The sequence below is a fragment of the Chiloscyllium plagiosum genome, unplaced genomic scaffold (genome assembly GCF_037043375.1).
Source record: "Chiloscyllium plagiosum isolate Xiang-an unplaced genomic scaffold, Cpla_swu_hap1 HiC_scaffold_32, whole genome shotgun sequence".
Lineage (NCBI taxonomy): Eukaryota > Metazoa > Chordata > Chondrichthyes > Orectolobiformes > Hemiscylliidae > Chiloscyllium > Chiloscyllium plagiosum.
The window spans coordinates 27,119,357-27,407,714 of NW_028270170.1; the positions used below are offsets into that span (position 1 = coordinate 27,119,357).

The window sequence follows — 288,358 nt, forward strand, 5'->3', positions numbered from 1 at the left end:
CCTATCATTACACTTGAGACATGATGTTTTCATCTTCAGAGGGGTGCTAGGTGAGACCTTCCCCCACCCCAATCCAGAGTTTTGTCGATGGTGTCGATGGTGTCGTGGTCCATCTTAGACCACCAGATGAAGTGGGAGATGGCTTGTGTGACTGTAATGGGAATGGGCCAGACCTGCGCTGCGTACAACAACTGAGAGAATGTCTCACACCTGATGACCAGACTTTAACCCACACTGGAGAAGGAGCAGTGCTCCCAAGAGCACAAAGTCTGCATCACCTTAAGGAGTGATACGCTCCTTCCAAGTTTTTGTACATGCACCAGCCCCTCCGAAGTCCCCACCTGCTTCAGGAAGTCCCCCATCATCTCAGTCCCAAAGAAAGCACATGCAACATGCCTTAATGACTACCTCCCAGTGGCTCTGACCTCTATAATTATGAAGTGCTTCCAGAGGCTAGTCATGGCCCATATCAACTTTAGCCTCCTAGCATGCTTCAATCCCCTGCAATTTACCTACCAGCACAAACAGGTCCACAGCAAATGCCATTTCCTAGCCCTGCACGTATCCCTAGAATATCTGGATAACAAAGACACCTACATCAGGCTCCAACTCATCGACTACAGCTCTGCCTTCAACACCATAAGCCCCTCCAGTCTAATCTCAAAACTCCAAGACCTAGGTCTTGGCTCTGCCCTCTGCAACTGGATCCTCAGATTCTTAACCCACAGATCGCAAACAGTGAAGATAGACAACAGCACCTCCTCCATGATAGCCCTCAACACAGACGCCTTGGTAGGATGCATTCTCAGCCCCCTACTGTACTCTCCAGACACCTACGACTGTGTGACTAAATTCCATACAGATCACCTCTACAAGTTTGCTGATGACCCCACTGTGGTAGGTCAGTTATCAAACAATGATGAGTTAGAATAGAGGAAGGAGATATAGTGCTTGATGTCATGGTGTAAAGATAACAACCAATGTCAGCAAAACAACATAACTGATCATTGACTTCAGGAGGGCATGCCCCTATCTACATCAACGGAGCTGAGCTGGAGAGGGTCGAGTGTCAAGTACCTAGGAGTGACGATAACCAACAATCTGTCCTAGATCTCCCATGTAGATGTGACAATCAAGAAGGCCTCTTCTTCCTCAGGCAGCTTAGGAATTGCAGCATGTCCAAAGTACGCTCATCAACTTTTACAGATGCACCATGGAAAGCATATTGTCCAGGTGCATATTGGCCTGGTTCAGCAACTGCTCTGCCCAGGACTGTAAGAAACTACAGAAAGTTGGGTGCACAGCCCAGACTATTACAGAAGCCAATCTCCCCTCCATGGACTCCATTTACATTTCTCGATGTTGCGGAAAGGCTGCCAACATCATCAAAGACTCTCCCACCCCGGTAATGCTCTCCTACAATCTCTTCCATCAGGCAGGAGATACAGAAGGTTGAACACACATACACCAACAAGCTCAAAGAAAAGCTTCTTCTCTGCTGTTATTAGAAAAATGAATGGACCTCTCGAACTTCAACTAATGTTGCTCTTGCTTTGTGCGCCTCCTGTGCAGCTGTAACCTTGTATGTCTCGCTCTGTCTAAACACCCTGTGATCTGTATGTCCTTGTATGCGATAATCTGTCTATACTGCTTGCAAAACAAACTTTTTACTGTGCTTAGGTACATGTGACCACAATAAATCAAATCAAATCAAATCCGAATCATATTCCCAGCACCTTCAGGTAATCTGTCCTGAAAGGGATAAAGGATCAGTTGACCCAGTTCTCAAAGAACATGGCCTTGCTCTTGCCTCAATTTACCTTGGCTCCCAAGGCCAGTTTGAACTGGTCACATGTACCCATGAGTCTGCGCACTGATAGCAGATCCCAACAGAAAATGGCAATGTCATCCATCCTCCAGCCTTCCACTCCCTGGAATAGTTACCCCTGTCAGGTTCACATCCTTCCAGTTGGACTTGGCCAAAGGCTCGATACAAATCTCAAATAAGGCAGGAGGGAGTGGGCAGCCCTGCCTGACTCCAGATCTGATCGGGAAGCTTTCTGATTCTCACCCATTGATTGAGACCGCACTAACGATGTTGGTGTAGAGCAGTCAGTCCCAATTGTTGATTCCTTCTCGAGAACCCATTTTGGAGAGCTCGGCCCACATGTAGGTGTGTGACATCTTGTCTGAGTCCAGTGGTCCTGGTCCTGGCCAATGAGGGAGGCATTGACCCCTACACACACATCCTCCCCATCTCCACCACCTCCCCCACCACCCATTCCCCCATCCTGCATTTAGCCGATCATATCCCTGAGGAGCGTGAGGCTCTCAGAGATCATCCTGCCCAGCACAGCACAGGTTTGGTCAGGGTGAATCACTAATCCCAGAGCAGACCTGACCCGGTTGGCAATGACTTTAGACAGAATTTTTTAGCCTACATTCAGCAGTGAAACTGGTCACCAATTTTTAATTTCTTCCCTCCCTTCCTTCCTTCCACTTGTAGATGAGGGGATGTTACCTTTCGTCATGGATTCGCACATGCTGCCAGCCAGGAGCAGACTGTCAAACAGCTCCAGCAGATCCCGGCCAATCAAGTCCCATAGAGCTGAATACAACTTGGCACTGCTTCTGGGAATTTTATTCTTTTCTAAGGACTCGAGAGCCTCGATCAGTTCATCCAGAGATATCAGCTGGTCCGGTCTCTCCTGCGTACTGTTGTCTAAGATCTCCATGATAAAGGACAGGAACAATGAGGAGACTGTGCTGTCTGGGGCTTCGTGTCATACACAAAAGGATTTGCTGATCCTCAGGATGTCAGACTGAGCTGACATTACCAAACTATCTCCTTCCTTCAGGCTGCTGAGCGCAGAGCTCTGCCAGTGCATCTTCTGGAAGAAGAAACATGAGCACGTCTCGTCCTGCTCCACTGAGTGGACCCTTGACCAGAAGATTATCTTCGAGGCCTCCGAGGCAAAGGGCGAGGCTTCCAGACTCTTCACCGCCTGGAGATCCTCCGTGACAGTGACCTCCATCATCTGCAGCAGGAATAGGTTCTACATGCTTTTCTGGAATTTGGACAATTTTCCTGTCTCTCTCTCTCTCTCTCTCTCTTTCTCTCACCTTCTTTGAGGATAAAGAACCTCTTGATGTTTCCCTTGACTGCTTCTCAACAGTCCGATAGAGACTCAAAGAGGGGCTTCACAGTTCTCCAACCTGTGTTACCCCCTTTTGAGATCCTCAATGTTTTCTGGAGTCAACAGTTTCACATTTAACTTCCACATTCCCTTGCCAGCCCACTGGTCAGCTGTAGGTGACAGTCAGCCAGCAGGAGGCAGTGGTCAGCAAAGCACACTGGCTTGATGCTGGTGGATCTGACCAAGAACGTGCAGGATGCAAACAGGAAATCTATCCTTGAGTGTGATAGACCCATCTGGCCGTGACCAGATGTATCTGCGCTACAGTACAGTTGACATCTCCAGCCAGAATGACCAGCCTTGATATTACCAACAGCAGTGCGAGCTGCTGCAGGCCAGCCAGCCACTCATTCTTTACCATTGGTGCATCCACGTTCATTAGTCTCAGAGGAGCATTTCTGTATGTAAGGTCTGCTACGAGGAGCCACCTGCCCACCACCTCCTTAACTTTGGAGATGGTGAATTTGCCTCCTCGCAGCAAACTGCCAAGGCTGGAGGATCGGAAACTGTTTCCCACCCCACCCCCGATCAAATCGAAGGCCAGTGGGTCCATAAGCTCAACCGTTTCCTGTAGCTGCTGAGGTGCAGTATCCTGCACTCCTGGAGAAACAGGAGGTCCGTTTTGGAAACACATTGTGTCAGAGATTTAACACTACGCATGTTAATATTGGAAAATTTCAAACCCATTTTGAGTGTTTATAGAATTACCTATAGAGCCACTGTCCATTCACACTGTCTTGTCACTGGGGGACTCCGTTCTTTCCCGGGACACACACTGAGATAAACATTGACTGCGCCTGGAGGACCATCAACTCAGTGAAAGATGTTCCTTGGTCCGCCCAAAACTTGTTGGTCTTCCAGAACAAGGAGTTGACCCTGACAGAGGGTTGCAGACTGGCACATTCCAAGATCCTGGACTATGTACTGAGAGACACACTAAAGCTTGGGGCAGTTGCCGCCAAGAGGAAAGACCACCGTCTAAGGTCTTTCAGCTGAAGTTAAACGGAGGTCCATTCAGTTATCTTACCTTCCCAGTGCCTCAGATGTATGTAAATATAGTCTTGTACAAGTAAGAAATGTCTTGGGTTTTTTTTGCTGGATAGAGTCAAACTCCAATGTTTGTTTGTTTCCTCATATGCTACTGTACAGAACCAAATTGCTTTAGTGACTATGTATGTATATAAAGATGTTTTTATGAATAAAGTATATTTTGAAGTAAATGAAGTCTTCAGAGTGATGTATGCAAATGAATGCAAAACACAAAACCGTCATGTTCCTAGCATTATTGCTATTTTAAAAGGCAAATTTCCACCAAAACAGTTGTACTTTCAAAGAAGTCATCATATTTGGGTCTTAGACATCGATATTCCTTAGGTTCCATATTGCACTTCTTGGGTCTAGCCCATAAAACTGCAACGTAATTATCTTCTTTAGCTGGTAGTTTGGAGATATGTTCCCCTCAACATGTCAGAGTTTGCTGTTAGTTTTATTTTGTCAAGTTAAGCCCTGTAAGATTTTTTTCCATGATAAGTATTAGCTTCACTGGTTTCCAGAACTATCTAACTCGCTGTGGTAAAATGAGATTCAAGTAAGTCATGATGATATAATTGATCCCCTGTATCAGAGAACAGGTGGACACCTGAAGAGGAAGGTGGTAGAAATGACATGAGAGCAGCATTGGTAACCTACTGCTTACAGATGTAAATAAAGGACTGTTACAGTACATAAGGAGCTGAAAGCCCTCACTTAGCGATAAGGAGCACCCTCAGCGATAGTGTATGTTCAGACACTCACATCCTGAAATACTCCAGACCAGTATTTCAATGTGCAGTTCACAGTTTAGGCTTAAGAATAAGGTCTAGCTGTGTTTTGTGGTTCCGATCTAGTTTGTAAACATAATTATATAATTTAGATCACGTATCATAGAATCCCGACAGCGTGGAAACGGACCATTTAGTCCAACAAGTCCACGCCGACCCTCCAAAGAGTATTCCACCCAGACCCATTACCCCACCCTATTACTCTACATTTACCCCTGACTAATGCACCTAACCTACACATCCCTGAATACGATGGGCGATTTAGCATGGCCAATTCACCTAACCTGCACATCTTTGGATTGTGGGAGAAAACTGGAGCACTCGGAGGAAACCCACGCAGACACGGGGAGAATGTGCAAACTCCACACAGGCGAGTTACCTGAGGCTGGAATCGAACATGTCCTACTAACCAGGACATTTTGGTTTTGAAGGTCGAGGTGCAGCATTCCAATCTTTTGCTTGAATTTCAGTCAGTTATTAATTTGTCCATTTGGGCTATTCCTCTATTATTCCCTTCAAAAACAGATAATGAGGCCGATTACCAGCTGATCATAATTTAACTCCCATTTACACTGCTGCAGGTCATCTCTTCTTGAACCTGTAGCACACAAAGAAGGTTAAGTGACAGAATCTGGATCCCTGACCAATTTTATTTGCATCTATCCATGTAACTGCCACTTACACAGAGAATTCTGAAAGATAACAATAGGCTCAATGATGTTATATCTGATGGTTATTGCTATGAGAATTTCAAATGGAGGGGGAAATATTTGTTAGTGCTCTCATCTCCATGTTCTAGTCCACATGATCCTGTCTACGTAAATTTTCATCTTTGTTTTACTCTGATCTTCTGGATTCTTAAATCCTTTTAAATGCTTCTTCCAGTGCAAGAGTGGTGATCCCATTACAGAAAAAGTGAAATGTTTCAATGGGCACCATAAGGATCCCATTACACAGCAGGAATTCGGCAAAGAAGGAGTCTGGCAGGTATGGCTGAGATCCCCAACCCAGTTAGGATTGTTATTTAAATGAAGAGAGACTGCAGGAAGCTGCAGCACAAAAACATTTGTGGTCCTTATGCATGAATCACAAAAGCTTGCATCAAATTTCAGCAGGTAACAGGGAAAGCAAATGGACTGTTGGTCATTCATTCAAAGAAATGGAATACAAAAATAGGCAAGTCTTGCTAAAACTATACAAGATGCTGTAGTCAGACCACACCTAGAATACTGTGAGCAGTTCTGGTCCCCTTTTCTAAGGAAATATATACTTGATTTGGAAGAAATCAAGAAAATGTTTGCAAGGTTAATTCCTGGTATTAGTAGATTGGGTGTGTAAACATTGGAGTTTACAAGGATTAGAGGCAATCTTATTGAAATGCGTAAGATTCTTTGGACACTTGACAGTTTAGATGGAGAGGTTATTTCCTTTTGTGGTACAGTCTAAGGCATAAACTACAATCAAATCATTTCACAATCACATTGTTTGAGTAAACAGGTCAAGAAGCAAGAAAGTATAATATGTTCAACATTTTATTTCCAATAACATTCAGTTTAATTACATCATTCCTGGTCAGACCTGTGGCACAAAATACCCCAAGAGATCTTGGCACATTACCAGTTGCTATGATACCTAACAGACACAAAAAAAAGTGCCCATTCAAATGAAAATACAAAAAGACTGTCAGGTCTAATAACTGCAGTGTCATAAAATTCAATGACTCTTGGTCATTAACACTCAACCTATCATTACACAATTCAATTTGTCAAACTAATATCATATTAACACCTGGCAACAACAAAAAAGGGACCAAAATTGTTACAGATTTTTGGAAAAATGCTAGAAAATTCTTCCCTGGATCTAAGGGGCTCATGATTCTCTATGATGCGGCTGGGTTTGAACTTAGCTGACCTCTAGATTCCTGAAATGTTCCAACGTTCTATTCAATCAGAAACCTAAGTCTCTTCTTAAGGAACTTGCCACACACTTACCACATCTCACAAGATCTGCTTATGTATTGTATAAAGAATAACACAGAGCTTCTATAGGCACAATGCAGCTCTAGATTGAAATGCTGTGCATAAACCACAATAGCTATTGCTTTTGCAACCTCTCAGTGTGTTACCTTTTTGCAGCACACCTCACTCTATGTGTTATCTTACATATAACTAACTGTCTCACTAGGATTTCAACATATTTCTTTAACCTGTACTTTTTAAATGTCAGAACCATACTGTTAAAACATTGTAAAGATGAGCCATTTATGAATCAGCAAAAAAATCTTGGCTACGTTTTCACACTTTGACTTTAAACCCCAAAAAAACCAAAAGATTTGAGCGTGTGACAAGTTAAAACATACAAATGTTTAAAACTTCATTTCAACTCAAATCCATATTGAATTCACTCACTTCAAGTTTAACAGAAGAATGCGTTCGTTATTGAAATTGTTTTAAGGAGACTCCAATTAACATGGGACCAAATCATCTGGTGGCTGGGTGGTTGGGGTACAGATGTAAGACCAAAATGTGTGTTGGGCACAACAGAAGTCCTGACCTAGGGACTCACTTTGGAATTGCCTGAGGAATTTGAACTTCTGATGGTTCCCAGAATTCTCAGCAAATGTCTCTAACTCTGCAATTCACCTCTCATGATCTGGCCCAATAACCCTCCAACATACCTAGCTGCTTCCCCAAAATACCATCTTACCCAGCTTCTATCCCTGACCTACCCAACTGACATGCTTCAAGCACCAATCCATCTCATCTGCTTACACACCCCACATCCCTATCCACTAAGCCTCCATATTTCTGAGCTTCACAATGATAACTTATCCCTCCAGTTCTGAAAACATGTTCCAATAGGCAACATGGCTTTTGTTTCTCGATATTCCTATGTCATAACAATTAAAGTTTGGAAACTTATTTTGGATGATAGCACCAAAGCATGTTATAGAACCACCTGTCTGTTACACACTTGCAGTTCGAACAAAGACAACAAAACTGCACAATAGGTATAATGGATGGCCCATTCTGTGCTGCTGTCCATCCAACCTAGAACCCCATAGTTTCCCAACCCATCAGTAGTTACTGTAATTTTCACGACGCAGTCCATTCTGGAAATAGTAACAATGCATTCTGTGTTTCGTCCAAGAATTAATTGTAACTTGGTGCAGAAATTTTGGGACATTTTATGGACCATCGATCCTCAAACATTTAGCACAGCTGCAAACCTGAAACTACTTTTTATCACAAATTGTAGAGAAGAATAATGAATGAGGTAGAAGAAATTCAACATCAAAGATTTTGAGCAGCTGGGTGTAAAGCACCATTTCATGCCATTATTGCCATTTTTGTGGTGAGCTGGCTGAATATCCTTTTACAGGCAATGCATCTACAATTCTTGCTGCCTCGGAAAGGCAGCCAACATAATCAAAAACTCCTCCCAACTTCGTTATAATCTCTTCCAACCTTCTCCATCAGGCAGAAGATACAAAAATTTAAATACGTCTATCAACAGATTCAAGAACAGCTTTTTCCTGCTGTTGGACTTCTGAAAGGAACTCTCAAATGTCAAATTTAACCTTGACCTTGCTCTTTCTGCATCTTCTCTGCAGTTGTAACATTGTGTTCCTCACTCTGTTCTGTTACCCTCATGCACTTTGTATGGTATGATCTGCCTGTACTGCACGCAAAACAAAACTTTTCATTGTACCTAGGTACTATTGACAATAATAAATCAAATCAAATCATGTCCAGTTGCCAGAAGCTCTATTATAGTCACATGTTTCGACTCAAAATGCTGAAGTTTCATCAAGTTGATTCCTTACAGTTCTTCATATGGCAGGTGGATGGATATATTGTTGCTCAACGTCAGACTGTGGTGCAACAATAAATGTGGTACTCCAGAATTACAGTTATTCAACAATAAGGTCCAAACACTTTACAAGTAAAATAACAATATAATAGTGACCATCAGATGAGACCTGGGAGATAGGTTGTTCCAAGCCAATGAAGAATCCTAAATGAGACAAGCTCATTGCCTATGCTAATTGATGTGGACTCACTTCTCAAAGGAGGGCTATAAGAGTCATTACAAGACACAAATTTGGCAATGGGATGAACACTTGAGCAAATTCACTGCGGCACACCTACCCCACCCTCTCAGCGATTATTTGATAAGGTTTCATCTGTTCATGACCCAAACTAACTCTGCATATCAATCTCCACCCTTAAATGCCCACTGGTGAAAAATTGCAGTCCCATATCTTATTCAGCTAACAGAAAATTATGTATATTTCACAATTAAAAATTAAGCCATTGATCCAATCCTCATAGCTCAACATGGAAAATAAACATGAAACTGCAATGACTAGCTGTATTCTGAACAAGGGTCATATTGCACTCAAACTATTAACCCTGTTTCATTCTCCACACATGCTGCCTGATCTGCTGGGTTTCTCCAGCACCTTCTGCTTTTATTTCAGATTTCACTTTTATTTGCTGCTCTTTGTATATCTGAAAATTACACAACATAAAATGCTCAGGGCAGTTGATACAGCCCAGTTTTATAATCATCAAAATGTAGTCCCATCAGAGGGACGGAAAATGATGAATTAAAGCTTTATTGAGGAACAGATCTCTATCTACATAACAGCAATACTCTGACAACTGAGCTGATATGGTAAATGGAAGGTCAGAGAAGTCAGAAGTAATAATAGATTGCTATAGCTGTTGAATACAAATCCATTGTGGCTCCTGGTAGATTTATTATGTGTGGTGGTTAAATATATGACATCCGAGTATTTGATGGTCTCTCCTTATACTAACACTGTCAATGCTGACAGCTTCAAATTTACTTTACAAATGAACCATTGTGGCTGCGAAATTACATTTGTGAGCTTTTGTGCTTTGAAGAACGATATTTAAGAGGACTATGACATGGTAGCGAACTAATTTCCTCTGAAAACAATTCTGTCTATTTTCCTTGTGTGTTGACTGTAAAATGAATGAACTTAATTGAAATTTCTGAATAGCAAATGGTAACCAAAAGTATTTTTTTTGCTGAAAATGCTTGGTCTGTTGTAAATAATGTTATTGCAAGCAAGTACTGGCACCTGCAAGATTAATGCTGAGGCAATTTTGCACTTTAGGTCAGAGATATGACAGAGACCTCCTGCAGCTGCTTGAAAGAAAACTGAGAGACAAAGGTTCACCAGAACAGTTACCTTCACAGTCTATGACATTATATCCCTGTCCTGGAAGTGGTTCTTGTATGTTCTGATCTACTACAGACTCTACCTGAAGGCTTGGGGGTCAAAATTCTGACTGAGCTCATTGGCAGAGAAAGGGCAGCTTTTCAGATGGGGATTGGAATTCAGGCCACAGTCCATTTCTTCTGGGATTTCCCCTCATTTCTGGGAAGGGGGTGTCATAGCGATAATGTGACTGGACGAGTAATACAGAGGCACAGACTAATGTCTTGGGGGACACAAAACTATAGCAGCTAGTGGAATTTAAGTTCAGTTCATAAATCTGGAATATAAAACTAGTCCCACTAATGATCACCATAACAAAGATATGGTTTTCTCACATCCTTTAAGATAGTGAACATATGATTATACCAACTTACAAACATCTGAAGTAGGAGCAAGGTACACCATTCAGACCCTCATGCCTGCCATGCGATTCAATGAGATGGGGGCTGGTCTGTTAATTTTTTTGAATTTCACATTCTCAACTACACATAATGATCTTTGATACCCCTGCCTATCAAGAATCTTTCTACATCCGCTTTGAAAATATTCAGTGACCTCGCCTCCATTGCCTTGTGAGGCAGAGTTCCAAAGTTGCAAACATTTTCAGAGAGATACATTCTCCTCCTCTCTGTCCTAAAAGGCCATTATTTGAAACGCAACGTCCCAGTTCTGAACTGAGCCACCAGATGAAACATACTTTACACATCCATCTTGTCAAGACCATTCAAGAGCATCTTATTCACATTTTTCTTCCTACTTATTTTCGTTGTCATGTGCAAAATCAGCTCCCCTTTCGCTGTCCTCATATATGCCATTGATGTAAATTGTAAAAGGTTGAGGCCCAAGCTCAGAATCCTGCAGGATTCCACTCGTCAATTCCTGCCAATGATACAAAGACCTATCTACGTTTACTCTCTGTTTTCTGCCAGCCAGCCAATCTTCCATCCATGCTAGTACATTAACCCCTACACCAGTGCTTTTCCTTTCTGCAGTCATCTGGAAATCTGGAATTAAAAAGGAAATTTGCTGTCCTTGCCTTGTCTGACTGACATAGAATTGCAGATCTACAGAAATTTGATACTCATAACTGCCCTCTGAAATGGCCCAGCAAGTCATTCAGTTCAAGGACAATTAGGTATGGACAACAAATGTAATGGAGACTATAGAAAAGATTCAAGACCTCGCATTGTAAGGGCAATTTATCCTGGCTTTAATGAGCATTGCATATAACATGTGCACAGGCTTCAAATGGTGAAACATTGTTTTGTTATCAAAATTGATGGTTTGTGTATTTCAAACTGTGGTCTGAATACTAATGGGTGTTGGACTAACACTAATAGCACAGATGATAAGCTATCAGACCCAATTGATTACAGTTTCATCAATACCTAAGTATGTAAGTGTATGCGCCCTGCCATTTCAAAACATTCCACATTCTATCTTTGATCTGTGTTGAATTAACTGATCACATTCAGGGACCCAATAGCTATACTCTAGGCTCCAAAGCCCTTTGTCTAAGGAGGAGCAAAATTAGTCAGGTGTCAGTCATGTCTGTGGACATTAAGATAGATGAAGTTGGACTTGGATGTGGTGCCCTGCATTTGATTCCCTGCATGATATCACTTGGATCTGCAATGGAAGAGTGAGCAGGAATGCCAGGGAGTTCTTGATCCCACAGAACTGTACCACATCACTTTCAGGAGAACAGACACAAAAAGTGAAGAGAAAGAGAAATCAGTGCATGATATTTTTAAAAATAAACATTTTGTAATGACAAGGAAATACAATGTAAAAGGGTTGTAGTGTGATGCCTGTATCGTAATATATACAATTGCATTGAAGATACATACCAAACCGCAGCAGCAGATAGTGAACAACGAATAACTGGATTACAACCCAGTCCTCTGATTGAGTTGCTCAAACAATGTGATAAACCTCGAGAGAAAAGTGTGATCAGTTTTTTGAATGCCAGTGTCAGAATAAGTCTTAAAACACATAAATCTAAATTTAATTTCTCGTGAAATAGTTCATTAACTCCATAGGGTGGTTTTGCATTGACTGGAACCTGTTTTGTTTCATGTGTCAATACAACAGTTTTCTGTTTAATTAATAAGAGGAAATAAACTTTATCGAAACTGATAATCGAAGACATTTGTCCCAAAGTAGTAAAACAAAGCTTCAATATATTCCATGTTTATCAAAAAACTAATTAACAGTTGAATACCAGTCGATAGTATTTGCACAGCAGTTCTGTTTTAATTGAATCCTTAATCACGAATGGATAAAGTTAAACCTGCCAATGCCAATACTTGCAGGTGACTGTTTACTATTTTGATTTAGGAGGCAGTTCATTTAAAACAAATGGGCAGCACGGTGGCACAGTGGTTAGCACTGCTGCCTCACAGCGCCAGAGACCCGGGTTCAATTCCCGCCTCAGGCGACTGACTGTGTGGAGTTTGCACTTTCTCCCCGTGTCTGCGTGGGTTTCCTCCGGGTGCTCCGGTTTCCTCCCACAGTCCAAAGATGTGCAGGTCAGGTGAATTGGCCATGCTAAATTGCCCGTAGTGTTAGGTAAGGGATACATGTAGGGGTATAGGTGGGTTGTGCTTCGGTGGGGCGGTGTGGGCTTGTTGGGCCGAAGGGCCTGTTTCCACACTGTGAGTAATCTAATCTAATCTAATCTAAAATAGATCATGCATTAACATAATGGAAATGCAAAAAGTTTCCATTCAAAAAAGGTGCAAGTAATATTTAGCTTGTATTGTACCATCAACATTTTCTTAAATTTTCTATGCAGACTGATCATCAAAGTAAAGCTGACTTTCCCTTTCCTTTAAAAATGTGCCCTGCCTGACTTTCATTGGGCAGTTTTAATAGTTCAATTTTATCCTAATTCCTTGACTAATCCCTCCCATCAAATATTAGATTTAACATGAGATTTGAACACATGGACAGTCCAAAGTTAATAAAGCAGGGATTATTTAGTCTGTTGAAGAACTATTTATAGTATTTGTATGGAATGAGCTTATGGGTTATATTGGACTGAGGTACTCTTTGGCTTTCAGTTCCCACTTTGGTCAGCCCTTCATCTGCCAAAGACACCCTTTTATGTAGCGAGAGTCCATTCAACTGCCCTAGTTGTCCACCTTCACCATCGCCACCTGCTGATAGAGGTCCTGGTGAACTGCCCTGTGACCTCCATTACTGTCAAAACCTGCTCCACGAGGTCCTGCACACAGAGCATTCAGCTAATACAAAAAACTCAGGACTGAGCTTGTACTTCTAGAGGTTCAGAAGATGGGTACATTGGTTAGCTCTTCCAAACAATCGATCACGTTTATTAGACACAATATATTGATAACTAATTGGTCACCTTAATTACGCCCTAGAAAGCTGGGTAGCAAACCATGTACGTTTATCTTTCCTTTGACATACATTAGCCCCATTGTGCCTGTGACAGAATATAGCTGCATGTACTCCTGCAGCACTTTGTAGATCACATCTCTGGGATCCAGAAGTGCTGCTCCTAATTATCGATGAGAGAAGCCGTTGAGTACAAATAAAAGCATTGTTCTGAGTCAGACCAGCTAGTTGTCCTGTTCCCACTATAATGTATCATTTCTCTGTCATCCAGGAAAGGTTTCCTGTTCCTCTAGAGATTTTTGTTCCATCAATGACGCAACGTAAAAAAGGGATTCCTACTGAAATCTCTGCAGGTTGGTGAGCAATAAGAAATTCTCACTGCTTCATTTATGTTTTTGTCTACAGTACCCTCCTTGCAACAACTAGTTTAGCAAATGCGCACAAGTAACAGCAAATGTTCTTCAAACCTTTTTCAACCTGTAGTTTAATGCAAGATAGTAGCTGAAATGCAGTGCAAGATTGAGGAATGTTTAGTTTTCAAGAGGAACAGTATGCCTCTCGTCTGCAACCAGCAGAAAGAGAAGAATGATGGTTGTTGGGGTCATTATTATCATTTGATAGACATTAAAATAAGAGTGTTCATGCTGCTGCTCTTTCCAGCGCTTTGAAGCACACTATATTTAATCCAAAAAAAAATGGTGCATTGTGATCAGTGCATAGGGAAATGGCTGACCGCCAGGTTTCACTCTCTTTTACACCCTAAAACCATCTGCTTTTGGCTATACAGCAGAGGAGTAATCATTAAAATAAAATGAAGAACTGTGGACGCTGGAGGTCTGAAACAAAAACTGAAAATGCTGAAGCATTAAATTCTGCTCTTCTCCTCCCACTTGCTGCCAGGCCTGCTGAGGGATAACTAGCTCTATTCAATGACTGAGATGATAAGTCTGTTCGACTTGGCTCTGTGCTTCAGCATAAAGGATCTGGGCTCAATTCACTTTACAGTATTTGTGCGTAAAAAAACACATGCTGGCGCATCAGTACAGTACTGAGGAAGTGCAGCTTTGTTGGAGATGTCACATTTCAGATGAAGACCCCGTTTGCTATCTCAGGAGAATAAAAAAATCCAATTACATGAGTTTGAAGAAAAGCTGTAGAAAAACCTGGATATTGCGGCAAATATTTATCCCCAATCAACATATCAAAAACTCGGTTCACCTGGTTATTATAACATTTCTGTTTTATGAGAGCTTGAAGTACACAAAGTGGCTGCTGCACTTCTTACATTCAAGCAGGAGCTGCACTTGTCCTTTATTGTCAAAAGCTTTAGAACATCCAGTGGTTGTGAAGAGCATTTTATAAATACCAGTCTTTATTTGTTGACTCTGAGCTTAACAAATAAGAGCAGCTGAATTTTATTTTTTCAGAGGATGAAAAATAGCATACATAGTTATTTGTGAATCATTTTCGTGTGATGTTCAAAGCCATAAGATATTCACCATTATTTATTTTTTGTTTTAATTCATGGGTGTAGATTGTCATTTCTGAGCAGCATGGTAACTTACTGCAAAAAAAGCAAAAATAAATCAGATCTATGATGCATTCTTATATCTTAGACTGTGTTGTGTGAATTGCATTCAAAAATGCAAACAATTTTGGAGTATGAGCAGCTAGGGCTAAATTAAAAAGCCGAACAAAAAAAAAGTAACAATCTCCAGATTACTACCTGAATCATGAGCTAATTAGCACAGGGTCAACAAGATTAAAGAGGTAAACACATGGCTCAAAGGTTGGTGTTGGAGTAATGGGTTTGAATTCATGGGACATTGGCACCGGGACTGGGTAAGGAGGGAGCTGTTCTGAAGGAACAGGCTCCACCTGAATCATGCTGGGACGAGACTCCTAGTGAGTCACATAATTAGGATAGCAGATAGGGCTTGAACTCAATGAATTAGCTTTAATGTGTGAGGGCTGGGTTCAGTTGCATGGGGAATTATAAAATCAAAGGCAAACGAGAAGATAGAATTGCTGGTTGGTGATTAGATTGTTTGTTACCAGAAAATAACTTGCTTCGGGGTCACATGCTCTTCAAAGGGTCAGTGCAGATTCGAAGGGTCGAATGCCCTCCATCTGCACGTAGGGATTCTATGATTCTTTGAATCTAATTCATGTTTTTGCTCTAACGCAGCACCATTTTCTTATCATGATAGCAGCCTTGCATGAGAGTATTCTTTGAAATATTGTCATGCTTTTTCAATATAACAAAGTCGTTGCATTTTTCATTTCCTTTCGTAACAACATAATTTATTTTGTAGAAGTATGTTGGATCTTTTGATTGGTCCACTGGTTAACATAAAAGAATTTTCAGCAACAGGAAAAGGTTTTTGGGGCTGTACAGAGATAAACCCTACATATTACTATCTCAGCACATCCTACAATCTATTTTTTCTTCAGAAATTAAACCAGCCACCTTTTACACTGGTCGCTTCAATGACTTTTCATGGTAAGTTATTCCATACCTGCCTTAACCTACAAGTAAAAAACATTTCACTGACTTCCCTGATAATGTCGCAAGACCACAAAATCTATTGCTATTCTGTCCATTTTACTTTTTCCATTCAAAATAACCATGCACACCCCACCCTCCCAAAAATACCCACTAGTTGTTCAGGAACTTTGCATTTGTTTGTGAAAAGTCTCCTAACAACAATGCTAAATAAACTATTCGCCCTTGTTCTACATACAGTTGAAATTAAAATAGTAGTTTTGATTCACCACATATATGTCATTTATTATATCATAAGATCACTTCCCTTGCTTTTCCTGGCTTCTAATATTAATTTTTCTCTGTTATTCTTCATAATACAGACCCATTATTTGACACACAAATCAATTTGATAATGTTTCTTGTCACAGTTTCTAACACTTTTATGCCCCTCTTCTTTCTCACTGACCACAACTGGGCACTGTATTCAAGGTGTGGTCTGCTCAGATCATTCTTCAGTTTAACTATGACTTCCTCTGACTATGACAGGTTTTGCTCTGTTACAAAATCTACCCTTATGCTCTATCATATTTCAAACTTTCATTACTTTGAACAACTTAATTTGACTCAATTTTCTCAATTCTCTCCATAATCTTGCAAGGTTCAATTAGATCAGCGAGTAGCTGAATTACATATGCAAACAAGGACCCAGGTTTTGATCTACGATTTCTGTTGCATTAACTGATCTCAAGCCGAGTGGTGACAGATGCTGCAAAATGCAAGGCCACAAGCTTGATTTCCTCACAACATAGCAGCATGCATTTAATTACTCTTGGCAGAAGACTTGTGTTTATGGGTAAACTACTGACATTTCCATTTAGTAAAATGGGACGGTTTCCAAAAAACGTTCAGTATCTTACTGCTAATTTTAAAAAAACGTACATTTAAAAAGATAAAATTTTAAACATTTACTGAAGTTCCATCCACTAACTGCATGTCATTTGAATTGCATCGTACAGTAACACTCCAAAAGTGTCATGTGTGGTCAAGTCGTTCAAGTAAACCTTCAGAAACCCATTGGTGCTGCACAACGTATTTGAACTAATGACACTGAACCTAGCAGACAATGCACACAAAGAGTTTCATAATTGATTGACAAGTTTTGAATGGTCACCCTGCCCCCTTCTCCACTCGTCTCCTTTTTTCTTGAGCAGCTGGAAGACAGTCTGTCTGTCTTCAAGGGTAGCTGCCCCTTGCCTTGCTAAGGCTGTACCCATGACCCTGCTTATGTAAAGTAGTGGCCTGGTAACTGCTATAATACTTTCTCGTATTGGGAAATTTAAAATATCATTTAATGAGATGTAAGTAATTGCACATCAGTAAATATGGGGGAAAGGTGGAAAGACCATTTCTGATTGTTTGCAAACAGAAAATAATTACATGGTGAGGTTATCTTATTCATATGCTGTCAAACAAAATGATAAGCTATAACAACTATTGAGAGAAGTATTAGGCATGGTGCTGGATAGACAGAAAGGAACTTCATACACACAGAACATTCAATTAGTTATTATTATTTTGGTGGGGGGGGGGAGGTGGAAAAGTAATGATTTGGGCATAATTGTATAGTGCACAGACTTGAGATTGTTACATTCTGCCTTGCTGCTATATAGGTCACCCGCATGTTCTGATAATTACCCAAACTGGTTTAAACTTGTTCTGCATCACAGTATCTGGGGTTGTGTGTATTTAGAGTTGTGAAGCTCAGAAATAAAAGAGACACAGAGAAGAGTGTGCTGTGAATAGAAATGTTATTACAGGGAACATGGGAGGGGAGAAAACCTTGTTCAGGCAGAAATTATGGTATCTGCAGATGTTTTGCAGATGGCTTTTTAAAAAAATACTGTTTAATTTACAAAGAATTTGCAACAGACACAATAAAATGAAAATGCACTTCAGTTGGTCAATACCTAAAAGATAAGTTGCAGCCTCTTCTTTCAATGTTATTATGTACAGAGAGAATTCTCCTGAATTTTATTACGGTGTACTATTGTGAGGTTTCTGCCAAACGCTCCCCTTACGTTTCAAAGCAAACAAGCTTCTTTCTGCACTGAACCACAATCTTTGCTTCAGCAGAAGCTGCCTCTTTGAAGTAGCTCAGAATCCCTTCCTATGACTTAGAGAGTAACCTAGCTAGATTTAACCTAATTATTACATTCCAAATTCTTTCCTAAGTTTAATTCTGTGTTTTCAGGACTTTATGTTCAATGGCAAAGGCAGGTCTTTGCATATATATGTAAGGTTACATATATTTACTTGATACTTTTTGAGCGATGTTGCAATACTCAGAAGCCGTAACAACACTTCAATACTTGCCCTTCTACGTCTAATTTTAATTGAATGTATTGGATTAGATTAAATTCCCTACAGTGTTTCACTATTTCAAGGAGTCTTTCTGTCCATCTCCAATATCTTCTAAAAATAATAATCTTGAAGTATTCATTTTCAATTTTCCAAAGGCCCTGTACTTTTTCTCTTGGGTTGCTTGCAGCAATGCCCAGGAGGTTAAACTTTAACTCCTGAAGACACTAGAACAATTCCAGACAAGTTGAGGGAAACCTACTTCCATTTCACGACCTTCAAAAATGTTTGGATATAGTTGATGCAAATCACCTTTGTTCCTATCATGCATGTTCTTCAGGTCATATTAAATCAAGAGATACTAAGGATGCATCCTTCTATCTTAATTATAATCGCAAAATTGCTGGAAAGGTTTAATTATCACATTCTATTGATTGCTGCAAGTAATAACTTTAAACACCTTAATTTAACATAATCCTGTCCTATTCCAACAAATGTTCTCAGACTCTTTTTCATGTAGAATAAAACACTGTACAAACAAAAACACAGTGTAGGTTTGAGATATTATAGCAAAAACACACACACCATTCAAACAACAATTTTCAGCTACATACCACCTTCAATGTAGAAAAGCTTCCAAACTATTTGGCAGTTGAGAAATTATGAAAAATCAGCAGAAATGACGAAAAGCTTAATCAAAAAGATCAGTTGAAAGCAGGCCTTTTATGGAGGAAATGGAAGTTCAACGTTTGAGGGTTTTCAAAGACGAATTCCATTGCATGAGGCCTAGGTGGATAAAAGCATGGCCACAGGCAACAGAGCAAAAGGAAGTAGATGCATTTAGAAATTGTTGGGCTTGGAAGAACCATGGAAATGAGAAGGAAAAGGCCATGAGGGATGAAAACATGTTGAGAATTTTCAGGGTATTAGGGGAGCAAAAGCTAATAAAGGCATGTAGACGTATTGTAAGGAACAGAATATAGTCAAAAAACAGGAAGTATGGAGTGGTAACACCATCACCAACCAACGTTTGTTTTAATTAATGTACACAGGTGAATTTCAGAATTGCTGAAATTTCTGTATAGGATGTCAGGAGCTGCCAACCCAATTGGACAGCCGGACCCAGAGTAGCACCCAGAGAATGAGAGTACACTGATGGCTGGGCACCCTCAGAGTCAGGTTTGGGTTCCTGGAGGTGCCAAGGCCAGTGAGGCTGCACCTGGTGCAGAGTTTTGCCAGAGTTTTGCTGAGGACATTAGCAGCATGGTGGCAGGGCAATCAGAGAACTCCCCTACTCTTCTTAGAAAGGTGCTAGGGAATCTTTTATGCTTTTGCTAGAAAGGCAAGCAAGGCTTTATTTAAATATTTCGCTCACTGCTCCATTGAAATGAAAACCTAGATTCTGTGCACAATTTGCATTGAATCCATAGCCCTGTCACTCAGAGGCAAGACTTCCACTATAAAAACTCTGAGTAAAAGCTTCAAATCTTTAACACGACATGGTAATCAATCTTAGAGGCAATAATTGATAGGAAAACTGGCTTGTTTTGGAGCCAGCAAATGGCAACCACTGCTTTCTATGGCTTTATTGAGCATCAAAGAACCTCAGGGAGGCTTCTGGAGCTAATGATTGCTCAAGCCAGCCCAACCTCCTGAACATTCAGTCACCTTGCATCATTTTATTGTATGGTATTAATTTGGTAATGAATCTTTTCCTGGTATTGTGATAGGATCGACAGCTAACAGCAAGAGAGGGCAGATGTTTCACTTAAGCTCCTTTGTTGCAAACTAAAGGTCAATTCTCATATATCTGGGGCCTTTGCTTCCAAGCGTGATAATTGTAGCCGAATCTTTCATCTCCAATATGTCAAACCTATTAAATAGGTGGAATTTAAAATAGGGATCAAGCAAGTTTATTCATGCCTGACTGGTTTCAATCTCTTTTGCTAGAAGTGTTAATTTCAGTTCAGGTGATTGTTTTTATTTTCCATTAGTTTCCTGGAGCTCAACTCAGCCTGGGGTTAGGTGATCACTGCAGTCATTTTTAAGCCAGTGTCTTGCTTTTTTAAAAAACCATATCAATCCTTGAAAGACTTTGGTATTAAAATCAAATGATAGAAGTTGAAAGTTGATTGTCCATATTTCATCAATATTATGACACAATCCACAACATCAAATGAAAACAATGTTTCAAAAAGAGTCAACTCACCTTCACCTTCAAAGTTAACGGATCTTTCCAAGTATTCCTCGATCCATATCCACATCTTCGCCAAAAGCTAGTTTGAGGCTCTGGTCAAGGAAGAAAAGGATTCATATGACTGGTATCGACAGCTGGGATCGAGTGAATCTCTCAAGGAGTAAACAGGCAGTAGGAGCATACTCAAGAGAGAAATCAGGAGAGCAAAAAGGGGGCATGAGAATCGGATTAAAAAGAATCCAAAGGGATTGCACAAATATATTAAGGGAAAAAGAGTAACTAGGGAGAGAATAGGGCCCCTTAAAAATTAACAAGGCCATCTATGTGCAGAACTGTAGGAGGTAAGTGAGATACCAAATGAGTATTTCCGTCAGTATTTACAGTAGAGAAGGATATGGAAACTAAAGAACTTGGAGAAATAAATACTGATATCTTGAAAATTGTTTATATTAAAGAGGTGGAGGTGCTGGATGTCTTAAAATGGATAAAGATGGATAAATACCCAGGACCTGATCAGGAGAACCCTAGAACTTTGTGGAAAGCTAAGGAAGTGATTACTGGACCCCTTGCTGAGATATTTGTACCATCAATAGCTATGGCTGAGATACTGGAACGTGACTAATGTGCTGTCATTATTTAAGAAAGATGGTAAGGTAAAGCCACTGAACTATAGACCAGTGAGCCTGATGTGTGTGGTGCATAACTTGTTGGAGAGGACCCTGAGGTATAGGATTTACATGTACAGGTATTTGGAAAGGCAAGAACTAATAAAGATAATCAACGTGGCTTCGTGCTGGGAAATTGTGTCTTATGTACTTGATTGAGTTTTGCGAAGAAGTGACAAAGAACTTTGATGAAGGCAGAGGTGAGGACGTTGTCCATATGGCATTCAGTAAGGCGTTCAACAAAGTTCTCATTGTAGACTGATTAGCAAAGTTAGGTCACATGGATTCCAGGGAAAGTTAATCATTTGGATACAAAATTGGCTTGAAGGGTGATGGTGGAGGGTTGTTTTTTAGACTGAAAACCTGTTGGGTGGCACAAGGACCAGTGCTGGGTCCACTGCTTTTTGTCATTTATATAAATGATTCAGGTGTGGATATAGGAGGATTGGTTAGTAAGTTTGCAGATGACATCAAAATTGGTAGTGTAGTGGACAGTGAAGAAGATTATTTCAAAATACAATGGGACCTTGATCTGATGGGCTGAAAAGTGACAAATGAAATGTAATTTAGGTAACTGTGAGGTGTTGCATTTTGGTTAGGTAAATCAGGACAGGTCTGATACACTTAATTGTAGGATTCTGGAAGTGTTGCCGAACAAACATACCTTGGGGTGCAGGTTTATTGTTCCTTGAAGGTGGAGTCATGAGTAGAGAGGGTAGTGAAGAAGGCATTTGGAATGCTTGCCTTTATTGGTCATTGCATTGAGTATAAAAGTTGGGATGTCATGTTGCGGTTGTACAGGACATTGGTTAAGCCACTTTTGGATTATGCCATTCAATTCTCCCTGCTATAGGAAGGATGTTGTTGAAAATGTTCAGAAAAGATTTACAAAGATGTTTCCAGTGTTGGAGAGTTTGAGCTATAGGGAGAGGCTGAATAGGCTGAGGCGGTTTTCCTTGGAATGTTGGAGGCTGAGAAGTGACCCTATAACGGTTTATAAAATCATGAGGGACATGGAGAGGGTGAATACCCAAGGTGTTTTTCACAGGGTGGGGGCATGTTCAGGATGGTGTGTGTATGGAACAAGCTGCCAGAGGAAGTGGTGGGCGTGGGTAGAATTATAACATTTAAAAGGCATCTGGATGGGTATATGAATAGGAAGAGATTAGAGGGATGGCATATGGTACTAGATCATATTGGGATGCCTGGTCGGTGCAGATGGGTTGAACCATACAGTCTGTTTCCGTGCTGTACAACTCTATGACTCTACATCCTCAAATCATAATTAATCTGTATGGTATGTTTTCTTGAAATCCATCCTTTAGGTTTTGTGAGATATTGTTTACAGACAAACTGACTAACAACTGGAGTGAACACATTACCACTGCTCATCTTCAACAGTAGAGTTACCTATGTACATTTTTCAAAAAGATAAAATAATAATAAACAGTGAAATAAAGTTTGATATTATCTTCCAACATAGCTGAAGACGCCTCCAAAGAAGGATTAGAAGAAATTTTATATGAAATCCACCACAGAGCCTTGCAGAAACATATAATTTAATTTGCAAACCCAGCAGGTGAAAGGGAGTAGGAAATAAGCTGGTCATAATGTCAACAGAGAATTAAACTTACAACAACCAAAAATAGAAGAACTTGAAGAGCAGCAACAACAACAAATTAGACTTAAAACACACTGCTATCATACAAAATGAATCACAAGTTTACTGCTGAGAAATATAGAAAATATCAGACATAATTTCATAAGGAAATATTTGCAAACACATTGCGAACAGCAGTTTGATAATCTTCGTCCTACATCCGACTCTGCATAATATTCTGGCAATATGCTTTATTCAAATTTAAATGCAACTGCTTAAAAGAGTGCACAAAATTGAAAGGATGTTCCCTCCAACACTCATAAAAAGAAATAACGATGTCAGTGATAGTGCCCAACATTGGAATTTGGAGAAAAATTGTCTTTACAAATAAAATGAAAAAATTGTTCAAGAACAGTAAAATTACAAAAGGAAAGCCGATCTAGAATGGATAAGCAATACGTGAGAATATGTGAAGCGTAAATAAATTGTAAGGGTAAAATTAGTTCACTATTATGTTTTAATTTGAGGAAATGGGCGTTGGACAAACATGAACTGATGTAACGTGATATTAAGTGCTCACAATGATGGAAATGATGTTCAAGAATATTCAGCAGCAAGACAGACAAGATAAACAGGTTTAATAAAGTGAGAAGCCAGATCTTCTATTACTGTCATGTGTACTCGTCATGAAGGCTGCATTTGGACATTCATAGCTAAAACCTGCATTTTGGCAATGAATCGTGTTTTCCCAAAGTGCATGCAGTCTATGATTGAAAGAAAGTGAACTTTGTTCAGTGTCAGCGAGACTCAAATGTCTGCCTTCTGATGTAAATTAATAGTGAATGGACAAGGGACTGAGTTGATTAGTTGGTTGCCCACCGTTCTTTCACCTCTGATATTTGGGGTTAAATGCAGCTGAGACTAATAGAAAGTCTGTTCTGTCTGCTCTCTTAGGATTCGAAGAGAAATGAGTCTGGAAATACTTGCTAGAGGAAAGTCAACAGTGCAAAACTTCCACAAATTAGTGTTAAACTGGCAATCACACATAGAGATACACTAGGCTCAGTTAAATTGAACATCCAAATCAGAGTTCAATATGAATCCAATGTTGATTATAGCTTAAATAAGCAGCTACACAGGTTTAACAAAGAAGGACCATCCAATCTGGCCAGTTGTTAAAACTTACACACTGATATCCCACCTGGGATCCATTTTCAGTTCCATTTGTTCTGTTCATTGTGAGAGGAAGACAAGCAAGTGAAAACTTTTAGAAGTCAACTTTTCAATTTCATAAGGGGAACCAGAATCCAGCTCTAGTAATATGGTTCTTTAATAATAAATAAGAAATGGCGTTTTACACTGGTCATAGTATCCCAACACCATTGAGTAGGACTATGAATATCTTTGAGTCGGGCATGATCTGCGCACACTGTGCCATCCCCCTATACCCATCCACCACTTAGTATAAGGCAACAAAACCATGTGTTTGTGTAGCATTTTCAACATAATAAAATATCTGAAGGAGCTTCACAAAAGTGTTCTCAAGCAAAATATGACAATTAAGACGATATTAGGACAGACGGCCAAAGATTTTGACAAAGGGATAGGTTGTAAAAAGCCTCTTAAATGAGGAAGGAGGGGAAGTTTGGTGCAAAGGTGTAGAGGAGAAATTCCAGAGACAAGGTTATCAACACATAAAAAATGGCCTCCAATGATGAAACATTTAAAATTGGGGACTCTCAAGTGACCTGAATCAAATGGACACCAATATCCTTGATAGCTGTAGGTTGGAGGAGATTACAGAATTAGGGAGGATTGAGGCCATGAAGTAATTGTGAAGAAAAATAGAGAATGATAAAATTGGGGTTTTTCTTGATTGGGAGCCATTATAGGTTAACGGGCACTAAGTTGAGGGGAGAATAGGTTTCACTGTCATTAAGGACATAGGCAGCAGAGTTTTATATGGTCTGATGATCCGAAATGATGGGATGGAAAAGTATAGCCAAGACAACATCTGCTCTCTACCCCTGTTGTCGAGGCTTGGAAGGGAGTTTAGTGCCCAAAAATGGGTACTATGCAATCAAGTGAATAAGCCTTGTGTTCAACTTGGTAAGACTTTTGAAATTTTTAGGGAGGATAAAGTAATTATGAAACATTATTAAAATGTATATGTTCAATCTATTAAGGATAATACGGGTTATATGTAACCATGGGCTGGCCTAAAAGCATTTCTAGTACTATCCAACTTGATAGGCAGGTCATTGCAATTGCCAAGAACCCCTGCAGATGGAAATGACATGGCAATCATTGTGTTCAAAAATTAACTTAGTACATTACTGTGAGCCATGACTGTAACACTGCGGCCTTTTGTAGGACCTTCATTTCTTTTCTACCTACAATAGATCCTCCTACAATCATTAATGAATTTAAAGGCGAATGACCTAGTTTGGAACCTGAGTTCATAATCAGTAAATAAACCACTGAAAAATAGCATTTAGTGAACCTTTTGGTTTACATGAAATGGAGTCACAGAGTCATTGTTGGAATAATTTGCTTAAAGGCAAATTCAAATCATTTTGGTATGCATTCATTTTCAATTCAGATCAATCTTCCTCAAAGACAATTTGACAGTCTATTCAAATCACTTGTTGTAATTGTCAGCAATAGGGTTCAGTTCCTATGGCGCCAGGCTATTATAAACAATATTCCATTGGATCCATCTGGTCTTCTTGATGGGGGATATTGTGCTTTAGTTCTCCATCTTTTAACAGAAAATGTAGTCACACAATTAGTCACCAATCAGAATGTTGTACACAACTGTCAACAATAGACAAGTCATGGGTGTGAGATTTTCATGTCTGTTTCAAATGCAGTTGAATACCATTCTGGGACAGTAAGAATACTGAACTGACAATTTAAACCAAACATAAAGTTCCAGGAGCTAGCTGTACAAATTATTGTGGGTAAGCTTTCACGATCCCTGCAATAAACCACATTTTTCCAAAGAAGACAGAGCAAAATAAGGCAGAACATTGGTCAAAGTACAAAGTTCTACAACATGGTCTCTCTTATGGTTCAATCAGGACAGAAAACATCTGTATAAAAAAGCATTGATGTTTCTGAAGAACTGGTGAACAGATTACCATATGTTCCTTGGAACAAAACGAACAGACTGATTACCTGTGCTCTATTTACAGCACAGTGAAGTGGGTCTCCAGAGGCCACTCATTTTAAACAGTACTCACCCACACTCACCTGTAGATCCTTCTGGGACAAGGTCATATTGGTCTCTGAGGCTCCAGCTCCAGCTGTACTTTCTCCTTTGAACACCAATCCTGATGGCTCCACCTGGCCTCCATACTCAGTGACTCATCAATCATGTACCCCATCTGCTCTCTGCCTATTCCAGCCTTGAGACACATTACCAAATCAAAAGCCTGCTGAAAAAAACTTGGAATTTTTCTCAGGGTTACAAACATGGAATCTTAAATCTGTCCAATTTCCAGAGATGCTGCCAGATTTGCTGAATGTTTCCAGTACTCTTTGATTTTAATCCTTGAGTCTTAGTCTTGGTTTATTCTAAATATGATTGACAGACCAAATTCTTTACTTCACTTGCAGGTAAGGTCCTCTCCAAAGAAACCACTTAAAAATAGCAGCACCCTTGTTCTCATCTCACAAGCAGAAAAACAACTACGAACAAATACTTTTTGTTCAGTCATCCTACTTCACCAAGAGATTGACGATGCTTTGATGCAAGTTTCCACTGGACACCTTCCTTATTTTTTTCAGATGCTGACTTACTTGTTGAATACTTTCAGCTTTTACTGTTTTCTTGATACATTTGTCACATTCATGGTTTTGCTTTAGAGTTTCCTTTTCATTTTGTTTTGGCCAAGAAAACAATTATGGGTGCATCATATTCAATCACCAGATAATCAGTTAACTTTACAGACAAATACAGAAGGGAAACTATATAAAATACAGAGCACATTTATATCGTCCTTTCGGTATTTTAAAGCTAGCCAAAAGCGCTTTGCAACTAATCAATAATTGTTGAACTGTGAACATTGTTGTATGCATATTGTTAGTACTTTGTTGCATGCCTTATGCCTTGGATGCAACCTTCACAGTAAATTTGATATCGTTCAGTCCTATAAGCACCAAATGAAATAAATGGTGAGTGAATTTGTTTCAGTCCTATTGATTGTGGAAAGGATGTTTTCTTGGGGGATTGATGAGGGCAGAGTGGTAGTTCGTGATCTATATGGACTTCAGTAAGGCATTTGACAAGGTTCCCCATGGGAGACTGGTGAGCAAGATTAGATCTTGTGGAAGACAGGGAGAACTCGCCATTTGGATACAGAACTGGCTCAAAGATAGAAGGCAGAGGGTGGTGGTGGAGGGTTGCTTTTCAGACTGGAGGCCTGTGACCAGTGGAGTGCCGCAAGGATCGGTGCTGGGTCCACTACTTTTCATCATTTATATAAATGATTTGGATGTGAGCATAAGAGGTATAGTTAGTAAGTTTGCTGATGACACCAAACTTGGAGGTGTAGTGGACAGCGAAGAAGGTTATCTCAGATTATAACGGGATCTTGATCAGATGGGCCAGTTGGCAGAGAAGTGGCAGATGGAGTTTAATTTAGATAAATGTGAGGTGCTGCATTTTGGGAAAGCAAATCTTAGCAGGACTTATACACTTAATGGTAAAGTCCTAGGGATTGCTGCTGAACAAAGAGACGTTGGAGTGCAGGTTCATAGCTCCTTGAAAGTGGAGTCGCAGGTAGATAGGATAGTGAAGAAGGCGTTTGATATGCTTTCCCTTATTGGTCAGAGTATTGAGTACAGGAGTTGGGAGGTCATGTTGCGGTCATGTTCATTGGTTAGGCCACTGTTGGAATATTGTGTGCAATTCTGGTCTCCTTCCTATCGGAAAGATGTTGTGAAACTTAAAAGGGTTCAGAAAAGATTTACAAGGATGTTGCCAGGGTTGGAGGATTTGCGCTATAGGGAGAGGTTGAATAGGCTAGGACTGTTTTCCCTGGTGCGTTGGAGGCTGAGGTGTGACCTGCTAGAGGTTTATAAAATCATGAGGGGCATGGATAGGATAAATAGACAAAGTCTTTTGCCTGCGGTTGTGGAGTCCAGATCTAGAAGGCATAGGTTTAGGGTGAGAGGGAAAACATGTAAAAGAGACCTAAGACGTAACTTTTTCACTCAGAGGGTAGTACGTTATTGCAATGAGCTGCCAGAGGAAGTGGTGGAGGCTGGTACAATTGTAACATTTAAAAGGTATCTGGGTGGGTATATGAATAGGAAGGGTTTGGAGGGATATGGGCCAGGTGCTGGCAGGTGGGACTAGATTGGGTTGGGATATCTGGTCGGCATGGACGGGTTGGACTGAAGGGTCTGTTTCCGTGCTGTACATCTCTTTGATTCAATTACTCTATGTTACGCTGTCAGTCATCCAGGCTCAGTCAAGATTATGTACTAAAGTTCGAACTGCAAACACAAGCTTCTGACAGATGCAAGAACTACCCCTAAGGCAAGATATACTTTAAGATATTATAACTTTTTTGTAAATAAAGAAACTTTTCAATTCATTGCAACACTGACATTCTCAATTAGCTTGACTGGGTTCTCAGTTTTTCATTATATATAATATTGTTTTGGATAAAGACATAGTGTACTATATTAGAAGCTTGCAGGTAACGCTAAGTTAGGAATAGGATATGTGGATAGTTGCCACAAGTTACAAAGAAAAGGTCCTAGATTATCAACCACAAGTCAAGTGCATTGATTTGGAGGAAGTGTTGGGTCTGGGAACCCAACTTCTAAAAATGACTGCGTAGATGTTAGATTTCCAGCCTGAGGTGTGAACTAAATTACAACTCAAGCAGGGCAAAACCAAACCGAGAGCAGAGGATCGGGGGAGCTGGGCAGAAGGCCACCTACCCAGCACTGGCAATGTACTGAAAATCTTACAAAAAGAATAAAAGATCAAATAGCTCTCCAATCCTCAGCCTTCTCACACTCCTCTCCTCCCACACTTTTCCCATGGCTTATCTGTGCCACTTCATACCCTGTACCAACATTTCCTCTGTGCAGCCATGTGGCCGTGCACTCCAAGGATCTGCACATGATGATTGTGTGTCGAAGCCATTCCTGACATTATCTTCTGGTTTTGGAAGTCGCTGCTGTATACAGACCTCAAAGGTCTGCGTAGAAGAAAACAAAATTAGAGGGAATGTTACCATATACCCACTCCCTTAACTCCTGACACTCCATGCCAGTCTATGCTCTTGTACAGCCCCCATACGCCTTTTATAGCCGCAGGACAAATCTCTGCCCTTCTACCTTTGTGATCAAAATTTAATGGACTGAGTGGAGGCAACTGATGGGCTAAAATGCCAGCTACCAACCTGCACTACACAGATGAAAGTCTCGATCCACTGCTTTTCCTGGAATAATAACAGAAATTGCCAGAGAAGCTCAGTAGATCTGGCAGCATCTGAGAGAAAGCAGCATTAACTTTTCAAATCCTGTGTGAGCCTTCCGCAGAACTGATAATAGCAAGGAGAAAGTTGTATATTTGCTGAACACCGAGGGTAGGTCAGGAGGAGGACATTGGTGGAAAGGTATGAGCAGATAGGTAGTGATGGAGCTCAGCAAGACAGAACAACAGTTGGATGTGTACATTGGAGGTATAGTTAGTAAGTTTGCAGATGACACCAAAATTGGAGTTATAGTGGACAGCGAAGGTTACCTCAGAGTACATCAGGATCTTGATCAGATGGGCAAATGGGCTGAGGAGTGGCAGATGGAATTTAATTTAGATAAATGCGAGATGCTGCATTTTGGAAAAGCAAATCAGAGCAGGACTCATACACTTAATGGTAAGAACTGTAGGGTATGTATCCTCTGCTTGTCTTCACCTAACCCCACATCACCACCCTACCTGTGCCAACCCCCCCCCCCTTTATCTGTAGCTCTCCATACACCCACACCCAGTCATGTAGAAGGATTTCAATCGAAGCATCGACTTCTCCACCTCCTGATGCTGCCTGGCTTGCTGTGTTCATCAAGCCTCCAGCCTGTCTACATTGGATTCCAGCATCTGCAGTTTCTTTGTCTCGGGGCTGGGCGTGTGGGGGTTGGGTAAAGGATACAGAAGAGGATGTTCAGGTTCTACATTTGTTGAATTCAATATTGAGTCCCAAAAGCTGCAGGATTACCAAGAGGAAAATGAGATGCTGCTGATCCAAATTATGCTGAGTCTTGTTGGCATATTGTAGCAAGCCCTGTTTTTCTAGCCCCTGGAAATTGGGAAGTGCCAGGTTCATGGAAGGGACTTGCAATTTCTGTGGATGCCTGTTGTTTTGCCATGACACAGCCGCTGCCATTTTGATAAAATCCAGGCCATACTCTTCAGCATGACTGTCTGAAATCTTAAATGGCACCGAGAGAAAGATATGGCTTGCAAAAATGCTTGTTGCTCACTCTCAAGGTGTTTGGCAACCACTGGCTTTCAAAAGGGTGAATTGCTGAGATTCAAGAACATCCTAACATCCTTAGTTAAAGAAGTTAGATGAGGGATTGTTAAAATAATTCATACAAATTGCTGGGGCTTTCACTGTCTAGTGATGAAGGAGTAAGTTCACAGAGTTTTTGTAGAATTGCCTTTTTGTTTGTCTTTTGGCTTCTCCTTGGAGATTACATGCCTTGAAGGTTGATGGGAGTGGAGCCAGGGTTTTGTTTATGGTGGAAATATATTACAACATGTCAATATGGGAATGAGCTTGATGTACCAGGTTATCTTTTAATCTGTAACTCAATGGAGATTTACATGTGTTTCATCTTTCTGATCCAGATGTATTATGTGGCAGATTAACTATGAAGTGTGATTCATTTTATTCTTTGAGATGTGTTTAGCTTCATCTTCATGACTAAAGACTCTGTGAATGGGAACTGTGTAAACTGAGAAATGAAAATACAGCCTTGGGAACAGGAAGATGTTTACATCATGGCCTCTGGATGGGATACTGCCTGACAGTCAAATAAAACAATCACGTATGTGCATTTTGTCAGCTATTGGCCTAGCTGCTGGCTAAAACACTTTACTCCAGCAACATCATGAGAGAGGAATAAAAATATCAGGAAAGTATGATGATTGTTTATCCATCATTGTCAATGATTTCAGTTTATAATTTGCCTCTAACTTGGTAAAGGTTGTGGGTTTTCATATGACTGTTATGTTCAATTGTTGTGAGGAATATTTCCCCCCCACACAGAACATCATCTATCAGATTCATCTGTGGACTAATCTGGATTTCCTTTAGGCTCTTCTTTCTTTGACTAGCTGCTTAAAACATGTTTCAAGTTGTACTGTGGCATTGTGAATCATCTTTCACCACAATTTTTCTGTCATTAGCATCCTGTCAGTTGAAATGCCATATTATGTTAGATTGGTCTTCAGGCAATCCTAATATATTTTGAACTGACATGCTTGAGTGCATTTATCAAACTTCAGCTCACTGTGGAATACCTTCTTGGGTAATCCATTATCAGGCATGTTTCAAGGTAACGAGCCAATCTTGGCTATGCCATTAATATTGTTGTTGTCTCTGTCTCTTATAGTTACTTGCTTGAGGATCTCAATGGCTAGGATTTGTGCAACCATTGAATAACCATTTCTGAGGCAGTTTATGTGGAAGTTACTGAGTTGTTTGGACATGGCTAATGCAAATGATTCAGCTATCGCATGATTACAGTAAGGGTGGTACAGATATAACACATTTTCAATTCATCTGAGTTTGAAAAAGAGAGGACTTATCTGAATAATGTTGCCTCCTCTTTCACTTTAGGATGGTTCCTGCAAATTCATTATTGTAACTGCACATCTTAAGTCATAATCTATAACAACATATTAGAGCCAACTGGGCTTTTTTCTTTTCATGTCTAGGGTTTTATGTCAACTGCATTTGTAGATATGAGCTCTGAATCCTGTTTGCTGAAAATGCCAATTGCATGACTACAGAAACTGAAGCCAGTTCTCAAAAGGGAGTTATGTCAGAGCCAGTTATTGGTGACACAACCAACAGTTCAAATCAGGAAAGAAATGTTTTTCTCCCCTCAAAATGTTTTAAAAATCAGACACGCACACAGCCTGCAGTGCATGCAAACATTGTTTTCTTTTTAAAAATCTTTTAAAGCCTGGGTAGATGGGAAGTGGGTAGCACGGTGGCTCAGTGGTTAGCACTGCTGCCTCACAGCACCAGAGACCTGGGTTCGATTCCAGCCTTGGGCGACTGTCTGTGCGGAGTGTCCCTGTGTCTGCATGGGTTTCCTCCGGGTGCTCCGGTTTCCTCCCACAATCCAAAGATGTGCAGGTCAGGTGAACTGGCCATGTTAAATTGCCCATAGTGTTAGGTACATTAGTCAGGGGTAAATGTAGGGGAATGGGTCTGGGTGGGTTACTCTTTGGAGGGTTGGTTAGAACTTGTTGGGCCGAAGGGCTGGTTTCCATACTGTCGGTAATCTAATCCTGAAGAAGGGCTTATGCCCGAAACGTCGATTCTCCTGTTCCCTGGATGCTGCCTGACCTGCTGCGCTTTTCCAGCAACACATTTTCAGCGGTAATCTAATCTAAACTAGTGAGAGGATGGGAGTTATTGGGAAGCACTTGCAAAGTTGCTTCAAATAACAGTACAAGAAGAAAGTGGTTCTTTGTGCTTACTAGATTCAAAGAAACATTGATTTCTTCTTCTTCATTCTATGAAGGAGCCACCGGTCCTGTAAATGTTTAAGTATGTGTAATTGTACATAGTGTTCTGGCTAGCGTTCTGTAGTCAGGTGATATCTACCTCAGAAATTTTGAATTACTGGCTGAGTCAAAATTGTTGTGTATTGTCCATGCCCTGATGAAGCGGAGATGAAAGGTGATATGAGGCAGAATTGGAGTTTTTCCATTCTCAGTGGCAAAACTATGAAATAGCTACAGAATTACTTTTAAGAAGCTGAGCAAATATCTGTAGCAACCAAATTAGAAGTGTGGGGAAAGAGTGCTACAAACCAGAAAAAGCCAGACTGCAGAGATTTTTAACACTTTGACGACACAATTTGAATGTCATTTTAATGTTACTTATTAATAACATTTGTTCAGAATTAGATCTTTGGAAAAGAGAGGCTACCAGTCAATATAACAGTACTGATACATTCAGCTGAATCCTGTGAATTTGGACAACTGAAAAATAATCTAATCAGAGCTAGGTCTTAGACATCAGAGATCCTGCAAGACAGCATGTCTACTGAGAGAAGAGAAACACTAATTTGAAGTATTGTATTCAGTTTTGAGCCCCTTATTTAAGGAAGGATGTTAAAGCCCTGGAGAGAAATCAAAAGAGATTTACTGGAATGACAGCAGGAATGAAGGATTTTAGACACAAGGAAAGATTTGAGAGACCGGGCTTGTTCTCCTTGGAGCATAGAAGATTGAGAGGTGACCTTATTGAGGTGTTCAAAATTATGAACAATTTTGAAAGGTAAAGAAGGGTATTCTATTTCCATTACTTAGCATGTCAATAACTAGGGATCATAACTTCATGATTGTCAGCAGGAGAATGAAGAGAAAGACGAAGAGAAGAGAAGCTTCTTTACTCAGCGTTGTTAGGATTTGGAATGTGCTGACTGGGAGAGCAACAGAGTAGGTTCCACAGGAGGTTTCACTAATGAACTGGATAAAGTTGAAAGGGATAATGTTAGAGGGTGATGGAGACAGGGTCTTGCTTGGTAGCTCTTTCAGAAGGCAGTACAGATATGATGAGTTAAATGGCCTTCTTCTCCACTGTGAAATTCTCTGATTCTATAACACATTCTTAAGCAAACTAATAATCAGCAAAAGCTTCAAGATTGTCAATCACTAGCTAGAATGTCTTAATAGGAAAACAGATGAGGCAATGCATTATGTTGAGAAGCATTCCAGGAAGAATGGGAACAACTTATTGGAAAAAAGGAAGAAATGTTTGCTGAAGAACCAGCAGAAAGATCAAGGTTAGAGTGTAGCATGTAAATAATGTGGAAGGCATCAAAGTGTGTTCAGCATGGAGAAAGCAGTATTCTAACTGAAAGAAGTGAAATCATTTTGTGTACAAGTGCTTTGCTAGAAAGAAGCAAAGCAGGCCTGTATAGATGGCTGCTTGAAGAATATCCGCTGATGATTCTGCCAAATCACTTGACATCATACAACAGGTTGGCACTGGCAGACTTGTGATAAATGGTTTGTGATTTGTTATCAGGCTAACAGCAGGATGAGAACATCAAGTCAATGTGAAGTTTCAAACAGACAAAGGTGCTTTGTACAACATCATGAATTTCGCAGAGGTGTGCAGAAATAACTTCAAATGGTGTCCCAAAAATGAAGGCTTCCCCATGATGTTGAGAATATATGAGACTAATTCTAAAGGGACAATTAAAGCTGAGACCTCAATGAAAAGGGAGGAATGAAGACTTGGAATTCTGGGTAGTACATGCTAAGTAAAATCCACATAACTCCCCTGAAGCAAGTCTAAAGTTTGCACCAGTAATCCTAAATGTGCCAGAAGAAATTTGTTATGTTTTGTAGACCATTAAGCCTTTGACTTCTAAACAGATCCTAAAAGACTACAAAGGTGGCTTTCTAGGTCTTGGGTATCTTCTAAGTGAATATCATCTTGAAGTAGATGCAAGTATAAGACATGTGGAGAGGAAACTTCCATGTGCCCTCAAGTCCAGCCTGAAAGACAAGCTAGGAGTGCTGGAAAGAAGGGAGAATCAAGGAAGTGACAACTCCATCAATCTGGATTTGGAACATAGTAGCAATGAAAAACCCTGGAAAACTGAGAGTATACATAGATCTAAAGAATCTCAGTAAAATTTTGAAGAGATCTTTCAAACCAGTGCCGGCCATTGAAGATATTTTGCCACAACTTGCCTGGGAAGGCAAGTCTTTACCATCCTTGATGTGAAAGATAGTTTCTGGCTTGTGAAGCCGAGTGAAAGCAGAAACCTTTTAATGACAGTCTGGATTACACCTAGTTGGTATAATGACTGGGTATGCCATTTCGTATTTCCACTGTTCCAGAAGAGGACCGACACAGACACTGTGAAATAGTCACTGATTTTCCTGGAGTGGAAGCGATTGTAGATAATCTAGTCTATAGATGTGCAGACACAATTGAAGAAGCCAACACAGACCACAATCAGAATGAGACAGCTCACCTGATGGACCTGAAGGTGAACAATGAAAAGATGCAATTGAAGATACCTAAATTCAGCTATATAGGTTACGTACTGACTGTGAGAGGAATTCACCCAGATCTTGACAAGGTGAAAGCTGCAGCAAAGATGCACAAACTAACAGATGTGAAATCAGTGCAATGCTTTATTGGATTCATGAACTATTTGGCAAAGTTCATGCCTAATTTGTCATCAGAATGTGCACCTCTATGTTATCCTGCAATGCATGTACAATGAATAGTATTTGGGAATAGAACAAGAAGCAGATTTTACTAAATTTAAACAATTAGCTACAATAATGCCAGTGCTGAGGTATTACAATGTCAACTGTGAAGTCACATTGCAGTGCAATGCTATCAAGTCAGTGCTTGGAGCGATCCTTCAGACAGAAAGACAACTATTTGCATTTCATCTGGGATATTAACATAAACTGAACTTTGCTACAGGGAGAAAGTGAGGACTGCAGATGCTGGAGATCAGAGCTGAAAAATGTGTTGCTGGAAAAGCGCAGCAGGTCAGGCATTCTTTGCAGATGCTTTGGAGTGACTTGTGATCAGGTTAGAAGTCAATCATCCCTCCAGAACAAGTATTGATTAAAATGCTCACAAAGACTACAGTCAAACACGATTTTCTCAACGAGAGTGTAGCAAAGTTCAGAGCTAAAAAATGTGTTGCTAGAAAAGCGCAGCAGGTCAGGCAGCATCAAAGGAGCAGGAGAATCGACGTTTCGGGCATAAGCCCTTCTTCAGGGATGAAGGGCTTATGCCTGAAAAGTCGATTCTCCTGCTCCTTTGATGCTGCCTGACCTGCTGCGCTTTTCTAGCAACACATTTTTTAGCTCTGAACTTTGCTACACTCTCATTGAGAAAATGTGTTTGACTGTAGTCTTTGTGAGCATTTTAATCAATACTTGTTCTGGAGGGATGATTGACTTCTAACCTGATCACAAGTCACTCCAAAGCATCTGCAAAGAATGTTACTTAGTTTGCAGAATTATAATTTCAATAAGATATACAAGAAGAAGGAACAGATGTACGTAACCGACATGGGGTCAAAATCAACTATCCCAATTAAGGAAAGTCGAAGCTACTGAGAAAAAGTGTGAAATCTTCAAGACTCAATGAGTACCTTGAAAATCATCAACCAACATTAAATCTGAAAGATGATCGCATTGTTCAAATTAAGCAAACTACACAACAAAATACAACTTTCCATGTGCTCCAGGAATTAATGACGAAAATATGGCCTGAAAGCTTCAAGGGCATATCTGTTGCTATAAGATTTTTGGGCAGACAGAGATGAAATAATAGCCCAAGATGGCATCTTGAACAAAGCAAATAGAATCCTTATCCCTGAGGAGATGGTGGAAGCGATCTGAAGCAAATCCAGGGATAAACTCAAGGATTTTGTAATCTGAGGAAGGCAAGAGAAATATTCAACTGGGCAAACAAGCGAATTAAAATTAACCACCACATCAATCAGTGCACTGTTTGCAACATATACCAGATAAAGATAAGCAAGATAAAGAGCTGCTCTGACGAATGAAACCTCACATTACCCATGCATGAAGCCTAGAGTAGACCTCTGCGCTCTCACAGTAACAGATTATCTTGTCACCTTGAGTACTATTCTGACTACTAGAAACTGGACCACCTGAAGACTACCAGAGTATAGCATGCCTGAAAACATACTCGAGTCATTATAGTATTCCAGACATTGTGATAAGTGACAATAGCACACAATTCATGAGTGGAGATTTCAGACACATCATAAAGGATTAGGAAATTTAACACATACATTATTTCTGCACGATCCCTGTCTGAGGCAGCTATAAAATTGCAATTGGGTGATAAAGAAATTGAGAAATCCAGTACAGACCTTCTCATGGCAACTTTTCGATCATGTAACACGACTTCTGATGACATGGAAAGTAGTCCTGTCCAAAGTATGACACTGCTTTCAAACTATTCTTTGATAGCAAAAAATAACAGCTGAAGCTAGGAGTAGCAACAAATGTGTTTATAAAATCAAAGAGAAAGAACAGAAAGTCAAATTTCACTTTGATAAAACTGCCAAGTAACAGTAAGAGCTGAACACTGGAGAGCCAACCAGAATGCAAAATTTCAGTGCTTTCAACAAGAGTCAGCCCACATGGCAACTTGCGTTAACAGTTGTCACCTCGATTATATGTGATGAATGTGAAAGCGCCCAGATATATCTTTAAAATTACAGATGTCTCTGTAAATAGAGAAGCTATGCCTTCCCTATAGGCAGTTAATCACAAGATGAGGTTGCACCACCTATACAAAGTACAGAATGACCATCTATTCCAGAGTTCTAACTGGTCTTCAGCAATGGAGGTGGATCAACAACAAGTTACCATGGTAACTGCACTCACCATTGAATGATGCTTTTGGGAGAAGGAAGATCACTCTAGGTATAAGCTGGGATGAGACGAACAGCCAACAACAGCCATATACATACCATTAAGAGACCTGCAAAATTGAAAGAGTATGCATGCAATGCATGTGTACAGACTGACAGGAGTGGACTGTTTAGACGTGAGTCACAGAGATTTCACAAAATGGAAAAAGTGATTTGGCCTATTGTGTCTTAAGTAATCAAGCATCTAATCATTGTAGTTTCATTTTGCAGCACTTGGCCCATAGCCTTGTGTGGTGTGGAGTTTCAAGTGCTCTTCTAAATGCTTCTTAAATGTCTTGAGGATTCCTGAACCTGCCACCTTTTTAGGCAGTGAGTTCCAGATATCTACCACCCCCTGGGGAAAGAAAATAATTCTCAAATCCCCTTTAAACCTCCTGCTCCTTATCTTAAAACTATGCCACCTTCCTGATATCTCTACTCAGGGTAAAACATTTTTCCTATCTACACTATCTATGTCTCTCATAACTTTGTACATGATAATCAAGATCCCCCTCAGCTTTCTTTGCTCTAAGGAAAATAACGCCAGGCTACTCAGTTTCTCCTCATAGGTGAATCACTCCAATCCAGGCAACATTGTGGTGAATTTTCTCTGCACCTTCTCCTGCAATCGCATCTTTCTTATAGTGTGGGTACCATAGCTGCACAGTATTCTAGCCATGGCCTAACTAATGTTCTGTACATCTCCATTCCCCCAAGCTCAGGATGTACATGTATTTGGAAAGGCAAGGAGTAATTAGGGATAGTCAATATGGCTTTGTGCATGGGAAATCATGTCTCAATAACTTGATTGAGTTTTTTAAGGAAGTAGCAGAGAGGATTGATGAGACCAGAGTGGTGGATGTGATCTATATGGACTTCAGTAAGGTGTTTGACAAGGTTCTCCATGGGAGACCGGTTAGCAAGGGTGGATCTCATGGAATACAGGGAGAACTAGCCATTTGGATACAGAACTAGCTCAAAGGTAGAAGACAGGGGGTGGTGGTGGAGGTTTGTTTTTCAGACTGGAGGCCTGTGACCAGTGGATCCATAAGGATCGGTGCTGGGTCCACTACTTATCGTCATTTATATAAATGGGTGTGAGCATAAGAGGTATAATCAGTAAGTTTGCAGATGACACCAAAACTGGAGCTGTAGTGGACAGTGAAGAAGGTTACCTCAGATTACAATGGGATTTTGATCAGATGGGCTAATGGGCTGAGAAGTGGCAGATGAAGTTTAATTTAGATAAATGCAAGGTGCTGCATTTTGGGAAATGCAGGATTTATACACTTAATGGTAAGGTCCTAGGGAGCGTTGCTGAACAAAGAGACCTTGGAGTGCAGGTTCATAGCTCCTTGAAAGTCACAGGTGGTGTCACAGTCATAGGATAGTGAAGAAGATGTTTGGTATGCTTTCCTTTGTTGGTCAGACGATTGACTACAGGAGTTAGGAGGTCATGTTGCGGCTGTACAGGACATTGGTTAGGCGACTTTTGGAATATTGCGTGCAATTCTGGTCTCCATCCTATCAGAAGGATGTGAAATTTGAAATGGTTCAGAAAAGCTTTCCACGAATGTTGCCAGGGTTGGAGGATTTGAGCTATGGAGACTGATTGAATAGGCTCGGGCTGTTTTCCCTGGAGCGTTGGAGGCTGGGGGTGACCTTACAGAGGTTTATAAAATCATGAGGGGCATACATAGGATAAATAGACAAAGTCTCTTCCCTGGGATGGGGGAATCCAAAACTAGAGGGCATAGGTTTAGGGTTTGAGGGGAAAGATATAAAAGAGATCTAAGGGGCAACCTTTTCACACAGAGGGTGGTACATGTTTTGAATGAGCTGCCAGAGGATGTGGTGGAGGCTATTACAATTACAATATTTAGAAAGGGTTTGGAGGGGTATGGGCTGGGTGCTGGCAGGTGGGACTAGATTGGGTTGGGATATCTGGTCGGCATGGACAACTTGAACCGAAAGATCTGTTTCAGTGCTGTACATCTCTATGACTCTTATATTCAACATCTTGACTAATAAAGGCAAAAAATCCCTTATGCCTTCTTAACCACTCTATTACCTGTCCTGCTGCCTTCATAGAGATCTATGCACACCACATGAAGGTCCCTCTGACCTCTGTACATCCTCGGTTCATACCATTCATGTTAGTCTTCCCAAAATGCATCACTTCACACTTTTCATTAATAAATGCTGTTTGCTACTGGTTAGCCCATTTGTCCAGCCACACAACAGTTTACACATTGTAAACGAAAACAGCATGATACTGCCAGCGTAGGCAAGAATCCACTGCAGAGCACATCTGATAGCAATACTGAGTGACTCAGAATATTTATCAGGGATAGACTCATATCAAATTTGTCATTTTCAGCTGGAAAGAAACTAAATTTCCAACTAATATTCAGAAATGATTCACTGTGAGCTCAACAAGGGTGTTCAGGTCTCCAAACATATGGATACACCAGCAAGTATGCTTACTCTTTTGATCCAGAAAACACCTAGTGTTAATGCTTTAGAGAGCTGGTTTGGCCAGTGCCTGGACCATAGCCTTTCCAGTTGCAAGATTGCCCAATTCACCTGCTTTCTAACTGCTGCGGCTCAAGATGTACATCGGTGCATTGAATCTGACGATGGTGACCTTATTCCAAACCTTGTCGCACTAACCGGCAGGGGATGAGAGGAAAAGGAGAATATCAATGTTGCTGTAGAAGAGAGAGACAGTTAAAGCAAAAACAAGTGAAGAGAATGCAGTGAGAAACAAAAATCATTCGCACACCAGTTTATTGCATTGCAATGCGCCGGCAGCAGCCTTTTTGATTCGCAACTCATTGAGAAATAGAAGGAGTTTTTCATTATTTTTATTGTTGCTGTGACGTCAAAGGCTGTAGTAAAACCCAGGGAGAGACAGTCACATGACCGCGAGGCCCTGGTTGTGACGTCACTTACTTGGCGTTGCCATGGAGCCCCCCCCACCGAGCCTCATCCTATCGATATCGGTGACAGCTTTGAGTAACGTCGGCGCTCACCAATCAAGAGGGGGATCTCCGGGAATGGCCCCGCCCTCGCACCGCACGGCCAATCCGCGTCTCCTATCCCTGGCAGCCGTCCAGAAATGTGCCATCGGCCCCTTGCGATTGGTCACAGCGGGCGTGAGGGACGGGGAGCCAGGCCAATCGCAGTGTGAGGCGGCGGAGGCACGGCCAGTGAGAGGCGAGAGGAGGCAGTAAAGGGGCGGGGCGTTGGTGCTGGGGCTGAGGGAAAGTTCGAGTGAGTGTTGATGTGCTGTGTGAGAGCAGAGGGGGGTGGGAGTGGATTCGATTCACTCTCTGGGAGCTGTTGGGGTAGGAGGAGGTGGAGGGGGTCGCTGAAGAGCCGCCGCTATTTATTGTTTTCGAGTCCCGTCGATCGGCGATGTCCTCGCAAGTGGCGCCGCGAGTGCGGCCCAACGGCTCCCCGACCTCCAGCCGCCCTCAGCCGCTCCGAGCCACCGTCCCCTTTCAGCTGCGGGCGGCCGGCGGCGGCAGCAGCAGCAATTCCCCTGTCGGCGCCAGGCTGGCCCCCGGCTCCTCCTCGGCACCGTCCCCGGCTCCGTCCGTCTCACCGCCGGGGAGCCGCAGCGCCTTCCACAGCGTCACCACCTCGACCAGCACCGGCCCCGGGCCGGGGGAGCCAGAGGCGGCCTGGAGGTCGGCCCCATCCGGGGAGAGGAAAGGCAGTTACTCGACCTCCTGCTGCACATCTCCCGTCAGCAAAGGTACCTGCACCTGCTGCCCGGCCTCAGCAACATAAACACCTTCAGTAGAGAGCAGCGGCGCATTAATCTCAGCCAAGCATTGCAAACGGGGACGATAAGTTTTATTCGGGGTGTTTAATCTTTAATTTGTTTTGGAGAGGTGCTGTCTTAATGATGCAGCTGAACTGATGGTGTCCCAAATCCCCTTGTCCTTCCCTGCCTGTGTACGTTAGCAGCATCTATTTTAACAATCTCGGCTTGCATGTTGTTTGCTTTCCCACTTGTTTTTTTTCCCGTGTTCACTGCCCCCACATGAGTGCCTCCCCTTAATGAGAGGGCCTGGAATTGCAATGTTAGCTGCAACTTGTGGAGTAAATTGCATGTTTTTCTTTGTTGTTTGTTAATTCTCTCAGGTTTCGAACGCTGTTCAGACCGTAGCAACGAAAAGCCTGATAAGGCTGGCATCAGTTTCTATCAGCAGCGTACACACGTTTGAATTGAACTGTTGTTAACTGCAGAGATTATCTAGAAGCACTGAGTGAGAGAAAATGAAATTTTTTTTTAGGTTAACAATGTAGTTGACTCGTGATGACTTGAGACTTCATAGAATACACAACGTTTCAAAATTGGCACTTAATTGCAACCCTTTTAAAGGGTGTTGCTTATGTACCTATAATTTCTGGGTCCACTGAGTGGTTACTTTGAAGATTTCTGGGGATCCTCCAAATCATTTTGCCAAATATGTGGTTAATGGAATTGTTCAGCTCAGGATAAGTTGCTTCTGCAGTGTTTGATAATGACCTTTACTCAGTACAGCTGAAGAGTGGTTTTCAAGTCCTCTGTCTTATTATTAAATCTGGTTGTGAAATAGTTAGGTGTCTTAATAGCAACTGTGTAGGGGGTTGCAGGTTCCTTTTTTTTTGAAGCAGTGTTATCTATCTTTATTAAATCAGACTAAATCTTTAAGAAACAGGAGCCTAGCACTGAAATTATAAATTGTCTCTACTATTCAGAGTAAAAATAAATGTATTGGTACAGTTTGTTCATTTTGATTGCAAGAGTGAAATAAATGGGTAGGAGTGTTTTGGGAAGAAAGCTTAATTCAGGCAAGTTTAATAGAAATAATCCAACTGTAACCAGATGCCAATATAATAGCTGCCTTTATGGCATATTATGTATGTACAGTAACTGCATTGAATGCGTTTGGAGCTGGTGAAGCTGTCAAAATGAATGTGTAAGTGTCCAAGTAATATGCTTCCAGCTGTGAGAATCTATAGGCTTTTGACATGTGATGTTTCTTTTCCATAAAGAAACCAGTGAGCTAAGTTGAAGACGATCCCTTGAGTAATCATTTCATTTTCTCATCTTTCACATTTTTTGAAATATTTTGTTAATTCAGGTCTCGAACAAGAGATTCGTAAGGCAGCTGAACAAGGTTAATATTGAAATTTAGATGCATGGGAAGTCATTGCAACACACACCTGCAGAATAACTCCTTTAATCAGCCCCATTATTGAGATTTTCTCATTTCAGAGGCTTTTGACCTCTCATTTAGGTGCCAATATTTCTGCAAAGATCACTGTCTTCCTAATATGCTGCACATTTGTTTATTGGTGGTTGAGTGTTGCAGTAGGTTGACAGCTTTTGCTAGCATTGCTGAAAGAGGAAACCGGTTTTTAGTTGCGCATATTGTTTCAAGTTCAAAATGAGATCTTGGACTGAACTGGCAATAGAATGTAATTAATGTGAAAGTATGGCCAAAACAGCTGATTGACCATTCAGTTGCTTATTGGATAGGGTGCAATATGCAAAATATCATGGTAATTGACCCTTTGGTCCAACTAGTCCAACAATGACCATGTTCCCAAACTAAACCAACCCCACTTGCCTGCACTTGACCCATATCCCTCCAAAACTTTCCTATTCACGTACTTATCCATGTGTCTCCTAAACATAACTGTACTTGTATCCACCACTTCCTCTGGCAGTTCATTCCACACACTAACCACTGTGTAAAAATGTTGTCCCTCATGTCCTTTTTAAACCGTATCTTCTCCTCATCTGAAAAGTATGCCCTCCAGTTTTGAACTTTTTTCCCCACTCCCTCTATGCCCCCATGATTTTATAAACCACCATAAGGTCACCCCTCAACCTCCTACAGTCCAGGAAAAATAGCCCCAGCCTGTCCTTACAATTCAAATCCTCCAGACCTGGCAACATCTTGGTAAATCTCTTCCTAATCCCCTCTAGTTTAATAATATCCTTCCTATAACAGGGCAACCAGAACTTGAGACAGTACTTCAGAAGAAGCCTCACCACTGTCTTGTAAATCCTCAACATGACATCCCAACTCTTATACTCAAAGGTATGAGTAACGAATATGCTAACTGCCTTCTTAACCACCCTGTCTACCTCTGATGCAAATTTAAAGAATTATGTACCTGAACCCCTCGGGCTCTACTCTACAACACTATGCAGTGTCCCATCATTAATTGTATAGGCTCTGCCCTTGTTTGTTTTAACAAAACACAATACCTCTCATTTCTCCAAATTAAACTGCATCTGCTCCTGCTCAACCCATTGACCTAGTTGGTCTCTGTCTCTTTGTAACCTTAGATAACCTCCTTCACTGTCCACTATATCACCAATTTTGGTGTTATCCACAAACTTAGTAACCATGTCTCTTATATTCTCATTCATTTATGTTATGGTAGGAGATAATTTTTTGTATCTAATTGTCAAGCTCACCCTGAATCCCATTTGATCTAACTTTCCGAATTAGTCCACCATGCGGAACCTTATCAAAGGCTGTGCTAAAGTCCAAGTAAATAAACGTAAACCAGTTGAACTTTCTTTGGAGTGAAGATAGGCTTATATCAATAAACTGCATGTGGGGTTGTTCCAGTTGTAAATGGCACGCAGACATTTCTATTTATCTGCAGAGTTCCATGTTAACATGGTGCCACCCTTTCTTGAGATCAGTCACCATCTACAGTAGTTTAACCATACTAAATATTTACTGGTTGTAACACTTTGTTCCCACGCATATTTGCTGCAGCTGTTAAAAGCTGAAGTGCTGGATTTTGTTCTTGTGGTAGTGAAATAGTTTGTGTACTGTATTTACTGGAATAAATATGGACTTTATTTAACACAATTCAAGTTGAAATCCAGCTGTATGTTATTGAAGGCTTTTTCAGAGTAATGGGAGACTAATTTGGAACCATTCCTGGACGCTAGACAGTCTTGCAATATTTGCTTTTAGCAGTTTTGTATCTCTTTCCTGCCCAAGGTGGTTCACAGCATGACAAAGTAAAATCTTAAACAAAGCCACAACATGAGGATAATTTGTTTAAGGAACATCATGAAGGAGGAGAAATTTTAGGAGGCAGCTCCAGAATTTATGCAACTGAAGATGAGCCTTCTAGTAGTGGGCTAATGAAATTTGGGAATGTGCAGGAGGCTAGAATTGGAAGAGCAGAGGATGACATTGCTGAAGCATATGAAGAAGTCTTTAATGGGTTTTGGTACTTTAGAAAGTCACAGATGAATGAGTTCTCATTAAAATTTCATGAGAGAAGATATGCAAATTATCAAATTTCTGACATTACTACAGCTATATTTTAAAGCTCCTTTGTCTTTGGTTCATTTCTGTAGCTAGGAAAAACTCTTTAGGAGTGAGCCATTGAATGGATGTAGCAGAGGAGACCATTTAGCATGCTGTCTATACTAGGTCTTTGAGAATAGTTCACTGTATGCCACTGTTCTTCTTTGCTGCCCTGCAATTTTTTCCTTTTGAGATGATCCCATTCTCTTGTGAAAGCAATAACTTAATCTGCCTTCACACTTGGTATGTTTCAGATCCTAGCCAGTCGCTGCATCATTCTGTTTAACTCTAGGGTATTGCTTTTTTGTTTTGCTGTGCATCTTTAATTGGTCACCTCCAGTTCTTTAATCCTGCGTCTGTAGGATTGGTTTCTGTCTGTCCACTCTATCCACAGCCCTTGTGCTTTGAATGCCTCTCTCAAATCTCATCATGATCTTCTACAAGGAGAACAACCTTGCTTTTCTAACCTATGTGGCTTTAGCACCTCACCTTTGCAACAAGTTCCATGAATATTCTCTGGGTCCGCTCTAATGTCATTGCATTCTTCCTAATTTGAGGTGGCCAGAACTAATGCTATACTCTAGATGGGTGAGTGGAGGTCTTCCTATTAATTTGCAAACAGACAGAAGGGGCTGAGTTTGGTTCGGTTGGCTAGTCAGTGGTTTGTGATCGAATGATGCCAGCAGCATGGGTTCAATTCCCACACCAGCTGAGTGGTAAGGTGACTCTTAACTTAAGTGACCATCATCTCTATTGAGAGAGAGCAGCCCTATGGTCTGGTAAGACAATGGTTAATTTTAATTTGGGAGAATGGCTAGTTCTAACTGAAGGGATCATGCAGCTTTTCCAAATTTTGTAGCAACATAATCATAAAATTGAAAGTACTTTATTGGTGGTTTTTATTTTAATATGGGGACTGCTATTGATTTGTGCACTACGGAATCTGATTTAATACCTTCAGCTGTAGCATTGTCTCCTATGACGGAGTGTTTTAGTCATCACTCTCTCACAATACACAACTCTGCTCCACCCTGTGCCAATCTCAAATCTCTTCCTAACCCCCAACCCCCAGATTCAGTGACCAACTGTTGTATTGCAATACAATGTTGCAGAGCCCCAGCTTTGACTGCAACTCTGGTTTAACCACAAAGGGCATTTGGGTAAGGGTTACAAGACCATTTCAGCATATTGACCTTCCAGTATTTGGGTACAGCTTCAACCTTGTGTGAAGCCAGTGTTTTATATTTGAAAGGTCACTATCATCGCTGTTTGTTACTACTAGCACAGTGCAGGGTAGCGATGCAACTGTGGCTTGTCTCCTATATGCCAATGGTGCCTGAAATATTTATCCTTGCCGTTCTTGAGGATTGAGTGAATATTTATTTGTCACTCGCTGTGTTGGTATATGGTTATGATGTGATCAATGTACTGAGCAGTATTGTACTGTACCTCTGTTTCCCAGGACTGCATTGGGAACAATGTCTAATTTAAAAAAACTAGCCATGAGACCATCTGGAGAAGGTCATCTTGTATCATTTCAGTTTCAGGCTAGTTACAGAATAGCCAACTTGTACAGCTGAATCCTGGGGCTTTCCAAGTTCGCTGCAAGGTGGTGTAATTTTCTGTGTTCCAGTTTTTAAGGTGGAGCAAATAACTGGCTTGTCAGCTTGTTCTTCACATTAAACATATTCCAGTTGGAAGCTGAGCAGAGCTTATTTGTTCCATTTAACTAAATTACTGCTTTACGTTTCTGTGCAATTTCCATATAGATTCTTTCTCACTTTCTCAATATTTCTTTTTGAGAAGCAGTGAAGTATAAATTCCAACAATGTGTAAATTTGGTTAAGAACTGTAATGAGGAATAATCAGAATACAAAGCAGATCACCCATTGAAGAATTGAAATGGATATCTGGGCAGTTGTAGTAGCTGAAAACCTTTTGTGTACGCTTCGGAGAGTTTTGAAAACAGGTGTAAACTGGTAATCTCATGAACCTTCAACAAGACCAGACTAAATCCCACTGTGCACAAAGGGCAAAAGGAGAGTAAATTTTAGAAACTGAATGTTGGTGTTGTGAATAAGTAATTTTCTTCAATACAACAGAAGATGCAGACACTTTAATGTTAGTGTATAAACACTGTTCTCCCCATCTCCCAAACCTAGGGTGAAGCTTTTTAGAGAAATTGATGACTTTATCTGACAGTGTATTGGATTTAACTTCAAAATGAGGTATTTGAACTGTAAACTATCACTTCACTTGCAAGTCAATGATTTTACAAAAAAATGACACTATGACAAGGAGATGGAGGTAATGATGCCTTTAAGTTATGACTTGGCTGTTTGATTGCTCTGGTGAAGATGTCTAGAATTCACTTAAGTTGATAGCATTCATACCTGTTGAGGCAGCATGGTGGCTCAGTGGTTAGCACTGCTGCCTCACAGCGCCAGGGACCCGGGTTCAATTCCCGCCTCGGGCAACTGTCTGTGTGGAGTTTGCACATTCTCCCCATGTCTGTGTGGGTTGCCTCCTGCAGTCCAAAGATGTGCAGGTCAGGTGAATTGGCAATGCTAAATAGATTGGGTTGGGATATCTGGACGGGTTGGATCGAAGGGTCTATTTCCATGCTGTACATCTCTATGACTCTAAATTGCCTGTAGTGTTAGGTGCATTAGTCAGGGGTAAATGTAGGGGAATGGGTCTGGATGGGTTGCCCTACGGAGGTTCGGTGTGGACTTGTTGGGCCGAAGAGAATCTAATCTATTTCTGCCAATTTGGAAGTTTAGGAGCATAAGCACAATATCTATGGTATTTGGGCACTTTAAATCTTCCATTTATAGCATTTGGACTGTTTAAATAATCTCCATTCTCTCCATGTTTCTGCAGCACCATATTGCTCTATCCCATTTGTTTCTGCCTCTGGTTAATTTTTTTCTTAAAAATTTGAAGAATTCTTACAGTAGGTTTAGCCTAGAATCCCCCTGCGTGCTGTAAGACGATGGGCTGAATCTAAACAAATTTTTAACCCCACATCAAATGTAATTTCTTGGGCTTGAGCCAAAATCCAGATCTGAATATCTTGAAAGTCTGTGCATTTTACAAGAACTTGAGTGGATGAGTGTTGACAGTTTTGATGGAGTTATCCAGTATTTGCAAGTTTGTGTAAATTTTAATCTGTTATGATTAGTGGGGAAAGATAATCTTATGTAGGGATTGATCTTTTGATATCTGTAGTGAGTCACATTGGAGTAAAGTTGAGCAAATTGGATTTTGAATCAACCTGTTTGATAGCATCCCCAATGCAAACATCTGGAAGTGAAGTGATTTACGACTTTTGTTTGTAGTAGGTTGCCCACCTGAGACCTAGTGATGTGATCCAGGTTTGAAAACCCAAAGCCCAAGCAAGTATCTGACTTAATGACTGGAAGATTCTTATGGAATTGAATAAAAACTCTACATTTAAACCGCCCAGGGAGTACTTCGAGCAACAGATCTAGCAATATATAAAGTAATGAGACTGTTGGTTGACCAACATTTTACACGTGACCCACTGGGTTGCGCAGAATGCCATGAGATGACACCGTCAAGAGGCTTTTGGCGAACAGTTGATGGATACAGGGCAGTGCCTTTTTTTTTTTTTAGATTAGATTAGATTAGATTAGATTACTTACAGTGTGGAAACAGGCCCTTCGGCCCAACAAGTCCACACCGACCCGCCGAAGCGTAACCCACCCATACCCCTACATTTACCCCTTTACATAACACTACGGGCAATTTAGCATGGCCAATTCACCTGACTTGCACATCTTTGGAATGTGGGAGGAAACCGGAGCCCCCGGAGGAAACCCACGCAGACACGGGGAGAACGTGCAAACTCCACACAGTCAGTCGCCTGAGTCGGGAAGTGAACCCGGGTCTCTGGCGCTGCGAGGCAGCAGTGCTAACTACTGTGCCACCGTGCCGCCCACTTTTTTTTGTTATGCTTCATATTTGAAGCTTGGGTTCATTATGCCATCTGTCTTCCTGTGGGACACCTACTGCTGGCGTAAATCCTCATCATTCTAGCATTGATTTATATCTGTGTCATAATAAGCCTTTCATGTAAATGTTAGTTCCTGGATCACCTTTGAAACTGGGTAAAGTTTGAATTAGTACTTATAATTTTTTCTGTAAAGTTCAAGTAATCATACTAAGCACAAGTAACATTCCTTGCTCCCCTAATTACCTAACTGTCGGTTATGGAAACAACAAGCTGCTTGTGCAGAAAGTTTTATGCTTAAAAAAAAATCATATTGCAAAGAAACTCAATGCTTAGTAAACACTTTTAATGCTTAATATTAAACTTCATACATATCATGTGACTTCGGATTTGTGAAATATTTAAGTAATCCTATTAAAATGCGAGAATTTGAGATTGAAGGATAGTTGTAATTGCAATTGCTTGGCAGCTTTCATGGCACATTATATAAAGAAATGTAACAAAAGTGAAGTTGAATCAAGATACAAGCATCAAGACTTGGGACAGTTTTCTTATGGCTGAAACCTAACATTTGTCTTTTTTGAATTTGAAACCAAAAAATGCGTACAAACACTTGTGTAGAAATTTCAAGTGACTTCTGTGCTGCATTTTAAGTTGATGTCTAATTATGGTGGGGTTAGCTGTGTGTCAGCTGAAAGGGAAGAAGAAATAACTTGATTACACATCTAGAGCTGGCCTCATGGTTATAAGATTGGATTAGCAACCCAAAGGTCATCTGTTAATTGCACTGAATAGATTTGGAAATGTCTTCCACAATGGTGACGAAGTGCAGACAGACTGTTTCCTTTCAGGAAGATGTAACTCTTTGATCTGTTGGTATTACCAATGCTTTGTATGTTCCTTAAAGTGACCTATTAATTTAACTGATAAGTGTATGCACAAACATGTATAGTGACATATGTTCCTTCCCAGGAGAACCTCAAACATGTTTGGCTGGCAAGTTAATGAGGATATCTTCTATTTTTCTACAAGAGGAGGTTCTACTAGCTCACCCTGACGTTTTATTAATTTGTGGGACCTGGGCTTCATGACAATGCTTGCAGTATTTCCTTGCATTTGCTAGCCATGTATTTCTAAGCCAGGGCTTCCCCAAGTGAGGTCAAAGGCTTTACCAAGACAACAGCTGCAAGCTCTCCTTAAGAGTCCAAAGTTGGGGGAAAAACATTAGGATGTACTTGTCTAGGTGATGGAGGTCACTCGCCTGGAAAGTGCAGTTGAACACTCACTTAGTTGCTGCAGTTTTGTTCAGTGCTCCATAATTTGTTTTATTCACTTGCAGGATGTGGGTATTGCTGGCCAGCCAGCATTTATTGCCCAATTTCCTTTGCAGGTGGTGGTGAGCTGCCTCCTTGAACTGCAGCGGTTCACATGAAAAAGGTGGACTCTCCATGCCCGTAGGGAGGGAATTCCAGGAATTTGACTCAGTGACACTGAGGGAATGGTGATAGGTTTTGAACTTAGATAGTGAGCGGCTTGGGGGGAGCCTTGCAGGAAATGGTGTTCATGTGTATTTGCTGTCCTTGTCTTCTCGTGGGTTTAAAAGGTGCTGATTAAGTCTCTGGTGAATTTCGACAGTGCATCTTGTACATCGTACACACTGCTACTGAGTGTCGGCGGTGGATGGAGTGATGCTTGTGGATATAGTACCAATCAAGTGGGCTACTGTGTGGATGTTGTCAAGCTTTGAGTTGGAGCTGCACGCATCTAGGCAAAAGGTGGAGTGTTCCGTTACACACCTGATTTGTGCCTTGTAAATGGTAGACAGACTTTGGGGAGTCAGGAACTGAGTTACGTGTCGCAGTATTCCGAGGCTCTGACCAGCTCATGACCTGCCTTTATTTATGTGGTATAAGTTGTAATTAGCTGTAATATGGTTTCATTGGAAGTTGGTTTGCATATCTTGTGTGCTTAGTTTATTTAACATTCTGTCAGACTGGCAGATGGTGCCAGGTAATTGCTGTCACCTCACGCATTTGTGAAAACGTGAAATAGATGGCAAGTTTCACTATGAAGTGGGAAGGGTGGGGTAAAATGTCATGCCAGCTGGAACCTTCTGGAGGAGCATGGCTCATGCTTGAAACTTCAACTCTCCTGCTGCTCAGATGCTGCCTGACCAGCTGCGCTTTTCCCGCACCACACTTTTTAACACTGTCAGCCCTCTAGCATTGATTTGGTGAAATGGAGGATAATGCAATCACATTCACATTGGACTATTTAAATTTAGTTTTTTTTACTTTGTCTTCAGTGAGTCTGAACTGAAAAGTTAAAATTCTCAAAACCTTTGTCATTTGAGAGGAACTTTTACCATTTCACTTTCCTAAAGATTGCTGTGGATGTTATTACTGCTGAGCATCCTTTGACAGTAAAGAGAAGTAGATGTTCTTGTGGTATCAATGAGATTTCATTTCAATGTGGTAATTTTACTTTGTGCAACTAGTTTCAACAATGGGATGTTTGAAACTGTTGTACATAATTGTCTTTACCATATTATTTTATTTCACAATGTTTAGTGCAGTGTGATCATTGATCGTCCCATATAGGTGCAGATGTAAGCCAAACCCAGACTGCTCTTTTTTTGCTTAATGAGGCAAATTTTGTGTAAGGTTAACTGAAAATTATAACTTAACCTTTCCTAGTCCCTCCCTCTATACTTCTCGAAAGTACCCTGGATCCCTAAGTCTTTCCTTTTGACAAATTCTCATGTTTTCTACCTTCCCCCTGCATCCAAAATCCGCCGCCGCCCCACAATCCTCTGGCAAGGTTTCTTCAGGATTTCAAGGAGTTGTGATCACTTTGCACCCAAAAATACTGATTTCCTGTGTCCTCAATTGCTTGGCTTGACTTTTTGCATGTCACCAACCCACATATGGCAATCTTATTACCTACCTTGCATTCTAGTGCTACCTTACATATCATACTTGGAAGACCCTTGAAGAAATGTTCTGTCACAGCTTTTAAACATATCTAAAATTGTGTGAAGTTTGCCTTGGAGGTTTCAACTTTAATTTTTCCTGGTGCTAACCTTGGTTCTTTTTTCAATATTATGTTTTTCCATGAGCAAACACTGGGATACCATAGCTGATTAATTTCCTTTTCTTGGCAAGATGCATTGAACACTTCAGAAGGGCTAGGATTATTAGTTAAAATTGATAGAACAATTGCAATTGTTTTGCAAGCTTGGGCAAGAAGGTATTCCTTTTGTAAGAAGTTCAAATTAAAAACTTGAAATTGTTCCTCCTGTGTGGCAGAACTGCACTCTGTCCCATGCAGACTGTATTCTTGAATGAACTGGAGTGATGTGCTGTTGGTGAGCTCTGCAATGATATTGAGTTGCAAAACAGTAGGACTTAGCAAAATTCCATTTAGAGTTGGAAGGCTTAACAAGACATCTAGGAACAAGTCCCCACTATTGCATCAGGTTGAGACAGTTGAAGAATCTAAATGGTGGTGGGGACATGTTGATCCGATCAAATCTTGTTGGTATGCTGGAGTGTTAATGGAGCTATACTCCTCCACTGAGCTCTTATTTTCAGCAAGTTTTTAACCAGCTCATACAACTAGCCTTTTTTAAAATGTGGAGTATACAAAGCAAAGTTTTTAGCTAAACAGGTGTAGCCTCATATATTCCAGTTTGGAGTTTGCTGTTTTAATAAGTGCTGTTGCTGGAGCGGATGTGTAATCTTAAAAGATAGTCAGTGGGAAGTAGCTATTTTGGTCAATTATAGAAGTGTGACTGTGTAAGTAGATGAGAAAGTAAATTTTGGTTCCTTTGCACAGCAACATGTTGCAGATATGATCTGATAGTATTTAATTGAATGACTTTAATATCCATTTGCAATTCTAGTCATGTTGTCAACTTGGTTAAAGAAACATTTACAATTTGGCCTATTTATCTGATGTAGTTTGTCCTGTTAAACTGAACATCTAAGGTGCATGCATGCAAAATTTAAACACTTTTTCATATGCACCAAAAGCAAAGTAGAGCTGTGGATATGTACTCTAAAGTCTCTCATTATCTTGACTCTTCTCAATTTCGAATGTTTATTATATATTCCACTTTTTTTGTTTGCCTTCCCCGTATGCATAGTCCCTCACTTCCCTGGATTGAATGCCATTTGTTGTTTTACTACTCAAACAACCAAACCGTTGTCATTCTAGAGTCAACAGCTGTCCATTTCATTATTGACCATGTGGCTATTTTGTTATCTGTGAAGTTCTCAATCATCCCTTCCACATTTAAATTTTAAATCCTAAATATGAAGAAGTAACTCAGAAGTTTGAGGGCAGAGCAGTAGATGTGATCTATATTGACTTCAGTAAGGCGTTCGACAAGGTTCCCCATGGGACACTGATTAGCAAGGTTAGATCTCATGGAATAAAGGGAGAACTAGCCATTTGGATACAGAATTGGCTCAAAGGTAGAAGAGGTGGTAGTGGAGGGTTGTTTTCAGACTGGAGGCCTGTGACCAGTGGAGTGCCGCAAGGATCGGTGCAGGTCCACTACTTTTTGTCATTTATATAAATGATTTGGATGCGAGCATAAGAGGTACAGTTAGTAAGTTTGCAGATGACACCAAAATTGGAGGTGTAGTGGACAGTGAAGAGGGTTACCTCAGATTACAACAGGATCTGGACCAGATGGGCCAATGGGCTGAGAAGTGGCAGATGGAGTTTAATTCAGATAAATGCAAGGTGCTGCATTTTGGGAAAGCAAATCTTAGCAGGACTTATACACTTAATGGTAAGATCCAAGGGAGTGTTGCTGAACAGAGACACCTTGGAGTGCAGGTTCATAGCTCCTTGAAAGTGGAGTCGCAGATAGATAGGATAGTGAAAAAGGTGTTTGGTTTGCTTTATTGGTCAAAGTATTGAGTACAGGAGTTGGGCGGTCAAGTTGCGGATATACAGTTCATTGGTTAGGCCACTGTTGGAATATTGCGTGTAATTCTGGTCTCCTTCCTATAGTAACGATGTTGTGAAACTTGAAAGGGTTCAGAAAAGATTTACAAGGATGTTGCCAGGGTTGGAGGATCTGAGCTACAGGGAGCGGCTGAACAGGCTGGGGCTGTTTTCCCTGGAATGTCGGAGGAGGCTGAGGAGTGACCTTAGAGAGGTTTACAAAATTGAGGGGCATGGATAGGATAAATAGAGACAAAGTCTCTTCTCTGGGGTGGGGGAGTCCAGAACTAGAGGGCATAGGTTTAGGGGGAGAGGGGAAAGATATATAAAAGAGACATAAGGGGCAACATTTCATGCAGAGGGTGGTATGTGTATGGAATGAGCTGCCAGTGGAAGTGGTGGAGGTTGGTACAATTGCAACATTTTAAAAGGCATTTGGATGGGTATATGAATAGGAAGGATTTGGAGGGATATGGGCCGGGTGCTGGCAGGTGGGACTAGATTGGGTTGGGATATCTGGTCAGCATGGACAGGTTGGACCGAAGGGTCTGTTTCCATGCTGTACATCTCTATGACTCTACGACTCTCTTTGCCACAAATAGCAAGGGACCAAACTCCAAGCTCTGACTATTTTTGGTTCACAAAAGCATTCATCAGCCATCGCCATTTTGTTTCCTATCACTGAGAATTTTGGATCTCGTGCTCCAGTTTCCTGTATCCCTGGGCTTTAATTCTTTGAGGTGTGCCATTTGGGACCTTGTCAAATGTCTTGAAAATATGCATGGATGGCATCCAGTATACTCTCCTCAAAACTATAAATAGGAACATGAGTAGACTTGTTCATCCCCTTGAGCCTGCTCCCCCAGTCAATAAACCAAGGCTGATCTAACTTTCCACAATCCACTTTGGAGAACCCTTGTGTACCCGACAGCTATTTTTGCCTTAAATATACTCAAGGGCCCATTTGCTCACTCTGCTCTATGGCAAAGTGTGCGAAAGACACACTTCCCTCAGGATAAAATTTATCCTCCCCCTCTGTCTTAAATTGATGCCCTTTAATTCTGAGAATATGCCTTCCATTGTTAGACTGTCCCCTGAGGGGAAACATCCTCTCAGTATTTACACTATCAAGCTGCTTAAGAAACCTTAATGTTTCAACAAGATAACATCTCATTGTTCTAAATTCCAGTGAGTGGTGTCCTTTTGATATGGATATATGATTGATAAACGTACAGACCTGTATATATGAATGATAAATTCTGATCTCTGTATGCAAATGTTTACATATGTATGGCATGACCAACTGTACAGACCATCAAATTATTTTATGAATAAAATATATTTTTGAAATAAAAAGTCCTTTTGCTCATAAGACAATCCCTTCATACAAGGGATTTTTCTCAGTGAACCTTCTCTGAACTGTATCCAATGATCTCTTTCCTTAAATAAGAGGACCTTCTCTGCTCTCCATATTCAACATGTGGTTTTACCAGTACCCTGTACAGTTGTTGTAAATCTTCTCTCTTTCTGATAGTCCAACCTTGTTGAATTGAGGGTCAGCATTGCATTAGCCTCTCTGATTACCATCTGCACCTGTTTGCTAACTTTCTTAATCTTACCTTTTGAGGAAGTAACAAGGAGGTTAGTAAGATGTAACTTAAAGCCATGTTGATTATACTAATTCTGCCTTAGGAAGGCATGAATCAGTTTATCCCATTTCTCAATTTATTGTAATTAGTTTTGCAGCATTGAAGTTAGATTGACTGGCCTGTAATGATTTGGCTCACCTCTTACACTCAATTGCCTTATCTGAAGCTGTCGACAGACTGAACACCTCTAAAGCATTGTCATTGATTTTTGTCTGTTTTTTACCAGAAGCCTTCAACAATAAACTTGCATGCCATATACTAACAAAAGCATTTTCAATTTTTCAGTTTAGTGCAAGTGTATTTTAGAAAAACTTCATTGATCAAATTTGTACAGCTTTGCAAATATATCACTTTTGGTATAATAGTCTAATTTCAAGTTTTGGTTTTGCTTGTTTTTTATTTAAAGGATTTTTTTGTCTCTGTGGATCATACTTAATGGGCACAGAGTTTGGATTGAATTTCAGTTGAGATGTGACCAGAGCCTGGTGTTAAGTCTGCCTCTAATTTGTCCCAGATCTTGCAAAATCATTTCACTGCAAGTGTTACACTTTCATCCTTGCATCAGTACTGTAAGGTCAAAATTTCAGGGTGGTTTTATTGTCAATAACTCTTAAATTGAGTGATTCCATAAATTCATTTGATTTTCTAACTTGCCAGCAGAGATGAGTGTTTTGTCCAGTTTAGCTTCAAATATAAACCTATTAAGATTTCTACATTGGCAATATCACAAAGTGGGCTTCATCCAAAGTTTTTAAGCTGTCTAAATGCAAAGCAGTCATAGCAATAGGGTAATGGAAAAGTTTGGAAGTTTAAGAAAAAGATTACATTAAATTAAATGTGCAGGAATTTGGAGAGTAAGTAATACTAACCTTTTGAAATGAATTATCTATTCCAGCAGTTGAGAAACCTAAGACTCATCAGACAAAATCTTGCATACGACGCACCTCCTCCCTTGACACCATCATTGGACCTTACTTGATAGGACAGTGGCCACGTGATACTGACGTACATGCTACATGGGAGAATGAGAAAGCCACACAGGTATTATCGCTTAAGTTTTATAATGAACAAATGTCTGAAAAGCATCCATTGTTGGCCTTGTATTGATTAGCTGAATCTAAAATGTCTTTGACACTTACTCCATTTTGCTGTTCAATGTGAAATGGTGACTCTAGAGCGATACTCAATGTGCAGAACCACACATTGTGCAACTTCTTGCTGTTTAAAATTCTTTTGTCAAATCAAGTTTATCAATTTAACTCTGTGCTGTAAATAAAGGTCACCTCAGTCTTGAATTAATAGTTAATTAACAGTATTTTTATGTGAATAACATATGAAAATTTGTGACTGAAGAATATATCTTAGCTGTTGCTACTTTAATTGCTCACTGGCTGTCTTTGTACACAATCTCTTCCTGCTTTTTCCTCCTTATTTTGGGTAGCTAATTTGTCATTGGAATTCCAAATCTACCTTGAGAGCCAGTGGTGGTGATTATTTGTCAGATTTTCGAAATTTACAACATTGAAATTAAATTGCAGTACCAGCTGAAGTGAGGAATGAAACACCAGATTTCAAGTGAACTAAATTTAACAATAGATTGGTGAGGCTTTTACTAATTTGTCAGTCAAATACAAATTGAGCAAGGTATAATGTTGAGCTTTTAGTTTAAGTAAGGGAAATTGGTCAGTTGGAACTAAAGAATGTTACCCAAATGGGTATGCAGGCATTTTTAAAATGAGTTTAAAAGGTAAAATAACTCAAATGCTTCAAGATCAAAGGATTTGCTCACCTGAGTACAAACAAAATGCCAGTATGAGGTTTCACTGTCTCAAATGCACAGCTGAGATGAAAATAACAAACTGAAAAAAAAATTGATGCAAGTGGGCTCCAAGCTGAGTATAGGGAAATATCTAAATGATTTGTCCTTTCAAATTCTTTCAAAGCTGTATCCACCAGAATGGATGTCCCAGAAATCTAAAATGGCAGAAAACCAATCCTTGATGGAGGTGGAATTTGCCCAGAAGTATTGAGTTTTCATGGTCAAGGAAGTTACTGCGATGTGAGGAGTTAAGAGATAGACAATGGAGAGATCATTATAGAGACGTACAGCGCGGAAACAGACCCTTCAGTCTAACTCGTCCATGCCGACCAGATATCCCAACCCAATCTAGACCCACCTGCCAGTACCTGGCCCATATCCCTCCAAGTGCTTCCCATTCTCATACCCATCCAGATGCCTTTGAAATTCTCAATTATACTAGCCTCCACCACTTCCTCTGGCAGCTCATTCCATTCATGTGCCACCCTCTGCGTGAAAAAAGTTGCCTCTTAGGTTTCTTTTATATATTTCCCCCCTCCCCCTAAACCTATGCCCTCTAGTTCTGGACTTCCTCACCCCAGGGAATAGACTTTGTATATTTATCCTATCCATGCCCCTCATGATTATATAAACCTCTATAAGGTCACCCCTCAGCCTCCGACACTCCAGGGAAAACAGCCTCTGCCTGTTCAACCTGTCCCTATAACTCAAATCCTCCGACCGTGGCAACACCTTTGGAAATATTTTCTGAACCCTTTCAAGTTTCACAACATCTTTCCCAAATGGGTATGCAGGCATAGGAAGGAGACCAGAATTGCACGCAATATTCCAACAGTGGCCTAACCAATGAACTGTGTATCCACAACATGACCTCCCAACTCCTGTACTCAATACTCTGACCAATAAAGGAAGGCATACCAAACACCGCCTTCACTATCCTATCTACCTGTCACTCCACGTTCAAGGAGCTTGTGAACCTGCACTCCAAGGTCTTGTTCAGCAACTCTCCTAGGACCTTACCGTTAAGTGTATAAGTCCTGCTAAGATTTGCTTTCCCAATCTGCCACTTCTCAACCCATTGGCTCATCTTATCAAGAGCCAATTTTGGTGTCAACTGCAAACTTACTAACTATACCTCTTATGCTCACATCCAAATTATTTCTATAAAGGATAAAAGTGGACCCAGCACCGATCCTTGTGGCACTCCACTGGTCACAGGCCTTCAGTCTGAAAAACAACCCTCCACCACCACCCTCTCTTCTACCTTTGAGCCAGTTCTGTATCCAAATGGCTAGTTCTCCCTGTATTCCATGAGATCCAACCTTGCTAATCAGTTTCCCATGGGGAACCTTGTCGAATGTCATACTGAAATCCATATAGATCACATCTACTGCTCTGCCCTCATCCGTCATCTTTGTTACTACTTCAAAAACTCAATCAAGTTTGTGAGACAGATTTCCCATGTACAGAGCCATGCTGACTATCCCTAATCAGTCCTTGCCTTTCCAAATACATGTACATCCTGTCCCTCCAGATTCCCTCCAACAACTTGCCCACCACTGATGTCAGGCTCACCGGTCTATAGCTCCCTGGCTTGTCCTTTTTGCCTTTCTTAAACAGTGGCACCACGTTAGCCAACCTCCAGTCTTCCGGCACCTCACCTGTGACTATCAGTGATACAAATATCACTGCAAGAGGCCAATCAATCACTTCCGTAGCTTCCCACAGAGTTCAAGGGTACACCTGATCAGGTCCTGGGCATTTGTCCATTTTAATACATTTAAAGACATCCAGCACCACTACCTCTGTAATGGGCATTTTTCAAGATGTCACCATCTATTTGCCTACATTCTATAATCTTCCATGTTCTTTATCACAATAATACTGGTGCAAAATACTCATTTAGTATCCCCCCCTTAACACTCCTTAACTCTATTTGCCAAAGCTATCTCATGTCCCCTTTTTGCCCTTCTGATTTCTCTTAAGTATGCTCCTGCCTTTATACTCTTCTAAGGATTCACTCAAACAATCCTGTCTATACTGGACATATGCTTCCTTTTTCTTAACCAAACCCTCAATTTCTTTAGTCATCCAGCATTCCCTATACCTACTAGCCTCCCCTTTCACCCTACCAGTAATATACTGTCCCTGGACACTCTCTACCTCATTTCTGAAGGCTTCCCATTTTTCAACTGTCCCTTTACCTGCCAACATCTGCCCCCAATCAGCTTTTGAAAGGTCTTGCCTAATACCATCAAAATTAGCCTTTCTCCAATTTAGAACTTGAACTTTTAGATCTGGTGTACCCTTTTCCATCACTATTTTAAAACTAATAGAATTATAGTCACTGGCCCCAAATTGCTCAGTCACTTGTCCTGCCTTATTTCCCAAAAGTGGGTCACTGTTTGCACCCTCTCTAGTAGGTACACCCACATACTGAATCGGAAAATTTTCTTGTACACACTTAACAAGTTCCTCTCCATCTAAACCCTCAACACTATGGCAGTCCCAGTCTGTTTCGAAAGTTAAAATACCCTACCATAACCACCCTATTATTCTAACAGATCTGAGGTCTCCTTACAAACTTGTTGCTCAATTTCCCTCTGACTATTATGGGGTCTATAATACAATCACAAGGTGATCATCCATTTCTTATTTCTCAATTCCACCCTAATAACTTCCCTGGATGTATTTCATGGAATATCCTCCCTCAGTACAACTGTAATGCTATCTCTTATCAAAAACGCCACTGTCCCTCCTCTCTTGCCTCCCTTTCTGTCCTTCCTGTAGCATTGTATCCTGGAACGTTAAGTTTCCAGTCCTGTCCATCCCTGAGCCATGTTTCTGTAATTGCTATGATATCCCAGTCCCATGTTCCTAACATGCCCTGAGTTTATCTGCCTTCCCTGTTAGGCCTCTTGCATTGAAATAAATGCAGTTTAATTTATCAGTCCTACTCTGTTCTCTGCTTTTTTCCTGCCTGCCTTGACTGTTTGACTCTCCTTTGTTCTCAACTGTACCAGTCTCTGATCTTTCCTCACTATCTCCCTGGTTCCCAACCACTCCACCTTACTAGTTTAAATCCTCTCAAGCAAATGTGGAAACAAGAATGGCTGTTTTTCAAATCTGAGCACAAAGTGTGACCAGAAAACTATCCACATAGTTGAGTCTAGAATTAAGGAAGTGATCAGTGTGGGTTTCAATGCCAGGACAGATGAGAAATGCAATGGAAATGGAAGTTATCAATCATCTTGAGGATTTGTTTGGAAGAGTGATGCAGGTGACTACAGATCCATTTGCCCTGCCTTCTGAAGTATGAAATAAGGGAATTTGTGATTGGAATTGAAAGGTCATCTGATTGTAGCTTAGTAAGCAACTGTAACTGGTTTCAAAAAGGTGTGCTGTCTGACAGCTTTTGACTTTGAGAATACCCCATACCAAGTAGACCATAAAGCCCTCTGATTGTGTGCCTTTGTTTTCAAAAGGCCTTTGATCAAGTCTTCTGAAATATTTTTAAACTTGAAATTTTAGGGAATTCAGTAAACTTCAGCATAGATAAGAGAAAGATAGCATACAAGCCCTTGTTAGAAAGGGAATGCCAGGACTTTCAGGGCTGCTATCCTGAATGAAGTGTCTTATAGATCAGTGCAGGGAGCATCATTCACTTTGTAGTATAAATGACTGAACCACAGGAATGCATGGCATGATAGCCCTGTGGTTAGCACTGCTGCCTGACGGCACCAGGGTCCTGGGTTCAATTCCAACATTGGGTGATTGCATACAGTATACGTGTTCTCAGTATCTGTGTGGGCTTCAGTTGGCTTCCTCCCACTGTCAAAAGATGTGCAGGTTAGGTTGACTGGCCATGCTAAGTTTCCTCTTCGTATCCAGTGCTATTCAGACTAGGTGGTTTAGCCATGGTAAATGTGTGGTTACAGCGGTAGGGTGGCTGGCTGGGCCTGGGTGCGGTGCTCGTCGAATGGTGGAAGGGCCTTAACTGCATTTTAGGGATTCTATGATTCTAACTTGGTAAAAATAAGATACACTGATGCATTTCCAAATTTGATGAGCTTGGGGAATCCGAAAAGAAAATCTAGATAAAATAACCAATTTTACCATTGTAAATTGTAACATAGCAAGTTAAAATGTGGTCTGTGTAATTGCATGAATTTCATGCTGCTTTAGTGAAAGACACAGCCATGTTCCAATACTTGACTGTCCATCTGGCTAATGCATAGCAGTTAATGAAACCAATGTAATATATTCCACTTCTGAAATTGACTTTCGGATCATGTTGCAGGTATCATTACGTGACGAACCTTTTAAATACTGGTATAAGAAACGTTCTGGACTGTTTGAATGATGTGCAAACACTAGCATTGAACTTGAATGACCCTGATCTTGTGAAAGTAAGAATTTGACATGACTGAAAGCCTGGGTCATTGCAATCAAGGGGGAATGGTGTAGTGGTCGTGTCAGTTGAAGAACAGTTTTGGATGGTCAATAAATGCTGGTCTTAGAGACCATACTCCTATCCCATGAAATAATAAGGAAAGATGCGCAGTCAATGCACCATCAAGCTGCCATTTCGTTTGTGGCAAGATTAGTATGAACATTTTAGTTCCACCATGGCTTAGTTGAGCCTGAGAATTTGGGTTTGTGCTGTGTAGGAGAACCAAGTGACATGTGTTTTTAGTGGCTGCTGACAATTTTCAACTTTGAGAGCGGAGCTTCTCCATATTGATGACCTGAGAACTAAGACTTGCCAGGCTAACCATTTGAGACTTTTTTTTTCAAATTGCCTTTTAATTATCCAGTGGATTTATGAAATTTTACATTTTGTTCACTCCTGTGTTGGTGTGCTGTGCTGATATGCTTACAGACAAAGGTTGGGATTGTTAAATTTTTTTTTCAATGTGGTGGTGGGTTCCATAGCACAGTGGGTACAGTCCTTCACCACCTCCAGAGGTCTGTTGCACCTTATGCCTTAGAGGCCATCACTTTAGTATTTTATGGTCCCAAGAAGAAATGTCCCTTCCCACCTTAACCTGCAAAAACAGACTGACAACCATGAAGCAGCAGTGCCTACTCTGAATCTAAGGCTGTGACTACCTAACAATGTTTAACTCTGGGAGGCGTGGGCAAAATAGTTGATTTTTTTTTCTATTGGGTGGTTTGGTTGGAGGTTCTGGGGATGGGGTTCAGGGACAAGGGCAGCAACCAACCTCCAATCAGAATTTATAATGCCTACTTTTTAAATACTGTGTGAAACTGCAGCATGTGCTTGTCACGTAGGTCTGCAAGCTGATTAGGCAGCTTTTTGAAACATTCAAGCTTTACATGTTAAGTTTCTCTCCACCCCAAAACTATGGGCGATGAATAATCATCCTAGTTGCTGATTTCTTCTGTTGGTGTGCATCCTCCTTTACTAACAGCATTGGGGTGTCCCTAAGCCTCAAGGACTGCAATGATGCAAGAAGGCAGCTTACCACCACCTTATCCAGGGCAACTAGACATGGGCAATAAATTAACTGATCATCAACATGCACATCCCATGAATGTTTTTTTTCTTTGAAGAAAAAATCCTTCTCCCCATATTGTGGAATCCTGTGCATTATCCTACACATTTGGCCTCCATCTAAATTGCCCCATAATGATTTGCATTTGAGATCCTGAAACATCTCTCAATTTCCAAGTTGCATGCAGAGAGAAACTAAAGGTGAGATTTATGGTTAAATGGGTAGGAAATGGGCAGGAATTGCACTTTACCTACATCATTGAAAATTCTGCATGGTTTTGTTTTAAAGCGGAAAATGAAGTCCTGCTCTACATCTTGCTAGTTGTGTTCCTTTCTGGGGGTTGGGAGCTGTCTCTGAAATTAGATGTTTTTTCATTTGCATCTGTTCTATATAAATTTCATGCCTATTGAGGTGAGTTGAATCCCATGCTGGTGGGCAGACTGCTTTCTTCTCCCATATTTGATGTTGGTTTCAAGGACTGCCAAAATGTGTTCGAACTAAGTTTCAATTTCCCACACCAACTATCTTTGTCCTTGAACTGAAGCTGTCAGCTTAGTACTGAATTATGAGCCCTCTTGCACTGTATGCTTGTGACCTCTAGGAACTCAGTTGAGGCCACTTGCTTAGAAGCTTTGTAAAAGCTGTCATACTTTTTTTAAACTTCAGCTGTCTAGATTCAAACTTGGGTTTCAGAGGTGAAAGCGTAATGTTCTAATTTACTATCCATTCCAAGCTTTGAAAGAGCCCTATATTGTCTTATTTGTGTGTAGGCAAAACTACTTCATTTTCGTATGCAGTAATATTGTTAGCTTGAGACAGATTTCAGTTTTATAATCCGAATTTGTCTCTTGCTTGACATGCTATGTGTGTAGATGTGCACCCACTGAGGTGTAAGGTTTGATGATTACTGCTGTTGACTGCATTTTGTCAAATGCAATTTCATTTTTAAAAAAATAAACAAATGCTGTACCTTTTTGACCAAATGGGCTTTCTACATGAAGGATTCAGACAGACAAATCCTGGTTGCTGATTTAAGAGAATTACTGATGTTGCAACTTAAATTGATGCAATTGTTGCTGTAGAGCGATGCCAATGACAGACTTTCCTGTGTAAGTTTTGGGTATATTATGTTGTGATATTGGTTCCTGTTTATTAAATTCCTGCTATTCCTACGCATCTGGCTGGAATCTATTTTGAGAAGTTGCTGGGATCTGCCCAGTGTCAGCCCCCAGATTCAAATGTTGAAATGTTTCCTTGGTTAGCCTCCCATCTTCCACTTCATGTTGATTCACTTTAAAATGCCCATTTTCTATCCTGAACAGTAACTGGTCACCCACCATTGCTGACTTGCACTCATAAATGTGCCTAATCTTTGTCCTAGTGTTTAATACTTTCTTTACTCATTACTTAGGCTCTCAGCACATGCATAGCATAGGACTGCTCAATATTGCTGAATATAATACCTTGACCAGCTACATTCTGTGGAAGGTATATGCTGTTTGGGAGTAGTTTTCTGGATGTTGATTGAAACAGGAACAGTTCGGTCACTTTGATTTCAAGTCAGGCACGTGGCTGACAGGTGTTTCCATGTGCCTTTTACATCGCTTATCCAGCTGGTTCCTTCACTGTCTTAGCTTCAAAATCTTAAATTTGCCTTGCTAACTGTGTGTGTGTGTCCATGCACCAGTGGTTCAAGAAGACAGTTTTCACCAGCTTCACAATAAAAATTTTAATGGAGCAGTAATATGACTAAAAAAAAACTGTAAAGATGGGTTTTCTTCTCAAAATAGATTTTACTAGGATAGAAAAAATGCATACTTTTTGAATTGTGATTGATCCATTGAATAGAGATTTAGAAGAAAGAAATGTCATCAAAAATGCCTTGATCTCAGTTCATTTCAACTTAAACCAAGAATTAATTAAATAACCTCTTGTCACTTTTCATATGTCCAAATAATACAAATTTGGAAGCTTCAAATTCAGTTTATTATCTACATGCACCAAGAAGTTAACTAATTGAAAATATCTCCCGAGCTTTTGTGGAAGTTTGAAATGGTCAGCTGGTGTTGAGTTGGCAGAAAAAAAACCTTTCTCACTTTTAATGTCTGACTCATTCAATGTCTGGATGAAAATAACTGCAGAAATGTTAAGCCGATTGCCTAACACAAATAGAACGTGCACAGGCTTAAAGTAGGTGCAGAGTGCTTGCCTGCCTGTTTTGTTGTTGGACTTCTGCCTTCTGCACTTCTCCTCTGATTCAGAAGGAATTTGAGACTGTTGCCATAGATAAGGCCCTCGTAAGTATGTAAAGATCAAGGTCTCAGAACACTTGGGTGTCAAGGGGATGTTAATTTGAGCCAGTGCCCGAGATGAGACGTTGTGCAAGCTGCAACCTTGCTTCAGGGTCCAGCTAAGCATTTTAAGGGATTTGTTTGAAGGTCAAAAAAGTCAGGAAATTGTGGACTCTTCTTCATTTGGTGTCCAAAAGCACATTCCTTCATCTTGAAGATGGTTCCTGCAAAGACTCTTGCTGGTCAAGTGATATTCCTGTTGATTATGGGTGGTTGACAAATTCCAATGTTGAAACCAAGCCTGATGTGAATTGAGACTTCAGATATTAGGAATAGCATTGAATTCAGTAGCATGTGCACTATGTATTTTTGGTATGACATGATACTGAATTTGTCCAAATCTAACATTTTAGCAAAATTCAATCACTTGGTGATTTTTACACTGCACAACAGACCAAAAACACTTCTGTGTATCATTTGATAATGGGCACACTCCAATATTGAGAACGTGCATAGAGATTTTCTCATGATAGCTGTTGTTTAGGAGCATTACAGACATTTAAGGTCAACCCTACCAGTTTGAAAGGGATGTGTATGACTTGAAGATTTCCCGACAATAATGGTAGTGGAAGCCAATTTTGCTGCAGCTACAGTGAATGCAAGTTGAATCTTGATGGCCAAGTCTTTTATTGTTGATTAAATGCTAATATAGCTGGAAAGTGAATCTGTAAAGTAGGTATTCCTTTTTTCTTCCTGCACTGCCTGTAGCTTGCTTTAGCTGTTCATGAGCTTCAGTCAGCACCAGTTGAATAACTGCATCTTAAAATAAGTTATATGCATTGCTGTCTTAGGTAATACAATATACTGTATGTACACCCTTATGCAATGCATGTCTGTTTGCTTTATTCCCTATATATTTTAGCCTACGACTATCTAGAAGTGCAGTCAAAATGCAATTTGTTTCAGGCAAAGAAACAACCCTTTTGAGGGAGAGCAATAAGTGTTCTGATTTGTAATATAAAATATAGTGTCAATCTTTGATTTGTAATTAGCTGTATATTGCATCTTGGCTAACTCATTCATGTTGAATTTTTGTATTATGTCATCTGTTAATTTTGATGGTTAATTTTAACTGGAATAACAAGTTGATTTTTTACTAAAGAGCAAACACTTTAATGCAGTAACAGCCTGCACTGTAAATATTCTTTCCCAAATTCCTTCTAAACTAGAAACAGCTGCTTGGGTTTATTTAGCATGTTCAACATGGTCACAACTCCACGTCCTTCATGGTCTTAACAGTTCAATACCAGGCTACAGATGGAGCTGTTGCGACAAATAAAGAAAAGCTTTATCAGAGACACATTGTTATCTTTGATCTGATGAAGTAAATGGGTTTTGCTGCCTTTCAGGATTCACTGAAAGCTTTTAGACTAATTTGGCTCCAAGACTAAAAACAAAAATATCTTTCTGGACTACATTTGTGCAAACAATATGGTGGAGTTTTCTGGAGCTTTTACAAAGGATGGATGATCTTAATTGGGTTGGAAGCAAAAAATTCACAACTGTAGGTTATAGTTTAATATTAGAATTAGCTTTATTGTCATATGTACTCAAGAGTACAGTAAAAAGTTTACAAGTTGCCACTTAGAGTACTTTCTTGGGTCTAAAGATTCTGAAGTACAAATTTTTAGGAGGAAAGATTAGAAAAATCAAGAAAAGTTCAGAGTAACAGCCCTTCTATCCAGCTCCATGCTGGCTCCCAGTCTGTTGTGCGCGCTGGGCCTTGACTCCAGACCACATGGCGTCACCCCTAGGCTTTTGAGGCCGGGAGACTGCTCTGAAATAATTTCAAATCTGAAGGTCCACACCGAGGCCATTCTGGGCTGCTGAGAGACCGGCCATTCAGCTTTCCTGACTTTCGTGTTAGGATCCTCTATCGCATTCATTAATATATCTTGAATGTTCTCAAACACTGCAGCTGTTGGAATTAAGGTCATGACTGCAATCATGGCCAAAAATGAGATGTGGTCACAAACTTGACGATATAGTTTAGTTATGTACCTGACATGATTGATTCCACCAAACTCTGGTGAGTGAAATGTTTTCCTGCTATTTGGCTCATTTGTAAACCTGTCAATATCAGGAAATGCTTAGTGCTGAAGACGTCCCTTAATGTGATGTTTGACTCATGAAATGTCTATCATCGTCAGTGTGGCTTGTTAACTGCTTAAACTGTGGGTAAATGTTGGCCAAGCCAACAAGCTCATCCAAGCAAAGCAGCCACACAGGCTAACATCCAACCTGATTAGAGTGGGCTGGCAAGTGGGATGAAGTGGAGAAAAAAGGAGGTTAAAAACGAGGATTGCAGACGCTGGAAACCAGAGTCGAGATAAAAGTGGTGCTGGAAAAGCACAGCAGGTCAGGCAGCATCCGAGGAGCAGGAAAATCGACGTTTTGGGCAAAAGCCCTTCATCAACTTCCAACACATTCCACCCTGACCTTAAATTCACCTGGACCATCTCTGACACCTCCCTCCCCTTCCCTGACCTCTCTATCTCCCATTAATGACGACTGACTTGCCATTGACATTTTTTTACAAACCCATCGACTCTCTCAGCTACCTGGATTATACCTCTTCCCACCCTACCTCCTGTCAAAATGCCATCCCATATTCCCAATTCCTCCGCCATATCCGCTTCCAGGAGGGCCAGTTACACCACAGAACACTCCAGATGGCCGCCGCCTTTAGCAATCGCAATTTCCCTTCCTGTGTGGTTAAAGATGCCCTCCAACGCATCTCATCCACATCCTGCCCCTCCACCCTCAAACCCCACCCCTCCAACCATAACTAGGACAGAACCTCCCGGTGCTCATCTTCCACCCTACTAACCTGCGCATAAACCACATCATCCGACGACATTTCCATCACCTCCAAACAGGCCCCACCACCAGGGATTTATTTTCCTCCCCACCCATTTCCGCTTTCTGTGAAGACCGTTCCCTCCATGGCTACCTAGTCAGGTCCACGCTCTCCTGCCATTGCAGAAATTGCAAAACCTGTGCCCATACCTCCTGCCTCACCTCCATCAAAGGCTCCAAAGGAGCCTTCCACATCCATCAAAGTTTCACCTGCACATCCACCAATATCATTTATTGTATCCATTGTTCCTGATGCGGTGCCCTCTACATTGGGGAGACAAGACACCTCCGAGCAGAGCGCTTTAGGGAACATCTCCGGGACACACGCACCAATCAATCCCACTGTCCTGTGGCCCAACATTTCGACTCCCCCTCCCACTCTGCCGAGGATATGCAGATCCTGGGCTTCCTCCACCGCTGCTCCCTCACCATCTGACGTCCAGAGGAAGAACGCCTCATCTTCTGCCTCTGAACACTTCAACCCCAGGACATCAATGTGGATTTCACCAGTTTCCTCATTTTCCCCTTCCCCCAGCTCCAGCCTTCCAGCTCAGCACCTCCCTCATGACCTGTGCTACCTGCCTAATTTCCTTTCCATCTATCCACTCCATCCTCCTCTGACCTAATCACCTTCATCCCCAACCCTGTTCACCCATTGTACTCTATGCTACTTTCTCCCCACCCCCACCCCCCTCTCATTTATCTCTCCACTCTGCAGGCACCCTGCCTCTATTCCTGATGAAGGGCTTTTGCCCAAAACATCAATTTTCCTGCTCCTCCGATGCTGCCTGACCTGCTGTGCTTTTTCAGCGCCACTCTAAACTAGACTGAAGAAAAAAGAGGCTCAGTTCAAAGGTTTGTATTTTGTAGTTCTCCTTTCACGTTGCATTGAAATGATAGATATTGATTGCATCATAGTTATCAAATAGAGGTGCTTGACAGCCAACTTATATCAACACGAAGTGCTGGGTAGACACGTGAGTAGGTATAAAGCCTATGCCTCTAAATCACGGCTAATTCTCTTAGACCACCTTTGGGCTTTCACCTCTATAACTGCCTATGTCTAGGCTTCCTTAATTAGTTACGATTGCCTAATGTTGCCAGCCATAGAAGATGTTCTTCCTTGACAGCCTTTAGTAATACTTCTGGGAGCACATTGCTAAAGCAAACTCAATTTTTTTTTTTGCCTTATCCCTGGCATCTCCAGGGATATTGGATGGGCTGGGGGTTGGGGAAGAAGGAGGAGGAGGATGATTATGAGCTCAGTTTAATGATTCTCCTTGATTTTGTTGAGTGCTTTTAAGATATGGATTGTTTCTTGTCTTGACAATTTTAAGAACGTTAAATACATGATATGCTCAATAGGTTTGTAAATGTGGTTGCAATTAAATGTTGCAGTGGCCATGAATAGCCATGACACACAAGGCCCAATTTCATTTGTTGATATGGAAATAATTTATGAATGTTTGGTGTGTGGAGAAATTGCTGGTTTTTTGGACTTTTTAAAAATAAAAATGCACCATTGTGCTTTTAAAGACTGTCTGAACAAATAGAACAACTTGGTTTAACCCTTACTGTTCCTTCATGTAATGGTGTGCACAATGGTTGGCTGCTTAAAAGCCTGAAACAAATCTTGAGCTCATTGCTTTACTTTGATTTTTGGATGAGTGCTTTGATTGGGCACAGCTGACTCTTGATCAAGTCTGATCCTCTATCCCAAGTTAATAAACAGCTACTGGTACTTCAATTTTTTTCAGAAGAAAAATAGTTTTAGCATGATCCAAGCTGAGCATAATCCTCATGCAGTATGCACTAAAGTGCCCTCTATTTGGCTCATGCAAAATGTGTGCACTGGCCTTGTTTATTAACAGCAATATCTAAAATTACCAACTGAGGTGATAGTTGGAATCCTAATCCCTGACTATAGGAGAGATCTGATGCCAAATGTGATATGAACCAAACTATAGATCTTAGTTCAAAACTTCATAATCTTGAACTTCAGAATTTTACTGTAGTTTGCTTTTGCAGTTTATAACCATGCACTGTTGCTGACAAATGATTTTTATAATGTACTGTTGGAGTTTTAGTAAACTGAGAAACTTTCCAGGAAACTGGTGTTTTGAATGTTCTCTGTTCCTTGTTCACGTTGACCTGTTTATTGTACTGGGATTTCTGAATTGGCATTTAATCATGATTGGTTGGTCTTGATATTTAGGGCACCTGTAGAACTGGAGTAACAAAACAGGATGTCCTGCTGTTTCATTTCCTGTACAGATGGTATCACAGTCTCTGGGTTGAACAACGTGAAATGTGGCTTGAAAAAAGATGGTGAACATTCTGTACTTTTAATTCCCAAAGGATGTATCCCTCATTTAGCCAAGTTTTATATCTTGTTGCAGGACACCTGATTTTTGTCAATGGGGGAGTGCTACCATTATGACTATCTATTAATGACCTTTTCATATATTGGCATCCTGTGCTAAAGTTTTTCTTCCTGTTGTTTTCATTGCAAAATGCTTCTCACTTAATTTACAATGTTGAATGATTATAATTTGTATTTGTGTGACAGTATTTAATGCTGCATGGATTATTCTTAGATTGGAGTCAGTGATAATTCTGGAAGCACCAACACTTCATCCTTTGTATAGTGTAGCTCATGATGTCTTGAGATCCAGCAAATTAGAAGAGATGTCGTGTGTTATACTGCTGCTGTGTTTCACAGCTCAAATCGACATAAATTTGTTTGAAATCAGCTTCACTGAACGTGCAGTCTGCCTTCACTTTTTGGCATCAATGTAATGTGGATTTATTTGCATTTGGAAGTTTATGCATTGTGGTGCAAAGGGAACTCCCATCACCACCCAAAGTAAATCTCATAATCTGAATCAGGCAAATCAATTATTAGTGTGTTAAACAGCCAATGCAATCAGTTCTATTCTTGGGCCAAGTCTTATGGGGCCTGCATGGTCATGTGCAGTAGTGAGTCACTTGTATTTTGATAATCTTGACACCTAGAAAACCTGTCAATGCGTGGTTAGTGCAGAATCTTCGTAACACGAAAACAAAAGAGCCTACTGCAGTAATCTTGGTTTTGTGCATATAGATAGTGGTTTGCAGCCAGCAGAACTGTGGTGACTAGTGAATGATCAATATAGAATAATTATTCAGTGGTTATTGAAGGCACACTAGTCTTCTCGTTATGTCATGTGACCTCATTTGTAGTATTAAATACCTGATATACATTTTCAACCAATATGTAACTGAATCAGTTCTCCCATGGTAATCTCTCTCCTTTTGAAATAATCAAGACGAGCAAACCTGATCAACTATTGCCAACTGTAACAGTCGACTTATAATTGAATAGGATTCTTCCAAAATCTCTGTTTAGCTTGTTGGTCAAAGATCTAATGAGCAGCAGAAGTTTTGAGAAAGCAGGTTATTTCCACTTTAACTGATGAAGGAGCGGTGCTCCAAAAGCTAATTCTTCCAAACAAACCTGTTGGACTTTAACCTGGTGTTGTGTGATCTTTAACTTTGTTTTTTTAAATTGAGTAGATTAAGATTTTGATGATTAATCCACTGTCTCAAGTTTTCAGAAGTGGCTTGTTTTGCTTTCCCACCCACACATGCACCAACTTTACTTTTTTTAAAATGATTTGCTTCCTGATTTGGTTGTTTCACTTGGCTGTTTCAGTTTCCAGGGCTGATCAAAGGGAGCCAGATGTATGAGCTGAAAGGGAATATATATTCACCATGCAGCAACAGAGGACTTGAAGATGTGCATTAATTGTATTCTAAAATGGACAGTTTATTTCTGAAATTTGACTGTTTGAACACTAGTAATATGATCAAGAAAATAAAGCAATATAATTGTTTATGCATAATATTGTTTCCCCAGTGCTTCATGCAGCACACTGATACAAAATATTACGTTTACTAAATATGGAAAATGGTGGTGTTTTTGTTTCCCATTTTAGGAACTATAGGACCTATAAATTTAGCTTTGTCTCATTGGATAACCCCTGAGGAACAGAATGAATGGAAATTTGTTTTAATGAGATGAGGTTTACTTCAACCCTTTCCTTGTGCACCCGGTCAAATCCTGATCAAAGTTAATGTTGGTCATTTTGTAGGAAATGGATATTATTGCCTCCAAGGTTAGACTAGGTGAAGAAAGTCAGAACGAATGGAAACTTGTAATGATAAATCACACTGAGAGGCATGATTTTAAACTAGAAATCTATCTTCTGAAAGCATTTCTAATTTGGTAGACTGCTTTGAATATCTCACTTCTCTTGATTACTCATTTTATCAATGGCAATTTAGAAGCAAGTTCTATTTAAGCTGTAAACAAAGTTAAATTTAACTTTTTTTTTCCAAATCTATGGTCCAATATGCCATAATTGTTGGGGAGGATTATTGGAGCAGAGATTCTGAATCAGTTGGTTAATGCTGTAATGCTTATTTTGCTGTATGTTTCTATTAAATGAACTGCTGTCATGTGCTGCATTTAATATCACACCTAAAACACTTTTCATTCAATAAAGGCAAAAAATTCCAAATTTGATGCATAGGCTTTCTTTTCAATAGCAGAATGTTTGGTAGGCCTTCATAGTGCTATTGTTAAAGTGTTGTTTGAGCACATGATTTTGGAATAGTGATCTGTGGCATTTGTGGATTAAATCAAGTTACTTACAGCCTTTGGATTAGAAATTAGGAAAAATGCATGGCTCTGCATGCTATATGCTTCTGGCAAAGAGATTGGGTTTCACACACTACTCATTATTAAGACAGGAAACTTGTGCTGTCTTTTTCTAACCTGTAAACACTGTTCTAACAGAATTGCCATAAAACCCTGTCAAAATTGGGCGGTTTCCCTGAAATACATTCAAGCAACCAGCACCAGCTTCTTTCTGGGTTGATGTGGTTTTGAAGAATTTTTTTTGAGAAAATCTTTTTTTTTTAACTTGAGGAAAATCCTAGAATCTCAGCAATTCTTTAAATTCCATTCTAGAGCAAGTGTCTTCATAATCAGACAAATTTCCATCAGGTTATTCTGTTATCTTTGGTTTATCCTGTGTGTGGAATGTTAAAACTTAGCTTTTGGTTGAGATTTCAAATAAATGCATGAAAAAAATGAGCAAATTCAGTCAAGACCTTGCAAAGAGAATTAGGTTAAAAGTAGTCCCCGAGTTTGTCCTGGAGTCTGTTCACAAGTCAACTTGTATGCCAGTTGGAATAGGGTGTTGCCATTTGTGCATACAGGAAATGTTAATATGTCAAGTCTTTAAAATTACACCTCTGTGGGATCTCGTTTTGTAACTATAAGCAGATGTTTGGAAATCAGTGACACCCTGTATTTTCAACTATTTAGAGAAGCTTTGCACGACTGGGTAAGGGCAGGGAAGTGGAGCCAGATGAGTTGCCCCTTCAGGGAGCCTGTGTCCATGTAATTGGCGAAATGATTTCTTTGTGTAACTACAGTGGTGCTGAGAGTCATTCAGTCTATTATGATTGTATGAGGCTGCACCATTGTTGAATGGTGTTGGTATTGAAGTAAGACAGAATTTTAACTAAGCAAGAATCGAGCAGAACTGCAGGAGTGATGTATGTTACACCTTCAAAGACATTGAGATGTGGTCAGCTATCTGCGCACAGCTGCTGCTGGCTAGGTGGGAGCAGAGATTGAGCAGCTGACGACTTCTAACCAGCACCAAAGGCAAGCTTCAAGAAATAGTTGGACACTTGTTCTTATAACTTTTCCTGATCCCGGATATTCTTCCTGCAATGACTTTCCAGCTTGACCTACTTTAAAATAGAAGAAATCGAGTTTCAGATGAGCTGCACGGTCAATAAATGTATTATGCATTATCAGGGTGTGTTAAGAAGTGGCTGTTAAATGGCCTACTTTATTTAACCAGTGTTGATTTTTATAAATGTAGGTAAGCTCACATGTTGCCCACTTCCTTTAACTTTGGGCCTTTTTTGTGGTTCGTGTACATTGTGCTCTTGCAGGCAATTCTGGAACACAAACAAGAAAAACCTTGTATTGTGGTAACTTTCAAAGCACAAAATGCAAAGGATTTCTGCTGGGTTTATTGGCAAAAATGACTTATTAACTGCATCAGTGCATTTTTGGTTGCATGTTTTGAATGAGAGTAAGATAGCAACATTTTCCAAATTCTTCCAAATGGGGTAATTGAGAGTGATGTAACCAGAGATTTGAGATGTGGAGGTGGTAGGTAAAAAGAAATTTGTTACTTTTTGAAGATATGCTAGGTTTATTTTAGCTCAAAAAATCTGCAGGTGGATCACTAGTTTTCACGTTGCTGAAAGATGCTGTTTCTGAACTATTAAAGACTGCAAGAGACATTGGTAGCCTGAAGGTAGCTTAGCAGCTGACTGTTTTTGCATGTTTTCTTGTTGTGATTTGCTTCAGTAGCTAGAGTACGATGTTTTCAACTTGAAATGGACTTCTACTATGTCCCTGCAGTGCTTCACTCAGTGCAATGTTTGCTTGTTTCTGTTACTCGGCTAAACGTCTCCTCAACTACGAGAAAGTGAGCACTGCAGAAGCTGGAGATCAGAGTCAAAAGGTGTGCTGGAAAAGCACAGCCGGTCAGGCAGCATTCGAAGAGCATGAGAGTTGATGTTTCAAGCATGAGCTCTTCATCAGGAATGTGGAGGAGCCCAAGGGGGCTGAGAGATGAATGGAAGGGAGGTGGCGCTGAGGGAAGGTAGCTGGGAATGCAATAAGTAGATAGAGGTGGGGGTGTGATGGTAATAAGTTGGAGCAGATAGGTGGGAAAGAACCCTGACAGGTAGGACACTTCAAGAGGGCGGTGCCAAGTGGGAGGGGAGGCGAGGAAACTGGTGAAATCGACATTGGTGCTGAGTGGTTGGAGGGTCCCAAGGCAGCAGATGAGGCTTTTTTCCTCCAGGAGTCGGGTGGCTAGAATCTGGCAGTGGAGGTGGCTCAGGACTTGGATGTCCTTGGTGGAGTGGGAGGGGAAGTTGAAGTGTTTGGCCACAGGACGTGATTTAGTGCATGTCCCAGAGATTTGGAACGTTTCAGAACAAGTTGGTGTCCTGTCTACCCAATGCACCTCCACACACATCATTTACTGTGTCTGTTCCCAATGTGGTCTCCTCTACATTGGGGACTCAGGATGCCAACTTGTGGAATGTTTCAGAGAACATTTCCCCCACCACCACCACCATTCCTGATGATGAGTTTGAGCTTGAAACATAGACTCTCCTGCTCTTTGCTGCCTGACAGGTTGTGCTTTTCCAGCACTATACCTTTTGACTGAATGTCTCATCATGCTTCCTCAAAGCAAAATTCAACAGCATTTTAGAAATCATCGGAGCATTGACATGTTCTTCTGATGAGATGTGCCCATCAGGTAAATGTACAGAAGCACAGGTTAGACTTCAGGGTCATTTAAAGGCTTGTACTTTATTAATGGAACGTTGCATTCCATCTCTGAACCACCATAGGGCTCATATCTTCAAGGTAACTGTTGCCAGGTGCAATGTTCTCAAAGTTGTTTCAAATTTGTGCAAACATTTACTATGTTCTCTGCCCTAGAAAAGTTAAATCAATCAGGAAGTAGCTTTCAGCTAGTTTACTTAAGCTGACATTCAAATATCCTATGCACTCCTGACAAATTAGCTTCAGTACCTGTCCAGTGTTTTTTGCAACTGAATATTTTTAATGCAAACGTGAGAATGTAAAATGAATCCTGGAGTGTTTTTTTTTCTCCTTAAGAAGACTGCACATTGGGTATTGATGTTTCCAAATCAGAGAATTGTGACAAAGGCTAATAATTTCACTTCCCTAAAAATATAAGTAATTCCAGCACAATTCTAGAGCAATAGCATTCACCAGTTCAGAAGTGCATAGGCTGTGGCTAGGCAGGAAGAGTTCCATCAATTTTTTTTTTATGTAAAGGAAATCCTCGAACACAACTGTTGGTATACCTACACCAAATGGACTTCAGCTCATGAAGGTAGCTTCACCATTGCCTCACCAAAGGAGTTGGTGGGGTGAGCAACAAATATCAGCTTTTCTGGTGATTTAATGTTCAACAGAAGTCTGCAAAGAAAAATATGAAGTGGTAGAGGTTGGTATAATTAAAACACTTAAGATGTTTTGGACAGGTACATGGATAGGAAAGGTTTAGAGGGATATGGGCCAAATGGGAAACTGGTCGGCAAGGACGATCTGGACCGAAGGGTCTTGTTCTGTGCTGTATGAATCTGACTGAAGATTGTGTACAAGAGAGATTTTCAAATTATACAAGAACTGAAGTGATGATTATTGAGTAGGATTGAACAGGTTAAATTTCCTTCTCCAGAAGGAAGATTGAAAAGTAACCTGATAAAGGTTATGAAAGGATTTGATTAGAGTAAATTTAAATGCATGTGATACCAGGTGAGGGTTATAAATGTCAATAAATCCAGTAAGGAATTTAAGAGAAAATTCCTTTTTTTGCTCAAAATGACCAAAGGATCTGTGTTGTAGAGCTCTATGAATCTATAAGGAATATATGGAGTGAATAACAGCCATTTAAGGTGAAGCTGGGAATAGGATATATTGATGGGTTCAGTGAAGGCTGGGAGGAAGTGTAAGAGTAGACTGATCTGTCTTCACACTGAAAATGTACTATTTTGTCTGAAACTGATTGCAGATGGGAAATAAGTTGGTCTTGATATTCCTTCTCAGGGCATTTAAGGATAGACTCTGGGGTTGCCCATGGATGGGCTATCCGTTTTGTGGGAGGGAATTTTGCTGATGGCAGATTTTTTTTTCCAATTAGGAAACCTGGGAAATCACTTACCTTTGAGTGCTTTCACAAGGCTTTGTACTGCAGCTAACTGGCCGACTGCTAAAAATTATGAAATCTGAAGGACCTGTTACAAACTGGCAACTAGAAGTGGTCTAACCTCACTGCTTTTGTTTCAGTCCAGCTTTTGAAAAGGGGTGTTTATGTTAAGTGATATGCATACTTTTATTATTTTGCTTGGATTGCAACGTTGAATTGACCTTCCAAACATGCAGTCATATTGTCAGTTTCCCACAATAGGCTCTCTTTGGGTCGTATGTTGTCGAGTGTTTTTTTTTTGTGGCTTCAGGTTGAACTACATTTTGCTGTGTGCTACATCTCTGTCCCTTTTGACCTTGATCACTAGATGCTTGTTTTCCCTTTTACTGGATCTGTTTGGATTTTCTGGTGCTATGTTTTAGACCAGAAGTACAAAAAACAAACCTTTTCCATTAGCTGAGTATTCCTCTTCAGAGATTTGTGTCATGCTTCATTCTCCTTATTGAAAACATGATTTCTATGTAAAAATCAATGTGGATAAGTGTGAGATACTGAACATGTGGACACAATATGGTGTACGGGTAGCATTCAAGAGTTTGCAGGAGCAGAGAGTCATGGATATATATTTGCAAGTCATTAATAGTGGCAGGCAACAGCATGTTCCAAACATGGTGTTTCAGGCTTCATAAGTTGGGGTAAGGAGTACAGTACCAGAGCTATCCGGTTATGATTAACTTAATAGATATTGGTTAGAATTCAGCTCGCATACTTTGTACAGTTCTGGACACAGTGTTGGGAATGCATTGTAGAGGTGGGTTTGAGAATTATTCTAGGAACCATGATAGATCAGTAATGAGACATAACTTCAAGTTGGGTCTGTTTTTCCTTGGAGAATATTAAACCGTAGATTTGATGGGCTTCAAAATCCGAGTGGGTGTGGTGGAATTGTGTCTACTCTTAAACTGTGCCTTCTCGTTTGCAATTTATTTGCACAAAATCAGCCCACGCAAGATGAGGAAAAACTTTATCAGTGAGCAATTCGGATATGGGTGAATCTTCCTGCAGTTTTGAGAAGGGCTTTGTTTCTATTTAAATACACATTCAATGTGTAGGGTTATGGGGGGCAGGGCATAATGGGGCATGTCAGCTCTTTCTACTGTGCTGAGATTTTTACCCTGATTGCTGGATTGTTTTAGACAGAAAGCTAAATAGCTTTTGTACTTCTGTTATACTATTAATTTTGATGGTATAAGTCATTTAATGAGTGCTTGACCTTCCTCATGATAAGGGTGAGATTTATTTGTAATTCTGGACCTAGACCAGACAAAATGATAGACGCTGAAGGCACAGTGAGACCGAGACAGATTTGGTAAAGGACAAGAAAAAAAGCAATTAACACGAGGGCCCAATCCCTGCTGCCACTGAAGTTGCCTGAGTCTGGACACTTAGTAAAAGATTTGTGAAAATGTACCTTTTCAATTAACATGATTTTGGCAAGTTTTGCAATCCAATAATGAAAGCAAGGGAATGCAAATGGAAATGCTGGTAGCATTGCTGGTTATCTTTAATTGTATAGATTCTTGCTGATGGGAAAGTAGCAAATGTAATTCCACTATTTGAGAGGGTGAGATGGTACAAAATTATACAACTATTAGTTGATGTTGTACATAACTGTTAATCATTAGAATTTAAATTGGTATGGGTTTATATATTTGACATACCTATTTTGGGAGCTTTGAGGATATTACTTGTAGCAGAGATGAAAGAGAATCGGTGGTGGATCTCAAGGCTTTTAATGTTGTGCACAGGAGGTTAATAATGTTAGATGGTTTGTCCTATGTCCCTCTTAAACACCTATTCATGTACCCATTCAGATCCTTTTTAAATGCTGTAATTGTACCAGCCTCCCACTTCCTCTGGCAGCTCATTCCATACATGCACCACCTTGTGCATGGAAAAAGATGTCCCTTGGATCCCTTTTAAACATTTCCTCTCTCCTTGAACTAGCTGTCTAGTTTTGGACTTCTCCCACCCTAGGGAGAAGATCTTGGCTATTCATCCAATCCATGTCCCATGATTTTATAAACCTCTAAGGTCATCCCTCAGCCTCCAATTCTCCAGAGGAGAAAAAAGCCCCATCTTTGCCTCCCTTTGGAATAGGGGATCTTTTGTGTACTAAACAAATGTGATGACCATTGCACTATGGAAGTGCAGTGCAACACAGCGCACGTTTGTGGGCTGTGTACTATTGTGGATTGATAATTGAGTAACCAGCAGAAAATAGTAGGGATAATGAGAGACTTCTCAGAATGGTGGTTCTTACCAGTAATGTGCTTCAAGGAGAAGTGGGGTCACAGCTGTCTGCAATCTATGTAAATGATTTAATATCAGGGACCATAAAGTCATAGATGTACAGCACGGAAGCAATCTTCGGATCATCTCCTCTGATCCAACTGGATATCCTGTACAAATCTAGTCCCATTTTCCAGCATTTGGACCATATCTCTCTTAAACCTTCCTAGTCATATACCCATATAAAAGTTCCAAACCAATGCAACATCTTATAAAGCAGTAATTACTACTCCTGGAATTCAAGTAAATCAGCTCCAACATTGAAAATATCTCAGAGGTGCAGCTCTTACAGCCCCAATTTTTCCCATCCTCCATTTTGGATTATCCAAAATCCAATTATAATAATTCCAAACTTAATACTTGACTCCACATTTTCACTAGTTTTCTTCAAGCAGCTAAGTGAATGAAAGTAGCAGATAGAAGCTAAGCATTCTCTTGTCAAATAAAACAGACCGCGTTTGTTAAATGGTGATTGTGGAAAATATTTATCTCCTTGAACTAGCTGTCTAGTTTTGGACTTCTCCCATCCTAGGGAGAAGATCTTGGCTATTCATCCAATCCATGTCCCTCATGATTTTATAAACCTGTTTTATTTGACAAGGACAAGGTACCCTTTGAACTTGTTCAATTCACTGGAAGTTAGCATGCAGGTGCAGCAAGCTTTTGGTCTGTTATCTAAATGTATTTTCCATGGCATGCAACAGGTTCACCATAATAATCCCTCATATGGTGGGATTGACTTGACACACTGGGTATGTAGTCTAGCATTTAAATAAAAAGGATGATTGCATTGAAACTTCAAAAATTCTTGCAGGGTGGACAAGTCTAGAAGCACTAGATATAATCTTGGTATAGAGGGGAAAGTCATTTAGGACTGAGATGAGAGAGGACCATAGCTTCTAAGGTCATTGAATGTTTAGAATTCTGTACCTCAGGGCTGTGGAAGCTCCAGGTATGGAGAATGTTCAAGCCAGAAGTAATCAATTTTTTGGATATGAATGACTACCAGGAATATGGGAATAGCATGAGGAAAGTGGCATTTACTTAGATGAACAGCCGTGATCTAATTGAATTGAATGGGTTCAGTTGGCAGAATGGTTACTCTAGCTCCTGTGATCCTGTTGTTTTTTTTTACAGAAGATGATGTGAGTAAACTGCAGGGATGGATAGGCTTACAAAAAACAATTCTGCTCTAAAGTATCATTGATTTACACTTCAACAGAATTAGGTACAGATGTTAGCATGAGTTCACATGTGGGCAAAATGCTGCAGGACTTCTATAATCTACATCCTGGATCAGTGGTGCTGGAAGAGCACAGCAATTCAGGCAGCATCCGAGGACAGGCAAAATCGACGTTTCGGGCAAAAGCCCTTCATCAGGAATCATATAATCTACAGCCTAGCAAAGTTAAAATGTCCATTTAACAAAATGTTAATATTAAGCCTTTTTGGAAAATTTTGGTAAATGTTAATTTAAGCAGCCTTTTGAGAGCCAAATGCTTGCCAAATCTGAAGTGAGTGTTTGTTTGCATTTCATTTGAGACTGGCATGTGGAAATAATGTCTGACAGAATAAACAGTAATTACTCAGCCAGCTATTTCAACCACTGGCCCATCATAACTTAATGCAGATTAGCTGCTTGCTAACTTGTTTTCTAAACTGGATATCAATTCTTGCTTGTCTTTAGTTTCAAAGTACTAATACTTATAATTCTTCATGTTGTTGCTCTTTTGAACCTAGACTAAAAATAGCTCCGTACATTTCCAAAGGTTGAGGAACATGTCAAATCATCTCCATTTTTGGTTAGGTTTAAATTCCTCGAAGACAGGCCAATATTGCAGTTTGTTGAATCTTGAGTATGTGCTGATGAGCACAAAATGCATTTCAGTTAATACAGTTCCAATTTGGCGTTAGTTTTCTAGGTTAATAAGGAAGGTGATCTAATGTACATCTAGCTAGAATGCCATCCTGACCCTGGTTTCAGATAAGAGGAAATGTTTACCAGGTTTCTTTCAGCAGGTGTGTTTTCAAATGTACAACATGAGAGAGGAGACTGCAATGTAAAGTAAATCAAAAGCTGTTGAGCAACTGGACTTCATATTGTAATTCTCTCCCTTTCTAATATTCTCCCCATTGCCCAAACTGTGCAGTGGTTATGATAGAATTAAGGGAACGTTTCTGAAAACTTGAACACATTTGTCTTGCATTTGTTGCATTGCATTAATGTGCACAAATTTATTTATGCAGTATTTACAATCTTGTTTTTCATACTCCTTGCATAGTAGTTTAATGGAATTTAGTGTTACTACATTTCTTGTAAGTATTTGAAGTTTTAGTTTTCCAGCATGGATTAAAATGCATTAATCTTTACATAGATGCAATGGAGCCAAATTGTCCAGCTGGTTCAATGCAGAAAAGCTACATATAATGGCAGAGATTATGGTGGTTGTTACTGGAAATCATTGCAATTTTGAAATTCAAGACATGCCAGTCTCAGAATGAGCTTTGCATGAATAGTACGAGCCAATCCCTAGCAAGTTGTTATCTTCAGGGTTAAAGTTTGCAAAAATGCAATAAAGTTGCACCTCTAACTTTGTTAGCTTAAATTTGGCGAAAGCATATTTTCTATATGCCTGGAAAATTTGTTGCTGTGTTCTTGTCTGCATAGTCAATTTCTCCAGACTGTTCGGTCAAATGCCAAAATCACCTACTGCTGTAGAGTACAAGAAATTGGCAATTCTTGTACTAAATAATTTACCCAATTCATTGGATTTTGATTACACTTTATTAGGGATTTATACTTTAAATCAAGAGGCAAACTATAATTCCTTGGACATTGTATCTAATCCCATGCTTAATGTAGAATTAGAAACTTCTTTATATGCCAGAAGAGCTCCAACCTATTTTTTAAAGGAGATTTTTTTTTCAGTTCCCTGTATATTATTGTAAGTCTGTGTATTTTTAGGGAGCAACTTGTTTAATCGGATGTGGAACATCGGGTTGAGAGGAGTTGAATCCTTTTTTGTATTCCTGTTCTCAAATTGTAAATGGCCAATTTAGTCAAGGAATAGTTGAGTTGGCATCATTTGTTTTCACAACTTGTGTATTGTTGCAGAACATAATGAGAATATTTTCTGTTCAAATAGAAACATTAAGAATTAGAATAGCTTTTGCTCTTTAATATCCAGTGATAAAAATGTGCTGATAATTGAGACCAGACCAAAATTGATTTTGTTCTTTTGTATTTAATAACTAAACGCATGCTATTTAAAACAGAACAAATAACAAGCAGTGTTTTTCAACCAAAGGGTTTCTTTTTGTATTTTCAGACTCCGAGCACCTGGCATGAGATAGGCCTGAAGAGGAAAAACTCTCATAAGCGTTCTGCATCATGGGGCAGTGCAGATCAGCTGAAAGAGGTGAGACTGAAATCCATGTTGCCACAGCTGTGAGGCCTTTTGCACTCTGGTTTAATGCACATGCTGTAGTGTTGGGTTTGGTCAACATACACTCATAATTAGAAATGGCTGACAAGAATAGTCATGGAAAGGTTGTCATTACATTGAGGAACTTGAGAAGCAGGAATTGTTCTGCTTTGAGAAAAGGCTGTTCAACAATAACTTGGATGTTTATTACATTAAAACAATTAGCCCTTCACAGGAGTATGTTAAAGCAATGTACAATTGCTCCATTGTACTCAAAGCAGTTGTTTTGACCAAGAGGTTGATCAGATAACCTAATGTATGTTAATGTAGCTTGGTATCAGTGTTCTGCTTCTATAAAGCATTTGGAAGCATTTCATTGTCAAATATGCTACATAATTAAGTAGGCACCCAGCCACATAAGGTGTGATGACCAAAAGCTTTATCAGAAAGGCATGGTGGCTCAATGGTTAGCACTGCTGCCTCACAGTGCCAGAGACCAGAGTTCGAATCCAGCAGAGCTTTGAATGAGCTTAATTTTATGGAGGGTCGAATGCAAAACTGATCAGCTCGAGGCAGGTGGGCATCAGTTTTGGATATAACATGCTTTGGGAGGAAGAATGGATGTTTTGTAGAATGGTAAGGGAGTCGGGGGAGGTTGTGGGGTGAAAAGGCAGCTGCAAGAGGATTTTGGCGAAGGGATTACCTGAAGGTATGCAAAGTCAGGAGAAGGGTCCTGAACACCAATGCAAAACATGTTTAATTCTCTGGAATGAGCACTTTCAGTTAAGTATAAATCTGAGATTGTGATAAGAGATCCAGTAAATTGGGTTGCAACTGTTTCAATGAAAATGTTCCAGTTTTGTGCATGTGCAGTGGCATTTCATTTGTTGTAATCTCTCAATCTATGGGAGTTGTGCTTCGGGTGATGGCTTTTCCTGTATAGAAATGTCAGTTATTTTCAGAAAATATTTTGAACTCGCTTTTACCAAATTAAGTTTTTAGGTATCAAGGATGTTTGTGTTGTGGCTTCAAGCTTAATGAGAAGTTGACAGTTGTGGGTTTGAATTTGAACTGGCTCCTGCCAATACAAATAAAGATGGATTGTTACTTTGTGCTCCCTAAAATCTCAGAACCCTCAAAAGGCTTTGACTCCTGATTTGGAACATGAATGGTCTTCTGATTTGCCAACAAAAACTGCAAATGGCTGGAGCGGCATAATGTACTTTTTCTTTGCTGTGAATTAGAAATAGCAAGTCGAAGCTTGCTCCCTTCAAAGTTAACTTAACAATGTTGTCTTGATGATCAGTGGGTAAAGTGTTTAAACTGCAGTTAATCTTTGAATGCTCAGATACACAATTGCACTTATTATCTTCAGCTTGCACATGCTGTAGTGTTAGGTTTGGTCAACATACACTCATAATTGGAAATGGCTGACAAAAATAGTCATGAAAGGTTGTCATTACATTGAGGAACTTGAGAAGCAGGAATTGTTCTGCTTTGAGAGGATTGAGGGATTAATCCACTAGAGTGCTTACTGGCCTTTTTTAAAGGCTGCAATGGTTCCACTGCATTGTGATCTATTAATATATCGGCCCCAATACAACTTGATTTTTGTTGAGCTTTTGGAGCACTTGTTTTTCTTGTGACCTTGAGTAACCAAAGGCTTGTTGGTTGACTAGAATTGCCATACTGCTGGGTCTAGTATGACCAATTTTCCTGCCCTCTGCTTTTGCTTTATTCTGCAATTGGTGACTTGACTTTTAGTCCATGGATTTTAAAAAAAGTCCTCTTGTGCTTAGTACAGTGCAGCAATGTATTCATGCACTGCTGCGTGGAGCTGATCATCATCATTTAAATCATCTTAACAAGTCTGTTCACACTACAAATCTCTCAAACATTCAAGTAGTTTAGTTCAGTAGTATAGCATTTGTTTTACAGGTCTAATGTAGACTAATGTTCTTAAAACATGTAACAATGCAGCCAAATTCTTTTATGGGCAACTTTTGGCTTGTTCTAATTGATAATTATTATGTTGTGCTTCGATGACCTCCTGCAATTAGGACTGCGGTTTGCTCTGACTGATTCATATGCTTACATACAGTATAAATGAGGATAAAATGCCCATTGCGCTTGTGTGCCCCTCCGCCCAAAAAAAATAAATCTGGCGCTTCAAATATTTGCCACATTATGTTGTTTTTTGTTTTTAAAGAAATATTCTTCTGAACAGTGTCTGGCAACTCAGGAACGTGAAGCATCCTCACTTGTTCTGAAAGCGAGCTCTACTCAGTGATTGCACTTATTAGCATTTCATTAGTGACTTACATTTTGATATATTTCGGTCATAGTTATGCAGCACAGAATAGGTCCTTTGTTCCAACCAGTCCATGCTGACCATAACCCCAAACTAAACTGGTTCCACCTGCCTGCGCTTGACCCTTATCTCTCCAAAGATATCTTATTCAACTTAACTAAATGTCTTTTAAGTGTTTGTAGCTGGACCTGTGTTCACCAATTCCTCTGGATGTTCATTCCACAGTGCTTAAAAGACAAAGCTCCTTGTTATATTTTTAATTTTTCCCCTCACCTTAAAAATATGCCCCCACCCTAGAGAAAAACCACTTGCCATTTACCTTGTCTATATCCCTCCTGATTTTTATAAACCTCCATACGGTCACCTCTCAACCTCCTATGCTCCAGTGAAAAAAGTCCCAGCCTATCCACCACCACCTTGCAACTCCAACTTTCCATTCCTGGTAATATCCGGGTAAATCTCTTCTGAACCCTCTCCAGTTTACTAATAACCTCCTTGTAAGAGGGGATCAGAACTGGACACATTACTCCAGAAGAGGCCTCACCAATGTCCTGTGCAACGTGAGCATTACGTCCCAACTTCTATATTCAAAGGTCTAAGCAGTGAATGTAAACGTGCTAAATGGTGCTTAACCACCCTATCTATGTGATGCAAACTTCAAAGAATTAGTTACGTGAACCTCTAGATCTCTGTTCTACAACACTCCCCAAGGCCCCACTTTTAATAGTCTGTTTTACCAAAATGCAATACCTCACCTACCAAATTAAACTCCATCTGCCACCCTTCAGCCCAGTGACCCAGTTGATCAAGATCTCTTTGTAATTTTAGATAACCTTCATCACTATGTACTGTACCACCAATCTTGGTGTCATCCACAAACTTATTATCCGTGCTTTCTATATTCTCATCTAATTCATTTATATAAATGACAAACAAGTAGGTCGAGCACAAATCCCTTTGAAACATTACTAGTAACAGATCTCCAGTTCAGTAAGCAACCCTCCACTGCCACCCTCCATCGTCTCCTGTTAAGCCAATTTTGTATCCAATTGGCAAGCTCACCCTGAATCCGATGTAATATAACTTTACTAGTTAGTCCACCATATGGAACCTTGTCAAAGGCTTTACTGAAGTCCCAGTCAGCTGTCTGCTGCTGTGCTCTCATCAGTTTTCTTGGTGACTTCATGTTACTATATGCAAACAAGGTATTACACAAAAGCAAGTTTTTTTTTTTATTTGTGGTTATATAGACTTCTGGCAAGTGAACTCGACACTACTTTGGGGTAAATGAGAGATGTAACCACACATACCTTGTATCCGTGCCTGGATATGGTGGAGGCTTGGGCCGAGATGCATCTGTTGCCAGGTTGTTTTGTGATATAATAGGGTGATAGTACACCTGGTTTTCTGTAAGGAAATATGGTTTTCAGAAAGCATATAGAAAATTAACTCTTGGATGACTACTTACAAATGTGTTTTTTTTGTGAAAATTCAAAAAATTCCTAAAACTGCCCTTTAGCAGTCAGCTGGAGAATGCCAATCCTCTTCACATTGGGGGAGGCGATGGCCCAGTGATATTATTGCTGAACTGTTAATCCAGACAGGCAAAAGTGAGGACTGGAGATGCTGGAGGTAAGAGTAGAGATAAGAGTCCAGATTAGTGGTGCTGGAAAAGCGCAGCAGATCAGGCAGCATCTGAGGAGTAGGAAAATCGGGCAAAGTTCCATCAGGAATGAGGCAGGGAGCCTCCAGGGTGGAGAGATAAATGGGGAGGGGTGGGGCTGGGGCGAAGGTAGCTAAGAGTACAATAGGTGGGGTGAAGGTGATAGGTCGGAGAGGAGGGTGGAGTGGATAGATGGGAAGGAAGATTGGCAGGTAGGACCGGTCATGAGAATGGTGCTGAGCTGGCAGGTTGGAAATGGGGTAAGGTGGGGAGAGGGGAAATGAGGAAACTGGTGAAGTCCACATTGATGCTCTGGGGTTGAAGTGTGCTGAGGTGGAAGATGAGATGTTCTTCCTCCAGGCATCGGGTGGTGAGGGAGTGTGGTGGAGGCAGCCCAGGACCTGCATGTCCACGGCAGAGTGAGAGGGGGAGTTGAAATGTTTGGCCACAGGGCGGTATGGTTGATTGGTGCAGGGATCCTGGAGATGTTCTTTAAAGCGCTCTGCGAGAAAGCGTCCAGTCTCCCCAATGTAAACAGACCACATCGGGAACAACGGATACAATAAATTATATTTGTGGATGTGCAGTGAAACTTTGGATTTAGAAGGCTCCTTTGGGGCCTTTTTCAAACTGTGCTGCTTTGTAGTCTGAGTCCATGTGGGATCAGTTGGTTGCAGAGGCAAGCACTGAGGAAGTCGATGTGGCTGTGGTAGCGAGACTGTTTCAGGACATGTTGAAGAGCTTCAGAGCAGAGAAGATTACCTGGGGGTTGCAGTGAGAGTGAGACAGACTCTGAGATCCTTGTAGAGAGAGGAGGAGGAGAACAACTTCAAGGTATGATTTGGAGTGAGCTAGTGTGCTTCCAATTAAACATGTTGGACTATAACATGGTGTTGTGATTTTTAACTTTCTTCAAGGTAAGGGACTTGGGTTCAAATCCAACCATTGTGGATGGTGGAATTTGAGTTCTGTTTAAAACTGCAATTGCGAGTCTCATATTCATGACTTGATGGAAAAACTCATCTGGTTCATTAATGTCCTTTAGGGAAGGAAACTGTCATCCTTACCTAGTCTGGCCTACATGTGACTGCAGACTCAGCAATGTGGACTAAATGTTCTTATGAAATTCAGAGCTGTGCATCTTTTCAGGCAAGAAATTGCAATCAATCTTGATGCTGCTTGCAAGGAGCACCAGGAAAATATGCAATAATCTTTACAGTTGGACCATGTACTTGGCTGTATAGAAGTTAAGATGTGCCATGTTTGTTGACTTGTAGTATTTTCCTTTTGAGCAAGTCATTTCAATCCCTTCCTTTCTTAAATTTATTTTGGGATGTGAGCTTTGCTGACAATTGTTCATCATCTCTAATTGCTCTTAAGTTCTGGTAAGTCACTTTCAGAGTCTTGAAAATTTTACAGACTGACGTGATGGCCTACCTATGGGAGTGTTTCACTGTTGAGATCTCCCTTCAGCTGAGATGTCAAGTTAGGACTTGATTGACCCTTCAGGTCAATATCAACAACATCTTACTTGAGTAAGAGAATTGAGGGTGTCATGAGCGTCATTTTATTCATGGTCAACATATTGGTATCATCAGGCTGCTTATCTTGTCATTTGTGGGACTATTGCAATGCTTTCCAAAATCTTTTCCACCATGACCCAGTTCTTGAGCTTTGAGGTCATAATTTTCAGTGAGATTTGAGGGACTGGGAGGGTGGAGATGGACAGGTTGGCTGGCTGAGAGTGGATGTTTGTTTGAGTAGGAACATAACTGTTGTAATGTGGTCAGAGGTCCATGATGTCCACTGGTATCTTAGAGCCAGACCCCCTAACTTTTAGCCTGTGACCCACTTAGAGTTTCGATCCCCAATTTAGGAAGCTGTTGGCTGCCTGACTTCCCTCCGATTCACCAATAACTACTCTTTAAAACAATTCATTGTTGACTCTGAATGTTCTCAGATTATGTCAGGTGCTACATAAATGCGATTTGCATGGTTGCTTTTTTTATCTATTGCAACTCTATTTCTAGCTTTAAACAAACAATAAAATGTTGTGATTATTTTATTGATTATTCAGTTTGCAGAGCACACAAAACATTGTTAACCACTAGGTAGGACCCAGTTCAAGCTTAGACCTGCCTGTTGATTATCACTTACTTTTTTTTTGGAAACATGAGAAAATAGTGATTACCTAAACGAGTTAAAAGGCTCATTTTTAAAAAAAATACATTGCAAGCTAAATTACTGCAACTACATGCCAGCACGTATCTTTGCTTTCCACTTTCAAAATTAATTGTTAACTTGGCCAGTATCTCTGCTTGATTCAACTTGGGTACAAAGATTTCAATTAAGTTCTATTTATGGAGTCTTTAATTTGAATTTCATTCACTTTCTTTAAAATGAAATTCCTGTTGGAAGTATTTTGCTATTCGTGGTTTATAACCCAGTTTTCAAAGCTTGAATATAAAGTCTTTATTTGTTATGTAAACTGAATGCAATTGCTTTTCATCTTTAAAATGCCAGGCTCTGTAAATTAAGAGCATTGCCGAAGCATAATTAACTTCAATTAAGACTTGCTAGCTTCAGCTTATCTCTTCTCCCTGTAAATTTGGCTTTTTATTTTAAAATTTATTCCCAGCATATTTCAGAATATAGATGTTGCATAATCTAAGACAATCCTACAGCTCCTTGCTCCTTTATGCTAAATTCCAAGCCTAGGGTGCCTCAACTCTTTCTAGTTTTTCTCCTAAATGCAGGCTTTGAAAGTTGCTCTGATGCTTAACAAAAATATTGAAATACTACTTACACTGGAAGTTAAATTACCTTAAAATATTATTCCTGCAGGAAAGGGAAAAGTAAAAACCTTTGAAGTAATGTAACTTGTTTGCTTTCTGCTATCTCCCCAGATTGCAAAGCTCAGACAGCAACTTCAACGCACTAAACTAAGCAAGAAGCATGGTAAGGATAAAGAGAGGCAGTCACCTCTGCATGGCGATCATGCTGCTTTGGGTGTAGTACAGCAGGTAAGAGGCTGTGATGCAAGTTGTCCTTGTTCAGCCTGTTTCAAACGACGGTTAAGTTTTTAATTAATAATATTACTACTTAATACTCAACTTGTACCCTGTTAGTTATTGCATGAATTTTGAACTTGGCCTCAGTGTTTCCATGTCCTGAATTTGACTCTTCAGTACAGTTCATATTGATCGATAGAAACTTAAAGGGAGTGCTTAAATAATTGAAGCACCTGTATTGTTTGAAAGTGAACTGGTATCAGTCATGTCTTCTGTAAACCTCATACATTTAATACTGAAATGTCATATGAGATTGTAAGTTTGATACTTTAAACTTAAATAAAATTAGCCCATTTAAGGGATATTTAGATCCCAACCACTTGCAATTTTCTGTCCCTGCTTCTGTGATCTGTTCATATAGCCTTTTCTGCTCCTACACAAGTTGTGTTTTACCTTCACACTGTCATTTGGAAATATGAACTTTTCATTCAATTGTGCATACTTTTTTTTTCTCAAATTGATTTATTTGGCTTTGAAAGGGAACTTCCAAGTTTGTACCAATTCTGCCAGCAAATCTTGCCATCACAAAGTTAATTCCACGACTTAGAAACAGTTTGGAGGCAATAAATCAAGAAATTGAAGGAATGTTTATCAAAGAACCCGGGGATAAAGAGTTACTGAAGGTAGGTAGTTTTGTTAGGATGCTGATTTTAATTACTTAGATGTTTTATTTGAGTATTGTTTACAGGCTTGATGAATGCACCTATTCCTAACTGCAGAGCTTTCCTGTTTAAATGTGTGCTTCAAATTCAAATAACTTGCATGAGAATTTTTTTCCCTTTAACTGTCTGTACTGTAGTACACTAATAAGTTATTTGATCCGTGTTCTTGATTTAATTGCAGGTGTTGGCAAGAGTTGCGATGTAGTAGGCCAAGGTATATTGGAATTGGCTTAATGCTCTCAGCTAGGTTTTTTAAAAAAAGTCATTATTGCTCTCATGTAGTAGGTAAGGCAGATGAACTTAGGGCTTGGATTAGTACCTGGGAGTTTGATGTCATTGCTATTACTGAGACTTGGTTGAGGGAAGGGCAACTAAATATCCCAGGATATAGATGCTTCAGGCGGGGTAGAGGGAGGTAAAAGGAGTGGAGGTGTTGCATTACTGGTCAAAGGAGGGCACGATGAAAGACTCTAGCAGTGAGGCAATATGGGCAGAGCTGAGAAATAGGAAGGGTGCAGTAACAATGTTGGGATTGTACCACAGGCCTCCCAACAGCAAACGTGCAAATCGGTGGAGAGATCATAGATGTAGGAGCAACAGAGTGCTGGTGATAGGAGATTTTAATTTTCCAACATTGACTGGGATTCACTTAGTGTTAGAGGTCAGAATGGAGCAGAATTTGTAAAAGGCATCCAGGAGGGTTTTCTAGAACAATATGTAAGCAGTCCAACTCGGGAAGGGGCCACACTGGACATGGTTTTAGGAAGTGAGCCTGGCCAGGTGGTTGAAGTTTCGGTGGGGAATTACTTTGGGAATAGTGATCACAATTTTGAGTTTTAGAATATTCATGGACAAAGACGAGAGTGATGCTAAAGGAAGTGCTAAATTGGCAATTATACTAAAATTTGGTAGGAACTGGGGAATGTAGATTGGGAGCAGCTGTTTGAAGGGCAATCCCACATTTGATATATGGCAGGCTTTTAAAGAGATGTGGATTAGAGTTCAGGAGGGCTGTTCCTGTGAAAATGAGGGAGAGAAATAGCAAGATTAGGGAACTATAGTCATTAGACAGGGAATGTAGGACCAATCTGAAATGATAAATGAAGAGGGTTAAAAGGGATCATGAGATCCTCAACAAGCAGGGTTAAGGAAAACCCCAAAGCCTTTTATTCGTAAGTAATGAGCAAGGGGGGAACGGGGGAGAGGGTTGACCCACTCAAGGACAAAGGAAAGATTTGAGTGGAGTCAGAAAATGGGTGAGATTCCTAATGAGTACTTTGCGTTGGTATTCAGAGGAGAGGATCACGGCAGATGTTGAGGTTACGGGTAGATCTTTAATTACTCGGTCAAGTTAGCAAAAGGAGGGAGGAAGTGTAAAAAGGCATTAAGATGGACAAGTTCCCAGGTTCAGATGGGATCTATTCCAGGTTACTAAGGGAAGCAGGAGAGGAAATAGCTAGGGCTTTAACAGATATCCTTGCAGCATCCTTGAAAACAGGGGAGGTCCCAGAGGACTGGAGAATTGCTGATGTTTTCCCCTTGTTTAAGAAGGGTAGCAGGGATAATCCAGGTAATTACAGACCTGTGAGCCAGTGGTAGGGAAGCTACTGGAGAAGATACTAAGGGATAGGATATATATCCATTTGGAAGAAATTAGGCTTATCAGTGATAGGTTGCATGGTTTTGTGCAGGGAAGGTCATGTCTTACAAACCTAATAGAATTCTTTGAAGAGGTGACAAAGTTGATTGAGGGAAGGGGTGTGATGTCCTATACATGGACTTCAGTAAGGCATTTGATAAGGTTCCCCATGGGTAGGCTGATGGATAATGTGAAATCGCATGGGGTCCACGTGTATGAGTTAGATTGGTAGAGAACTCGTTGGGCAACAGGAGACTGTAGTAGTGGAAGGGAATTTCTCAAAATGGAGACCTGTGACCAGTGGTGTCCCACAGGGGTTTGCTGGGACCGCTGTTTTTTGTGATATACACATGATTTGGAGGAAGGTGTAGGTTGCCTCATTAGCAAGTTTGCAGATGACACTAAGATTGGTGGAGTAGCAGATAGTGAAGGGGACTGTCAGAATACAGCAGACTACACCTGGATTGGAGAATTGGACAGAGAAATGGCAGATAGAGTTCAATCTGGAAAAATGCGATATGATGCAATTTGGAAGATACAATTCAAGAGTAAACTATACAATAAATTGACAAGTCCTGGGGAAAATTTGTGCCGAGTGATCTGGGTGTTCAGGTCCATTGTTCCCTGGTTGAAGGGCAGGTCAGTCGAATGGTCAAGAAGGCATATGGCATGCTTTCCTTCGTCAGACAGGGTATTTAGCACAAGAATTGGCAAGTCATGCTACAGTTGTATTAGACTTTGGTTCGGAATCCTGCGTACAGTTCTGGTCGCCACATTACCAAAATGATGTGGATGGTTTGGAGACGGTGCAAAGGGGGTTTACCAGGATGTTGCCTGGTACGGAGGGTGCTAGCTATGAGGAAAGGTTGAGTAGATTAGGATTATTTTCATTGGAAAGGAGGAGGTTGAGGGGGGGGAGGGACCTGATTTGAGGCGTACAAATCATGAGGTGTAGGCAGGTGGATAGCAAGAAACGTTTTCCAAGAGTGGAGGACTCCATTACTAGGGGTCTTGAGTTCAAAGTGTGGGGAAACATTCGTCAACAGAGGGTGGTGGGTGCCTGGAGTGTGTTGCCAGTAGAGGTGGGAACGATAGCGTCATTTCATATGTATCTAGACAGATACATGAATGGCCAGGGGACATAGGGATACAGATCCTTAGAAAATAGGTGGCAGATTTAGATAGAGGATATTGATCAGCACAGGCTTGGGTGGCCAAAGGGCCTGTTCCTGTGCTAAGATTTTTATTGTTTGGAAATGGCATTTACAAAGAAATATGTGCTGACCTATTTTCTGATCAGCTGCAGTGTTACTGTAGTTGACCAGCCTGGCATTTACATTTACTTAAAGTTGTACAAGAAAGCTTAAGAATAATCTTTTAGGGTTGCAATTACACACGTAAAAGTTGGGTGTGCCTTTTGGGGATGTTTGTTCCTCTAATACTACCACCACCACCAATTTTTTTTGTTAATTTTTTTTTTGTTTCGTATAGTGCCTTGAGCAGGATGTCAGATAAAATCATTTTTTGTTTTGCTGGAAGTGCCCATGTGCAGATGACTATGGATAGAACTTCTTTTCAGCAGAACTGTCCACAGATTGAATCGCCTGCCAGTACCCAGTGTCCAGGTTCCCCTAAATGTTAAGTGTGAAAGAAAATCAATTTTATTTAATTAATCAAGGAGTTCTAAGTTGAGGGTTTCCATTCCACCTCAAACTGGGTGCATATTCTGAAATGAAGCTTGAGTATATTTTGGGAATATTGCGGTGTTGGTGTTGTCATTCCATCAATTTTGTTAAATTTGAGTTCCTGTCAGCTTTTGCAGTTGGATTTTAATATGGCACTGATGAAGTGCCATTCATTCATTTGAGTCACTATGTCCACACCTCTCTGGCTGTCGGCATGTCTTGAGTTAGAACTATTCTCTGAAAGCCTGAGCAGATAATCTCGGCCCGCACTTGATTGTATTGTTTTTTTAGGTGCTGCTTTTGGATGGGAAGTCAACTAAACTGGTACATTCTCACTGTATTCTGATCAGTACTGAGCCTCAACTGTGCCACAAAAACAGGGATTTCTTTCCATTGTGAAATTCAAAATTCCCATAATAAGTGACCCCAATTCAGTTTTTCATTTTATCAGTTTTAAATATTTGCGTAGTTATTCTTTAAACATAATCCATTAGGTTGGAGAATAGCCCATTATAATAGTTTGATCTTATCCAACAAGTGCTTTCCTGCAAAGTAGTATTGCATATAATTAATTTGCATACTGCACTTATTTTTCTCTCCAATCTGAGATGGAAATAAGATAAATGGTTCATTAATTTCTGGTTAAATCCCAGATAATTTCTGGATTAGGGTAAGAATATAGACTACAGCATCTGGCATCCCTAAGCAATGGAGAAAGTGAGGACAACACATGCTGGAGATCAGACTTGAAAGGTGTGGCATTGGAAAAGCACAAGTCAGGCAGTATCTGAGGAGCAGGAGAATTTATGTTTCGGGCATAAACTGTTCACCAGGAATTGGGGCTTATGCCCAAAATGTTGATTTGCCTGCTTCTTGGACGCTGCATGACCTGCTGCGCTCTTCCAGTGCCAGACTTTTCAATCCTTGAGCAACGCTAGATCAGGTATATCGTGTATTAGGTCTCTCTGAAAAAGATAGTATTTCCAAAACTGTAGCATTGTCTCATTAAAGAATTGCAAGTCATGTTGTGGTGAGTACTGAATGTGGGAATAACTGAATTTTCAAATTTGTATGTGTGCTACAACCAAATTGAGCATATGGTTTAAATCTTGATGTAGAGGTGATTCTGCTATAACTTTTGTTAATGTGAATTCACTACAACACAATTGACAAATTAGGGACACGTTTCTAAAGCGTGTGTTTGCTGTAATGTAGTTACATCGCCAACAGTTTAGGCGCTGATTCTAAAGTGTTTTTTTATATAACACTGATTGCACAAGAGCACAACCATGTTAGAACAGAAGCCGTAGCGTCATAGAGATGTACAGCATGGAAACAGACCCTTCAGTCCAACCTGTCCATGCTGACCAGATATCCCAACCCAATCTAGTCCCATCTGCCAGCACCCGGCCCATATCCCTCCAAACCCTTCCTATTCATATATCCATCCACATGCCTCTTAAATGTTGCAATTGTACCAGCCTCCACCACATTCTCTGGCAGTTCATTCCATACACGTACCACCCTCTGTGTGAAAAGGTTGCCCCTTGGGTCTCTTTTATATCTTTCCCCTCTCATCCTAAACCTATGCCCTCCAGTTCTGGACTCTCTGACCCCAGGGAAAAGACTTTGTCTATTTAACCTATCCATGCCCCTCATAATTTTGTAAACCTCTAAGGTAACCCGCCAGCCTCCGATGCTCCAGGGAAAACAGCCCCAGCCTGTTCAGCCTCTCCCTATAGCTCAAATTCTCCAACTCTGGCAATATCCTTGTAAGTCTTTTCTGAACCTATTCAAGTTTCACAACATCTTTCCGATAGGAAGGAGACCACAATTGCACGCAATATTCCAACAGTGGCCTAACCAATGTCCTGTACAGCCGCAACATGACCTCCTAACTCCTATACTCAATACTCTGACCAATAAAGGAAAGCATACCAAACGCTGCCTTCACTATCCTATCTACCTGTCACTCCACTTTCAAGGAGCTATGAACCTGTACTCCAAGGTGTCTCTGTTCAGCCACACTCCCTTGGACCTTACCATTAAGTGTATAAGTCTGCTAAGATTTGCTTTCCCAAAATGCAGCACCTCACATTTATCTGAATTAAACTCCATCTGCCACTTCTCAGCCCATTGGCCCATCTGGTCCAGATCCTGTTGTAATCTGCGGTAACCCTCTTCACTGTCCACTACACCTCCAATTTTGGTGTCATCTGCAAACTTACTAACTCTACCTCTTATGCTCGTATCCAAATCATTTATGTAAATGACAAAAAGTAGAGGGCCCAGCACCGATCCTTGTGGCACTCCACTGGTCACAGCCCTCCAGTCTGAAAAACAACCCTCCACCACCACCTTCTCTTCTACCTTTGAACCAGTTCTGTATCCAAATGGCTAGTTCTCCCTGTATTCCATGAGATCTAATCTTGCTAATCAGTCTCCCATGGGGAACCTTGTCGAACGCCTTACTGAAGTCCATAGATCACATCTACTGCTCTGCCCTCATCAATTTTCTTTGTTACTACTTCAAAAAACTCAATCAAGTTAGTGACACATGATTTCCCATGCACAAAGCCATGTTGACTATCCCTAATCAGTCCTTGCCTTTCCAAATACATGTACATCCTGTCCCTCAGGATTTCCTCCGACAACTTGCCCACCACTGAGGTCAGGCTCACCGGTCTATAGTTCCCTGGCTTGTCTTTACTGCCCTTCTTAAACAGTGGCACCACGTCTGCCAACCTCCAGTCGTGCGGCACTTCACTTGTGACTATTGATGATACAAGTATCTCAGCATGAGGCCCAGCAATCACTTCTCTCGCTTCCCACAGTTCTCTGGTACACCTGATCAGGTCCTGGGGATTTATCCGCCTTTATGCATTTCAAGGCATCCAGCACTTGCTCCTCTGTAATCTGGACATTTCGCAAGATGTCACCATCTATTTCCCTACAGTCTATATCTTCCATATCCTTTTCCACAGTAAATACTGATGCAAAATGTTCATTTAGTATCTTCCCCCATTTTCTGTGGCTTCACACAAAGGCCGCCTTGCTGATCTTTGAAGGGCCCTATTCTCTCCCGAGTTACCCTTTTGTCCTTAATACACTTGTAAAAACCCTTTGGCAAATAGAATTCAGGAGAATCCAATGTCCCCGTTTTGACCTCCTGATTTCCCTCGAGTATAAAGGAAGTAGGAGTATACTTTTCTAAGGATTCACTCAATCTGTCCTGTTCATACCTGACACATTCTTCCTTTTTCTTAACCAAACCCTCAATTTCTTTAGTCATCCAGCATTCCCTATACCTACCAGCCTTCCCTTTCACCCTGACAAGAATATACTTTCTCTGGATTCTTGTTATCTCATTTCTGAAGGCTTCCCATTTTCCAGCCATCCCTGTACCTGCGAACATCTGCCTCCAATCAGCTTTTGAAAGTTCTTGCCTAATACCGTCAAAATTGGCCTTTCTCCAATTTAGAGCTTTCAACTTTTAAAACATCACTATTTTAAATCTAACAGAATTATGGTCACTGGCCCCACAAGTGCACCCCCACTAACACCTCAGTCACCTGCCCTGCCTTATTTCCCAAGAGTAGGTCAAGTTTTGCACCTTCTCTAGTAGGTACATCCATTTCCAGAATCAGAAAATTGTCTTGTACACATTTAAGAAATTCCTCTCCATCTAAACCCTTATCGACTGGGACTGCCATAGTGTTGTTTGGAAAGTTAAAATCCCCTACCATAACTACTCTATTATTCTGACAGCTGAGATCTCTTTACAAGTTTGTTTCTCAATTTCCCTCTGACTATTGGGGGGTCTATAACACAATCCCAATAAGGTGATCATCCCTTTCTTATTTCTCAGTTCCACCCAAATAACTTCCCTGGATGTATTTCTGGGAATATCCTCCCTCAGCACAACTGTAATGCTATCCCTAATCAAAAATGCCACACCCCTTCCTCTCTCGCCTCCCTTTCTATCCTTCCTGTAGCATTTGTATCCTGGAACATTAAGCTGCCAGTCCTGCCCATTCCTGAGCCATGTTTCTGTAATTGCTATGATATCCCAGTCCCATGTTCCTAACCATGCCCTGAGTTCATCTGCCTTCCCTGTTAGGCCCCTTGCATTGAAATAAATGCAGTGTAATTTATTAGTCCTACTTTGTCCCTGCCTGCCCTGATTTGTTTGACTCGCTTCTGTTCTCAACTGTACCCATTTCGGATCGATCTCTTTCCTCACTGTATCTCCCTGGGTTCCCCCCCCCCCACCTTACTAGTTTAAATCCTCCCAAGCAGTTCTAGCCAGTTTCCCTGCCAGTATATTAGTCCCCTTCCAATTTAGGTGCAATCCGTCCTTGTCCAGGTCACTTCGTTGCATTAGATCCAGTCTCAATACCAGAAACTTGGCTGTTTGTGCTACGTTCCCCTGAGAATCCATCACTCCCTACATTTTCCAAAACAGCATACTTGTTTGAAATGGGTATATTTGTAGTTATTGCATGATAAAGTAGTTCATTGTCTTTGACTGCTCATACAAATTTAGGCAGCTTGTAACTAGTATGAATAATTGAAAAGAAATACAAGCAGTTTTATATTTTCTATAGCTTGTTAAAAATGTTGCCATGTAAAATTTTACCTGGTTGCTCTTCACCAAATCCTTGCTATAAGTGAGGGGATAGGTACGTGGACTTCCTGTGGATAATTCGGAAATGCAGTTTGCACTATAATAGTATGGTCCTTCACAGTTTATTGGGAATTTCTATCTGTCAGGGCCTATCAATTAAGGAAGGGATGGGGAAAGATTTGGGTCTGGGGAAAATCTCAAGTATGTGAATCTGCATATATTGAGTGTATTTTTAATTATTGGTCACTGTGTGAATTGTGGTTTGGAGACTTTTATATCTAATCACTGACTTTTTGTCTTTCCTACATCTGCTTTGTAGATAATGGAGGCACCTGATGGGCACAGGGCACCCTTCCCTTCACAACGACACAGCAGCAGTTCTCAAAGTGAACCTTCACCCATCCCTCTTGAGCAGACGAGTGGCTATAGTAGTCCTTCTCCATATCCCTCCCCATCTCCTTCCCCTTCGTATCCAAATGGAAGCCAGGAAGAGGGGCCATGTATTATAGAAGATGTATCGTTTTTTGTTCGAGACAAAGGTGAGGTTGTGGTCTAATTTGAAAGACTTATTTAATCTGAATCACTTGGAATAAAACGCAACTGAATTATTTTATTCCCAGAAATACATCCAGGAAAGTTATTTGGGTGGAACTGAGAAATAAGAAAGGGATGGCTCAGTGGGAAGAGCCAGGAAGGTGTGAGCAGCTTTCTGCTATTGTGGACTTACATCTGTTCTGTGATGTTGTTTCAATCAGTGTCAGTAATTTCTTTGACTTTAATGGACTTTGGAGCTAAGTTTGATCCAATATTTGACGTACCTAAGACACTGATTCATTGTACAGTTTTAACACTTGCTCTGGCTAGAATATGCTTACTTTGCACTTTGCCTGGTCTTAAATAGCAGGATATCCATTAAGAGATTAAGCAATTTATGGATGACAATATTCACAAACTGAATAACCTACGCAATACAAACTGAGCTATTAAAAGTGCAAAAGAATATTGATGTGCCGCCACCCCCCCCCCCCCCCCCACTTGAGTTGTCACTTCCTGTTGCAGTTTTTCTCCAGCAGTAAGCATACTACAAATTACTGTCCTGAGATACCTTTTCTTATGTATGCTTGTGTTTTTGCTGATCGCTTCCCTGTCTTATCATGTTCAATTTAGTCTTGGCTTCTATTAATACTTTGACAATGTTGCTTTTTGTTAACTTGAGCAATCCAGTAGAAAAATGTTAATATTAACCAACAGAAATTCCAAATTATTTTGGACTGAACAGTGTTCATTTGCAGTTTACCTTGCATTGACCCTCAAGTTTTCAGTGGCCTGGCTGTGGGACAGTGCTGGATATTCACTTTCTGGCTATCATCTGAAAAAAGATGTGGCGTCTAGAAATGTGGATGAAGTTGCACCTCAAATGTGCATTGCTGCCATTATTTGAATTGTTTCTTTATATTTCACTGAATCCTTCAACAAAAGCATAGATATTCTCAGTTATAACACTAATTGCAATTCTGGATGAATTGGTTATGAGCCCAATGTTGATGATTCATTTCCTCTTGTGTTTTCATTGATCCAGATAGTGGCACAAGCTCCCCCCTTCTGAAGTATGCTTCTTCTCCCAAACCTAACCACAGCTATATGTTCAAGCGAGAGCCTCCAGAAGGTTGCGAACGGGTGACTGCATTTGAAGAAACACCGTAAGTAGATGATGTACTTAGCACAACATGGATAACTTGGGGGGGGAAAAAGCCAATTAGCCAAGTGAAGTGCAGTTTGTTTCGCTTTCCACAACATCATTAATAGAGCCAGCGGTTTTAAAATGTGTACTCCTTTGCATCAAAACTTCTCATTTCCAAATTAATGAATAGATTGTTTAGTTTTACTTGTTTTCTGTTCCATATTTAAAATTAGGATGGGACTTCAGTGAGCTAGTCAAACATCATTGCTTAAAGAATGACGGTCAGTTGAAGGCTTTTTGTTTGTTGCACTTGGGCCTTATTCTGCTTGCATTGCATTGTCAGGTTCTGCCTCATTCCTCTCCTCTCAAAAGTCTGCTGCATAAAGAAACAATAGAAACAGTATTGAAGATTATCGTCAGCCATTAATATTTCACCAGAATATGAAAAAGTAAATCAATAGAATGGGCAGATCATGGAACAGTAGGCTGGTTTTGAATTCCAAACAAAAATAGCTTAATATAACAAGATGTACTTTTGTAGCAGAACGGTCATTGTGACCAGATCATCATTTAATGGCGCTCGAACTGAGAATTCAAAGGCTCTTAAGATTAGTAAGGTTTTAAATTTGTGCTGTAAAAACCATTCAGTATTGTCTGCTGCCTTTTGAACATGCTGTATGATGTTTGAAATCTGGGAAAATAGTATGTACAGTTGAGTAGTCTGAAATTAACTGCAATCAAAACTATTTTCGAGTTGAAAAGTAACATTTCATCGGGTCAAAACTTTTGAAACAAATTTGAGAAGCAGGACAAGATGAGTTTGATGAAAGCATGTGCTCAGACTAGTTAATTTTTAGAAAAGGGGTCTGATGATGTTTTACTTTGCAATTTTTCCGAGTCATTAACAACTCTGCACCTTGCAATAGAGAGCAACACAAGGTCCTGAAGAGAATCATTACAAGTGTGTGAATAGAATAAAACTGTGGGGCTTCTCAATTTATTGTCTGAGCTGCAAGAATCCAGTTGTAATGCTTTAAAGAAAAAAATGTAACAAATTGCAAAAAAAAACTGTGGGTGCTGAAAATCAGGAGCAAAAGTAATGCTGTTGGTGAAACTTAAGTCTGGCAGCATCTCTGGAGAGAAAGCAGAGTTAACTGAGTTCAGAATTCAGTTCTGAAAAAAGGTGAAGTGTTGACTGTAACGAAATGCCCTTAGCACAATTTAGTTCAGCTTAATTTAATTTGACTTGAATTCAGTTTATCTTGACTTGGACACTCAGATTTTGTCTTAATGTAATTCTATCTGCTTTGACTTGCTTTGAAATCAGTTTGGTTGAATATGGTTGTGAATTAATCGCACCTGTGTTCTTTTTCAGGACAATTTCCTTTGGGCAGGCTTTGCTATACTCGTGTCCAGATAAAAACAAGGTTAATTTCAACCCTACTGGCTCTGCCTTCTGTCCAGTCCATATTCTCAAACCTCTTTTACCAACTGTTGACTTAATATTAAGGCACTTGCCAACATCTGCTTCATCAACCCCTTCAAGCACAGGGGGATCATCAAGCACTTTGACCTCTTGCCAGTCTACAACTCAGGTCTCATTCCAGCAACCATTGGAGGATTCAGGGACCACAGACTTTACTGAGCTTTCTAAGGAACAACCTTTACAGTTTGATCCTTGGAAACTTGCTCAGGCTGAAGAAGGTGCCTTTTTCCAGAGCTCGTTAGTAATTTAGACTGGCAAATTTGCAAAAGTTAAATAGCTGACTGGAACTTTATCCCTAACAAGTTTATGGTGGTAGATGCTAGTGATATTGGTTGTCTTGGCCATAAATGTATTTGTATCTTGACTGCGGGTTTAACTGTTTTGGATGTAAACAGATACTAAACCAACAAATGAAGCATGTGTCTTCAAGGGAGATTTGGCTGAACATTAGTATTTGTCTATAAATATTTGTGCTGAAGGCAATGGTTTATCAACAAACAAGCTTATTTGAATAGAAATTCTAGGTATTCTATGCTACAAAACTGATAAGTTCAAAGATGTCTGCTAGTCTTTCTGTTAACTTTTTAACCATAGCAGTACATTTTCTTTCTTGGCTTGAGCCCAAATGTTGCAACTTCAATAAGCACAAGGAAATAAGGAAAATCGTGAAGATGGACATAGGACTGTATTAAATGGTGGCCACTGGTTAATTTTTGCTGGGTATTTTTCAGTCAGCATCTAACCCCATAGTACCTTGTGTGTAAGACTGCTACAGTATTTAGAGAATAAATTTGTTTATATATTAAATGCACATTGGAAGCTTTTCCTTAACTTCCTTGCTCTTTACTTTATGAAAAGCATTAGGTTTAGCATTTTCAAGCAGCGTCCTACGCAACTGCTGTTGATTTCAAGGTTGTAGAATATGGAGTCTAATATGGAATAATAGAAATCCTGGGTTACTGATTACAATTGGTACAAGTTAGACCATTGGGTGCTGCTGAACAATTGATCCCAGTGAAATGCTGGAATTTAGTAACTATCCTATAAGCAGCAAGTATGTTTCCTGCCAATGTGACACCTGTGTAAGCTCAGTACAGAAACTGAATTGTAAATGGTGTTTGATCTACTTCAAAACCTTAGTACTTGTGTATAATTGACACAACTTAAGCCTATTAATGAAGATGTCACAAGGGAAATTAAATTCCTGTTTATCCAATATTGGGCAAAATTATCCCTACTCATTTCTCACTTTTAATTGAGACTGAATAGAATGAATTGCCCTGGAAACTTTGTGCCAGACAAGGGAGTAGGAGGGTATTTTAAGATCAATATGTAATTTTTAAGATCTAGAAGGCTAACAACTCAAATATTTGGCATTGATTAAATTTAATTTGTTCAGGTTAAATAAAACATTTGTGAAAGGTGACTGGGCTAATCTAAAATCAAGTGAGGCGACAATTTGAATATACCAGAATTGGTGTTGCAGTTATATTGATGTAATCTGTGCAATTAACTGACATATACTTCAGTTCCTTGACACAGCTTGCAAGTGCTGTGCTGTATGTTGCATTTGATTATTGTTTTACTTAACAAAATAAATTTCATGGCCAATTATATTAAGTTCAATTTTTTTTTGTAGTTTGACTGCTGCAACCAGCATCAGTAACATTTTGAACTTTGTGGGGAGATTTTTTTTGGCTGCGTTTAAATTTATTGGCTATTGAGAGAATTTCAGCCTTCCCTGTTAAGTTTTCTGCCCAATTGCTACTATTTAGGAATAAGAATTAAATGTAATATTTTAAACATTGGGCTGCATTTACTAAATGTAATAATTATAAGCTACTATTTAGCACCAAGAGTTTAAAGAGTGGCTTAATTTGATGTATTTGATTTCATTACTCAAACTAGTTTGGCTTTTTTTTGGTAAAGGAGCAAAGAGGGAACAAGTGAAAAGCACAAGGTTAATTTGCACGTATGTCTAACAACCATCTGTTCAGCTTTTCTTTTCTCTTTGTCACTGTTTCAAATGCTTTTTTCTACTGAAATGTATTTTTTAAATTTACTTAATGTAAGTCTCGGCTTACATATACAGAAATGTATTTTTTTTGCTTTGTATTTATTTAAACAATTGATGTACCCATTTGAAGGGCTAGCTTCATTTAAGGTCTGTCTTGGGTATTAAAACAAAGTATCTATCTGAAGCCTCTAGCTTAAAAGCAAAATGTATAGATATATATGTATTAAAAAGAAACTGCTTAGATCGTCTGCATTCCAGTTTAATTTGCAGGTATATTCTGATACAGAGCCTGTCAAAGTAAAAGCACCAGCATTTAAACTCTTAATCATCTTGTCTCGTATTCGAAGATTGGTTAATCAGGTTTCAGAAACAAGTTGAGTGGAGTGCCCAAAAGGATTGTCATGGTGTGCTCCTGGCTTGTGCATTAAGTTTCAACGCAATCTGTAATTGTGCTTATTTTTCCATTGCCTTGATAGTGAAACTGTAGACAGCAAGTGACCTAACATATTGGTCTGTACATCATGATCTTTGAAACTGCTTTGAAAAGAGGCTTGATTCTAAATTGAACAGTGCAGTGCAATGCAATTATCAAATTGTACTTGGGAGGTTCAGTGAAACATCATGCTGTTTGAAGTTGATATTTATCCCTGGCCTACACTTAGCTTTCCACCTGCTCCTTTCCCCAAAAAGCCTTGGTATATGTATTTGGGAAAGAAAATAGCTGTTGGTTCCTGATAGTGGCATATGTTACACTTTAGGTGAAAAAACATTAAATGTAATTGTGGCAATTGTTTTCTTGCAGTCAGCAGTGTCTGGAGTGCCATTTTTAATTTTGTTTTCCGTTGAACCTTGGCCTCCTTGCCTTTGTTTGGCTCTGGAACTCTAAAGAAAAAAGATGAAGGTTAAACAGATTTTAAAGTTTACTCTAAATTGTTCAGGGGATAACATTCACATGTCTTCTAAAGCTGAGAAAATTCCTTGATTTTGTATTACCTCATGTTCTACCTGCTAACAAATTTTACAAATGCATATTTCTAATTGGTTAACTTATTTTTACAGGGTGCTGTATCATAAACTCTCGCTTCACATTTTTGCACTAGTTGCATGAAATCAAAAGTAATGCGATAGTATCTCTTTTTGATTTTTAAGCTACCTTTTTTTGTGAAATTGTGAAATGTCATTGCCAACCTGACTCCTATAAAATAATTACCACATTTGTGGTTTAATGTCTTAAACCACTTTTAGGGAGATGAATGTTTGTAATAAAGTGCAACATTGTATCTGGTTGAGTTTTTGATTTGAAGTGTGTTATCTACTGTGAGGGAAGATATCCTGATTGGAAGCAGTGCACCTTATAGGAAAAAATATTGTCACATTTTTAAGTGTACTAGCACCTTCTGGTGGTAGAAGCCAAGTACTGTAACAGTATTAAACAGACCTTAATCTTTTGAAGTTGCTAGGTCTTGAACAACTGCACCTGTGGTTGAACAAGTTTAAATGATCTTCTCCTGTTGCTTTATTAATCTATTCAATTTACTGTTGAATTTTAGCAGCAGCCTCTTTTTTTTTTTAATCTAGATCAAATGTCACTCCTACTGTGCTGCTTTATTGAAAAAAAATACCTCTCAGTAACCTTTGGCTGAAACAATTGTTGCTTATATTGTACTTTCTAAAAAGAAATTCCAGTGGCTATTAAACTTGAGAATCAGCAAACAAAAATTCAAAGCAAAAAATATCTGTATGACCATTTGTAAATAATGAACATGAGTGACACCAGCTAGTGTAGCTGACTTTGTAAAGCTAAGGCATTGTAGGCATAGAATTTTTCCTCCAACTTTAAAACACTGTACCATGACACGTTTCCTTAGACACTGAAATGTGTATTCACATTGAAAAAAATTAGCATATCTGAAGAATTATAACTATTTCGTTTTGTATTCTGTACTTGTTGGAAATGAACTGTTATGATGACTGCAAATAATACCATGTGAATGTTGAGTAAATTGCTGACCAAATTGGTTAATGTAACACCAGTTTTGTATTTAAAGATTTGAATTGGCCTGGAATTGTATCTTTGTAGAATTATTTTGTCTTATACACACTATTTGGGGGTTTGGTTGACACTGTATATATGTTTCAGCTCATTAAGCTTGGACAAATGTATTGACCACATGAGCTGTGTTTTAGCGTGTGGATTTGTGTGTTTTTAAGAAGTAGGTTCAGTTTCAAAAAATACAAAAATAAAGTGCCAATTTTCATTGCAGATCTGTGCTTTATTAAATTGTCTTCTATTACATGTCCTCTCAAACTCTGTTTTCACCAGAGTAAAATTGTTCAAACTCTGGTACTTCATTCACTGTCTAGATCTACCCAGGGGTAGAATATGTATGTTGCAATTTAAGTTGGAGCTAATAGATTGCTGCTACGTTATTGGTGTGGAGAGATCCAAATTTTTAATTGCTTATTGGAGCATATGTTATCCACCATGACCAGGGCCTCCAAGCCCTCTGTTTTTCCCTCTCCAGACGTCCCCAACAGTACCCTTCCACCGACACTCGTTCGTTTAGCTGAACTGGTCCACCCTATCAACCTTCGCATAAACCAAATCATTTGCTGACATTTCTACCACCTCCAAACAGACCCCACCACCAGGGATATATTTCCCTCCCCACCCCTTTCCGCCTTCCGCAAAGACCGTTCCCTCTGTGATTACATGGTCAGGTCCACGCCCCCCTACAACCCACCCTCCCATCCTGACACGTTCCCCTGCCACCGCAGGAACTGTAAAACCTGTGCCCACACCGCCTCCCTCACCTCTATCCAAGGCCCTAAAGGAGCCTTCCACATCCATCAAAGTTTTGCACATCCACTAATATCATTTATTGTACCCGTTGCTCCCGATGCGGTCTCCTCTACATTGGGGAGACTGGGCACCTCCTAGCAGAGCACTTTAGGGAACATCTCCGGGACACCCGCACCAATCAACCACACCGCCCTGTGGCCCAACATTTCAACTCCCCCTCCCACTCTGCCGAGGATATGGAGGTCCTGGGCCTCCTTCACCGCCACTCCCTCACCAACAGATGCCTGGAGGAAGAACGCCTCATCTTCCGCCTCGGAACACTTCAACCCCAGGGCATCAATGTGGACTTCAACAGTTTCCTCATTTCCCCTTCCCCCACCTCACCCTAGTTCTAAACTTCCAGCTCAGCACTGTCCCCATGACTTGTCCTACCTGCCTATCTCCTTTTCCACCAATCCATTCCACCCTCTCTTCCCTGACCGATCACCTTCATCCCCTCCCCCACTCACCCATTGTACTCTATGCTACTTTCTCCCCACCCCCACCTTCCTCTAGCTTATCTCTCCACGCTTCAGGCTCACTGCCTTTATTTCTGATTGAAGGGCTTTTGCCCGAAATGTCGATTTCGAAGCTCCTTGGATGCTGCCTAAACTGCTGTGCTCTTCCAGCACCACTAATCCAAAATCTGGTTTCCAGCATTTGCAGTCATTGTTTTTACCTCATGTTAAACTATGCAACTCTACTTGTTGCAACCCTTACGCAATTTTCAAACTTGCTACATCCAACCTCTATTTAAGTTAAATCTAATAAGGACTTGTTTCTCAGTATCTTACAAATGCTTCCTGGTTTTGTAATGGGCAGTGATTTAGTGTTTGGAAAATATGGTGTTGAAACTGCAACACCATTAGGTCTGGTACTGTTTGAAAGTAAAGGCAGTTCATGTAAGGGATGTTAACTGAGGGGTGATCTGCGGTCTGCATTTTTTAATCACACATGGGATGTGCGTGTTGCTGGCTGGACCAGCATTTATTGTCCATTCCTACTTATCCTTAAGATGGTGAGCTGTAGGTTTGCACTGAGCATAAGGAGAAAGTGAGGACTGCAGATGCTGGAGATTAGAGCTGAAAAATGTGTTGCTGGAAAAGCGCAGCAGGTCGGGCAGCATCAAAGGAGCAGGGGTTTCGGGCATAAGCCCTTCAGGAATCAATCCTAGTTTTTAGTTTTTTTGCGGTGAATTGCACTTTCTTCCTTGTCCCACTAGAATGTTCTACGTCTTATCCTTGTCAAAAGATCTTCCAAGTGAGTATTCCAGCCAAGTCATCTATGCTACAATGAGAGGTTTGCCTGATTGCAACTTAGTAAGTCTGGTGACTTAATTTCTACTTATTGATTCTTGTATTTTTATGGGCTATATTTCAGCCCTTTTGAGGCTCATTTGATCAGCTGTACAAGTTTTTTTTAAAAAATCACCATACTAAAACAGAATTTTTTAATTAGAGAGACACAGTTGGTAATGAGCTTAACCTGAGGGTGACCATGCTGCAGAATCTTCATTGTGACCTCTGAAGGTGCGGGAATTACCCCATGGTGGCGTCACTCATTCACCCAGCCGATTGAACTAACAGACCCAACTAAATGTACCTGTGAAATCCAATCTTTTTTTTGATAGTTTGACCATTATTGCCTTAATCTGTAATGTGTTATGGTAGTGATTTCTGTTCACAAGTAATAAAAAAAACACAACAATGGTATCAGATGTTTAGATTTTGCTTAGCGCATTTTTCTTGCACTTTTTGAGAGAATAATAAAGCTATCAGACACAACCATTACTATTGAAATAGCCTAAAAAGTTGGCCCTTTGGCTCCCACACAAGTATAAGTGCATAGAGTATTATTTCCCAACAGGAAACATGGAAAGGTTTTTTTGCGAAGCATGTGACAGGAACTTTGAATGAGGACATATCTTTTTGTGATGTATGCCTTTTTCTAGTCTCACGTGGAAATGACAACCTGTGGCAAGCTGTAGAGGATGAAGTGTCACTCAATATTGATGAGAGCAGGAAGAGTTTTGATAACTGGTCTCTTGGACAGGCTATCTTTAAAAATAAGTTCCAGGCATAGGGACTGTTTCTTTGTAGGTTTGTCAATTTTTTTTTTTCTGTTTAAACTTCAGCTCAGACTGATGGATGAAAATTCATTCACTTTGCAGGAAGTAAATATTTGGAATGATTCAGCCCAGATAAAATGGGACTGAGTTCACAGTATGACTTCATTGGATCTACTTCATAATTTGTATCGATTGTCTATTTGAAGGACACTTGTTGAGCGAATTGGAAAAATTCACATTGGTTAGCAAGCTTTTAAAAAAAAAATACATGGGATAAAGCCATTTCACTCTATTGTTATAGAACTGATGGGGAAATGGCTGATAATGTCTGGAGTGATAAATATGAGAACAGCAACTTTGAGCATACCAATGATCTCAATCTTACACACTAAGGTATTTGAAATTTTACAGGCTATTTCATTTTATCCAGTTGAGATCCTTTTACCATACACTTGAATCAACAAATAAGCAATTGTGAAGCAGAATTGAAACAAATGAAATCAGTTTTTGGCAGCAGTTTTATTTCTCAGTAATTTATGGATTAAAAATACTTTTCTAGTCAGTCAGTGGTCTGTGCACAGGAAGTCATTAAATTTGAATCTTGAAACCAAACTAATGTGATAAGTAGACTAGTGTTTAAATTTTCATGTATCCAACGAATTTTCACTTTTTTAACGTGCCATCCCATCATCTAAATGTAGTGCATCGATGTGGACTTTAAGGAACCAAGAGTGTAATTGCTATAGTGTACTGATGTGTTGCTTAAATTTAACCAGCTGAAACTGAATTTTTACCAATACTGACCAGCATTTTGTTCTGTACTAGGAAATGTTATTGGAAAGAGAAAATGAAGTCTGCAGATGCTGGAGATCAGAGATGGAAATGTGTTGCTGGAGAAGCGCAGCAGGTCAGGCAGCATCTAGGGAACAGGAGAATCGACGTTTCGGGCATTAGCCCTTCAGGAATGAGGAAAGTTTGTCCAGCAGGCTAAGATAAAAGATAGGGAGGAGGGACTTGGGGGAGGGGCGTCGGAAATGTGATAGGTGGAAAAAGGTCAAGGTGAGGGTGATAGGACAGATTGGGGTGGGGGCGGAGAGGTCGGGAAGAAGATTGCAGGTTAGGGAGGCGGTGCTGAATTTGATGGATTTGACTGAGACAGGCTGGGGGGAGGGGCAATGAGGAAACTGGTGAAATCCGAGTTCATCCCTTGTGGTTGGAGGGTTCCTAGCCGGAAGATGAGGCGTTCTTCCTCCAACCGTCGTTTCGCTGTGGTCTGATGATGGAGGAGTCCAAAGACCTGCATATCCTTGGTGGAGTGGGAGGGGGAATTGAAATGTTGAGCTACAGGGTGGTTGGGTTGGTTGGTCCGGGTGTCCCAGAGGTGTTCTCTGAAACGCTCCGCAATGTTATTGGAAACTCTGCCTGAATTTTAATTAGTCCCAAGCCCTATTTATTTATTTTCCCATCACTTCAGGTAACACCTTGATTGTAAAAATAATTCTTTTCAAAAAGTTCCATTTCACATACCCCCCCCACCTCCCAAAAAAACATTAACAACTGACCATCACAGTAACTTTCTAATTCTGGTGCTTTGAGCATTTCTGATTTTCAGTTGCTCCACCATTGGTGATTTTCATCAGCTACCTGGGTCCCAAGTTCAGGCAGCACGGTGGCTCAGTGACTAGCACTGCTGTCTCTCAGCGCCAGGGACCTGTGTTCAATTCCCGCCTCTGGCGACTGTGTGGAGTTTGCACATTCTCTGTCTGCATGGGTTTTCTCCCAGAATGCAAAGATGTGCAGGTTAGGTGAATTGGCCATGCTAAATTGCCAATTCAGGGGTAAATATAGGGTAGAGGAATGGGTCTGGGTGGGTTGCTCTTTGGAGGGTTGGTGTGGACTTGGGCTGAAGGGCCTACTTCCATACTGTAGGCAACCTAATGTAATCTAAGGAGTTACCTTCCTAAGCCTTCCAGCTCACTTTTCTATTTTCTTTAGACAACTTTAGGGCCAGCTTTTGGTCATCTGCCCTGAGGCCCTATGTGCCTTTGTCTTGAACTACATTGTTTCAGTCAAGTGCCTTTGTGTAGTAAATAACTAAAAATACACTAATGCAACCTGTCCATATCCATGTGATGTATAAGGTGAGTTTGTGTTTTCTGTGCTAAATGAGAAGATTCCCAGTGTCATGCTTTTACTTGGGTTTCCATGTAACATTTTGACTGTTCCAGTCATGTTGACCTGAGGTTCTATGGCTCTAGCAAAGAAAACGGAATAATTTAGTCTACAATAGGAAATTGACTTGGCTTTGAATTTTCATCATCATACCTTCAATTGATGCCACCATTCCTGGAAGTAGATATTTTTGCTCCTAATCAAGACACTGGGTGAAACTTAAACTGAGTTTGGTAGCAAATTTGATTCATTTGGTAATTAATGAGTTTAAATACAGAGCTGGAGCTGGGCTCTGAGAGAGCACCTTGCAGTATGTTTAAATTACCTTGCCTTGATGAAACAGCTCTCTGATAGGATCAGTTATGTCAATCAGCTGAATGTAGATGGTTTAACTGTTGATTTTACTATGGAAGGAACCTAAACTAGTTGGTGACTCAGTTCTATCTCAGACATTTCTGAAACTGCATGGTCAGAAGATTACACCTGAATTAACACAGGTCATAGAGTAACAAACTTCTTTCTATAAGACCATAAGAAATAGGAGTGGAAGTAAGGCCATTTGGCCCATTCAATCATGGCTGATGGGCATTTCAACACCACTTACCTTCACTCTCCCTGTATCCCTTAATTTCTTGCGCGATTAAGAATTTATCAATCTCTGCCTTGAAGACATTTAACCTCCTGGCCTCCACTACACTCCACAACAGTGTATTCCACTCTGTCTGAGGAAATGTCTCCTCACTGACCCACTCTAATTCCAAGGCTGGGCCCACGAGTCCTAGTAACCCTGCCTGATGGAAACAATTTCCCAGCTTCCACCTTTTCTAAGCCATGCATTATTGTGTAAGTTTCTATTAGATCTCCCCTCAACCTTCTGAAGTCTAACAAATACAATCCCAGGATCCTCAGCCTTTCATCGTATGTTAGGCCTACCATTCCAGGGATCACATGGTAATTCATTGTATACAGTTAACAGGAGTTGCTTTAAGGTTTATTGCAGGTGAAAGTCTTGCATATTGTTGGAAGCTTGCTGTGTCATTCATTATGATCATGCTTGATTATCCAACTTCTTGAAATCTTATGTTATGGTCTTGGCTGCTTTCTATGGTACTGAACTTCACTGGCTCACTACTTGTTTGAAGAAATTGCTCCATATCTCAGAACGAAAAAACTGACTTTATATCCTTAAAATATGACCTGATTTTGGACATTCGCCTACAGTCGGAAGTACCGTTTGTGTCTATCCTGTCTCGTCTTAGAATCTGAGAAACCTGAAATTCTCAATTTTCTGAACTCCAAATATAATCCTGATTTGCTTTTAATAGTTTGCATCAGTTCTGCTATCCAAGGAATCAGTCGAGTAAACCTTTGCTCTCCCACTATATCCCCTAGATAGAGACAGAAAGTGTACAAAGTTTTAGGGTGTAGTCTCATGAAAGTACTGTATAATTACAGGAAGGTATCCCTTATCATATCCTTAAATCCCCTCATTATGAAGGCCAATGTGCCATTTGCTGCCTTAACTGCCTGCTGCACCTGCATGCTTCCCTTGGGCAATTGGTCTACATTCCCCCCTCCATAAATTGCCAATCAGATGATCTTTCTGTTTTTGCCATCAATATACATTTTATTGACATAATGTTGCATTTGCCAACACTCAGCTTGTCCAAATCACAGATGTATCTCTGCATCCTGCTCAGTGCTCACCCTCCTAGCCAGCTTTTGTCAAATGCAACTTCGGAGGAGTTCGATTTAGTTCTTTTCAATCAAATCATTCATGTATTGTGAAGATATTTCATGAGTACTTAAAGGAGTTTTCCATGAAATTCTGAATATTTGAGTAATTCATCTGCAGTGTGCAGCTAGAGCTGGGTTCGTGACTCTATAGGTGGCTCACAGGCTCTGTGTAGTCTCCTTTTATTCCTAAGTGATAAGTGAGGCAATAGTTTAAGGATTACTTGTGTTTCTGCAGCTGCAAGTGGGTCCATGATGAGGAATTGCCTCCCATGTGCCTGAGTCATGGATGTCATTGGTTGTAGAACACACCTTGAGTAGTGGTGAACAGCAAACAGCTGTTGTCCAAATTGGTGCTCATGATATGAGTAGAAAAAAGGGTGTGGTTCTGAAATCAGCATTAGGGGAACTAAATAGAAAACTTGAAAGGAAATGTAATCTCCAAATTACTCTCAGCACTATGTGTAACTGAGTATAGAAATAGGTGGACACGACAGCTGCATTGTTTGTCCAGCAGCCAAAAGCTCACCTTTCAACTTTGAGACTGTGCAGATCATCTCTCCCACAGGAATGAAACAGAAACAGAGCTGAGATCCTTGGCGTTTTGCTTTGGAGAGCATCAGGAATGCCAAGCATGATACTTATGAAAGAGCGCATTAGAATATAAGGACATTGGTCAGGCCATTTTTGGAATACTGTTCCATTCTGGTCTGCCAGATATAGGAAAGATGTTGTGAAACTTGAGGGTGCAGAAAAGACTTACCAAGATGTTGCCAGGATTTGAGCTATAGGGAGAGGCTGAATAGGCTGGGACTATTTCCCTGGAGCATCAGAGGTTGAGGGGTGACTTCATAGAAGTTTATAAAACCATGAGGGGCATGGCTAGTGTGAATAGTCAAAGTCTTTTTGCCAGGGTAGGGGAGTCTGAAACTAGAGAGCATAGGTTTAAGGTGAGGGGAAGGTGGGGGGGGGGGGGGATTAAAAAGGACCTGAGGGGCCACTTTCTTATGAAGAGTGAGATGGTGAGCTTCCAGAGGTGGTTGTGGAAACTGATACAATTATAATATTTAAAAGACACTGGATGGGTATATGAATAAGAGGGCTTAGAGGAATATGGGCCAAATACTGGCAAATGGGGCTAAATTAATTTGAAATATCTGGTCAGTGTGGATGAGTTGGACAAAAGGTTCTGGTTTCATTCCGTACATCTGATTCTACAACAGTAAGTTAATTGGTGGGATCAAAAAGTAATTGAAGCTAAATTAGGCTTACTGTATCTGTGCATGGAACATAAGAACAAGTGTAGACCATTTAGCCAGTTGCCATTTAATATGCTAATGTGTTTTATTCGCCCATCCCTAAAAGACTTTACACACTTATTAATCAAAATAATTCTACTTCAAACATATGCAAATTGATTGTCCACAGCCCTCTGAAGTGGTAAATTCCAAAGTTTCACCATCTCCTGCACTTTTCAAAACAAACATCATCTATCCAATCTGGCATTCCCCTTATTTTTACATTGTGCCCCCTGTTTCGTGACTCTTCTCTAGCCAGGGGAGACCTCTTGCCTGCATCTACCCTCATGAAGGCACATTCATGATGGCGATTATGCTCGAAATGTCGACTCTCCTCTTCGGATGATGTCTGACCGGCTGTGCTTTTTCAGTGCCACACTTTTTCACTCTGATTTCCAGCATCTGCAGTCCTCACTTTTTTTCTATCCTGTCTAACCCTTTATATAAGCTGCACAATGGATTTGCAGAACATCTAGATGCTGTGCATACACTAGAATATCATTTAATGTCAAATTGACCCTGAGCTTCCAATAGTCTGCCACTTGAACAGCTCAGTGTGTTTCTGCACTAATGTTGCTGTCTCAGACCTGCTGCAGTGTTCCCATGAGCCTCCACGCAAGCTTGAAAACTTATTTTCTGCTTGTGGACTCTGCAGCCTCCAGGACTCTAAATAGAGTTCAATAATTTTTGAGCCTGATTCCAACCTTCCATGTTTTTTTACCTACCCCACACCCTATCCTGTTATTACATAGTCATACAGCATGGAAACAACCCTTTGGTGTGGAACAGTTGGACCAGGTTTCTAAAAACTTAGAGTCCCATTTGCCGATACTGCTCTAAACCTTTCCTATCCATGTACCTGTCCAAATATATCTCAAATGTTGTAATTGTACCTGCATCTACCACTTCCTCTAGCAATTCATTCCATACATCCGTGGGAAAATGTTACCCTCTGGTCCCTTTTTTAAATCTTTTCTCCACTCACCTTAAACTTATGCCCTCTCATTTTGGACTCCTTGCCCTCATCTTATCTCAGTCTCTCATAATTTTATAAACCTTAGTAAGGTCAATCCTCAGCCTCCTACCCTCTTTTGGGGGGGGGTGGGGGGGGGGAGGAGAGAGAAAAGTGGTGGGGGGGGGGGAGCGGAGAGAGAGAGAGAGAGAAGAGAAGCAGGGGAGGAGTCATCCCAGCCTATCCAGCTTCTCTTATAATTCAAACCCTCCAATGGTTCTTGCTCTCTGGGCTTCACCTCCTCCCCTTCACCGCCACCACTTCTGGTACAGTATAAATACCAGTTTTTCTGAGCCATGAACAGTTCTGATGGAGTTACCGAACTAAATGTTAACTCTTTCTCCCCACAGGCTGCCATATCCTCAGTTTCTCCAGCAATTTCAGTTTTTGTTTCAAATCTCCAACATCTGCAGCTCTTTGTGTGTTTTATCTATTCTTTTCAAACAATGCAATGGGAGAATCTCACTGTTTAAAACTCTACAGAATACAGGTCAAATTTGACCAATTTCTCTCTTGGGACTGCCCAACCGTCCCAGGAATAAGTAGTGAACTTTTTAATGCACTCCCTCCAGGGCAATAACATCTTTCCTGAGATAAGCGGATGAAAACTCCACACAGTATTTCAGATCATGTTGAGCCAAACTCTTAGAAAATTGCACAAGTGTGTGGGGGTCACTGGGGTATGTTAAATAAGATTGAGTTGCAGGTACAGGTAGTGAAGTGGAAATATGTGGCTGTGGAGATTTAGCTCAAAGATGCCAGACCGGGTGTTAAATACATTTGGATATAAAATGTTTGGGAAAGGATTAAAAAGTGGAATGGGATGGAGGTTTTAGATGAGAGAATTGCAGTGCTGGAGAAAAGTGGATGTCCCAAAGGTTTTTAAGGATATAATCAACTTGATTTTAGTGGAGGGGTATAGAGGAATAAACTTAGTGAAATATGAGGTGAAAAATTAGTCATTACAATGGGTGACTTTTATCTCCATGTATATTTGAATAAGTAGTTTAAAGCACAATGTCGAGAGTTCTTAATGTGTACAAAGTTTTCTAAGGACTGAAAACATACCAATAGTAAAGGCAACAGTGGTTTTGGATAGGCTGTCCATGCTCAAAGTTGATAAGATGACAGGTCTAAGGATGCTGAGGGAATTGAGAATAGAAATTTCTGAGGCATTGGTGATAGTTCAGTTTTCCTTCAATTCAGGAGTTATGCCTTTGGCTTATCCTTGCTTTTTTTTTAAAAAACAAACAACTTCAGACCAGTCAGTGGTTGGGAAACTTAAAACAATTTGGTGCAAAGTAATAATCAGCCCACAATTGTGCACGATTAAGGAAATCGGCATGGATTTCCGAGGGAAACATTGTTTAATAAATTTACTTTCTTTTATAATCAAAGGATTGATCAGGGCAATGTTATGTCTGTAGACTTCCAGAAGGCATTTGATTCAAAATTGAGAGAAAGTTAAAGATCGGGGAATATAGGGAAGTAGCAATAGGGATAGGTGTAACTGCAAACGGAATGCTTTTCAGTAATAGATCAAACTGCAGATGCTGGAGATCTGAAATGCAAACAATGCGCTGGAGAAACTGGCACTATTTGTGAAGAAGATAAACAGTTAAGATTTTGAATCCAGTGACCCTTGGTCAGAACTTTTATTTATTCTGTGAAGGCTTTAGTTCCATTCACTAGGGGTCAATTTTGGGAGTTTTTCTGATATGTCAATGATATTGACCTTTTCGGTAGCTACACAAATTCAGAATTTACAGATGAGATCCAGTTCTGAAGTGTTCTAAACTGTACAGTTTAGAGATTTGTAAGGGCATTGACAAGTTTGTGGAGTGGGTGGATAGGTTGCAGATGAATTTCAATTTGTAGAAGTATATGTCGGATGTGATAAAACAAAGGGTACAATTCTAAAGGGAGTGGATGAATAGGGAAACCTGGTTGTATAGCTGCATAAGTCAGTTCTGGGTGTTATGCTTTAGGAAGGATGTGAAGGCATTGGAAAGATTGCAGAAGAGATTTATCAGAATAGTTCCAGGGCTGAGGTATACTAGTTCTAAACAGACTGGAGAAGCTGACTTGAAATGATGACTTGATGACTTGAAATGGGTTGAGAGAAGTAACAATATTTGAGTAAAACAAATAGGGGGGAGAAACGTTCCTCACTTGTGAAAGGATCACAATGAGGAACGTTTGAAGTAGTTCTTAAATGAAACAAGTAATGAGAAACATTTCCACATAGTGAATTGTTCAGGTCTGGGATGTACGGGTGTAGGTATGGCAGTGGCAAGTTCAACCTTCAAAATTCAAAAGGAATTTGGAAAGGAATAATGTGCAGTGTTATTGGGTGAAGGCAGGAAACTGGCACAAGGTACCAAGTTCCTTTGGAGAGCTGGTGCAAACACGATAGGGCAGATGCTCCCTCCTGCCCTGTAACAGTTCTGTAAAATTTAACATCTGGTCAGTCGTGTCTTTGGAATTTGCACTTCCAAACAAGATTGTTTCAAATCCACTGTGGACTTATGAAGTTAAGCAAAACAGATTACTTGCTGATCAATTAATAAAAATAAAACACTGCAGATGCTGGAAATTTGAAACAAATACAATGCTGGAGAAACTCTGGTAAAGGTGCAATGATGTAGAGAGCAACAATGTTTTCATTACAGTATGAGTTTCTTCAAAACTGAAGGTGTTCAAAAAATGTATATACTGTACTTTTTTGACGAAAGGGGTGAAGTGAACAGGTGGTGTCAAGACCCAGTGCAAAACTCAAAGGGGTTGTTCACGGTGGTGAAATGGAGAAAAAAAAAAAGAGGTGAAACATGGAAGTTAATTAAAGTGTGAAGGGGGAAGAATGGGTCCTCTACAAAGAGCAAAATAAACAGTTCAGTGGTTTCATTGCTACTTCACATTGCCAGGGACTCCGGTTCGAGTCTACCATTGGGCAACTGTTTGTATGGGCATCCTGCCGATCTCTCACAGTCCAGAGATATGCTGGTTAGATCAATTAGCCATACTAAATTGCCCATAGTGTCCAGGGATTTTTAGGTGAGAAATGCAGGGTTAGCAGGGTAGGGTAGGAGTTGGGTCTGGGTGGGATGGTTTTGGAGGGTCAGTATGGACTCTGGGCCAAATGGCTGCCTTCCACACTGTTGGGATTTTATGATAAACAAGAAGCAAGACCAGGCTGTGGGATAATAAAAGCTGCAGATGTTGGAAATCTGAAACAAACAATACTGGGGACAGCATCTATAGTGGGGGTTATAGTTGATGTTTCATGTTTGTTGTGAGGGGAAGAGTTGTGATGGGAGAGAATCTAAGAAAAATAGAGAACAAACACCATGCAGCCAGTTTCTGAAATTGGAGAATTCAATATAGTTTCTCCAGATGTGCACCAAGCCCTACTGAGTTCCTTCAGCATTGTTTATTTCAGAAATTCAGCTTCTGCAACATTTTTGCTTTCATTATCGTGCTTAATTCACTGCCACTTCTCTTCCAGGTATGCCTACCTGACCTGTCTGGGATTTCAGTTCTAACCTTTCAGCTTGTTCACTTTTTAATTGCTTTCTATCTCACTGCTTGTGCTTGATACATAGTTTGCTAAAAGTTGCTTTAGAACCTAATCTCCTTTCTTACTGACTATCTCCAGCTTTGCCTTACCCCATATGAAATCCAGCTGAAGTTGCATCCTTAATGTTTTAAACTCCCCCCATCTTCTTCCCACCCGCCCCAGGATTACGTAACCCTGAATCGTGCAATGCTCATCACAGCTACTTGCACTGCATCTTAAAATTCACACTCTGCGTGTGCAAGTGGCAGTGCAAATTGAGCCCACTATCTCACAGTTAGCTCAACTATACTTCCTCACATCCTGCTTCCTATAAGGATTTCATTCCATTATCCCAGTTTCTCTGTCATCTCTACCTTCCACCAGGCTGCCTCTGAAATGAGCTCCTTTTTCCTCAACCGAGGATTGACCCATTGTGATTGTGATTGACTGAGTCTTCAGCCATGTCTCGATTCATCTCCCACACTCTTACCATCACCTTTACCATCCTTCCCTGAATGAAATTAGGGGTTGCTCATATCCTCACTTTGCAACCCACTAGTCTCTCCATTCAAAGATCATCCTCTGCCATTTGAGCACCCCTGGCAAGATGTCACCACCAATTACACCACCCCCCACTGTCAGCATTTCCCCAAGGCCTGTTCCCTCTGTGACACCCTGGCCCATTCCTCCATTACTCCTGACTCTTCCTCACTGCCCCAAGGTACTTTCCAGAAAGTGCAACACTTAGCCATTTACCCTAAACACACCTTCCAAGTGAAGCAGAGTTGTACTTGGACTACTTTCAATCAAGCCTATTACATTCGCTGCTCACAATGAGGTCTCCGGTACATTGGCAAGTTCGAATGCAGACTGGGTTAATACCTCTAATCTTGTCATAGGAATGACCCTGATCTCTCAATTGCTTGCCATTTCGATAAACCACCTTGCTCTCATGCTAACACTTCCATCTTTGCAATAGGCCAATGTTCCAACAAAGCACAATGTAAGCTGGAAGAGCAATTCATTTTCTGCTTAGGCACTTTACACTCAAGGTTGTAACATTGAATTCTACAACTTCAGAAAATACCACTCTTGCCTGTTTTCCCTTTTTGTCTTACATTCTTTTCTCCCAAACCCCTACTAACTTTGTCTTGTTTGGTCATAGAGAGGACTCACATTTTATATTTCCTTTTTCATTTTCACCATCATTAACAACTCTTTGGTCTCTTGCACTGTACCTGTATCCCATCTGCCTTGATCATCTGCTAAAAGTATTAAACAAGAAAAAAATTTGCAACTTGTTTCATTTCTAAAGAAGTCAAACTAGACTCCTTGTTAATTTTGTTTCTCTCTCCATTGATACTGCTAGACCTGCTGAGTTTCTCAACATTCTCCAAGTTTGTTCTTCATGACAATGATATTAGAAACTAATTACTGCAATTTTACATCTTTATAATTATCAAAAGTTTCCATTGTTGTAGATGCTGAGTTTCAGCAGCATTTACTTGAATTGTTTTCATCTGAAGTCTGAGTATTCCAATTAACTACACAATGATTACAGGCTTATAATCAGGCACAAGAAGTTTATGATAGAGGCATCCAATTCCAAATCTGCATTCCATGCTTACTAGTCACTTCTCAAAATAAATTCTGTGTTTTCCCCCCAAAATGGTAGGGCATTCATCACACTGACTGCAAAGTAGATTAGTTCAGACAATTTCTTGCCCTGCAACAGTTTGGCTTTTTCTCTTACTATGCAACTCAGATGGAGCTTTGCCCTGCATCTTTCTCTTTGACTGGTCAAAGTCCTTTCTTTGCATGCCAAGATATTCTGAACCATACTAGAGGCTGACTGAACAGTTTGTCGTTAGCCTAACCTATGCTGGGATTCTGCCGTTACTATAAAATGAACTTAATTTGCCACCGTGTAGGCCTGTGGACGTTGTCTGATCTAAACTAACTTGGCACAGAACAAATAATTATTGCTGTGCCTTTCAACATATAATTTACGCTCGTTAATATTTTGCGTGTACACTCCTTTTTCCAAAAAAAATTCGTACCCTTTATTAAAATAATTAGTTACTACATTTGCACAATTTTTCTCAACTGGTGAATAATCAGTTTTAGAGCACTCATAATTAAATGGAGGATGGGTGTCATGTTTGTGTATAAAAAATTAAATTGCAAATGCTGGATCTGATTAATTACTGGCTAATGTAAAGTCACAAAATGCTGGACTTCTGTAAAAGGTTTGCCAACATTTAGGGGATAGCTTAGTGTTTCGACTAACCGATAAAGATGATTCAAAACCATTGCATCGATCCCTCTTTATGGTTGACTGGAGTTTATTTTCAAGATAAAAACAATGACTGCAGATGCTGGAAACCAGATTTTGGATTAGTGGTGCTGGAAGAGCACATACCTGATTTGGTTGTGTAACAGTAACTTCCCCTTGCTAATAAGTGTCTATCAAGCTCAACTTGAAACGTTCGGTTGAGCATTCCAAAATCTGACCTACTTTTTAATTATTATTTTATGGATGCTAAGCTTTAACTAGTGTGGGGATTGCATTTGTTTTACGAAGCAGAAGTTGGGGAGGCAAAGGTCTCTCTTTAAAGTGCACTGCTGATACCTAGGAACAATTGATCTTGATTTTTAAAATGCAAGACCTGGTCTGGGTCCTTGCACAAAGAGGTTGAGAGTGAGAGGGAGAGGTGGGTGGAAAAGTTTTCGCTTTGAGATCGCTGCTGGACTGGGTGAGGAGTAATGGGTCTCGCTTGAAGGTACAGAGGTGTCCTCGGTGACAGTCTTTTCAGAGGCACGGGGCTGCAGGAAGGGAAGGTCTTGCTTTAAGACACGTGAGCACCGTCAGTGGCGTCTCGCTTTAAGACGCACGGACGCGGCGGGCGGTGAGAGCGGAGAGCGGCTGCCGGGGCCGGGCTCGGGTGAGCTCAGTATTTGAGCCCGAGTTTGTACACGGGCCGGGTGTGCGGAGGGGGAGGGAGGTTTGAGCGCTGCTGGCGGCACTTTACCCCCCACCATGACTGGCACCTGAGGCCTGAGGCCTGCCCGGGGTTTTCCGGCTGCTGGGCCCCGGGCCCTCCCTCATCCCGGGGGTCTGCCGGCTGCTGGGCCCCGGGCCCCCCCTCATCCTGGGGGTTTTCCGGCTGCTGGGCCCCGGGCCCCCTCCCTCATCCCGGGGGTCTGCCGGCTGCTGGGCCCCGGGCCCCCCCTCATCCTGGGGGTTTTCCGGCTGCTGGGCCCCGGGCCCTCCCTCATCCTGGGGGTTTTCCGGCTGCTGGGCCCCGGGCCCCCTCCCTCATCCCGGGGTTTGCCGGCTGCTGGGCCCCGGGCCCCTCCCTCATCCCGGGGGTTTGCCGGCTGCTGGTCGACGCTCTTGGATGTAGCCTTTCCTGGGCCGGAGGCCTGATCCATTATTTAGGAAAGGCCGGTGTTGAAGGGCCTGAACAGTTGAGAATGATCACAGATTCCTCAGTCAATGTGTGTGCAGGCCGCTGGATCCCAGAGCTTTCTCCCCTGTGTTAACCTCCACTACTTATCTACAGATTCCTTCCTTCAGAGCACGGTTCCAACATGCTCGAATTGTTCAGACATTGCTACAGTTTTATGTTTTCTTTGTGTTTGAAATTGTGATTCAGCATCAGAGATCGGTTTCTTTATTGAGATAAGGGTAAAGTTGGCTTTCTAGGATCTCCAGCCCCATCCTGCTTTGCCAAACAGGATTAACTGGACTTGATGCCCTGTTTATGTAACTATGGATGGTCCCTGTCATTCGCCCTTTTCACATTTGGAATTGCTATTACACTTAACAAACCATTTATCAGTAGAAGAAAGGTTCAGAGATACTTGACAACATGTTGTCACAAGTTGAGTTCCTATCCATTTTCAGACCTCAACAAAGATAATTGTGTGTGTGTTGTCAGGCAATATTTGGGTGCTGTACTAAATTATGTCAAAGTACGTTCCTTGCTTTTTTTTTAAACAAATTTATTGATGGGATGTAGACAAAGTCAGAATTTAATGCCATTCCCTAGATAACTCAACGTGTGACGTTCTAAAGAAGGGTGACTGGACCTGAAATGTTTCCTGTTTTTCCTTCTCCAATGCTGGCAGACCTGAGTTTTTCCATCAATTTCTGTTTTTCTTTTGCTTTCCAGTATCCACAGTTCTTTGCTTTTTTTTAAATTGAACGTATTGATTGGTCTAGCATGCAAGACCCTCGGTGTTTGCAATTGTCCAAAAAGTTTGAGGTTTTCTGAGCTTGTTTCCCAATTCCCTAGCTCCCGTCAATATTCCCAATTCTTTCGCCTACGCCGCATCTGCTCCCAGGAGGACCAATTCCAATACTGAACAACCCAGATGGCCTCCTTCTTCAAAGACCTCAATTTCCCCTCAGATATGGTTGACGATGCTGTCCACCACATCTCCTCCACTTCCCGCTCCTCCGCCTTTGAGCCCCGCCCCTCCAATCGCCCCCAGGACAGAACCCCACTGGCCCTCACCTACCACCCCACCAACTCCAGATACATCGTATTATCCTTCGTCATTTCCGCCACCCCCAAACAGACCCCACCACCGAGGATATATTTCCCATCCCTCCCCTATCGGCGTTCCGGAAAGACCACTCCCTCCGCGACTCCCTCATCAGGTCCACTCCCCCACCAACCCAACCTCCACTCCTGGCACCTTCCCCTGCAACCGCAAGAAATGCAAAACTTGCGCCCACACCTCCCCCTCACTTCCCTCCAAGGCCCCAAGGGATCCTTTCATATCCATCACAAATTCACCTACACCTCCACACACATCATTTACTGCATCCGCTGCACCCGATGTGGCCTCCTCTACATTGGGGAGACAGGCCGCCTACTTGCGGAACGTTTCAGAGAACACCTCTGGGACACCCGCACCAACCAACCCAACTGCCCCATGGTGGAACACTTTAATTCCCCCTCCCACTTCGCCAAGGACATGCAAGTCCTTGACCGCCTCCAAAGCCAGACCATGGCAACATGACGCCTGGAGGAAGAGTGCCTCATTTTCTGCCTAGGAACCCTCCAACCACAAGGGATGAATGCAGATTTCTCCAGCTTCCTCATTTCCCCTCCCCCCACCTTATCTCAGTCCCAACCCTCGGACTCAGCACCGCCTTCTTGACCTGCAATCTTCTTCCCGACCTCTCAGCCCCCACCCCCTCTCCAGCCTATCACCCTCACCTTAACCTCCTTCCACCTATCGCATTCCCATCGCCCTTCCCCCACGTCACTCCTCCCTACCTTTTATCTTAGCCTGCTTGGCACACCTTCCTCATTCCTGAAGAAGGGCTTATGCCCAAAACGTCGATTCTCCTGCTCCTTGGATGCTGCCTGATCTGCTGCGCTTTTCCAGCAACACATTTTTCAGCTCTGATCTCCAGCGTCTGCAGTCCTCCCTTTCTCCTGGATGAGAGAGCAACCAGGGATGGGCAGGAAATGCTGACCTGGTCAGTAATACCCACATCATGTGAATGAGTGGAGCAATGTACCATGGTGCTGGAAACCATTCAAGTAGTGTAGTAGCATAAAGGAATGTAGTGGTGCTTGGGGACAATATAGTGAGGGGAATTGACACTGTTCTCTGCAGCAGATGGTTCTATTGTCCGTACAGTACCAGGTTTCAGTACATCTGTTGAGAGGAGCTTTGTAGTGAGAGCAGAAGGATTGAGTTATGTTCCATACAAATACCAGTCACATAAGCAGGATAGGGAAAGAACTTTTACATAATTAATGTGAGGAGCTAGGCACTAAGTTTAAAAAATGGGATCTCCGATGTAGTAGTTTCTGAATTATTCCCTGAGCCAAAGGCAAAAAGATTAAAGTGAATGTGTGACTTAAAGACTGGGAGAAGCATGTTTTGGTTTGTGAAACACTGGCAACAGTACTGGGGAAGTTGTAATCTATACTATTGAGTCAACGTGTGGTACTGGAACATTCCTGGTAAAGAGCTTATGCCCGACATGTTGACTATCCTGCACCTCGGATGCTGCCTGACTTACTGTGCTTTTCCAGCGCCACACTTTTCAACTCTGATCTCCAGCATCTGCAGTCCTTACTTTCTCCTAATCTATACTGTTAAAACCAGCTACACCTAAACTATTCTCATCCAGTGCTGCAGCATGCCACATGATTAGGCAAGTGGAGAGGGTTTTTAACTAAGTCATGGGGCAAGGGATCGAATTTAGCAAGATATGATAAACCATAAAGTAGACACAAGGCAAGAGACATAGCAACTAAGGTGGGCAAAGATAAGTTGGTCATAAAAGGAAGGAATAAAGAGTACGCATGTAAATGTAAATTGACAGAAAAAACTCTGAAAACAATCCGGGTAAGCAAAATAAGTATAACACGATGGCCATTATGCAGATACAGTCGTGGGATGACATAGATTGCGACCTGAATGTTGAAAGCTGTAGGATGTTCAGGAAGGTCAAGAATATAGAAAAAAAATTGGAGTGATGTCCCTGATGCACAAACATTTTTATTAACAGTGAGGGATGACCTAAATTTAAGAAACCAAGAAGTTGGTTGGGTCAAGATGACAAATGGTAAAGACGAGAAGGCACTTGTGGGAGTGTATTTAGACCCCTGAACAGTAACCCACAGGAGGATGGAGCAAAGAAAGCGAGAAATCATGAGAGCTTGTCAGAAATGTGCAGTAATAAACATAGGGGATTTTCATACACATACAGATCTTAGAAATCGGATGGGGAAAAAGTAACAAAACAGGAGTTCCTTTTATAGTTTGCAGAATAGTTTTAAGCATGTTTTACAATCGGAGAGCAGGCTGTACAAGATCAGGTATAAGCAAGGAGATGGGATTAATTTGCACTCTGATTGTGAAGATGCCCTGGATTGCAGTCATCATAATAAAATTGAATCCTACATCCAATTTGAGGGGGGAGGGGGGTGGTATGTGGCCCAAGGTGAATGGAATTAGTCATTAGAGATATAGTGGCAGATTTTTAAGAGGAATTTCTTGAATATACAATAAATACATACAAATGAGAATGAAAAATTCCAAAGGGTAGGACTGACTATCTGTGGTTAGCTAAAAAAGTTAAAATGACATGGAGTCGCTGGTGTTGGACTAGAGTGGATAAAGCCAAAAATCGCACAACACTGGACTATAGTCCAGCCATCTAGGTGTGTTTAATACATTCACATCAGTTGTATGACCCTTTGATTTTTTTCTTATAAATTTGTGACCAATATATCCTCCGTCATTAGCACCTGAATAAGGAGTGGAGCTCCAAAAGCTTTGTTTTCAAATAAATCTCTTGGACTTAAAAAAAGTCATGACAACGGGTTAAAGTTAAAGGTATTCTTCTAAAGTATTTCTTTGTGCAAGGTTAGATGGCAGATCTGAAGATTGGACAGCATATGAAATGCAGCAAAGAATGACTATTTTCCTTATTCATGTTTGAGTGCAAGAGAGAGCTGGCTAGAAATGTAAGAATAGATTTAGTCATAAAGATGTACAGCAAGGAAACTGACCCTTCAGTCCAAGTCGTCCATTTCGATCAGATATCCTGACCCAATCTAGTCCCACCTGCCAGCACCTGGCCCATATCCCTCTAAACCCTTCCTATTCATATATCCATCCAGATGCCTTTTAAATGTTGTAGTTGTACCCACCTCCACCACTTCCTCTGGCAGTTCATTCCATATATGTACCACTCTCTGTGAGAAAAAGTTGCCCCATGGATGGTAAGATTTTTGGTAGATACTTAAGAAGGAAAAGAGTTAACAAAGTAAGTGTTGGTCTTGGAGAACATGGAATGCTGTTAAGATCCCAGAAATGGGAGGAGGTAAGAAAATTGAGCAGGCAGGTAGGACTAGTTTAGTTTGGGATTCTGGTTGGACCGAGGGGTCTCTTTCTATGCTGGATGACTCTGTCCAGTGAAGTGATACTGTCCAAATCATTGGAGCTGCATCCTGACAAGTATCTGAGTCCTGCTAGAATTCATCCCAGGCTCTTACAAAAGTTGCTAGTGAAGTGATTGATATTTCATTCTAATTTTGCAAAATTCTATGGATCTGGGAGTGTTCCATTTGAATGGAAGATAGAGAATGTAACCTTGTATTCACAAAGGGAAGGAGATAGAAAGTGGGACACTACAGGCCATTACTTTAACATCCTTCATAGGTGAAGTGTTAGATGCCATTTTAAAAAAAAAAGTCTTTGTATTTTTATTTCAGATCTCCAAAGTCTGCAGTACTTTTAGCCAAGTTTCTTCATGTTGCTTGAGTTCAGCTTCATTCGTCTTCTCTTCCCTGACTCCAGGACTCATTGTTCTTATGTCTTGGGTACCAAACTAGGCAAAATGCTCAATGCATGACTCCGCTACGTTTGAGATGGACGTAGCATGTCAGTCAGACTCATTAGACTAACTCTAACTCGGCCAGTGGTCAGGAACAGCAGGGTATGGCTGTGAGTGAGGCAGGTGGAGGGATCCAGGAGGGAGAGTTGCAGGAGTCTCAGCCCTTATCCTTGTCCAGCAGACTGAAGAATATTGCTCCCTGTGTGGATTGGAATGGGGAATGCAGGGAGGATGAGCTGACTGACCACAGCACCGTGGTGCAGGGAGCCATTCAAATGGGGGGAGAGAAGAGAAATGTAATTTTGGAGAATATACCTGTGGTCACAGAGAACCTAAGTATGACCCTGATCGAGAGTCCTGAAGGTTGTGTTGATTGCCTGGTGCTCTGGTTCAGGATATCTCATCTGGGCTGCAGAGGAACTTGGAGTAAAGATCCAGTGGTCGTGGTCCATGTAGGTACCAATGATACAGGTAAAACTAGGGCAGAGGTTCTGCTAAGGGAAGGAGCTAAATTAAAAAGCAAAACCAAAAAGGTAGTAATCTGTGGATTACTACCTGAGCCATGAGCTAATTGGCACAGGGTCAATAAGATTAAGCAGGTAGGTGTGTAGCTCAAAGATTGTGAAAGAATGGGTTTGAATTCATGTGTCACTGGCACCAATACTGGGGATGAAGGAACCTGTTCTGATGGACAGTCTTCATCTGAACCGTGCTGGGACCAGAGTCCAAGCCAATTGCATAACCAGAGCTGTAGACAGAGCTTTAAACTAAATGGTGGGGGGAGGGTTCACTTATCTGGGAAATTAGAAAACCAGAATTAAAAGAGGAGGTAAGAGTGCATAACTTGGGAGAAGTTAAGATCCAGTATGGACACAGTTAGCAATCAAACTTCAAGTATATTGAACAAATGAATGACACTGAGAAGAGGGATGATTAATACAAGACTGAAAGTGTTATATCTGAATATACACAGTATAAGGAATAAGGCAAATGACCTTGTCACTCAGATCAAAATTGGCAGGTGTGATATGGTGGGCATCACTGAGATGTAACTGCAAGGAGATCAGGATTGGGAGTTGAATGTTGAAGGATATACATCCTATCGAAAAGGTAGGCAGGTGGGCAGAGGGGCTTGGGTTGCCCGATTAATAAGAAATGCAGTTAGATCAATAGTGAGAAACAAAGTAGGGTCAGATGGTGTAGAATCTGTGTGGGTAGAATCGAGGAACTGCAAGGGTAGAAAAACCCATAATTTGAGTCATTGTACTCCAAACAGTAGTCAGGAGCTGGGGTGCAAGATACACCAGGGGAGATAGGAAAGGCAAAGTTACAGTGATCATGGGAGATTTCAATATGTCGGTGGATTGGGAAAATCAGGTTGGTAGTGGTTTGCAAGAAAATGAATTTGTGGAATGTCTGCAAGATGGCTTTTTAGAAAAACTTGTGATGGATTCCACTAGGGAACAGGCAATACTGGATTTCGTGTTGTGCAATGAGGCATATTTGATTCGGGAGCTTAAGGTGAAGGAACCTTTAGGAAGCAGCGATCATAACATGATCAAATTTACTCTGCAATTTGAGAGAGAGAAAAGAGAATCAGAGGCAATGGTATTTCAGCTAAATAAAGGCACCCAAAGAGGCATGTGTGAGGAGTTGGATAGAATTGACTGGGAGAGGGACCTTGCAGGAAACACAGTGGAACAGCAATGGTTGGAGTTTCTGGGAGTAATTCGGGAGACGCTGCACAGATTCATTCCGAGGAAAAAGAAGCATGTTATTGGGAGGGTGAGGCAACCATCCCTGACTAGGGAAGGCAGGGATACCATCTAATCAAAGGAGAAAGCATATAAAGTAGCGAAGATCAGTGGGAAACCAGAGAATTGGGAAGCTTACAAAGACCAACAGAGGGCAATTAAAAAAAATCAGGAGGGAGAAGATTAAATATGAGGGTAAGCTAGCCAGTATTATAAAGGAAGACTAACTGTTTCTCTTTTGCTCTTTAGATATCTAAAGAGGCAAAATTGGGCATTGGAAATGATACAGGATGGATCGTAGTAGGGAACAAAGAAATGGCTGAGGAACTGAGGAAGTTTCCCAAAACTTCAAGAGTGAGGGGGCAGAGCTGAGTATGGTGGCCATCACTAAGGAGAAGATCCAAGAAAAGTTGAATGGCCTAAAGGTGGATAAATCAACTGGACCAGATGGACTACACCCCAGAATTCTAAGGGATATAGCTGAAGAGGATAGTGGAGGCATTAATAGTAATCTTTGAGGAATCACTAAATTCAGGGAGAGTCCCAGGGGACTAGAAAATCAATAACGTAACACTTATTTAAAAAGGGAGTAAAGCAGAAGATGGAAAGTTACAGACCAATTAGCCTGATCTTGGTCGTAGGTAAGATTCTGGAATCCATTGTGTAGGATGAGATTTCTGGAAGTGTATGGTAAATTAGGGCACAGTCAGCATGGTTTCATCAAGGGGTGGTCATGCCTGACAAATCTGCTAGAATTCTCTGAGGAACTAACAAGCAGGTTAGACCAAGGCGAGCCAATCGATATTTTCGACCTGGACTTCAGAAGGTCTTTGACAAGTTGTCACACAGGAGGCTACTGAGTAAGATAAGGGCCCATGGTATTAAAGGCAAAGTGCTAGATGGATAGAAGCCTGGTTATCTGACAGAAAGCAGAGAGTGGGGATGAAAAGGTCCTTATCAGGATGGCAGCCGGTGCAAGGCTCAGTATTGGGACTATACCTTTTCACCTTCTACATTAATGATCTAGATGAAAGAACTGAGGGCATTCTGGCTAAGTTTGCAGATGATACAAAGGTAGATAAAGGGTTAGGTAGCATTGAGGAGATGGGCGGTTGCAGAATGATTTGGGCAGGTTAGGAGAGTGGGCAGTGAAGTAGCAGATGGAGTACAATGTGGGAAAGTGTGAGGTCATGTACTTTGGGAGGAAGAATTGAAGCATAGACTATTTTCTAAATGGGGAGAAAATTCATAAGTCTGAAGTGCAAAGAGACTTAGGAATTCTAGTTCAGGATTCTTTCAAGGTAAATTTGCAGGTTGAGTCAGTACTTGGGAAGGTAAATGCAATGATGGCATTTATTTTCAGAGGACTCGAATATAAAAACAGGGATATACTCCTGAGACTCCCTTAGGCTCTGGTCAGGCCACATTTGGAATACTCTGCACAGTTTTGGGCCCCATATAGCAGGAAGGATATACTGGCTCTGGACCATGTACAGAGGAGTTCATGAGAATTGTCCCAGGAGTGAACATATGAGGAACGTTTGAGGACGCTGACTGTATACTAAATGGAGTTTAGAAGGATGAGGGGGCATCTAATAGAAACTTACAGAATACTAAATTGCCTGGACTGAGTAGATGTTGGGAAAATGTTTCCATTGGTAATAGAGACTAGGACCTGAGGGCATAGCCTTAGAGTAAAAGGAACACCTTACAATAGAGATAAGGAGAAACGTCTTCAGTCAGAGAGTGGTGAATCTATGGAATTCATTGCCACGGAATGCTGTGGAGGCCAGGTCACTGAGTATGCTTAAGACAAAGATAGATTGGTCCTTGATTGTAAAGGGGATCACTGGTTACGGGGCAAAAGTGGTTGAGAAACTTATTAGCTGTGATTTGAATTGTGGAGCAGACTTGATGGGCTGAATGGTATAATTTCTGCTCTTATGTCTTATGGTCTTATCCTCTGCCTTATGTTATGTTGGTTTATCAGTATAGCTCACCATTCTATTTGTTCTGTCTCAATTGTAACACCTGTGTGTCCCCACCTCATGTCAGGAAAGTCTTCAGTTCAAGTCCCACCAGATCCAGATATATATCATAATATATCTGAATAGGTTGTTTGAAGTCTTATTATAGTGCAGTGATAGTTTCCCTACCACTAGGTTAGGAGGCCCAAGTTCAGGTCCCACCTGCTCCAGAGGTGTATAATGACATCTCTGAAGGTGTTGATTATTAAAATAGTCTAAATAATGTAAAAACAAATCAGGTCATAGAATCATAGAATTCCTACAATGCAGAAACAGGCCATTCAGCCCATCAAATCTGCACTGATCTGCAGAGCAAGACCAAGACCAAGACCCAACCCAGGCCAAAGTGAGGACTGCAGATGCTGGAGATCAGAGTAGAGTGGGCCCACCCTTGTAACCCTGCGTATGTTTTTTTTAACGTAGCCCATCTGCCTCACATGCCCACCTTTGGATTGTGTGAGGAAACTGAATCACCTAGAGAAAACTAACGCAGGCACAGGGAAAGCGTGTAAACTCCACACACAGTCACCCAGGGCTGGAATTGAATCCAGGTCACTGGTGCTGTGAGGCAGCAATTCTAACCGCTCTACCGTGCTGTTATTACTCTGAACCAGGAAGCCTGGTTTTCAGTCCCACCTATGTAATAACATCTCTAAACAGGTTGGTGTAATTCTGTTCATAAATTTGTTTGCAGGGTTAATGAATGGTGAACCCTTGTCATTGACATTTTGATGGGATTACACTTAAGACACTTTTTCGCCGTAACAGCCAGTGCTACCTTTCATTTAGACTTGGAAATAGTCCCATTACTTTTATCAGCACTGAAATATTTTCACGCACAAAATGTTTGCTGATGAAGAGCTCATGCTTGAAACGTTGACAGTCCTGCTCCTTGGATGCTGCCTGACCGGCTGTGCTTTTCCAGCACGACACGTTTTGACTCTGATTTGCAGTCCTCACTTTCTCCTAAATGTCTGCAGAGTCCAAAGTTATGCTTTCATAAAAAGGCTTATTCTTGACTTGACTTATCAACAGACTTAAGTTGAACTAATCACCAAGTTTTAGATAGCAAAGTGGTGGCTTAGTGCATCTGGATGTTGCCATGCTCTAGGGGGGAAATAGCGATAAAGATCCTTTCACCACGTCTATTGCTGTTCCCTGGCACTGTATTTATCAGGTTGTAATTTAACAGCATGGAATCAAAAGACAAGATTGAAGGAAATCATTTGGACCAGGGGATCTGTGTTAGTTCTTTCGAAGAACAACCGTTGAATTCCAGTAAGTTTGTTTTCTTCCAAGTATATATCCAACTACCTTTTGAATGGAGCATGTCAAACTAAATTACCATGCCATCATGTGCTGCATTCTAAATTCTAAACAGTTATTCTGTTTTCAAAAACAAAATCATGATGCTTCTCATTGTCAGCAGAGCTGTAGTAGAGGAGGTAGAGCAATTTCACTAAATATTATAATTCATGCCTAACTGTCGTACAGATTATTTAACAAGTTAGTCTTGGACCTGGTGTTATGTAGTAGCAACTGATAGCCTGTCTGTCCTGTGCCCAACTGTGCACTACTTATAGATGTTCCAATCACATTTGAAAGATGTGGAAAGATGGTATGAGCACCTTCCTGGCAAGTTCTTTGCAGTTTTGTCAGATTCATCTGGAGAGTGATGAAAGCAGCGATGGGGTTAGTGTCAATTTTCATTTTAGCTTCAAGCCAAAAGCAAAGGATATCATGACATAGATGTTGGAACCTTAAACAGTATGAGCAGTTAATAAATAGGCAGCACTGTACTTTGCAATAGCAGTGATTTTGTGTATATGTGCCTAGCTTGAGATTTCCCCCAAATAAGTTGAGCTACATTATGCCGCCATGGTAAGTGAATGGTTCAAATCTTTCAAAGTGTGCACACACTAACAAGCAGGTAATCCAGCCTTTCAGATTGCCAGTGCTTTATCCCCACCCACCTAGTGTCTGAGACAGGCCTATACAAACTAACTATAACAATTCCTGTGTGTTGTTTGATTGTAGTATTGCTACCATGGCCCCATGTTTTCTGCTCATCTGATAAGAACTGTTGTCCACTTTGCAATTTGATTTTTTTTTGTTCTAAAATCAGTGACCGTGTAAAAATATTGCAAATTGCTATACTCAAGAGTTGTTAGAGTGTAAAGTCAGAGAGTGTGGAGAGAAACAGAATCGAGGAACTTTCCTTTTATTGTGGAAAATTTAGTTAGTGATATTAACTCCCAGTAGGGGTCAGTACTCTTGCAGCATCCTTATAGTTGTTCCACTATAAACGTGGCTGAGTTTGCACTGATACTTAAATCATTTTTCGGAGTGAATTAAATTCCCTTAAATGTAAATTACTTTTGTTCCTAATTTATCAGATTTACTTTTCTTGAATGTAAATTACAGCAATTGCATGTTATGTTTGATTTCTTAAAATAGACATTGTTCATTGAGTTATTTGGTCAGCAAATCCACACAATACTGTTGTTTTCTTGCAATTGGTAAATGTTTAGTGAAATTGTGAGATCAAAGAGTGTTTGAAGTGCTTTTTTTTGGAATGTGATTGAAGAGTTGAAAGGAAACTTAATATTTCAAGTAGATTTTTATAGAAGTTGATTTTCTGAAGATTTTGTTCGCAAATCCTGTTTTGGTTGTGGTTTTGAGGGAGTTGTGTGGAGTTGCTGTACCAATCAAGACGGAGACAGGCAGTTTAAACAACAGAGTTTCGTGACTGTCAGAGGCTTTCAGTAGCAGAGACATTTGTGCCTTTCTTATTGACCAGGTATTTGATCAAAATGTACAACAGTTTACAACATACAAAGGTTATATGTTGTAGTGGTTAGTCTTTAGACCCACAACAGTGTTAACCTTGTGAATGCTCTGCATACTGTAATGCTTCCAGCCAAAACATGTGAAACAATTAAATTATTGGAAGCAGTTACATGGTTAACTAATAGGTCAGGCTGAAATTTGTAAGATAGCATGGTCATTCAATCATAAATGTTATTGAATGTGTGTGGGTTTTATTTCACCCATTTTCACTCTTGTTAAACTGCATCATGTGTAGTAACACAATCTAGTAACTAGCCTATGCCTTGGACAAAAGACCAGTTTTCATAAGTGAGCATGAGTTGACAATTTGAGGAGACTGTTTAACTCTGGACCATTGTAACCAAGGCCAGCCTTGTCGTCAGCAAGAGACATTGGGCAATTGAGAGTTGTGACTATGTCTCCCTTTTTAGCTCAAATGTGTGGAGATCAATTACACTCCAACCGAAAGAGCCTAACTCAACAGCTGAAGAATTGAATCTGTGACTTATTGATCTGTAGAAACTGATTACTGTATATATGTTATGATGTTTTGGGAGAGTTATTGAAGGGAATTCTGTTTGGGGACAGTCTTAATTTCTGGCTTGTATTGCTTTAAGTAATTAAGTGTAATACCTAGGTTATTCTAGATATTTGCTAGTTTTTCTCTTCATTTGAATGTTTGGCTTGAATTTGCTGTATAACTATCTAATTTGAAGAAATATTATTCTATAAATTAGTAGGGGGATTATCAACATTGGTAATGCTGCCATTGGATAGACTGTGTTGTGGTTCATGACTTCTATGTTCCATGTGCTAAGCTGGTGGGCTGCAAGGTAACTGTTTTTATTTTTAAAGTGTTCCTCCGTGAAATAGGACTTCAGAATGTTTTTGAATTGAAATTTTTAGCTTCACTTTTGACCTTGATAAAATTACAGTTGTTAGGATTTGAAAAGCATCTATATATCAAGGTAGAAGTTGATTCAAGACATCTTGACACTGGTATTTCATTTGGTGATGCTGCATCTATCTTTTGGGTGGTTTAAAATCTTCATTCTTCTTTTGATTTACAAAATCATTTAAAATTCGTTTTGGTTCTACATTTTCCATTTTGTAAATTACCAAAATTAGTTCATTGCTCCTATACAAGATTCTGTTCAAAAATTTCAAATTAATCATGGATTTAGGATCATGCACTTTTTAAGGTTAAACCAAATGACATCTTGTCCTTTTGCTTTTGCAGGTATTGTTTTGCCGGCTTAACAGCTTAGCAAGTGCCAGCAAATTGTTATATTAACGAAAAGAATCTATTTCCAACACGATGAGGGTAAGTTTGGATGTTGAAAATACTTGTTTCATTGATTTCATAACCATTGTAAATTCAAGTTCTTGCGAACAGGGAGGGCTCTTTCTTGCAGTCTAAATGAGTTTTTCTCGGTCTTGCCTGAATTAGTTTATATTTTAAAGGTGCTTTTGCTTAACTCCCCGTTCCCTGAATTTTATAAAATGCTATTTTGGAATGAGTGGCAGAGAAATTTTTCACAACCTCAAATACCTGCAGTTGATTATTTAGCTCAATATCTATCTGTTTAGATATATTGACTAATATTAACTGAAAATTTGAGGGTTACAGTTTGGGGAAAGTTTTACTCAAATTGCTGAAAGGGTGACCCGTGTGATCAAGTGCTGTGCTGATTTTGTTCTGCCCAATATTGTTGACTTCAGTCAACAGTGAAACCAACCTTACACCCAGTTCTGTCTGTTTCCTGACCAGGTGAGAACAATGTTAACTGTAGGGCAGTGTGTAAAATCAGGATACCTGTACCACCTAGGAAGTATGGTGAAAGTTGCAATTTGTGGCCCTTCAAATTTAATCCTATGCTTTAATTTGTAAAGCATTACATTGCCAATTTAATGATTTTGATGTTAGGTTTTCATGTATGTGTAGCTCTGCTTACTGTATTGCAATTGACTGTAGACAAATCTTAAGGTTTTGTTTCTGGTTAGAGATGCTGCATGCGTATAATTTCTTCTTTAACTATACAGGAGCAATAATTATAAAATGCCAAGTGTTGAACTCTGCTGTCTCTAATCCTGAGCTATTTGGAGTCTGATTGAATCCCAATTCAAAATTTTAAAGTAGGGTGCTTAACAGTTTTTGCTGTCTGTACCATTTGTTCCTGGTAGTTAATTTGCTGTTTTGTCTAGCAAGTCATTGCTCTTCAAAAATAACCTGTGAAAAACTTTTTTGAGATGTTTTGATGAAATGCTATTTTAAAAAGTTTGCAGACCATAAGCGTGTAATTTCAGTAACTTATGAAACCTTCCTGTCTGCTGCATCATTGTAGTCGCAGCAACTTTTGGTAATTCTGTTTTTGATTTCAGATGGACGTGGAAGAAGGAAAGGGAGGGACAGGCCTCCGCCAGTATTATCTATCAAAAATTGAAGAACTCCAGGTGACCGACCATGTTAGAAACGAACCCCTGGGAAGTTTAATGGGAGAAACAACTCAAATAAATAACTCAAAACCTCAAAACAGTGAACATTGCTAATCTGTATATGTAGTAACTAATGTCTTGCTTGAACTAATTGAAGTGAAAATGTTAATTTTACATGAATTTCATCAGCTCCTTCACAATGATTTTTTTTTAAGAGGGATGCTCCTAACTTGGTTTGGAGGTGCAGTGGCAAAGCCCCTCGCTATATCCGGCATAAATCAATAAAAAAAGCTTTGTTGCTTGTCTAGTCATGCAGTTTTAATCATGCAAGTCCAAGATCAGTTGCCAACTAAATTACGAAATAACTTCAATTTACCAACTGACTCTGGATTTTTATGTTGTCATCAACCTTTCAGTGCTGCAGTATACATTTATTTACGTTGAGAATTGGTTAAATATTTTAATGATTCCTTAGGCACTCCATCTTGTGTGTGAGAATTGATACCACCCCAAATGAATAATACTGTGCTTGAATGTTCTCGGTTAATATTTTCTTTCTGTTTCTCACAGCTTATAGTTAATGATAAAAGTCAGAACCTTCGACGTTTGCAGGCTCAAAGAAATGAGCTCAATGCTAAAGGTAATCAAACATGTTGTGGGTAAGGTGTTGAATTGGGATTATGCTACACCTCTGATCAGTGATATGTAAACTAAGCTTTTACTACTGTAAAAGAATTGAAAACTTAATTTGCAGATAGTAAAAGTCTGTCATTAGCTATTGCTTTACTTTATAAATCACATCAAGTGTACGACTAGTTTTAGTAAATGACAATGTAATGCAGGTAGAACTCATTTTGTGTAACTTATTTGATTACTTCTGTTAAATGAATTTTCATGCCCAACTTCATCCACCCACTTGCTGCCTTCTCCAATGTAGGTGGTCCTGACGGGCCAAAGGAATATATGTGGGGCTAGGGGTATTGATATAATTGGATAATTTTCGTATTTATCTTGGATTTAGTTTTGGTTCAGTGACTTTTAGTTTAACTGGAATACACTAATTCTGAAGTGGGTGATCAACCAGATCAATAGGGCAATCTATTATGTGTTCTACAGTTATTTAGAAAAGCCATGATTTTTTTTCTTTTTAAAAGAAAGCAAAAAGGATAAATTCCTTTGTTTATGGATTGTCCTGAAAATAATTTTCTTGGGTTCAGATGATGTGAAATGGAAGAGTAACCATGTCCTTTTTTTCTTGAATCTGAGATTGATTTAATATATTTTTGTGAAAAGTATTTTTGGGTGGTCTGTGGGATGATACCATTTTATGATCTGACCTTAAATAATACTGAAACTTGCATGAATGTAATTGTAAATGTTTCTTACAGTACGCATGCTACGGGAAGAACTACAGCTGTTACAGGAGCAGGGATCTTATGTAGGGGAAGTGGTGAGAGCAATGGACAAGAAGAAGGTGCTTGTGAAGGTAATTTTGCAATGTCTTATGCAAGTGTGTACCATAACAGATGTATTGCATATGTGTGCAATACTAAATAGAGAACTTAGTCTGATAATTTGAATACTGTACAGGTTTCTTTTTCATAAGTGGAATAAGTTTTGTAGCATCTCTGTATTCTATTCCCAGAAATCAAATTATAAAACCGTTCTGAATGACAAATTCCTAATACCTGTTGGTCTAAAGTTTGACCGTTCAAAATAAAGATTTTAAACTAAAAATTGAAAATTTAAATATTGCACAGCATGTTTAAATTTATGCATTGGATTGTCTTTTGAATGTCTTAATTTTCATTGAAGTTATCGATTCAAGATCTAAGTCACACCTGAAAGCGTGAGCATTGACTTAGTGTTCATATAAGCTGTGACTATGAGTTTAATATAGTTTGTAGAGTTTGAAAGTGAGATCTAACATAGAAGACATACTGTCCAGCTGCAATCACCGATCAGCATTGAAAAAGTCAAATGGACAAATTTCTAAGTTTTTTTTTATTAGATTAGATTAGATTACTTACAGTGTGGAAACAGGCCCTTCGGCCCAACAAGTCCACACCGACCCGCCGAAGCACAACCCACCCATACCCATACATTTACCCCTTACCTAACACTACGGGCAATTTAGTATGGCCAATTCACCTGACCTGCACATCTTTGGACTGTGGGAGGAAACCGGAGCACCCAGAGGAAACCCACGCAGACACGGGAAGAACGTGCAAACTCCACACAGTCAGTCGCCTGAGGCGGGAACTGAACCCAGGTCTCTGGCGCTGTGAAGCACCAGTGCTAACCACTGTGCCACCGTGGTTAATTTGGATAATTTTAAATTTTTTCTTTAAACAACAAACTTTTTGAGTGAAAAGAGCAGTATAGGTAATTTCCTATTCCGTGTTACTGACCCTTAGACCCCAGAATTAAAATGGATATAATTGCGCTTCGGCGGGGCGGTGTGGACTTGTTGGGCCGAAGGGCCTGTTTCCACACTGTATGTAATCTAATCTAATCTAATCTAATCTTGCATGGAATCTGAATGGTGCAGTGGAGGCTAATGGGATGCTTGCTTAAGATAGCCATTGTTGTAGAAATGATAGGCATCAAAATTACATAAATGACTTCTGTTGTAGAATAGCTTTCCTCTCAAGGTTTTGTTGTCCTTGTCCATTTAGTAATCGTAATAGATTGACGTCTGTGCCCCATCCTTGTTGACCACACTGACTACTGTTTCTGCAGCAGTGCCTGAGAGAATGGAGTCTTCGTGTAACAGTTCAAGCAGATCAATTTCCTGTATTTGCGTATTTTCTTTTTCAAACATTGGTGAGGCTGGTGTGCTGCTTAGTGGAACATAATGTTCTTGGCACTGCTGCAGAAGATGAGATTCTACACTTAACTGATCATTCAGGCATTTAGGATTATGTTAGTAGATTACAGGACTGGTTGCTTAATCAAATATTTAAGCTTTCAAATAATGGAAATAGGGTAGGACTTTATTAGAGGAATTGTATCTATGCTGATTAATAACACTCTTGCTCACCTTGCTTCAAATAATGTAATACCTATAATCTTCCAAGTTCCTCTTTAGTTTTTTAAATTGCTGCTTACGGCATGAAAGGCATGTATTTGAGTAGGAATTATTAAAGATTGATCTCTGTATTAATAATTGATGGGTGGTTTTAAATAGTATCCTAGCTGTAAGTGATACAGCTTGGAGCTGTAATGTATGGCCTCATGCAGTGTAAGGCAACTGGTTTGCATTTGAAACGTCTTATCATTTTGTGAGTATAAATTTAAGGGTCATTTATACCATCCTACTGACCAATAGCAACTTGTATTTCCATAGTACTACTTCATGTAAATGTGCTTAGGAGATCATGAGTTGAAACAGGCCACTGTGGTCTAAAAGATGACTGATATGTAATGATCATTATTAAAGAGGTAAATGTTTAGTGGAGGTGTCCAAAGTGACTGCCAGCTAGAGAGCTGTATGAAAATATCCAAAATGGAGTGAAATGATGATGAAAAATTGGAGAGGATATAAGGGAAGGCTACAAGTTTAAAAGGCATAAACTGGCATAAAGGGCTAGATGAGGTTTGAAGAGGAGGAACTAGAAGATGGAAGGAAATGCAGGTCAGTTTCTTGAATTCCCTGTGTAGAGGAAGGCAAAGTAGGGAAACATTGACCAAGGTGATGGTAAAAGAAAGCAGGAGTCCGGATACGGGAGGCAGAGTTTTGGACATATTGTTATAGTTTGTTTACGGTGAAATTTAGGAGACTGTGTCAAGAGCATTGGAAATTTGAATGTGGAGTTAATGATATGAATAGCATGGCAACTGACGGAAAAGATGCACTGCTGTGAACCGCAAAGTGGTAGTATTGGTGGTGGCTTCACTGTGGGGATTTGAGCTCTGCTTGGTGCACTAGAGTGAAAAAGCACAATTCAGGTTGAGTGAGATGGTGGAATATCACTTAGAAAATTGGAGCAAAAGCCATTTAGTCCTTTTTAAAGCTGTGCTGCCATTCACTGTGATCATGGCTGATCATCCAACTGCAACTTGTTCCTGCTTTCTCCCGATTCCCTTTATCCCTGAGAGCTATGTTCAACTCCTTGAAAACATTCACTGGTTTGGTCTCGACCACTTTCTATGGTAGAGAATTCCATAGACGCCTCATTGGGTGAAGATATTTGTCCTCATCACAGTCCTAAATGGTCTACCTTGTTTTCTTAAACTGTGCCCCTGGTTCTGAATTCCCTAGTCATTGGGAACATTTTCCTGAAGTTACCCTATATAGCTTGGTTAAAATTTTTAAGATAGTTTTTGAGATTCTTTGTTCCTTTCCCACCCCATCCAAATTCTAGTTGTACCTCTCCCTTTCCCAGTTTATCACCATTCAGGTAATCTGCCACCCAAGTGGATAACTTCACATGTATCCACATTATACTTTATCTGCCATGCATTTGCCCACTTAGCTTGTTCGAATCACAGCGAAGTATCTCTGCTTCCTCCATAGAGCTCAGCCTCCCACTCAGCTTTGTGTTGTCTGCAAACCTGGACATGTTATATTTAGTTCCTTCACTGTCTGCCAGCCAGTTCTGTATCCATGTGACTCGACGTGCATTAATCCAGTGGACTTTAATTTTACATTCTAATCTCTTATGTGAGGCCTTCTGAAAGTCCAAGTAAACTGCATCCACTAGCTCCCCCTTAACAACTCTACCAATTACACCCTGTCAAAGTTCAAATTAATTCTGTACTGGAGGGTGATTCTCTGCTGTGGTTTTCACAGTGTGGGTCATTGCAGTGGAACCTGAACTGCAAGCTAACACATTTCCACCTTCGTTGTCTAGCACAGTGTCATAGAGTCATACAACATGGAAACAGACCGTTTAGTCCAACCAATCCATACCGACCATAATCCCAAAACTAAACTATCCTACCTGTTTGCTCTTGTCCCATATCCCTCCAAGAATTTCTTATTCATGTACTTGTCCAAATTTTAGATAGACGAAGGTTTTCTTGTGTATTCCAGGAAGGGAAAAACACACTTTAGCTGAGAACAGCCCCTCTCTTTCTTCTCAAATGTCCGTTGTCTGGGTCACATTCTGCACAAGATCATAATTCAGTTTATTTTTTGTTTGAATGGCATGTTTCCCTTTTTGAAGTGATTCAGTCTTAAGTTCTCTTCGTACACACACTTCAGGTGTGACATTCCATTGTTCCTTATCAGGACTCTGTCTAAAATCCCTGTGTGGATTACACAAGCATTGATTTTATGCTCTTCACCAAGGTTTGGCTTGAATACCTTAAAAATAATGTCTTTTAATGGTTCGGTATCCGTTAATAATTTGGAGTTCCCCATTGTTAAGATATTTGAAAGAAGTTGAGCAAATTTATCTTGAAGAGGTCGTATTGGAGAATTTTCTTCTTTGTCCTCAAGGTTTATATCTGTCAGCAACTAACTACATGACACTTTGGGAGGAGGAACTTTGGATTTTGGAGCCTATAGGTGAGGAAGTAGCAAGAATCACAGCTGTGGGAAAAAAAAATTGGTTTGGTGTACAATTGACTAGGTATTGTTCTATCATACAGATCCTTGCCATGGGGTGACTAGTTCTCACTCACTTTCTACCGGCCAAGTTTTTAAATTTTAGGGGAAACACTATGCAGATGTAAAAAGTAGAAGCTTCTCTACAGTATGACAACTCTGTCCCACTTATACCTTGAGATTGTTCATATTAGGATTGATTCTTAAGAGCTCCAAAATTCATGAGAAAACTTGGGATTTTATTTTTAATGTTTTACATTAGTATTGATCATTTCACATCATTTTTGAATTAAAATGAAAAGATTGTTAACTCTTTTTTAGTCAGAATATACAGAACTTAATCTTGTGTTTTTTCTATTGTAGGTTCATCCAGAGGGAAAATTTGTTGTGGATGTTGACAAGAACATTGATATTAATGATGTAAGTGTGGGATTGCATCTGCAGATTTATTTTATACCTTGTGTCAAATTAAAAGTCTTCAAATATGCTAGCATTGATTTTTTTAAAAAAGATTCTTATTGACTGTAGAGATTGAGTACCAGAAAGTGCTTAAAGATTAATGTATAGTCCTTTTTTAAACAGATTATGTTCTGAATAACTCCTAGCAAGTCATATTTTAATTTTTTTTAGGTGTGCTACCTTTTTGCATTGTATGGGGATTCAAAGGCTAGAGACTCGATTATAAAGATTTGATTTTTTTTTCATTGAAGCATGAGAACATAGAGGATATAAATTGGGTGCTGAAAGGAGTGATTTAAAGGGATACTAATACATTTAACATTGAATTAAAATGAAGTTAAAATTAGTCTACTTCAGATGAGGCTAAGAATTCTGTTGCATTTCAGTAGAATTCATCTGAATGAACCTCCCCTATTATGTCACAAATTTCAATTTTCACTCAAACACCTTTTCCAATAATTTGGTCTCTTAGAAAGATAAGGACAGTAGATCCGTGGGAATGCCACAACCTGCAATTCATAGTCGTACAGCACGGAAACAGGCCCTTTGACCCAACTTGTCCATACCCACCAAGTTTCCTAACTTGTCCCATTTGTCTGCATTTTTCCCATATCCCTTTAAACCGTTCTATCAGTGTACAAGTCCACATGTCTCTCAAATGTTATAATTGTACCCGCCTCTACTACTACCTCCTGTTAACGCTTTCTGTATATACAGCACCCTCTGTGTGAAAAGGTTATCCCTCAGATCCCTTTTTAATACATTCCCCGCTCACTTAAACCTATGCCCCCTAGTTTTAGACTAAAATGACTAAAATTGGAGGAAAAGACCCTGGTTCTTTGCCTTATCCCATGCCCCTCGTGATTTTATAAACCTCTACAAGGTCACTCCGGGAGAAAGTGAAGACTGCAGATGCTGGAGATCAGAGTCAAGAGTGTGGTGCTGGCAAAGCACAGCAGGTCAGGCAGCATCCAAGGAGCAGGGTAGAGAGAGGAGAACGTCTTCAAATCACCCCTAAGCCTCCAGGGGAAAAAAATCCCAGCCTCTCTCTTTATAAGGTAAATGTTCCTCCATGTTAACTACCATCCTGACTTTGTTTTCCTTTACTGTCCCTGGGACAAGATTCTGAAACTTGCGCTCTTGTAGCACTGGATATGATGTGGTTTGCAGTGTTTCAGGAAGGTGGCTGTCCACCACCTTCTCGAGGACAAATATGTTTGGGCAGTATAAAGTACACTTGTCAATGTTTGCACCCTTGAATGAATATAAAAGAAAAAGGTTTACCTGTACTTATGAAATGTGTGCATTACTTTCTTTAGTAATGAGGATGATTTATGTTTGAGGCCAGGTGTCTGTAATTTTCTGCAGCTATTTAATAGTAGCAAATTGATTGCTAAAGGATTTTTTCCCTTGGGTGTTCATCTCTTTTGCATTTTGAGAACTTGCTGATTCCTTACATTCTTTGTTATTTACAGGGATTAGTTGTTTTACCTTAACTGTTGCTTACAACTGAAGTATTTTTGTTTTGAAAGGTAACTCCTAACTGTCGTGTAGCTTTAAGAAACGATAGCTACACGCTACACAAAATCCTGCCTAACAAAGTGGACCCTCTGGTATCTTTAATGATGGTTGAGAAAGTTCCAGATTCTACCTATGAAATGATTGGTGGCTTGGACAAACAGATCAAAGAGATTAAGGAGGTTATTGAACTGCCTGTGAAGCATCCTGAGCTGTTTGAAGCTCTTGGCATTGCACAACCAAAGGTAAGTTTGTCATCTTTCTTGCCGTCTCCTTTTTGCTCCCTGTTCCCTTTATGAAATTAACCTATAATCTTGCTGAGTATTCTTTCATGTGTAGTGAAGATTTAATAAGAGAAAGTGAGGACTGCAGGAAGCCTGAAGAAGGACTTATCCCCGAAACGTCGATTCTCCTGCTCCTTTGATGCTGCCTGACGTGACCTGCTGCGCTTTTCCAGCAACACATTTTTCAGTAGTGAAGATTTAATATAGAGCTTCTGCTTAAAAACAGTGACGTGCTTGGCTTTGTTATGTGCATGTATTTATAGTAGACAACTTTAAACTTTCGAGGTCAAAATTAATATTTTAGTATGTAATATGTCAGCAGGCCTCTTTTTAGCTTCCTGGGGCTGAAGGGAAGCCTGTCATCAACAGTGCAAACGCTTGCCGACCTTTTAGATTATTCTTCTATAGATGCAAACCAGTATCTATAATAATAAGTACAAATTTATTTGGTTTAAATGCCACCTGCTTTGAACCAGTTGTTCAGTTGCTTCCTTTCTTGGGCATTTGCTTTGATTTAAAACATTGTGGAATTCAAGAGCAGATGATGAGTTAATGGTTTCCCATTTAATGTGTGTATGGTATAGATAGGATGAGCCCAGAATATCACTTTGAGTTAAGACATGAAAAGATTTAAATTAGTGAGAAATAGTTTTAGTTAATTGAGAACATTCACTTTACTGGGAGTGGCAAATATTTGAAATAGTCTGCTGTTTTAGAGGAAAATGTTTTTTCGATATATTCAGAATAAAGGTAGTGTTTTCAATATTATTAGAATAGTGGAAAGCTGAGCCTCCCAGGATGTGTCTATGTCCCCCGAAGAACTGGGTTCACTTACCAAGGCAGGGCAGACAAAACAACAGGAAAAGAATGGGGTCTAAGGCTGTCTTTATGGTTACTCCAATTCATGAATAGTAAATCAGCTGATAATGGGAACTGAGTACTTGTTGACTTCTTCTCAAACATAACCACACTGGTTTCAACTAAGTTTAATAAACACATGTAATATTTCTAAAGAATCATTTTATTCAGAGTAAATACATCAACTTTTATTAAACACCTGGTAGTTGGTTGTCATTACCTTTCAAAATCATCGCATTGCAATGTTTTAATGGATTTTCAAAGAAACATAGAAATTAGGGGTAGGCCAAATTCAGTGCTTCAAGCCTGCTCCTTCATTCGTTGTGAGCTTGGCAGATCTTCTAACTCAATAGCCTGTTCTCGCTTTTCCCCTTTATCCTTTTTTGATCCCTTTATCCCTAAGTGCTATATCCAATTCATAGTCATTGAGGTCTACAACATGGAAACAGGCCCTTCGGCCCAATTTGCTAATATCGCCCAGATTTCACAGTTTGAACTAGTCCCATTTATCTGAGTTTGGTCCACATCCTTGAAATCATAAAATGATTTGCTCTTGACTGCTTTCTGTGAGCGAATTCCAGGGGTGAAGTAGTTTTTACTCATCTCAGTCCTAAATGATCTACCCTGTATCCTTAGACTGTGACCCCCGCTTTCTGACTTCCTGGTCATTGGGAACATCCATCCTGCATTTAACTTGTCTTGTTCTTTTGGAATTTTGGAGGTTTGTATGAGATCCCCCTCGTGTCTTAATTCTGATAAATATAATCCTAACCGATTTCAACATTTCCTCATCGATCAGTCCTTCCATCCCAGGAATCACTGGTAAATGTTTGCTGCACTCCCCCAAGTAGCAAGAATACTTTTCTTCAGATAAGATGAAAGCTCTGCATAATACTCCAGGTGTGATCTCCCCAAGGCATTGTTTAATTCCAACTAGGAGAAAGCGAGGACTGCTTCCAGCAAGACATCCTTGGTGCTGTATTCAAATCTTTTTACTATGAACTCCAATGTTATTTATTGCTAGAACTGCCTGCTTACCTTCAACAACTGATGCAGGAGGATGTCCAATCTCATTGCATATTCCTCTTTGGGTGTAGTTATTGAGATATCTGCCTTCCTGTTTTTGCTCCCAACATGAATAACTTCACACTTGTCTACATTATATGCATCTGCTCTGCATTTGTTCACTCACCCAGCTTGTCCAGATATAAAGGCATAAAAACAAGGAGCAGAACTAAGGTATTTAGCCTCTTGAGCCTGCTCCTCCATTCAGAATACTCCTAGCTGATCTCACCTTTCTGCCCATTCTCCATAATCCTTCAATAAATAAAAATCCATCCGTCTCCTCTTCAAATTTGCTCAATGTCCCATCATCCACGGCAGTCTGGGGTAGTGAATTTGTGTCCGTTTTGAGAGAAACAGTTTCTCATCTGAGATTTAAATTTACTACCCCTAATGTTAAAACTGACCTCCTTTCTAGATTCCCCCACAAGACGACACATCTATTCTGTCGACTTTGTCAATTCTGTTGAGCATCTTTTATATACCAGAATTAGATCTCCTTTCATTCTTATAAACAGCAGAGTATAAGCTTAAACTGCTCAATTCTCTTTGTAAGGCTAACCTCTTGCCCTTAGAATCGATCTAGTGGATTAAGGGGACTAAAACTGAATGTTTCCCCAAGTGGGGTCTCACTAATGCCTTATGTAGTTGCAGCAACATCTCCCAACTTTTAAGTTCCATTCCCTTAACAATAAATGTTAAAATTCCACGTACCTTCCTTATTACCTGGTGTACCTGCAAGCTAGTTTTCTATGATTCATGCACAAAGACACGGATCTCTGTATACTGAAGCACTCTGGAAGTTTCTCTCCATTTAGATACCTTCAGCAACTGGTGTTGGGGGATCTCCAGTTTCATTACATTGAGAGAGAGGAATATGCATAGCTACTGAGATATCGATATTAACTCTGACTCTCTGCTTTTTTTAGTTAGCCAGTCTTCTAGCTAAATTGTCCAAATCCCCAATGTGATCTTAACCTTATGTGCAAAACCTTTATTAAATATGTTTTGGCAGTCCAGATATACTACAACTGCAGGACCATTTTCATTTTTCTTTGTTATATCTTCAAAGAGCTCTAACAAATTAGTGAAACACTTCAATATGAGGGTTAAATCATGTTTTTGCATCTTTCTCACAGCTCACCCCCTCACCCAGCTTTGTGTTGTTTACATGTTTGGAGATAATACATTTAGTTGCCTCAACCAAATCATTAATATATATTGTGATTAGCTGAGATCCTAACATTGATCCCTACAGTACCCCACTAATTGCCTGCTGTTCAGAAAAAGACCCATTTATTCTTTTTTTAATTCCTGCATGCCAACCAATTTTCTATCCATTTTAATATGTTAGCCCCCCCCTCTCCAAAATTCCTATGTACTTTAATATAAATATTAATTTCTTACATGGCACTTTTTCAAAAACCTTCTGAAAGTCCAAATAAACCACATCTATTGGCTTCCCTTTACTAGTTACATCCTCAAAGAATTCCAATAGATCCTGCACTGTTTTCCAAAAGCCTCTCTAATTGATGAGTTTATGCTTAAATGTTTTGTTCTTTATTTTCCTTTCCCATTTGCCAGTGTTCTTGTACCGATGTTTGTTTTTCTTTCTCCTGGTGAAAGTGAGGGTTGTGAGAGTTTGGAACTTTCCCTCAATAGGTAGTGGAGGTGTGTTCACTAAATACTTTTAGGATTGAAGAAGGTAGATTCTTTTTAGGTAAGAGAATCTATGGTTATCAGGGATACATGGCAACATTTCCCCATAAATTTGTTTTGCTGCTGCACAGACCTGGGAGGTCCTTCTGCAAGTGGAAGCCATCTATTGGCATGTCAGTATGGAGGTTCCCACCAGCTGCACAGCTTACAAGGAAATGTAGAATTTGAAATACAAACCAACCGGGCATGATTTTACTGAATGCGTTTGTTAGCTCAAGGGGCTGAATGGTCTGCATCTATTCCTATTGCATGTCCATGTGTGTATGTAAAGTTAATGCTCTAGAGCCTGGTGCTGGTGGGGGTTTACTCATCGATTCTGCTTTTGTGGAGAAGCAGAGTATGATGTAATTCATAGTGGATTATTTGAACACATTTCTTGCCTAATAAATTACACTACTCCAGTACTGTACAAATCATGCTGATTGGAACTCTGTTGAAGATGTAATAAGCTATTCATACTTAATGTGTAGGTTGGGAGTGAGTACATGGTTTAATTTCCAGTGCTATTTTTAAAAATTAATATCTGATATCCAATTGAATTAAAACTCTTATGTTGTGACTTGTAGTTCTGGATTACCAGCACTGCGGCAATATGTTTGTTTATTGCTTTTGAGTGAAGAGTGTTATTATCTGGTACATTTTTAAATGTGCAGTAATCCTTTCCAGAAGGAGAAACAGATGTAGAAAAATTACAGAAGAATATAGTCATTAATGTCTTTCTCATTTCATATTTTAAAATCTTGCAGAAGTGCAAGTAATTACTGAGATACTTGTTGTTTTGCACAGTTAATTTTAGTGCTTTGGAACCAAGTTTAGAAAATAATCACTCAAGGTATTCTGTCCTTTCAATCAACTTTTAATATCTCTATTACTCCCAGATGATAGAATTTCAGTTTTTAAAATGTGTTACTTGCTTTTACTGATTTTCTTTTTCCTCCATGACCTGTTCCTCAGTAAAGAAAGCAGTTCAGATTGTTATTTCGGAGAAAAAAGAAGTCTGTGAAAGGTGCTGGCTGGCAACTGATCTGTACAGGATCCAAGTACTTGGTGTTCAAGCCCACTGTGTACCTGATATTTATGGAAATGTTCAGTTCAGTTCTTGCTGTAGTCATGTCCAACTTTTCACTCATTTTATTCAAAAGGTTTGAAAATAAATATAAGCTTCACAGAGATGAATGTGGCTGAGTCTTAACTGCCCTTTTTGAAATGCCTTAGCGAGGTACTAAGATTGAGAGCAGTTTGGGATAGCAACAAATGCTGTGTTCACATCCTATGCATTTCTTAAGAAAATAAATTTTCAGAATAGAACACTTTGAAAATCTTTCCATTTTAATAAACTACCCTCTTTGCAATTAGGTCAGATTGAGACAAAAGTTCATGAAGGTGAAAGCAGTTGTTAAATTTCTCTTATTTACACATTTTGCAATGTGTGTTTATTACAGCTGAAGTAAATTACTTTAAATGAAGACTAGGAGCCAAAAACTGCTTGGTTTTGGAGACTATTTTCAAACACAACACTTCTCTGCTAAATAAGCTTAAAAAATATGCTATTGCCAAGCCAGAAATTGTGTTTTCAAGATTAAATTACAGGCTGCTTGCTGGAATGCCATGGTAAAGATAGTCTCTTGAAACTCTCTTGTTTTTGCACATTTCCTTGGTGACTTGCTTTCTTGGTCTGTAGCTGTCTTCCTGGCCCACTGCAGAGCACAATCACTTCCTGTCCAATAAGGTTCATTTATAGGGCTTTTACAATATGTTGCTGTGAATGGAATGGAGTGTTTATTTCAACTTTGTGCCTCTTAGTGCCTCTTGAAGCACAACTTCAAATCTAATTTCACTGGCAAGAGAATGCATGTTCTGTGACTGATCTGGTGGTGGCTAAGAGCATTTTTTTTAAGAGCAATAAGACATGCTATTTTCTGTGAAGGAGCAAAAGTGGCCTTTAGTAGAGGAATGTGCACTTCCTGTCAGATGTGGAAGTTTAGGGAAAGCTTTCTATGTTACTGATGATAATGTCGGCAGAAAATGTCTTTGGTTGTGAATCCTATCAGATCACATGGATTGGTTGGAGCGGCAGTTCGAGACAATGAGGAATTTACAAGAACTGGGGATGTGATGGATGGTAGTTATAAGAAGGGAGAAAAGCCACAGATACCATCAGGTAGATGGATTAACTCCAGGAAAGGTAGGAGGGGTAGGCAGATAGTGAACAAGTCTCGTATGGCTATCCCTATCTCAAATATGTATTCAGTTTTGGAAAATGTAGAGGGTGATGTATTCTCAGGGGAATGTAACACAAACAGCCAAATTGGATTGAGACTGGCTCTAATGTTATAAGGGATAAGTCTGGTTCCAAGTGATCGATTTGTGATAGGGGACTCTCTCTAGTCAGAGGCACAGACAGACTTTTCTACGGCCAGCAGCGAGAAATCAGAATGGTGTCACCTTCCTGGTGCCAGGATCAAGGAAATCTCTGAGAGGGTGCAGAATGTTCTTATACGGGAGAGGGACCAGCAGGAGGTTATTGTACACATTTGGAACAAACAATATAGGATGGGGAAAGAATGAGATTCTGAAGGGAGAATATAGAAAGTCAGGCTGGAATTTAAAAAGGAAGTCCTTGACCGTAGTGTTTTCTGGATTACTCCTGGTGCTATGAGCTAGTAAGAGTAGGAGTTGGAGGATAGAGCACATGAATGTGTGTCTGAGGAGCTGGTGCAGGGGAGAAGGGTTTACATTCTTGAATCATTGGAATCTCTTCTGAGGTAGAAGTAACATGAATTGGAAGGGGACTGATATATTGGCAGGGAGATTTGCTCGAGCTGCACGGGAGGATTTAAACTAATAAAGTGGGGTGTGGGACCCAAGGAGATAGTGAGGAAAGAGATCAATCTGAGACTAGTACAGTTGTGAAAAGGAATGAGTCAAACAGTCCGAGCAGGCAGGAATAAAGCAGAGAGCAAGGTAGGACTGATAAATTAAACTGCATTTATTTCAATGCAGGAGGCCTAACAAGGAAGGCAGATAAACTGGGCATGGTTAGGAACATGGAACTGGGATATCATAACAATTACAGAGATGTGGCTCGGGGATGGACAGGTCTGGCAGCTTAATGTTCCAGGATACAAATGCTATAGAAAAGATGGAAAGGAGGGCAAGAGAGGAGGGGGGAATAGCCTTTTTGATAAGGGATAGCATTACTGCTGTACTTGGGGAGGATAGTCCTGGGAATACATCCAGGGAAGTTATTTGGGTGAAACAAAAAGGTGTAATTTAATTTCTCAGTTACAAAAGGTTCGAGAAAGTCTTATGAGCGTGTTTTTGTTGCAACTTTAACAGGAATCCTTTGTGTGACTGAGTTTAGCTTCAGATACTCCGCTGAATTCATTCTGGTTAAAGCCAAATAATCTAAGGCTCGTTCATGCAGGGTTTTACTAGACATTAGATCTCATCTATTTTTAACTTTTTTTAGGGTGTGCTGCTTTATGGACCTCCAGGCACTGGGAAAACATTGTTAGCAAGAGCTGTGGCCCATCACACTGACTGCACTTTCATCCGCGTTTCTGGCTCTGAACTTGTACAGAAATTCATTGGCGAGGGTATGTGCTCAAGACCTCTGTTTGATGTTTCCTCTGAAGAATGGCATCGCTAATGTAGTGCTTTCTCACATAATGTCAACTTTGGTTAAATGAACAAGTCATGGTGTTGGATTCAACTCTGAACCTTTTGACTTGTCTGTTTCAAATTTTATTTTTTTGTTTGCTGCTAGGCATTGCTGTCTAGGCCAGCATTTATTGCCCTTCCTAATTGCTTTTAGCAAGATAGTGGTGATCTGCCTACTTGAGCCATTGCAGTCAATGGACTATCAGGAAGGGAGTTCAAGGATTTTAACCTTTGTGGTCGTGAAAGACAAACTACATAGTTGCAAGTCAGGATACTGTGGGGTTTGGGGAGGAACTTGCAGGTATTGGTGTGTCCATATATCTGTTAACCTTGGCACTCCTAAATGGTAAAGGTTGCTGGTTTGGATTGTGCTATCAATGGAATTTTGGTGAGTTCCACAGCCAAACAATAAAGATACGTACATAATGCGACTAACAGAATTTACTCAGCCAATGTTTTTCCCCCCCATCCCTACTGCCGAACTCCTTTATGGTGGTTCTTTGAATTTAGTTAATTATTTATGCCTGGGCATCGTTCTGTTGGCAGTCATCTGGATTCTCATTAAACTGCCTTTTTTTTTTGATGTTAAAAATCACAACACCAGGTTATAGCCCAACAGGTTTAATTGGAAGCACACTAGCTTTCGGAGCAACGCTCCTTCATCAGGTGATTGTGGAGGGCTCGATCGTAACACAGAATTTATAGCAAAAATTTGCAGTGTGATGTAACTGAAATTATACATTGAAAAATTGATGTCTGTTAAGCCTTTCATCTGTTAGAATACAGTGATAGTTTCACTTCTTTCATGAGTAAATCACAAAACCCTCTTTTTTTTTAAAGTTGCATTCTCGGGTTAGCTGTTAACAATGGTGTTAGCCCCCTGTGTTCTCTATGACCTGATGTTTAGATTGATTCTAATCTCAAAAGTGAGATAACAGAGTTTTACATAAATTCATGCAGTTTTTGAGCTCAGAGTTCTACAAGAATGTATGCAGTATTTGAGCAAAGTGCAATGTAACTCTGCAAGTACAAATTCACCACACAAAATATATGTGTGCATGTGGGTCTTTGTCTGTGTGTTTGTCTGTCTGGGGTGGGGGTTGTGAGTGTGAGAAAGTGTCTGTGTGTGTGTGTAGTGAGTGCAGAGTGTCTTAAGTCTATGAGGGGGTGCATGTGTGAGTGTGTGTCTATAAGGGTGTGTGTGGGTGGATGTGTGTGTGTGTATGTGTAGTGCAATGGTGATCACCTGTAATGTGACATGAACCCAAGGTTCCGGTTGAGGCCCTCCCTATTGGTACCGAACTTAGCTATCAGCCTCTGCTCGGCCACTTTCCTCTGCTGCCTGTCCCGAACTCCACCTTGTAGGATGGTCACCTGAAGGTCCGAGGCTGAATGTCCTGGACCACTGAAGTGTTCCCCAACTGGGAGGGAACCCTCCTGTCTGTTGATTGTTGTGCGGTGCCCATTCATCTGTTGTCATAGCCTTTGCTCGGTTTCCCCAATGTACCATGCCTCCGGGCATCCTTGTCTGCAACGTATAAGATAGACAACATTGGCTGAATCACATGAGTGCCTGCCATGTATAAGGTAGGAGATGTTCCCATGCATAATAGTGGTATCTATGTCCACAATGTGACACATCTTGCAGCGTCCACCATGACAGGGTTGTATGGAGTTGTCCTGAGAGCCGGGCAGTTTGCTACGAACAATGATCTGTTTGAGGTTTGGCGGTTGTTTAAAGGCAAGTAGTGGAAGTGTGGGGAAGGTCTTGGTGAGGTGCTCATCCTCATTGATAAGTGTTGCAAGTCACGAAGAACATGGCGTAATTCTTCAGCCCCTGGGAAGTACTGAACAACGAAGGGTACCCTGTCAGTTGCAGCACATGTCTGTCTCCTGAGGAAGTCATTACGGTTCCTTGCTGTGGCACGTTGGAACTGGCGGTCGATGAGTTGAGCATCGTACCCCGTTCTTGTGAGGGCATCCTTGAGTAATTCCAGGTGTCCATCACGTTCCTCCTCATCTGAGCAGATCCGGCAATGCTACACTTCTCCAGCTTCCACCCAAAACATATTAAAACAGCCATTCCCTATGGACAAGCCCTACATATATACCAGATCTGCTCAGTTGAGGAGGGACGTGACGGACAGATGAAATGCTTAACAGACAATCAATTTTTCAATTTATAATTTCAGTTACATCACACTGCAAAGTTTTGCTATAAATTCTGTGTTATGATCGAGCCCTCCACAATCACCTGATGAAGGAGCGTCGCTCTGAAAGCTAGTGTGCTTCCAATTAAACCTGTTGGACTATAATTTGGTGTTGTGATTTTTAACTTTGTACACCCCAGTCCAACACCAGCATCTCCAAATTATATTTTTTTTGATGTGTGTCCTGACGAGGCCAAACATGTCTGTAAACAAAAGTTGGATCCTGTACTCACAACATTCACATTAGCGTTTTCCAGTAAAGTAATTCAATAGGGATTCAGGCTGGCCTGTTCCAAACCCTGCCCTGTCACACTGTGTTGGATTGTAGAGGTTAGTTGCATCCTCTTGAGGTCTGGCTGAGATCAGATCATTCAGTGCAGATCTAACATGTTAGCTGATCTCTGATTGTATAAGATGTTTGGGAGTGACATGTAGTCTAACTTCCTTTTCATTTTTTCTTTCTTGTTTGATTTAAACTGATACAAGTTGAGATTCACATTCATTGTCAATATGTTCAGATGGTCGTTGTTCATATGTCTGCCCAGATATTGCATGATAGGCTACTCAACAGTGAAACAAAGATGTCCGTCAACCCGGATTTCTTCATCTGATTATTCTAACACCAGTATTTTCAGGGGTTTCACTGGATATTGATTACCAGTTAAAATTCCTGATCATCTTTCCCACTTTTTTTTTTCCCCGAGCGTGGGCGATACTGATGCCAATGTGGTCGCATATCACCGCTTTTCCTGAGATCTCCTCATCTCTGATGCTGGTGACTCCTTGTAAATATCAAAACACTCCAGAAGACTTCTTACTAATGCCCTGGAGATGTGCCAACCAGTGTGATAGCTGACCAAAGGAACTATTATTGTAGGAGATATTCTGGAATTCAGCAATACAAATTGTATGCTGGCAAATGAACTAGTATTATAAATGGAAAAAAATCATCTTGGACTCTTGGTAGTCTTGAGCTCATTCAGTTGAAATTTGCTACCACCCTGATTTGAAGTGACCCCATGAGTGTGTTGTAATTGCCTCCTGAGCCATTGAGTAATACTGTCTATTCTGATCTCTTGAAATGTGAAGTTAATTTTAGTTTAGAATAGATGTGGAATAATTTAGTGCACCTGTAGTGGTAGAAACTGGGCAAGATAATACATGCTGTTCACAAAACTTCAATGAATTGTCAATAACATTTACATAACTTGCACAGGCTTAGGCAATAATTTAATATCAGTGTTTATGTATGCATTTTTATTGAAACATTGATGATCCACCTGCATACAAGAATTTGTAATTCAGATCGATACACACTTTAAAAATGTAATGATTTAACAAGAATTTTTAAATGTATTTTGCAGGTGCTCGTATGGTACGTGAGCTGTTTGTAATGGCGAGAGAGCATGCTCCGTCTATTATTTTCATGGATGAAATTGATTCTATTGGCTCTTCGCGATTGGAAGGAGGTTCGGGTGGTGACAGTGAAGTGCAGCGCACGATGTTGGAACTTCTCAATCAGCTTGATGGATTTGAGGCCACTAAGAATATTAAGGTATGGTTTAACTTTGCTAAGTGTTTCTCTCGTTTGCACGAACTAACAACGTGCACTAAAATATGGTTGCTTAACTGCTGGAAAGGAAGAGGGGAAAAATATTTGGAACCTTTTTCTGTCGGTGAGCTTCTCTTCCTTAATACTTCAGTACTGCTAGGAGTAATTGAATGTCTAGAATTTGTTAATTGGAAATTGCCTCCTGTGCATCAGGCCATGATTATTTATGTGCAGAAGTACATCCCTTTGTGCATACAGAGGAGCCCCATCTGAATAGTCGTTCCTGGCATTTATCTTGGCAATGAGAGGCAAAGTCTCTGATTGCACAGAGGGCTAGAGGAATAAACATGTAGTCGATGTCCGGCCAGAGAAAACTGAAAATAATCTGTATGGGTCCTGAACAGAATCTAAATTATATTTGTCCTGCACATCACTGATTTCAGCTGTTTCCATGTTTGGCACAGGTAATTATGGCAACTAACAGAATTGACATTCTGGATCCTGCTTTGCTGCGGCCAGGACGAATTGATCGGAAAATTGAATTCCCTCCTCCAAATGAAGAGGTGAGTTTGGAATGGTATCATGCATGTGGATGACCAGAATGATGCTCTTGAGATGTTATTTCACAAAGAAAATTAAACTTGCTTTGTACCGTCAGTGTTTAGTCAGAAAGTGACATTCTTTGGAAAGACATCTGCATTTTCTGTTTGCCAATAATTCAACATTGGTGTCTGTAAATGGAAAATCTGCATCTGTTTTGGCCCTACTCTACTAATTTGTTGCAGATGGTATCCTGGGATTGTACTCTGTTTCTGATTTTTGTGTTGAGTGCCTAAATGTTAGAAAGATGAATGTCATCAAGGTAAAACTAAATTTTCTAGCCATCTTTATGAACCATAACTGGAAATGGGAGCTCTGTGCCTATTTAAAAAAACTTGAATAGTTTCTTTATTGCTTAGAAGTATTTAATTAAAAGGGTGCTACTCTTAGTTTCTAAAGCAGTTTTTTTTCTTTTGCTGCCACAACACAAGCTTTTAGTTAAGCATGGCACTTTGATTTACAATGACTTATGAAAATCTACGTGGCTGGGTACTGATAATATTTCTCTTCAAAACCAAGTGAATCCAGATTCTGCTTTGATGTCAATCTAATACAATTGACTGGCTTTTGAGAGAAGCAATCTGTTTGATTGTCAACACATATTTCAATAACATGCACACACTTGAACTGTTTTGATGAGTGGAAGTCTTGTTTTTGCTTGCTGACCCCCTCCTTAGGCTCGTCTTGACATTCTGAAGATTCATTCTCGCAAGATGAACTTAACACGTGGTATCAATCTGCGCAAGATTGCTGAGTTGATGCCAGGGGCATCAGGTGCAGAGGTTAAGGTGAGATGTTGTCTAGGCATAATTCTGATATGTGTACTAGTGCCAGCCCAATACCTTTTTTGATCTAAAATCTGGCCGTATTGGTAAATCCTATACATTGTAATCAGCAATAGTGTTTCCTAAGACTTGAATCTAATCCAATCAAGAAGCAGAAAGGTGTTGTAAATTTAGATATTTCCACTTTTAAAGTTCTTCATTAAGAGATTTGTTTTAACGTGAAAATTAAAATGTTTAACTCACTGCACACTTGTTAATTTGCAACTTTGTACATCTGACTGGATGGTAGATCAGTAATGTTCAGTTATAGCTCCACTGTAGTGATTAAACTTTTTCAATACAATGCACTGTACAGATTGTGTATTACGTCAGCATCACTGTGACCTCGTATCTGCAGTATCTGTTGGAATAGTTTTTGAGGGATGCTTGTATTCTGCAGGGTGTATGTACAGAAGCTGGCATGTATGCCTTAAGAGAAAGAAGAGTCCATGTCACACAAGAAGACTTTGAAATGGCAGTGGCCAAGGTATGATACTGTAAAAGTTGTACAGATCTGACCTGACTGAATATCCTATAATTTTTCTGACCAACAGCAAGAATGCATTGCAAATTATTTCTCTCAAGAAATCTTTAAGTTTCATTAACAAAAATACAATACTTTGCAACAAGATCTTATGGCAAAGTACTCTGCACTAGAAACATTCCTTGTAAAAGGAACTTCATCCTAACGTGTGCTCTTTCAAGTAATATTCTGTTTAACATCCCATAGCCTGTTTATTGCATTGTGATCCCTTTTAAAATTGACTTCATGTGTGGTTTCTTTAAAGGGCTGCGCTTGCGCATGGCACTCCCTGCTTGCGCATTCTGAAATACTGAGGTGTTACATTCAAGTGACTTGTTTAAATTGATGATCACCTCACTAGTAATTCCTAAACCAGAAGACATTGTCCTACTGAAAATTTTGTTTGGTTTTGATAAAGATATTACAATAATACAAAGATATACAAGTTCATCTGAACCTTCCTATTAGAAAATGATTTTAATAATCATTGACATGAATTATTATCCGTGACAAATCTCTGCTGTATGCTTTTTATCTACTCATGGCCCATCTAAAAATCCTTTAGCCAAGGTCTAACCAGTGTTTTGTACAAATATTTTAAGTTCTTTACTCTTGTGCTCTTATAATCCTATTTATAAAATCCAAAATGTTGGCCATTTTTATATGGTTATTTTGTCCTGCATTTTTAAACAGTCTTGTCTCTCTCTCTCTCATCTTTCATTCACCCACATATACTTGAACAGTACTGCTCCTGTGATGGATAATTTCAGCCTGCAATCTGAACAGCAAACTCTACATTTCTTGTTTTGCTGGCAAATTCTATCAGGTGTTTTTAGGGAATTTTGTTTTCTTACTTTTTAATTTTTTCATTCTGCCACTTGTGCAGCAGAAATTAAAAACAAAGCTGTCAAAGAGGATCCTTATATTTGGTGTTTTGCTGATATACAATTGCATTATTTTCTAGTTTGGAGAAAGGAAGGCTTCTGCATGATCAGCAAAACTGACCCATGACCACAGTTGTCAACCTGTATATTTACCAATAATAAAAGTTGTTTGAATCTGCTTTCAGAACACCTGAGCATCAATGAAGATTAATTTAATAAAGGTTGCTTTGTTGATCATGCTGTTACACTCTACTGTTCAATGATTATCTACCCTGTTCATTTGCTAATCTTTTCCTTAATTGCAGGTTATGCAAAAGGACAGTGAAAAGAACATGTCCATCAAGAAGCTTTGGAAATAAATGCATGTAAAAAGATTTGTTACCATGGTGATGGAAGATTTTAATGGTTTGAAAGTATCTAATCATTGTAAACTTTCCTGTCTTTAATAAATATTCATAAAACCTGAAGCTCAATACGGTAGTGTTTTTGAGTGTGTTGATGCTTATTGGTCATTGATTGTTGATTTTTTTATTTGTTTTGTACACAATTTTCTTTTCTCTTCCACTCCAATTGCCTCCCCAAAATCTAAATAGTGTGAGGATTTCCATGAAGAATTAAGAAACTTGTTTTCTCAAGAAATTTGCTCAACATTTAGTCTAACAAACCTACACTTGGTATGTTGAATGACTTGTCTCAAAATTGTTTTTACTTGGTCCAACAATAATAACAAATATTCATTCTGACAAATGGCAGTGACACTGCCCAATTTGATGGAACACAGACTTTTGATATTTTGTGGTTAATATTATTTTGAATTACATCTGTTGCAAGTAATATAACTTGGGAGAATCCCTGCATCCATTTCTCCCAGTTCTACGCCATCCCAGAAAAGAGCAGTTATGAAATAGAATACAAATCAACTTTGTTATGGTCTCTTTCAAATGCAAGAATCTCTATAGGAGACTTTTACATAACTTTTTATTGGCTCTGGTACAAATGTGGTCCCAAATTGAACAGAAGCACCAAATTGCAATGCATATAGACATAAGCGTTTTTGTACCTGTACAGCAGTGCCTGTAAAATGTATCTGACATTTTTTCATGTTGAAACTTCCACCCAGTGAATGTCAGTGAACCAGTAACATTTTGTATTTCTTAAGCAGAGTTGTACTTAAGGGCTTCAGAGTTCCCATGAATCCATTCATGGAATGCAGCGCATAAACCAGTATTACAGTATTAATATTGGTGCTTTACTGGAACTGCTCCATAATATGATTGTAAAATTAGAACCGTGGCTGTCTTGGTCATATTTTAAAGAACCATTAGCTCTTTGGAATGAAATAACATTTGAGCCTCCTTTTCCAAGGCTGTGCAATATTCAAAGTGTCAAAATTAACAATTTAGGCAATATATAATGCAATCCTTGAACAAAATTTCACTTTCTAAAAATCAGAGTCCAGTACCTAACTAATACAGGCATTCTCTATAAATATCCACAAATTGTACCTTAGTCCTGCACACCACTGCATTGAATATAAAAGCATCAAAACATTACAAAACTGTAAATATAAACATGTAAAAGCATAACTTCAGTCATTACAGTATTGGCTGTATGCAACAGGAAGAATGTCATATTTTTCAATCAAATTTTTGTTCTAGTTTTGTAGCATATATTCCAACATCCCCACCTTGTGCTTGAAAGCAATTGTATTTTCACTCTGAATTTACTACTGGGAATGGAGCCATATGCTGTTTGTCTGATTCCTGGTACACCTCATCCATCTGCCATGAGGTGCAATTTGTTAACTATTCAGTCCTGTTGCCTACATATTTTAGTGACATGGTACTAAAGCACTTATAAAGTTGAACAATAAATGTCTATTTGCAGACATTGAAGTACTTCAGTTAAATCTCAAAGTAGTATGTACTCAAGTCAACTGGCAACATGATAGGGAGTCTGGTTTTTTTTGTCAACTGCACTGCAATGTGCTTCCTACTCAAAGTATTTAACAAAGAAAACTATTCCTACATTTGTGAATAGTTTTAAATACAGGTATACTTTGAGCAAATATTTAAGGGTATTTGAACAAAGGGGCTTCCTTTTGAATTGAAAATGTTTTACGTTTTCAATAATTGTCCTGCAGTCGCCCAATCCTACACTTGGCCGACAGTTGATAAACTGAATACAATTTGGATTTTATGCCCAGATTTTCTCTCTGTGCATTCGAGCTGATTGTTTTATATATATATATGTACCATTTGCAGCATTTTGTTTAGGAGAACTGGAGAGGTTTCACCTAGTGATGTCCTCGGATAATTGTCTTTGGTAAGGCCTTGCATCTTTGCATCTTGTGTAAAATAACCTCGTGGAAGAATCAAAGCAACCTCACAAAAGAAAAGTGTTTGGATTTATGGAACCTGGTGGGCAGCGAAGTGTAACACCGAACTACTATCAGTAGGTAGCTAACTTTGTTTACTTTTTGATGGAAACATAAACTATGGTGGTTTTAACCTAAGTAAAATGTTAGTGTAACTGGACAGTTAATCCAAAGGCCAATTTTAAGTAATTTCGATTCCATTTTTTAAATTTGAATTTAGAAAGAGTTTCCATTATGGTGACCATTAAACAATCATGAATTGTCACAAAACAAAAATGTGGTTCACTGTCCTTTGTGGAAGGAAATCTTCCATCTTTTCCTGGTTGGCATAGCATGTGACTGCAGATCCACTACAACTGACTCCTAATTGTCCTCTGAAATCGCCTAGCCTAGTCCCTTGGTTTAACGGCATTAGGGACAGCAACAAATGCTGCCCTTACCAGCAACTCCCTTCCCCAATATCATTAAATAATATTTTTCTAAAACAGTTACATTAAGTAACTTTATAGAATTCTTCTAGTGCAAAATTTCCTTTTCTGGATTTGACTTAGGTTATGAAAATTGAACTATTTCCCATTTAATCTCTATCCAGTTATACTTGCTGGAAGTGGATGCATATTTTGGATGAGGGAAGATGTGGTGTTAGATGAGATTGACTCAATGGCTGCTTAGCTACTTAGTTTTAGAGAATGGTTACTTGAGTTGCCTCTAGGCAAGGAAACCTACCCAACATTGCTGTCCGAACTCACTCAGCAGCGAAGGAAAATCCGTCTTAATTTAAAAAAATCATGTATTGTATGACATAAGTTACTGATGGTTGAATTATGCTGATTTGCTTTTAATGCAACTAAATGCAGTAACTTAATAAAAGCAAATAGCATATTTCAGAAAACTGTGCACAAACCACATTGTCCCAAAATGCACCACAAACTCAAGATCCTACGTTCTATAAATAAAACGCTTTCTACAGACATTTAAGGAGTTTTGACTAAAAATACCATCTCAATGGAAGCAGATCCATTAAGAACCCGATGACTAACTGAAGCAAGATCAGCTAGCATTCTGTTTGGACTGTATGACTTTAATGTTCATTTGATATAAGGAAATTGCTATCCCAGTTCATATCTTCCCTAAAAGAACAATGTGAGGCATAATTATGCAGTATAATGACTTTTTCTTAATATTATGAATGAACAGGACAGAGACATCACCTCCTGGTTGCAGATATTGATGCCTTGCCCAGCCACCTAACCACAATCTCATACAATTTCTCAACACTTCAAAATGCATTCTAAACTATTCTACACTTTCACAGCAGTCATTTCTGTAAACCATTAAATCTAAAGCTTTGCAAGATCTGAATCTCAGATTTAACATTTAAATTTGCACTCAGCAGTTTGTAATTACAACAAATGTAACTTATACCTGAAATATTCAACAGTCAAGTACCTTTATAAATGTAACTTTCCTTGATCTTAGATGAATTTTTGTTGTATATTTTTAAAAAACAATTGTACAATGCTATAGGAAAGCAATTTCTTTCCTAAATTATATTTCTTAAGGAAATCCTAATAAAATTGCATTTTTAAAAACTCCACAAAGGTGGAATTAGAACCTCTCAGTATTCCTATTAACATTCCTATTATTTGCTTAGATCTAGCTCTCTGTTCAGATTTACATTAAGGACCCAGATCTTTTTCTATTTATTGGGCATTAAGGCTTTGACTGGTGTATCCTAATTATATTACACTCCATATGGCTCTAGATCTGACAGACTTTATGATGATTATTTAGAAACAGAGCAGAACACCAATTTGAAATTGAGTTGTACAAACCTAAAATCAAGTTCAATGTTTATTACAATTGGGTTGAATAACACTTTAACCCCCATTAACTTTGTCCTGAGAGCCTGTTTTCAAGCTTAAGTTTTCAAGTTTAAATTTACAATGGCGTTCAGCAGTATTGGAAAGGAATTTAAAAAGAAAATCACTGGTGCAACTTCAAAGGAACGTTTTGAACTAATTAAACAAGTGAGGAGATACACAACCAATGCCTTTTTCCTATTATCCCCTACTCTGAACTTCGAAGTCCACATATTATTTAGAAAGCTGTAAAATGGGATTCTCCTCGTTTTCAAGATTGCTGAATGATTTGTCAGAAACATTACCTTATATCTTTTTGTAAAACCTGATGGTGTATTCTGTTCAAGGCCCAAGTCTATCCCGAACCTCCTAAAATGATGTATCAAACCAGAATTCTTTTTGATTCCCCATTATATCCACAAACGGGGAAGAGATTCAAAACACAAGTTTTTCTTTTCAGCATCAGTTATCTTGGCAATTCTTAACACCATGATTTCTCTGAGTTGGATGAAGACTATTGTGATGGTACATGTTTAGATTCGTGCATGCAATGTGAATGATGTTTTAACACTGACAAAATGTCCTTGGAAGAGATGAGTTCATAGGATGCTAATAAAGAAAAGGCAGATTCTACAGCTCAGTAGAAACACATCTTGCAGTCTGTCACTGCAAGAGGGTAAACTGGGTAAGATGCACATTTATCGCTGATCTAAACAGGGCAGTTATCTGTGTAATAGAATACATATTCGATTGATACAGATTGAAATAATCCTTCAAGCAGTGCACAATGACTTTACTTATGACATTTAGTTCCAATTCCAGCTTGCCAATCTATCTTTTGAGACTGAACGGATTAAAACTGAAGGACAAGAGAGGATTCGAGTTTTACAAAACGTGAATAGGGCAGAGACATTGTTTGGTCAGGTCAAATGTTTCCACAATATTAACCAGAAAAGATACAAGAATTCTTTATTGCAATCTGGTAGCTGCATAGTCTCCTAACACAAGATCAAATTTTGGGCAAACATACTCCAGGATAGGTCTGACAGGGTAGGTGTTCAAATTATACACCTCGATCCCCCACCGCGCTCTGGCTACACCCATACACCCGCTTCCCAGTAGGAATTTAGAACAAGGGTGCGTATCTTTCAGGATAAGGGGCTGATCATTTAAGGTCTGAGATGCAAAATATCTTGAAGGGTTGTAAATCTTTGGAATTCTCTGCACCATGATGGAATATATTTTTAAGACTGAAATAGATGGACTTTCTGGTCTCAGGAATCAAGGCATGTGGGACGTGTGTGAGAAAGTATTGTTAAAACTTAAGATCAGCCATGATTGTACTGAATGGCACAGCAAGTTTGATAGGCCACATAAGTCTTGATTTTTTTTGTGGCTTCAGGTTTATTACTTTGCTTTGAATTTAGAGTGCAAATGTATTCATATGTCAATAGTGCAACCAGCAAGTTGTAGGCATAAGTGTACCATTAAACGTGTTTCTGACTTAAGTGCTAGGATGCCTTACAAGAATAAAAAATGGCTTTTGTTCCTGTGAGACTGCAGCTATCAGAAGTAATTTTAAGTATAACCCTTCACTTTCCAAGAGGCTAATTAAGCTCCTGAAGTTCACTAAATCATCATGTTCTTTATGTCCAGGCTATTTTGTGGACTTCTGAGCACAGTTACTCAGTTGTGCAATCTTTTTCATTCCAACACGAAAAAAAGTGCAAATCTAATGGCAGATTTGGGCCATGCCAGAGGCCTTTCAATCAAATCGAGTTCCTGGAGTTTGTATATAATCAAACATTGGGTGAACACCCCTGAAAAATTTAGCAATGGCTTTTAAAAAGATCATTTTTTTCCTATTACAGCTGGTATTTCTCAGCCATTAGTGCAGCAGAAGGGTAAGGAATGCTACAAACAGGTATCAAATTTTACAGTTTTTTTCTATATAAAAATATGGCTAGAATGTCCCTAGCAAAGTAATTTCTCTGCTTGTGATCTACAATCTAACCAGGCGTGTTTCTCTGACATCGAAGAAGCAGTGCGAGTAACATGAATGTGGAGCTCCAGTTACTTTGGAAGGGCGCAATCATTATACCTAAGTGATACGGATTCCCAGTACTTGTTCCAGTTCTTGTCTGCGTTGCTGAACCTGTATGGAAGAACCAGAGATTTCTTCAAGTTTTGAATACAGTAGGCCTGATATTATACTGTACAACCTTTTACTATGTAGCATTAATAATAGGATTGATGTTGTCACCCTCCCAATGCCTGCTAAATCAATTGTTAGATGATCTAGCAGTGCACCTTTCTTACAATGACTGGGATCACAGCAGTGCTTTTAAAATCACCATTCCATGAAAACATTGGAGTAGGCCATCATATTTAACACTAGTGATTTTGAGGCTTTTTCAAATGTTTGTCCAGACTGTATAACACATCTGTTCCTATCAAACCATCTGCCTTAGAGCAGCAAGTCAGATATAGAGTCTAGGTTTGCTGTGTTGCCTTTGCATACTGAAGCGACTGAGATCAGGATTGTGCAAGGGGGAAGAGATGCACTTTAGAAAGTAAATATTTTTGGTCAACTAACCATCTCTTCAGCCACTCCAAGGGCATTAAAATTAAATCACAATATGGTACGCTGGCGAATGACTTGGCGTTTATAGCAAGTTTTCTTTGTAACCTTTTGGTACAAGCCCATAAATAACCACTTCATAAAAATGGAATTGGGAGTTGATGAGATTTTTCTCCAGTTATGTCCTGACCTTAAAGACACAATTAACTACATCTCCATTTGGAATAAACACCACACATATTTTGCTATCCTTTACCTTCTATGACAAGTTGTTAACTTAGGGTCCTAACATTAGGAACAGCAGCTAAATGAGTTTTTCCCTCCAGAAACCGGAAGAGTGAGGAACGAAAAATATCAAATGTACTGCAATTCTGTTAAAATCAGACATGAGATGCAAAGACCATAAAACCTCCCAGACAGTGTCCGAATGCTCCTCATGGCTAATAGAGATCAAACTGGTGAAGATGATCCAAAATCAGGCTTCAACTTTAATCTAACATTTATATCTCTCAAAATTCCACAATAAGAATTCTGATCTTAAGTCTTTTACCAATAGGGTTTGACTGCATGTTTCATTATAAAGACATCTAAACTCCCAAGTCTAACTCCTGTTTTCTTTTGAGATGGTGATGGCTAGAATCATCTAAGTTTGCATATGTTCTCTTCATCAAACTTCCAGGCAGCCTCAGAAAACTAGTGAGCAACCAAAAAGGCAAAATGGTTACAAAATATTGAGGGTGTTGTGGAAGGGAGAAAAAAAAAGATTTTGTAGTACAGCATGTGGAGTAAACTTGCAAGTGTGGATGAGTTCTGTGAAACAGAATTCTGCAGAAGGTTAGCAGTATCACACTGAGTCTTCATTTTCACATCTCTGGGCTCTAGGTGTATCTGCAGTTCAAGATGCTGAGCAAAGACCCAGCTATTTCCTCAGAAGAAAAGGAAAGAAATAGAAACTTAGGACTCAGTCAACCCATAAACAACGTTGTTCGCACAGAAAACATATCCATGGTTAACCAGGAAACTTGAGAGAGTAGAAATCTCATGGTAAATGTGGTACGAGGAAATAGCTGATTATGACAGGTTTTCTCCTCAAACCTGGAAGCAAATCGGATGCCTGTGGTCCCAGCTTGCCAATGTGGTTATAATAATCCAAGTAATCAGTGTCTATATGTGATAACATTTCATGAATCCAATTTAGAGGAAAGATCATCTGAAAATTTAATTCTGTTTTACTTTCCATAATGCTGTCTGATTTTTTGGCCACTTGCAGCATTTCTATTTAATATGGCCATTCAGTTTTCCATAATATTATGCTCTATGGCTGTCTTATTTGTTGATTCAGTACTAAATAGAAACATCAGCAACTGGAGACATAAACAACAGGAATGTGAACTTCAAATGTGATCCACATTACTCCATTGTGTAGGGGATTTACGAATGGCCAACTTATGAACACTTGTACTTACAAACACAGTCCCATACAATGCTGTAATGTCGAAGACCCTACATTGAACATTTTCTGTACTTACGAAGAGCTGCTTTATATTGCGCTGTACTGTGTTCCAACTTGCGTACGAATCAACAAACAAACAGACCCCAAAAATCAAACCTATTTGCAATCTGGGGACTTGTCTGTGTAGTCTTTACAGACCACACAGACAAAAATATATCATTGTGAACAATATTTCTTGTACCTTTGAGAAGATGAATCGTCCAACCCCTTCCTGTGTCCATGGCTCATGATAAAACTCAGCCCTTCTCTCCTCTTCTGGATTTCCAATGACATCAGTCATAATCTGGATCCAATTCAGAGCATAATAAACCTTAGAAGCTTCGCACATCAAATGTCAAAATTAAACAACCACAGTGCAACTCAATTGCAATAAAATTAAACTGAATTTTAAACATTTAGCACAAGATAAAAAATTTCAGAAAATGATTTCTTCATAAACACCCTTTCACTAGCAATGCCAGCAGCGAGAACGGAGTTCTACCTGCCTTCAGCTAGGGCTGCCCTACTTCCATAGCATCACTCTGAAATTACTTGGGCAAGTAGATCACCAAGAGTATTGCAAACATTATCACAATCCTACAGACACAAATTACACTGAGCAACAAGTTGCTTGACTTTTATAGTTTTGAAGAATGTGGTGTTTAATACAATTTTACACCATGTATTAAACACCAACTGTAATTTCACCCTTTGTGATTTTGGTGGTGGTGTTTAAAATGATTAATACCTTTACTGAAACAATGGCAATAGAATGTCAAGCCAAAACTTGCAACATTCTTTTGCCAGTTTCCCACTACATAATTGCATAGCCAGTGTCTTTTGAAATGGTATCTGCAAAAGATAATTAGGGTAATCCTTTATAGTACTTCCTTTCTGTTTGAACACTTTACACACAGTTAGTTGCTGAAGGCAGTGTGCAAAAAGCCAGAACAAGATGTCACTTGTATACGACTGTAATTCAAGATCAGCTCATGTTCCCTGACCTGCTGGTCACTGGCAACTGTTCAACTATGCAGGTGGGAGATAATATTTAACTTGTTTTTTCTGGACTCCAATGAATTGACTTTGTTTGTATTGATATGTGAGTTTCAACTAGCAAAGAAGCAGTGTTAATACTGCCTGAATAGCGAAGCGTATTTAGGCAGAGATAATTAACTTCTTGCTAGATATGGGGGTGAAAGGTGATGGGACAGGCAGCAATATGGAGTAATCAAATCAACTATGATCGTACTGAATTGGTGGAACAGACTCAGGGACAAAGCAGCTGATTCCTGGTTCTAATTCTTTATGTCACCAACTTCCTCAATTATTCTGCATATTTATTCACAATATGAGGTCAAATATGGAGCCAAAAATCAGCTTCAAAATGATGCAGGTATTTTAACAGCCTAAACTTCAGGAGTTACTTAAGTAAGGAAATAGTTATAGCTTTTTTTTCCCATTACTGATGTGTTTATGTCTTTTTCCCCTGTTCATGTTAAGACATGGGCTGTTTTCTGGTACTGAAGTGAATCAAAGCTCCAGCAATACCTTTGAAATATAACACGATGGATAAATCCTAGATGAAAAGATATTTAATTATACAGGGTAAATAGAAAAGCCAGGCCCTCTGAACTAGATGGTATACATTAAAATCACTGTAAATTGAACACAAGTAATTATTTCAAATAATCTACAAGGCATTTGGACAGAAGCGAATGAGCTTGTTAGAGGGGTTTCTTTTTCAGACATATTGTCACCATATTGGGTAACATCTTCAGTGAGCCTCCAGATGAAGGTTTCATCCAGAGACTCACTGATGGTATTACCTAGTATGGTGACGAAACATCTGAAAATGAACCTTCCAGCTCAGCGAGCAAACCTACATCCAGAACCTCAACCTGAGCCACAAATCTTCTCAAAACCTGTCAGAGAGTTTGATGTGTTGAGGGGCTGAACTGCTGATACCAAAATAAAATAACTTGCGCCACGAGGTCAAACCTTAATATCATTCAACAGGTTGTTGCATTTCAGGGAGAGCAAAGTTTAGAAAATCTGTTGCAAACTTTATGACCTTCAATGATCTTAGTTTAGATTATTTTGGTTCCCATATTTTAGACCAGTATTATCGATAACTTGCAATATCCTGTCCTTTTCTCACCTCGATATCTAGGTGTACAGTCAGTCATGTGCCCAGGAATCAAACAGGAAATCCTGGTAATTCTTTTGATATTCTGGCCTCGTCTTTTGTATTTTGAAGATTGCAATAAGTCACAACTGAATGTACTAAATGCAGTGGCTTCTTCTTGTGTTCTTACCTTGTAATCTCGACATTGTGACTTTATCCAATCCTGGATGAACTCTTGTGGGTGGTTGCTGAAGCTCAGCATGAAGTCACGTTGGATCTTCAACTGATTGATAGATTCAATTGTGTCATGAATCTAGAAAATAACATAACCACTTATTATTCTATCAAAACACTTTCAGAATCTTCACTGCGTCATCAGATGATCAAAATGTAGCAAAACAGCAAAGTGCAAAATGTGTGTGTAAGTCAGCAATTATTACTTTTGCTCATCTCTTGCAGTGTAGTCTGAGTGCGTTATTGGCGGAAACATGGAAAAAGCCATCCTGCTTCATTTAGCAGTCAATACGCAAACCACAATTCATATTTCAACATGGCTAACATTGTTTGGCAAATGCATTCTTGATGGCCCTAATAGGGCAGGAAGCAGCGTTCCATAGATTAGCTATGTTAACCCTTTTAGAGGCTCTTGTGGTTCCAGTCATAGTGTCCTGACCTCCGGACCAGAAGGCCTGGGTTCAAATTCCAACACCAACCCAGAAGTATTTCATAATAGATTGATTAAAAATCTCAAATTCAGAAGAATGGTCTTCTGGCACAGTGTTAGTGCCACCACCTCTGGGACAGAAGATCCAGTTTGAAGTCCCACTTTCCCAGATATATGTCATGATGTCTGAATGGATTGATTACAATTTCTACAATTAACCTGTAAACACTTCAATCCTTTTTCTCAACTCCATTTTAAAATGTTCATTGTCACTGTGCTGACTGTTGAAAGTTTGTCCTACATATCTGGAGGAAAGTAATTCTTCTGGCCATTGTATATCTTGATATAACTGCTTTTATCCAGTTTTGAGATCAGCTTTAGGCTTTACAGCACTACTGTCTTTCATGAGTATAACTCATTAAATGTAAAAGCTCTGACATAACTCATCATAATAGACTAGTGAGTAAAACAACAGTCATGGACTGAAGATGTTCACAGGAAGAGAGTCACTTGACTTGAAATGTTAACTCTGATTTCTTTCTATGGATGCTGCCAGACCTGCTGAGCCTTTTCAGTAAGTTATGTTTTTGTCATGGACTGAACTTTATTACTCATATTTCCAAACAACAGCCTGCACAGCACTATAAATTAGCGATACTAAGAAAGTCATTAAATAATATCAAGAATAACTTGGAGGTTGCTATCTTTGTCATGTTGGAAATGTGTTGCTGGAAAAGCGCAGCAGGTCAGACAGCATCTAGGGAACAGGAGAATCGACGTTTCGGGCATTAGCCCTTCTTCCTGAAGAAGGGCTAATGCCCGAAACGTCGATTCTCCTGTTCCCTAGGTGCTAATCTTCGAGGAGAAAGTGAGGTCTGCAGATGCTGGAGATCAAGGTTGAAACTTTATTGCTGGAACAGCACAGCAGGTCAGGCAGCATCCAGGGAACAGGAGATTCGACGTTTCGGGCACAGGCCCTTCTTCAGGAATGAGCAGAGAGTGTTCAGCAGGAGAAGATAAAAGGTAGGGAGGAGGGACTTGGAGGAGGGGAGTTGGAAATGTGATAGGTGGAAAGAGGTCAAGGTGAGGGTGATAGGTCGGAGTAGGGTGGAGGCGGAGAGGTCAAGAAGAAGACTGCAGGTCAGGAAGGCGGTGCCGGGCTGGAAGGATCCGGCTGAGACAAGGTGGGGGGAGGGGGGATGAAGAAACTGGTGAAGTCCAAGTTCATCCCCTGCGGTTGGAGGGTTCCCAGTCTTATCTTCCGACTGGGAACCCTCCAACCGCAGGGGATGAACTTGGACTTCACCAGTTTCTTCATCCCCCCTCCCCCCACCTTGTCTCAGCCGGATCCTTCCAGCCCGGCACCGCCTTCCTGACCTGCAGTCTTCTTCTTGACCTCTCCGCCTCCACCCTACTCCGACCTATCACCCTCACCTTGACCTCTTTCCACCTATCACATTTCCAACTCCCCTCCTCCAAGTCCCTCCTCCCTACCTTTTATCTTCTCCTGCTGAACACTCTCTGCTCATTCCTGAAGAAGGGCCTGTGCCCGAAACGTCGAATCTCCTGTTCCCTGGATGCTGCCTGACCTGCTGCGCTTTTCCAGCAACACATTTCCATCTCTGATCTCCAGCATCTGCAGACCTCACTTTCTCCATCTTTGTCATGTTGCCTAGTAGATTATAAACTATCACTTCTAAGTTATTGTGTCTTATTGTCTGAATTATTGACATTTGCTTTAAATTTGTTTCTTGCTGATTTCCTTTCATCTCCTGGGATTCGATTTTTCTGACTTAGCTTGAAGTAAACATTTGGTGTGAGCTGATCCACATTATTTAATACAATTATTATAAGTTAGTAAATGTTGGCCAGCCAGTAATGTCTACATCCCATAAGTAAATAATAAAAGTCTTGTCTAATCCTTCCACGAAGTTCACCTAGTTTACACTTCAAATCAGTCACATTATTCTTTTCATGCTATGACAATGTCTCCTTTGTGACATCTTGGCCAAAAATTAAAATAGTTTTGTGGAAATATATACCAGCGCAAAACACACCATTTTTAAAGATAAAATATTAAAACATAATTCACGAAGTTTTGCTCTCTTTAACATTAAGACATTTCTTCCTGAGCATGAGTACACCCTCACGATTCAACTCTGGGTCATGCGTTGTGTTGGGTGGACATTGACAACAAGGCCAGTGAATTGGTCAGGTCACTGTCTGCTAGATACCATGTAGATGAAGGACCTGCAGTGAGGGCCATACTTTACCGAAGGCGCAGAGACAGACAGGGAGAAATCTGAGCTACCTGAGGCATTGCGGATACTGGAGTACATTCAGGGTATGACCTCTGCCATGTCTTGAGGCAGAAGTGCTTGGGTGGGGGTTGATGGCAAACATATTTCTTCATCCATGTTTGACTTCCTGTTGCCCCCAGTGGTTGCTCAGCAGGTTCTTTGTGGTGTCTTTGCACCATTATTTTCAGTCTGATCACAAACCCCTTCAAGTGAATTCGACATAACTGAGTGCCACTCCATTGTTAAATCCCTCCAAACTGAGGACAGACTGACCTAGTTGTGTGAAAATGAAGTGCTCCTCTGTCTCTCTCCATAAAGCCTCACTACTAGCCCTCTGCTGGTTGCTTAACAGCCCCCAGTTTTCACTGGTCAGGTTTCAGGAGACAGGGGAGAGTGTGCAAGTTGCATAAAGTTGTGCAATCACCAGTAAATAGTGGGAGCTTCGCTTATTAAACTCCTCAGGTGCCTAATCACTTTGCTGCTGCCAGTGGGCGAGTTGTCCATACTGGTCTGTTCTTGCCTCTGGTTGAATTGGGGAAATTGCCCAGCAGGAGCAGCAGGCTAACACAGTGCCTCTTGGACAAGTCACCGAACCCAGATTTGCTGCTTCAACAGGCAGCATTATGGTCTGCCATATGTCAGTCCCAGCCGTGAGGAGGCACTGAAATCTCAAAAAACAAAGCTTCTCTTTGCAAAAATAAAAACAAAAATTGTACTGTGGCCATTAATGTGAAGAGCAGAATAATTTATTATACAAAAACAAAAGAATCCGGAGGGTGGATTTGTGTGAGGATTTGCTTTTTACACTGGAATTGGCAGGTCATCTTTTTATTTGTCAGTACTGAAGGATCTTATATGTAATTCCATCATTTGCTGTTTCTATTCTAGAGATTACTCTGCCTCACACAGCAGGGTCACCACAGTCTGAGGTAATCACAGCCAGTATGATTCTGTGAGCTCATGGCTTCTGTAATCCCTCGACATGAAAGCAAACCAAATCTCCTCAAGCGAACTAGAAAAATAAACTGAGCTCAACTCTTGGACCTTCACATCGCTACCCTTGCATACCAATGTTCATATTAATTTCCATATAAACACTGACGTGATAATTTATTAAGCAGCGTGAAAAGAGATCAATGTCATGAAATGGCTGATGATAAATCAACAGGAGTACAAGAATGTGAGGTCGGCAGTGGTCAGATTTCAGTACAGTCCCTCAACCCTTTGCCTCCTGGGCACTTATAGACCAATTCTTAGCAAATCCACTAGAGCAAAATTCAGAACTAACTGACGAATGCCACTCAGAATACAAAGACTATTAGAGATATCTGGCATCAGTATTGCTAAGTCCTACGGGCACTGACTATATATACTCTCTCCTTCTCCAGTACTCCATCAAAATAGGAGGTGACCTATACTCTGTTTAGAAATTTAATATTTTAATCAAAGAACCTTTAACACCTTTATAAAAACAAAACGATGTCACTCATTGTAACAATAAGAGGATACAGAAGGGTTGTGACTTCCAGTGGGAAGGGGCAGAAAAGCTAATACAGTCTTCATAAAGCAAGATGAGGCAAAGATCAGACTGAGGCCAGTCTTTGCTCCAGAAGTTAACTTGCGAGGTTAAGTATCTGCTGCAATCCAATTCTTAATTCCATTGAATCATAATACCAGTTCTCATCATAAATTTCAATTACACTGTCCTGATTTTTAACTGAACTAGATTAATTTCCCCTTAACTATTTCCATGAAAACCTGTTTAATTTCAATATCCTTCCTTCATAACCTTTATTATATTACCATAAACCATTAACAGCACATCAATATACAACTAGAGGCAGAGCATTCAAAATAAGCATAATATTTCAAAAGTATTTTTTTCTGAGTAGCAGAAGACTATATTCCTGATGAAGGGCTTATGCTCAAAACGTTGACTCTCCTGCTCCTTGGATGCTGCCTGACTGGCTATGCTTTAACCAGCACCACAATCTTCAACTCTAATCTCCAGCATCTGCAGTCCTCACTTTCTCCTAGGAGACTGTAATAACCAAATTCGACTCATCATCATATTTCCATACATACATCTCAAAACAAAGCTAACCTTGCTAACAAAAGGAATATTGATGAATGTTTTCTAGTGCACAATCTCACAGCTAAGATTTTTTGCTTTTCACCTTTGATAAGTGACACACATTACCATTGAATCCTTGTTCAGGTATAACCTCGCATTTATAAATTCATGTTAAATTCAACCTCTTAATCCACCTAATTATTATGCTGAACTCACTCCCCCATGTCACAGATTTTTTGTGTCATTGCATATTATTTCCAAGTCTCTCAATTTATAAATTCTGTAAACAAAATAACCCACAGTTTGAGAAATGTTCATTTTTTAATCCCTACTCATCAGCCTCCACTCTCCATTTCCAAGTCAATTTTCAAAACTGTTTACTATTTTACAGTTGTTTTAAAAAAATTAACCAATAGAACCATTATCAAATGGAATTTGAAAATCTAAGTCAATTTCCACACATTTAGAGTGTTTACCTTCTTAAAGAATTCCAGTAAATTTGTTAGGCGTGACCCCTTGCTTCTAATTCTATGCCAATGCCTCCTTATTGAACTCTTGCGAAAATATTGTTCTGACTCACCGAGGCAGCACGCTGGAAATTGAATGTTGCTATTCTCAGAATCGTCTCAAAAAAAAAATGATTCTATAACGTACAATGAATTATAGAGCATGAAAATACACTCTTTGGTCCCATCAGACCATGCTGACCATAATCCCAAACTAAACAAGTCCTACTTGTCTGCACTTGGCCCATATCCCTCCAAATATTCCCTATTCATGTAGTTATCTAAATATCTTTTAAATGTTACAACTGTACATGCAGCTACCACTTCCTCTGGAAGTTCATTCCACACATGAACCACCCGCTGTGTAAAAATTGCACCTTATGTCTTTTTAAAATCTTTCTCTTCTCACCTTAAAAATATGCCTCCTCGTATGAAATCCCCCACCCTGAGAAAAAGTAACCTGCCATCCAATTTATCTGTACCCTCATGATTTTATAAACCTCTAACCGGTCACCCCTGAAGTCTCAGCCTGTCTAGCTTCTCCTTACAACTCAAACCCACCATTCCCAGGAATATCCTGCTAAATCTTTTCTGAACCCATTCCAACTTAATAATATCCTCCCTATAACAGGGTGACCAGAACTGGACACAGTACTCCAGAAGAGGTCTCACCAACATCTTTTACAAACCCAACATCCCAACTCCTGTAGGAGAGAAAGTGAGGACTGCAGATGCTGAAGATCAGAGTCGAGAGTGTGGTGCTGGAAAAGCACAGCAGGCTAGGCAACATCCGAGGAGCAGGAGAATCAATGTTTCGAGCAGAAGCCATTCATCAGGAATGATCCCAACTCTACTCAAAGGTCTGAGCAATGAAGGTCATGCGAAACTGTATTTTACAGAATACAGTTGACAGAAACCAGGATTCTGTATTGACAAAAATTACTATTTATTACAAGTAAATGGACCATAGCTAAAGTAAACATTTCTGAAGTACTGGTGTATATATCTCTACTAAAACTCTAACCCTCTTATAAACGTACCCTTTACTACACATATTAGGATAGGGGAAAAAATGGGTGTTATGGATGGAAGAAAAATTGGGAAAACAGTTCAGTGATCTCTGTTCATAGCATTTGCTGAGATGGTTCTGGTGTTGATCAGAGACCTATTCTCAGTATTCCTTCTCTGGATCGTTTCACAGGTTTGCAAGAACCACAGGATGGTTGGTTCAAACTTATAAAATGTCTCTGACCTATTAAACTTCACAGCTTATAGCAACAACAGAAAGAAAGATAAAGTGGCTTTCATTGCATAGAGCAGAGAATGCTCCTGAACTGGTGTTGATCAGAAGGCTTCTCATTCTCTTGTTCACAACCCCAAGCTATTCAGCAACGTGAACTACCATCAAATGGTTGCTGGCAAGCAGAAGACCTCTATCATCGATACCTGGTCACTGGTCCACAGACCAATCAGCTACTGGTTGCTGGCTGAATCTCAGCTCCGGTTTGCCTGCAAACTATACTTCAACTATGCTTCAATAAGCAGATCTGTAATTTGGGCTAATAATTAGTACCAGGGTTACTTGCTTTTAAAAACTGCAGTAACTGTTCTGCAATCCTACTAAATTTGCTTCATTAACTATCCTTCATCTATGATCTCTATTCACCTACTTCAAACCCCATCTTATCACACTCGATTCCAAAAGCAGCTTGCCACTCTCTGTATATCTGCTGACAAACAGCATAACTGGCACCCGCGCCATCTTTAAGAGGCTGCTGTGCACCCAAACAAGCAGTGGCAATCTGACATTGTCCCTCACCAGCAACGTAATTGCACAGGAGTCATTGCTGCTTATGGCACATAGCTGCATTCCCCTCTGGCCCTACAGTCATCCTTTGCACTCACCCCAGAGATCAGTGCACGGACCCAAGACTGTATTGGGCCCAGACCTCTGACTGACTCCAGGGAGCAGCTCTCTAGGCACGATTGAACAAACCCCTAACTGTTCGTACGATGTTGGCTAACAATGTTGTGATGACCCGAAAGGTCTGAGCTTGCCCCACGTTGTAGCCAGACGTACCTCCATGAGCAGTCCAAGTGGATGACTGACTATACCAAGTCCCTGAACAATGTACGGACTGTGCCCATGACTGATGGTATGGGGACTCCCTGACTGATATAGACCTCCATGACTGTACTGAGTATTACTCCCCACCACTTTCTGACATGGCCATTTAGTTGAAAAAGCTTGCATTCCATTTGCGTGCAGGTAGCTGGCACAGTGTGCCATGCAGCAAGATGCCTTTCCTATCTTGGGAACATACATAATGACAAGCAGTCTGTCTGTGTGGCAGAAGTAAGGACTGCAGATGCTGGAGATCAGAGTCAAGATTAGAGTGGTGCTGGTCAGGCAGCAGGTCAGGCAGCATCCGAGGAGCAGAAAAATCGATGCTTCGGACAAAAGCCCTTCATCAGGAATGAGGCAGGGAGCCTCTGGGGTGGAGAGATAAATGGGAGGGGGGGGGGTGGGGCTGGGGAGAAGGTAGCTAAAAGTGCACTAGGTGGATGGAGGTGGGGATGAAGGTGATAGGTCGGAGAGGAGGGTGGAGCGGATAAGTGGGAAGGTAGATTGGCAGCTAGGACCGGTCATGGGAATGGTGCTGAACTGGCAGGTTGGAACTGGGGTAAGGTGGGGCGAGGGGAAATGAGAAACTGGTGAAGTCCACATTGATGCCCTGGGGTTGAAGTGTTCCGAGGCGGAAGATGAGGTGTTCCTCCTCCAGGCGTCGAGTGGTGAGGGACCGGCAATGGAGGAGGCCCAGGACCTGCATGTCCTTGACACAGTGGGAGGGGGAGTTGAAATGTTCGGCCACGGGACGGTGGGGTTGATTGGTGCGGGTGTCCCGGCGATGTTTCCTAAAAGCGCTCTGCGAGAAGGTAGCCAGTCTCCCCAATGTAAAGGCAACCGCATCAGGAGCTACGGATACAATATCGACATTCCCACCAGTACCTTTCCACTGACACTTCTATTCGTTTGGCTGAACTAGTCCTCACACTTAACAATTTCCTCTTTGAATCCTCCCACTTCAGCCAGACGAAAGGGGTAGCCATGGGCACCCGTATGGGCCCCAGCTGTGCCTGTCTCTTTGTCGGTTATGTAGAACAGTCCATCCTTCGTAGCTACACTGGCACTACTCCCCACCTCTTCCTCCGCTACATCAATGACTGCATCGACGCCACCTCGTGCTCCCGGAAGGAGGTTGAGCAGTTCATCAACTTCACCAACACATTCCACTCCGACCTTAAATTCACCTGGACCATCTCTGACACCTCCCTCCCCTTCCTGGACCTCTCCATCTCCATCAATAACTACTGACCTAACACTGACATTTTTTACAAACTCACCAACTCCCACAGTTGCCTGGATTACACCTCTTCCCACCCTACCTCCTGCAAAAATGCCATCCTGTATTCCCAACGCCTCCGCCGTATCTGCTCCCAGGAGGACCAGTTCCACCACAGAACACACCAGATGGCCTCCTTCTTTAGAGACCGCAATTTCCCTTCCCACGTGGTTGAAGCTGCCCTCCAATGCATCTCGTCCACATCCCGCACCTCCGCCTTCAAACCCCGCACCTCCAACCGCAACAAGGACAGAACCCCCCGGGTCATCACCTTCCACTCAACCACAGCATAAACTGCCAACATTTCCGCCACCTATAAACGGACCAGGGATATATTTCCCTCCCCACCCATTTCCGCAAAGACCTTCCCTGCGTGAATACCTGGCCAGGTCTGTCAAGCCTCTTGAAATGCCAGTATGCCTCAATGATAGCACCTCTCATTCTTCAAAACTTCAGTGAGTGGAGTGCTGACCTATTTAGCCTTTGCTCCGAAGAGAGTCCCTCATCCCTATGATCATCCTAGGAAACCTCTTCCGTTATGGGACTAATTTAGTTTGGGAAATTTGGTTGGCATTGATGAGTTGGACCGAAGGGTCTGTTTGCATAATGTATGAATCTCTGATTCTAATTGCCTCCAACGAAATGATATCATTCCTTAAATAAGGTGACCAAAACTTCTCGCAGTATTGCAGATGTGGTCTCACTAGCACCTTATACAGTTGCAGTAAGAATTCCCTGCTCTTACACTCCAACCTGCTTGAAATAACGCCCACTGGATAATTTAGACACTAAGTCTTCAAGGTGACCAAGATCAGGTCTTAAATTGCAACAACCCAGTTTAGCTCATATTTAACACAGAATGCCACCTTGGGTGAAGGAGTCAGTGTACAAAAGTCTAGCTTCCTGAAGGACAACTAATATGGTCTGATTAACAAAAATTTTCTATTTAGCAGTAATTGAAGAGGTTACATGGAAATCAGGGGTTAGCAATAATGCCATGTCCTAACAATAAACAGCAAAAGAATTCTACTGAGAGTTTGAACACTGCTGAAAACCATGGTCAGCTTACAGTGTTCACTTCCTTAGCCCTTTAAGACATTTTGGGACATCATCTATGACATATTTTCTAATACTTCATCAAAATGTATTCTGGAAAACCTCTGAAGATTTCAATTAAGAAAGTGAGTGTTGTGCTACTTTGCTTTAAGTGTAGGAGGAACTGGAGAAAAGGGAGTCCATGGTAATAGAACATAAGACATTACAGCACATTACAGGCCCTTCAGCCCTTGATGTTGCGCCGACCTATGAAACCAATCTGAAGCCCATCTAACCTACACTATTCCATTTTCCTCCAAATATCTATCCAATGACTATTTAAATGCCCTTAACGTTGGCAAGTCTACTACTGTTGAAACTACCTCTGACATCTGTCCTATATCTATCACTGCTCAATTTAAAGCTATGTCCCCATGTGCTAGCTATTACCATCCAAGGAAAAAGGCTCTCCCTGTCCACCCTATCTAACCCTTGATTATCTTATATGTCCAATTAAGTCACCTCTCAACCTTCTTCTCTCCAATGAAAACAGCCTCAAGTCTCTCAGCCTTTCCTTGTAAGACCTTCCCTCCATACCAGACCACATCCTAGTAAATCTCCTCTGAACCCTTTCCAAAGCTTCCACATCCTTTCTATAATGCGGTGTACATAAAATGGGCATCTTGTTGGGTTTCCCCTTCGTTTGGAAGAGGAATGGGAGAAGGATGAGGTTTGGAGGACAGCAAATGCAGAAAACAGGGAATGAAGAGCTAACAGAACTTCTGCCCGCTTGTGGCTACAACACATCCCTTCTCTTTCATGTTTTATTAGCACAGTCCCAATTCATGCTTGTTTTTAACTTTCCATCAAAATAACTCCCTATGAGTCCCAAAGTCCTATCTAATCAGTGTCTGAAATACATTGCTATGGAGAAGCTCAAATCAGTACGTGACTTTCATTGGATTCCAGGCTCTTAAATTATGAGTTGGAAGTTCATACAAATTGAAGTTTCACAGAATGAACAGCACACATTCTGTCTAAGACGTAGCTCGGTATGATGTTACTTAATTCTGTCACTAAAGTGTTACATTCACTGAAATTCCCCATCTTGATACCTTGGGTAGAACCATAAGAAAAAGGAGTGGATGTAAGGCCATTCGTCCATTGAGTCCACTCCGCCATTCAATCATGGCTGATGGGCATTTCAACGCCACTTACCCACACTCTCCCCGTCTTCCTTAATTTCTTGCGAGATTAAGAATTTATCAATCTCTGCCTTGAAGACCTTTAACGTCCCGGCCTCCACTACACTCCGTGGCAGTGAATTCAACAGGCCGACCACTCTCTGGCTGAGGAAATGTCTCCTCATTTCTGTTTTAAATTGATCCTCTCTAATTCTAAGGCTGTGCCCACGAGTCTTAATATCCCCACCTGATGGAAACAATTTCTCAGCATCCATCCTTTCTAAGCCATGCATTATCTGGTAAGTTTCTATCAGATCTCCCCTCAACCTTCTGAACTCTAATGAATACAATGCCAGGATCCTCAGCCGTTCGTGGTATGTTAGGCCTACCATTTCAGGGATCATCCTTGTGAATCTCCGCTGGACATGTTCTGGTGCCAGTGTGTCCTTCCTGAGAGGAGGGACCCAAAACTGGACACAGTATTCTAAATGGGGCCTAATCAGAGCTTCATAAAGTCTCAGTAATACATCACTGCTTTTACATTCCAATCCTCTTGAAATAACTGACAATATTACATTTGCTTTCTTAATCACGGACTCAACCTGCAAGTCAACCTTTAGAGAATCCTGTACCAGCACTCCCAGATCCTTTCGTACAGCTTTGAGTTTTCTCACCGTTTAGAAAATAGTCCATGCCTTTGTTCTTTTGTCCAAAGTGCAAGACCTTGCATTTGCTCACATTGAATTTCATCAGGACCATTCTCCTAACTGTCTAAATCTTTCTGTAGCCTCCCCACCTCCTCAGAACTACCTGCCTGTCAGCCTAACTTCGTATTATCGGCAAACTTCGCCAGAATGCCCCCAGTCTCTTCATCTAAAGACAGGTGACTAAGGGAAGAGACAAGTGATTCAATTCCATTATTGGTATTCTGTGTGACAGTCAAAAATTAAAAGTTCTTCTTGAATGTTGATACATATCTATTTGAATTCAGCTTGATTTCTTTCTCCATTTTAATAATATTTATTTGCTTGTCTTTTTCAAACCGGAGATCATCTGTAAGCTTTAAAGATTATTAGTTCATCAGGCAGATTCTGTAGTTAAATGGGAAAAGCAACAAGGAGTAATATGTATAAAAATTGATTATAGCATAGTTTGGTATGTTGTTTCTGAAATTATTCAGCTGTTTAGTCCCTAAATGTAGTCATTTCTTCCTTAAATCTCTCGACTTCTCTCTCCTCTTTTTTAAGATGCTTCGTTAAAAGTTTACCTTTTTGTCCAAATGTTTGGTCATCTGTCCTAATATCTCCTTATGTGGGTCAGTGTTTGATAACATTCCTCTGAAGTAATGTTTTGCTATCTGAGACACTAACTGCAAGTTGTTGTTATTCCAAAGACAATTTAACAAGCTGACCAATAATGTGAACTTTATAATAAAAACAGAAATACTCAAAAATATCAGCAAGTTAGGCTGCAATTTTTGTCTCTGATTTCCAGCTTCTGCAGTATTCTATTTTTCATTTATTGTGAAATGTATACTGAGTTATGGCTACAGTTTCATAGTTCCATTGCAATTTGAGTTTTTAGCTTTACAGTTATAATCTTAAAAAATGCGTATTTAAGTAATGCTTTTCAGGCTCACTGGACATCTCAAAGCACAAAGCACTTAAGGTGAGAGGGGGAAAGTTCAAAGGAGATGTGAGGGGCAGGTTTTTTTTTAAACAGAGAGTGGTAGGAGTCTGGAATGCGCTGTCAAGGGTGGTGGTGGAGGCAGATACAATAAGATGCTCAAGAGACTTTTAGATAAGTGTGTGAATATGCAAGGAATGAAGGGATATGGACCAAGGGCAGACAGAAAGGATTAGTTTAATTTGGCATCATATTGGCACAACATCATGGGCTGAAGGGGTCATTCCTGTGCTGCACAGTTCTACGTTCACTTTTGCAGCCAATGGAGTATTTCTTGAAGTATACTCACTATGGTTATGCAAGAAACGTAGCAAGCTTCCACAAAAAGTAATATGGTCATGATCAGATAATGCTGTTTTGAGGAATAAATACACTGGAGAGGCAGCCTTGATTTTTGTGATCAAGTCCAAGAATCTCATGGGTTTTGGCTGAGTGTGCTACCAAGGGAAGCAAAGCGAGCAAAGAAATCTTTTGAAAATTTGGACTACCCAGTGAGCAAGCATGATCTAAGCTATACAGGTCGTTCTGCTATAACACATGTTTCATTAGCGCAAATTGGCTATAATGCGATTGATGAATCGTGAACATTGTTTGGATAACACAAACTTTCTACTGAATGGACATAGCGAATTTCTATTAGTGATCTTCTACAGCGTAATTTTCTCTAGCTGTTTTCCACAGCTTGATTTCCTATAGCACACGAGGTGGCAGAGGAATGCCACTGTTGCGTTATAGCAGAACAACCTGTAGTTGGAATAATCTGGAAAGTTATCTCTGTTTATTACCTGAGCTTGCTAGTAATTTTACCGAGCTATCGCAAAATTTGAAACATTTGTCAGTCAAAACCCAGCCAAATGTGAAGCCAACATTGTTTGATGGCAAACTGTAAACCTGAAACTTATCTGTGGCAGCACTAGTGGCTATCACCATGTGATTTTATTTTTACAGGATAATGTATTAAGTTTGATCACCACCTTTTGCAGGACTAGCCTCAATCCAATTACATGCCTCTCACTAAGCACTGCATAATAAATAATCACTGCTTCTCAAAGAGGCCTTTAAAAATTACAAACTCAGTGCTCACTATCTCATATCATTTCAAGTGCACTGTGGCAAACTTTCCTCACACGTGGTATTCAGTCACTATAGGTGCAATACACAGCCAGATGACACAAAGAAATCACAATGGAAAAATATAGAAACTAAGTTTGTATAACATAAAGAATGTGAGGAAGATGCTGGTTCAGAACACCAAATAGATTAAAACAAAAACAGAAATTGCTGGTGAAATTCAGCAGGCCTGCAGCACCTTTGCCAAGATAGCAGAATTATGTCCAATGACCCTCCTTCAAGCCACAGAAATTAATTATCATTCAGTGGAGTGAACAACCAGCTTCCAACATTCAGATTTTCAAACTGTAATTGCAGTTAATAGCTGCTGTTTTGTAATGAAACATGAAGATTTATAGTTTTTTGGGGGGGCTTATGGCTTGGCAGATACATACAATAATAGTATATTTTTGGAATGAAGCTCTTGAGAGTTTTTGTTATTCTCTCATGGGAGGTAGGGGTCGCTGGCAATGCCAGCATTTATTGCCCATCCCTAGTTGCCCTTGGTGAGCTAGAGTATTATAGTCGTACAGCACAGAAACAGATCCTTCAGTCCAACTCATCCATGCCAACCAAGTTTCTCAACTAAACTAATCCCATTTACCTACATTTGGTCCATATCCCTCTAAAGCTTTCCTATTCATGTACCTGTCCAAATGTCTTTTGAATGTTATAACTGTACCTGCATCTACCACTTCCTATGACAGTTCATTTCACACATGAACCACCCTCTGTGTGAAAAAGTTACCCCTCAGGTTCCTTTTAAATCTTTTTCCTATCACATTAAAAACATGCCCCTAGTTTTGATCTCCCCACCCAAGGGAAAAGATCTTTGGTATTCACCTCATTTATGCCCCTCATGATTTTATAAACCTCTATAAGGTCACCCCTCAATCTGCTACACTCGAGTGAAAAAAGTCCCAGCCGATGCAGCCTCTCCCTGTAACTCAAACCCTCCAGTCCCGGCAAAATCCTGGGAAATCTTTTCTGGACGCTCTCCAATTTAATAATATCCTTCCTATGACAGAGTGACCCAAACTATACACGGTACTCCAGAAGAGGCCTCACCAATGTACTGTACAACCTCAGCATGATACTCCATACAGTCCCATGTGCTGTATGTAGACCCACAATGCTGTTAGGGAGGGTATTCCTGGATTTTGTCCCAATGATACTGAAGGAACAGCGATTTATTAGGAACTCAGGGGTCATGAGTGGTTTGGAGGGGAACTTGCATGTGATAATGTACCCATTTTTTGCTGCTTTTATCCTTCTATATGGAAATCGTCATGGGTTTGGAAAGTGTTATCTAAGGGTATTTGGTGAATTTTTTGAAAGAGTTGATTGATTGAAAGAGTTTTTAATAAAGCCTTATAACATTCAGCCACATCAGCCTCAGGTAATTAGTGATCAGTGCACTGTTATTGTACATTCATTGTTTACTGTGTATCAAGTCGGCACACTGGCTCAGTGGTTAGCACTGCTGCTTCACAGTGTCAGGGACCAGGGTTCGATTCCAGCCTTAGGTGACTGTTCTTGTGGAGTTTGCACATTCTCTCTGTGTCTCCACGGGTTTCCTTCAGCTGCTCTGGTTTCCTTCTAAGGTGAAGTTTGGGTGGATCGGCCATGCTAAATTGCCCATAGTGTCCAGGGATGTGTAGATTCAGTGTGTTAGCCCTGGGAAAGGTAGGGCCACAGGGATAGGGTAGGGGATGGGTCTGAGTGGAATGCTCTTCAGAGGGGAGGCGTAGACTCGAAGGGCCGAAAGGCCTGTTTCCACACTATAGGGATTTTAAGTCTTCTGGATTAACTCAACAAGCTGCACCTTTTAGGGACATGGATTGCTCAGACATTTGTCTTGGTTATTTAGTTTGCCTACTTAAGTATAAAAGAGTCATGGAAGCAGACCCCTCACTTTAACATTTTAAACTGTGTAGTATTGCACTTGAAAATTGCCATTGTCAGTGATTGGTCAGCAGCTCTTGAGACTTAATTAATTAGATTAGATTCCCTACAGTGTGGAAACAGGCCCTTTGGCCCAACCAGTCCACGCCGACCCTCCGAAGATTAACCCACCCAGACCCATTTCTCTCACCATGGGCAATTTAGCATGGCCAATTTACCTGGCCTGCACACCTTTGGACTGTGGGAGGAAACCAGAGCACCCAGGGGGATCCCAGGCAGACACTGGGAGAATGTGCAAACTCCACACAGACAGTCACCTGAGGCTGGAATCGAACCTGGGACCCTGGTGCTGTGAGGCAGCAGTGCTAACCACTGAGCCACCTATTGTCAGCACTAAAATTTGGGGCAGGTCTTGTCGCATGCCCATGTATTTCCTAGTTACATCAGCACGTCTACACCAATGGTAAAATCCTAGTTTGAATAAAAATAACTGAAAATGACTTCAAGCAAAAACTGTACAAAACCATCCAGTAGTTACATCGGCGTACTGTTAAACTTATATTGAAAATCTGTTTCTATCCTTGAGGTTCAAAGAAACAGCTTAACTTTTTAAAATCTCCTTGAAGGTCCACAAATAGATAGAAGTAGTGGGAATACTGATTAATTTGTTCTTTGGGGGGTGTGCAGGAGTGGGTAGCTCCCAAGAGAGCGACCAATTCTGTTGTAGAATTTTGCTAACTGTTGCCAAAACACATGGATTATTTGCACATGAAGTTCAGCAAGTGGTTTTGATCGATTTTTGGGTGAATTGCACTGAAACACACCACTTTTGTAAAGCGAAATACTTCAGATGCTGCAAATGTGAAATAAAAGATACTGCTAGAGAAAGTCAGCAGATCTGGCAGTATCTGTGGAGAGGGAAAGAGAGTTAATGTTTCGAGTCCAATAGGAGTCTTTGGAATTTCTTTTTATTTAGTCATGGGATGTGAATGTCTGTCTGTCTATCCATAATTGTCCTTGAGAAGGAGATGATGAACCATCTTCTGAAACTGCTGTAGTCTCTAGGTGTGGGGACAGAGTAAATGCTGAGAAGATATTTCCCCTCGTAGGAGGGTCCAGGACCAGAGGACAAATTTCTTTTCTCTAAGGGCTGAGAGTCTTTGGATCTTCTTGCCTCAGCGAGCTATGGAGGCAGAGTCCTTCTGTATAACTAGGCCGAGATAGATAGATTTTTGATCCATAAGGAAGCCAAGGATTACAGGGAAATTGCAGGAAAGTACATATGGAGGAATTAAGTTTCAGCTACGATCCTACTGAATGGCAGAGCAGGCCTGCGGGGCCCAATGGCCTAATTCAGTTTGTACTTCTTATGGCCTTATTATATAGCTGCAGAAAATAGAAATGGAAAAGGAATTCATATTTATTTTCCTTATATTTCTTTACCTTAATATCCAGCACTGCGATTTCCTGCTGATTGGTTGTTGAAAGGAGGAAGTTGTTCATTTGACTCTTCAAAGGGTCATCAACTTCTACGTCAATGTCATAACATGCTGTTTTCTTCTGATCATTAGGATCCACACTGTGTCAAACAATAAGAAGAGATTTAGAGCCATAATGCTCTGTATCATTGTACTTCGTCACTAATACAACCTCTAAATAATTGCAAAATGTCACATAGATTATGGAAACCTTTGCTTATTGTAACAGCTGTAAGATAGAATTGTATATTATCCAGCCTCCACGTTACTGTACTGAATGTTTTATGGACATTCTCCTGCTTTACCCAATTGCTAATAGTCTGCTACTGCACCCAAAATCACATATAACTGTGCATACGGTCCACAGTAGAGGCTATAAGTGAATACTTTTCCAGTTTGTGATAGCATTGGAGCATCTTAATAGAAATCACTACCAGTTATCCCATTTTAGAACATAATAACATGACTATGTAGCTAAATCCATTGTCTGATGTGATGCTGTATAGTACCAATGTAATTCATTGGAGCTGATGTATTGTATTCAGGGAGAATGACCTGGTGTACAATGTATTGGGTGAGAGCTGCCCTTCAGTTTCAGCAACCTGAAAATCTCACGAGTAATTCCAGTCAATGATGCTTTAGCACAATTATCAGCAACTTTGCCCATTGAATTATATTCTTCCAGTCTTCTTTGACCATTAGGCAAGGGCTTTATTGACTTTGTCATTGCTTCCTTGCTAGATTAAAAACCCCACGTGACCCCTCATTGTTTACTTTGCAGGGGTCATGATAAGAAGCACTTTTACATCAGGTGCAAGGTCAGGAGGTTGGTGGTAGTTTTCAATGCGAATAAAGTTACCGAAGAAGTCCGTCAAGTGCTGTGTGACCTTTAAAACAATGTCCAGCATTGGTCTAGATATTCAACTACTCACGTTGTTGTTGAGTCTAATAATTGTCACAAGTCTGAGCGTGTGAATCACAATATCGACACCCTTTCACTTACCTAATCATGTGATTGATAATGATGGGATCTGGGTGCTGCAGGAGACCAGCCAACTTTATCGGAATTTCAGAGAATTTCATTCGCATGCAGTTAAAGATCTACGAAAACAGATTCACTGTTAACACAGGAGACACAGTAAAAGGCACCAGTAACTGTTGTGCCTCTCAGTGTGAATCTCAGCTTTATTGACAACTAGGCTATTAAGGGTTCTGTGTTTACTACTGACTTGGGACTCCTTAATGAAGGGTTCACATGGACTCCCATGTTAAAATTGTGCTTACGTAGTTCGACTCAGATGGACTGATCCAATTATAAATAAAATATGACTGTCCAAAATAACCCAATGCAGCATAAAGCAACAACTCAATTAAATATCACAGTAAAAATGTTGCTAACTGGCATACACTGGAATTGGTGACACTGGTAAATCAAAAATGCTGGTTGGGCTATTGCAGTTTTTGGTGGTGGGAGAAAATCGAACAAAAATACATCCTGACATTTACTACTTGTAGTAGATCTCTCCACATGGGCTCTGTGGAGAGTAAAAGTACTTCAACCGTTCCTTTTACAATCAGTTCAGACTGACAATGTAGGTACTGAATACAGTAACAGTGTCACTTGTGTTGGGAGGTCTAGATGTGTTGGGGAGAGGGAGATATGGGACAATTCAGCTGCTGGTAGAATGGTGGTGGGTTTTTATTGTGGTTGGACTTAGACAAGAGCACCAACCTGGGAATAGACCGAACAGTCAGACTTTAATTTCTAAGAGTCGAAGTTCCTAAATTCAGCCTTATTGTGTGAGTGGTAGCACATGAAGTCTGTGCAGAGGGATTATGTTAACCTGATTCAAATGTGGCACTAAGAGAGGCCTGGATTATATTGCATGTATTGTGGTTTCAGTTGGTGTAAGACCTTCTGAGAACATTGTGAAAGAAGCAGTAAAGTGATAAAAGGAAATTCGGCTGCATTGATGAGAGCATTTTGGAGGTACTTTATTGTGGAATAATGCCTTTTTCTTCTTTGTCAGGAATGTCCAAGTACTCAGCTGGTGGAATTGTGTGTGTACACAAGGGTGGGAGCTGACAGCAGAGACGTATGGAGCATTAAAATTCTTTATTCAGCACTTATCTTGAAATGCTAATCCTGAAAGATCATGGTGTTCTGATTGAGAATTTATCCATCAAGTCTTTTTCAAAATCCTCAGGCTGACAAAAGAGAATAGGACTGACAGCCATGGCTTTGAATCATAGAATCCCTTCAGTGTGGAAAGACGCTATTTGGCCCATTGAGCCCATTCTGACCCTCTGAAGAGCATCCCATCCAAGCCTAGTCTCCCACCCTAACCCCACATTTCCAATGGCTATGGAATTAACCTGCACATCCCTGGACACAGTGAGGCAACTTAGCATGGTCAATCCACATTGTTAAGAGTTCAGGGCTTCATACTAACCACTGTGCCTGTGCTGGCTCTTTGGAAAAGCCATAAACATTTACAGCACAAAGCAAGGCCAATCCGCTTATCGTGTCCACGTCTGTCAACAATGATACTAATTCCTTTTTCCGTAGCCCTGGAGTGTCTGGTAATGCAAGTGAAAATCTAAATATTGCTTAAATGCTGAGAGTTTCTCACATAACCACCCTTGCAGGCAGTGAGTTCAGACACCCACCGAGTTAAAAAAAATTCTTCTCAACTCTCCTCTTAGCCTTCTACCACTTTAATCTCGTGCCTTGTTAGCACTTCCCAAAGTTCAATAGCACACACTGTTTCGGGTTGAATTCCATTTGCCATTGCTCTGCATATCTGAGCGATATTGTTCGCAGTTTACATCTACCCTCCTCTCTATTGAACATTCTACCAATTTTAGTGTCATCTACAATCTTTTTGATAATACCCCCTATGTCCAAATCATTAACATTCACCACAAATAGCAAGGGTCCCAGTACCAAGTCCCACAGAACCCCACTGAAAATCAGACTTTCAATCACAGTAACATCCTCGACCATCACCCTCTACTTCCTGCCTCAGCCAACATGCCACTTTGTCTTAGATTTCATAGATTCATACCTTCTTGACCAATCTTGACCATGAGGGACCTTATCTAAAGTCGTCCTAAAGTCCACAAACACTCATTAAATGCATTACCCTCATCAACACTTCATGGTTACCTCCTCAAAAAATCTAATCAAATTTGTCAAACACGGCCTTCTGTTAGCAATCTGTTCCATTGCCTTTTCTCTTCAGCCCTGGCTAGTATTTCCTTTGTGAGATCTTAATGTATTTTTTTTTGTCCAAACTTGCAGCACATAGATTCTTGAGAAGAATTGGACTTTAGTGTAAAACACAGGAATGAAAACATTGTGTTATTCTAACAAAAACTTGGGAAATACCAAAGACTGGATCAATGCTTTGGAATATCCTGAGCCTTTTACTGGTTTTATTTTTGTACTTCCTTCATGTTTCATGTGGTTTTTGCCATGCACTGACTGCTCTCCAATATGCCTCTGAACTTAACTATCATTTCTGAAGCTTGCAACAGCAACTTTCAATCTGCTTTTCCTCTTGGAGAAATTTCCCTTAAATCTCAGTGGCTCTTCCTTCAAAGTTTGAGGTGAGGAACTCACAGCATTAGTGATCCTCTGCACACATACACTGCAGGTAAAAGCTATCTTCTTACCTGTTTGAAGTAGCGATTGCAGTTGATGTATTCTTTTTCATGGCTATCTTGCAGCTTGTTCTTCTTTATGTACAGCCACAGTGCCTGCATGATATTTGCCCGTGTCTGAGTGTGGACACCCAGTAATCGTGCCAACCTGGCGTCCAGTTTGTACTGTGGGGGCTGAAATGGAAGGTGTTTTTATAGGCGATCCTAGGCTGCACGTTTTGTTCAGTTTCAGAGATTAGTCAGGAAATACCCATAAAATAATGTAACAGAGAATCACATGAAATGAAACTGCCACCCCTTTGACAAAGCCTTGACTGCAGACTCAGAACAAGGCAAGTCCCATTACCAGCAAACAAATACACGTTCTACTGTACAACAGCTGAGGTAGGCAGAAGTGAGGACTGCAGATGCTGGAAACCAGAGTTTAGATCAGAGTGGTGCTGGTAAAGAACAGCGGGTCAGGCAGCATCCGAGAAGCAGGAAAATTGATGTTTCGGACAAAAGCCCTTCATCAGGAATGAGGCAGGGAGCCTTTGGGATGGAGAGATAAATGGGAGGGGCGTGGGGTGGGGCTGGGGAGAAGGTAGCTAAAAGTGCACTAGGTGGATGGAGGTGGGGATGAAGGTGATAGGTCGGAGAGGAGGGTGGAGTGGATAGGTGGGAAGGAAGATTGACAGGTAGACCGGTCATGAGGATGGTGCTGAGCTGGCAGGTTGGAACTGGGGTAAGGTGGGGGGAGGGGAAATGAGGAAACTGGTGAAGTCCACATTGATGCCCTGGGGTTGAAGGGCTTTTGCCCGAAACGTCAATTTTCCTGCTCCTCGGATGCTGCCTGACCTGCTGTGCTTTTCCAGCACCACTCTAATCTAAACAGCTGAGGTAGGTCACCCTCAGAGTAACATGATCTAACCAGTTCTGTTCAGTGTATAGAAGGGGCTGGAATGTTATTTTCTTTATAAACAACATGATGAGGTTTCCTTCATAATCCTGCAGCTTTCTGGCCCAACAATACTTTCTCATCCTCCGGTTAAGTGACTAAGTTAGTGCTCTGTCTGTGTTTCCCAGCTTATAGTTCTCTTACCATTATGGTGTGACTCCTAAGCAATGGCTATTTTCTTTTTTTACTTGTTCAGGGGATGAGGATGTCACTGGCTAGGCAGCATTTATCGCCCATCTGACTAAGAGTCAACCACATTGTTGTGGGTTTGGACTCACAAGTAGGCCAACCAGGTAAGGATGGCAGTTTCCTTCCCTAAAGGACATTAGGGAACCAGATGGGTTTTTTTGGACAATCGACAATGGGTTCATGGTCATCATTACACTCTTAATTCCAATTTTTTTAAAGAACAGAATTCAAATTCTACCATCTGCTGTAGCAGGATTCGAACCGAGGTCCCCTGAACGTTATTTGGGTCTCTGGATTAACAGTCTAGCGATAATATTGCTAGGCCATCACCTCTCCCTGGTTTTGTAGCTATTTACAAATTAAGAAATCTTAAGATACTTCTAATCAAGACAATGAATGCAGGTAGTTACAAGTATTTGACTGACATTGCTTTTGTTTAATTTGGGTACAGCACTGTAGTGGTTCATTAGGGATTAGTAATTGAGAATATGTGAGCTCCAACTCTACCAGATAGAGGTTTTGAACTCACATTTAATAAACAAGAAATAAAAAGCAGACACAAATATGAAGGGACTATGAAGCTGTTGGACTGTTACGACAATCTAACTGACTTACTAATCTTATTAAGAGAAGGAAAACAGCCATCCTTGGCCAGTCTAGACGATATCTGACTCATATTTCTCTTAACAGCCTTTTAAAAATTTACTCTGTTGTTATAAACAGCTGCCATAAAGTTGTGGAAAGAACCTCACTGTGTGGACTATGGTAATATGAGAAAAATGCCCACAACCATCTTCTTAGATCACACTAGGAGAAGTAATAAATGACACCTTTCCAACAATGCCCACATCTTGAAAATACAACTGCAAAAATAGCCTCATACAAGATATTAGTAAGTACTGCCTAAAGTAGCTTAGGTTCCATTGAATTAAGGAATTCCTACCTGGTGGTCCAGCATCAATAGCAGGGTACACTTCACATTCACATCTCCTGGTCTCTTCACCTGAAAGCCATCAGTCTCCTGTGTTGTGGGCATTCGGTGCCACTGTAATCCAAGAGATACAAGTCAACTTATACAGCACATCTAAAGAATTTATAATTTTTTCTTTTGTAAGTATTTATATCTAAGTGGGCAGTGATCTCAAGCCTCTGCTAATGCTTCCTGTGCCACACAAGCCAGTAACATGTCTAATTTCCCTAAAGTCTGTCTAATTAGTTTGGTCAATGTCTGGGGGGGCAACTCACTCAAAACATAATGAACTGCATTTAATAATCCAGCAACAAGCACAATTTACATTGTATACTAAGAGAAAAATGTCCCAATGCACTTCGTAAAGGTCTAAGGAAAGAAATAGACACTTAAGCCAGGAAGGAGTGATTAGAATGGACAATTAGTTGGTTGGTTGGTCAAAGATATCGTTTTGAGTAAGGATCTCAAAGGAAGACAGAGGGAAATGGAAGAGCAAAATAATTTTGTGTAAGTATCCCAGAGTGTGAAGCAAAATTAGTTAATGGCTCAGTTGTCAATGTTGGGACAAAGGGATTGGAAGGGTTAATCTTTGAATGAGGTGATTTCAAGCTCAGAGGAGAAAGTGAGGAGTGACACCAAGAAAGTGGTTAACAAGAGCATTATATCTGAGGTGCCAGAGGACTGGTGCACACAGAGCAACCTATTCCAACTGAATGCCTGAATAGCATTTCAGGTGTACTTTTACTCGGTGATAACATCTGGGCCAATAAAATGCACCAGGTCTCCTTTTGTGAAGGTTTTTGTTCACCCCACCAAGGAGTGGCACACATTGTAAACATCACCTTGAGATTTTTAATGGTGTCAGTTGATAATCTTTTCCTTTTCTCACTGTTTATATTCACCAAGGTCTGTGTCTACACATGACACTCAACGGTCTAAAACCTTCTGCTGAGCAAACATACGATAGCTGTACTGAAAACTGCAGGGTTGCTATTATAATCCTTTTTACTGTTTGGAACATAATATAGATCCACAAATATGAACAAAAGCAATATGCTCCACAGCCTGGGGCTGCCAGCTCTTTTGTGCAGTATTAATTTTGCTAAGAAACATTTGATTCCTCTGAGGAAAGAAAAAAAAGAGGGAGGCAGTCACAAAAGCACACACACAGGGTTTCTCACCTCCCACAATAGGAACAGATGGGAGTCACTAGCACACACATAGTAGCAGCTGTCAAACACATTGGCACCTTATACAGAGTGATCAGATTAGCTTTGTGCAGGGCAAAGCAAATGGGATGAAAGCCAACAAACAGGGAACTTTATGAAATGTGTCATGGTGACTGATATTTAATGTACACAGTGAATGGGTGAAGGAGTAGCAGTCACATTATGTATGTCTCCTGCTGTATAACTGGTTATCTAGCTGGCTAAGGATATCACATTCCCATGTTTTGTGTTGGTTCTTGTGATATATTACCCTCCACGCTGCATGTTTCATCTTTAATATTAACGAGGTTTGCAGTGGCCTGGTTCTGCATAATTATCATACCTTTTTGGCAGTGGAAGTTTCCAGATTATCAATTTTAGTGCTTCCTGCGCAGCCTAAGAGCGAGGGGAAATCACACTGTGATCTTGTCTTGTTATTTAACAGAATTGTTGCTAAGTGGTCAATCTTACCTCCACCAAGTGATTATCCGGTCCATAGAGATCCTTGTCCAATTCGATAACCAGGCTCTTGAAAAAGGATGAGAATTTCCTTTTCACTTTTCCAGGCTGTGAAAGGAAAATCAATCCATTTAAGTTGCCTGGTTAAATGCACTTCGGCTTATAAATGGGCATATTGCCAAGGTAGGATGTTAACTTGCTATGAAAGCCAGTCAAACCTACTCACTAACTTGCTACTAAGGGAATTTGAGAGTGAGTCTTCCATTTTCTCTATCTCGCTTGGACTGTGCTCCATGCCAGCATGGCCAAGACAAGGAACTCACTGCAACAAATACCTTGATTGTAATTATGTGCTCTTACAGTTTTGTAGCATTGGTAAACTGTTTCCCTGTTCCACTATGTTGTTTCCATTTTCAGAGATGTTATACAAATCAAATTGAGGTCATTTATTACAATTATGTACAGGCATTTTATTTTCAGATGGCTTTACAAAATATACAAAGTATAGTTTATGAATCTATTCAAGTAAACATTACATGTTATTGCAAATAACATATACCTATTGCCGTTTGGTTTTGAGGTTCTGTTAATTGTCAATTACAATGTTTATAATTTAGACATAATCTCACAATTGGACTGAAGTCTTAAACCCTCTGCTGGACAGTCACTACTGTGATCTAGTATCAAGTGTTCACTAAACTCACCGTTAACTAGCTATTAGCCAGGTATTAGTTAAACCTTTCATAACAGGCATGTATGCCTCCAGTATTCAGTTAAAAGAGCTCTAATATACAAGGCCCCCCAGCAGCTTCACTGTGAAATCGCCAAATATTCTATACCAAAGATCCTCATAGCACTTTCCAAACCCATGACCACTTTTATCTAGAAAGACAAGGGCAGCCGATACATAGGAATGCTGCCTCTTCCAAGTTCCCCTCCAAGCCACTCAGCATGGAAATATATTGCTGTTCCTTCACTGTCGCTGGGTCAAACTCCTGGAATTCCCTCCCTAATAGCATTGTGGGTCAACTCACAGCAGGTGGACTGCAGCAATTCAAGAAAGCAGCTCACCACCTTCTGAAGAGCAACCAGGGACTGGCGATAAATGCTGGCCAGCCAGCCACGCTCACATTCCACAGATGGAAAAAAAATTTAAGTTAAAAAAAAAATGTTAAAATGCCCATTCACAAGCAAACACTGTATTCTCAGACTTATGAAAAGGGAGCAATCTTTCTAATTCATACATATAAGACCCATCATATGGTACAGGAAACAGTTCCAAGACAGAATAATCCCACTCACATCGTCAAGTAGCTTTCCTTCCACCCGAAGCTCCCATGATGCAATAGTTTCTCCTTCATCACCCTCCGGCTTGGCTGGAGTGAAGGTGTTTGAGATGTAGATCCTCAGTTTACGCTTTTGCTGAAATTAAGAAAACACCAAGTGTTTCAGAACCTTTCCAACGGGGACTTCTACCAATGATAAAAAATTTTGGAAGCCTTGGTGTGGAAGGGGGCACTGTCAGAAAATATGTGATAGAGACAGAGAAACTGGAAAAATGAAAAAAGGAAGTGGATGGGAAGTTGTAAAGTTAAGGTTGTGAAAGAACCAACCAAGATCATCTGCTCCAATCCAGGGTCTCCTAGTCAGGATGATTTTGGCCAAATACTTGACCATGGCTGGTCCTAGGCTAATCTATGATTGAGGCGGCATGGTGGCTCAGTGGTTAGTACTGCTGCCTCACAGCGGCAGCAAACCAGGTTCGAATCCAGCCTTGGGCAAATGTCAGGTAGAATGTGCAAACTCCACACAATGTCTGCGTGGTTTCCTCTGGGTGCTCCAGTTTCCTCCCATAGTCCAAAAATGTGCAAGTTAGGTGAATTGGCCAAGCTAAATTGCCCACAGTGTTAGGTGCGTTAGTCAAAGGGAAATGGGTCTGGGTGGGCTACTCCTTGGAGGGTCGGTGTCGAATTTTTGGGCCGAATGGCCTGTTTCCACACTGTAGGGAACCTAACCTAATCAAAAATCTCCTTTTCCTCCAACTGAGCAGAAAACAGTAACATCCTGTCTTCAGCAGGTCTACATACCTGACCTTTTAAATGATGGTACTAAAGAGCTGACCCAACCCAAATGGAAAAGAAACTCACAACCTTGTGATTGGCAGCAAATCAGCTCTTCAACCTTAGACGCACGGTTGATGCACTGGTGGATACTGTTTCCTGGAAAACTCTTAATCTGGTCAAACACTGAACTGCCAGTGAGTCAACTCATTTAAAAATCACTTCTGTGAATGTTTTGATTTCGTGGCCTTTGTCTTGTGACATCTTTTGTTAAACACGGTTGTATAATTGCAAGACACTGCTGATGCATGACAAAGAAACATGACCATGCATAATTGAGAACAGAGAATGAGAACATAGGAGCCTATCGATTAAAGCTTAATAGTTAATAATCCCAAAACAAATGCAATAGAATTGAGCCTTTTGACGTGCTGTACCATTAAGGGTTTCTTCATAGACTCTTGAATCTCCAGCCGTTTCCTCATGATTGTCTGATCCAGTTTGCGCTCAAAAGCTAAGAGGTCCATGTAAGCTTGGGATTCAGGGACAAGCTCTCGGATCTGTAAAGTAAAAGTTAACAACATATTGAAGCTGCTTTGGACTGAAACAAAAACAACCATACAGTAACAACTTTCTTTCTGTTGTTGCTTGTGAGGGGTTTCATTTACTGTTGCTTACTGTATTGTTTTCACTGAGCACACTAGAATAGTCCGTGGTTCCAATATATCATTCCTTGAAAATGCTAAAAGCCTTTTGATTTTTATATCGAGGCATGGAGCACAAGGCAATTGCTAGGGTGCAATTAGCTTACTATGTGCAAGTATGGAATGCCCCATTGTGGAACAGAAGACAGGGACTGGATTAATTCTTGGGCCAGACATCGGAGACTATTTCCATTGAAGCACCTTAAGGTGAAGAGATGTTTTAATCGAAGATTTTTTCCAAAAAACTATGAAGGGTTTTAATAGGCAAAAATAAGATAGACTATTTCCTGTCTTAGGAGTTGGTATAAAATCTTCCAATTTGTAGAGAGGAGCTGAGGTAAGACCAGTTTTAACTAAAAAGAAAATGATGAGACTCTTGTCCAAACAAGTAACCTTTATGACAGCTGACTTCATTATCACAATGGGGCATCTTTCCTATCGCTTTCTTATTTTAAGAAACTACAAAACCATTAAACAAGTTTTCCTGCTTTACGCTTGGCTGTAGTTTAATCCTAAAATTTGCAAACAGGTAGAAAAATGACCCCTCCCTGATACCACACAGTCACCATTGTAACAAGTATTTACCATTGTAGCTATTAAGTCACAAGGTGTGCGATCTATTAATGTGGGAGTTTGGTCAAGTCTTGGCACTGACACCACTTGACCACAAGACATCTTTCTGCAGGGCCATCCATGTAAGCACGAGGAACAGAAAAAAAATCTGCTCTAATAAGGAGAACCTGTATCCCTGCATTTGGCATGCAAGGTAATCTCAAACTCAGAACTGTTGTGGCATGGAAGGAAACCATTTGGCCCATCATATGCCTGTACTGGCTCTTCAAATGAGCATCATGACCTCGTGCCAATCTCATGCTTTGCCCCCATACCCTCGCACATTATTTTTATCCAAATAATCTTCCACTGCCCTCTTCAGTGCCCCAATTGAACATGCTTCCACCCCACTTCCAGGTAGTACAATCCACACTCTCAACAATTCCCAGAGTGAAAAAGGTTTTCTTCATTCTTTTTTAAATCCCTTTAAATCTATGCCCTTTCATACCTGTTTATTTTATAATCCAAAACGGAATGTCCTTTTCTACTCACGATTTGAAACCCCCCATCAGATCTCCCCTTAGATATTTCTCCAATGAGAACAGTCCCAACATCTTCATTCTTTCCCCATAACTGAGCTTTTTCATCCCTGATATTATTGTCGTAAATGTAAACCTGCAAACACATCTGCAGTATTCAACACTTACCCTTTGTGGTAGAATTTTGTCAGCCATTTTCCGTCTCTTGACACTGTGGACAGCAAAGAGACAGAGTTAGGTAACAATTAAGACTGATTGAGTAAATATATGGCTTTTAAAGATCAAGTGAACATAAGAATTTATATTTGCTATACTTGATTCTACTACATTTTAAATTTCCTTTAATTATTGTGTGCAGTAAAATCCTGCTGCCAGTGAAAGATACATTCCTGGTAAACCTCACAAACAGCGCAATCGAAAACACTGAAGACGTCATATGATTGCAGGGAGTTGGATAGGTTCCAACCATCCAACATTTTGATATCTACAAACATTACTTCAGTAAATAAATGCGTTACCAATGGAGTACAGTACAATAACATGTCCAAAATATAAATCTCAGGCATAGATTCAATGCTAACTGCTAGAATGCAAGGCAGAATGGATTTCTTCACTTTGCGCAGAAACATTGAAGGGACTTGCCTAAATGTCTCTGATGACCTGGCAGGTTATTAAAAGTGCATAGCAACCCAATTCTCGGCTATTGCACAAAAGCGGAAGTGTTCTGTCCTAGAAAGCCAGTTCTCATATGAAGTAGTCAGTTTTGGGATGAAATCTACTGATGTGTAGCATATCCTAAGACAACCACTGATACGTGAACACTGACACAGCAATGGGTATCATGGTGCAAAGAACGCTGTGCAAATAGGGAAGATGTGAATGGCAATACCTTACTCAGCAGAAATGAGGAAGTCTTCTCAGAAACAAAGACTTTGTTCACTTTTGCAATCAGCTGTAAAGCAATGTATAGTCACCATAGTCTTACCATAGGGCTGCTCTCTCATTAAAGAGAGACAACTGGTGGGTTTAATCTGAGGGTCATCAGGCTTCAGGTGACAGAAGTGTCCTTCATGGTCATCTCGGCCGGTGCAGGAATTGAACCCATGCCATTGGCATCACTCTGCTTTGCAAACTAGCCATCCAACCAACTGAGCTAGCTGACCCATACAGTAAAGTTAATTTACTCTTGACCATATTGAAAACTGACCAGCACAGAAAAGGGTCATTGTAGAATGTCCATTCAAACCACAAAGTATTACCACGGCATTGGAGTAAATTTAGCAGTACGATACACAGTTCACTACTGAATAAGGATAAAGATAGTTCTGAAGAACAGTCAGTGAACTTGAAATGTTAACTCTTTTTTTCTCTCCACAGATGCTGCCGGGAGGCAATGCCAAACCACTGACCAACTCGGAAGCCCATGGTCACCAATCACCAATGGTACTTGGAGTGAGACATTAGAAAAAAGCATTAGGGGTTGGTTCACCACAGGCAGAAGTTCAAGCAGCAAGCCTTTCAGCTATTCCATGATAATCAGCATTATGCATGGAATATTCAGAGAACAGCAAGGTCCTGAGTTGGGTGGAGGAGAGCCAAGATTCTAGTTCATTGCTTTTAAAAAACCGATTCCAATTGCCCTGGTTTCTAGCAGCTGGTAACCACTTGATTTTTGACAATTTGTAAGATTTGCTAAACATGGCCACCAGGAAGACTCTTTTTCTCTCCAAATCCTTCCCAGTGGTACAGATTTAGAGAACAGGCAAGTATGTTTAGGGTTTTCATCATCACTAACATCCTACTGGGGCTGTGTGTTCCAGCACAGCTGCACTTCAGTTCCGTTTCAGGCATGAGACACAAGATACTGAGTTATCTGTCAAGAGTGAGGCAAATCATTTTTGAGGTGGTTTTGCAAAGGAAGCCAGCCTAAATTTAAATAAACAAAAGAAAATTAAATTAACTCACATTACTTCCAGATTTGGTGATTACATTCTTGCTTTTTTGACAATTTTCTGGTCTCTTTTCTTCCCTGCCCTCTCATAGAACTGACTCCCTGCTGGGCCAGTGTTATGTAGATAATCGTTTCTTTCCAAGGGTATTAAGCTGCACACTTACAACCTCTCACAGTCACTGGACAAGCAGTCAGGAACAAAAAGCTTGGCAAATTTTCTCCGCCAAATCCAAAAGAAGCAAACCAACTGCCATACCCTATCACTGCCAATACTAAGATCAGACAAGTTGACATAGACGTGGCAATCATGCTACAACCTTCTTGGTTGTGTGTGACTCATGTGTGCACTGGATAAATGCAGACACACTGGGAAGCCCCAAGTTATAAATATTAAAGCATTCCATGAACTTGGCCGTTCTCTCTGACTGCTGTGAATAAATGCTTTGTTTTGTGTACGCAGGGACCCGGTGCACACTTGCAGTTTCTTACCCTCTCCCACGATTCTGCATTGACTGTGGAGGCTGCTGCTGTGGAAGCAGACGTTTCCGGAACGGGTCCATCATTGGCTGCGGGATACCTGGTCTCATAGCAGGGCTGCCCATGAAAGATGAGCCAGATGGCATGCCCATCTGCATTCCTGGCATTCCCATGCGAGCTCCTGGAGGCATCCCTCCTCGCTGGGGTGAGGGGAAAGAGGAAGGGAGAAACCAGGAAAATATATATTATATTATAGCAAGCAGGCAACATACTTTCTCTAATAGATATTTTATACTAGTCCCAGGCAGAAGTGAAAATGGAAAGATGGTGGTTCTTTTCACCTATGTCTTTATTGATTATGACAACTGAACAATGAACTAAAGCTTCATACCTTCGTGTGAGGTACTTTAATTTGGTTCTATAAGTTTACAGTATTATCACAGCCCATCATTAAACTACCCCACCAATCTCTTGGCCAGTGTTATAAATGGGTGATATAGGTACAGAATCATACAACTACAGAATGATTGCAACACAGGTCACCATTCAGCCTGTTGTCTCTGTGCCAGCTCTCTGCAAAAATAATTCACCTGGTCTCCTGTCTTTGCTCCATAGCCCTGCTCTTCAGTCTACTAACTAATTTTCTTTTGGAAATTCTGCACCTCCACTACACACTCAAGCAGTGCATTTCAGATCCTTACCACTCGCTGCATTGAAAGGTTTCCTTCTTGTCATCACTGCAAATCTTCCAGCTTTGTTGTAAGACCACACAAACTTAGTCCTTCCAATCTAAGTTTGAGCTCCAGCGCATTTTCATGCAGTAAACTTGGACTCTAGCAAGTTAGCCTGTCTGCGATCAATAACTATCAATTCGGAAAACCTATAACTCTCCCAAAGCTTATTCCTATTGCAATGTGAATCACAAGGACCTTGTATCATGGTAGGAATGTTGCTTAGAGAGCCAAACTCTCTTACATCTGGGAATAAAAACTCAATAGTTTAAAGCACAATAGTTTACAATCTGATATTCTCAATAGTTTTCTGGGACTTTGGACAGCTTCAGTCTATCTATTGTTAGCAAACAGGCTGCTTCCATTCTCTACAAGTGTAAATACCTTGCTAATTCTTCCTAGTCTTGAAAGACTTTGAACAAACAAACCATCTAGGCTTGATGTCAGGAAGATTTCAGAACAAGTCATATGAATCACCTTCATTTTACCTTAAAAATAAAACCCCAAAATACAATAATCATATAAACTTCATAATTGTTAACAAGCTTTGTTGAAACAATGCTTATTCCAAATAAAAAGTACTGTTATAGGGACCTTAATCAGAACAAGCTGTCCCTGTCTTTTCATGTAGAACAAGTTGTCATGGTTCTGCTGAGGTATCTTCCCTGACCATTATTTTCTCAGACACTGGTTCTCTTTCCTGCTCTCATCATGAAATAAGACTACTTCAATAACTTTGATCACTATTCCCTCACTGTCACATGATCCATCTCCAACTCTGTACTTCCCTCAATTGTCTGTCTCAGTTTTGTGAATTGACTATCATCAATTAATATCCACTATCATACAACTGATTCTCTTAGTTAATTTCACTTTAATTCCTTTCATTTAGATTCCTAGGACTTTATTACATTCTCTCAGTTTTTCCAACACATTTGCATCTGTACTGAAGATGTCAGCTTCATTTTATAGTTTCTGGTATTGTCCTTTTACCAAAGTTCTTCAAAATGGTAGGATTCCTACCACTGTATTTGACAAGGCCCTCATTTCCATCTGTTCCACTAAGAACATTTTTCCTGTCACCCCTTCCCCTGCCTTCAAACACCAACAATATTCAAGAAGGTGGATGCTACCAAGAACAAAACAGCCTGGTTGACTGACACACCTTGACCATTCACTTCATCCACCACTGCTGCATAGTGGCAGCACTGTGCACAATCTACAAAATGGATGACACCTACACACCAGTGCTTCTTCGACAGCAAACTTGCAACCTCTACCATTTAGAAGGACAACAGCAGCAGATGCAATTGAACACCACCAGCTGCAGATTCCATTCCATACACAGTCCTGACTTGGAACTATATTGTCATTCCTTCAGGGTTACAGGTCCTGGAACTCCATTTCTAACAGCACTGTAGATATCATTAACCCCATGGACTGTTGGGTGTTAAGAAGATTCTTCTCAAGGGCAATTGAGGACAGACGATAAATGTTGATAGTCAACAGTTTGTGAATGAATTTAAAAACTAACGATAGAGCTCCTTTTGTTTCTTAACTTCCATTTCACCGTGTTCCACATACAAATCCTCCACTCCAGCAGCCTACTGACCCACTCTCACTAGTATCTTTACATATAGATGAGGAAGGACACCACTTCAACTGGAACCACACATCCATCCTAGGACAAGCCAAACTGAGACACACACGGGAATTCCTACAAGCATGGTATTCCAACCGGAACTCTATCAACAAACACATTGACTTGGATCCCATTTACCACTCATTGAGAAAAGGAACAGGAAATTATGTCACCTCAGGAAATGACATCACCAACCTATACTCCCCATCCATATAATTCAAATACTTTATATGCCCTGTCCTTGCAAGACAGATCCCCTACAATCCCTTGTCCTCATAATCAAAAGTCCCTACACGCTCTATCTCTATAATCCAAATCCCCCACGTTCCATTATCCCCATAATCAGGAGATCCTCTATGCCCACCCCGATCATCCAGATCTTCCATATAGCCTATGTCTCTGGAATCATAGAGTCATAGATTCATACAGCATGGAAACAGATCTTTGGTCTATTCTGACCAAGTTTCCCAAATTAAATTTGCCCCAATTCAGAGAAGGTTCCCTAAGATGATCCCTGGACTGCTGTAATGTCTCATGGTATATTCCAGTACCAGACGGCATAGCCTCAGAACAAAGGAGCACCAATTTAGGACTGAGATGAGGAGGAATTTCGTCTCTCAAAGGAGAGAATGTCTTTGGAACTCCTTGCCTCAGAGAACAGTGGGGGCAGAGTCCACATGTACATTTAAGGCAGAGATTCTTGATCAGTCGGGGAAATCAAGGGTTACAGGGAAAATGCAGGAAAGTAGAGATAGGGAATTAAGTTTCAGCCATGATCCTATTGAATGGTGGAGCAGGAGGGGCCGAATGGCCTACTCCTGTTCCTTTTATTTTACAGTTTTATAAATCCAGCCACCCTGTCCCAGATATATCCCCTCACTCAGACAATTCAGTTCTACTACATATTTTGCCCCTGCAATCCAGATCCCTTACTTCACCTGGTCTGTATAATCCAGATCCCCTACTCCCCCTTCTCTCAATAATGGAGGTTCCTCACATGCTCCTGGTCTGAATAATCCAGATCCCCTACTCCCCCCTTCTCTCAATAATGGAGATTCCCCACATGCTCCTGGTCTGTATACTCCAGATGCCCCTCCTCCCAGTGGCCCTATAATGCGAGGCATGTGATGGCGCTCATGTGCCTCTCCTCAGTTACAGTACTGACCACGTGTAAGACCATGGTCCGGGAGGGTAGGGGTTGTGTGTGTTTTTTTTTGCTGAGCCCCCGGGGGGGGGGGGAAGCTTCTGCAGATTGAGTGGTGACCCACCCCAGTGTGTGGGCGCCCCGGGGCTCCTGGTGGAGAGGGAGCTGGAGCTGAGTCTCCGCGATCGCGGAACAAGCTTTCTGGATGCGACACTGAATGCGGAAGTAAAGCAAAACGGGAACAACAACACGTTAAAAAAAATAATTGAGCAGGGAGGATCGGGGAGGGAGCGTTTAGGCCGAGTTGCAGTTAAATTTCAACCATCAAAGGAAGAGAACTATGTATCTGTCGAGGTCAGCTCTTTCCCAATGTGAGCAACACCAGAGAGAGATACACAACAGCAGCTAACTCTTTTATTCAATAAAAACAATCACCTTTAGAACTGTTTCATTTCTCTTGCACGTGTCTAAATCAAAATTTTAAAAACTACATTAATCCATGTTTCGCCGCTGCATAAAGTATTTAATGATAAGAGGTTAAGAAACAATTACAGAAAAAAAGGTGGGGACGGTGGAATCGATAAAGCGGTGAGTCTCAGTGCTTTCTGATCGATTGGTTCAGATGAATAAGGGCAGAAGTTGGAAAGTTTGGCATTGCTGGTGAGCAGTGGGGTTTGGAGGGTGATTACTCACGTTGTAAACGCCGCCGGGACCCATCGCCCTGAAGCCTGGAGGCTGCTGCTGGAGGTTCATTGGCATTCGCACCGCTTGTCCTGGCATCGCATTCATTGGGTTCGCCCCCAAGGAAGGATTCAGAGGACTCCCTGGGTTCATGGGGTACCCTCCGCCTACTCTTGTCGCCATTTTTTTTCAAAGTGGATGCATAAACGGACACAAGCAAGAAATATAAAGCAAAACAAAAGACAATCTCACTCGGCGCTAACAACTCTCCCTCCAACAAAGATCCCACTGACTCAGCTGTCACTTGGTACAAGTCACTCACTCCTCCAATTGGTGGCCACAAGCGTCCGCGGCTCAGGGAGATGTCTCTGGTTTCACTCCACAAGTATTCCTACCGGCTACGTTAACGCTATTTTCTTTTAAAACAACAAAGCACACACATTGCATTTAACAACAGGCACAAAGGTGGCAATGTTTGGTGTCATCATTACCCATGAATCTGCTGGAGAACTATAAGCCCCCATTTCTGCTGGCACTGACACATTTTCTAAAGTGTCTCAAAACCAACAAAATGTCTAAAGATAAAGATCAAGAGTGTTTTCCTCTGTCTCTCTCTCTCGCTACACTCTTGTTTGTTGAGAGCTGCGCCTCCCGCCCACTCTGTGGCTTTGGCAGATGGGTGGGGATTGCACTAGCAGGTTAGCAGGGAACTCAGACTGCGCGCCCTCTACCTACACTGAGCAGGAGCACTTCACCAGGCAAGTCTGAACAGTGTGCTTTCGGAAGGAAGCAGAAACTCTCAGCCTGCGCCAGGTAAACTGCAGTCAGCAGGACCTCTGTTAGACTGAGCCCTCTGTCTGGAAAATCCACCACACATTTCCTCAGTTGTTTCTAGCATCATGTTTACTTTTTCTTAGAAAAATATTTTTAATGATTCATGGGATTTGGGCTGGGTCAGCATTTATTGTCCATTCCTAATTGCCCTGGAGAGGATGCTGATGAGCAATGTACCCTTTAAGTGGCCACGAATTCGCTCAAAGGGTCCATGTACACCAAATCGTAGTGACTACCAATGCCGCATGCCCATCTTGGAGTTTGGAAAATTATAGGTAACGTGGATGGTGGTGAGCTGGCTTCTCAAACTGCTGCAGTCTGTTTGGTGTAAGGATGTTTACAATGCTGTTAGTGCTGGAGTTTTGCCACTGAAGAAATAGTGATATATTTCCAAGTCAAGATAATGTGTGGTTAGAGGGGAACTAGCAAGTGGTGGTGTTCCCAGCGATCGGTCCTTGTCCTTCTAGATGGTCATAGTCAAGTGTTCGGAAGGTTCTCTCTATAGAGTCTTGGTGAATTACTACAGTGCATCTTGTAGGTGGTACACACTGCTGCCACTGAGCATTGGGTTCGAAGGACTAAACTTGGTAGGTATGGTGCCAATCAAGGGGGTTGCTTTGTCCTGGATATTGTCAAGCTTCTCAAGTTTTTTTGGAGCCGCCCTCATCCAGGCAGGTAGCAAGTATACCATCACATCCTGACTTATGTCTTGTTAATGGTGGATAGGTTATGGAAAGTCAGGATGTAAATTACTTGTGAGATTCTGGACTTCTGATCTTCTCGTAGCCACAGTGGTTAGCACTGTTGCCTCACAGCGCCAGGGACCCGGGTTCAATTCCCGCCTCAGGCAACTGTCTGTGTGGAGTTTGCACACTCTCCCTGTGTCTGCGTGGGTTTCCTCCGGGTGCTCCGGTTTCCTCCCACAGTCCAAAAATGTGCAGGTTAGGTGATTGGCTATGCTAAATTGCTCCTAGTGATAGGTGAAGAGGGAAATGGGTCTGGGTGGGTTGCTCTTTGGAGGGTCGGTGTGGACTTGTTGGGCCGAAGGGCCTGTTTCCACACTGTACGTAATCTAATCTGATTTATATTGCTAGTCCAGTTCAGTTTCTGGTCAATGGTAACCTGCAGGAGGTTAGAATATTAGCGAAGTTTGAGAAGATTTGTAGCTCAGGTTGAGGTTTTGGATGTAGGTTTGCTCGATGAGCTGCAAGGTTCATTTCCAGACGTTTCATTACTCAACTAGGTAACATCTTCAGTGGGCCTCAGGCTGAAAATTCAAGTTCATTAGCTGCTGTTTTGCTTGAAAGAACTTGAAAGACCCTATACAGACAACGAGCAAAACTAATGTCATTTACAAAATACCGTGCAAGGACGCTAACAGACACTACCTTGGACAAATAGGCAGAAAACTAGCCACAAGGATACATGAGGAGAAAGTGAGGTCTGCAGATGCTGGAGATCAAAGTTGAAACTTTATTGCTGGAACAGCACAGCAGGTCAGGCAGCATCCAGGGAACAGGAGATTCGACGTTTCGGGCACAGGCCCTGAAACGTCGAATCTCCTGTTCCCTGGATGCTGCCTGACCTGCTGTGCTGTTCCAGCAATAAAGTTTCAACAAGGATACATGAACATCAATTAGTCACAAAATGACATGACCCTTTTTCACTAGTATCCTCACATACGGATGAGGAAGGACACCACTTCGACTGGGACAATACATCCATCCTAGGATAACCCAACAAAGACCCGCACAATAATTCCAAGAAGCATGGCATTCCAACTAGAACTCTATCAGCAAACACATTGAGTTAGACCCCATCTACCACCCCCTGAGAAAAGGAACAGGAAGTGACTTCACCACAGGAAATGAAATCACCAACCCAAAGAAACCCAAACATATAAATAGAAAGCAGGAAGTTTCAGCATTGCTTCACCTGAGGCCCAGTGAAGATGTTACCTAGTAGGGTAACAAAATGTCTGGAAATGACTCTTGCAGCTTAGTGAGCAAACCTACATCCAAAAGATTAGAATATCATTAGCAATTCACGAGGCACAATGATGCGTTTAATAACAGAGGAAAGCTTTACAAATACTGTTTATAGGACATGAGGATCTTTTATCGCAATAGCCTGAACAGAAGTTTTAAGATGCTTTCTTTGTGAAAACCAGTCACTTAGGAATAAATGACTAACATTCACAATGCACCTTTCATGACATCAGGTCATCTCAAAATATTTTACATTGTAGTTTTGAATTGTAGCCACTCCCCAAACATGGCAGCCAATTTGTCTATGTCTGGTGGGAACTCATAAGCAGCAATGAAATAAATAAGCAGTTATTTCAAATTTAAATATATTGGTTGAGGGATAAATGTTCAGAGTATCTAGTGACACACTAGTGTCAGCTACATCCAGCCTGACACTTCGGTGCAGTACTGAGGGAGTGTTGCATTGTCAACACTGTCACTGCCTTTCAAACAAGGCCTTAAACTTGGGCTTTTGCCCGAAATGTCAATTTTCCTGCTACATGGATGCTACTTGACCTGCTGTGCTTTTCCAGCACCACACTTTTGACTCTAATCTCCAGCATCTGTAGGCCTCACCTTCACCTTAAACCTAGGCTCTATCTGCTCTCACGGTGGGGTATAAAACATCACCAGGCATGATATTGAAAACAAGGACGGGATACCTTCTTCCTGGCATGATCAGCTTTTACAATTGCATATTATGTGTTTAGATATCTTTGCTGGGGCTCAAATTCACAACTTCCTGACTCTGAGATGAGTAGGCTCCCAAAGAGTCCCAGCTGATTTATGTAAACTCATGGTGAGACACAGAAACTCTCTGTCATGAAACAAAACATAAACAGGACGGTCAAATCTCAGTCATTGGTAGTTAAAAATTGTAACCTGCTCTTAAAGAAGTCTACATGCTGATATAAATGACAACATATCCAATTTTATATGATCTGAAGTCCATCCTCAGTATTTCCTTAATGTTGACAGTCCTGCACAGTTAGTTGAAGCAACCATCTGTAGTCTGCCTAGATGACAAAGCAAATCTAACATATTTTGTTCGATATATTTTTTATCAGGGAGCATCAGATAACACCCATCTATCCGTTTGCAAGCACATTTCGCTTACAAACCAGAGAAATCTAATATTACATGGTTACAAGGAGCCCTCAGACAGATTGATTCCCCTGTAAACCAAGCAGACTCAATGTGCAACACCAATATAAACTCTTAGGCTAGCCTAGGCATGGAAAACATGATTGATCTATCACAGAAGATCATAAAATACTTATGACTAAAAAGGCAATTCAGTGCAGTCTGTCCAGAAAAGATCTAAAGTCTTCCCGTTGCAGCATCGAATTGTCTCTTTTCATCTACTGCTTTACCGAGACACATGAACAGAATAAAACTTCCCAATTTGAATTGTTTAATTACCTTTTAACAGTTCGAACCTGTAAATTCTGAATTTCTCCAGAATTCAGATCCCTTACTTTCGGCTGAGCCTTGTGGTTCTAATGTGCTCTGCTTCCAGCATGTGAATACTTTCATTAGGATCTTGGCAGCCACATCTAGATGCAGTTTTTAAGGTGTGGTGCAACCAGATCACAATACGTTTCAATCACGACCTCCATTCGACACGTTTTGCTACATAGCTCAACCTTCTGTTGGCATTGTTTATGACTCCCCAACCCTGGAAATGCTGTCAATTACATTTGCTGAGATACTTATATCTCTTTTAGCTTCATCTTTAACTGTGCCAACACCAACCTTGGAATACATGCAATGAATATTTTGCCTTCCAGTGCTCAGCTTTTTACACATGTCTATATTGAATTTCATCTGCCACTGTTCTGCCTGATGACATACATTGTTTGTCATTCTGAGTTTCACCAGAGCCTGCAGATTGCAGTCTCTGCCTGTAAAAGCAGACAAATGTACAGTAGAGTCTACAACTTTAATTTCTTAGTGTCTACAGTGCAGAAACCATGTCCCAAGGCAATTTTGCATTACCATAAAAGAAGTGTATTGAGAAATTTTGAGGTCATGATATATGTTATATAAATGCAAGTTCTTTCTTCGTTTTCTTTGATGATAGAGGTTGCTTGAGGCAACTGAGGGAGAGATACTGAAGAGATATCAAGAGGTTAGGAAAGCCAAAAAGAAACAGGGGAATCAAAGCCCTGTGAATTTCAGTGGAGGGAGCAGAGAACCTGGCACTGAGCCATCAGACAGACAGCCAGGAAAAACAAATAAATATATGGCTTCCAGTAGTCTACTGGAGAGAACTGGAGAGAAAATCCTACAGCAGGCACTGTTTCTCTATACAAGTTAAAAACACAACTTAGTCATGTGAGATTCACAGGAAAATAAACTGTTGTGAAATTTTGTAGGTTTGCAAATAATGGAAGTTTGCAGGACTTTGGAGAAATGACGTGAATCTGGGACTATTTGATAGCTCTATCAAACACCCAGCACATATATGTTGGGCAGAATGGCCTCTTTCTGTGCTATGCCATTCTAGATTTTACAGGAATGATCTTCAAGCATGGAACTGAGGCTGGTGCAATTGCAACATTTAAAAGACATCTGGATGGGTATATGAATAGGAAGCGTTTGGAGGGATATGGGCCTGGTGCTGGCAGGTGGGACTAGTTTGGGTAGGGATAGCTGGTCGGCATGGACGGGTTGGACCGAAGGGTCTGTTTCCATGCTATACATCTCTATGATTCTAAGTAGATGAACTGCTAATGAATATTCTTAAGAATGGGTGACTGTTTTTCAGACAGAAGGCCCTAATGTTTGTCAACGTCCAATGGCAGACATTACCTGAAATTGTAAGTCCCACTCATGGTCATAGCTTTTATTCCATTTTCACAGCAGTGGGAATTGTGTCAGACCATGTTCTGCGCATGCACATGTTATGAAGGCAGCTGGCCATTTAAGTCCCTAGCTGCCTCCACTGAAATGGGATCTTGGCATTCTTGTAGCGTGGAACCTAGATTCAGATTTTGCTAAGTGCCGGTCTGAACTTTGTAGATTCATTTGAATTAGCAGGATACCCTTTTGGGGAAGTAGGATATCATAATGGATATGGGCTGGGAAACTGAATGGTGTTGGGGAGGTGTAAGGTGAAGTTAAGTACCCTTTAGGTAATGAGGGTGGTGTTGGAAAAGCACAGCAGATCAGGCAGCATCCGGTGAGCAGAAGAATCAACGAAACATTGATTGTCCTGCTTCTCGGATGCTGCATGACCTGCTGTGCTTTACCAGCATCACACTCTCAACTCTGATCTCCAGCATCTGCAGTCCTCACTTTCTCCTATTTGATTTTACCCTTTCGGTAATGTCAAGTATCCTTGCGGGCATTGGGTTTCTTTTCAAATTGTTAATCATTGAGACAATCGTACTTAAAAAGTGCATAAGCCTGTCTGTGGAGGATTAAGTGATTTAGGGCTGTGTTCACCAGAGTTTAGAAGGACGAGAGAGAATCTAATTGAGACATATAAGATGCTAAAGGGGATTGACAAAATAGACATGGAGTGGATGGTTCCCTTTGTATGGCAAGCTAAAATGAGAGGCTATAGTTTCAGGCTAAAGACTGGCAGATATAAAACAGAGGTAAGGAAGAAATACTCCTCTGAAAGGATCATGAATTTGTGGAATTCACTTTGCCAGAGTGCAGTGGGTGCTGGGACACCAAATCATTTTAAGGAAGAGATGGACAGACTTGGTAATGGGTTTGAGGGTTATGGAGAACAGGCAGAAAAGTGGAGTCAATGCCAAGGTGAGTTCAGCCATGATCAAATAGCAGAGCACGCTCTTCCTCCTCGTTCTTACATTCTTATAAACTCCCTGGAACTGTCCGAACTGTCAAGAACTGTCGTATTGATTAAGAATTGTTCAAATGCACTTTTACAAAAGACAGTGCATTTCTCATGAGAATGTAATCTGCAATATAGAACTTTACTTTCTTCTCCTGTGTGTATGGGTACGGATGGTTATAAGATGCTAGATGAAGAGAGTGAGTGGCAAGTGGAAGTACAAACTGGCATCATTTGGTGTAGAGGCATGAGGGACCATGTGAGATGAGTAAGGGGGCAAAAGGGTGGCAGAGGGTTAAGAGAGCCCTGGGTGGTTTAAGGGCTTTAGGTAACAGGTGTTGCGATACAGCCACAGGGACTGGGCCAAACAGCCCCTTGGACCTGTTCTACCAGAATGATCTGCCTGAGCATATTCCTTAATTCAATGAGAGACCAAAATCTAACTCAGATATGTCTAAACTTGGCAATAAAGCACCCATAACCCTCTCAGTTTGGGAATCCAATAATTCATAATTCTCCAAGTGAAATAATTTCTCCTGACCTGAATACTAAATGATCTACCCCTTTTCCTAGATTCCCTAGCCAGGGCTAACAACCTCTCAGTGTCGACTGTAACAAGCCCTTTAGACTCTTGCATGCTTCAATGAGATTACTTCTCATTCTCCTCTATTTTAGAGAGTATAGAATCATAGAGATGTACAGTACGGGAACAGACCCTTCAGTCCAACTCGCCCAAGCCAACTAGATATTCTAACCTAACCTAGTCCCATTTGCCAGCACCTGGCCCATATCCCTCTAAACCCTTCCTATTCATATACCCATCCAGATGCCTTTTAAATGTTGTAATTGTGCCAGCCTCCACTACTTCCTCTGACAGCTCATTCCATACATGTATCACCCTTTGCTGAAAAAGTTGCCGCTTAGGTCCCTTTTAAATGTTTTCTTTCTCATCCTAAACCTAAACCTCTAGATCTGGACTCACCCAACCCAGCGAGAAAAACCATGTCTATTTATCCTGTTCATGCCCCTCATGATTTTATAAAGCTATATAAGGTCATCCCTCAGCCTCTAACACTCCAGGAAAACAGACCCAGCCTACTCAGCCTCTCCATATAGCTCAAATCCTCCAACCCTGGCAACATTGTTGTAAATATTTTTGGAACCCTTTCTTGTTTCACAACATCCTTTCTATAAGAGGGAGACCAGAATTGTGTGCAATATTCCAAAAGTGGCCTAACCAATGTCCTGGATAGCCACAATATGACCTCTCAACTCCTGTACTCAATCCTCTGACCAATGAAGGAAAGCATACTAAATACAACCTGCGACTCCACTTTCAAGGAACTATGAACCTGCACTCCAAAGTCTCTTTGTTTAGCAATACTTCCCAGGATTTTACCATTAAGTGTATAAGTCCTGCCCTGATTTGCCTTTCCAAGATGCAGCTCCTGACATTTATCTAAATTAAATTCCATCTGTCACTCCTCAGCCCATTGGTCCATCTGGTCAAGATCCTGTTGTACTCTGAGGTAACCTTCTTCACTGTACACTACACCTCCAATTTTGGTGTCATCTGCAAACTTACTGACTGTACCTTCTCTGCAGTATAGTTCGAATATAGCCTCTCAATAAAGGAAACCTTGTCACGCTAGGGACTAATCTAATCAATGTTTATGTGACTGCCTCTAATGTAAGTAAGCATTGCAGGGTGCGAGGTGGGTGTGGTGCTAGTTAGATGATTAGAGTGGATATATTATAATATAACATGATATAATAGAGATTAATTTACATATTAATTGTTGGTCCTTTGCTGGTTGGGTATTCCTTAAATACAGGGTTGAAACTTTATTGCTGGAACAGCACAGCAGGTCAGGCAGCATCCAGGGAACAGGAGATTCGACGTTTCGGGCACAGGCCCTTCTTCCAGCAATAAAGTTTCAACTTTGATCTCCAGCATCTGCAGACCTCACTTTCTCCTATTCCTTAAATACAGCACTGCTACTTAGGAAAGGAGGCGGAGAGAAAACTGGGTACAACAGACCAGTTAGCCTCATTTCAGTCATTGAGAAAATAGGGATGTTAGTGAATTTTGGTAAATCAGAACCAATACATCATTGTATCTACTGCCATTTCTTTTACATCTCTAAAATGTATGTCTCTAGTCCTGGGAATTTGATCGCTTTTAGTCAGTTAAGTTTCTCTAACTCACTTTCTCTGCAGACATTAACTAAAGTTGAGCACTCAGCTGATGTGCCAGCCCAGATTTAATGCTCAAGACCCTGGAGTAAGTCTTGAGCCCGCAATCTTGACATTGTAAAGAGTTCTACCACTGACTAGAAAGTGAAGACTGCAGATGCTGGAGATCAGAGTCGAGAGTGTGGTGCTGGAAAAGCACAGCAGGTCAGGCAGCGTTTGAGGAGCAGGAGAATCCACGTTTTGGGCATAAGCTCTTCATCAGGACTTCACGATGAAGGGCTTCCTGATGAAGGGCTTATGCCCAAAACGTCAATTCTCCTGCTCCACAGTTCTACCACTGAGCCAAGATGACACAATGTTTTGCCCAATGATGTAAATCAGAAATCCAGAGGTCTTGAAATATCTGCTACATATGTGTATTCTTTCTCCTTTTACGAGAAAAGCTGACAGAGTTGGAGAGGTTCAGGGAAGGAATTCCAGAACACATTGTTCAACTAAGTGTGATGCTCTCGACCTGTACAATTTATGGACAGAGTACAGTACAGCGCTTCCTGTGAACTATACAGTGAAAATCTTTTATTTTCTTGAAAATCATTCGATTCCTCAGTATTGCCTGAAAATGGAATATGTACAATTTCACAGTGTTTGCTGTATTTGTCATTGTCTGCTGCATGTTCCCTTTGTGTTAGAAGCTGTTTTACTCGCTCAACAGATAAATGCACTGATCTAATGGTGAAGGAAAGGAGAGATAGCAATTAAGTTCAAATTTTGTCATGTGTTAAGATAAATAATCTTAGTTGCTACAGTAACATTTATTTTTGCTTCTAGTTGAACTGAGAATGGCACTTAAGTGCAAAGGCACATTCTAGTGGTCATCTGGTGATCACAGTCTATGAATCCCTCTGTGGTTAATAGATTGTCGCTAATCATTGTTACAGCTCACGCAAGAAGAATGGCTCCTTGGCTGAAATGCATTCGAGTTGGATAATGGAAGTGGTAAAGGATATAACAAGAACAATTGATGTGGTGAGGCTTTATTGTCATGATTCAGGGCAGACTTCTGGAATTACTGCACAATTAGCTCATACCTCACATCTCTTGGTACCAGGTGTTGAAGTGGTGTTTTTGCTTTCTCAGCTTTGCCCAGATTTTCTTCATGGATGTTACTGTGCCACTCCCAAATACAGATCTCTCTGTCCTGTTAAGTTATACAGAAAATAGGTTGTCTGAGTCACTTTATGGTGCATACTGCAAGAGATCCTCAATTCTGAATCTCTGAACAATCCTATTCAGTAATAATTTCAATCATAATTCAATAACAATGAGTTCAATAATAATTTTAACAGCCCCATGATATAGATTCCACCTGTCTTGCTTAGGCATGGCAAGGGAATTTCCGAAGGGTATTAAGGGATTACAGTCATTTAAGAAAAACAGTAATTAAGATATATTGCTAAGTCTGAAGTGTGCATCCAAAATAAAAATTATACCATTTACTTTAAATTAAAGCATTCAGGATGCTGAACAGACCTAATTATGCACATAGTTATAATGTGTGAAACATATTGCACGCTGCTTTATCAAGTTGGTAAGAATGCTTGAATTTCTGACAGAGCCACTGATACCAATTCACTGCATTACACTAACGTGATACAAGTCTGAGAATAGTAGCTACTGGATCAATTCACAGCCAGCTATACCTAATCTATATTGCTGGTCTGCAATTGTATCTTCAAATATACACTAAGTTCCATGCACAAGAAGCATTGAATGGCTTTATTGGAGGGTACTGCTTGACTCCAAAACCTACTCTGCTGCGTTCATGGAGGATTGATTGAATATTGCAAGATCAATGTTTTGAGGTAGCTCTTTAAACCTGCTTCAGTGGATTTAAAGGACTAATCCATTGGACTAATGGGTTAAGCACTGAGTTGGGCTTCATGATCTCTATTGCATGTTATAACCTAACAAAGAATTTTAATCCATTTATTTGAACATAATTGTAGTCTCTAACAGGCCTTTGCAACCCTCTCATGCATGGGACAATGTAGGCATAAGCAAAGTTATGGGAATTTTGGAATTAAAATTGAGCACACTAAATGACAATTTACACAATAGTTAGGTGTCTGGCAGGTTGGGTGTCCCCAGCAGTTTCTATTTGGTGGAAAATTCCCAAGATTTACCACCTCCCCTAAAACTGGAGAAATTTCTTCCTCCTAGAATCAAAGAATCCCTAAGTGCAGAAAGAGAAGCAAGCAATGACCTAGTCACCAGGCACCTGCTCTGACTTGTATGTCAGGAGTTCTCAGCATCTTGTTTCTATCTAGCAGCTTAGGCAATGGGAGCATGCCTATTACTGAGGTGAGATTAGGTAGTAATGAGGACGATACTGAATGATAATATTCATTAAAAAGCTTCTTGCTGTTCTCTAGAGAGAACTGCATCTCAACATCAAGGTCAAAAATCAAACAACATCAGGTTATAATCCAACAGGTTTATTTGAAATTGCAAGCTTTCGGAGCTCAGTTCCTCCCTCAGGTACGGTATGATAGGGAGGTTTAAGACATAGTATTTATAAATAAAAAGTTTACAATTTTTAAACTAGCTGCCCATGTTGAATCCTTTAATCAGCTAGGAGGTAGACTGCTAATTAAAATGCAAAATCGAGATTCCTTTCAAGTCTTTGTCCCTAGATAATTAAAGATTTTATCACTGTTCAAGAGGTGACATCTCAGGTTAGACAATGCACTTTAGGTGTGAGGTCCTGCTTCTAATCAATGTTTTAAGGTGAGGTCCAGTTTTATTTTGGAAAGAAAAGAATCTTGAATGAAATCATTCCCTGCAGTGTGTGTTTGTGGGTGGGTGAGACAGAGAGAGTGTGTGAAAGAGAGAATGTGTGTGAGAGAGAGAGTGTCTGTTGTGTATGTGCAGGAGAGAGACAGACAGACAGACAGACAGACAGTGTGTATGTGTGATTAGTTTAGATTACCTGCAGTATGGAAACAGGCTTTTCAGCCCAACAAGTCCACACCGACCCTCTGAAGAGTAACCCACCCAGACCCATTCCCCTACCTGATATTTACTTCTAACTAATGCACCTAACACTATGGGCAATTTAACATGGCCTATTCATCTGGCCTGCACATTTTTGGATTGTGGGAGGAAACTGGAGCACCCAGAGGAAACCCACGCAGACACAGGGAGGGTGTGCAGACTCCACACAGACAGTTCCCCAAAGTGGGAATTGAACCCAGGTCTCTGGCACTGTGAGGCAGCAGTGCTAACCACTGAGCCACTATGCCACCCCAAAATTGCAAATGAAACAACCCACCACTCTCCCACTTTGGATGGTTGGCCACTTTTGAACCTGGATCCTCAGAACATTACCAGAGTAGAGAGAGAGAGTGTGAGAGTGAGAGATAGAGAGAGTGTGTGTGAGAGACTGTGTGTGTGTGTGTGTGTGTGAGTGAGAGAGAGAGTGTGTGGGTGTGAGTGAGACAGAGAGTGTGTGTGAGTGTGAGAGTGTGTGTATGCGTGTGTGCGTGTGAGTGAGAGAGTGTGGGTGAGAGAGAGAGAGTATGTGTGCGTCTGTAAGAGAGAGTCTGTGTGTATGTGCGTTCAACATCAAGGACATGGTTGGAAAATGTGACTTGTCAGTCTCAACATTGAGGAAGACCTTCTCATCTCACAGTATACTGCCACATTTCTAACCATAGCCTACCTTGTACAAGCTTCCAAAGATTCCTTCTATTGATCAGTTATCGGGGCCATGAAAGCTATCCTTGATTGTTGTAAAAATCCATTTGGTTCATAAGTGTCATTTAGGAAAGGAAACCTGCTGTCTGTCTTTACCTGGTCTGGTTTGCATATGACTGCAAACTCACAACAATATTATTGACTTCCCTCTGAAATGGTCAAGAAAACCAATCAGATTAAGGGAAAGGAGGGTTGATGTGGAGTCATTGAGTCATAGAGATGTACAACTTGTCCATGCCGACCAAATATCCTAACCTAATCTAGTACCATTTGCCAGCACTTGGCCTGTATCTTTATAAACCCTTCCTATTCATATATCCATCCAGATGCCTTTTAAATGGCGTATTTGTACCAGCCTCCAACACTTCGTCTGGCAGTTCTTCCATACACACACTACCCTCTGTGTGCGTGTCCCTTAGGTCCCTTTTATATCTTTCCCCTCTCACCCTAAACCTATGCCCTCTAATTCTGGACTTGCCCACCCCAGGGAAAAGACCTTGTCTATTTATCTGATTCATGCCTTCATGATTTTATAAATCTCTATAAGGTCACCCCTCAGCCTCCGACTCTCCAGGGAATACAGTCCCAACCTATTCAGCCTCTCCCTATAGCTCAAATCCACCAACCTGGCAACATCTTTGTAAACCTTTTCTGAAACCTTTCAAGTTTCACAACATCCTTCAGAAAGGAAGGAGACCAGAATTGCAGGCAATATTTCAAAAGTGGCTTAACCAATGTCCTGTACAGCCACAACATGACCTCCAGACTCCTGTATTCAATGCCCTGACCAATAAAGGAAAGCATACCAAATGCCTTCTTCATTATCCTATCTACCCGCATCTCTATTTCCAAGGAACTGTGAACCTGCACTTCAAGGTCTCTTTGTTCAGCAACACTCTCCAGGAGCTTACCATTAACTGTATAAGTCCTGCTCTGATTTGCTTTTCCAAAATGCAGCACCTCACAATCATCTAGATTAAACTCCATCTGCCACTCCTCAGCCTATTGGCCCATCTGATCAAGATCCCGTTCTACTTTGAAGTAACTTTCTTCGCTGTCCACTAGACCTCCAATTTTGGTGTTATCTGCAAAGTTATACCTCCTATGTTCACATCCAGATCATTTATATAAGTGATGAAAAACAGTTGACCCAGCACTGATCCTTGTGGCACACCACTGGTCACAGGCCTCCAGTCTGAAAAGCAACCCTCCGCCACCACCTCTGTCTTCTACCTTCGAGCCAATTCTGTTTCCAAATGGCTAGTTCTCCTTTTATTCCATGAGGTCTAACCTTGCTAACCAGTCTCCCATGAGGAACCTTGTTGAACGCCTTACTGAAGTCCATATAGGTCATATCTACTGCTCTGCCCTCATCAATCCTCTTTGTCACTTCTTCAAAAAACTCAATTAAGTTTGTGAGACATGATTTCCCACGCACAAAGCCATACTGACTATCCCTAATCAGTCCTTACCTTTCCAAATACATGTAAATTCCATCCCTCAGGATTCCCTCCAACAACTTGCCCACCACCGAAGTCAGGCTCATCAGTCTATACTTCCCTGGCTTTTCCTTACCAATTTTCCTAAATACTGCAACACATTAGCCAACCTCCAGTCTTCTGCCAGCTCCCCTGTGACTATCGATGATACAAATACAAGAGGCCCAGCAATCACTTCCCTAGCTTCCCAAAGAGTTCTAGGGTACAACCTGATCAGGTCCACTTTTAAGCATTTCAAGACGTCCAGCACCTCCTCCTCTGTAATATGGACATTTTTCAAGATGTGACCACCTACTTCCCCATATTCTATATCTTCCATATCCTTCTCCACAGTAAACACTGGTGCAAAATACTCGCTTAATATCTCCCCCACCTCCTGCGGCTCCACAGCCTTGCTGATCTTAGAGGGGCCCTATTCTCTCCCTAGTTACCCTTTTGTCCTTAATGTATTTATAAAGTCCTTTTGGATTCTCCTTAACCCTTTTTGCCAAAGCTATCTCATATCCCGTTATGCCGTCCTGATTTCCCTCCTATTCCCTTTATACTCTTCTAAGGATTCATTCAATCTTTCATGTCTATACCGGACATATGCTTCCTTCTTTTTCTTAACCAAAACCTCAATTTCCCAAGTCATCCAGGATTCCTTATACCTACCAGCCTTTCCTTTTATCCTAACAGGAATATACTGTCTCTGGACTCTCGTTATGTCATTTTTGAAGGCTTCCTATTTACTAGCTGTCCCCCAAATCTGCCCCCAATCAGCTTTTGAAAGTTCTTGCCTAATACCGTCAAAATTGGCCTTCTTTCAACTTGGAACTTCAACTTTTAGATCCAGTCCATCCTTTTCCATCACTATTTTAAAATAAACAGAATTATGGTGCTGGCCCCAAAATGCACCCCCTCTGACACCTCAGTCACCTGCCCTGCCTTATTTCCCAAGAGGAGGTCAAGATTTGCACCTTCTCTAGTAGGTACATCCACATACTGAATCAGAAAGTTTTCTTGTACACATACCAAACGCCTTCTTCATTATCCTATCTACCTGCATCTCTATTTCCTCTCCATCTAAACCTTTAACACTATGGCAGTCCCAGTCTAAGTTCGGAAAGTTAAAATCCCCTACCATAACCACCCTATTATTCTTACGGATAGCTGAGATTTCCTTACAAGTTTGTTTCTCAATTTCCTGTTGACTATTTGGGGGTCTATAATACAATCCCAATAAGGTGATCATCCCTTTCTTATTTCTCAGTTCCACCCAAACAACATTCCTGGATGTATTCCCAGAAATATCCTCCCTCAGTACAGCAGTAATGCTATCCCTTATCAAAAACGCCATTCCCCATCCTCACTTGCCCCCTTTTCTTTCCTTCCTATAGCAGTTGTATCCTGGAACATAAAGTTCCCAGTCCTGCTCATCCCTGAGACATGTTTCTGTAATTGCTATGATATCCCAGTCCCATGTTCCTAACCATCCCCTGAGTTTATCTGCCTTCTCTGTTAGGCCTCTTGAATTGAAGTAAATGCAGTTTAATTTATCAGTCCTACCTTGTTCTCTGAGTTGTTCCTGCCTGCCCTGACTGTTTGACTCGCTTCTTTTCCCAATTGTACCAGTCTCAGATTGATCTCTTTCCTCACTATTTCCCTGGGTCCCCCAACCTTAATAGTTTAAATCCTCCTGAACAGCTCTAGCAAATCTCGCTGCCAGTATGTTAGTCCCCTTCCAATTCAGGTGCATCCATCCTTCTTGTACAGGTCACCTCGACCCCAGAAGAGATTGCAATGATCCAAAAATGTGAACCCTTCTCCCTGCACCAGTTCCTCAGCCATGCATTCATTTACTCTGTCCTCCTATTCCTGCCCTCACTAGTTCGCAGCACCAGGAGTAATCCAGAGATTACTATCCTCAAGGACCTTCTTTTTAAATTCCTGCCTAACTCTCTATATTCTCCCTTCAGAATATCATCCTTTTCCCTTCCAATGTTGTTGGTTCCAATGTGTGCAATGACCTCCTGTTGGGCCCGCTCCCATTTGAGAACATTCTGCACCCTTTCCGAGATATCCTTGAAATTGGCACCATTTTGATTTTTCACTGCTGGCCGCAGAAACGTCTGTCTGTGCCTCTGTCTAGAGAGTCTCCGATCACAATCGATCGCTTGGAACCTGATGTATCCCTCAATACGTTAGAGCCAGTCTCAATAGAAACTTGGCTGTTCGTACTACATTCCCCTGAGAGTCCATCACCCCCTACATTTTCCAAAACTGCATACGTTTTTGAAATGGAGATAGCCATAGAAGACTCCTGCACTATCTGCCTAATTCTCCTACCTTTCCTAGAGTTAACCCATCTGCCTGACTGAATCTGCAGCTTTTCTCCCTTCTGTGACTGCCGTCCATCACAGCCCCTAGCTCTCATAAATTCTGTATTGCCTCTAACTGCTGCTCTAACCAATCCATGTGATCTGATAGGATTCACAATCAAAGACACTTCCTGCAGACATAATCATCAGTAACATGGAAAACCCTCCCTAAATTCCCACATCCGACAGGAAGAGCAAATCACTCTACTCAAGGCCATCTTTGTTCCTTCACAATCTACAGACCCAGAAAATAGCACCGTCTTTTTGCTATAAAAAACAGTGCTCCAGGCTAACTTAGTACTTATGGTTTATATTTTAAAAAATTTAATCAAGAGACAGATCTCAATAAAACATGTAATCAAGAAAGAACCCAGTCTACTCAATACTGCAGACATACAGCAAGGTTACATGTTCAAAACTATGTACTTATCTGTTCATGTGCTGTGAGTTCTCCCACATAGGATCCTCCAAGGTCAGCTGTGAATTTCGCTGTTTGTTAATTTTTCCTGGACACATTCCAATGTCCAGAGATCCATGAACTCAAACAGCAAAGGCAGTAACTGTGCAGATTCACTGCTGTGTAAGTTAGCATTGTAGGTTTAATTCTCTTTCTCCCTCACTGACTATGTGGTCACTGCCTTTTGTCTGTCTTCCTCCTTTTAAAAGTGCTCTTGTTTTCATCTTTTTTCCTCAAAGTTCCAAAACAATGCAACAGCATATAAAACAGTAATTGCTGCTCCTGGAATTCGAGGAAATCACCTCCAACACCTAAAATCCCTCAAAAAAGGAGTAGCTCTTACAGCCACAATGTTTCCCTGTCCTCCATTTTAGATTACCCAGAATCCTTTGTTGGGCCAAATGGCCTGTTTCAACTCTGAATTGATTCTATAATTCTATGGATTCTATGGAAATTAGGGAAATTAGGCAATAAATACTGGCCTTGCCAGTCATGCCTACACTCCATCAAAGATTAAGAAAAATACAACCATGCCATCTCATATTCTTCCCCCTGAACAGGGATTTTAATTTCTCAGTTCCTCCATAGTCCCATTACACATCTCTATTAGCTTAGGGGGATGAATTCCAATTGTGGTGTTCCAGATCATCTCCTGTGGCTCTACCATGGAAGTTAATAGTGGCTAATACCCAGCATTAAATTGATGTTTGCTGCCGGTCAATTTTAATCATAACACTTAGTAGATTTATGTATATACATCACACATGTATGCATTTAGCAATCTTATTCTTTTCAAACCCTTTCCCTTCTGATCCATTTCTTATAGCATTTGTTTTTCCTTTTTCCTGTTCTGAACACTCATGCTGTCCTGCTTTGCTTTTTACTTCCTGATTTTGATTCCCTTTTCCTCATTCTTACTGTCTCTATTTAACATTCCCCCTCCCGCCACCACCACCACCACTACAATCCGCTTTCAGTGTTAAGTGTGATTTGGACCCATAACCTTTGACCCAGAAGTGAGAGTGCCATGGGGTGAACCAGCATAATGGTGAGATAGGTGGGCAATTAAGGTATTTTAGATGCTGTAGGTTATGCAACAGATCAATCAGATTGAATCTTCTACCCTTGTTTGCGAGTTGGCTAAGCACTTTGTTATCCTTCACTTTTCATTTGATGAATTGTCTCCTTGCATTTGCAGAGAGTTTTCTAGTGCTGGGTGTCCTCTGAAGTGCTTTCTCTTATAATTTCCATCGTTCAGGCCTGAGACTTGATTTACTGCTGAAGGCTGCCCAACAGCAGAGGGCATCATAACTTGACATTAACCTCAGCTAACAATAGCAAATGGATAATGATCAACAGTAGGAAAATAATGGCCAATGTAGAGGCTAATTATGTGAACTACTACCAGCTGAGATCCAATAAAATCAAAGATCAAGCCCAAGTATTGGACTGCAATACTTCAATGTTCATTGCAAACATTTTCCAAAGCCTGACATATCTCTGGCGTAACAACTGAAGCAAATTTTAAACAGTCTCCTGACCATCCTGGCTAGAGTACCTGCCCTCTTTTGTGAACTTGAATGCGTTACTAATCAAAGTTTTCAGGCGTTCACTGGTATTTTGGAAACGTATAGTTCAGTGCCAATGTGATTCAAAGGACACCCTGCTCACAGAGCAACCCTGTGGCACAGCTGGCACATTTTTCTCTCAGGCCAAAGTGTCGCCTCACTGAAAAACGTAAGAGAATCACTCGGGTCATTTTTCTAAGAAATGTAGGGTTTTTTTGCATTAGGAAAGCCCCAGAGGATAGTGTTGTGTATCTGTTTCCAAGTTCTGAAGACTGAAAATCGGGCATAGGGTCATATTTTAAAATGGTTACTAAAAGCAATAAGGTACTCGACAGCCAGTGGAATAAAAAGTGAGGGTCAATTAAAACTTCTGTGTAATATAGAAAGCAGTTTGCAGAGCTTTACAAACAGAGGTTTCCCATTTGTGTAATTTTTTAAAAACGTCACAATTTATGAGCCATTTTTGGGAACACTTTGCAGTTACCCGTTGCCATTCCCTCCACAATTGAATGGGTAGATTCTGGTGCTTCAGCTGGACCTTGACCTGAAAACAAACCAATCAGAATGCAGTGGTGAACTTGTGCCAGCTGTAGTTCTCTCCCTTCAGTGGCGGGAGGCACTTTGGCTTTGGGCATGGTAGAGAGAATGGCAACTACATTGGTTCATGAGTGACAATTACATGTTTAAATTATGATATCTAGGAAGCTGGGTAAAGTAAGAAAGTAAAAGAGAGATTTTCTGAACATTTTCCAAACCAGATTGCAAGGAATTAACTTTTCTGCCTTTTATACAGTTTCTTACAAAATATTATATTCAACGTTTTCAGTTTAGTGTGAAGTGAGTAATAGATTAAGAAATTACTTAGTTGTCTCTGGGTATTCATGCAATATTTTTTCTGATTTTGCCTGAAGAAACACTTTAATATTCTCCTACAACTTCAAACGTTGTATATATGATGAGGAAATTATGCAAACAATCCACCAGTTATTTGAAGTTTGTTTGCTTGTTTTTCTTTGCTTTTTGTTGGTCATAAGCTGTTCTCCTTTCCCCGGTAGCCTTTATTACCTTTGTGACTAAATTACATTGCAGTAAAGAACTTTTAACTAAAGCCCATATAGTTATCTTCTGGATCAAAGTCTGCAAGTCATTGTCCACATGGGTTTGGACAAATGAGTTTCTTTAGGAAAAGGTGTTGAATGTTAGTTTCATTTAATTGCTGATAAGTTTAAATGTGCATGAATGGGATCTTTAACTGAGATAACTATGCCTCAGGAGACAAACTTGATTTATTACACCTTAAATATAATACTCAGGGCCAAGGTGAACCGTGAATGCTACTGGTGATGAAACAAGTTTTCTTGAGTCAATTAGTGAGCTATGTAGGCTGTATCAATTTTTCATGACTGCTAGGGGACTTTAGAATATAGCTGACACTGTAAGCCACTACACCATTACTTTCAATCCCAATGCATGACTTAAATGTTGCTAGCAATTGGGTTGCTCTTCTCCCTATACATCCTTCAGTAACACGTTTAGTTTTGATTTGTGTCAGTGAGCTTCTGTTGCTCACACTTGATTCTGGAACAGTTTCCTTTGTAGAGATTCCTTCTATGGCATATCCTGATGACTTAGCTTTATTATCAGTGTGAATGCTTCCAGTTAGCTTTGCATCTGGTGTAACGTATGTTGATTCTGGAGTTTCAAAGGAAGCTTCCACAGAAGACTTGGATATGGTTGGAGCTGGCGCTGAAGATGATAAACGAACATGCATAGTTTGGAATCTATCAATTGGTTCTAAAGTAACATCTTGTGACACAAATAATGTTGTGTCAAGTGCAGTTTCTTTGGAAGTGGTGTCTTCACTGGATGTTGATGGGAACACATTTAATACATCAGTTGATGATTGTTTGGTTGGGGCAGTTTGCCTTGGCTGTCTTGATGTGACCATGTTTGACTGTGCAGCTGATTTAAATAACACAGTATTTTTTTCAGGTGCTCTTTTAACAGAAGGTGATGATATAAGTACAGCAGATGCTGAAGCTGACTTGACAGCCATATTTTTTTTGGTTCCATCGTGCATTGATGAATCTGGGTCAACTACATTTGCTGGCGATGAAACAACGTTGATCTGCTTGGCCCGAATCCGTGCACGTTTGGTGCCTCGATTAAATTTGGATTTGCAAGGAGTAGGAATGTAGTACTCCAGCATCTCATAGTTAAACCATTCATCACCCAAAGTTGCTTCAGAGCCTGTGCTCGGGGTGTGCTGGCAGCTGATAGAAAATGATTGGTCATCACCATCCTACCAGCAAAAATATACAAAGAGGATATGAATAATCAACCAGTTAATTTGATGTCACAATTGAGACAATTTTAAGACAATTTTAAGGAAGAAATCCAAGAAATAAAATAAATGAATAAAATTTAAAACTGTGTTTGGCCTTAAAATCTGAAATACTAATTATATTTAAAGGATGCAATATTTGATCTCTATGTAGTCTAGTTCACAAGCATGTGTTAGGAAGGTGTAGAGGGTACTGTATCTTTAAGCGAGATGAAGAACTCAGAGGGTACTTGAGAATTTACAATGTAATATTTGTTCCAGCAGCTAGCAGTACCTGGGTTGCTATGAGATAAAAAAAACTGATTCAAATTCGACCAATCAGTTTAAATTATGCCCCAAGTTACTAACCTCCAATCAAGTTTTAATTTAGTATTTTGACATTACTAAAACCAATGAAACAATCTGATGCTTTGGGGTATAAGACGGGGAAAAATCGAACAGTTAGAAGAGAACTGCCAAGCCACCAACGTATGCAAACTGCCCGCAGAATAGCTCTCTTAAAGGTACCTTTATCTATCAATGACCTGTGAAATAGAAATCCCTAAGAAGAAGAAAAGAAGACAGAGGAAGGCGCAAAGAGAAGATTTGGCTGGCTGGGTTTGAAATTAGAATTTTTTGGTAAATCTTAGTCGGGAGTTTTCTTGGAGCAGTATGCTAGCAGGGAAAGTAAAAGATAGGTTAGAGAAAGAAGTTGTAAATAGTTGTTAGTTAATATTCTATGTTAGACTTAAAGAATAAAGTTCTTAAGTTTTTTGTACTTTAAATAGTGACTGTTGGGATAGATCTTGGCCTCTCAAGTTTTCACAGATTACCGCATGGCGTAAATCTTTTCTGTGTTGCTGGTTTAAATTAGTGGGTGGAGGGAGGGGGGGTTTACCCCATGTCCTAACACATGATTGCCTTTATTTTGGTGTGTAACTTCCTCCAATAAAAGAAAAGTATCAGTAACACACCTAAATTATTTTATTTTCAAAATTCATTTTAAACTATTACAGATTACATTACAGTGTGGAAACAGGCCCACACCAACCCGCCGAAGCGCAACCCACCCAAACCCATACATTTACCCCTTACCTAACACTACGGGCAATTTAGCATGGCCAATTCACCTGACCTGCACATCTTTGGACTGTAGGAGGAAACCGGAGCACCTGGAGGAAACCCACGCAGATATGGGGAGAACGTGCAAACTCCACACAGTCAGTCGCTTGAGGCGGGAATTGAACCCGGGTCTCTGGCGCTGTGAGGCAGCAGTGCTAACCACTGTGCCACCCACTGCCACCATGCCGCCCACAGATGTTCTATCATTTAATGTGCCCCCACCACACCCCACAGAGAGGAAGCTAAAATGGGACTATTGACAGCTATTGCAGATATTGCGAATTTACTGTTCAGGGATGGAATTCCCTGCCTATGGGCATTGTGAGTTTACCTTTAGCACATGGTGCAGCAGTTCAGGAAAGCAGCTTCACTACCACCTTCTTGAAGCCAACTAGGGAGGGTGAATAAATGCTAACCCAGCCACTGACACCCGCATTCCATGTGTGATTTTTTTTTTTGAAAAATGTCTCTGGAGAGATGGGACTTGAATCCAAGCCTTCTGACTCAGATGTAGAGAGATTACAATTGCAGTGCAGCACGGTGGCTCACTGGTTAGCACTGCTACCTCACAGCGCCAGGGACCTGGGTTCGATTCCTGCCTCAGGTGACTGTCTGTGTGGGTTTCCTCCGGGTGCTCTGGTTTCCTCCCATTGTTCAAAGATGTGCAGGTCAGGTGATTGTGGTTGAAACTTTATTGCTGGAACAGCACAGCAGATCAGGCAGCATCCAGGGAACAGGAGATTCGACGTTTCGGGCACAGGCCCTTCTTCAGGAATGAGCAGAGAGTGTTCAGCAGGAGAAGATAAAAGGTAGGGAGGAGGGACTTGGAGGAGGGGCGTTGGAAATGTGATAGGTGGAAAGAGGTCAAGGTGAGGGTGATAGGTCGGAGTAGGATGGAGGCGGAGAGGTCAAGAAGAAGACTGCAGGTCAGGAAGGCGGTGCCGGGCTGGAGGGATCCGGCTGAGACAAGGTGGGGGGAGGGGGGATGAAGAAACTGGTGAAGTCCAAGTTCATCCCCTGCGGTTGGAGGGTTCCCAGTCGGAAGATAAGACGCTCCTCCTCCGACCGTCGGGTTGTTGTGGTTTGGCGGTGGATGAGTCCAATGACCTGCATATCCTCGGTGGAGTGGGAGGGGGAGTTGAAATGCTGTGCTACAGGTTGGTTGGGTTGGTTCGTCCGGGTGGCCCAGAGGTGCTCTCTGAATCGCTCCGCAAGTAGGCGGCCTGTCTCCCCAATATAGAGGAGGCCACACCGGCTGCAGCGGATGCAGTAGATGATGTGGGTGGAGGTGCAGGTGAATCTGTGGCGGATATGGAAGTTTCCTTTGGGGCCTTGGAGAGAAGTGAGGGGGGAGGTGTGGGCGCAAGTGTTGCACCTCCTGCGGTTGCAAGGGAAGGTGCCGGGAGTGGAGGTTGGGTCGGTGGGGGGTGTGGATCTGACAAGGGAGTCGCGGAGGGAGTGGTCTCTACGGAAAGCTGATAGGGGAGGGGAGGGAAATATATCCTTGGTGCTGGGGTCTGTTTGGAGGTGGCGGAAGTGACGGCGGATGATGCGCTGTACATGGAGATTGGTGGGGTGGTAGGTGAGGACCAGTGGGGTTCTGTCCTGGTGGCGGTTGGAGGGGCGGGGCTCAAGGGTGGAGGAGCGGGAAGTGGAGGAGATGCGGTGGAGGGCACCGTCGACCACGTTGGGGGGGAAATTGCGGTCCTTGAAGAAGGAGGCCATCTGTGTTGTACGTATTTTGAACTGGTCCTCCTGGGAGCAGATGCGGCGGAGACGAAGGAATTGGGAGAATGGGATGGCGTTTTTACAGGGGGCAGGATGGGAGGAGGTGTAGTCCAGGTAGCTGTGGGAGTCGGTGGGTTTGGTGATTGGCCATGATAAGTTGCCCTTGTGATAAGTGCATTAGTTAGGGGTATATATAGGGTATGGGTCTGGGTGGGTTACTCTTCGGAGGGTCAGTGTGAACTTGTTGGGCCAAAGGACCTGTTTCCATACTGTAGGGAATCTAATCTAATCAAATTAGCCCCTCAGCATCTGTTATATAAAGGGCTGAATTGAAAAAGACAACTGTTTAAAAGAGTTAAGGTTTTTTAATGGTATGTGTGGGTGCTTAGTGAGTGGTCAAGTCTAGTCCATCTGTCACTTATCACCCTGAATCTTTAATAAGTTGGTAGTGTATGCCTATTCTGGGAACATTTGTTCTGATCCTACAACCTTATGGTTTTCAACAGTAGCCACTTTACAAATCACAAAGTGCATTTCTAATGTGCCTTTAATACAGAAAAAAATAATCCAAAGGACTTTATAGAAGCATTATTAAACAAGAGATGACACTGGGCCATATACAGAAAAATTTGGATAAGTGACCAAAAATTTGGTTGAAGAGGTAGATTATATGGAGTATCATAGAGGAGAAGAGATAAGTGCAGAGGAAGAGAGGGTTGCTGAGTGATTTCCAGAACTTAGATGTAGGTTTGCTCGCTGAGCTGGAAGGTTCATTTCCAGACGTTCCATCACCCTACTAATGTCAATGGGCCTCCAGACGAAGTCCAACCGGAACTTTATCAGCAAACACATCGAGTTAGACCCCATCTACCACCCACTGAGAAAAAGGACAGGAAATTACATCACCACAGGAAATGGCATCACCAACCCAAAGAAACCCAAACATATAAATAGAAAGCAGGAATTATCAGCAGTGCTTCGCCCTGAGGCCCACTGAAGATGTTACCTAGTATGGTGATGGAACATCTAGAAATGAACCTTCCAGCTCAGTGAGCAAACCTACATCCAGAACCTCAACCTGAGCTACAAATCTTCTCAAAACTTGTCCAGAACTTAGAGGCTAGACAGCTGAAGGCACAGTCATTAATAATTGATCAGTTACAGTAGGGGACCTACAAGAATTGCACTTGGGAGGAGGGTCGATATTTTGGAGGATTATAGAGTTGGAGGAGATTTCTGAGATATGGAGCCTGAAGCTATGAATAGACTTGAAAACATAGATGTAAACTTCAAAATTGGGGTATTACTTATTTGGGTGCTAATGTAGGTCACCGAGCATAGAGATGATGGAAAAGTGGGATTTAGTGTGACTTAGGCTACAGACAGCAGGATTCTGTCTGAATGGGGAAAGGCACAAGATGGGAGGCTGGCCAGGAGAGTGTTAAGATAATAGTCTCAGGCTAACAAGGCATGGATGTAAGTTTCAGCAGCAAATGAGCTGCTTATTAAGGTGAAGGTAGACAATCTTGGCATTGAGTCAATGGTCAGAATCCCAGCCACTGGGTTAATTAGGGTAATCTGTTTCTCTATAATAAATTGTTGCTGGAAAACTGTCAATGTGAATGCAATGTCTGGTTGTGAGCAACAAGTACATCTACATTATTTTGATATTGGGAACATCACCCATCAAACATAGGAACGCAGGAAATGGGAACAGGAGTAGGCCATTTAACCCTGTGACCTGCTATGCCATTCACAGCTGATTGTCTACCTCAACACCACTTCGCACAATATTCCCCATATCTCTTGACATTTTAATATTGCCTTAAATACTCAATGACTGAGCTTCTATAGCCCCCAAGGTAGAGAAGTTCAAAGATTCAGTATCTTCCGAGTGAAAAAATTTCTCCTCTTCTCAGTCCTACATGGTCCATCTCTTACTCAGATGGATCCTGATTCTAGTCTGTGTTCCCTGATTCTAGTCCTCTAGCTCGGGGAAGCATATATACAACTCCAGGTATTCTGTTCCATTGCAGGCAATGACATTAAATATGGGACTGAATATAACAGGTGGTCAGGTGCTAACATCCATTTTATACAACTGCATGAGATCAATTTTTATCCACTTTGTTTTCAGAGTCTAGGAGGCAGACTGTTGGGAATTCCAATGTATCACAGAACCCACCAGTCTCACCTCACTGTTTCACAACAGGCGGTAAAAATCATCTTATCCTCCTCTGTGTAATTGGACACAAAGGGACTGAGACTTGGCAGAACAAGGCTTGAGCTCAAATTTAGGCCCTTCCTCGGTGCTAGGAGAAAGTGAGGACTGCAGATGCTGAAAATCAGAGTCAAAGAGTGTAGTGCTGGAAAAGCACAGCAGGTCAGGCAGGACTTATGCTCGAAATGTCGACTGTCCTGCTCCTCAGATGCTGCCTGACCAGCTGTTCTTTTCCAGCACCACACTCTTCGACCCTTCCCTACTGCCGCCAGTTTTATGTTCCCCCCACTGCTGGGCAGGTTCAACTTTCCCCTTTATCCTCTCACTTGTCTCTCACTTGACCCAATCAAATATAACTCTCCCCCACTTGAGTTGGGCCTACCAGGCTAGCCCCTACACTATCCAGATTTACTTCTGAGTGTGGGTTGCACTTTGATGAGGGCGAAAGTGAGGACTGCAGATACTGGAGATTAGAGTCGCAAGTGTGGTGCTGGAAAAGCACAGCAGGTCAGGCAGCATCCGAGGAGCAGGAGAATCGACGTTTCGGGCAAACAAACCTTCATTAGGAAAAAGCTTTGCAGTCCAATTGAATCAGTGTCACCAATTTCCAAATCTCCCCTGTCTCCAACCCAATCCCAGATCTAATCCTCTGACTCAGATTCGCCTTCTTGACTTGATCTACCTGTCCATCTTCTTTCCCAGCTATCTGCTCCACCCTTTCCACCAATCCATCACCGTCACCTCCTGCACAGACTGCACTTTTGTTGAGTCTAGCTGTAGTTCCAGAAGTGGCCACTGTTTCTGCCTGGTGCTGCTGAGCCTACAGAATTGTTAATCATTTGGTTTGCTGGTAGTTCTTTAAGGCAGGACTTAAATTGAGGTAGAACTTGTAAACTCAAATTGAAACAATTCGGACTGCTCCCTGTATTAAACTAATGTGGTCAACCATCTGGATCATGGATGGTCCCATCACTCCCTTGTAGGAAAACTAGTAAAACATGTGAATGTCACATATTGGTCTGGTGCATCTTGTATATCTCAAAATGGAGCACCAGTGTGACCAGTAAGTTCATTTTCAGGTATTAGTTTTTCCTGAACTGCCTTTGCCCTCTGTGTGACCTTTAGTCTGAAGATAGCTCCAGAGATCACAGCACTGCAGAAAATCTAGCTGATAGTATTCACTCTTACTCAAACCTCCCAGGGAATTAACCTACAGAGAGTTAATAAAAAATGGGGGATATAGAGGACCAAGATTGTATGTCAGAATTTCACATATCTTTTCCAGCAGTATGAAAAAGATTTGAAAATATTATCTGTCATTGATTAATTAATTGCACTGGGAAAGGATGTGAATTATAGAATCCCTACAGTGTGGAAACAGGACATTCAGCCTGTCAAGTCCACACAACTCTCTGAAGAGCATCCCACCCCATCCCTGTAATCCTGCATTTCCCATGGCTAATCCACCTAACCTATACATCCATCAACACTATTGGCAATTTAGCATGGCCAGTCCACCTAAGCTCTACATCTTTGGATTGTGGGAAGAAACCAGAGCACCGAGAGGAAACCCATGTAGACAGGGAGAGAACATGCAAACTCCACACAGATAATTGCCCATAGTTTGTGAGAAGATTTGTAGCTCGGGTGCTCGTTGTTGTGGTTCTGTTCGCAGAGCTGGGAATTTGTGTTGCAGATGTTTTGTCCCCTGTCTAGGTGACATCCTCAGTGACATCCTAGGTGACATCATCCTAGGAGGCTCCCAAGCACTGAGGATGTCACCTAGACAGGGGACGAAACGTCTGCAACACAAATTCCCAGCTCGGCGAACAGAACCACAACATAATTGCCCATGGCTCGAATTTAGGGCCTGGAAAAAGTACAGCAGGTCAGGCAGCATCCGAGGAGTGAGAGTTGGTGTTTTGAGCAGGACACTTCTTCAGGACTGGGAAGAGACAAAGGGGGAGAGAGATAAATGGGGGAATGGGGTGGGACTAGGGGAAAGGTAGGTGATAGATAGGCAAAGGTAGGAGGTGATAGTGATAGGTTGGTGGGAAGAGTAGAGTGGATAGCTGGGAAAGAAGATGGACAGGTAGATCAAGTCAAGAGGGTGGATCTGTGTTGGAGGATTGGATCTCGGATGGTTTGGAGAGAGGGGAGATTTGGAAACTGGTGTAAAATCTGCACCAACACCTCCCCCCTGCCTCACCTCCATCCAGTGCCCCAAAGGTTCATTTCAAATCTGGCAGAAATTTACTTCTACATCCTCCAACCTCATTTGTTGCATCTGGTGCTCTTGATGTGGTCTCTACATTGGAAAGACCGAGCAGAAATTCAGGGAACGGTTCAGGGAACCTCTCTGATCTGTATGCACCAACCAATCCCACCTTCCTTTCGCCATCCATTTCAATTCCGTCTCCCATTCCCTCGATGACACGTCCATTCTGGGCCTCCTCCACCACCTACACAAGGATACCCATAAACTGGAGGAGGAACTTCTGCGTCAGGAGCCTACAACCACACGGCATGAGCCATGTGAATTCACCAGTTTCCAGATCTCCTCTCACCACACCCTACCCCAAATCCACCCTCTTGACCTGATCTACCAGTCCATCTTCCTACCCAGCTATCCATTCCCCCCTCCCCACCGACCTATCACCATCATCTCCTACTTCATCCACCTATCACCCTATCTTTCCCCTAGCCCCACCCACCTTCTCCTTATTTATCTCTCCACCCTCTTCCCCCTCCCAGTCCTGAAGGAAGGTCCTGCCCGAAACATCAACTCTCGTAGTCCTTGGATGCTGCCCAACCTGATGAACCTTTTCCAGCATCACACATTGCTAACTCTGACTCTCCAGCATCTGTAGTTCTCGCTGACTCCAAGGGTGGAATTGAACCCAGGATCCTGGAGCTGTGAGGTTGCAGTACTGACCACTGAGCCACCATGCATAATACAAGTTTTTTAATCTGAAGCAGATATATCAGTAGGATTATTTAATGATAAAGAGGAACCAACAAGGGAATAGAATCATAAAGAAAGCCAAAATGCTAGAAACATTGGAAATACAGTTAATGGATGACCCTCTACATAGAGGGATCTAAAAGAAAGTAATTAGCTTTGATGGAATAGTTGCTAATTATTCCATTTTAAGAAATTAATTGTCCAAGGCATAATAAACGAATCAGCAAAATATTTAAGACCTCTATAGGCACACCAAATCCTCTAGAGGGTAAATTGTACAGGCCTTGTGCTGAAAACCATATCACCATCACTGATGAAGTCATAAATGTTAAGGTTATAAATTGCTCAATAGCCAATAATTGCTTCCATGCTCTTTGAAAATATCAGTGTCAACACAATAGATAGTAATATGCATGATAATAGATCACAGAGTTAAATACAGGGTATAAACAAGAATGACAACTACTTGATGGAATAATCTACTTACTCTATTGTAGGAAACAAAAGCTTTGTCTGTTGGTAATCTCTTGGTATCTGGATTTCTAAAGAAGTTTGTTGTGTAGTTTCCCATTCAACCTAATTGAAAAAAGAAATACTAGAAAGAGCTCTGCCTTAAGAAAAAAGTCACCTAGATGTACTAATGTGAGGATCATTTCCATTTTTCACAAACATGCCCAAAGGTGGAATTTTTAAAGTTGATATCATCCCTACAGCAGAAACTTTCTTTGTTTGGACGGTGTTAATAGGAATGAATGTATGGTTTATTTAAATTTATATTTGTGTTTGAAATAAAGTGGGTGGCACGGTGGCACAGCAGTTAGCACTGCTGCCTCACAGCGCCAGAGACCTGGGTTCAGTTTCCGCCTCAGGCGATTCTCTGTGTGGAGTTTGCACATTCTCCCTGTGTCTGCGTGGGTTTCCTCTGGGTGCTCCAGTTTCCTCCCACAATCCAAAAATGTGCAGGTTAGGTGGATTGGCAATGCTAAATTGCCCATAGTGTTAGGTGAAGGGGTAAATGTAGGAGAATGAGTCTGGGTGGGTTACGCTTCGGCGGGTCGGTGTGGATTTGTTGGGCCGAAGGGCCTGTTTCCACACGGTAAATAATCTAATCTAATCTAATCTAATTAAACTCCACAGAGGCTGGTATCCCATCACCAAGTCACCCTTCACTTAGATGTGCACAATACTTGACACTGGTCTGGCTTCCTCAGAGCCAGCTCTCAGAGTGAGCAGAACATCTGACACTCCTGTTTATTTCTTTTTCTTTTCTTTCTGTTTTTTTTTTCTTTTTTTCTTCTTAGGAGTCAGATTTCCCCCCAAAAAAGCAAAAACCAACAGCAGCAGTAACACACTGATTGTAGCACCAGCCAGCACAGAGTCAGTGCCCTAAACTGAGGAGACTCTAAATCTCCTGGTTATATTGACACTCCTGTTTATATCAGTCAGCCAGTTCTCCTGATTGTCCCAGGTTAACAGCCCCAATCAGGAACTCATATTCTACATGGTCCACCGGGCTAACCTCATTGTATTCACTACAGTGTTGTTATCAATCCCTTTTGTTTGCATTTTTGTGCTGATGGAGCCAGCACTTGGTGAATGTTATAACTTTCAAGAGGCTGACAGTTCCAGTGGTTGTATTTAGAATGGTCTAAAACATTTGTCGCATAGGAGTTTTGTCGAGGAATAAACATGGGGCTTGTTTTCAGCAAATCGCACACAACAGTTCAGGGGCCCCTGGTGGGTTTTTCTTGGTCAGAGTTGGGGTGAGAAAAAGGAGCAAGTTCAATGCAGAAAATACTGCTAAACCTTATTGCTAAATAAGTAAGTGAACTACACTGAACCTGTGTAGGTGGGAACTCAGTGAGAAGCCAGGAGCAGTTGGATGAATCTGTGCTGTTCAAACTTAGGAAGTCATTCTAGGTGTTAGTAACCTGCTAAGTGCTGGTGTCAGGGCTTGGGACTAAGCGTTTGTAAGAATCAACGTACCACTATTATTTCAGTGCATCAATAAGTGAGGGTGAAATAAACCCGTAAGCAGTGTTTGCTTTATGCAACTGAGCCAGATCAGAGTTCAGGAAGTAAACTCAGCAGCAGCAGTGGCTTGACAGAGCTTGCTTTCTTCATGAAAAGCTGCAGTTGAGCTTGTAAGTGCTGGAGTGCAGTTTCTGTGAGCGCAGGAGAGTGTAGTTGCAGGAAAGCAGGGTAAATGACCAGAATGTGACTAGCCACTGGGACACTCCATGACTGGAGAGCTTTCGAAGAAGTTTCAAAACCAGCTTGTTAAAAGTAAAGAATTGCAACCTCTTGTGGCATTTTGTTGAGATTTAATGATCCACAATGTCACCAACCTTTTGGTGGGGGATTTCTGGGAAATCTGTGGGATCTGTTTTGATCACAGTTGCTGTTTGATGTCTCCTGTGGGACATTCAACCATGTTTTACCTGTTACCCATATTTGCCTCTTGTTACGTTTGGGATATTGAAATATAAGTCATATCAAACCTTGCTCAATGCAAACCATTTTTGTCGATAATCATTGCTTGTTTGTTTGACAATATTTCATTTAACGTGTTTAGTCTTTGTTTTCTCAAGAAACCTAGTTTAACTGTTCCTAATAATAAACCAATCACAGTTTAGAGCTACATAATTGCCTGCAGCATCATCTGATTAAATTTAAAAATTGCTGTGATCAGTGGAGGAGTGGGACTGGGGACAAATTGTGCACCCATTCAGAATAGGGTCACTGACCCCAAAATGTTAACTCTGCTCTCTCTCCATAGTTGCTGCCAGACCGGCTGAATTTTTCCAGCAAGTCCAGTTTTCGTTTCTGATTTTCAGCATCTGCAGCAACTTGTTTTCTTTCATGTTATTTATCTACATTATATTTCTGATTGCTTCTTTGCCATAGTGGGAACCAAATTTAATACAGGGGATTAGAAATGTAGGTACAGATCCACATTGCAATGACAGCCTCCTGGCCATGCCGATACCTTCTTACTCAAAAATGATAAAAAGCTGCTTTCAGCCTGAAACTCTTCGTCAAGCACCATTCTACCTGTTTGTTTATCCCATCAGAGCCATTTTTAAATACATGGGTGGCCTCTCGGCTCAGCAGCTCTAGTTGGATAGATTCTTGGAGGTTTCAGTCATAGGGTTTCCCACATCCTATCACTTTGACCTTATATCAGTTGGCGGTCATACCCTCCCTCAGGGTCCCTGACGTACCCACATCATTTGGAAAGGCAATGGATTTTTGCTTCTAAGATTTACGATTCAAAAAGTAATCAAATAGCCTTTCTAATCATCTGTAATATTTGTACAACCTAATAAGCGTGTGTCTAAATAAACAAGAAAGTAGATACTTTGTTTCTTAAGGTCAGCTGCGCTATTATCTTCAGTTTGAAATGTTTATGATGAAATTGTTATCACTTATCACCCCAATTTAATTAACTTCTGGACACGTCAGGAGGGTTAAGGAAGATTAGAATCCTTAATTGACATCCATACTATTGGTCGTGTTCCCTATTTACCTGTTCCCTAAAGGAGCAGGAACCTGTGGCTGGAATTTGTCAGCGCAGTGGTGGCTCATAAAAAGGGCTAGAAAACCATGGGCAATCCCACCTCAGCTGTTTGCAGGAGTCCCTCCTGCATTCTCTACCAATCTCTCAGCTAACAAGATCCTGGGCTTGATTTTAACTGGGACTAGTCACTGGGAATGTGCCCAGCTGCAAGACTCATTGATGGACTCTGGCCTCCCAGCAAGGTGAGTGGGGAATCACTTGAGCTTTGTGAAAAGGAGAGACAGTATTGGTAATAGCAGGGGAGATGGAGGGACCAGATTGCCATGGGGATGGCCACTCCATGGGTGCCCAAGAAGGAGACTTACTGTTTTCAAGACAAACATGATATCCAATTGGTGTACCACAACACCTCACCAGAGCAAATGGGATAAATAGTTCAACTGGTTTTGGCTGTGTTGGATATTGATCAATTTATAGGAGAGCAAACTGCTCCTCTTTGTTTTATTAAATGGGAGGACAGGTTCCAGGCACCAAATTGGGTACTCTAGTGCCTAATTCTTCTGTTCAAACAGTGCTACAGGACATCTATCAGAGCTTTAGTTCACGTCCCCAGTTCAAACATGGAACATCCAACACTATTTTGTCTTAAAGAAAGGTAAACAACACTTGCTTTGGATTCTCTTTCTTTGGATGTGTTAGAAAAGGGCTGTAACAATACAAATAAAGTTTCTCCAACATTGTTAACACATACCAACAGACAGAGGACATTATAAACAAGTACTTTGAACATCTCTTCGTGAAATAACAAGAATATTATACTAGATTGAAGCTTATTATACTCAATGAGTAGCTTAGCATTGCACTGACTGGTAATCCTGCAGATGTATTCAAGTTTTGGACTGGATTTTAAACTGCAAAATGTTGAAGTATGTTATCTATTATTGAATCAAATTGAAAATGCTGTACATTTAGAAAATAATTTTCCACAATGTCAGAAATGTCAGGCTTTGCTAAACTGCTTTGCTTAATTTTCCACAATTTCCTGCTTCATGGAGGTTTATTGAATTTTTTTCATGTGTATCTTTAGTCATTCATGAGTCTCATTTCTTCAATTACTAAACTCACCCACAAAAGTTTGGAATCCCTCTATAATCCTCATCTGCAAGCCCCTCAAACTCCATCCTTGCTGCCAATTTGTGTCCAAGTACCTGTGACTCCCCAACTCTTTACGGTGGCACAGTGGTTAGCACTGCTGCCTCACAGCGCCAGAGACCCGGGTTCAATTCCCGCCTCAGGCGACTGACTGTGTGGAGTTTGCACGTTCTCCCCGTGTCTGCGTGGGTTTCCTCCGGGTGCTCCAGTTTCCTCCCACAGTCCAAAGATGTGCAGGTCAGGTGAATTGGCCATGCTAAATTGCCCATAGTGTTAGGTAAGGGGTAAATGTAGGGGTAAGGGTGGGTTGCGCTTCGGCGGGTCGGTGTGGACTTGTTGGGCCGAAGGGCCTGTTTCTACACTGTAAGTAATCTAATCTAAATCTAATCTGATCTGCCCATATTCATGACCACGGATCAGAAACCCTAAGTACTTGCGCATATATCAAACTTTTCATTCCAGTCTGTGTGTTTTTTTTTCTTCAGAAAGAGGACTGTTAAGACCAAAAGTGGACTGTAGATTCAAATCAAGCGACTGTCCAATAAAGTCCTGAGTGGACCTCGAGAATATCACACCTGTATAGAGCCAGGGAAACTTCAAACAGAAAGATTAATAGGGAAGAGATGACAGCAGGTTGACTACAAAACTCCTGTTAGGAGGAAGCCATATCCTGCAAATATTTTTGTATTTTGCCCTTCCAGAAACAAAAAGGATTTTAACAAAATCCCCAACCACTAGGCATTATGTGTCTGTGGTCTGATGTGCCAGTATGTGGATTAGTGTGCTATGAATGTCACAGTGGGTGAACAGCCATTAAACACCCCTGTACTGCAGGTAAAGAAAGGAGAAATAATGCCTCACTCTGAGTAGTGACAGCCAGCAACCCATTCAAAAGGGTTAACTTTAATAATGCTGCACAAACATTCCCTACTCACCAAAAAAAATGAACCTGTCAAACCTTTATAAACAAATAAACACAAGCAAGCTCTGATTTGAAAATGCACCCAATCAAAACTCTTTGTCTTCCTTGCAAATCTCGTGTTGATGCATATTGGAGCCATAGTTTCTTTCTTTCTCTGTCTTCTTTGATGGAGTATTTCCACACCATTTATTTCAGCTAAGTATTCTGCAAACATACTAACAGTATTATTAATCCCGCTCTGTATTCTCTACATGATGTAGCGGTTAATAAAATGTGAAAACTTAATTAAGATTATTACAAGAGATACTAAATGAATTATATCAACTTACTTGCTGTCATTAAAATTCAGCAGAAATCAACTTGATATAAGAATGGTCCAAAGTAATGAGTAATAACATTATGATTAAAAGATGGCAAAGGAAAATTAATTAATTTAGTTACAGAATGAAATGAGCTGAGAAGAGGAAGTAACTAAAATGCATAGTAGTGAACATTGTAACCCCATTGCCTCAGTTTTTTAAACTGAAATAAACAGGACTGAAATCTAACCTTTTGATGTTACCATTTAATTTCGAAAACAATGATGTAGCAGAGTATGAAAGATATGAGGACATTTGATAAATTCTCATATGGTACTGTCATTTACATGATTAGCCTGCAGTTTTCTGACACATTTAGGTCAGTTATTGAACTGATACCATTTAGTTGATGCAGTGGCTATGGAATAAGATCATGTTAAAGCTGCAAATTTGACAACTCCTGGAAAATGTATTATGATCACAATGCATGATTAATTCTTAGCCGGAGCTTATGATGCAGATGGCACAAAAATTGACAAGTTGCTTTTACCCTCTTTGCCACAGGTATGGAGGTGCGGACATGCTAAATCTAATAAAACAGACTGCCTGTCTTCTACTCACCCAGCTCCAACCCCATTGCAGTTCCAACAGTAGAGATTGATATATTGCTGATTACCAAAGGCATCAAGGTTTTTGTAGATTATGTGGATAAAAGGCAATGAAGTGTTTAATCAGCCACAATCACTATTGAATGGCAGAGAAATATTGATGGGCTGAATGGCCCACTCCCGGCCCTATTTTGCAATAGGGATGCAGTCTCCTGGCCATTCCTCTTCCTTAACCACTCTAGTGAGACAATTAATGCTCATTTAATAAGTTCATCCTATTGCTGCAGCTGGGACTAAACCAGTAATGAGAGAGGTCCATGCCAAATGGCTTGCTCTGCTGGTTTCCATATCAATTACAATAAGAAGGTGGAAAAAGCTACATGACGTTTAAACTGATAAATCTAAGGCTAATCTGATTAGATGCCTGCATTTTCATCAGGATTGTCACTCATCTCTAATAACTTTCAAAATGTGAGTTTTGTCTCCAATGTACAGGACAATACCATGTGCCCACCTCAGAGGGAAACCTTGACTCTCATGCTCCAGAACTAGCAATATGGCCTAGAATATAATATTAAAATTATAGTATTAAACCTCCTGTATTTTTAACACTTACCCAGTTAACCTTGGCTGATGAATTGGTTCTCTTCTATGTCTGTGTGGAATTTGCACATTCTCCCTGTGTCTGCATGGGTTTCCTCTGGATGTTCTGGTTTCCTCCCACAGTCCAAAGATAGACAAGTGAGTTGGATTGGCCATGGGATATGCAGACATACAAGGATAGAATAGGAAAGTGGTCTGGGTGTGATGCTCTATGGAGGGTCGGTGTGGACCTGATGGGCTGAATAGGTTGATTTCACACTGTAGGGATTTTATGAACACCATTTGGAGGAAGCACTGAGAGTGGCAAAGGCACAGAATGATTTCTAGGTGGGACTTTAGGAGCTATCGTTAAAAGTGGCTCAAAGCACAACCTCTTACTGAGCTGGTTAAGTCCTAAATGACATAGCTGCTAGACTGGATCTGTGGTATCGGTGACGCACCAACAAGAGAAACAAAACATACTTGAAATTATCCTCACCGATCTGCCAGCCACAGACGCAGCTTGATAGCATCAGTAGGAGTAATCACAGTCCAGTCCTTCTGGAGATGAATTCCCAACTTCACATTGAGGAAATCCTCCATGGGATTACATGGTATGACCTCTGTCCTAAATGGAAGAGATTTCGAACAGATCTAACCACTTAAGAGTTGGCATCCATGAGGCAGTTTGATTATCATCATCAGAATTATCTTCCGCCACAATCTGCAAATGATGGTCCAGCATTTCCTCCATAGTACCATTGCCATCAAGCCAGGGGACCAGCCCGGTTTACTGGAGTGTAGGAAGATTTTCCAGGAGTAGCATGGCGCATGCCTAATAAAAATAAGTTTTCCAGGTATGACAATCCACAAATTATTTTTGTTTGACCTGATTTGCAACATTTAATTACAAGGGGAAAGTTAATACCAAGAATATTTTTATATTTTGAGTTTGTCTTATCTTGACTTATTATCTCCGTAGCTCCTGCTAATGGTCTTGAAATTGTATATAATTAGAATGGAGGTCGATCTCATTTTGAGACAGGTTCTGGTTTGGAGAGCTAATGTCTGGCAGAATAAACTAGGTTTGGCCAGACAAGTGCTAAAATAACATACTGAAGACAAACCTGAAGTGGTGCAATATCAAGCCTAAGGAACTGGGAGGATGAGTGCATGAAGGAGTTTACTTGAGAGCCCTGCACCATAGAATTTTTGTCACCCTTGAAAAAGGATTACTTTGATATTTTGTTGTTGCCAGTGAATAATAGCACAGAGCACCATTTGTCTATGTTTAACATGGGTTCCAATGCCTAAATGTTTCTGACTCTCTGCATCCAGACTGTGGTTGCAATCAATCTTTGTATTCAATGCTGATGAATCTGCACATCCATTATCTTCTTCAAACTTGAGCATAACCATCGCTTGGCTAATATCACTAAACATCAGCTAATGTTGATTGTGAAAAAATCCTTTCTCTGTGTTTTCTGGTGACCCATGGGCTAACTCCTTAAGGCATCCATTGCAATTAAGATTTTGTCATCTCTTATTCAAGCTGTTTTGCACATTGCAAGTGCAAAATTCAAAGAAGCAGCATAAACGGATTGTGCTTAAATGTATTCTTCTTCCAAAAATCTTGCTGTACAAAATTATTCTTAAATGTTTGAAGCATTGTACTGGGGTGCAGTTTGATTAATACATCTGAAAATGGATTTATCATGAGAGAATGAAAATTTTTAGTCACAGTGTAATTATAGCTGCATTATGTAAGCTAGTTTTAAGTCACTGAAAATAATGTTTTTAATAAAGCAGTTAAGAAATAGGAACAGGAGAAGGCCACTTAGCTCCTTGAACTTGCATTATTGTTCAGTTAAATACTAGTAGATGCAATGGTGGCATCAACTCCACATTCCTAACTGCCTCTTATAATCCTCGACTCCTTTGTAGATTAAATATTTGTTGACTTCTTGAATATAATAAATGACCCAGCTTCCACTTCTCTTTGGGGTAGAGAGTTCCAAAGACAATGAGAGAAGAAATTTCCACTTCTCTACATCTTAAATAGGAGAACCTTCATTTTGAAATTTTGTAGCCTATTTCCAGATTCTTGTACACGATCCCCTCTGTATCTACTCTGTCAAGTTCCCACAGAATCTTATGTTTTAATATGATCATTTTTCATTATATTAGATACCAATGGGTATAGGCCCAAACTACTTGATGTATTTTTATAAAACAATTCCTTCATTCGCGGAATCAACCAATTGAACCTTCTCTAAATTGCCAGCAATGCAAGTAGATTAGATTTTCTACAGTGTGGAAACAGGCCCTTCGGCCCAACAAGTCCACACTGACCCTCCGAAGAGTAACCCACCCAGACCCATTTCCCTCTGACTAATGCACCGAACACTCTGGGCAATTTAACATGGCCAATTCACCTGACCTGCACATTTTTGGACTGTGGGAAGAAACCCACGCAGACACGGGGAGAATGTGCAAACTCTACACAGACAATCGCCCAAGGCTGGAATCGAACCTGGGACCCTGGTGCTGTGAGGCAGCAGTGCTAACCACTGAGCCACTGTGTTGCCCGTAAAGTATGTCCCTCTAATTTTGCCCCTTGAGTTTCTACTATTCTTGGGATGTCTTTACTATGATGATAGCTACAAAATACTTGTTCAAAGTGTCTGCCATGATTTGAACCTGTTATTAATTTCCCAAGTTTCATTTTCTAAAAGACAGGCATTTACTTCAGCTACTCTCTTCCTTTTTATATACTAGTACAATCCCTTACAATCCATTTTAAAATTTGATATTAATTTACTTGCATATTCTAATCACTTTATTTGTTTTGCTAGTTTATAAATGTTCTCAGTCTTCTGAACTACCAATAATTGTTGCAACTTGCACAGCTTTTCTTTAAAAATCCTTTTTTTTGAGTTCACCACGGGTATTGTACCCATTGCATACAGTCTTCTTTTCTCAGTGGAGTATATCTTTATTGAGAGTTCTAAAATAAATCCTTAAATATTTTCCACTGCTTATCTGCTACTATCTTTGAATATGGTTCAATGCTCAGCGTCATCTGTGATTCCTCAGATACTGAAGTACCCCATCTCCAAAGACATGAAGATCCAAACAGTGTGTCTTTTTGAACTATACAAGAGCCAGCTAATGACTGTGTCCAATACATGAGAATTTAACAATTGCCCCATAAAACCTATTGCCATCTCATCACTGAAGTCTCCACTATCAACATCCTTGGAGACACTCTTGACCATAAGCTTAACTGGACTAGCCATATAATTACTGTGTCTGGAAGAGGAGGTCAGAGACTTGGAATCCTGCACTAAATAACTCATCTTCTGACTCCCAAAGTCTAGCAACATCCATAAGGCTTAAGTCAGGAGTGTGATGGAATTCTCCCCACTTACTTGGCCAATTGTAGCTCCAATAATTTTTAAAATACATTTGTGGGTCTTGGGCGTCACTGTCTGGCCAGCATTGATAGCCCATCCCTATTTGCCCTTGAGAAGGCGGTGGTGAGCTGCCTTCTTAAATTGCTGCAGTTCACTTGCTGTGGGTTGACCCTCAATGCCGATGTTGGGGGGGGGGAGGGGGTGGAATTCCAGGATTTTGACCCCACAACAGTAAAGGAACAGTGATATATTTCCATGTCAGGGTGGTGAGTGACTTTGAGGGGAACTTGCAAGTTGGAGGCGTTCCCAAATGCCTGCGGCTGTTGTCCTTCTAGGTGGAAGTGGTCGTAGGTTTGGAAGGTGTTGTCTAAGGGTCTTTGGCGAATTTCTGCAGTGCATCTTGTAGGTAGTGCACGCTGCTAGTACTGATCGCTGTGAAGGAATGTTTGCAGATGTGGTGCCAATCAAGCGGGTTGCTTTGTCTTGGACGGTGTCAAGCTTATTGAGTAGTGTTGGGGCTACACCCATCAAGGCAAGTGAGGAGTATTCCATCACACTCCTGACTTATGCCTTGTAGATGGTGGACAGACTTTGGGGTATCAGGAGGTGAGTTACTCACCACATTATCTCTAGTCTCTGACCTGCTCTTGTAGCCACTGTGTTTATGTGGTGAGTCCAGTTGAGTTTCTGGGCGATGGTAACCCCAAGGATGTTGACAGTGGGGGAATATAGTGATGGTAATACTGTTGAATGTCAAGGGGTGGTGGTTAAAGTGTCTCTTATTGGTAATGATCATTGTCTGGCATTTGTGTGGCATGAATGTTACTTACCACTTGTTGGCCCAAGCCTGGATATTGTCCAGATTTTGTTGCATTTGACTGCTTCAGTACCTTTGTGCCAGGTATGACTCTAACCAGCAGTGTTTGCCCCCGATACCCATTGATTCCAGTGTTGGAAGGGCTCCTTGATGCTATACTCAGTCAAATTAGATTATTAGATTACTTGCAGTGTGAAACAGGCCCTTCGTCCCAACAAGTCCAAACCGACCCTCCGAAGAGCAACCCACCCAGATACATTCCCCTACGTTTACCCCTTCACCTAACACAATGGGCAATTTAGCATGGCCAATTCACCTAACCTGCACATTTTTCGACTGTGGGAGGAAACTATAGCACCCGGAGGAAACCCACTCAAACACGGGGAGAATGTGCAAACTCCACACAGACAGCTGCCTGAGGCAGGAATTGAACCCGGGTCTCTGGCAGTGTGAGGCAGCAGTGCTAAACACTATGCCACCGTGCCGCCCATGCTAGACAGGATGGTCATGCGACCTTGATATCAAGGGCTGTCATTCTCACCTCACCTCTGGAGTTCAGTTCTTTTGTCCATGTTGAACCAAGGCTGTAATGAGATCAGGAGCTGAGTGACCCTGGTGAAACCCAAACTGGGTGTCACTGAGCAGGATATTGCTGAGCAGGTGCTGCTTGATAGCACTGTTGGTGACCCCTTCCATCGCTTTACTGATGATGGAGAGTAGGCTGATTGGGCAGTAATTGGCCAGGTTGGATTTGTCCTGCTTTTTGTGTACAAGACTTACCTGGGCAATTTTCCACATTGTCGGGTAGATGCCAGTGTTACTGGAAGAGCTTGGCTCGGGGGGCGGCTAATTCTGGAGCACACATCGTCAGTAATATTGCCGGACTGTTATCAGGGCCCATTGCCTTTGCAGTATCCAGTGCCTCCAGCTGTTTCTTGATATCACATGGAGTGAATCGAATTGGTATATGTGATGCTGGGGACCACTGGAGGAGCCTGAGATAGATCATCCATTCGGCACTTCTGACAGAAGATTGTTGTGAATGAATCAACACTATCTTTTGCAATACTCAAGGAGACTGTCACCACCCAGAACAAACCTGTCTGCCTCATTGGCACAATATCGACAACCATCCAACTTCGATATTGAGTAGCAGCAATGTACACTATCTACAATATGCAATGCAGAAATTCACCCTGATTCTTTAGGTAGCACTTTCCAACCCATGGCCATATCCACCTTGATGGATAATGCCAGCAGAAACATGAGAACACGACCACCTGCAATTTCCCCTCTAAACAATTCATCATCCTAACTTGGAAACATAACACCATTCCTTCATTGCCATTGGGTTAAAATCCTGTAATTTCTTCCATCACAGCATTTTGTGTGTACCTGTAACAAATGGGCTATAGCAGTTCCAGAAGGCAGCTCACCATCACCTTCTCAAGGCAGTTAGGTATGAGCAATAAATGCTGGCCTTATCCATGTCCTCTGAATGAATAACAAAAGTTGAACTCTCTGATCTTATTTGCCCTCTGGCAGTTTTCTTGTGGGTCAATGAATAATTAAGAGATTATTTGTGATTTTTAAAAAATAGTTTAGCCTGAGTTGCTCATATTTCCTTAGCAAAACCTCTTTCTTGATCCTACCTATATGAATGTGGAGCATATTAACTGTATTCTTTCCTTCCTTTGGTGCAAGATGGCAGCAGAGTAACAGGGCTGCGTGTGTGCTCTCACCCGGGGCCCATCCAATCCCATCTCCTTTCCTTCTTTACTTTGGCTTCTGCTGTTTTATCGCTCTGTATTTTCCTTTTCTTTTAGTCTTTTGTTTTCCTTTTCTGTGGTGGGTTTGTCAGCAGTATGGGGTGCTGCCCGTGTGGAGTGGCAGACATGGCTTCTCCCAGCAATTGGAGACGGTGGCAGAGGCAGTGAGGTCATTTTCCCGGTGTTTGGGGAAGACGGCAACGGCAGCACCAAAACCCCTCCAGCGATCAGGGATGACGGCAGTGGACTCCTCAAGATGGCGGCAAGGCAACATCTGCAGCCGAAGCGAGATTCGTAGCCCAGCGACATTCTGGCCTGGCAGTGGAGCTGGGGTCTCTTGGTTGTGGGGCAAAGGCTGGTTCAGCAGTGTCAGTGAAGTGGGCCCAGCGGCAAAGGGATAGCACATAAAGTGGGGTGACTCCTATATTAGTGGGTCTGGCCCAGGCAGCGGCAAGGCAGTGGAGATCTCCCTTGAGGCTAGGTGCTGGCATGGACTGGGTTGGAAAGACTGATATTTTGAACGTTTTACTTTTCTCAATTATTCCTATGACCTATAATGCTGGACTATTGATTACTTTACTTTTCTAAAGCTTTTTGTTCCTAAGATTTTTATTTAAAGTATCTGTACCCAGGTACCTTTGTACCAAAGATGGTGCTATAATGCAGCGATTGTAAACTTTCCATTGTACTCGTTTGGCTACATGTGACAGTAAAGCTAATTCTAATTGCTATTTGTTTCTTTCCAGTCACAGGGAGTTGTTCTTAATTCTGGCATCAGGGAGGCAATGCTGCCTTTGAGACACGTGTGATTAGCTGTGGAGAATAGTATCTACACCCTGGCTATGCTGTGCTATACTAAAACATTCCTTTCCACTCACTCAACTTGAATGGCCTCCAATGCCACTATGCTGTGGTCAGTTCTCTTGTCATCTTAACAGCCTCTGCTTTCATTCACACAAACTGGAAGAGCTTTAATTCACTTCTAAATCCCATACCAGCCTCATCCAAAAGCACACTCTCCTGCTCCTGACACAGATTATTTGGAAAGAGTTAAGGAGTGCCAGTGGATCCTTGATCAAAGTATCCAGTGCACGACTGTGTTCAAAGCTCAGACTACAGCTCATTAACTCTGAGCCAAAATTCCTTGAGCTGCATATACAACCAGAGAAATATTATTGTGGATCACTTCAGTGTGTCTGAGTTTCACATGCCACAGCTACAACACCTCATATGCTCTGTCATTATAATTGCATTTTATTTACTAATATGTTTCAAGTTTTTAAATGTCACTCAATCATTATTTGGTAGCCATATTAACTATTTAACTACTTAAATCATTCATTTACTATGATGCTTGCATCCCTCTAGTCCTAACTTAGAGCAAAAAATGTGAAACACACCTTTCAGTTAGCCACCTGGCCACCTCATCAATGCCTCCAGCCCTAGTTCTGACTTGTTTTTTCTTCCCTTTCTTGGACTTATTGATGTGTAAAAGTCCAGAAAAGCACCTCTTCTCCCACTGTTTTAGTTCCCTCAGTCCCCAAGTTAGGTACTTCATCGAAGAATGCTTCTCTTGAGCTGGCCTCAGTGCTACTTGCTCCTTGCTCTTACAGCCTAAAGAACCTGCTTAATGTTTAGAGCTTCCTTGAAGTGCTGCAAATGAGTACATGATGGCAATGGTGCTTCATTTATCCAGTGCTCCTATCCATTTGTACAGGAGAGGATGTCTTCTAGTGCAACCTTTTCTAAACCAGTGCAGAGGTTTGGAGAAATTGCATTCAGCATGAGTCAGGTTTCTGCAATCTTCTGCAGGTTACACTAATAACAAGCTATTTATGCCAAGAAGCGACAGGGTCCCCTGGTAGAAACTGTAGCCTATTTTTAATTAACAAGATTTTGACTTTGAAGGAAAGTATGATTTGCAATTACCTCAGGAAGTTGCAAAGTGCTCTGCGGGTATTGGAGTACTTTTGAAGAGCAGTCATTATCGTAATGTAGGTAATGCAACCAACCAAATTGAGCATAGCAAACTCCTACACTGCACTGAAGTAAATGGTCAGATAATGTGTCCTAGTGATGTTGCTTGAGGAGTAATTCCTGATTAGGACAACCAGCGAACTCTTCTGCATTTTTCTGTATAGTACATAATGTATTTGATATCTACCTTACGCAATTATCAGGTCTGACTATGTCTGTATGACAGCAGGTCTGAAAGTGCATAGAATTGGATTATAAGCTCAGAGTTCCAGAGTGACACTGCCCCATTTACTTAAAGTAATTTTCTTGGTCAAGACTGAAGTGTGCATACTCATTAAGTTACTGTCTGCCTTTGTAAAATGGAAGAATATCTTTGTAGCATTGACAGTTCCTAAATATCTCTCTATAGTTACCATCTTAGAACATTTATCATTTTCATCTTCATATCATTGAAGATACATGGACTAACATGTTTATGCTTCTATTGATGCTGTCTAGGGAGAGGATAGCTATCGATTCAATCTTTTTTTGACCATTTTAGTCTTGAATTCATAGCAAAAAAGACATTGAGTCCCTTACATTCCTGTACATGTTTTGTACTGGTTGATTTGCCAGTTTAAACAATTCAGTACTAATTGCAATCCCATGCTCACGGACACCATGAGATACTTCGGTCCATTTTAACTTAATTTGTGGATATGCTATATAATGTATTTTCTGAGCATGTTGGTTATTATTCTGATGGGTACCACATCTTCATTTTCCAAGATTACGTTTGTATGTGTTTTGTGCACAATTGGAGTAATATACATTTCCAAGGTGCCTGTTTCTCCCCCTTGTAGTTGTTCCATTTGGTTTTGTGACTTTGCAGGATCTGGCCATAATACAGTGTAGTTTGAACAGGACACTGCACAGTTTGGTAATTAATTTCATTCACTTGCTGTCCACTATTTCACACTCTATTGCTGTGTTCGCCTGTCACTTCAATATTGAAAACAAATGGTAAACTCCAAAATATCTCATATTGAACATTTACTTCTCAGGAAGAGCCTTGTAATTTTCCAGATGGCAGGAATGGAGGCAGTGGAGTGTGGGGGTGGGGCGGGGAGGGGGGGGGGGGTGTTGGTATTAGGATGGGATCCTGATGCAGTTCCACCAGTGGGAAAGAGTCCCAGTAATGGGAATGACAGAGACCTCATCGACCAACAGAAGGATATTGGTAACCCAATTGGCAGCTATCTTCCTGGTCAGGTCACATTTTGCCAGTGGCTGAGTGGAACCTGTTGCTTGGGCAGGCCATGAGCTGTGAAGAGGCAGATTCCCAGCCACTTCTTGGGAAGCCACTGGAGCTCTGTGGTGCAGCGAAGGTGATGCTAACTTCATATCATGCCCACGCAATCCAGATGCTGCTGCTGGACAGGTGTCTCCTCCACTCACTGGGATTGCCCACTTGGTTCATACAGACATTTATTTTATGGTCACCTTTCTGAGGCTGCCTCAAAGTGGAATTGCTCCCATGTTTTTTTCATTGCCCCAGCAGCAAACACCTCTCTTGGGGTGCCATTGCTGAGGCTATAAAGCTGCTTCTCTCACTCTGCCATGTGCAGCTACCTGAACATCCTCCTGTCTTTCTAAAAAAAGGCCAAAGATCAAAAAGATCAAATAATGTAAGTTTGGTTGCTCTGCTCAGATATATTCAGGGGGTGAGATAACTGCACAGAGGTCAGTGTCCCATCACCAACCGAACCTTTATTTATGTGTGTGCACAGTGCAGGCTATGGTCAGCCAGTTCAGAGTCAGTCCCTGTAGTGAGCACATTTTAAATCTCCTGTTTACATATTTTTTCTTTAGCACCCATATTTGTGTGTGTGCAGGTGCAAGATACAGTGAAAAACACCAAGGGAAATCCCCTGTTTAAATTCGTCAGCCAGAGCTCCCTGATTGACCCAGGTTGACAACCGCAAACAAGGATCTCAGTCAATAAGATCCACCTGGTTCCAGTCACTACAGGGGGGGATACTACTGCACTGAAATCAATGATCCAACATGTTGCTGTATCATTACAATCAAAAAAGAATAATTCCTTTAGGCAAGATTTATTTCTTAAAACATACTTCATACAAATGTCAAAGGTTTTGGATGAAACAGTCAGCACTCACTCTGGATTCACTTCCCAGATGCAATACTGAGATGTGAACATCCAATCATTCACGGAATTCAGATTTCACACTGAAACTAATGACTGTATTTCCTTCGGGGTTTATCCACTCTCATGGCTCCTCAAGTCAAAGTTATCAATCATCTAAATTAAAGTACAAAGGCAGAATGATAATGCTGATAAGCAGATGATCATACGTGATGAGTTCTGAGTTTCTGCCTTAACCATTTACACTTTTTACAAGGAACAAAACCTCCTTGAGTGACTTAGTTGATGATTAATCACCTTGACTGCTTTTGTCAACATTTTTTTTCTTGTCCTACAGTTTTTTTAGTTGACAGTGACAGACAGTTTCCATTTTAACTTGATCTATTTCAAAACTACTAAACAAGAACAGAGTATTTTTAAGATTATGTCCCTGCTGAGTTTACTGCTGTTTTCTGAGGAGTCATCACAAAAGTTAAAGATTTTATCGAAGTATGCAAAGTCTCCCCTTTCACTTGCCATTTTAGAGCCAGATTAACAGAAAATATTGACCAGGCTTCTTCACTCTTTATTACAGGTAAATAAATTATAACCACAGGTTAACAATTATAAATTGCCAATGTATAACTCTGCTAGTTAAAACTCTAACCTCATTGTAAAAAATCACTCTACACAGACATAAAGACAGACAGAAACAAAACATCGATACTGTGTGTGAAGGAAACAAACTTGGAAAATTGTTCTATGGTTCCAGATGTCAACATTCACTGAGGTTAACCTAATTTCTTTTCTCCTCACAGAAGACACAGGCATCTGCACATTAATAACAAAGTCTCTTAGTTACTGGTTAAATACCATAGCTTACAGCAACTGGTGAGGGAAACTAAACTGACTGTCTTCAGGCATTTGCTACGTTTTTTTACTGAAGAGAGAAAGAGAGAGAGAAACAGTGAGAGAGGGGGGAAGAGAGAGAGAGACAGAGAAGAGAGAGAGCCTCCCCTTCCATAGGTCTGAAGACATCCGGCCATATCATTCACATTTATAAGCTATTCAAATACCTCAGTACATCATTGTTGGTAGACAGCTGGCCTTTGTCATTAATTGTTGAACACAATTCCACAAAAAAAAGCCAATCAGCTATTGCTCCTGGCTTAGTCTGACTTTGCACACACTCTTCTTTGCAACCAAACTGCCTCATCGCTTGAACAAAACAGAAAGGTAAACAGCACAAACTATGAGTTTCAATATCTTGCTTTTAAAAAGTGCAGCAATTCCTTCCACAGTCCTTGGTTATAGAAAGAGTCCTTTTCTCATTTTAGTCCACAGTCAAAAACTCAGAAAAATAGAGAAATGATCGATACACTTATAGAATGTTTTCTAGAAGTGCAGTCTGTCGTGATTGTAACAAGGTCAGCCAGTCTTCGAACATCTTTGAATTTGAGTTTCCTGATTGATCCAATCAGGCAACCCTGGCTGACAGATAAAAACAGGAGTGTCAGACATCCTGACACTATGGGAGTTGACTCTGATGATATTGTCAAGAATTTTCCATATGTAAATAAAGGGTGACATGATGACAGGATACTGGACTCTGTGAAGTTATTTCAATGGTGACGAGAGTAAAGTATGTCCTGAAGAAATTCGCTCTCAACAGTTGGCTTTGTGTTGGGCCAAGCATTTCAGTCATCATGCCTTTATTTGGGAAGCTTGAATTGTTCACCCTGCCGGGCCCAGTATGTGGAAAGAATGTGTTGTTTTTTGCAGACAAATGACATTGAGGCAGATGAAAAGCAACAAGTAATTCTTCGAAGAGTTTATGGACCCACAGCTTTTTTGATTATTAGGAACTTAAGTTTCCTGGAGGTACCAGATACTAAAATCTTTGAGAAGCTGGAGGATGTAATTAAGGAATCTGCTGACTCGCACAGGCCTCCAGTCTGAAAAACAACCCTCCACCACCACCCTCTGTCTTCTACCTTTCAGCCAGTTCTGTATCCAAGTGGCTTGTTCTCCCTTTATTCCGTGAGATCTAACCTTGCTAATCATTCTCCCACAGGGAACCTTGTCGAACACCTTACTGAAGTCCATATAGATCACATCTACTGCTCTGCCCTCATCAATCCTCTTTGTTACTTCTTCAAAAAATTCAATCAAATTTGTGAAAAATTATTTCCCACGAACAAGGCCATGTTGACTATCCCTAATCAGTCCTTGCCTTTCCAAATACATGTACATCCTGTCCCTCAGGATTCCCTCCAATAACTTGCCCACCACCGATGTCAGGCTCACTGGTCTACAGTTCCCTGGCTTGCCCTTATCACCCATCTGAAACAATGGCACCATGTTAGCCAACCTCCAGTCTTCTGGCACCTCACCTGGGACTATCGATGATACAAATATCTCAGCAAGAGGCCCAACAATCACTTCTCTAGCTTCCCATAGAGTTCTAGGGTACACCTGATCAAGTCCTGGGGATTTATCCACCTTTATGCGTTGCAAGACATCTAGCACTTCATGCTCTGTAATATGAATATTTTGCAAGGTGTCACCATCTATTTCGCTACTTTCTATATCTTCCATATCCTTTTCCTCAGTACATACTGATGCAAAATACTTGTTTCAGCATTGCTTTGCATAAAGTCCACTGAAGATGTTACCTAGTAAGGTAATGAAACGTCTGGAAATGAACCTTTCAGCTCAGCGAGCAAACCTACATTAGTATCTCCCCCATTTTCTGCGGCTCCACACAAAGGCCGCCTTGCTGATCCTTGAAGGGCCCTATTCTCTCCCAAGTTATCCTTTTGTCTTTAATGTATTTGTAAAAACCCTTTGGATTCTCCTTAACTTTATTTGCCAAAGCTATTTCATGTCCCCTTTTTGCCCTCCTGATTTCCCTCTTGACTATACTCCGACTTCCTTTATACTCTTCTAAGCATTCACTCGATCTATCCTGTCTATACCTGACATATGCTTCCTTCTTTTTCTTAACCAAACCCTCAATTTCTTTAGTCATCCAGCATTCTCTATACCTACCAGCCCTTCCTTTCACCCTGACAGGAATATACTTTCTCTAGATTCTCGTTATCTCATTTCTGAAGGCTTTTCATTTTCCAGCCGTCCCTTTACCTGTGAACATCTGCCCCCAATCAGCTTTTGAACGTTCTTGCCTAACACCATCAAAATTGGCCTTTCCCAAATTTAGAATTCAACGTTTAGATCTGGTCTATCCTTTTCCATCAATATTTTAAATCTATTAGAATTATGGTTGCTGGCCACAAAGTGCACCACCACTGACACCTCAGTCACCTGCCCTGCTTATTTCCCAAGAGTAGGTCAAGTTTTGCACCTTCTCTAGTAGGTACATCCACTTACTGAATCAGAAAATGTTCTTGTACACACTTAACAAATTCCTCTCCATCTAAACCCTCAACACTATGGCAATCCCAGTCTAAATTCAGAAAGTTATAATCCCCTACCATAACCATCCTATTATTCTTACTGATAGCTGAGATCTCCTTGCATGTTTGTTTCTCAATTTCCCTCTGACTATTGGGGGGTCTATAATACAATCGCAATAACGTGATCATCCCTTTCTTATTTCTCAGTTCCACCAAAATAACTTCCATGGATGTATTTTCAGGAATGTCCTTCCTTAGCACAGCTGCAATGCTATCCCTTATCAAAAATGCCATTCCCCCTCCTCTCTTGCCTCCCTTTCTATCCTTCCTGTAGCATTTGTATCCTGGAACATTAAGCTGCCAGTCCTGCCCATCCCTGAGCCATGTTTCTGTAATTGCTATGATATCCCAGTCCAATGTTCCTAACCATGCCCCGATTTCATCTGTCTTCCCTGTTAGTCCCCTTGCATTGAAATAAATGCAATTTAATTTATTCGTCCGACCTTGTCCCTGCCTGCCCTGACTGTTTGACTCATTTTTGTTCTCAACTGTACCAGTTTCAAGTTGATCTCTTTCCTCACTATCTCCGTGGGTTCCCCCCCCCCCATCACCTTACTAGCTTAAATCCTCCCGAGCAGCTCTAGCAAATCTCCCTGCCAGTATATTAGTCCCCTTCCAATTTAGGTGCAAACCGTCCTTTTTGTACAGGTCACTTCTACCCCAAAAGAGATTCCAATGATCCAAAAATGTGAATCCTTCTCCCATACACCAGCTCCTCAGCCATGCATTCATCTGCTCTATCCTCCTATTCCTGCCCTCACTAGTTCATAGCACCGGGAGTAATCCAGATATTACTACTCTCGAGGACCTCCACATTTTTTATTAGATTTAGATTACTTACAGCGTGGAAACAGGCCCTTCGGCCCAACAAGTCCACACTGACCTGCCAAAGTGCAACCCAGCCAGACCCATTCCCCTACATTTACCCCTGCACCAGCACTACGGGAAATTTAGCATGGCCAATTCACCTAACCTGCACATTTTCTGGACTCTGGGATGAAACCCACGCAGACACGGGGAGAATGTGCAAACTCCACACAGTCAGTCGGCTGAGGTGGGAATTTAACCCGGGTCTCTGGCGCTGTGAGGCAGCAGTGCTGACCACTGTGCCACCTCCTTTTTAAAATCCTGCCTAACTCTCTGTAATCTCCCTTCAGAATCTCAACATTTTCCCTTCCTATGCTGTTGGTCCAATGTGGACAATGACTTCTTGCTGGCCCCTCTCCCCCTTGAGAACATTTTGCACCCTGTCTCAGACATCCTTGATCCTGGCATCGGGGAAGCAACACACCATTCTGATTTTTCGCTGTTGGCCACAGAAATGTATGTCTATCCCTTGGACTGGAGGGTCCCCTAACACAATTGATTTCTTGGAACCCGATGTAACCCTCATTGCATTAGAGCCAGTCTCAATACCAGAAACTTGGCTGGTCATGCTACGTTCCCCTGAGAATCCATCACTCCCTACATTTTCCAAACAGCATACTTGTTTGAAATGGGTACAGCCACTAAAGGCTCCTGCACTAGCTGCCTCCCTCTCTTACCTTTCCTGGAGTTAACCCATCTATGTGACTATATCTGAGACTTCCCCCCTTCCTATAACTGCCATCCATCACATACTGTTGCTGCAGAAAATTCCTCATTGCTTCTAACTGTCTTTCCAACCTAGCCATTCGATCTGATAAGATTCGCAACCAACAGCATTTATTGCAGATATAATCCGCAGTAAGCCTTAAACTCTCTTTAAACTCTCACATTTGACAAGAAGCCCATATCCCTCTACTAAAGGCCATTTTTGCTCCTTCACAATCTACAGATCTAGAAAATAACACCGTCTTATTCCTCTACAAAACACTGCCCCAGGTTAAGTTTAATCAAGAGACATATCTCCAAAAACATATAATCAAGAAAGAACCCACACTCTACTCACTATTGCAGACTTTCTGTAGGTCCCACTTAAAAACAATCTGTTTCTGTGCTGTGAACTTCGCCCAAACAGTTCCTCCAAGATCAATTGTGAATTTCACTGTTTGTTAATTTTCCCAGACGCACTCCGATATCCAGCGATTCATGAATTCAAACAGCAAAGGCAGTAACTGTGCAGGTTCACTGCTGTGTCAGTTTCTTTCTCTCTCTCTCCTCACAATGTGCTTCCTTTGTCTGTTCTTCTCCCTTTTAAAACTGCTATTGTTTTGACTTCTTTTCCCAAAGTTCCGAAACAATGCAACAGTAATTGCTGCTCCTGGAATTCGAGGAAATCACCTCTAACATCTAAAATACCTCAATAAAGAAGCAGCTGTTACAGCCAGAAATTTTTCCCATCCTCCGTCTTGGATTACCCGACCAGTGGAGTGCCACAAGGCTTGGTGCTGGGCCCTCTACTTTTTGTCATTTACATAAATGATTTGGATGTGAGCATAAGAGGTACAGTTAGTAAGTTTGCAGATGACACCAAAATTGGAGGTGTAGTGGACAGCAAAGAGGGTTACCTCAGATTACAACAGGATCTTGACCAGATGGGCCAATGGGCTGAGAAGTGACAGATGGAGTTTAATTCAAATAAATGCGAGGTGCTGCATTTTGGGAAAACAAATCTTAGCAGGACTTATACACTTAATAGTAAGGTCCTAGGGAATGTTGCTGAACAAAGAAACCTTGGAGTGCAGGTTCATAGCTCCTTGAAAGTGGAGTCACGGGTAGATAGAATAGTGAAGAAGGCGTTTGGAATGCTTTCTTTTATTGGTCAGAGTATTGAGTACAGGAGTTGGGAGGTCATGTTGCGGCTGTACAGGACATTGGTTAGGCCACTGTTGGAATATTGTGTGCAATTCTGGTCTCCTTCTTGTTGGAAAGATGTTGTGAACTTTGAAAGGGTTCAGAAAAGATTTACAAGGATGTTGCCAGAGTTGGAGGATTTGAACTATGGGGAGAGGCTGAACAGGCTGGGGCTGTTTTCCCTGGAGCATCAGAGGCTGAGGGGTAACCTTATAGAGGTTTATAAAATTATGAGGGGCATGGATTGGATAAATAGACAAATTCTTTTCCATGGGGTAGGAGAGTCCAGAACTAGAGGGCATAGGTTTAGGGTGAGAGGGGAAAGATATAAAAGAGACCTAAGGGACAATTTTTTCGCACAGAGGGTGGTACATGTATGGAATGAGTTGCTAGAGGAAGTGGTGGAGGCTGGTAGAATTACAACATTTAAAGGGCATTTGGATGAGTACATGAATAGGAAGGGTTTGGAGGGATATGGGCTAGGTGCTGGCAGGTGGGACTAGATCGAGTTGGGATAGCTGGTCAGCATGGACAGGTTAGACCAAAGGGTCTGTTTCCATGCTGTACATCTCTATGACTCTATGAAACCAAGCTCCTCTAATTCTGAGATGCTATTGGTTTTACTTGGCAATTTAAGAACCAGGAGAATCCCTGTTGAGATTTTTTGACGAAGTTAAGATGACTGGCAGAAGCATGTGACTTTGGTTTAATCCTTAATGAGATGCTGAAGGATCAGTTGGTATGTTGGATTAATGACATAACCATGCAAAAGCACCTGCTAGCTGAAGTCCAACTGGTCTTCAAACCGGCACTACAACTGGCTTAATCAGCAAGTGGAGCATATGACTGCCAGGGTATTCTGAAGGAAGTGGATACCCTTGCCAGTCCAGCTGAGCTCAGGGGAATATCACATAAGTACAGACATATGTATAGCCTCACTCAAGACATATTCTGAACAGAAGAGCTTTAAGGTCAGCCCACAGCAAAACCACAAAACAAAGCCAAGCCAAACAGTTAAAATTTTCTTCAGGATCTGCTGGCATGTGGACTCGAAAAAGCAAAGGAATCCTGCTAGACCTAAACAGAGTAAGGGAGCCCATCGGCCAATATCCAGAACCCTGGGAAGTTCACCTACATCTGGTTTGGAACAGTTAAATTGTTTAGCAACATCCAAATCAGAACCAATCAAAATAAACATTTGACTAAATGGTCATCCAATTCTAGTGGAGGTTAATACTGGTGCAGCTGTATCAATAAATGCAGAATCAGTCTTTAATAAAATTCAGTCTGGATTTTAAACATTAGGTTTGCGCAACTCTTTGGCCAGGCTTGAACTTCAGGAAATACTCAATTTCCCTGCTGGTAAATGACGGCCCATTATCTGTGACCAACACTTCCAGGAGTCTGTGCATTGCAAAAGATAAGTGTAGTTTTCTATCGTCGTCCCTGTGTTTAACGAATGTACACCGTGCACGTCCAACCACTTTGAGTGGCCGTCCACAATGACAAAGAATGTAGAGCCCATGAAAGGACCTGCATGGTCTACAGAACCTTTCCAGATTCAGGGTGCAAATTCAGTTCCTGTCTCTTATGAAAAACAGCTGGTTATGATACCATTGATTGTAGGAAAAGGCTCAGGCTCAAGCTTGATTGGTTGAGAAAAATTCACTTTGATTGGCTCAATATTTTTCAGTTATAAAATAACTGTCTGAATGAAGTCCTAATTAAATACCCAAAGGTTTTTCAGGAAGGACTGGGGACTATCAAAGGAGCATGTTGATAAGGAAGTAAAATGACCATTCTGCAAAGCCCGCCCAGTGCCATTTGCCTTCTGGGCAAAAGCAGAGGCAGAAGTCAGAAAGTTGGAAAGTGAAGGAATCATCCAACTGGTCCATTTTGCAGAAAGGGCAGCACAGTCGTACCAATTGTGAAGCCCAATATGTCAGTTTGCCTTTGTGTGGATTTTAAACAAATAATAAAATGCTTTTCGCAGCTGGATAACGACCCAAAGAGTATTTATACGCAAAGCTAGCAGGGGTACTGTCTTTCATTAAGCTGGACATGAGCAATGCATACTTGCAATTGAGATTAGATGAGGATTTCCCAAAGAATGCTACAATTAATACACATAAGGGTTTGTACCAACATATGAGCCTGCCATTTGGGGTAGCATCAGTCTGTGCAATTTTTCAGCAGACAATGGAGAAAATTTTACAAGGTCTACCCAGGTCACCATTTATCTAGTTGAGGTGCTAATAACAGGGGAGACCAATAAGGAGCATTTAGAGAATTTGGTCCTTAGATGTTTCTAAGGTGGGCGTATGCCTTAGAAGAGAAAAATGTGTGTTCCCCAGCATCACAAGTTACCTACTTGTGCTACAGAGTCAACAAGACCAGGATACACCTGTTGGAAGATAAAATAGGGGTGATCAAAGATTCCCCAGCTCCCATGTCTGTATCGGAGCTTAACTTTTTCCTTGGGCTGGTGAATTATTATGGAAAGGTCATATGTAACCTGGCCTCCATCCTGGCACCTTTGCATCAACTCTTAAAAAGAAGTGGCAGTCATGGAAATGGTTGTGTTGCCAAACCATAGTTTTCAGGGAAATGCAGAACAGCTGTCATTCTCTAAGGTATTGGCACACAATGAACCCAAGTGATATCTGGTATTGACGTGTGATGACTCCCCGTATGGCATTGAGGCAGTAATAGCTCATAGGTGGCCCAATGGAGAGGAACACCCAATAATATGTGCATCCAGGAGTTTGGCAAGTGCAAAGCATAAATACGTCCAGATAGAGAAAGAAGGTTGTGGCGGTCATATTTGGAGTCAGGAAGTTCCACTAATATCTTTATGGATGAAAATTCCTGATAATAACGGACCACAACCCCTGCATGGTCAACTTACCCATAGCTTCAGACTGAATTCAGCAGTGGGCTTTCATGCTAAGTGCATATAATTATAAGTTGGAACACTGTTTGGGAGGTCAATAATTAATGCGGATACATTGAGTTGCCTCCTGCTGGCAGATACATCACTGGTGGTACCACCACTGGAAGAGTGTGTAATGGTTTTAAATTTTCTGGACACACTTCCAGTCACAGATGACAATGTCCGATATTTAATGCTGAAAGATTTAGTTCTGGCCAAACTAAAACAGATAGTGATGTTGGTGGAAACCAAAGGGTCATCACAACCAGAACTGAAACCTTTTTGGATCCAGAGAAACCAGATGTCTCTAGAGAATGGCATATTATTCTGGGGAGCAAGAGTGATTGTCCAGTGCAAAGGTTTGCCACCAGATACTGGCTACCAGGGTCATCCAGAGGCTTCCAAAATGAAAATGTTGGTGAGAAATTATGTCTGTTGGCCAGGATTGGATGCAGATACAGACACATTGGTAAGGCAGTGCCCAGAGTGCCAACAGGACACAAATTACTGCCAGCAGGTCCTTCATATTAGTGAGAATGACCGGGTAGACCCTGGACTCAGTTGACTATGCAGGTCCTTTCATGGGCTCTATGTTCATAGTCATTGTGGACGCCCACTCAAAGTGGTCAGACATGCATAGAGTTCATTCGTCAAACATGGGGACGAAGATAGAAAACTATGCTTATCTTTTGCAATACATAGATTCCTGGAAGTGTTGGTCACAAATAATGGGCCATCGTTTACCAGCAGGGAATTCAGTATTTCCTGAAGTTAAATGGCATTTATCACAGTTCCATACCAACCATCATCCAATGGTCGAGTGGAAAGACCAGTTCACATTTTGAAGGCAGGCTTAAAGAAACAGCTTCTAGCTTCACTCGATACCAAATGGTCCTGGTTCCTATTTGATTATAGGATTACCCATCATGCAACTACAGCGATAGCTCCAACTGAGTTGCTAATGGGGAGTAGACTCTGCACCAGGTTAAATTTGACCTTCCTGGACCTGCAGATGGGGGAGGCTGAAACGGCATCAAGAATGCCAGTGTTGGACACAAGACTCCACTAAGCGAGAGAGTTAGTTTACTGCAGAGGTTGAAGTTTGGTGTAGGAAGCATGGGAATGGCCCTGAACAGGTAAAAGGCATGGTTGATGTGAGGTTCACTCCAGTGACATATAAAGTTTGGGTAGATGCAACGGCCCTAAACCAGCACATGGACCATATGAAAGCTGTGAACTCGCAAGTGATGCGGGAGCAAACGTGCCCGACTGCTCAGAACAGTCTGAAAGGCCTGCGAGCCCTGGTTGACACTCTGGGAGTTGACTCTGATGAGGCTGTACCAGAATCAAGAACTTTCCATGTATAAATAAAGAGTGACTTAGCAATGAGGTACCGGCCACTGTGGAGTTACTTCACAACCTTTCTTCCTAAGATCTCATTTTTTTCCTCTCACCTATTTACCTCCCTCTGAGATTACTGTCACAATTATGCTCATTATGAAAGGAATCAGTTTCTAAATTTGAAAGGCTCGTCATTGATTCTTGTGGCTGCTTCCATAATAACTGCAAAATAACATTAAATCTCATAAGCTGAAAGACTGATATGATTAACACAGAAGATGATGGATAGATGCCAAAACGTTACAAGACATTAATGCAATAAGTATTTTATGAAAGTTACCAGAGCCCTGTAAGTGGATCTGCTTGAAACAGTGTGTAAATAATTTGTTACTGTCTCTAATATAGTCTTTATATTTTTTGCGTCAGGTATATTGTAATGATATTGTGGATGTCACATAATTGGTAATATATTAATTCTGATTCCCTCATCTATAAGTCTTTATTGTCCTAAAATCCTTGAATTTGTTTTACAAATGTGTCAGTTGTTCATGGTTCAATGTCACCCTTCTTAATGTCTTGCCATGATACAAGAAACTAAAGTATGGCTTTAATGGGTAGTATGTGGAATATATCTTCCATAATCCCAGCCCATTTACTATAAAAACCTTCTTTCATATTTCTATCCACTCACCAAACCTGACTATTTCAACCCATACATGGCTGGCCTCCCACCTTGCTCCTTCAATAACTTTAAGCCTTTCAGAACTGTGCTGACCATATTTTAACACACATCCAGTTCAGTTCATTGATGGACCCTGCATTTGTTGACAGCCTACCATGCCTTAACATTTAACATTCCCACATGTTCAAACCACTTCAGCTCTTTAACCCTCCAGGAACTCTTTCAATTCTGGCCTCTTAATGGATCTCCCAGTTATTTTAGTCCATTGTTAAGTGGACGTGTCTTCAGACACCTAGACTTTAGCATTCCCTCTCCAAGTGTCTTTGCCTTCTTTAAGGCATTCCTTAAACCTGCCTCTTGTTCCGAGCTGCCCAAATATGTTTCTGTTTTAATCAGTGCAGCTTTTGTCTGATTAAGTTCCTGTGAAATGTTATGCCTCACGGAGGTAGTGTGCTGTAAATCAAACCCCACTATTCCTGGAGTAGTTACAAAAGTTAGAAACATCATAGAAGTATGAAAAGTTCCCCAATTTACTTGTCTTTAAATCCACGTTGACAGAAAACACAGAGTAAATTTTTGCACTTTACAAGAATTACTATTTATTACAAATGAATAGATTCTAACTACAGATAAACAGTTATGAACCATTGACATATAACTCAATTGTTAAAACGTTAACACCCTTATACAATCCTCTTACATCCATGTGCATACAGACACATACAGAAAGAAACATGGGTGTCATGGACAGAGAGAAAAACTGGGAAAGCAAGTTGCTTGTCCATAGGGTTCACTGAGATGATTCTTTTGGCTTGTCATGATTTACTGCTCCTCATGTTTCTTTCTCATGTACTTTCACTTGCTTGCTGGTTCACACTTAAAAAGTCTCTGACTCGTTGGTTAAAAAGGAAACAACTTATTGCAGCTGATGAAGGAAAAGTACTGGCTTTCTTCAAGCTTGAGGTTTTTATTTTAACTGCAGGCAAAGGAGAAAAGAGGCCCTATTTCTTCTGCTCAAACACTCATACCCACAAGATGTTCAGCTACCTAGGAGCCAGCAGGAAGAATGCTCTTGTCATCAACAACCAGTCACAATTCCCTAGATTAGTCCATTACATTTTGCAGCTGAATCGCCTTTCATACATCCCAGTTTGCTCATTCCAGTTTGTCTTCAACTAGACTTGTGCTGCTGCTTGAACCAACAGCAGTGTAAACACCACTTACAATGAGTCTCAGGCAATTTGTTTTTAAAAACTGCAACAAAGTCTTCACAATAATTTTTAAAAACAGTCCTTTTCCCATTTTAGTCCCTCATCAAAAATAGAGATAAAATGTGCAGGCTTTACAGAAGCACTTTGCAGTGTTTTCCTCCATTAACCATACAATGAAAGTGCAACTTATCGTTTGATGTTTTATGAACATGATTGGCATTTTTGCCTCAGCTCGTATCTTCTGAGAAAGCCTTGAAAAGGCAATTGTATTGTAGTAATGTTAATGACGATGGGAAACCAAAGTTACAAATCTTCTCAAATATTCTGAGTAATGTCTCGAGATTAGCAATCCAGATGCCTCTGGGGGGCCATGGGTTCAAATTCCCATGATAGCAGAAGGTGCCATTTAAATTTGACAGAAATAATAGAATTTAATAATAGTCCAAAGCTCATCTGGTTCATTAGTGCCTGGTTCGGAAAGTAAAACATGCCACCCTGATCTGGCTTACATGTGACCCCAGATCTGCAGTAATCTGGTTGACTCTTAATTACCTTCTGAAATTGATCCACATTCAATTTTGCAGCATATCAAAAAACTGTATTGTCATCTATCAGTCTTTGGAATATTAAAATCCTTGAGTTTCTTGGAATTGTGATAGTTGTCAGTGCTTCAATAACTTTTTTTTTTGTAAGTCCCATCATTAAAGCCACTCAGACCAAGCAGTTAATAGTGATGGACAATAAATGCTGCCACTGCCAGAGTTGCTCACATGAAGAAATAAAGAATAAAAAACTCTGTCTCAACCTTTTGTTCTTGTAGTTTATTTGATACACTCTCTGCTTCTCGGCTGGACGTGTAGGTTTAATTGTAGACGGTGATACATGATGTGGTTCAAACTGCTTGACAATTCACCTGTTAATCCTTCCAAGGTTTCCCCATTATCTCCAAAAAGGACAAAAAGTATATGTGACAGAACCTATCCGCTTCAATCTCTTCATGCTCATGCCAGTTATTACTCATTGGATTTAAGGTTAGAAACAAATTACTTATTTAACTTATATTTTTCTCCTGGTTGCAAAATATTCTTTCAAGGTCCAAAGCTGGAAGCATTTTTATTCTCGTGCTTTGTAGCTAGTTGAGATTCATTATTGTTACATAGAATCCCCTACAATGTGGAAGAAGGCCATCGGGCCCAACGAATCCACACTGAGTCTCCAAGGAGCGACCCACCCAGGAGGATAAGAACCAGGAGCAGGAGTTGGCCATCTGACCCTTCGATCCTGCTTTGCCAATTCAATAAGATCTTGGCTGGTCTTATCGTGGCCTCAGCTCCACTTACCCACCCTCTCACCATAGTCCTTTACCGTTGGAAAAAAATTATCTATCTTAGTTTTGAAAAACATTTACTGAGGAAGCCTCCGCCACTTCACACGGCAGGGAATTCCATAGATTTACAACCCTCTGGGTGAAGACGTTCCTTCCCAATTCAGTCCTAAATCCACTCCCCCTAATTTTGAGGCTATGCCCTCTTGTCCTAGTTTCACCTGCCAGTAAAAACATCCTCTCTACTTCTATCATCTATTCCCTGCATAATTTTATATGTTTCTATAAGATCCCCCCTCATTCTTTTAAATTCCAATGAATATAATCCCAATCTACTCACTTTCTCCTCATAAGCCAACTCCCTCACTCCGGAATCAACCTAGTGAACCTCCTCTGCACCCCCTCCAGTGCCAGTACATCCTTTCCCATGTAAGGAAACCAAAACTGCCCGCAGTACCTCACCAGCACGCGATACAGCTGCAACATAACCTCTCTGGTTTTAAATTCAATCCCTTTAGCAATGAAGGACAAAATTCCATTTGCCTTCTTAATTACCTGTTTCACCTGCAAAACAACCTGCTGTGATTCATGCACAAGGACACCCAGATCCCTCTGCACAGCAATTTCTTACCATTCACCCTCCTACCCTATCCCTGTATTTCCCATGGCTAATTCACCTAGCCTGCACACTGCAGGCAATTTAGCATGGCTCATTCACCTAACATGCACATCTTTGGATTGTGGGAGGAAACCCATACAGACACGGGGAGAATGTGCAAACTCCACACAGACAGTTGCCTGACACTGGAATCAAACCTGGATCCCTGGTGCTGTGAGGCAACAAAGCTAACCACTGAGCCACCATGCTGTTCAAATTGTTCTTTGCTGTTATTTCCTTTTCCCTCCTTAGTTTGATATATTAGCACTATTGTCAAGTTATTTAGTTATTACTTGATTGAATGAATTATGTTATATTGGCATAATTTCTAGAATTAAAAAAGTACAAGAGAATTAAAAAAGAGAAAGAATACTTGCCTGTTAGCTTGAAATTTGTTTTGTAAATGAGAGTGCAAATAATGAAGGAATAAAATACAAAATTTATGTTATTGCAAGTCATGAATTGCCTTGGGATGTTTTACAATATAGAAGATATTATTTAAATGCATGTTAGCAACTTGTTGTCTTGAACTTTCAGATCCTAGTTTAATTTTCTTAACATTGACTTTCCTGTCAGTGGTAATAAAATGAATATCAAGTTAATGCTGTACAGTCAACTAGAAACACATTTTTCTTTAGAAGGGTAATGATAATCTGACCCTTGCAACTTCCCAGAGTTTCAATAATTTTTTTTCTAAATGTTCAGGAAGAATTTTAGGGTGGCACAGTGGCTCAGTGACTAACACTGCTGCTTTACTGTGCCAGGACTCGGGCTTGATTCCAGCCTCGGGCAATTGTCTGTGTGGAGCTTGCACATGCTTCCCGTATTTGTGTGGGTTTTCTCCGGGTGCTCTGTTTTCCTCCCATAGTCCAAAGATGTACAGGTTAGGTGGATTGGTCATGCTAAGCTGCACATAGTGTTCAGGGATGTGTCGGTTAGGTGCATTTGTCAGGGGAATAGGTCTGGGTGGGTTACTTTTCAGAGGGACAGTGTGGTCGTGTTGAGCCAAATGACTGGTTTCCACATGGTCGAGTTTCTATGATTCTATGAAGTCACTGATTGAGGAATTTCAAAAATAGCAGAATGGTCAGCCTGAGTACAACTGGGAGTAACAGCCCTTCTGTATCAGAGTTAACAATCAGATTGGCTAATCATCCTCTAACTGGTCAGCGATTCTTTTTACAAAGTGTGATAGAAAAGGCAGTAAAACTTAGAAGTGAATGTATTAGTCAGACCAATCCTCCATTTTAAAGTATTTGAGGCAAATTATATCTGTTTGTCTGATTCGTCGATATTATCCTCCTGGCCATTCCCTCAGAAACGGTATTAGCTTGGATGGTCAGTGAGAATGGGGACTTGTCTCTGAGCCTAGGTAAGCTGGGAAGGAAGATGACTTACTGAACCTAACAGCTAGACCTCATTGAACCTTCCAACTCTTGTTTTCTGTTCAGTCAGACTACTGGGGCAGGAAAACCTGCTGGGAAAGGCCGCTACCATGATCAGGCCCCAGCAGTTGAGATCTCTGGCTGCTCCTTAAGGCAAGGTGAAGAGGTTATGGGAGAAATCATGTAGAAGTTGAAGAAATGGAGTAGATGGGGCAGAGATGGCGGGGAAGGCAAATCGTGGGGAGACAGATTGTAGGATAAGGAGGAAAAGGAGATGTCAGAGAATCAGAAGGCTAGGAGGGAGATGGTAGAAAGAGATGAAAAAGGAGATTAATTCTACTGCAGGCAGATAAGATAAGTGGGGAGGGGATCATGTGATTGAGTGGGGAAGATGAAAAAGAGGGAGAATTATAGGGCGTGAAATTGAGGGGAGTGAGTGATCATGAGAAGTGGAGCAATCATGTGAAGTGAGAAACAAGCGCAGAAGGTGACCTTGAGATGTCAGAAGGTAGCACTTCTGCTTCCTCTAGACCCACAAGCAGTGCTGGAAAAATGTCTTTTCTGGATCTGACAGCTCTGGCCTCCCTTTAACTGCCAGGTTTCCTGAGCAGTAAGAGATTTAGCCGACATGCATGATATTCAAATTGTCAGTAAAGAATGTGAATATAACTTTATTTGGAGATTATAATTACTGACCTCCCTTTTGAATGGGGGTTACTCAGCTGATCTCAGACTTGTCCCAGAAAGCATGAAGCAATTACATTCAGAATGGGTTGGGGTTAAGATTCATATCTTTAGCAATTTAAGCCTTGCTTTCTGCCCTGTCTGATTTGTCTTGCCAGGTTAAAAATCCCACTTGGTAGTCCTGAAGTTGCATTACAGATTCTAAGGTAGGCTTCTAAGTAATAGTTTAAAATGAATGAAATTATTACTGCCACTAGAAAGCAGTGAAAGTATTTCAGATAATGATATGGTGCAGGTTTGTCTGTTAGTATTCTACAGTATCATTTCAGGACTTTAACCATAAACCCTTCCTTCATCCATGAAAAATCCCAGATATTCCACTAACTCAGAATCATAAAAACTGAACAAAAAAAAGAACCCCAAAGAACTTTGGATGTTGGAAATCAGAAATAAAACAGAAATTGCCTGGAAAACTCAGCAGGTCTGGCAGCATCTGTGGAGAGAAAACAGAGTTAACTTTTCGGATGCAGTGACCCTTCCTAAGAATCCACATTATTTTCAAAAGGATCACTGGACTCGAAATGTTCAGTCTACTTTCTCTCCAGGGATGCTGGTAGACCTGCTGAGTTTTCCTAAAAGCTGGACATGGCTAACTACATTGACTGAGTTAAAAATCACACAATACCAGGCTATAGTCCAACAGGTGTATTTGGAAGTACAAGCTTTCGGAGCGCTGATCCTTCATTAGGTAGCTCATGGGGCAGTGATCCTCTCCCCCATGTACCCTACAAGCTGTATTAGCCTCGTCCCTGGAGTTGTTCATTTTTAAAATGGCTGCATGACCTCCACATAAGAATTGATACTGTCCCGAACTGCAAAACATTAAAGCCCAAAAAGGTACATATTCCCAATAGCAAGAATGGAAATCGTTTTGATAATCTAACTGTACCTAACTAATACAATGACAATTTTGTATTATTTATGACTCATACATAGAATCATAGAGTCATAGAAATGTACACCACGGAAACAGACCCTTCAGTCCAACTGGTCCATTGTGATTATTAAAAATGATGTTATATTTTGGAAGGATTCAGGTTTTAAGTAATCTGGCCTAATCTATATATTTATGTGATGTGGAGGTGATGGTGTTGGACTGGGGTGACAAAGTTAAAGAAGCCACAATACCAGGTAATAGTCCAACAGGTTTATTTGTAAGTATAAGCTTTCAGAGAGCTAGCTACCTGACGAAGGAGCAGTGCTTCGAAAGCTTGTACTTTCAAATAAACCTGTTGGACTATAACCTGGCATTTTTAATTTTGTCCAATCCAGTTCGACACCAGTACCTCCACATCATGGCTACATTGACCAACTCATTGTACTGTCAGTGAAAATCCCTAAGTGCAGAATGAATGGTGTCACTCAACTAACTCACTTCCTTCAGTGCCCAGTACAATTCTTGAGTTGTATCACCCTGCACACCGCCATTCCTGTACAGTCCAGCTAGATTTTCCTGAACAGTCTGGTATGCCCAGTTTCTAGTATAATAATGAAAATGACTGACAGTCAGCTGACGAATCTAACAAAGGCAGAAAACATTGATCGGTTGATCAGACTAGGAAAATATAAGAATATCTGACAATTGAAAACTAAATGAGGATTCTGTGTGTGCTGTACTGGTCAAGACAGTAGAAATAGCAGAATGAATGAAATACCCATCCTGAGTATAACTGTACAAAGCTGATGGGGCTTGATTTATGGAGTTCCTATTCAATTTATTTTGGCATCAGGAAGAAACTCACTTGACTATATCTTCCTGAAAATCTTGCTTTATGTTGATCCAAATTCAAAGAGGATTAAATATACTGAGGCATGTTGAAGGTAAAGTCACCAGAATCCTACCAGACCACAGGGCTACTCTGTCGTCAGAGACTGAGAGAGGTGACTGGTGGTGGTGTAACCTGAGGATCACTGCGCCACAGGTAAGAGGAGAGGGAGAAGGAGGATCCCTCATTGTAACCTCAGTCAGTGCAGGAATTGAACCCAAACTGTTGGCATTACTCAGCCATCCAGTCAACTGAGCTAACTAGACGCTACTGCAGCATGTATAGACCAGTGAGAAGTGGGATGGTTTGTCAGGAGAAAGAATATTTCTAGGGGGTGCTTTGGAGTCATAAACATAATCCTTATTAATGAGTTTACAATTTTGCTGTAAATGATACACAAAAGTAGCTCCCTCCCGCCATCGTTGTGTGACCTCCATCAGCCAAATGGCTATACTTCCATACCTTTGGGTGTTCTGATTTAATTCAGACTGTTATGAGATTGTTGTTTCCATCATTGTTTCAGCTCATTAGGGATAGACTCTTATTTATTAATCCTAAAAGCAAAGTTGCAATGTTATTGTTGTGATATAAAAGATTTAATAATTCTCAAAAGTTGGACCAAATTTAATCATGATTGCTGCAAGTAATATTTACCTGTCGCTCAAAATTCCAAGTTCAGGATGGTTCATTAGGTATAGAATATATTCTCAAGCAGAATAAATGACTACATGAAGAGCATTCACTTTCTGTCTCCTAGATTTTAAAGTTTAGCCTGAGACTTATAACTATTTGCTGTTTGTAATTATTATTACAAACCTGAAGAGATTAACCCTGTAATGATAAGCTCAGATATTGCAACACACACTACACAGGAGTAAGCTGTTAAGTGCCTCCAGTTTGATTCTTCACTCAACAAAATCATGCTGACCTTACTGTAACAGGTTAGTACTTAAAACAAAACTAACAGACTGAATTAGATTTGGAAAACATCTGAGCAAGAAGATTTACGTAACTTTTGGTGAGATCCTGCATTAGAACTAGCAGATTGCCTTTTATAAAGTTGTCCAAAGCGTTGAGTAGGACAGACATAATTGGCACAATTCAAGGATTTAAAGCCAGTACCCACTACTAAACGTCTCTTTGTATTTCGTTAATAGTTATAAGAATTCAAACCTTGAAAAAGGAATGGTGGTAACTCGTCTATCCTCTCAGGTTTGTAATGGTGAGCTCTGTGCGTTTGATAATATTTTCAGTAACCAACTGCACCATTAGTGTTTCTTCTCTTGGTTCCTCATGCAGTGGCTTTTTAAATCTAAGAAGGAATAAAAACCCATTTTCCATGGGTCTGAAATAAGTGATTGAATATTTTTTAAATAAAATCAATTCAATAGGCTTGGCCCATCAATCCAGACCAAAATGTAGACACGATAAAAGGATGGTGTCAATTTTGACCTGTGTATCGCCCTTTATGTTTTACGAATATAGCAAAAACCCAGGAGGTTTGTCTATATTGTTGTATTCAGGACTTGTTTTTTATTACAGGTGAACTGAGGGCACAAATGTAGCTCAACGATTATGAAAACGCAAAAAATTTCTCCAGCTCACATACAACTCAGAAGAATCTGGGGGAGGGGGAAGCAAATTAGTCATGAGGAAGTTGTGGGCAATGGCATGGAGAAGCTTACATATTTGAAACAGTCCTGGAAAGACAATACTAACTCCTCTTGAACTGCAGTGTAACGTCCATGAAAAAGTTTGAATTTACCTTTTAGCCAATAGACTGAAACAATCGAAGACTTGAGGGGAGAAAGCAGGAACAGGGTACTGAGTCAGATGATCAGCCATGATCATATTGAATGCCAGAGCAGGCTCAAAGGGCTGAATGCTTCTATTCCTGCTTCTATTTTCAATCAAAACCCTTTAAAAACTGTTGACTGCTAATCACCGACTAAGCACCAGTGCACTATGTTGGTGTGCACATTTGCAATCAGACTTTTGCAGAGTTGGCTGAACGGATGGTAAGCCCTCATCTGCATATGCAAAGTGGGCCAACACCTCCTTAGGCCTGTTCCTTGGATGCCCATTATGGTGTGCTGCACAGTTCAGGCAGGAATTGGAACACACTGCACTGTATTTACTGTGTAGGCACTCAGACACTGAAGAACCCTTTAAAGAAGTACAGTAAATCCATAACATTTGGTAGATTAAGTGCACAGAGGAAATTTTGACACAGGCTTGGAGTTCCCCCTGGCACTGCTAGGCCACATTAAATGATGAGGAGAAAGTGAAGACTGCAGGTGCTGGAGATCAGAGTCGAAGAGTGAGGTGCTGGAAAAGCACAGCCAGTCAGGCAGCATCTGAGGAGCAGGAGAGTTGGTGATTCGGGCATAAACCCTTCATCAGGATTAAATGCACAGATTAAATGATTGTACTGCCAGTAATACATTAGTACTCAAAGCATGGACGAGGTGAATTGAGGAAGATAAATAATCAAATATTTTCTAAATTTCCAGTTTTTAAAAATTCAGCAGAGAAAAGACATTGCCTTAATTAAAAAAATTTAAAATCACTTAGAGGTGCAAATGAGTCACATTTATCTCAGGTACAAAGTTCACCTCTCACGGAACAGTCACCGTATTTGTAACCTAAATCCCAATGAACAATTAATAGGATATTTCAAACTGCTGATTAGCAGTGAAAATGCAAAATACCAATGACTGACTGTCAAATATCACTGATGGTAATTTGTTGTCAGTTCACTCTGAGGAATGTCTCTTCCTTGCATTTTGGCTCTGACAGCCTGTCAATGAAACCCATGCTATCTCATTATAATGAAACCACTCTCACTAGGGATCTCAGCAGGTGGAACACTTCAGTGTAATGGTTCAGGTTTTAATGATACTCATTATATCTGGCCATTTCCCCACCAGTCACCTGTTTTAGTATAGCCACTCAATTCTGACAAACTTCCCCGTTCTGGATTAATACGTTATAATCTACAACTTGCAAACACATTATAGCAAGATACTCATATTATAGATGCCTTGAGGTGATGTGAGAGCCAGGATCTATTTTGTCAGGCCACGCTCTACACATTTTTTATTCCTTTCAATGGATATGGGATTCATGGGAAAGGCTAGTGTTTGTCGCCTATCAGAGTTGTTTACTCAGCCACCTCAGAGGGTAGGCAGATTGTTGTGGATCTGGGGTCACATGTAGGCAACACCAAATAAGAACATTAAATATCCTTCCATAATTGATAATAGTAAACAGATGGATTTTCACAACAATCAATCATAATTGTCAATAGTCACCATTATTGAAACCACCTCCATGTGCCAGATCAATTAACACTATTTAAATTGCACCAGCTACCATTTAAGCTCATTTCCCCAGAGTATTAATCTGGGCTTCTGGACTTATAGGCTAGTGATATAACCATGACACCACCTTCTCCCTAATTGTGCTTGAGCTTCCAGATAGCCATATAAGTGGGAAATTATACATGGACTCTACACTTCTACTGACAATGGTCTTTGTGCCCATGATAACATGAAACATAGACATTCAACACAAGGAGACATTTTAGCCTTTCAGGCAGAGATTAGTTAAAGTCCATAGAATTCGGCAGACTCATTATGGCCATGTTATTGTTTTCTGTGAGATAGGAGATGTGATGGATCATGCCCAAGCACTGAAAAAGGAAAAGCTACCCTTATTAATTGTTGTTATCTTTTTTTGTAATTACTGAGAGCTCACTGTGTGCTACCATCTACTGTTCTTATACCATTCCTTCTGCAATCAGTGTAAAGTTGTGTGCAATACAAGAGTACCATCAGGTACCATTCTAGTGGCCCCGAGAAGAAAGAAGCAGGGTGCTTCTATTCAATGAACACAGTTGTTGTTATTCAACCAAAGCTTCTTTGGGATACTCCAAACTTTCTAATTTATAAACTTAGCACCACAGGGATAGGTCAATGCATTGAGAAAGAAACTAATGGTTGCATGTTGCATTTATCCATTGTCAATGGGAGCTCCGTCTTTGTGGGCTGTGAATTAAAAATGGTATAAATTTTCTGTTGCTTTCCATTGCTCTGAGCTATGTCTGTCAAATCACAGTAAGATTTACTTTCATTTCATACATTCAAGATAAGGATATAGCAACTTGATTTGGATTAATTTTTAATTTTGTTAGCAACTTAATTAGCTGAAGCAGTGCTAACATAGTGTACTGTAAAAAGTAGTGGTGATAACCAACTCATTAACTATGTGCATGAAGAATTAGACATTGCACAAGCTCTGCTTCTGTCTGTCTGATTCCCAGCAGCACTAGAAGAATTACAAAATCTTTTCACAGTTTCAGGACAGTGGATTGAATTATATAGAATTCCATAGTGTAGGCTTTTCTCTTTAGGGACTGAGGTCAGAATAAATACTGGATACTGAATCTATTCAGTTGGGTGGAAAATAGTTACTCAATATGTCCTGATCATGGGTCAGAACCGCAAAGTATGGTGGGCATTTGTAACTTGTTATTCCACGGTGTGTTTTTAAAAAGAGGGCTGATCCACCCCAAGATAACTGAAGATGTAAATAAAGTAGTTGGCTGGAAAGATCCATGGAATGTCACATCAATGGAGGAAAAGGGAACTTCAAACAACAGCCCTCCAAAGGTAGGGGATGGACGAAGTCGAGAGTCAAGACAAAACAGACTGGACTGTGATTACAAAGATATGGTAGGGTTGACTAGACCCAAGGAGAAAGTGAGGACTACAGATGCTGGAGATCAGAGCTGAAAATGTGTTGCTGGAAAAGCGCAGCAGGTCAGGCAGCATCCAAGGAGCAGGACCTGACTCAAGACCCAACTCAACAGCAAGCCAGCCCCCGTGGAATATATCTCAAACTGCAAACGTATTTTCTTTCTCCCACAAAGATTACACAAGGACAAGGATTAAAAAGCCAGTTACAACTCTACTGGTATGTACTAGTGGGACTGAACTTTCTTGTGTATACCATCTTGTGTTCGAATGTTAATATGTTGTAAGATTAAAAGAAATCAAATCAGGAGTAGGCTATTCAGCCCCTCAAGCCTACCCTGTCATTAGGCTGTGAAAGACTCAGTTGAAGAATTCACCCCTAGTCACCTCTGTGTTACAGGTAAAGGACTATCTCACTCTGAGTGTTAGAAGCCAATTAGTCAGCAAGCAGACTAAAGGAAATAATCCCAACAAAAGGCATCTCTCTCATGCTGGATGTTGGAATTCAATCATGATCAAAAGGAACCTGAACAAAACAATCTCGACCAATCAGCAAACCTAAGGATGGTGGAATCGACTGCTCATCTATCAAAGTCAACATGGAGAAAGTGAGGACTGCAGATGCTGGAGATTGGAGTCAAAATGTGACACTGGAAAAACTCAGCACGTCAGGCAGCATCCGAGGAACAGGAGAGTCGATGTTTTGAACATAAGCTCTTCATCATTCTTCATCATAAGCTGTTGACATTCTTGACGAAGAGCTTATGTTTAAAACTTTGACTCTCCTGCTCCTCAGATGCTGCCTGACCAGCTGTGCTTTTCCGGTGCCATACTTTTGACTATCAAAGTCAACACTACCAGTGTTGCTGCAATGTTCAACTATCTGCTCTTTGCGAACAATACAGAGACTGATCCTTTTTTCTAAAAAAACTTCTTATCCTTTTAGGCTCACTTATTATTTCTAGCTCTTGTGTATGTATATTGTATTACAAACCTTTTTGCATTTGTAATTAATGAACTCACTCTTTGTTAGCTCAACAAAGCCTGTTTAAAATGGCTTATTTGAGAGACATAAGTTCCGTTAGGCGTGGGCGAAAGGAAAGAATCCTTTTCTTCAATTAATCTTGTTGCAACCAACCAATGGAGTGGGTGAGTGAAAAAAGGGGGAGCAAGTTTATTCTTCATCCCCGGGAGCTCAAACATTTACGTTTCTCCTATGGAACTGTATCAAAAGGAGGAATCTCACCTGGGACTGGATGTAATAATTGTGATGTTCGTAGGGGCTTGCCCTTACTTGGCCAAGGTTACCAGTCAAATAAGAATTCGGGCAGAATTTTAAATGTCAGCCGATCAGAGACCTTCAAACTTGAGGGTGCGACAAGGGTGAGGATTTTTCACAACAGAGGTTCCCTGTCTCCAACTCTATTTTAAAACATTTAAAAATGACTTTGTGTAGCTGCACCACTGTTGTGGGATAGTGTAGAGTTGCAGTATTGGGAAAACCCAATGACTGCCCTTGCACTGTCGCAGGCAGGGAGGGCCTTTAAGGTTGTCTGCTGTGCATACCACTCAGTCTGGCACTGGGAGAATGGTCAGCCTCCTTACATTGTTGTTAACAGGCTCTTAATGAGCTATGTCCGCTACCTGTCGCTTACTAGCCCTGTTGCCCCCATTCTGCCACTCCATTCTGCCTCCACGATAATGAACTGGAAATGGGAGGCAGCTGGGGAATAGATATTCCTGTAAATTTCAATTTTCCTCTCTCCCAGGCTTTATGTTGGTTTAAATTTCTGCTTGTACAATCTAAAGTACAATTCAGCCATTCTACTCAGCTGCCTATACCCATATTTATGTTCCACTCACCCCTCTTTGTCTAACAGTAACTGGTGAACTTGGGTAGGATGCTGCTGTTGTATATAGCCGTCAGGTATAGTCCCAGCCCCATGATATTATCATCCAGGAACTGTTTGGGGAATTGAATTCAACACTTTCCTACTTCTAAGGAAAATGTTGGCCCAAGCAAACAGGAGTAACTCATTTTCTGTTCATGTCTATTTGAATTGACAAAGACAAAAATCTTTGTCTGCTCTGTGCAGTTTGTTACTTAAACTGCAGTATTGCAAAACAAAAGCATTTGAATATTTTCTGGTGTCATCATCTTAAGGATACATTTTCATTTGGCTCAAAATCTTCCAATTTCACATGGAGCTCTGAAAAGAGCCGTGTGATGTGGTGGTAGTGGTCACATGATGTAGTGGTAGTGTTCATACTTGTGAGTCAGGAGGCCTGGGTTCATGTCCCACCTGCTCCAGAGGTTTATCATAACATCTCTGATCAGTTTGATTCAAAGATATCTCACTTGAAGTATTGTGTTTAGCTAATATTTGCGAAAAGGTTAAGGACTGCTGGTACGGGTATGGAATGAATGCCAGGGGAAGTGGTGGAGGCTGGTACAATTGCAACATTTAAGAGGCATTTGGATGGGTACATGAATACGAAGGGACTGGAGGGATATGTGCCGGGTGCTGGCAAGTGGGACTACATTGGGTTGAGATATCAGGTCGGCATGGGCGGGTTGGACCGAAGGGTCTGTTTCCATGCTGTACATCTCTATGACTGCTTATAACTGATGCCTTAGCATTCAGATCCACTGACTTCATTCCAGTTCCTTAGAACAGTGCAGCCATCAATTAGCTATTACTATTTACGTACCTGTCTTAGACATCTACAGTCAATGTTTCTGTTCAAGTAGAAATGTTATCATCAGTGTGTCAGGTTAAGGCAGACCATCACCTGTATAACTAACTCAGCACAAACTCTGACAAATGTCTCAGGGTCTGTCTAATGTACATTGTTCAAGCAGCCTTCTTGTGCCTTTCAGTAAGCAGCTTTATGCTTTTCTTCTGAATACAACTGACATCCAGTATTTCTCTTAACCTCACGAGCAGCTCCTTGCTGTCAAACTGCCAAGCAGACATAAGTCATGGATGATTCAGGAATCAATATCAGGAAGACTTCAAATGATTCTTTGGACATTGAGAAAAATAATGTATTCACATTTTATGAACTGCCTCTAACCCTTGTTACTCACTTAGACTGAGCCAGATTGTATGCACACATGGTGCTAAATTTGATTCAGAGTTGAAGTTCTCCATTGCTAATACCACATGTTTCTTTCTCCACAACATTATTTTCATTCACTCTATTCTCAGCTGAGTCACAACAAAACTCTTAATTATAACTTCACCATCTCTATCCTCAGTTTGTACCTTCACCATCTATATCCTCAGTTTGTACCATCACCATTTCTATCCTCAGATTGTATCTTCACCATCTCTATCCTCAGTTTGTATCTTCACCATCTCTATCCTCAGTTTGTACCATCACCATTTCTATCCTCAGATTGTATCTTCACCATCTCTATCCTCAGTTTGTATCTTCACCATCTCTAGCCTCAGTTTGTACCATCACCATCTCTATCCTCAGTTTGTATCTTCACCATCTCTAGACTCAGTTTGTATCATCACGATCTCCAGCCTCAGTTAGTACTTTCACCATCTCTATCCTCAGTTTGTACCAGCACCATCTCTATCCTCAGTTTGTACTATCACCATCTCTATCCTCAGATTGTATCTTCACCATCTCTATCCTCAGATTGTATCTTCACCATCTCTAGCCTCAGTTTGTACCTTCAGCATCTCCAGCCTCAGTTTGTACCTTCACCATCTCTAGCCTCAGTTAGTACCTTCACCATCTCTATCCTCAGTTTGTACCATCACCATCTCGATTCTCAGGTTGTACCTTCACCACCTCTAGCCTCAGTTTGTACCTTCACCATCGCGATCCTCAGTTTGTATCTTCACCATCTCTACCCTCAGTTTGTATCTGCACCATGTCTATCCTCAGTTTGTACCATCACCATCTCTATCCTCAGTTTGTACCTTCACCATCTGTAGCCTCAGTTTGTACCTTCACCTTCGCTATCCTCAGTTTGTATCTTCACCATCTCTATTCTCAGTTTGTACCATTTTCGTATCTCTCCTCAGTTTGTATCTTCACCATCTCCAGCCTCAGTTTGTACTATCACCATCTCGATCCTCAGTTTGTACCTTCACCATCTCCAGCCTCAGTTTGAACCTTCATCATCTCTAGCCTCGTTTTGTATCTTCACCATCTCTATCCTCAGTTTGTACATTCACCATCTATATCCTCAGTTTGTACCCATCACCAGCCTCAGTTTGTATCTTCACCATCTCTAGCCTCAGTTTGTGTCTTCACCATCTCCAGCCTCAGTTTGTATCTTCACCATCTCTATCCTCAGTTTTTATCTTCACCATCTCTATCCTCAAATTGTACTTTCACCATCTCCAGCCTCAGATTGTATCTTCACCATCTCTATCCTCAGTTTGTACCTTCACCATCTCCAGCCTCAGTATGTATCTACATAATCTCTAGCCGCAGTTTGTACCTTCACCATCTCTATCCTCAGTTTGTATCTTCGCCATCTCCAGCCTCATTTTGTATCTTCACCATCTCTATCCTCAGTTCGTACCTTCACCATCTTTATCCTCAAGGTCTACCTTCACCATCGCCTGCCTCAGTTTGCACCTTCACCATCTCTATCCTCAGTTTGTATCTTCACCATCTCTATCCTTAATTTATACCTTCATCATCTCTAGTCTCATTTTGTACCTTCACCATCTCTATCCTCAGTTTGTTCCCATCACCATCTCCAGCCTCAGCGTATATCTTCACCATCTCTAGCCTCAGATTGTATCTTCACCATCTCTAGTTTCGGTTTGCACCTTCACCATCGCTAGCCTCAGTTTGTATCGTCACCATCTCCAGCCTCAGTTTCTTTCTTAACCATCTCTATCCCCAGTTTGTATTTTCACCATCTCTATCCTCAGTTTATACACATCACCATCTCCAGCCTCAGTTTGTATCTTCACCATCTTTCGGTTCAGTTTGCACCTTCACCATATCTATCCTCAGTTGGTATCTTCACCATCTCTACCCTTAGTTTGTATCTTCACCATCACTATCCTCAGTTTGTACTATCACCACCTCTATTCTCAGTTTGTATCATCACCATCTCTATCCTCAGTTTGTACATTCACCATCTCTATCCTCAGTTTGTATTTTCACCATCTCTATCCTCAATTTATACCTTCACCATCTCTAGCCTCATTTTGTATCTTCACCATCTCTCCCCTCAGTTTGTACCATCACCATCTCTATATTCAGTTTTACCATCACCATCTGTAGCCTCAGTTTGTACCTTCACCGTCGCTATCCTCAGTTTGTACCCTCACCATCTCTATTCTCAGTTTGTACCATCTCCGTCTCTCTCCTCAGTTTGTATCTTCACCATCTCCACCCTCAGTTTGTACAATCACATTCTCGATCCTCAGTTTGTATCTTCATCATCTCTAGCCTCAGTTTGTTACTTCACCATCTCCAGCCTCAGTTTGTATCTTCACCATCTCTATCCTCAGTTTTTATCTTCACCATCTTTATCCTCAAATTGTACTTTCACCATCTCCAGCCTCAGATTGTATCTTCACCATCTCTATCCTCAGTTTGTATTATCACCATCTCTGGCCTCAGTTTGTACCTTCACCACCTTTATCCCCAGTTTGTATCTTCACCATCTCTATCCTCAGTTTGTACCTTCACCATCTTCAGCCTCAGTTTGTATCTTCACCATCTCTAGCCTCAGTTTATATCTTCACCATTTCCAGCCTCAGTTTGTATCTTCACCATGTCTATCCTCAGTTTGTACCATAACCATCTCTATCCTCAGGTTGTACCTTCACCATCTCCAGCCTCAGTTTGTACCTTCACCATCGCGATCCTCAGTTTGTATCTTCACCATCTCTATCCTCAGTTTTAACTTCACCATCTCTATCCTCAGCTTGTACCATCACCATCTCTATCCTCAGTTTGTACCTTCACCATCTCTATCCTCAGTTTGTATCTTCAACATCTCCAGCCTCAATTTGTACCTTCACCATTGCTAACCTCAGTTTGTAACTTCACCATCTCTATCCTCAGTTTGTATCTGCACCATGTTTATCCACAGTTTGCACCATCACCATCTCTAGCCTCAGTTTATACAATAACCATCTCTATCCTCAGCTTGTATCTTCACCATTTCTATCCTCAGTTTGTACCTTCACCATCGCGCTCCTCAGTTTGTATCTTCACCATCTCTATCCTCAGTTTGTACCCATCACCATCTCCAGCCTCAGTTTGTATCTTCACCATCTCTATCCTCAGTTTTTATCTTCACCATCCTTAGGGTCAGTTTGCACATTCACCATCTCTAGCCTCAGTTTGTATCTTCACCATCTCTATTTACAGTTTGTATCTTCACCATGTCTATCCTCAGTTTGTAACTTCAGCATCTCTATCCTCAGTTTGTACCTTCACCATCTGTAGCCTCAGTTTGTACCTTCACCATCGCGATCCTCAGTTTGTATCTTCACCATCTCCAGCCTCATTTTGCATACTTCACTATCTCGATTTACAGTTTGTATCTTCACCATCTCTACCCTCAGTTTGTATCTGGACCATGTCTATCCTCAGTTTGTATCTGCACCATGTCTATCCTCAGTTTGTACCATCACCATCTCTATCCTCAGTTTGTACCTTCACCATCTGTAGCCTCACTTTGTACCTTCACCATCGCTATCCTCAGTTTGTATCGTCACCATCTCTATTCTCAGTTTGTACCATCTCCGCCTCTCTCCTCAGTTTGTATCTTCACCATCTCCAGCCTCAGTTTGTACAATCACCATCTCGATCCTCACTTTGTACCTTCACCATCTCCAGCCTCAGTTTGAACCTTCATCATCTCTAGATTCGTTTTGTATCTTCACCATCTCTATCGTCAGTTTTTATCTTCACCATCTCTATCCTCAAATTGTACTTTCACCATCTCCAGCCTCAGTTTTTATCTTCACCATCTCTATCCTCAGTTTGTATTTTCACTATCTCTGGCCTCAGTTTGTACCTTCACCACCTTTATCCCCAGTTTGTATCTTCACCATCTCTATCCTCAGTTTGTACCTTCATCATCTCTATCCTCAGTTTGTATCATCACCATCTCTAGCCTTAGTTTGTTCCTTCACCATCTCTATCCTCAGTTTGTATCTTCACCATCTCTATTCTCAGTTTGTACCATCTCCGTCTCTCTCCTCAGTTTGTATCTTCACCATCTCCAGCCTCAGTTTGTACAATCACCATCTCGATCCTCAGTTTGTACCTTCACCATCTCCAGCCTCAGTTTGAACCTTCATCATCTGTAGCCTCGTTTTGTATCTTCACCATCTCTATCCTCAGTTTGTACATTCACCATCCATATCCTCAGTTTGTACCCATCACCATCTCCAGCCTCAGTTTGTGTCTTCACCATCTCCAGCCTCAGTTTGTATCTTTACCATCTCTATCCTCAGTTTTTATCTTCACCATCTCTATCCTCAAATTGTACTTTCACCATCTCCAGCCTCAGATTGTATCTTCACCATCTCTATCCTCAGTTTTTATCTTCACCATCTCTATTCTTAGTTTGTACCATCTCCGCCTCTCTCCTCAGTTTGTATCTTCACCATCTCCAGCCTCAGTTTGTATAATTACCATCTCGATCCTCAGTTTGTACCTTCACCATCTCTATCCTCAGTTTGTATTGTCACCATCTCTATCCTCAATTTATACCTTCACCATCTCGAGCCTCATTTTGTATCTTCACCATCTCTCCCCTCAGTTTGTACCTTCACCATCTCTATACTCAGTTTTACCATCACCATCTGTAGCCTCAGTTTGTACCTTCACCGTCGCTATCCTCAGTTTGTATCTTCACCATTTCTATTCTCGGTTTGTAACATCTCCATCTCTCTCCTCAGTTTGTATCTTCACCATCTCTATCCTCAGTTTGTACCTTCACCATCTGCAGCCTCAGTTTGTACCTTCACCATCGCTATCCTCAGTTTGTATCTTCACCATCTCTATTCATAGTTTGTACCATCTCCGCCTCTCTCCTCAGTTTGTATCTTCACCATCTCCAGCCTCAGTTTGTACAATTACCATCTCGATCCTCAGTTTGTACCTTCACCATCTCTATCCTCAGTTTGTATTTTCACCATCTCTATCCTCAATTTATACCTTCACCATCTCGAGCCTCATTTTGTATCTTCACCATCTCTCCCCTCAGTTTGTACCATCACCATCTCTATACTCAGTTTTACCATCACCATCTGTAGCCTCAGTTTGTACCTTCACCGTCGCTATCCTCAGTTTGTATCTTCACCATCTCCAGCCTCAGTTTGAACCTTCATCATCTCTAGCCTTGTTTTGTATCTTCACCATCTCTATCCTCAGTTTGTAGATTCACCATCTCTATCCTCAGTTTGTATCCATCACCATCTCCAGCCTCAGTTTGTGTCTTCACCATCTCCAGCCTCAGTTTGTATCTTCACCATCTCTATCCTCAAATTGTACTTTCACCATCTCCAGCCTCAGATTGTATCTTCACCATCTCTAGCCTCATTTTGTATCTTCACCATCTCTATCCCCAGTTTGTACCTTCACCATCTTCATCCTAAGTTTGTACCTTCACCATCTCTATCCTCAGCTTGTAGATTCACCATCTCTATCCTCAGTTTGTACCCATCACCATCTCCAGCCTCAGTTTGCATCTTCACCATCTCTAGCCTCAGTTTGTGTCTTCACCATCTCCAGCCTCAGTTTGTATCTTCACCATCTCTATCCTCAAATTGTACTTTCACCATATCCAGCCTCAGTTTGTATCTTCACCATCTCCAGCCTCAGTTTGTATCTTCACCATCTCTATCCTCAAATTGTACTTTCACCATCTCCAGCCTCAGTTTGTATCTTCACCATCTCTAGCCTCATTTTGTATCTTCACCATCTCTATCCCCAGTTTGTACCTTCACCATCTTCATCCTAAGTTTGTACGTTCACCATTGCTATCCTCAATTTGTACCTTCACCATCTCCAGCCTCAGTTTGCATCTTCACCATCTCTAGCCTCAGTTTGTGTCTTCACCATCTCCAGCCTCAGTTTGTATCTTCACCATCTCTATCCTCAAATTGTACTTTCACCATCTCCAGCCTCAGATTGTATCTTCACCATCTCCAGCCTCATTTTGTATCTTCACCATCTCTATCCTCAGTTCGTACTTTCACCATCTTTATCCTCAAAGTCTACCTTCACCATCGCCTGCCTCAGTTTGAACCTTCACCATTGATATCCTCAGTTTGTACCTTCACCATCTCTATCCTCAGTTTGTATCTTCACCATCTCCATCCTTAATTTATGCCTTCATCATCTCTAGTCTCATTTTGTACCTTCACCATCTCTATCCTCAGTTTGTTCCCGTCACCATCTCCAGCCTCAGTGTATACCTTCATCACCTCTAGCCTCAGTTTGAATCTTCACCATCTCTAGTTTCGGTTTGCACCTTCACCATCGCTAGCCTCAGTTTGTATCATCACCATCTCCAGCCTCAGTTTTTTTCTTCACCATCCCTCGACTCAGTTTGTATCTTCACCATCTCTATCCTCAGTTTGTACCAACACCAACTCTATCCTCAGTTTGTATCTTCACCATCTCCAGGCTCATTTTGTATCTTCATCATCTCTATCCTCAGTTTGTATCTGCACCATCTCTTGCCTCAGTTTGTATCTTCACCATCTCTATCCCCAGTTTGTACCTTCACCATCTTCATCCTAAGTTTGTACGTTCACCATTGCTATCCTCAGTTTGTACCTTCACCATCTCTATCCTCAGCTTGTACCATCACCATCTCTATCCTCAGGTTGTACCTTCACCATCTCTATCATCAGTTTGTATCTTCAACATCTCCAGCCTCAGTTTCTACCTTCACCATTGCTAACCTCAGTTTGTACCTTCACCATCTCTATCCTCAGTTTGTATCTGCACCATGTTTATCCTCTGTTTGCACCATCACCATCTCTAACCTCAGTTTGTACCTTCACCATCTCTATCCTCAGTTTGTATCTGCACCATGTTTATCCTCTGTTTGCACCATCACCATCTCTAGCCTCAGTTTGTATCTTCACCATCTCTATCCTTAATTTATAGCTTCACCATCTCTAGTCTCAGATTGTAACTTCATCATCTCTATCCTCAGTTTGTACCTTCACAATTACTACCCTCAGTTTGTATCTGACCATTTCTATCCACAGTTTGTAACATCGCCATCTCTATCCTCAGTTTGAAACTTCATCATCTCCAGCCTCATTTTGTATCTTCACCATCTCTATCCTCAGTTTGTACATTCACCATCTCTATCCTCAGTTTGTATCCATCACCATCTCCAGCCTCAGTTTGTATCTTCACCATCTCTAGCCTCAGTTTGTGTCTTCACCATCTCTATCCTCAGTTTTTATTTTCACCATCTCTATCCTCAAATTATACTTTCATCATCTCCAGCCTCACATTGTATCTTCACCATCTCTATCCTCAGTTTGTACCTTCACCACCTTTATCCCCAGTTTGTATCTTCACCATCTATATCCTCAGTTTGTACCCATCACCATCTCCAGCCTCAGTTTTTATCTTCACCATCTCTAGCCTCAGTTTGTGTCTTCACCATCTCCAGCCTCAGTTTGTATCTTTACCATCTCTATCATCAGTTTTTATCTTCGCCATCTCTATCCTCATATTGTACTTTTATCATCTCCAGCCTCAGATTGTATCTTCACCATCTCCATCCTCAGTTTGTATCTTCACCATCTCTGGCCTCAGTTTGTACCTTCATCATCTCTAGCCTCATTTTGTATCTTCACCATCTCTATCCCCAGTTTGTACATTCACCATCTGTATCCTCAATTTGTACCCATCACCATCTCCAGCCTCAGTTTTTATCTTCACCATCTCTATCCTCATATTGTACTTTCATCATCTCCAGCCTCAGATTGTATCTTCACCATCTCTATCCTCAGTTTGCATCTTCACCATCTCTGGCCTCAGTTTGTACCTTCACCACTTTTATCCCCAGTTTGTATCTTCACAATCTCTATCCTCAGTTTGTACCTTCACCATCTCCAGCCTCAGTATGTATCATCACAATCTCTAGCCTCAGTTTGTACCTTCACCATCTCTATCCTCAGTTTGTATCTTCACCATCTCTATCCTCAGTTCATGCGTTCACCATCTTTATCCTCAAAGTCTACCTTCACCATCGCCTGCCTCAGTTTGAACCTTCACCATCGATATCCTCAGTTTGTACCTTCACCAGCGCGATCCTCGGTTTGTATCTTCACCATCTCCAGCCTCATTTTGCATACTTCACTATCTCGATTTACAGTTTGTACCTTCACCATCGCGATCCTCAGTTTGTATCTTCACCATCTCCAGCCTCATTTTGCATACTTCACTATCTCGATTTACAGTTTGTATCTTCACCATCTCTACCCTCAGTTTGTATCTGCACCATGTCTATCCTCAGTTTGTACCATCACCATCTCTATCCTCAGTTTGTACCTTCACCATCTGTAGCCTCAGTTTGTACCTTCACCATCGCTATCGTCAGTTTGTATCGTCACCATCTCTATTCTCAGTTTGTACCATCTCCGCCTCTCTCCTCAGTTTGTATCTTCACCATCTCCAGCCTCAGTTTGTACAATCATCATCTCGATCCTCACTTTGTACCTTCACCATCTCCAGCCTCAGTTTGAACCTTCATCATCTCTAGCCTCATTTTGTATCTTCACCATCTCTATCCCCAGTTTGTACATTCACCATCTGTATCCTCAATTTGTACCCATCACCATCGCCAGCCTCAGTTTGTATCATCACCATCTCTATCCTCAGTTTTTATCTTTACCATCTCTATCCTCAAATTGTACTTTCACCATCTCCAGCCTCAGATTGTATCTTCACCATCTCTATCCTCAGTTTGTATCTTCACCATCTCTATTCTTAGTTTGTACCATCTCCGTCTCTCTCCTCAGTTTGTATCTTCACCATCTCCGTCCTCAGTTTGTACCTTCATCATCTCTAGCCTCGTTTTGTATCTTCACCATCTCTATCCACAGTTTGTACATTCACCATCTATATCCTCAGTTTGTACCCATCACCATCTCCAGCCTCAGTTTGTATCTTCACCATCTCTAGCCTCAGTTTGTGTCTTCACCATCTCCAGCCTCAGTTTCTATCTTTACCATCTCTATCCTCAGTTTTTATCTTCACCATCTCTATCCTCATATTGTACTTTCATCATCTCCAGCCTCTGATTGTATCTTCACCATCTCTATCGTCAGTTTGCATCTTCACCATCTCTGGCCTCAGTTTGTACCTTCACCACCTTGAACCCCAGTTTGTATCTTCACCATCTCTATGCTCAGTTTGTACCTTTACCACCTCCAGCCTCAGTATGTATCATCACCATCTCTAGCCTCAGTTTGTACCTTCACCATCTCTATCCTCAGTTTGTATCTTCACCATCTCCAGCCTCATTTTGTATCTTCACCATCTCTATCCTCAGTTCATACCTTCACCATCTTTATCCTCAAAGTCTACCTTCACCATCGCCTGCCTCAGTTTGAACCTTCACCATCGATATCCTCAGTTTGTACCTTCACCAGCGCGATCCTCAGTTTGTATCTTCACCATCTCCAGCCTCATTTTGCATACTTCACTATCTCGATTTACAGTTTGTATCTTCACCATCTCTACCCTCAGTTTGTATCTGCACCATGTCTATCCTCAGTTTGTATCTGCACCATCTCTATCCTCAGTTTGTATCATCACCATCTCTATCCTCAGTTTGTACCTTCACCATCTGTAGCCTCAGTTTGTACCTTCACCATCGCTATCCTCAGTTTGTATCGTCACCATCTCTATTCTCAGTTTGTACCATCTCCGCCTCTCTCCTCAGTTTGTATGTTCACCATCTCCAGCCTCAGTTTGTACAATCACCATCTCGATCCTCAGTTTGTACCTTCACCATTTCCAGCCTCAGTTTGAATCTTCATCATCTCGAGCCTCGTTTTGTATCTTCACCATCTCTATCCTCAGTTTGTACATTCACCATCTCTATCCTCAGTTTGTACCCATCACCATCTCCAGCCTCAGTTTGTATCTTCACCATCTCTAGCCTCAGTTTGTGTCTTCACCATCTCCAGCCTTAGTTTGTATCTTCACCATCTCTATCCTCAGTTTTTATCTTCACCATCTCTATCCTCAGTTTGTACTTTCACCATCTCCAGCCTCAGATTGTATCTTCACCATCTCTATCCTCAGTTTGTATCTTCACCATCTCTGGCCTCAGTTTGTACCTTCACCACCTTTATCCCCAGTTTGTATCTTCACCATCTCTATCCTCAGTTTGTATCTTCATCATCTCTATCCTCAGTTTGTATCTTCACCATCTCTAGCCTCAGTTTGTACCTTCACCATCTCTATCCCCAGTTTGTATCTTCACCATCTCCAGCCTCAGTTTGTATCTTCACCATCTCTATCCTCAGTTCGTACCTTCACCATCTTTATCCTCAAAGTCTACCTTCACCATCGCCAGCCTCAGTTTGAACGTTCACTATCGATATCCTCAGTTTGTACCTTCACCATCTCTATCCTCAGTTTGTTCCCATCACCATCTCCAGCCTCAGTGTATATCTTCACCATCTCTAACCTCAGTTTGTACCTTCACCATCTCTAGTTTCGGTTTGCACCTTCACAATCGCTATCCTCAGTTTGTATCATCACCATCTCCAGCCTCAGTTTCTTTCTTCACCATCTCAATCCCAAGTTTGTATCTTCACCATCTCTATCCTTAATTTATACCTTCATCATCTCTAGTCTCATTTTGTACCTTCACCATCTCTATCCTCAGTTTGTTCCCATCACCATCTCCAGCCTCAGTGTATATCTTCACCATCTCTAACCTCAGTTTGTATCTTCACCATCTCTAGTTCCGGTTTGCACCTTCACAATCGCTATCCTCAGTTTGTATCCTCACCATCTCCAGCCTCAGTTTCTTTCTTCGCCATCTCAATCCCAAGTTTGTATCTTCACCATCTCTATCCTCAGTTTGTACCATCACCAACTCTAACCTCAGTTTGTATCTTCACCATCTCCAGCCTCATTTTGTATCTTCACCATCTCTATCCTCTATTTGTACTTCACCATCTCTATCCTCAGTTTGTATCTGCACCACGTCTATCCTCAGTTTGTACCATCACCATCTCTATCCTCAGTTTGTACCTTCACCATCTCTTGCCTCAGTTTGTATCTTCACCATCTCTATCCTCAGTTTGTACCATCACGATCTCTATCCTCAGTTTGTACCATCACCATCTCTATCCTCAGTTTGTACCTTCACCACCTCTTTCCTCAGTTTGTACCTTCAACATCTCATTCCGCAGTTTGTATCTTCAACATCTCCAGCCTCAGTTTGTACCTTCACCATTGCTAACCTCAGTTTGTATCTGCACCATGTCTATCCTCAGTTTGCACCATCACCATCTCCATACTCAGTTTGTACGTTTACCATCTCTAGCCTCAGTTTAAACCATAACCATCTCTATCCTCAGTTTGTACCATCACCATCTCTATCCTCAGTTTGTACCTTCACCATCGCGATCCTCAGTTTGTACTTTCACCATCTCTATCCTCAGTTTGTACCTTCACCATCGTGATCCTCAGTTTGTATCTTCACCATCGCGATCCTCAGTTTGTATCTTCACCATCTCTTTCCTCAGTTTGTATCTTCAACATCTCCAGCCTCAGTTTGTACATTCACCATCTCTATCCTCGGTTTGTACCCATCACCATCTCCAGCCTCAGCTTGTTTCTTCATCATCTCTAGCCTCAATTTGCACCTTCACCATCTCTAGCCTCAGTTTGTACCTTCACCATCTCTAGCCTCAATTTGTATCTTCACCATCTCTATCCTCAATTTGTACTTTCACCATCTGCTGCCTCACATTGTATCTTCACGATCTCTAACCTCAGTTTGTACTTTCACCACTTTTATCCCCAGTTTGTATCTTCACCATCTCTAACCTCAGTTTGTACCTTCACTATCTCCAGCCTCAGTTTGTACCTTCACCATCTCCAGCCTCATTTTGTATCTTCACTATCTCTATCCTCTGTTTGTACCATCACCATCTCTATCCTCAGTTTGCATCTTCACCATCTCCAGCCTCATTTTGTATCTTCACCATCTCTATCCTCAGTTTGTACCTTCACCATCTCCAACCTCATTTTGTACCTTCACCATCTCTATCCTCAGTTCGTACCTTCACCATCTCTATCCTCAGTTTGTTCCCGTCACCATCTCCAGCCTCAGTGTATACCTTCATCATCTCTAGCCTCAGTTTGAATCTTCACCATCTCTAGTTTCGGTTTGCACCTTCACCATCGCTAGCCTCAGTTTGTATCATCACCATCTCCAGCCTCAGTTTTTTTCTTCACCATCTCTCGACTCAGTTTGTATCTTCACCATCTCTATCCTCAGTTTGTACCAACACCAACTCTATCCTCAGTTTGTATCTTCACCATCTCCAGGCTCATTTTGTATCTTCACCATCTCTATCCTCAGTTTGTACATTCATCATCTCTATCCTCAGTTTGTATCTGCACCATCTCTTGCCTCAGTTTGTATCTTCACCATCTCTATCCCCAGTTTGTACCTTCACCATCTTCATCCTAAGTTTGTACGTTCACCATTGCTATCCTAAGTTTGTACCTTCACCATCTCTATCCTCAGCTTGTACCATCACCATCTCTATCCTCAGGTTGTACCTTCACCTTCTCTATCCTCAGTTTGTATCTTCAACATCTCCAGCCTCAGTTTCTACCTTCACCATTGCTAACCTCAGTTTGTACCTTCACCATCTCTATCCTCAGTTTGTATCTGCACCATGTTTATCCTCTGTTTGCACCATCACCATCTCTAGCCTCAGTTTGTACCTTCACCATCTCTATCCTCAGTTTGTTCCCATCACCATCTCCAGCCTCAGTGTATATCTTCACCATCTCTAACCTCAGTTTGTATCTTCACCATCTCTAGTTCCGGTTTGCACCTTCACAATCGCTATCCTCAGTTTGTATCCTCACCATCTCCAGCCTCAGTTTCTTTCTTCACCATCTCAATCCCAAGTTTGTATCTTCACCATCTCTATCCT

General features: G+C 40.9%; 3 protein-coding genes across 5 annotated transcripts; 2 read left to right on the plus strand and 1 right to left on the minus strand.

Moving 5' to 3' along the window:
- Window positions 1-40,950: 40,950 nt before the first annotated feature.
- Window positions 40,951-105,830, plus strand: LOC122539943 (glucocorticoid-induced transcript 1 protein-like). 2 transcript variants are annotated; one of them, XM_043675143.2, is made up of 8 exons: window positions 40,951-41,405; window positions 56,468-56,613; window positions 82,630-82,719; window positions 89,606-89,722; window positions 90,250-90,393; window positions 98,703-98,922; window positions 99,963-100,083; window positions 101,440-105,830. In XM_043675143.2, exons 1-8 carry the CDS (start codon window positions 41,063-41,065, stop codon window positions 101,798-101,800), a joined length of 1,542 nt encoding a protein of 513 aa, XP_043531078.1. In that variant the 5' UTR covers window positions 40,951-41,062; the 3' UTR covers window positions 101,801-105,830. The 2 variants fall into 2 exon arrangements, with proteins under 2 accessions (XP_043531078.1, XP_043531079.1); XM_043675144.2 differs by having other exon boundaries at window positions 56,471-56,613.
- Window positions 105,831-121,119: 15,289 nt separating this feature from the next.
- Window positions 121,120-157,855, plus strand: psmc5 (proteasome 26S subunit, ATPase 5). Of its 2 annotated transcripts, none has more exons than XM_087977876.1 (13): window positions 121,120-121,194; window positions 134,477-134,560; window positions 135,619-135,690; window positions 136,243-136,312; window positions 137,061-137,158; window positions 141,590-141,646; window positions 143,218-143,448; window positions 150,599-150,725; window positions 154,364-154,554; window positions 155,016-155,114; window positions 155,829-155,939; window positions 156,376-156,462; window positions 157,688-157,855. In XM_087977876.1, exons 2-13 carry the CDS (start codon window positions 134,555-134,557, stop codon window positions 157,739-157,741), a joined length of 1,203 nt encoding a protein of 400 aa, XP_087834002.1. In that variant the 5' UTR covers window positions 121,120-121,194; window positions 134,477-134,554; the 3' UTR covers window positions 157,742-157,855. The 2 variants fall into 2 exon arrangements, with proteins under 2 accessions (XP_087834002.1, XP_087834003.1); XM_087977877.1 differs by lacking the exon at window positions 121,120-121,194 and adding an exon at window positions 133,766-134,069.
- Window positions 157,856-158,343: 488 nt separating this feature from the next.
- On the minus strand, window positions 158,344-203,727 carry LOC122539941 (SWI/SNF-related matrix-associated actin-dependent regulator of chromatin subfamily D member 2-like). The gene is made up of 13 exons (XM_043675139.2): window positions 203,091-203,727; window positions 198,893-199,080; window positions 196,621-196,663; window positions 195,095-195,217; window positions 193,900-194,019; window positions 192,610-192,705; window positions 190,904-191,005; window positions 188,847-189,008; window positions 186,172-186,269; window positions 185,134-185,269; window positions 168,013-168,135; window positions 165,897-165,998; window positions 158,344-163,776 (listed from the first exon to the last, which is right to left on the minus strand). The coding sequence occupies exons 1-13, from the start codon at window positions 203,259-203,261 to the stop codon at window positions 163,723-163,725; spliced, it is 1,518 nt and encodes a 505-aa protein (XP_043531074.1). The 5' UTR covers window positions 203,262-203,727; the 3' UTR covers window positions 158,344-163,722.
- Between the last annotated feature and the right edge of the window lie 84,631 nt (window positions 203,728-288,358).

What these genes read in the sequence shown, in the direction of transcription:
- LOC122539943 (XM_043675143.2), top strand. Translation starts at nt 41,063, where the DNA reads ATGTCCTCGCAAGTGGCGCCGCGAGTGCGGCCCAACGGCTCCCCGACC. An exon ending in GTGCAGATCAGCTGAAAGAG is followed by an intron (nt 82,720 to 89,605) that starts GTGAGACTGAAA and finishes CTATCTCCCCAG; the next exon opens with ATTGCAAAGCTCAGACAGCA. An exon ending in CTTTGGGTGTAGTACAGCAG is followed by an intron (nt 89,723 to 90,249) that starts GTAAGAGGCTGT and finishes TGGCTTTGAAAG; the next exon opens with GGAACTTCCAAGTTTGTACC.
- psmc5 (XM_087977876.1), top strand. An exon ending in AGAAGAAGGTGCTTGTGAAG is followed by an intron (nt 137,159 to 141,589) that starts GTAATTTTGCAA and finishes TTTCTATTGTAG; the next exon opens with GTTCATCCAGAGGGAAAATT. An exon ending in AGAACATTGATATTAATGAT is followed by an intron (nt 141,647 to 143,217) that starts GTAAGTGTGGGA and finishes TTGTTTTGAAAG; the next exon opens with GTAACTCCTAACTGTCGTGT.
- LOC122539941 (XM_043675139.2), bottom strand. Translation starts at nt 203,261, where the DNA reads ATGGCGACAAGAGTAGGCGGAGGGTACCCCATGAACCCAGGGAGTCCT. An exon ending in ACAAAATTCTACCACAAAGG is followed by an intron (nt 195,218 to 196,620) that starts GTAAGTGTTGAA and finishes TTTACTTTACAG; the next exon opens with ATCCGAGAGCTTGTCCCTGA. An exon ending in GACGATTCATCTTCTCAAAG is followed by an intron (nt 163,777 to 165,896) that starts GTACAAGAAATA and finishes TCTTCCATACAG; the next exon opens with GTTCAGCAACGCAGACAAGA.